Source organism: Phascolarctos cinereus, unplaced genomic scaffold (genome assembly GCF_003287225.1).
Source record: "Phascolarctos cinereus isolate Bilbo 61053 unplaced genomic scaffold, phaCin_HiC Scaffold_5;HRSCAF=322, whole genome shotgun sequence".
NCBI lineage: Eukaryota > Metazoa > Chordata > Mammalia > Diprotodontia > Phascolarctidae > Phascolarctos > Phascolarctos cinereus.
Genome location: NW_027555958.1, coordinates 79,675,324 through 79,930,713, shown reverse-complemented (window position 1 = coordinate 79,930,713; position 255,390 = coordinate 79,675,324). Strand labels below are relative to the sequence as shown.

General features: G+C 38.2%; 5 protein-coding genes across 15 annotated transcripts; 3 read left to right on the top strand and 2 right to left on the bottom strand.

The window, feature by feature from the left end:
- Positions 1 to 11,836: 11,836 nt before the first annotated feature.
- On the top strand, positions 11,837 to 14,758 carry CUNH6orf120 (chromosome unknown C6orf120 homolog). Of its 2 annotated transcripts, none has more exons than XM_020972081.2 (2): positions 11,837 to 11,925; positions 12,270 to 14,758. In XM_020972081.2, the coding sequence occupies exon 2, from the start codon at positions 12,321 to 12,323 to the stop codon at positions 12,876 to 12,878; it is 558 nt and encodes a 185-aa protein (XP_020827740.1). In that variant the 5' UTR covers positions 11,837 to 11,925; positions 12,270 to 12,320; the 3' UTR covers positions 12,879 to 14,758. The 2 variants fall into 2 exon arrangements, with proteins under 2 accessions (XP_020827740.1, XP_020827739.1); XM_020972080.2 differs by lacking the exon at positions 11,837 to 11,925 and adding an exon at positions 12,001 to 12,128.
- PHF10 (PHD finger protein 10) lies at positions 14,193 to 47,340 on the bottom strand. Of its 2 annotated transcripts, none has more exons than XM_020972079.2 (12): positions 47,199 to 47,340; positions 38,540 to 38,646; positions 28,745 to 28,875; positions 26,789 to 26,866; positions 25,096 to 25,229; positions 24,850 to 24,999; positions 24,189 to 24,298; positions 22,835 to 22,988; positions 21,246 to 21,401; positions 16,202 to 16,310; positions 15,755 to 15,943; positions 14,193 to 14,407 (listed from the first exon to the last, which is right to left on the bottom strand). In XM_020972079.2, the coding sequence occupies exons 1-12, from the start codon at positions 47,286 to 47,288 to the stop codon at positions 14,322 to 14,324; spliced, it is 1,494 nt and encodes a 497-aa protein (XP_020827738.1). In that variant the 5' UTR covers positions 47,289 to 47,340; the 3' UTR covers positions 14,193 to 14,321. The 2 variants fall into 2 exon arrangements, with proteins under 2 accessions (XP_020827738.1, XP_020827737.1); XM_020972078.2 differs by having other exon boundaries at positions 26,789 to 26,872; positions 47,199 to 47,333.
- A 144-nt stretch (positions 47,341 to 47,484) lies between these two features.
- On the top strand, positions 47,485 to 63,302 carry LOC110197986 (uncharacterized). Its single transcript, XM_078155031.1, has 3 exons — positions 47,485 to 48,132; positions 54,884 to 54,990; positions 55,280 to 63,302. Exons 1-2 carry the CDS (start codon positions 47,650 to 47,652, stop codon positions 54,965 to 54,967), a joined length of 567 nt encoding a protein of 188 aa, XP_078011157.1. The 5' UTR covers positions 47,485 to 47,649; the 3' UTR covers positions 54,968 to 54,990; positions 55,280 to 63,302.
- Positions 63,303 to 67,715: 4,413 nt separating this feature from the next.
- Positions 67,716 to 83,646, bottom strand: DYNLT2 (dynein light chain Tctex-type 2). The gene is made up of 4 exons (XM_020971999.2): positions 83,373 to 83,646; positions 79,912 to 80,118; positions 70,824 to 70,982; positions 67,716 to 67,888 (listed from the first exon to the last, which is right to left on the bottom strand). The coding sequence occupies exons 1-4, from the start codon at positions 83,517 to 83,519 to the stop codon at positions 67,778 to 67,780; spliced, it is 624 nt and encodes a 207-aa protein (XP_020827658.1). The 5' UTR covers positions 83,520 to 83,646; the 3' UTR covers positions 67,716 to 67,777.
- Positions 83,647 to 83,741: 95 nt separating this feature from the next.
- On the top strand, positions 83,742 to 167,339 carry ERMARD (ER membrane associated RNA degradation). 9 transcript variants are annotated; one of them, XR_002321605.2, is made up of 21 exons: positions 83,742 to 83,860; positions 86,573 to 86,741; positions 88,309 to 88,451; positions 89,215 to 89,316; positions 89,691 to 89,780; positions 91,400 to 91,497; positions 92,048 to 92,184; positions 95,520 to 95,634; positions 97,001 to 97,103; positions 98,172 to 98,201; positions 100,511 to 100,579; positions 104,108 to 104,281; positions 105,706 to 105,789; positions 109,270 to 109,349; positions 110,421 to 110,549; positions 111,547 to 111,765; positions 130,860 to 131,244; positions 144,326 to 144,583; positions 151,082 to 151,239; positions 160,777 to 160,841; positions 167,164 to 167,339. XR_002321605.2 is itself a non-coding variant. In XM_020971995.2 (18 exons), exons 1-18 carry the CDS (start codon positions 83,798 to 83,800, stop codon positions 119,698 to 119,700), a joined length of 2,091 nt encoding a protein of 696 aa, XP_020827654.1. In that variant the 5' UTR covers positions 83,771 to 83,797; the 3' UTR covers positions 119,701 to 121,439. The 9 variants fall into 9 exon arrangements, 4 of the variants coding, with proteins under 4 accessions (XP_020827656.1, XP_020827654.1, XP_020827655.1 ...); XR_002321603.2 differs by lacking the exon at positions 160,777 to 160,841 and having other exon boundaries at positions 167,164 to 167,336; XR_013486904.1 differs by lacking the exon at positions 130,860 to 131,244 and having other exon boundaries at positions 167,164 to 167,314.
- Positions 167,340 to 255,390: the final 88,051 nt, after the last annotated feature.

Below are 255,390 nucleotides of genomic sequence, written 5' to 3'. Positions count from 1 at the left end.
TGTTTGTGACATGCTTATTTTCTGTCTCTGTTGTGTTTTTTCTTGATCTTAGGACTAGGCTGTCAGCTTTGAAAAGAGGGGGAGTGAGAAGGGGAAGGCGGTTGATAAGACAAGGAGCTGGGGTACTTCTGCCACTCTCATTTCCTATAAGGGCTCCCCTTGCTCTGGACTCATTCTCACAGAGAGGGTTTAATCACTGACCAGTAAGAAGAAAAAGAAAACCAACCTTCCCACCTTTAAAGGAAAGCTTAATCTCTATAGGATACCAGAGCACATGACACTCACACCACAAAGAGTAGGAACCTGGAGTAGACTAGAAGTTACTCCCTCACCTTCAGGTAAGAAAGCAAACTCCTCCTGGGAGAAACTCCTCCATGACTCTCTCAATGCCTATGGCCATCCTAACTGAGATATGGGCAAAATTTCCAGGTGTCCTTTTCTATACAGGGTGCACCAAAATTTCTCCCCAAGTTTCTATACCATAGGTGATTTTTTTAAAGGGGCAAGCAAATTTCCTTTGAGTCCCTATTGCAAAAGGCACCCAAAATTTCCTCCATGTATCCCATCTACTACAAGGGCAATGGTTCTGCAATTCCAAACTCAAACAACGATGGGACAAATAGGCTTAGTTGTAAACTAAAGAAAACAGAATCAGATAAGCAAAGAATAAATGTGAGACTCCCAAGTAAAGGTATTAAGTTCTTAGGGTTGAGTACTCAGGGATTCTAGATCAGCAAGCAAACTTTACCCTAGAGATATGTTTCCATGTTACATGAAATCAACACTAGAATCATTACCAGTGACAATAGAGGTAGTGAGGTCTAATGGATAGAAAGCTGGTCTTGGAGTCAATATGTGTATTCATATCCTGCCTCTGACACATTCAATTTAAGTTCTTTGTGAGTCAGGCAACTCCCTAAGATTTATCTACTAAGTCATTGATGGTTTACAATCAAGGATGTGATGGAGCCATTTCATACAGGCTCATGAGAGATGACTGTTAAATTTTTAGTGTGAGCATTTCTACCTCAGAAACTGGCAAATTCTGGATTTATTGTTCTGTTGAATATCTACTCTTGACTTAAGTAAGTGATAGAGAAAATATTAATGCAAATTGAACTTAAAAGTATGTGCTGCATACTTTTTTTTTTGGAGAGCTAGTTGTTAAATATTTATCAATACATCATTGTTGTAATGTAATGACAGAGAGTGTTGCCACACTTATGCTGAAAAGGTACTTTGTGCTGTTAATCTTAAAAATGAATGGCAGGGAAGATGATATGAAGGTGAATGATGAGTATATTGGATATGGATTTCTTCTGAACTAAACAAATCAGTGTTGTTACTAAGGTATTCTTCACCTGTGAGTACTTATTGCACACACTTAGAAGTACATATAAAATTAGATACAAAAGAAATGCATAAATACAAGATAATTTAGGGGCCACTAATAGCAAGGAAGATCAAGAAAGTTCTCCTTGTAGAAGGCGACCTGAGCTGAGCTTTGAAAGAAACTAGAATGCTGTGAAGAATATATTCGTTTACCTAGATTTTAACAAAGCATAAGATAAATAATCTTATACTATTCCTGGGGTGGGGTGGATAGGGGAGAAAAGAGAAGGAGAGAGAGAGAGAGAGAGAGAGAGAGAGAGAGAGAGAGAGAGAGAGAGAGAGAGAGAGAGAGAGAGAGAGAGAGAGAGAATGGAGAGATATGGGCCAAACAATAGTACAGTTACATAGATTTGGAACTGGTTACATCGCTGTTCTCAGAAAACATTCATTAATGTTTAGACCTTAACTTGGCAGAAGATCTTCAGTGGAGTGGGCCAAGGCTTTGTACATGGCCTTGTGCTTTTTAATATTTTTTCCCAATGACTTAGATAAACACATGGATGGATGGCAATATTCAAGTCAATAGTCAATAAATATTTATTAAGCATGTTAAAGATATTACTATGTTCCAGGCACTGTGCTAAGTGCTGGAGATTTTAGTAGACTGCAAAATCAGCATGAGTCAATAGTGTGATATAGCAACCAGAAAAAGCTAATGCGATCTTGGGTAGCATTAGCAGAGGCTGTTAAAAAAGAAGCTAATAGTCGTCTTACTGTGCTCTGCCTTATTCAGATCCCACTGAGAGCATTGTGTTCGTTACTTGGAGCCATAGTTTAGGAAAGACCTGGATAACTGGAGAGCATCAGAAAGGCCACTGGGATATCTGGGGAGTTGGGTCCATGCCTATGAGGATTATTTGAAGGAACTAGGAATACTTGGCCTGAAAATTAAAATGCTCAGGTGGTACGTGATACCTGTATACGAGTATTCTGCATATAGAAGAGGGATTAAAAAATTTAGTGCCAGAGAACAGGATGAGGAACACTAATGGATGGAACTTTCAAAGAGACAGATTAGGGCTTGATATTTTCCCAACAATAATAAGACTTCTGCATAAGTGGAATGGGAGTTGGTGGGTTCCTTTTCTGAATAAGGCAAACACTTCTGGACTAAACTAGCAAAAGGAAGAGAGGACATCTCTGAGTTCCTTCCAGCCCAGGGACATTGATTCATTATTCAACCAATGCCAAGTAGTTTGAAGTCTTAATCTCTAATTCTTTTATTTTGGTCTTTACATCAATTCAACATTGGCCAATTAAGTGGTTTTGTGGGAAGGTGAAAAGAAAAAAACATATATATTAAATATCCAAATTCATTCTTGCGGATCTGACACTTTACTAGATAGGGATTTTTTTTTTCCAGGATAGTCTATACTAGATGGCTGCAGAAAACAATCTCTTCCAACTCTAATTCTCTGATTCTGATTGGACTTTTTTTCCCCCTCAGTGAAGGTTAAGGATGCGAAAATAAATGAAGTGACCTGTGAAAGGACTGACTGTCAAGAGCTGCACCGTAGTGGTTATGTTTTTCCTTATAGCCCTAGGACAAAAAGAAAGGTCTTTTTTTTTTAATGTGAAATACAACCTACACTATTACTGACCTTTGGAACTGAGCTTTATAAAATATGCAATAAGCAGCCTACTCTTATTCTTGAATCTGTTAACACTAGACATATCCTTCGTATTTTAAAAAATAAACTAAATAGGGGCAGCAAGGGGATGCAGTGGATAGAGAACAGGCCCTGGAGTCAGGAGGACCTGAGTTCAAATTTCACCTCAGGCACTTGACACTTACTAGCTGTGTGAACCTTGGCAATTCACTTAACCCCCATTGCCTCACCAAAAAGCAAAAAAAACAAAAACAAAATAAACAAAATAATATTAGTCTTTACACTTTCAAACTTAGGCTGGATATTTATTTCCACCAGGTTACTATTTTCTTTAACGCTATCCACGTGGATTTGAAATAGCCCAAACTTTTGGAAGTGAGTTTAAAAAATATATATGATTGACAAAAACTCAGGGCTATAAGTATCAAGAACTATTAAACAAGCTGTCTCTGCCACTGTTCGAGTAAGAACTCCAACGGACAAAGTTTTCAGGTATAAATAATCAGTTTATTAACTAACCTAGCCAATAATCATTACATTTATGGTCATTGGTTTCTCTGGGTAACCAAAATCCTAATCTCTAATTCTTTTATTATGGTCTTTACATCAATTCAACCATGGTCAATGAAATGGTTTTATGGGAAGGTGAAACATCTAAAATCAGGTGGGTTCCTCTCAATAGGAAACTCCCCCTGACAGGTGGGCTAGAAAATCTTCAACTTCTGCTGAGAATGTAGCTTGATCCTGAAACTCAGCAGCCTCCAAGAATTCAGGCAGAGGAAGTTATTTCCATCCTAACCTCTCAGGCTAGTTTTCTCCTTCATGAGTCAGATTAATCTGAACTTTAATTAAGTGACCAAGGTCGCTAGTTAACTCTTGGTATGGAGCTCGTCTAGCTTCTGCCTTTGGGATAAACAAAAGCCAGGCTTCCATTTGGGTGGGGCCCAGCCCAACCTAGTTAAGGAGCAGGTGCCTTAAGGATTAGGAGTAATTTTATTATGGGTCGTGCCCGTCAGAGATTGACTGGCCTTTTCAAAAGCCAGGTCTTGACCAAAATAAGAGGAAAAGGATGGATCACAAATTAACAATTAGTTAGTAATATAATTATATAATATTAATTTATATCATGATTCTTGGAGACCCTTGGAAAAAATTAACTTGGTTGCCTATAATCCAAATTTACACCACAAGTGATGTTTAACTTACTCTTACAAGTTTTCTTATCCAAGTCAAAAATATCTCCAAAGATGAGACCACAGTTCTTGTTCTTGAGGGAGCCTAAAATATTCTTGATAAAAAGCTGTTTTGTCACCAAATAGGAACAGTATGTGAGTTATCATTGACCAGTTACCACTGGCCACCATCTGTGCCTTTTGATAGCTGATTAAAATAACATTCCAGCAGCCCCTACTATTAGTTTCAACTTAAGACTGTAACAAACAATTAAACATGATTCTGATTTATACCCACACTTTGAAAGCAAAGCATTCAATTTATATAGTAATGGGTTCCAATAGTTTGTAGCCAGGAAAGCAGGACTATTTTACAAGATCAAAACTTATAATCACCTTGACTATTTAAAGGAATCATAAACATACACCCTGAATTGCTATACTACATTTTAATTGAGATTCTCCAAGCACTACATTTACTTGGGCTTGACAAGGAAAGCAGGCTTTATGTAACAGGAACAGGCTTATACTTCTTACTCTTCAGGGCTTAGAAGATGGGGAGAAGAGAGCTAGTGAGAGATAGTAAAAGGGGGGAGGTAATGAGTTGGGCAGTATTCAAGGTCAGCAATATCTCTTAAGAGGTGGAATTAAAATTCAAAATGACCTCAGTAAGTCTGAAAATATCTTAGAAACAATTAAGATAATGCTTTACCCAGATGAGTGATAATATCAATAATAGTCATGAGGAAAAAATATGAATACCACTGTAAAATAGTCAGGGCTTACTGTGGAGCATAGTGACTGGCATATATCTGCTTCACTGAAATGAACATTTACTAGGTAGCTAGGTGGTAGGGCAGATAGAGTGCTGGACTGGGGAGTCAGGTAGACTGAGTTCAAATCCTGCCTCAGACATTTACTAGTTATGTGAACCCTGAGCAAGTCGCTTAACTTCCATTAGCTTCAGTATCCTCATCTATAAAATGGAGATAATTAATAAGCACCTACTTCCCAAGGTTGTTGTGAGGATCCAATAAAATTACACACTTTGCCAACTGTACAATACAATTGTCATCAATATTATCTGCAATAGGCTACATTTGATTTGGCCTACAAACAGATCTGAGCATATTCCTATGAATGTGCACTTCTCAGTATTAAACTAATTCATTATTCTATGATAATCTGAAGGGGGCTTCCTCAAGAGTGTGAGGCGATGGATTTTGAGGATGGGGGGTGAGTACTGCTTCCCCACTTCTATTGGGAAGTAGACTCTGAAGCTGGGAAATCATCATTCCAGGGCTACTGAAATATGGAAGGCATGGTAGGACAATCAGACTGAAATAGGCAGGAACCTGTCAGGAACAAAGGGAACTTGTTCTTGGCTAGGTGCTTTTGTTGTTGGAATGAATCTACTTTTCAATATTCTATAAAAATAGTAACTTAGCATCTACCTGTAGTCCTATACTGGCAGGGAACCCATTGTTTCCTAAGGTTTGTGAGAAGAGGCAGAATATCTTAAGTATGGAACAGGGACAACCTACATGAATATATAGAGGCAGGAAAGAGTGTGGAATACAGGGAGCAGCAAGTAGATCGGTTTGAATAGTCCAGTAATTCTTAAATTATTTCTTCATGACCTGTTTTCCAGGTCAGTTTTTAAATATATATATATATATATACATATGTATATATATATGTATGTATATATATGCATATATATATATGTATATATGTATATATGTAGATGGGTTGTTGTGAGGATCAAATGAGACATTTGTAAAGAACCTGGCACATAACAGGAGCTATATAAATGCTTATTCACATCCCCTTTTGTGACATTATTCTCTCCTGCTTCTCCTCCTGTCTATTTGTCCCTTCTCCATGCCCTCTAATGCAGATATTCTCCAATGCTTTGTCCTGGGTCTTTTTCTTTTTTTTCTCTCTATACTCTTGCTCCTGGGGACCTCATCAGCTCCCACGAGTTTAATTATTAACTCTGTGCAGAATACTGACTGATCTATATATTTATTCCTTGTCTCCCCTGAGTTTCAGAACTGTTGTCACCAACTGGATATCTTGGAGACATTTCAAACTCAACATGTCCAAAATGGAATTTATGATCCTTCCCCCAAAACCTACGCTTTCCTATTTCTGTCTAAGACCTAGTAATTATTCTAATCTTCTGGGGTCATAATCTCAGCATTACTCTTACCTCCTCACTCTCCGTCATTCCACATATCCCCTCAGTTGCCAAATCTTGTTCTTTCTACCTTCACATCTCTTGCATCTGACCCTCTCTATTCATACAGCCCAGCCTGAGTTGAGGTCCTCTAAAGTGAGTATTAATAGCCTAAATTAAAGCAATAGTCTTCTTACTAGTCTCCCTGTCCTAAGTCTCTCCCCACTCTAGTCCAGCCTCCACCCTGATTCTAAAAGTTATTTTTCTTAAGATGAGATCTGATCATGTCACTCGCCTACTCAATTAACTTCAATGGCTCTCTACTGTTTCCAAGCCAAAATATAAATTCCTTTGTTTGCTATTAAAAGCCCTTCACAACCTGGCCCCAACCAATCTTTCCAGAACAGGAAAAGCATGAGGTATTTTTGGGCCAGTAATCCAATTTGCCTAAAGTAAAGGATATTTTTAAAAAAAAAAACAACTTAAAATAGGCTTAGAAATATAGGGCTGGGGAGTTAACTGGACAATGGCTAAGCACCAATCTACTCATTATTTGGTAGTCAAAATGGAATCACTTTCCATTTGAGTGGGGAAAGGGCCATGATCAAATCTGTATATTAGAAAAAATTATCTGTCAGTAGTGGAAAGAATGAGGTGAGCAGTGTTGACTAGGTCTAGGGAAGTAGGTTAAGAGGGCACTAAAATATAAGCCAGGCTAGAAGTAATATGGCTTGAACTAAAATTGTCATGTTGGTAATGTATAAAGGTAGTCAGATGGAAAGAAGGAACAGATCCAAAGGATATAGTGGAGGTAACTATTTGACTACATATTGGATTCAGGGACAAGGGAGAGGAAAGAGTCAGAGGTGACTGAAATTTCAAGAACCTGGGTTACTGGGGAAACGATATTGCCAATTAACAGAACTAGTAATGTTAAGAGGAGAAGCTAGTTTCAAAGTGACCTTAAAGCAAAGACTGGATGACCACTTAAGGAGTGATGTTGTAATGGGAGCCTTTTTCCAGTATGGGTTGGACTAGATGGCTCTGAGTTTCCTTTAGACTCTGAAATTCTGTGAATTAGGTTTGTAATGTGTCTATAAGACATACAGTGGATTTAGGCAGTGGCATAGCCAGGGTTTTCTGTAACTAGGATGAACATGTCACAGAGTAATAGTATAAACTGAAAGCTGCTGCAAGAAGGGCAAGAAGATGGCGCTACTAGTCAAGTCTCGCGAATAGTCGAGGAGCAAGGAGCAAGACTTCAGAATCCTAAAGAGCTGGTTCTGAACTCTGACTTTGCCATTTGCCATTTCCTAGCTGGGCAAATTGCTTAAACTCTCTGTACTCTGTAGCTAGCTACTCTGCGGTTTCTCACCTTGTAGTTCTCAGCTTCAGGAGCAAAGAAAGCATTTTCTCCTAGCACCTTACAAGTTGTTCTCTAGCTCTATTTTCATGGTGGCCCATGGTGGCCTTCTGCAGGTTGCATCCTGTCTTCCACCTGCATTAACATTATCTTCTGGATCTGGGGACTAGAACCGCACTTGCCTCTTTCCCATTTGCCTGTCAGTGTCCGGGTCTCACAGCTGGGCCTGGTTAAAGAGAAATTATGGGGAGGGGGGGTGGAGGGTACTTAGGAGAGAAGCCAGGAACGCCCAGTCTGGTGATTTGTAATCCCTGTTAAACGAGTAATTATTTTGCACCTATGCAGGGACATGAACACAGCTGCACAAGAGTCCTTGTTTTTGGTTTCAATGTATTTTTAAAATGCCTCTTCAAATGTAGCTTGGAATTATAAGGCCAAAATCTGATCCTGCTGGAGATAGTTGCTAAGGAGATCATTGTCTTCAAATCATCTGGTAGACATCTGGTACCTACATACCCCACACACACACACCAGGAGATCCGTGCTAAGGGGGAAAAAAAGCTCCTTTGAGAAGGGAAAATTTTCTTGTGGGAAAAGTGAGTCACAGAAATTTCCACCTGCAGATACATTTCAACATGATCTGATTCAAAAGAGCAGTTTCATTCTAGAATTAAAGCCCATAACAATCCAAAGACTTTCTCAATAGTGGAAATAAAGCCAGTAGAAAAAGAAAAGCTTGCTGGGCAGTTAGAACAGCCCTCTGAGATAGATAGCAGATTTCATATTACTCCTCCTCCAGGGAATTACATCACTATCTATAGAGAATGCCCTATTTTTCTTGGACAAATTATATTTGTATTGCCTTTAACACACTCTCTTCTTCTGACCAAAGACATTTCCAGTTTAATTGGGACTATAGTAGAATGTAGTAGAATCAGGGAGCCTATAGATCTAGAACCTATCTTTGGATTTAGTTTAAAAAAAAATCCAGGGGGTTGCCTGAAGCACCTAGAGATGAAATGACTTGCCTAAGGTAACAGTGTCAAGAGAGGGGATCTCAACCTAGGTCTTCCTGACTCTAAGACCAGCATTTCAGTTCATAAAAATGAAGTTAATAATATTACTTGGGGGCAACCTATCTCAGAGGATTGTTTTAACAACTGAAAGTTGTACAAGATTTTACTTGAACTAAGACTTTCTTTTTTAAAAACTTATTTATAGTTTTCAACATTCACTTTTATAAGATTTTGAGTTTTAAATTTTATCCCCCTCTTTCCTCTACTCCCTCACCAAGATGGTGTGCAATCTGATATAGGCCATACATGTACAATCATATTAAACATATTTCCACATTAGTCATGTTGTAAAGATGAATTAGGATCAAAGGCAAAAACCACAAGAAAGAAAAAAAAAAGGAAAAATAGTATGCTTCGATTTGCATTCAAATTCCACAGTTCTTTATCTGGATATGGATAGCATTTTCTATCAGGAGTCTTTCCAAAATGTCTTTGATCATAGTATTGCTGAGAAAAGTTGTCTATCAAAGTTGATCATGGCATAATTTTGCTCTTATTATATACAATGTTTTCCTGGTTCTGCTCACTTCACTCAGCATCAGTATGTCTTTCCAGGTTTTTCTGAAATCTGCCTGCTCATCATTTCTTATAGAACAATAGTATTTCATTACATTCATATACCACAACTTGTTCAGCCATTCCCCAATTGATTGGCATCCCCTCAATTTCCAATTCTTGGCCACCACAAAAAAAGCTGCTATAAATATTTTTGTACATATGGGTCCTTTTCCCTTTGTTATGATCTCTTTGGGATACAGACCTAATATTGGTATTGCTGGATCAAAGGGTGTGTGCAGTTTTATAGCCTTTTGGGAGTATGAACTAAAACTTTCTGGGCACAAGTATATCAGGAGTTCTTAATCTGGAATCCATGAACTTTTTTTTAAATAGCTGTTTCTTTATAATTGGTTTTCTTAGTGACTGTATGTATTTAATTTTATGCACCTAAAATATTAATATGAGGAGTCCAGCAGCTTAAACAATCAAAGGGGCGTTAAGGGATACAGGCTCTGGAAACCCCTACCCTGAACTCCTGGAATGTTCCCACTTGCTCAAGAAAGTCTCTAGAGTTTGCCTGAAGCTATAATCCACTCAACTGGCCTTTTTTGTGGCTATATCCAGTCTCTCAATTCTGTTACTTCTAACCCAGCTCAACCTTCATTGTCTGTTGCCTGGCCCTATTGCCCTGGCCACTTTCTACCTTTGACCCTATCTAGACCCCATTCTACCACCCAGTCATTCCCATCAAGATCCTCCCTAGACCCCTTCTCCTAGACCCCTCCTCCAACTACTTGGCCACTTCTAGCTCCCTCCCACAGTCTTTCTGTATATAAGATCCATCTTGTCTCCATTAAGGTGCTCAGATTCTTAAACTCTAGCCAATCATGATCGCTGGTAGATACCAGTGTCATAAACATTCAGATTTTTTAAGAGTCTGGTCAATATGGCAAATCTTTAATAAACCTTGTCTTTGGCTCAAAGGAGGTTTGGATCGTAATCATTCAGGCAGGACCCATCTTCGAGGTCCCATCACCCCTAAACCTCTAAACCTCAACAGGGCTCATGACACCCACAAAAGAACCCCTGATCTATATACATGCAAGCTATATTTACTTGCACCCTGGGCCAAAATAGAACATTTTGGGACGGATTTTTCTAGGAGACTTGAGTTCATTAAAAAGAGAGGGGGGGGGACTTGCAAAGTAGTAGGGTGGTGGAATACAGAGTGGAGGTGATCTGGAGAAGGTTCAGCATTGAAAGGCATCAGAAAAAAAGGAGACATTCTTGTTTCCAATCTCTCTGCTTCCTGACACAAAGATACACAGAGTAGTGATAATCATTTAAGATCAATTGAGCCCCAATAAGGGCCAAAAACCTGAATTAATCTTTCCTTCCTGAGTTAAGAATGCCTCTTCCTGTGTCAACAGCTAAAGCTGACCAAGAGCATTCTTATGTTTATAACCACTGTGGCGCCTATAACCCAGACACTGCCTTGATGGGGGTAAAGGAAATATAGATATCCTGGATCTGACATTTGCCTATCTTATTTAAATTTCCTTTCTCATGCTCTGGTTAAACATATGGAGACCATAAAACTGAGTAACACAGACATCCTGAGTCAAGATTTAAATGTCCTCCAAAACTTGCCTGGTGCAGTCAAGAGTTAAAGCTCTGCCTCCATGTAACATGTTACATGCTGCTAACTTAAGGGAACAAAACAATATGAATTTACTCATCACCTAGCTTGTTGTCTCTTTAACCAACTTTCAGGTCGACAGTAGCAAGGGCGACGGATGGTTCGTATCCTGGGGGCTTTGCCCTGAAGAGGGAACAATACAATTGAGCTCCAGGAAGATGCTGAAGTGAAGAGGGGGCTGTAGGAGTCTCGGAAAGCCTAAAGTCACTACCATTGAGTTGTAAACCCCTGAAGCTTTCCAGGCCCCGGGAGTCCTAGCCCCAGTTCCGGTTTCGTTCCTGTAATCTTTTTTCCGGCCTTGGCTCCAGCCAGCCAGAGACGATATTTCTCCACCCACCACCTTCCCCCTCCAATCGCAGCCCAGCCTCGCCGGTCTCCCGGGGTTACAGAAACGCGTTAGTGCTCCCGCACCCCGCCCTCCTTCACCTCTTCCAGCCCCAGGCTTCATCTTGGTTCTCGCGAGAGGTGGGTGTCTGGCCTCTCCCACTTCCGGTTTATTGGTCCGCTGCGGCGGCCGCGGCGGCTCCTGGACCAGATGGTGCCGACGAGGTTCGCCGAGCTCCGGGGAGCGCCGGTGAGACCCAGGCCGCGGAGGACGTGGTTCTCAGGGGTCGCTGTTTGGAAGAGCCCTCTCACCCTGCCTGTGCCCCGAACTGTTGGTACCGCCGGGACTCTAGCCCGCCCCTTTCCAGCGTAAACACCGGGTCGAGCCGCGCCCACCGCCGGTCTGGCCTGACGGCCACTGCCCGCCCGGCCTCCTGCTAGCCGCGGTCCCCGCACCCTGGGGCTGCCCGGGCCCGGCCTAAGCCCGCAGGCGGTGGACACCCAAGAACTCGCCCTGTGCCGCCTGCGTGGAAGGGGTGCCGCAAGCCACCCGCGACAGATCGTGTTCCTGCTGGGCCTGAGCCCTGCTCCGAAGTCCCTGCTAACCAGGTCGCGGTCCCGTGCCCGCCACCGGGGGAAGCGCGGAGGGGGGAGCCCGTGCACTTGTCCCGTGCCCGGGGCTGGCTCACGTTAAGGGGAAAGACTGAAAGCCCCCCTGTTCTTGAAAGCTTTTGTTTCTAGAATGGAGACACATTCTCCGCGTTCTGTCTGTAGCCTGTAGATAATGTCATCACGGAGGGAAAGTTGGCCAAGTAAGCAATAGCCAAGTGGTTTGGGTTTTTATTTATTTATATTTTTGGCTAAATAATTCACTTTAGCTATGTGTTAGTAAACCATGAATTGACTAGAGCTTTATCGAGGTTGTTGGTAATTATTTTGTTTTATATTAACAGGACATTTACAGATGACAAATAAGTTCTTTTGTTACTAAGCCGTCAGCAATTATGGCAGTACCCTGGAAGAAAGCCCTTCTGATACTTCTAACATCCCAAGCACTGTCCTTAGTGAATAGCATTGAGGAGGAGGAAGTACCTGAAGAATGGATTCTCTTGCATGTGGTTCAGGGGCATATCGGAGCTGGAAATTATAGCTATTTGAGACTAAATCATGAAGGGAAGATAGTTCTTAAAATGAAAAGCTTAAAAGGTGATGCAGATTTGTATGTATCTGATACAACCCTTCATCCAAGTTTTGATGAATACGAATTACAGTCTGTAACTTGTGGCCAAGATGTTGTTTTCGTGCCCGGACATTTCCAGCGCCCTGTGGGAATAGGTATCTATGGACATCCATCTCACCTTGAGAGTGAATTTGAAATGAAAGTATATTATGATAGAACGGTTGTAGAATATCCATTTGGGGAAGCAACTTATGCCACAGATGGTAAAGCTACAAGCCAAAAGCAGCCTTATACACCAGAAGATACGTCTCAAGATGAAGAATCCATTGTTTGGACAATAATAATTGGCATTTTGAAACTAATACTTGAGATTCTTTTTTAACATCATTGGACAAACATACACTGGAATACAGTACCCTTAACCTGTGAAGTGGATTGTGGTTTGCTGTGAACATTGCTACTTTTTATGTTTCAGGAAATAGGGTTCAGGGGACCTTTTTTATGGTGGGTGGGGAAAAAAAGCCATATTTACTTTTGTATTGTAATTCCCCCCAAAATAAGAGCAGCAAGCACAAGATTTTTAGTTTTCTTTAAAGAAAGAAGAGTTCGTATAACTGGAGAATGTACAATAAAAAAAAAGCTTAGATTTCATTTAACAGTTTGTCAGGCATTCATTAAGTATGGCAGTAATCTTATGTAAAACAATTTGGAGTACAGATTTTATATAAAATTTGCAAAAATTGTATTAAAATTTAACTTTCTAAAATTTTTACACTACTTAAAGCAAACTACTTATTACAAAACACATTATAACGTGTAAGTTAAGATGATCAGTTTTTAAATGGAGATTAGTCCCGTATCTCTGTGAAATAAATCTCATTTACCCCCACACTGCCTAAGAAATAAATGGTACTAACTACATATTTTGCTGCACAGTTTCCAGGTAATTTACAAAGAAGAGGCATTAGCAACATTAAGTTGGTGGAGTAAAGCTAGAAATACCTTTGACCCCAGCATACACTTCCAGACTTTCTCAGGAACCACAGAATAAAGCAACAGTTCAGCTGTGATCAGAGTTATTCTGTACAATAACTGAAACTGTGCTGAGACTTCATGGAACCACAATTGTAAAACTGGAAGAAGCCTGAGAAAGTTTCTAGCTCAGAGAAGCTATGGAATTTCTAGGGAACCAAGATCACAAAGCTGGTTAGTATCAGGCCACTCCTACAGAGCCCAAGTCTCCATCCGGTTCAGTTTACTTTCCTTTACACCAGCTGTGTTAATTAAAATTAATTTTATTTACTATACATTTTAAAAGTTGATCATTGAGATTAATTTTATCTAAAAATTGCAATTTCCCTAATTTTATCCTGTTGTTTTGGGTATTTGCCTGTAGCACTGGACTACTGTTTGAAGACAGTTATAAAATCATAGTTGAACTATTAAATTGTACATTTATAACTAAATTCAAGTAGTAGTCCATAGCTGAATATCAAAAATGAGGGAAACTATAAGTTTAGGCTTTTTAATAAAATGTTATCAATTTCTAAAAATCAACTTTTTAAACATTCCATTGAATTTTCAGAAAGAAGGTGATTTTATATTACATAAAGTGATGTGTAGATTGTTAAAAAATTAGGCTTACAGAGAAGTATGCTATAACTTTTTAGAAATAAGTCAACTCATAGAACTTAAGTACATAGTTAAAAACTGAAAAATGCTTTATTGACAACAATATGAGGAAGTGTGTTTCACAAAGTGGTAAACTGACTGGCACCAAAATTTTCACAATGCAAATAACATCATCTGGGTAAAAACTGTAATTTTATCCCTCCTTGCTGGTTTTTCCCCTTCTGCCCCCTCTCCTGGGTGTTGGGGGAGCTCTTTGACAACAATCACAAATCCAGCGACCTAGGAGAAAAACTGTTGATTAATATACAAAGAATTTTACTTGTTAACATCTAATCAAAATATCTTTACAATCTCTTCTCTTGTATCAGTCACTAATGATACTCCTTGACACAAGGAGAAAAATGTGAAGCTGCCTTAAAGAAAAAAACACAATTTTCAATATAACATTAGTTTCTACAGCACAGAATTCAGTACAACAAATTATGCAAATGCATTGAATTACTGACTCTACCTTTGGTGCTACATTGTTGCATGGACCCAAAGGAATGTTTTAAACACTTTCAGAAATTACCATTCTTATAAAGCTCAATAAATAAAAATCCCAGAATAAGGCTTTTGATTGAATTTCAATTCAGTTGTCCTGCTCAACTTTCTCGTGAATTACTGATGGGCTCGTCTCCATAGTATTCTCAGTGCATGGCTACTCTATTTTTACAACATTTTAATACATCAAATACATAACTGCACCGTAACAGCACCACGCATGAATGCGCTGCATTCTATACTTGATAATATCAACTTACTACAGTACATGAAGTAATATACAAGTTGCTTAGCTCTTTAGTATAATTTCTGGACATCTTTACTTTCAGGCATATTTTACACTGAAATTTTTGGAAAATTATGCAGAAAAGTTTCAAAAATTACACGAACCTAAAAGAAAATTACACATGTATTTGTTTTAATTTGTATCAAGTTACCATAGTGAAAGGTGTATTATTTAATTTTTTGTCTACCCTAACACCATTTGAAGCTACTGTGCTGCTTCAATAAGGTATTCAAAATATATAAACGTAAAACAGTATTGTTTCATTACATTAGTATGAAGCTAAAGTATTAAACTATGCAAGTGAAAGTTTTCAAAAATAAAATTCACAAGGTTTTGAAACTGATACTCTTTCACTTTGGCCATTTCAGAATTGACATTTTTGAGTAACATTTTAGTGCCTAAATTCTACATTTCAGAATAGATTTCCAGAATGGTTTTAGTACACTATTTCTTTTATTTTGTCGGGTAAATTTCTAGTAATCCTTTAATAGAAATCTTACCAAATACACAGTTTAAACATAATTGCCTAAAATACTCCATGATAAATAAATGAATAATATTATTTGTTTAATAAGCAATCTTTATTTTATCACTGAATATTTTGGTCAGTTAAGTCACTGAAGTGGTCATTTTAGTACCTACTGAGTAAAAAGCACTAGACTTAGCACTGGAGGAGATACAAAGACAAGGCCTCCACCTTCAGAGTTTAATTACAATCTGCATGTTTCTACTTAGTCCTGAGCAATGCTGAAAGGTTCTATTACAACAGAATACTAAGATTGATTTTGGTTGATTACCTGATGGAATAGCACCGAGCCCCACACAAAAAGTGTGATAACCTCTGTCACATACATCACAGAACATCATTTCTTCTTCATGGTGGGGCTGTCCACATATAATGCATGTTTTACATTCCATGCACTGCCACGGGTAGGTCTTAATTATAGAAACAAGCTCCATAGTCATGTCCAGGCAAGAAGGGTGGCCTAAATCAAAACCAATATTAGTAATACGTGACACAAATTTCACATCTTTTCAATAAGTTTTATTAAAATACTCAACTATAAAAAAGAATGATTTTTACTGAAAAGCCACTATGTCAAGACTATCTTAAGGAAATGAAACTTTGTATATACTTTCAAAGTATTCTCTATACTTGATACTTCTAGCTCAATTAAGAGAACAAACTTTTTTGAAACAAGGAACATTGCATTTAAAAATTTAAGAGATATATCAATACTTACCACTATTATCACATTGGGAGCAGTGTATAAGTGATTCAGCCTTTCCTTTCTTGTTGGACTCCTTACCCTTCAGACAAATCCCACACATAGCATTTGGAATGACCTTTGGCTGGAAGGGTAGAAGAGGGCTATAAATTCATGCCAGAAGAACTTAGTATGGGTTTAAAAGGAATTTTAATGTATCTCCTTACTTTTACTTTTGTACGATATGGTTCAACACGCATAGATCTGCAACATAATATGATCACTGAGGTCTTGAATTTTAATTTTAATTTGATTGTAGGTTAATAATAAGATGCTCATGTTAAGACTGAATGTAGTAATTTACACTTCTCAAGTATCATCGAAACTAATTTGTATCAAGGATTTGAAGGAAAATATAATACAATGTTGCACTTTCCTCCTTCCAATTAACAATGTAAAAATTTTGGTAAACAAATAAAAATGTTATATGGAAATTATTCTTCCCATTGTAGAATAAAAAGTCTTAAGTTTTACAAAATTTCCAAGTTAATGATATTGCATGACTGGGTAATATCTAGGTTTTTTTTTTAGTATATATCCAAAATTAATTGTAATCAATATCTATATGAGAAACTAAATTACAAAATGAAACTAGGCTTCATTAATATACTGTCACTTGTAAAATGTCTCTTTATGTGAAAACTAGATTTTGTGGTTGGTCCCCTTGCATACTGCACAAATTCATTAAAATAAACTAAAAGGGAAAAAGGATTCACTTCTGTGTACCAAACATTTGGAAGGGAAAAAAATGAAATCTTCAGAAAGGCAAGGCTAGTGTTTTTAGTAACTTGTGATAAAAGCACTTAGAAAATGTGCCAGCAACACTTAACTTGCTTTCACAAAACGAATGAGAACAAAAAAATGTTTTTAAATGGTTCATCAATACACACAAAATAGTTTTAGTGCCAAAGTTTGTCCTACTTCACTTTATAATGCACAGTCCAATGACAAGTGTTGGGGACTGAAATATATAGTAATATATATACATATATACACACACATACACACACACACACACACACACACACAACCAGAATTCAAGCTGTGTTAGCTCTATTTTCATTCTCCTGCTGCAATCATACCCATAAAGCAGTAGAATGCAATTTAAATCTTTACCAATGTTTGTTGGTACCAAACAAACAAAGTCAGTTGAAAATAAAGAAACATGGTCCACATTCAGTGGGGGGAGAGGAAAGGCAAGGTGTGACTAAGTGGAAAAGGACAAAGCTGGTAGAGAACAAGTTTTTAAGCTTCAAAAAAGGGAAAGAAAATTATTACGTGAAAAACTGTTTAAGCCCCTTTTGATTAAAACTGTTCCAAATATGTCTTAAGTTTTTAATTCTCATTCATAAGACACCAAATACTCTGAGGAGATCCATATCTAGATATTCATTCCCAAATTTCCAATCTTAGGACAATTTTGAAAGACTCATTTTGTCACCTTCATAAGCTGTAAGGCCTGAAAAGTTTGTCCACTGCTTAAAAGCTCTTTTATATGTTATATTCCTTGGCAAAAGATGACAGAGGCATTCATAAGGAATTTTTTGCTTATTTATTTAAAAAAGCAGTCAACCTGTATTATACATAAATATAATAAAAACAATAAAATAAATCTAAACATTCACAAATGTCTCTACAAAATAATAAATATCATGGAAGTGAAAACATACATATAAAACTTTACTGTTACCTATTCTACATCTCCTCTATGTCTACCTTTATACCCTGGCTCCCCCCAACAAAAGGATAGTGTCACAGCTCCAACCTCAGTCTTGCAGTGTTTTACCCTCTGTTGTTACTGCTACATTCTAAGCATAAGGTTCTTGTATTTTCCTAAAGCAAAATGAAACAAAAACTCTAAAAATTAGCTAGCAAGTGCACTTCTCTAATCCAAATTCTAGTTCAGATATGATTGAGTCTGTAACTGCCATAATATATAGCAGGAAAATTCCCTCTCAATCCACCAAAGCTAAGAAGAATTTTGGTTACTGTACCTGTGTGCTACATGTACCAGGTATATTTATTTTTAATACTTGAATTTTAAAATAAGATACTGGCATAGTATTTCCATTCTCTCTAACATGTTTCACTAAAAACAGTGAAGTACTACCCCATAATATTAAGTTCTAAGAAAGGGTTCTTCAGTTATAGAAGCTCCTTTACAAAATAATGCAAAAGAAATAAAATGCAAAGCTAAATATAGTCACATTCCACAGCAATTCAAGTTCTACAATCATAAAAATACATGAAAAAATTAGGAGAAAAGAAGATACCAGGAAAATTGTAAGTTCACTCTTAAGCTTGATATCATCTTACCCAATGGTCTTCCTCTTGATAAAATAAAAAAGTTTAAAGGAGGGAGAGAGAGAAAGTGATGAAAGAAAATGAGAGACCAAGAGAATGAGTGAGAGAGAGAGAGAGAGAGAGAGAGAGAGAGAGGGAGAGAGAGTGAGAGAGAGAGTGACCTTCATGGTGTTTTCTGTGCTGCTGCTTTAGCTTAGTCTCAATCAAATACTCTAACTCATTCAATCATTCTGAGTTCTATAAGAAGTCAGACTATTTACATGCAGGATTTTCACATAAAACAAATTTAAAATGTTGTGGGGACCTAGTCTCTCAGTAGATTGTAAAGAGGAGGACAGAGGTAATAACGTGCAAAACTCTGTTGAAGATTCAGAAAATAGAACCCTGTGGTCGACATTTGGGATAGTAAATCTTATTTCCACTAGTCGCAGCAACATCAAAAATTCATATTTGCAACAAATTAAATGATATGTATCCTAATAGTCCTAAGTGTCTTCAGGCTTGTCCCCCTCCAAAAAAAAAAAAGGTTTTTCATATATAACATATCAGTTTTTCCTGCTAGGGGGAAAATAACCAAAAGCTAAATGAAACCTTCATAGCAGTACTAACATAATATAGATTTTAATTATATACTTATAGTCTCATGTTCTAACAATAGTGATTTATTGTCAGGTTAACGTAACCTAGAAAATACTCTCCTATAAACTAAGGGTAAGCATGAGTGAAATCTAGAGCAAAACACCATAAACATTTTGATTTTAAAAACTCACATCTCGTAAAGTCTAAATAGAGTCTTCAGCTAAAAGTACCCCCACATTTAGGCACATTCTGGCAAATCAATACTGGTTACATTTTTTTTTTCATACCAAAGTTAACTTCTACTAAGCATGTACATATTGAAATCTACTAAAGTTTCAGATACTTGTTATACCTGTAGAGTTGTCACTGAAATCAATGAACAGAACTCCAATCTTCTAAGTATCAAAAACATTAAGTACTGAAAGGTACGGAGAATGATATAACATACATGCTCCATGATGTGTTTAACAACTTTGGGTGCTAAACTTTCAAGTTCATATGTAACTATTTCTTAGGCATTAAACCAATGATAGTATTGAATTAATAGGTCTTCATTTTTAGTCTGTAGTATTACATACATAGTTTAACATTTATTTCAAATACCCTTTTTTTTACCCATGATTAGTCTAGTATCTTCCCTATATGTTCAAAATGATCACTTAAGACTGAGAAGAATTAGACTAAATTAAAATAGGACAATGAGTTTTTAAGTCTGTTACTCTTATATCAAGTTCTTAGTTGTATTGGACCAGCAGTACATACTCACTCATGAAAATTCACTTCTCTAAAATTCATCTTTGGATTTCATTTGCTTACAATTACTGGGCAGAAATTTAAGTCTTTAATAAATAACTAAACAGTCCTATGAATTAAAATGTAATTGTTAAAAACTACATATTTCCAACATGTTTAAGCCACTCCTAGAAGAGCAGATACTGGCTGAAGCTTAAAATATGTTTGTTAGAGACTGTAAAAACACATACTTAGTGGTCTATAGAAGCATTTTTCAGTTAGTTACAGAACAGCTGGTGGAAATATTTATAGAAAAGGGGAAAGCCATACACAGCTTACTAAAACTTTTTCTTCTGAAATACCCCAACTCACAATCCTATAAAACAAAATTTAACATCTCTCCTCAATAAATCCTCCTGATCACTTTACTCCTATCTTTCCTTCAGTACAACTTCAAATAAACTGCTAAAAACTGTGAAAAAAAGATCATGTATCTAACATTTTGAAATGTTTTTAGATAAAAAGCACTATTCCATCTTCCTTATTACTACCCTAACCTTAAAATTTTACAGCTAAATTCCAACTCCTTTTATGCTGTACTTAAACTACAAAAGAGCACCCAATCTTCCTCTCTCTCTACCCTGTCCCCCTGTCTAAAGCGAATACTGATAATTCATTTTAGAATTTAATTTGAGTGTACTCATTGAATTATCATTCTCTATACATTTTTCAAAGAGACCACTTAAAAAACAAAAAGAATTGGACTAAGTTAAAACTGCAATGATGCAGAACTATATTCCTATCAGACTACGTATTTGTTAAATTTTATAGCAGAAGTCTGTCTGACATACTAAATAGCTATTTTAACCCCAGAGGTGGCTACACTTAGCTGGTGGATCAAATACTCTATAGACTAAATTAATTTTGGATTTTCTCAGTGAAAGGCACTCTAGAAATATAATTAATCTAACTATATATCCATCTGTATTGTGATACTTTACAGCATAGCATTGGTTTGGCTCTTCTAAATACTGATACGCGATGATAGGTATTAAATGCCAGGTGGCTATGATCATTACCTAAAGCAAAGATGAAATAAATGTAAAATTATTGCCTAGAAAATAAGATTTTTAAATGCATACTTGCCTGGATATTTTTAAGGGAAAAAATCCTCTATTATAATCTGTTAAGATACAGAAACAAAAGCTACTAAATAGCCAAAGTAACAGAAAAGCACCCAGTGAATAAAGCAAAAAGGAAGGAAGCAAACAGATTGAACACACCACAGAGGAGCAGCTAGTGAAGTACGGCAAGCAGAAGTTCCATATTTTGAAAACCAAAGTTAAATATTTCAGGGAGAGAGGCTGGTCAGAAAGAAGCTGAGTCAGGGGCTTTTTTCTTCTACCTTGTACCCAGGAACTGACTTGGATAGTACAGAACGTTTGGAGCCCTCTTTTCTTGGCGTAGCAGTTTTATCTCTTGTTTTCTGTTTTCCCTGAAAAGAATCCTCCTGGTTGTCAGTAGGGCTTTCACCTTCGGATACATTGCCAGAGGAACTGTCCTAAAAATATAAATAGCACAACATTTCTTTGGAAGGAAGACAGGTTTATTTTGAATTTTGAATATAATCATGAAAAAAAAAGAGTTGTTTAAAAAGGATTATTTAATTACAAAAACAGGGTATCCCCCATCTTGGTGCAGTTTTAAGCTTTAAAATACATTCAAAATTGACGACTTCTCCCTCACCACCACCATCACCATGGAGGCTGAAGTAGTTCAGATAAAAGAACTTTGCTTTCATTTCTTATCTGATTTAGCAAACTAAATAAACATTTTGTCTGCTGGAAAACTTAATTTATGATTCTGTTTTTCTTCACTGACTTAGAATAAATTAGCAAAAAGAACTGATTTCACATATATTATAAAGCCTACTTTCTATATCTATTCTTGCTACACATATATTAAACTTTATTAGAATAATTTCTGTTACTTTAAAATAATATACACAGATTTTTACTTTGGATTTAATAATAGATCACCAATAGCATACATGAAAGCACACTGGTGATTAGGAAGAACTTGCTGAGGTTTTTATGAATTGTAAAATGTAATTTGAAATAAAAGAAATGAGATTATAAAGTCTCCTCTAACCTTTCCAAGATAGCAATATTATCCAACTTTTTATACTTAAATAATAATTAACTTCAAGCAGTAGACCTATCAGTGACTAGGAAATAAATGACTAATTTGGGGACATATTAATTCTTTTAGGCCATTAGATTCCCTGGACTGGCTTACTTATGATGTTATATCACCTGGTTGAGATATGGTATAATGAAATCAAAGCCATGGATTCAATGCCCTGTCTCAAAGTGTACCTCAAATCCTTGCCAAGTGTATACCTTTGGTCCTGAGGCAAGGAAGTTCATGAGGTATACCTCACTGTTACCTGGAAAACAACTCAAAGCACATGTCCTAAAGATGAAAGACAGACTCAAAAAGAGGAACTCCATTATTACTATTATTTCATTAATGTAATTTTAGTGGTCTGAAGGTGTTACTATGCCTCCAAAAGTGGAGCAACATATTCTCCATTAAACATTCTTTTTAAATCTCAAGAAATTTAAACTTCTTGTGCTGAGGTACTTTTAAATGCTATTAAAATTGAATCTAATGAAGTTGTAAACTATTTTTTAACAGCTTTAATGTCTTCTATTTCTCATTTCAGAAATAGGACTGACTTTCAAAAAAAAAGCTATGACAGGAAAAGAACTATGATTCAAGACTGATCAAATGTTTGTGTATGTATATATTTGTCAAACTTTCTCCAAATGGCATATAACCTCCTCTTATTCAAAACTGAAAAATACAAATAATGATATTTGGACATAACATTAAGCAATAAAATGCTGTAATTTTCATAGTAAAGCACAATTATCAAACTTCAAGAAGGGAGAAGCACTATCACTAAAGAATCTTAATCTTATATCTTACCGAAGTGCCTTTGCTTTTTCGTTTTTCATCGCCTCGACCATCTTCTGCATCATCTGAATCTCCATCACTGTCTAAAGCAGGCAGCTCAGGATCCAGAGGAGGTTCATAGAGTGCTGTGTTTAATGGCAAGTAACGTAGTTCATCTGGTGAGTACCTAAAATTCAGTGACAATTCTTCTGTTAGTTTGCCTTGAAATATTAGTCGAATACCTACTTTAATTCAAAGCTTTAAAAAATTATTTATAGGACCATAGGATTTAGAGGTGAATGGAACCTTGCCCTAGCTACAAAGGTGCTAGATGGCACAGCTAACATGATCAGCCTCCAAGGAGGCCACCTCAACTGTTTCTTCTACTGCACCAAGCTAGCTGCCTTCAAGCAATTCAAAATTGTTTTAAAAGAGAAAAACCTTAACAACATTTTGTTGACTATACAATATAAACTATGCATTATGTTATTATCAAAAGATACTATGAGGAGGGATAAGACTGAAAGTGACACGCTGTGTTTGTAGAGTGTGGATTTCAATAACATATTAAACCTTTCTAAGCCTGATAATTCACCTCCAGATAAATTTAGTGTTCTCTATCACAACCTGTTTCATCTAAATTAGGAGCTGGCGAGACCTAGTTCTGCTGGTGTCAGTTACTAGCCTCTCACTGGCAGAAGTACTCCTCCCAAAGTTCAAACTCCCCACAACAAAGCCTGCCAAGAGGAGAGGAAGCAAATAGGTTGCATATCCCTTTTAAAAAGTTGCTGATTTGACTGACCTAAACATTATGATGTATTGCTCTGCGTGTGTGTGTGAGCGCGTGCTTGCGTGTTTATTTAAACCTATGCTCATTCAATTCTATGGATCTAGACTAAGGGGGAAAAAACTGGAATAATGTGAAGTTTGTAACGGAAAAAAATTACACTAATCTCACATTTTAATCTGGCTTTATCAAACTAAGAGAAAGTAAACTAAGGGTTTAGGGCACTTAAGATGGGGGTTGGAAGAGGAGGCTAGAGCCAGGGACATGGTATGCCTAAGAAATAGGAGGATGATCTGAAGCCTGGGCAAGGCTTCTGCTTTCCCCTTCACTCTGAAGACCCAGGGAAAGGAGAAAAGTAGAGGTGCAGGGTTGTCCATCGAAAAGAGAAGGAGAGCTAGCTTACAGAGGACCTTGTGGATGAGGCTCAAATACTTGCTGAACTGAATCTCCTTCCCCAGCATTGACTTGAGAATACCTGAGCCCATTAAACTGACATGTGAGGTAGACAGACTTCTTGATAGTTTTACAGTCATATAAAACTAGCTTAGTTCAAAAGTCAGCCAACAGCCAATTCTAACAATAAGTAAAAATATTAAATACCTTTTGTAATATTCCTGGAACTGTCCTGGGATAAGGGCCACTGGATACGAACTAACCTTTGTTCGCTCTGTAGGCAATACTTTGTATTTTCCTTGAGGCACCTGGATAACCTGCATTGAGTTTAATTAAAGAAACAGAGTTTTAAATATATACATATACATATACATATATATATATATATATGTGCATATGTGTGTATTAATATCTATATCACTCTATTTCACATATAGTTATGTATATTCACACAGTTATATGTTATACCTAGCTATGCATTAACTATATATGCGTTGTGTGGTACAGGGGTAAAGACAAAACTTCAAGAGCCCTTGCTTCAAGGAGCTTATGTTCTACTACATAGCTAATAGCAGTAGCTAACTCACCCTAGATTTTTAGAATACTTTTCCATTCCTTTTAATTGGTCTTTTATTCTTGCTTCTTCTTTTCCAAACTATCATTATGCAATTTTATTTGTGTCTTAAGTTTCATGAGGAAAAAGGAGAGGCATACTAGCTCATTCCATTATTGGAAGCATGTGGGGCTTAAACCATAAATAAATACTATCAGAAGTTCATTAGGCAAAGATAGGAAAATGAGAGAAAACTGATACCTCTACTATAGTAGCTACCTATATTAATTGATTAATCAATTTAAGCTGTCCTACATGTGTCTGTAAATCAAAATAGGCTCTTCTTTCTTCCATCCGTTCTCGGTTTAAATTGCTGTTAAATTCAGCAGCTTTCTTGGCAGCTTTCTTGATGTATTCCGGCACTTTACTAGCTTCCACCTTCTGAGTGTTCTGTTGTTGCATTTGCTGAAATAATGGTAATATTAGAAATCAAAACAAAACTTGTAAAACCTTACCTCCTTCCACAGTTAGGCAAAGCAGACTTAATTAGAGATCACTTACAGAGTATTCTTTATAATGATCTGTTATTCGCTGACGCTCTTTTTCTTGAAGAATAACGGAATATTCTGCATGTTTAGCAGGGTATTCTTTTATCATTAGATCAATTACTTCATCACTACGTAATGCTGTTAGACCTATTTTGGGTAAAAAGAATAATAATGTTACAGGGATAGACCACTTTGCTAATAAACACATTTTCCCTCTCACTGCCAATATTTAAAAGGTTCCCCAATCTTCAATGCTGCAAATACTCTCGCTAAATTAAAAATCAGAAAGTCATAAAGTAAAACTAAACAAATCTAAAATGATTTTTAAAAAAATTAAACCTATCGACAAACTTCCAAAGGTAATATAGAACTCATTTTTTAGCCAGGCTCCTTTTTTAAATTCTATGCATTAAAGACTCACTACCCTTTTTATTTCGACAGTTTAAAGCAGGTGTCAAACACACAGCCTGAAGGCCAAATGCACCCACAATACCAGAGTCTCAAAAACAGATTAAGATGTAATTGGGAAATATTTAATAAAATAAATAAAAATAATACACAGGCAATGTTAATGTGTGGTTTTCTAAGTCAATATGCAGCAATAGTGATCTTTATGTATGGTTGGTGGCCCTTATTTCTATTTGAGTTTAACACTACTAATGTAAAGCAGGGAACTAATTCTCTCTGCCTATACTGAAAGATCACAGCCTCTCTATGCGTTAGTAGATAGCCTCCATAAATTTCTATTGCTGAAAAAATTCATCACTTGGTGGTCAACCTTCTGGGGATGAATCTCTAAATCTAACCCAATTCGCCCTCAGATAATCGACAGACTGCAGGCCATTGGAAGAGCTCTGCTCAAATTGTTCAAGCTTAGTAGCACCTACCAGGACTTCTGTTCCACTAGCAGTCTTTGAGATCTCAGGGTTACTTCTCTACTACACCGAGGTATCAGAAAAAGACTAATGGAAGAACACTTTGCACTCATTTACATGTTATATGTAGAAGAAAAATTCACCTATACTTTCAATGAACTATACTGGATATAAGATGCATAATGCATAAAATGACTGTCAGTTCAAATTAAAGTTCCATGAAAATATATTCACAGAAAATTAAAATAAGTCCATGAAAGTCCTTTCTCATAAAGTTTTGAACAGGATTCCCATGCATTTATACTAAGAAATCTAACTACTAAAGAAAAAATGTCTTGGAATATGACCCTAAATAAAAGAAATCTAAAGTAAAATTAAGGAAAAAAAAGTTGAGATGATTCTACAGAACAAATAAGTGCAGCCTGTTCACCAGTCTAAAAATTAGATATATGAAATCTGTGAAATAAGGACCTGTTTTCAAAACATTAGAACTAATGTTACAAATAGAATAAATGAGATGTAGTTCAAAAAAATCCAATTTAAGAAAATCTTGTGTATTATATAATTTTTGTCAAGTTTTTCCTTTAAACTTCTAACAATGAATGGCAATGAGATTTTATTTTAGAATCTAATTTTTAATCTAAATATTAATTTTTCCTAATATTTTAAGAAGGCAAATATTATCCAAAGGGGGAGGAGAGTGGGAGGAACAAACATTTATTTATTAAGCACCTAGCAAGTGTGGGATTGTACTACGCACTTTACAAATATTATGTCGAAAACACTTTGTAAATGCTGTTAATAAGTACTATAATTAAAATCTTATATTACCTAGAGTGCATTGAGTCTCTGTGATGACATTTAACTCTCTAAGGTAGAGCTTCTCCTTGTGAGACAAATCTCGTCGCTCTAAATCTCCAGAAAAAAACAAAACGCTATTAAAAATTGTCAAATTTTATGTATTTCAAATATCAGATGCATATTAAAAGAACTTCCAAGAAAAAGCTTTTAAAACAAATTTGTTTTGAAAAACTGGTTTTGCATTTTATATATTTGGTATCAAGAAACTAGTGACAACACTGAAGTGGAATCATAGCTTAAGAGTTTGGAAAAGTCTTCAGAAGTCATTTGAGTCCAGCCTATAACTGACTGAAAATCCCTCTACAACTTCTATCACATGGTCATCCAGCCCTCACTTCAAGACTTTGAGTGAAAGGGACATAAGCCACCTCCCCAAGGCAGACCATTCGACTTTGCAATAACTCTAAATTAGGAAGTTTTTCCTGACATCAATTTACCTTTTTCTAACTTCTAATCCATTATTCCTAGGTGTGCTGTCTATGATAAAAACCAAACAAGTATGATTCCTCCTCCTTGTGACATATGTGAAGACAGCTATCATGTCCCTTCTTCTCTTCACTAACTTAAATAAGCCCAGCTCCTTCAACCAAACCTTCAAGACATGCCCTCAAGGCCCTTCATCACCCTAGTCACACTTCTCTGCATCTTTCCAACATGCCAATGCCTATCTTAAGAAGTGGAATTTAGAACTCCATAATACACTCCAGCTGTGGGCAGAACAGAGCAGGATACCCCTACCCAATGGTTCTCAATACCATGTTTCTCACTGAAGCCAAAGATCAAATTCATTTTTTTGGCTGCTTTATTACATTACATTGAGCTGGTACTCCACTAAAATGCATCAGTTGTTTTCAGACAAATTACAAAACCACTCCTTTTCCAATTTGTCCTTTTTAGGCTGATTCTCTTAAAAATCCAAGTGTTAGAACTTTAAGATAATGAAACCAAATAGGGATAAATATAGATTCAATTCAAAGTTCTAGAAATGTGTTCTTTGTTTCCAAAATATTTTTATTCCCAGTTTTGTATAATCCATGCTTTTATCGAAGTCAATGCAAAAATGTTAAGCAGTAAAAAGCCAAACAGAGGTACAGGTACCTCAGGTTGTCTACTACAAACTTCTTTCCTAGCTGAAATCAAACCATTTCATGATCATTTTTTTTTTTGGATTAGACATTTGACCAAATCCAAATCTATCTAACAGTACTATCCTTTAGCCCGTATCTCTTTCACAAGAACATAAAAAAGTCTGGCAATTAATTTATTACAATCTAAGTAAACTGTATTTACAACATTCCCTGATTTACCAGTTTAATAACTGTCAAAATATCCAAGTCATTGTTAAAAATGCTTAACCACACAGAGTCAAAGAAAGATCCCTGGGATCTTCCTCTAGAGACCCCTTTCTTCATATATCAATCCATTAATGGCTATTCTTCGAACCCAATTAACTCTACCTATTTGAAATCATAATTAAAATTTAAAACAAAAAATACATATACAACAATCCTAGTGTAAGAAGGCATAATATAAAACTACCTGAAATGATAAATTATTTTAGTCTTTCTCCAAGTTAGAGCCATCTTATGTTGTCAACTTAACTCCATGTAGACAGTGGGGAACTAATGGCATGGATAATCTAAAAGAGTGTCAAAAATATCTGGATATCAAATGCTTGTAATTTTCTTTGATTGGTTTTCTTAGTTAGATTTTAATTAACATTTTCTTAGAATATACAAACTGATGGTGGAGGGAAACATACCAGATGCTTGCTGATAGCAGTGATCAGAAACAGTCAGCCAGAAAGAAATTAAATTTATTGTAACTCACCCACACATGGATAATCATGAGTTGACAATATAAAATAAAAAAGTTATTTGCTACAGACGAGATTTACTCTCTTAAATAAACTAGGATCCTAAGTACCTGGATATTTGCGTTTAAAGGAGGTCACACCCAAGTATTCACTGACTTGCTCCTGAAGCATATAGTACTCTCCTGTTTCATCAGGTGGCCATTTGTATTCTATGAGATTTTCTGCTGGAAAGTAGCTAAAGCTAAGCATTAAATGAAAAAAAAATTAGGTTTAAAAAAATAGGTTTTAAATAAACAACAAACTTTTTATTACTTTAGTGAGTAATATTTTGAAAACACTACTATTAACAAACCAAATTCTAAGTGCTTTGTTTCCTGTAATTTTGCTAGATGTGTGAATTTGCTTGATTCCCAACGTACAAAGATAAATGAGGAAGGGAAATAAAGGAGAAAAACAACACACCAAACAAAAAAAACCAATAAAGTTGACATTGTGTTTATGGTACATACGACCATACATTTTGGATTTTCTGCAACAGACCTAATTTCAAGAAAATATACTTTGCAAAAAGAAAATCACCATTTGTCTGAGTTTTTGGTCTTGAAAATACGGTCACTGCATTGATTTGTACACATATAGAGATGGCAGTTGTTAAAAAAAAAATCCAGATGTGTTTTTTTGAGCCAAACAGTAAGCTCACAGAACAAAGTTAGTAACAGTTAGAAACTACATAGCTCTTATACTATGTGCCAGACACTATGCTAAGTACTGTGCAAATATTATCTCATTTAATCTTCACAACCATCCTGAGAGTTAAATGCTATTATTATCCCCATTTTACAGCTGAGGAAACTGGAACAGAGGTTAAGTGACTTGTCAGATAACAAAGCTAGTCAATGTCTGAGGACAGATTTGAATTCAGGTCTTTCTCACTTTAGAACCAGTATTCTATCAATTGTGCCACCTAGCCGCCAAATAAGCCTAACTGGCCTCTCAGCTCCATTCTTTATGTCTGACTTCATAAACAAAATCAAAGTCAAGACTGATTCAACACTTATGAAAGAACTCGTTTTTCCTTCCCCCCAATCAAGTGGACAGGAAACAAGAACTTTGTAATTAATCACTCCAGAAAATGGGTCTGTGAAATGAAACCAGTTGTTCTGACACCCCAGCTCACTAAATCCACAAGTCAGATGTGGCACAGGTTTATAAGAACTAGTCTCATCAGTACAAAGCTGGAACAGATGAAGGAGCAACAATCTAGTTTTCTGGGTTTATGCCAATTCTTTTTTTAGGACTGTTCGTCAGCTAGTGGAAAAGAAGTCCAACGCTTTCTTAAATTGGCTTCACACCTGCCTTTTAGAGAATGCGAAGTCATAAAGAAACAGATTGAAAATACACATTCATTTAAGAGATCTATTGAGCACTAACTGCATATACAGTACTATACTACATTCCATAAGAGACCCAGACAGGCAGAAGTTTCCTGTCCCTAGGAAGTTAATAAACTTTTTATAGAAATGAGATAGAAGGGAAATGGGACTTAAAGTGTTCATATATACATATGTGTACTAGATGTGTATTGTATATGTATTTATATATACACACAGATACAAAAATTATGTATGTTTAGGTATTATGTCTATGCATACACACTAAATTTCTTTGTATTATTATATTGTCAATTTGTGATTATCTGTGTATTATTCAAATGTGGATTTTGTATATATAAAAGTAGCTACCCACATAAAGCTATAACTGACTCTACTCCACCCATGTAGGGAACTTCCTATACCACCTCCACTAATGCAGATTAACAACTCAGCTGTAACTCAGAGCTTCCCAGGAAGGCTGAGGACCTAAAAGGATTTACATGTCAATGGTCACACTGCCACAATGTATCAAAGGAAAGATTTGAACCCAAGTTCCCTGACTCCAAGGAAAGTCTTCAATCCACTGTGTCACCACACATATAAAAAGTACATAATAATATCAAATATAAAATGTTACGTGTGAGCACACAATATACCACAAACCTTCTATATCCAATGATTCTCCAAAGCAGTTACTTTGTGGGGCTATAAATTTATTCTGAAGACATTACCATTGATCAAAATACTTGGATCCTCTTCTTTGGAATTATTTTCCAAAGCCAGCTCAAAAACCACCAAAGAAAGTCACGTACCTTATACTTTGGCCAAAAATGAGACTACTTAGCTTGACCAGCCACTTTACCACTCTTGACTTGAAATTATATTTGGACATTTCAAAAAAAAAATCTCCCTTCAAAGAATAAAGGTTTGTTGCCAAACTATTTGCTATTCAAAAGTATATGCCAGGGACTTCACAGGCCATTTCACACCTTATGCATGAAATAACTAAAGAACAATTAATGGCACAACTTAACTTGTATAATTTGCTCCAGTTCAACAAACTTTTATTGTGTAGAAAGTACTATGCTAAGTACTTGAGATATAGAAATAAAAAAAAATGTCTCTGCCCTGTGCTTGGTTATTTATGTATGAATAGGCATAAAAATATAAATATTTTTATTTTTAGATTTAATTTTTATTTGTATATACATTTTTATTTTATATTATAGATAAATATATCATACATAATATAGTTTATTTTATATATATATACACAAATTTTATTTTATAAAATATATATTTATAAATATATAAAAATATCACACAAAATAAAGTGTGATGAGGGTAAAAGGGAGATCCAAAATGTTCCAAGGACATTTGAAGAGAGAAAGAATACTGTCAGCAGGTGGAAGTTGGCATGGGAGGAGTGGAAAATAAGGCAGTAGGTCAGGGGAAAGCTGGACTTTGAAAGAACACAACTATTTTAATAGGTTGAGGAGTGCCGGAAGCATATTACTGGCATGAGAAAAGAGTTTATAAATGCATGGAGGCAGAAGAATGTAGAACAAGACTGGGACCAGGCTATCTGGGTCAGAGTATATGTCAGAGGTAATGTCAAATACACCTGGGGAAAAGAGGCTGGAGTCAGAGCATAGAGGCCTTTGGATGCTAAGAAAAGTTTTATTCTGACATACATGCAATGGGAAGCTACTAAATGTGTCTGAGCCAGTCAATGATGGGAAGAGAATTTTGAAAGCACCAAAAGAGATGGCAAAGGAAAAAGACTTGAAGCAGGAATACCAATTAAGAGACATTATAGGAGCCAAGATGGTGAAGGACATGCATCAAGCCAGCTAAACTCTTCCAACACTCTCCTCCAAAAAACTTTAAAATAACTCCTCAAATCAAATTTTAGAGCAGCAGAGCCAACAAAAGGGCAGGAGACACTTTTCTTTCTTATTTTTTTTAGGATAGGCAATGGGGTTAAGTGACTTGCCCAGGATCACACAGCTAGTAAATGTTATGTGTCTGAGGCCATATTTGAACTCAGGTCCTCCTGAATCCAGGACCAGTGCTCTATCCACTGCACCACCTAGCTGCCCCAGAAGGAGGCACTTTTCCAGCCTAAGACAACCTAGAAGGTGTCCAGGAAAGGTCTGTGACATCTGAGGGCTAGCCCAGAGCATGGCAGCAGCACCAGCAGTGGAACCTGAAGGTGACCACAACAGTGGCAGTACTAGCAGCAGCTGCTTCAGGAGCTCTCTGCCCAGAGACAGTCAAGGGGTCAGCCAACTAGTCAGAAAATGACAGGGAAGACTTTGCTGGTACTGAGTGTAGCTAGCGCTGACTGGCACTCTATTATCCATATGCAGTTTTGGGTTGCAGTTCCGGGTCTTAGTTCCAGGATGGAGAGATCATCTTGTGGTCAGTCACAAGGGAGAAGGGGCTCTGGTCACAGTTTCAGAGCAGAGAGGAACATTAGCACTTGCAGCTGCAGGATAGGAGGGGCTCTTTCTGAGTAAAGACGAGAGCACAGGACAGCAGTGAATAAACAGCACCGGGGATCGCACCACCTTGGAAACACCAAAAATTTGCAGACCCCCAGAACTAGCTCTGAAAACAGTACAACAAAAAAGCCTGAAGCTTAGCACAGAGCCTCTCTACCCGCAGGCGAGCAAAGTCCATCTTTAATATAACATTCAAATGAGCAAACAAAACAATAATAATGAGCATAAAAAGCTACTACTGTGGCAGGGAAGACCAAGACATAAACTCGGAGATAAGAGTCGTAGGAAGAGAGTGGGAAAAGAAGCGCTTGATAAAAGAGGCACAAAAAAAAAATACTGAAGAAAATAACACCTTAAAAAACAGAACTGGCCTAATGGCAGAAGAGGCACAAAAATTCACTGAAGCAAAGAACTCCTTAAAAAGCAGAGCTGGCCAAATGGAAAAAGCACAAAAGCTCACTGAAGAAAATGATTCCTTAAAAATCAGAATTGGGCAAGTGGAAGCTAATGACTGTATGAGACATCAAGAAACAATAAAACAGAAGAAAATGTGAAATATCTAACTGGCAAAACAACTAACCTGGGAAATAGATCCGAGAGAGAATTTAAGAATTCTTAGACTACAGGCAGCTAGGTGGCACAGTGGATACAGCATTGGCCCTGGAGTCAAGAGGACCTGAATTCAAATCTGGTCTCAGACACTTATTAGCTGTATGACCCTGAGTAAGTCACTTAACTCCAACTGCCTCAAAAAAAAAGTATTGGACTACCTGAAAGCCATGATCAAAAAAAGAGCCTAGACATCATCTTTCAAGAAATTAAAGAAAATTGCCCCAACATCTTAGATCCAGAGGGTAAAACAAAAATTGAAAGAATCCACCAATCCCCTCCTGAAAGAGATTTCAAAGTGAAAACTCCCAGAAACATTATAGCCAAATTCCAGGGTTCTCAGGTCAAGAAGAAAATAGTGCAAGTAGCTAGAAAGAAATAGTTCAAATATTGTGAAGCCAGTCAGGATGATACAAGATATAGCAGCGAAAGAAAGAAAGAAAGAAAGAAAGAAAGAAAGAAAGAAAGAAAGAAAGAAAGAAAGAAAGAAAGAAAGAAGAAAGAAAGAAAGAAAGAAAGAAAGAAAGAAAGAGAGAGAGAGAAAGAAAAAGATATAGCAGCTTCCATTTTAAAGAAACAGAGGGCTTAGACATGATATTCCAGAAGGCAAAGGAGTTAAGATTATAGCTAAGAATATCTACACAGAATAACTGAGTACACTCCAGCAGCGGAGGAGGAAGAGGGGAATGGACATTTAATGATATAGTATTGCTGATAAAAAGATCAGAGCTGAATAGAAAATCTGACATTCAAACAAGTCTCAAGAGAAGCATAAAAAGATAAACATGAAAGAATAATCATAAGGGACTCAACAAAGTTAAACTGCTTATTCCAATATGGGAAGATAATACATATGACACCTAAAAACTACCATTATTAGGGCAGTTAGAAAGAGTCTTCATAAACAGAGAGTATGAGTATGAGTCGATGACAAAGAGAAGGGAATGGGGGAAGGGTGAGATAAAATGGGAAAATTTTTTTCACTGACAGAAGCACTCAAGGAACACCTTTTACAATGTAGAGGAAAATGAGAGGTGTGGTGGACAATGCTTGAAACTTACTCTCAAGGGAATTGGTTCAAAAAGGGAAGAATAAACAAACACACTCAGTTAGATCTAGAAATTTATCTTACCCAATAGGGAAATAGGAGAGAAAGGGGATAAAAGATTCGATGGTAGGGAATGGGAAGGTGATAAAAAGGGGGGTGGATCAAGGGAGGCACTGGTCAGAAGCAAAAGAAAACAGGATGAAGGAAAACACAGCTAGTAATTATAAATGTGAATAGGATAAGCTCAGCCAATATAATGGTAAATCAGAAGCCAAAAACCAATAATATGTTATTTACAAGAGACATACTTCAAACAGAAAGACACACAGAGTTAAAATAAAGAGCTGGAACAAAATCTACTATGTTTCAGTTGAAGTAAAAAAGGCAGGGGTAGCAATCATAATTTCAAACAAAGCAAAAGCAAAAACAGACCTAATTAAAAGAGATAATCAAGGAAACTACATTTTGCTAAAAGTTACCATAGACAATGAAATAATATCAAAAGATTTTACAGCAAGTGTCTCTGATAAAGGCTTCATTTCTCAAATATGTAAGGAACCAAGTCAAATTTATAAAAATAAGTGCCACTTTCCAATTGATAAGGTGTCAAGGGATATGAACAGGCAGTTTTCAGAAGAATTCAAAGCTATCTATAGTCAGATGAAAAAGTGTTCTAAATCACTAATAAATAGAAAAATGCACATTCAAACAACACTGAAGTACCACCTTACATCTCTCAGAAATGACAAATGCTGGAGGGGATGAAGGAAAAAAGATAAACTACTGAAATTAGTGGTGCTGTGAACTGGTCCAACCATTCTGGAGAACAATTTGGAAACTATGCCCAAAGGGTTGTAAAACTGTGCATATCCTCTGAGCCAGCAATACCACTACTAAATCTGTACCCCAAAGAGATCAAAGAATAAGGAAAAGGACCTATATATGCAAAAATATTTATAGCAGCTCTTTCTGTGGTAGCAAAGAACTGGACATTGAGGGGATGCTCATCAATCAGGGAATGGCTGAACAAGTTGTGGCATATGACTGTAATGGAGTACTATTGTGCTATAAGATATGACAAGAAGAGTGGTTTCAGAAAGAAAAAAAAACATGTTAAGATCTATATAAACTGATGCAAAATGAAGTGAGAAGAACCAGGGGATCACTGCGCACAGTATCACAACAATGTTGTAATGATGCTCAACTATGAAAGACTTGTCTATTCTTACCAATACAATGATCCAAGACAATTCCAAAGGATTCATGATAAAAAAAAAATGCTAACCACCTCCAGGGAGAGAACTGATAAACTCTAAGTGAAAAATGAAGTATAATTCTTTCTTTCTTTCATCTTTTTTGCAATATGGCAATAGTTTGAATAATTTCATGTAAATAATTAACATCATTTTGCTTGCTTTTCTCAGTGGGCAGGGAAGGGGTAGGAGGGAATTTGGAACTCAAAAATTAAAAAGAAAATAATGGTTAAAAAAAATGAACAAATGCGGGGGGTTTTGGGTTTTGTTGTTGTTGCTGTTTTGGTAAATATACCTCATAATGACCAAGACTCAGAAAAGACTTGAGAAAATGCACCTCTCTCTTCACTTCAGGAAAACAATGTTGCATGCTGTTGGAAGAGGCCGATGGAGTGGTCAGCTTTGCTGAATTACTTATTTTCCCCTTTTCCTTTTTTCACATTGGTTACAAGAGATAGTTTCCTAGACAAGGCATTCAATAGAGATGACGTATTTGAAACGAATGTTACATAAAAACAAAAGACATCAAACAAAGCAAAGTAACAAAACAGAAGCTACTCAATAATAGTTCAGGTGACAGATATGGAGGACCTGATCTAGAGGGGTGGCTGTGAATGTAGGAAAGAGGGCATAGCTATAAGAAACATGAGATAGAATTGACAGGATGTGCCTGGAATAGGCAAGGGGTGGAGGGAATGATAGGATGACTACAAGCTTACAAACCTTGGTGACTAGAAAGATAATGGTACCACCAAAAGAAAAAATTAAATGATACCACGTCAAATGTACAAAAGAATACTGAGAGAAAAGAGGGAAACCATTGCTATAGCATATGTTCCAGTCCAGAGATAACATGTAAAAATGACTATCTTTACATCAGGGTGAAATGTTATTTTCATTTTTCATGATGTAGATGAATCTGGCATGAATTTGCAAGTGTTAGATGTGTAAACTTAGGACATCACGATAATGTTTTATTGAGACAGAAACTTTGTAGTCTTGTTTGAGCCCCAATTAATAAACCAGTGAAACCTACTTCATTTCTCAGAAGTCCTTACACTTTAATCCTTCAATTTCCATCAGATTAGTCTCCTTACAATCTTCTTATTCTTGCCCTATCCATATCAAAGTATTCTATGAGAATCATAGAATTAGAGTTGCACAGGACCTAAGAGGTCATGGCATTCAGCTCCATTTTACAGACGAGGAAACTTGAGGCACAGAATGGTTAGATGACTTGTCCACAGTCACAGTGTCTGAGGTAAGCTATGAACCTAGGTCTTCCCAACTCCCAGTCCAATGCCCTACCATTATACCATGCTGCTTCAATCCAAGGACTTGAGTTAGGATCCTCTGGCACTTACTGCAACTGTGTGAACTTGGTTAAGTCACTTCCATTTTTTTTACTCACCCATAAAATGAGAAGTTAGGTCTCAAAGACCTTTAAGGGTCCCGTCTAGCTTTCAATCTATGATCTCAAAATCCCTCTGTGGAAAGTCCTTACATTTTTTCTTAACTAAACCACGTCCCTCATCTTTCAATTCAAGAATCCATTCTTCTAAGAAGCCTTTCCCCATTAAACGTCACTCCACAATAACAATATTCATTCAACAAGCAAGAGACTGTGAAGACAATGGGAAAACAAAGACAAAAATGATACATGTTCATGCTCTCAAGAAATCTTACATCCTAGTTGGGGGGGGGGTGAAGTGGGAGAGAAGAACATGCATACATAAGACAGTACAAAATAAATATAATTTGGGGAGAGGGCAGGTAATAACAATGGAGAGAATGAGGAAAGGTCAAAAATAGGAGGAAGATCTGAACTAAACCTTGAAAGAAGACAGGGATTCCAGGAGGTATAAAGAACGCATTCCAGGCATGGGGACAGTCTGTGCAAATGTAGGTTATGGCAAAGAGGTGACTTTGTTCAGACAACAGAGTGTATGAGGGGGAGAAATGTGAAATCAGTCTAATGCACATGTGAGAGTCAGATTGTGAAAGGTTTCACATGCCAGAAAGGTATCTGTCTTTCATCTTAGATACATTAAGGAACCTCTGAAACTTCTTGAGCAAGGCAGTGACAAGGGCAGGCCTCTGCTTTAGGAATATCAATTTGGTACCTGTTTGGAAGATGGACTTGTCAGGGACAGACTATAGGCAGAGGGATTAATTAAGAGGCTATTATAACAGTCTAAGTGAGACTGCACCCTGACTACTACATATGTTAAAAACAGAACTTTCTCAGAGGTTATCATTGATTATCAACTCTTTTAAGGCTGAGTTCATATATGTCCAAAACCAAAACCAGGTAAACATGACAGAATGAAGAAGTATGAAAATTTGTGGCTCTGCTAACTACAATGTAATCTCAAGTAACTCATTTTACTCCTGTGAGACCCAGGCCAAAATAAAAGAGAGATGAGATGTTTCCCCCAAATAGAATCACAATCACAGAATCTTTGAACTAGAAGGGCCCAGAGCAGCCAACTAGTCTAAGCAGCACCTGACCAAGAATCTCTTTAACAACACCATCACCCCCCCACAAGTGTTCAGGCAGCCTTTAGTTGAAGATGTTAAATGAGAGGAAACTTCAACCTCCCACGGGAAGCCATTCCCTTTCTGGAGAGTTCTGAATGTTAGCAGAATTTTCCCTACACTAAAGCCTAAATCTACCTTTCTGAAACCTTCAGATCCACTGGTCTAAGCTCTGTATTATAGGTCTAAACGTCTTTTCTACATGAAAGCCCTTCAAATGCTTTAAGACAGTAATGATGATGTGTATTAAATTGCCCTCTGAAGAAGAAAAATGGACATTAAATTGATTAAAGAAACTAAAAGGCATTTCAGAAAGAATAGAGGAGGAAGGGCAGTATTCAGCTCACTGTGGATATTTAATAAATGTTTATTGAATGGAACTGAATATGTGCAAAGGATAGTAAAGAGACCAACCGAACTGAAACCGTATTATGAAGACTATGAAATCGGTGAGAAATAGGAACAGAATACTGGTGATTATTAGCTAACTGACTAGTACAGAAAGACAAAATAATACAGAAGCATAGAAAAACATAAAACACCATTCAAATATCATTATATAATAAAATGTCAATACCCAAGGTCCTGACTTGAAGTTTCACAACTCCGAGAGCTGTCTCCTGAGCCCATTCGCCTCCTTTTGGATGGCTGGGTGCCATCATTGGAATTTTCTTCAGTATCATCCTAAAATTTAAGATTTAAGAAAGGGAAAAGAGTAAACAAGGGACTTTAGGACTGAGGGCTTTCTAAAAGACATTTTTTCCTTTTGTTTGATAACTGCCCATCCCAGACTTGGGTCTACCCCCAACTTTTGAATTTCAATAGTTTCTCAGCCGGGTCACCATAGGTACCAATAACTGATTTCCTGATTGATGGTTACTGGCCAGCTTAAGATTATGAAAACTAACACGTGTGTGTGTATACATATATACTTTTTATTTATATGTAAGTAATTCCCTTCATACATTTTCTTCAGTGAATGGCACTCTTCTCACATTCTTTCAAAGTTTAAATCAATTTTGATCGACTGCTCTTGTATATTATTCAAGTCTTTTCCTTCCATTAGAAGGCTATATAATCAATTTGTTTAAATGTCACATGTATTTATCTATCTTGTTCAGCACTGCAGTTATTAGTTTATACTGTATCTAGCTATGAGACTGTAAATTCCAGGAAGACTGGGATCATGTTTTATTTGACTTTTGAACTTCCCCCAGCACCTAGAACTGTGCTGTGAATATAGTATAGTGCCCCAGGACCCGGGAATGGTTTAATAAATGTTACAGCACGTAGCAAATATCAGGTTAAACTGAACTTTGTTGAGCTGAAAAGTTGAGTGGCAAAATAATGTCCACAAGCATTACGTTCTTGTTTACCAATAAGAATAACAGGGCATAAACAATTCATGGAATATTAGTAATCTTCTGTTAAACTAAGAACAATGGGTTCCCTCATTATAAACAGGATGCTGGGAACTGGGACATTAGGAGGGGCTTTAAGAGTGGAGGAGGAAAGAAATCTTCCTTAGGAAGAAATAGGATAAATCATAAAAATAAATAAATACACATAGATCTGCAATACACATATACACGGCTATGTTCCTACTGAGATCAAGGCACTAATAGGATTTGAGATCGGAAGAAATTAAAATGAAAATTTCATCTGTCACTTCTGGGGCAGTGTGAAATGTCCACTAGGCAATTTGTGATACAGAACTTCTCAGGAGAGAAGACCAGACTTGTAAATCTGAGTCATCTGCACATAGATGATACTTAAACCCATTGGAGCTGATAAGGTCACCAACTGAGAGTTTAAGAAAAGAAGAAGATCCAGAATGGAGCTTAGATGGGAAGAGGAGGGGAAAAGGTGAGGGAGTATTAATGGTGATACTGATGATGACCCAGCAAATGGACAGAGATGGAGACAGAGTGGTCAGACAGGTAAGAGAAACAAGAGAAAACAATGATATGAAAACCCAGAAACAAGAGAATATATGTGAGGATGGAGTGAGTCCATAATGTCAAATGACATTTAACTTTGGAAAGAGCAGTTTCAATTAAGCCATGAGGTTGGAACCAAATGAGAACAAGTGGAGAAGTGAGAGGAGAAGAAGCAGAGGCAACAAGTAGCAACTTTTTCTAGGAATTTGGCCATTCAAGAGTTTGTTGAATCAAGGAGTAACATGGTCAGACTTGCCCTGTATGGAGGATGGAGGAACAGCCTTGAGGCAGAGAGAACAATGAGGAGGCTGCTGCAAAAGTCTAAGCCAGAAAGTGATGAGGACTAGAACTAGGATGATACCCACGTAAGCAAACAGAAAGGGAGAGATGAGAGATGTTACGTTTCAGTAGTAGAACTTACCAGAATTTACAAGACTTGGCAACTGATTAAGTATGGAGAAAGAAGAGTCAAGGTTAAGTACAAGGTTGTGAACCTGGTAGCTGGAAGGATGCTAATGGCCTTCAGCGAAAATGGGGAAGTTCAGAAGAGGGGTGAGTTTGAAGGGAAAGATATGAATTCTTTTTCAGACATATTCAATTTGAGTTGCTTGATGATTGATACTTATCAACAGGTTTTAAAATGAAGATCTCTGAAAAGACTTAATTAGAAATCTGCATTTAAGTGTTGAAATCACATTTTCTTGGAGACATAGAAGGTTTAACTAAAGCACATAAAGCTGTATCCTGAGTGAATTTGTCTTCGTCTGCTCCAAAACTATTGAATCAAAAGGAATGGCCAAAAGAAGAGAAGGCTTTTATTTGTGCTTCAACCTCAAAAGACCATTGATTCATTAATGTAGGCACTTTATCACTTCAGACCATAACCACTTCATGCCTTAACGTATAGTCTTCATGAGTTGCTTGTGCTCAAGATAATTCATCAACTAGTGGCCAAACTTCCTGTCAACAAGCCTCCACAAATTTAACTAGGCAGTTTCTTGAATGACACACCCACATACGATCTGGGGTCTGAACTAAACAAAAGCTTTCTAGATTAGAACAACTTGCCAAGGCTTATACTTACTAATGGCAGACTTTAGAGCCATCCCACAACAAGACATCAGGGAAGAACTTTGGTGGAAAGAAATATTTAGGTAATAATAAACAAGCTTAGTGACAAAATATATGAATGCCTGTATTTCTATTTTTAAATAACTTTATCAATATGGTCCTTTTAAAAAGTCCTTCTATGACGGCTCCCCTAGGTTCTCAAAAGCTTTGCCATCAGAATTCAAAGTTTGACAGGTTCTACCAAGCTGGCAGAGTCTTGGATAAATCTGCTACTAAAATAATTACAGAGCTAAATTTAAATAACTGTCAGGAGACTGGCCACCAAATAAAGAATATATTTTTTTGTCCAAGGAGATGCCCTAAACAGGAAAAAAAAAAACCACCAAAAACCCCCACAAAATGGTTATCTGTACTGTACAGCCCCTTTCCACTTCACAGAATGCCAACTGGAATGTATCTGGTCCAACCTGTATTTGAACAAGAATTCCCTCAACAATATACTCAGCAAATGGTTAGAGTGACTTCAAGTGAAGGGGAAACCATGATCTCCCAAGACAGCCTATTTCACTTTTCGAGAGCTCCAACTTTAAGGAAATTTTTAGTTACCTACAAGGTGAAGTTGAAAGAGTGGCAGAAGACAGAACCTAGTACTAAGGATAACTGCTGTTAGATCATCTACAGTCATAAATTTAATTGCAGGTACCCAGGAAGTGGAACCCATTGCAATGGATCACTTGAAGTGTAGGAGTTGAGATAAGCAACTACTTTAATAAAACATACTCAGTGACTCCCAAGTAAAAACCCTACAAGAAGACTGTATGAAGTCTTACAAGCCTGCTGCTTAATACACAGAGAGGTCCTTATATACTCCTTGCCAAAAAGACTCACAATTAAGTTTGGCATCAATCCACCTGGAAGTGAAGTTAATTCAAACTGCCCTGGATCTGTTTCAGGGTTCCTGGCTTACAACTACCCTGGTTAGTGACATGGGGTTCAGAGGGTTAAATTCAAGATGCTGTGAATCTACTAGCATCTTGGCCCACAACAAACAGCACTCTTAATACTGGATTCTGGTTCAAAGACCTGACAACATGACACTATTGGATAAACTGATCGTATCCATACTGACGTTTTCAGCATAAATTAAAAAAGACATAAAAGAAACTAACTAAACAGAAGAATGGGTCAGAGGTAAAACAAATGCATAAAGGCGTTTGCAGATAAATTCATCATACAGATAAAGCCAAAAGGAAATATTTCACAGGACACTTGATCCACTTGCTTTGCAACATAAGTGATTAATGTGAGCAAATAGACCACTAGGAAGACAATTTCAGTCTGTGCCAACATGTTAAAATATGAAGAAGAGAAATTCTACTAAGAACTTGACAAGCTCCTCCAAATTAAGAAAACATTTTATTACACGTGCCGAATTCGGTGCAAAAGTGGACTTAGTATAAGTCATTGAAAAATATGTTGAAAATATAGATTATAATTCAGAAATAAAAGAGGCCCAAGGCATAGACAAAAATGTAAAATGGAACTTTTAAGTCAGTGTTTTTATAAGCAACTGGTCTATGTAGGCACTAAAAGTATATTTGATAAAAATGTGATAAGGGTACAGGTAGACTTTCAAAAATGGTCTTCTATATCCAACCATTTCTCTGATTACAAATCTGACACATATAAAATGTAAAATCTAGCTATGTCTATTACTGATTTTCATAAAGATTTTAATACAGTAGAAAAAAATGCAGCTTTGAAGACCCTCCTCAAAGTATCTTTCATATATAAGTCAGTAAGACTCCTTCAACGATCTGAGTATTGACATGTAGCAAAACGTATACAGAATTACATATGCTTTTCTAAGGTGTTTGTAAATGTCACTGTCTTGTGCAGAGCCCAAACAAAAGATTTGTTATTAAGGTCAAATATGCTTATTCACAGATGTGATCACTGCACTGTACATTGTACTAACATAGCAAGCCCGGAACTCCTGTTTATACAGCACTAAAGTATATAAAGTGTTTTCTTCAAACCAACCCTTTGATGTAGCTATAGAAAGATTATGCACATTTTACAGATGAGAATACCAAGTAATATGCCCATGGTCACACATCTAGTGACAACCTAATTTCAAACCAGATCTCTTGACTACAGAACCTGTGTTCTGTTCCACCATTCATTCCTAGCAGAGTTCAGTCATAGTAACATATGGCCCAGACTATGCTAAGCAGCTACACGAAAATTTTAAGAAGTCAGTATACCAACACACATATTTTGGACTGGCATCACATATGGGACAATTAGCTGGCACCAGAAACCAGGAAGAAGTCAGAGCAGATCATATTTAGAAAACTGAACAGTGCTTTATTTTATGTATTGATTTATTTTTATATCAACTACTTTTCCCACAGGATCCCTCATTTCTACCCCTCCCAGAATAATTTTAAAAAAAGAGAGAGGAAAAAAGTGTTCCACAAAACTAACCAACAGATGAAGATAGGTAGCACAGTGAACAGAACACTGGACCTAGCATCAGAAAGATGGCCTCAAATATATACTAGTTGTATAACTCTTGGGCAAGTCACTTAACCTCTGTCTGCCTCAGTTTCTATATCTGTAAAACAGGGAAAATAATAGCAACTACCTCCCAGGGTTGTTGTGATAATCAAATGAGATAACCTACATCCAGCTCTCTTCATTTCCCACCTGGCTGCACTACTTTTGAGATTTCTCTGACTTCTTTACCATGCTCCCACGTGTTACCTCTCCATTCCCGGTTTCAGCTTTTTTTTTTTGTATGTTGTCTTAGATTTGTAAGCTCCTTGAAGGCAGGGGCTGTTTTTCCGTTCTTGTATTTGTATCTCTAGAGTTTAGCACAGTGCTGGCACATTTTAGGTGCTTTAATAAATGTTTATCAACTATTGCAAACTTTAAAGTGCTACATAAATGTTGGTTATTAGTAGTATTAGTATACTGGAACATTCTGACATCTACATAGTGTTCCATTCCCATGGTCCCCCATCGTTAAAAAGAAGTAGATAGAAGTGTCTTCTCATATATGAGCAGTGCTTTCAACAATCACAAAATGCTTGCTGCCACAGTGGATGGTACTATCCAATAGCTACCTATCTTCATCTGTTGGTTACTTTTGTCAAACTTTTTTCCCCTTTAAGAGATGGTTCTCTGGAAAGGGTGGGACACCCATTGGGAAAAGTAAATGATGTAAAAAACAAACTAAATCAATAAAACTTATTTTTAAAAATAAAGCACTGTTTAGTTTTCCAAATACGATTAGACCTGATCTCTTCCAGCAGATGTTCCAGCTGACAGGGGTGGGGAACCTGCGGCCTCAAGGCGACATGTGGCCCTTTAGGTCCTCAAGTGCGTCCCTTAACTGAATCCAAACTTCACAGAACAAATCCTTTTACTAAGGAGATTTGCTCTGTGAAGTTTGGATGCTGGAATCTAGCATCTCTTTAGCATCGTACATTATTCTCCTGATGATGCTATATGACTGCAAATCACAAAACACCACAATGTTAGGAAAAAAATTACAAATAACTCAAATGACAATGAAGATCTTGCTGGTGGTTTTAAGGTTGGCTACAGAATATTACCAAGATGTAAAAATGCTATAAAAAATATAAAGATTATGAAACTAAAAATGGTGACAGGTCAGTGATAATAGTGAAAATCAAAAGTGAGTAACAGAAAACTTTTGTGCTATGTACTACTGAGATCTTAGAAGAGCCAGAAGAAGTATGTTAGGAATGTTCAGGAGATTTGTGATCTTTATGAGTGAAGGGAATATCCATACCAATGAAATCATGGTTCCAAAGCAAAAGAATTCCAATTGGAAAAAAAAAGACATTTTCCAAATCTCTATAGCGGTTACATATACCATTCTTAATCTGAGATGGCTTTCTTATTATTAGCGCATAGTTGTTTACAGGTTGACTCTCCCCTTAGAAGGTGAATTACTTGAGAGCAGGATGTGTTTGTGCTTTTCTTTTTGTATCCCTAGCACTTAGCCTGAAATATAGTAAATACTTGTTCATTGTCTGACTGCTGTATTTCAACTTGTTTACTAGATCTCAAAATAAGCTTTTAAAAGTATTTGCTTCTCTTTCAACATTCAGCCACGACTTTTAAGCTACAAAATATTTTTAACTTCTAAGATTATATATCTCATTTGGATATTTTCTCTGTCCTTTCATTTAAAAATATTTAAATTCGTATTCTGTCCTTAGTTCATCCTCCTTGCAAAATAGAAAGATCTCTATTTCTCAAGTGTGTACTTAAAAAATCCATTCAAAGAAAAAAATGTGAATAAAAATTATGTCAGAAATATTAAAATGCTCCTATAGTTTTATGTTGTTTCCATTTTTTGTATTATCTTCAACACATACTTTATTAATTTTTTGTCAAAGACCGGTTTATTTTTCCAAGATTAGTAATAATTTTTTTAAATTTTTTAGTCTACTTTTTTAAAAAAAGAAAAATGTTGGCTTAGATTCACAGTTCTGAAAATATAAACAAATATTTCAAAAATGAAATTAAAATAGGTAGCATTTATATCACAGTGTGGAGACAATGTAGTACTCTGGATTTAGATCGATCACTGTCACAGTTGAAGTTTCAGTTCTGTCACTAGCTAGAGATAAGTCAGAACTATGAACCTTGTTATTTTTTTTTTTCCTGAGGGGAGGAAGGAACTGCATCTTCAATTTCACTGCACAGGGAACTCCTAGTCTGAAAACATCAGCACCTGATACTCAACTGTCTAACCTAAAAATTAGTTGCCCTGGCCTTAAAGATTAAGTGACTTATTCAGGGTTATAAAACTAGCATGTGTTAGAGGTGGAAGTAGGTCTTACAAACTCAAGAGGCTGACTCTATACCTAAACTGTGTTGAGATCATATGTAATGTGAGGATTATAATACTTCAATTTCCTAATTCAAATGGTTGAGGATCGAGTAAAATAATGCACTTATAACGCATAATGAAAAAAGCTATTCATATTTTTATGAACAATTTTCATTCCAATTTGGGCCAGTGCTCTCATAAAAAGGATGTGAAAAGAAATCCCCACAACATAATCCCACAAGTGGTTATCCAGCCTTTGCTTTAAGACAGTCAATGAAAGAAAATTCACTACTTCTAGAAGCAATCCATTTCACTTTTGGAAATGTTTAAGTTTTTACTAACATGAAATCTAAATTTGCCGTTTTGCAAATTCCACTTGATGCTTCTGCTAGATCTGCCCCTAAATCCAAACAGAATAAATCTAATCCCTCTTTTCAAAAAGAGGCAGAAAGGTTACTTTGTAAACAAAGTTCTGGAGTAAAACAGAAGGTGTCTTGAATGAAAAAGGTCTCCTGAATTAGGTTCTTTTGCAGTAAACTAGTGACTCACTGTAAATTCAATAGCTTAAAATAATTACTAGTTACTTCAATACTCCAATGGATTTGTGATTTCATCCATGTGGACACTCCAAAAATATAACTAGTTGGAAATACTTTCCACTTTACAGTTCCTGTTGCATTATCCAGGAGCTTCAAAACTCTTCACAGTGAACTTAAGATCCGAGTTAATATCCACACTTGAACAAATCCCACAAACATAAAAGGAAAAAAAAAACTAACTAAAAAGTCATTTCTAGGCTATCTGCAAGGCCTCAAGTGTACATCAAATTATACTTAAAGACTACAGAAACTAGTCGGGGACGCTCTAGTGGGGATAAATTAAGTGGGATAAGAGATCAAGAAGACTTTGTTTTCAGGGTTCAGGGGAACGATTAAGTGCCTCTGGGGCTTTCTGAGAACATTTTGGGGAGAGGGGCAGTTTAAAAATCACTCAGTAACGACCCACGGGGCAGTGGGGGAGGATAAGCCCCGTCTTCTTGACTTGGGGACAGGAATCCTAAAGTGGCCTCCCTTTCCTCTTCCGTATTCTCAGTTTCCAGGGTCGCTGACAGCTTGGGGCCGGACTTTTCAAAGAGAGGTTGAACTTCACTAGCTTGTGGCCCTAACTCGGACCTGCAGTGACCCTCCTGGGACCCTGACCGCCTGCACCTGTTTTCGGGGTACCCCGACCCCGTCCGGCCCCAAGGAGCCTGGCGTCCCCCTGGGCTAGGGGCCGCCGTTGGGGGCTCCCCAGGCGGGACGAGCCCAGGGACCCCGCAGGCCCGAGGCTTCCCCGCTCTCGGCCCCGCTCACCTTCGGGGACTGGCCTCCGGGCGTAGCCGGGTCGCTGTCGCACAGCCGCGGGGAGAGCACAGCCCCGGGGGTGGCGGCCGCCGCCGCCATCAGCCCGAGCCCGAGCCCCCGCGCCGCCGGCGCCGCCGCCGCCGCCGCCTCGTCCTGGCCGCCGCCGCCGCCGCCGCGCGGAGAGGCCGCCGCGGCGTCCGCTCCCCCGGCCCCGCCCCCTCCCCTGCCCCCTCCGCCCGCCCGCCGCCGCCGCCGGGCGGCCGGCCCCGGCCCGAGCCCCGGCCAGCGCCGCCGCCGCGCGCCCCCCGGCCCGGCGCCGCCGCCGCCACCGTCACCGCCACGGTCGCCGCCAGCGTTGCTGCCGCCGCCGCCTGAGTTCCCGCCGCCGCTGCTAAGGCTGCTGCCGCTGCCGCCGCCGCCGCTGCTGCTGCTGCCCGGAGAGCAGGGGAGCGGGAGAGGAATGGAGGAGATCGCGGCTCAGCCCCCTCCTCACGTCACCCCCTTCCCCTCCCACCGAAGCCCGGCTCCCCCGCCCCCTTCCCCATGGCGCTGCCGGCTCCGCCGGCTCGCTCCCCCCTCGCCTCGGTTTCCCCACCCCGCCCCCTCCTCGCCAGCCTCCTTCCGCAGCCGCAGCCTCGGCGGCCCCGCCCCTCCTCTGTTCTCCGCTCCCGCCTCAGCCGCAGCCGCAGCTGGGCTGCTGTGCGCATTGACCGCTGCCCCGCCCCGCCTTTGTGTGGTGCGCATCCGGGGGCCTGCGCGCCCGCCCCGCTCCCCTCCTGGCCCTGCGCCTGGGGCGGAGCGGGCCTTCCCCGGGCGGGTGCTCAGTCCCGCGGGGCGTCCGGCTTCTTGTTTTGCCGGCTTGCTCTCCGCATCCCTGGCTGCCTTTGTCATCCCCGCTGTGGCATTTTGTTTACTGGAAAACACCCCAGGAAAAGGGCCGCGGGTTCGTCGTGGCACAGAAAGGGTTGGAAAGCCCTCGTCCAGGGCACTGTACGGGAGTCTGCACTAGGGGAGCCCCGGAAACAATTGGGGGGGGGGCAAATCTAAATGGACCTGAGACGGAGTGGTATTTACAAACTTGGGGATCCCTAAATGGAACCATGCACCCAATCACTCCGGCGCTGAGATAGATGTCTATCTCAATATGGGGTGATTCGGCTATACATACATACACATGCATGCACACACATATGAGAGAGAGTTGCCGATTGGGATATAGATAGGCCAATATGTAGTTGGTGTACATATATAATCCTACATATATAAATGTAATCATATGTGTATGTGTATATATATATATACATATGTATGTGTATATACATGTGTATATATATACATATGTATGTGTATATACATGTGTGTGTGTATATATATATATGTATGTTGTGTATGTATATATGTGTGTATGTATGTTCCAACCTATCACCCCAGATTGGGATTAGATGGGAATTAGATATCTATATGTCACCACTGAGGTGTGTAGAGAGATACATGGATGGATGGATGGATGGATGTTAATAATGTTCATGCTTAGCTGTTTCTTTGTTTCTCCTCTCTCTAGGCCATGCTACTTTCTTCAGCTTTAGGTATTCTAGTTCTCTGCTTTTTAAATTTTGTTTCCTCTGAGCCCTTCCCTGGGCTCCCCCCACCACCAGCGCCCAGCTTCCCTAACATTTCTGGCTTTCTCCTGCATAAACTCCAATGACCCACAGAATTGCATAGCACTGAAATAACTGAATTCCTGTATTCATCCATTCGACTAATAATGTGGCTTATTCTGTGACTTTATATTGAGATAGGGTGATTTGAGGTATGCACAAATTGCAAGCTAAAATGAGAAAAATGTGCTGAGTTTACAAAATGCTGTTAGTTGTAAAGGACCATTTTTGGCTTTGGAAGAAGGATGAGGAAAGTTCAATGAAGGAATGGGCCTTGAAAGGTGCTTAGGAACTGGACTGGTAGAGGTGAAGCAGAAAGGCATTTATTTATGGTGGAGGATACAATGAATAGAGATAGGAAAGTGGAAAAGCAGGAATCCCATTCAGAAAAGTTTACCTGGAGAAGGGTTAGGAAGGAAAGTAGTGGTAACTGAGACTGGAAAGGCATATTGTTGCCAAATCTTTCAAGGCCTTGAATGTGAGGCTAAGGATTTTGGACATATTTGATGCCTACCTGTGTTTTATTTGTTTGTCTTTATGCTTCAACTTCCTATTACCAATCTTCTAGCATTCTCAAATGTACATTAAAAACCCATAGATAAAAATTTCAGAGCAGGTAGGTGGTATAGTGGATAGGGCACTGGCCTTGACATCAGGAGGACCTGAATTCAAAACCGACCTCAGACCAAACACTTGACACTTACTAGCTGTGTGACCCTGGGCAAGTCACTTAGCCCCAATTGCTAAAAAAAATAATAAAATAAAAATACTTTGTTTACACTAGCTGTGTGACCCTGGGCAAGTCACTCAACCCCAATTGCCTAATAAAAGAAAAAAGAAAAAAGAAATCAGAATCCAACGATATGTTGTTTATGAGAAACACACTTGAAACAGAGAGGCATATACAGAATTAAAATAAGGGGCTGAAGCAGAATCTGTTGTACTTCAGCTGAAATTAAAAAAGGCAAGGGTAACAATCATGATCTCAGACAATGTAAAAGTAAAAATAGACCTAATCAAATGGTACACGTAGGGAAGTTACATCTTGCTAAAAGGAACCATAGACAATGAAGTAATAGCAGTACTAAAATATATGTACCAAATGAAGATCTCAACTTTCCCCACTGAGAGCTAGAAAATCTAACCACAAAATAAGACAGAAGTAAAGGAGACAGAATATTAGAAAAGTTAGATTAAAGACTTCTGGGAAAAAATGAATGGGAATAGAAAAAAATATACCTTTTTCTCAGCTATACATGGCTTCTTCACAAAAACTCACCATGGATTAGGGTATTAAAGACCTCACAATCAAATGCAGAAAAACAGAAATGTTCAATGTAGCCTTTTCAGAGCATGAGGCAATAGAAATTACATTTAATAAGGGGCCATGGAAGAATAGAGTAAAAATTAATTGGAATCTAAATAATCTAATTGTAAAGAATGAGGGGGTTAAAAAAATCATAGAAACAATAATTTCTTTAAAGAGAATGACAACAATGAGATAACATTCCAAAATTTGTGGCACAGTAACATATAGGGGGGAAAGCAGTATATAGAGGGAAATTTATATCTTTTTTTTTTTTTAAGGCAGTTGGGGCTAAGTGACTTGCCCAGGGTCACACAGCTAGTAAGTGTCAAGTGTTTGGTCTGACGTCGGATTTGAACTCAGGTCCTCCTGATGTCAAGGCCAGTGCTCTATCCACTACACTACCTAGCAGCTCTGAAATTTTTATCTTTAAATGTATACATAAAAAGGGAAGATCAGTGAATTGAGCATGCAACTAAAACTAGAAAAAGAACAAATTAAAAATATCTAATTAAACGCCAATTTGGAAATCCTTAAAATCTAAGGAGAGATAAATAAAATTGAACATAAAAGCCCTTGAAATAAAGCTAGGAACTATTTTATGAGAAAATCCAATAAAATAGATAAACCACTGTTTACTTTTTTTTAAAAAAGAAAGAAGAAAGGCTTATTACTAGTATACAAATGAAAAGGGTGAATGCACAGCAATGAAGATGAAATTAAAGCAGTTATTAAGAGTTATTTTGCTTAAGTATATGCCAGTAAAACTGACAATATAATTGAAAGGATTGGATATTTACAAAAATAAAAATTGCTGAGATGAATAGAAGAGGAAATATAATACTTAAATAACCCTTTCTTAGAAAAAGAAGCTGAATTAATGAGCTCCCTAAGAAAAAATCCCCAGGACCAGATGGATTCACAAGTAAATTCTACCAAACATTTAAGGAACAAGTAATCACAGTACTACATAAACTATGTGGGAAAATAGGCAAAGAAGGAGTCCTGCCAAATTCCTTTTATGACATAAATATGGCTTAGATACCTAAATCAGGGAGAGCAAAAATTTGAAAAAAGAAAACTATAGACTAATTTTCTTAATGAATATCGACCCAAAAATTTTAAATGAAATACTAGCAAGGAGATTAGAGCAATATATCGCAGAGATCATACAGTATGACCAGGTGAGGTTTATTCTAAGAAGGCAGGGCTAGTTCAATGTTAGGAAAACTATCAGCATAATTGATCATGTCAATAGAAAAATCATATATCAATAGATGCAGAAAAAGCTTTTGACAAAATAAATATTCATTCCTATTAAAAACACTATACTAGAAAGTATAGGAATCAATAGAGCCTTTCTTAAAGCAATAAGTAATATCTATTTAAAATCAAGAGCAAGTGTTATCTATAATGGACATAAACATGAAGCCTTCCCAGTAAGATCAAGGGTGAAGCAAGGATGTCCATTATCACCATCATCATTCAATATTGTAATAGCAAGACAAACCCAGGGATTATCTTAACCCAATTACAAAACACCTTTCACACAAAGATCTAAACAATTGGAGAAATATTAATGGCTCATGGATAGGCCTTGCCAATATAATAAAAATGACAGTTCTATATAAGTTAGTTACTTATTCAATGCCTTACCAATAAAACTACCAAAGAATTATTTTATAGAGCTAGAAAAGATAATAACAAAATTAATCAGGAAGAACAAACAGTGAAGAATATTAAGGGAATTAATGTACCAAAAGTGAACAAAATCAGTCTAACAGTTACAGATTTCAAGTTATATCACAAAGTGGGAATCATCAAAACAATCTGGTACTGGCTAAGAAATAGAGTGGTGGATCAGGGGAATAGATTGAGTACATATACAGTAGTTAATGAACATAGTAACGGAGCATTTGATAAACATAAAGGTCCAAGCTTTGGGGATGAATACTCAACATTTGACAAAAATTGCTGGGAAAACTGGAAAGCAGTTTGGCAGAAACTAGGCATAGCTCAACATCTCACACTGTATACCAAGATAAGGTCAAAATGGATAAATTTTTTAGACAACAAGGGTGATATAAGTAAATTAGGGGAGTGTAGAAAGCTGTAGCGTAGATCTATGGATATGGGAAGAGCTTATGATCAAGCAAGAGACAGAAACAATCACATGAAGTATAATTTTGATTACATAAAATTAAAAACCTTTTACACAACCAAACTAATGCAAACAAAATTAGACAAACTAAGAAATTAGGAAACAAAGGAAAAAAATTACAAGTTTCTCTGATAAAGGTCTCATTTTTCAAATATATAGAGAACTGAGCCAAATTTATAAAAAGAAGAGACATTCCCTAGTAGATAAATGGTCAAAAGATAAATGTCAAAAAGTCAGTTTTCAGAGAATTCAAAGCTATCAATTGTCACATGAAAAAAATACTCTCAATTGCTACTGATTAGAGAAATACAAATGAAAACAAAGAACATATACATTGGCACTTGGTAATTCCTGAATCACTTTTTCAAAGACTTTAGTAGGAGGTTATAATCTGCTGAAATATGAGAATTTCCCAGCCTTTCACATCTTGCCTGTATATATCATTAGTAGAAACAATATTGCAGACATTGCTTCATCCCTCTGGCAGAGCGAAGTGCCATTTGGGTCCTTGGTGAGGCAATGTGGATTAAGTGATTTGCCCAGGGTCACACAGCTAGTAAGTGTCAAGTATCTGCACTGAGATTGGATTTGAACTCAGGTCCTTTTGACTCTAAGGCCGGAGCTTTATCTGCTGCACCACCTACCTACCCTTTAATTCCTTTTAAAGAAAAAGTAGCAAAGCTGATGTGGGGTAGGGCCTCAGAATATTGTTCCAACCACATTGTATGTATATGTTTACATGTGTGTATATGTATGTGTGTATATGCATGTTTTTTATCTTTCCCACTGTTAATCAAAATTAATCTCTTATGAATAAAGGCTGTATCCTATCTTGCAGATGATAAAAACCATAAAATTGTTTACACAAAGTAGACCAAGATCTACAAAACTTTTTTTTCTTTTTAAACACTTACCACAAAGAAGCTACTGTTCAGGGAGTGCATGGAGGAGACAAAGATGAATAAAATAGGGTCCCTGCTGTTAAACAGCATAGAGTCTTCTTTTGGGGGAGATGTGGCAAATACTAAAATGCAAATTAGAATATGGTATGTGCAGTGAAGAGGTACAAAGCATCATGAGAGAGCTGAGGAGGGATAGATTATTTTTGTCTGTATGTATCACGGAAGACTATGAGGTGACATCCAAGTTAGGTATGATATTTGGGCAGGATTTCAGCAGGTAAAGATGGAAGAAAGGTTTTATTCAAGGTATGACAAGTGACTTCAGAATCTTAGTTTTAAATTAGTTCAGCAAATGAAGCCACACAACACCATCTAGCCTTTTGTTTTTATTTTTGTTTTAAACTAATTTTGAAATGCATTATATTAATTTGGCAAGTATTATATGCTCATTTAGAACCTAGACATTCTAGTCACATTTATCAGAAGACTTGTCACTTTTGAATAATGATGATGGTGATGATGATAATAAGCTTATAAATCAACTTGTATTGTGTTCCATTCTCTTTCTTTCTTGTTTGTTTTTGGCTAGGCAACGGGGTTAAGTAACTTGCCCAAGGTCACACAGCTAATAAGTGTTGTGTGTCTGAGGCTGGATTTGAACTCAGGTCCTCCTGAATCCAGGGCCAGTGCTGTATCCACTGCGCCACTTAGCTGCCCCTTCCGTTCTCTTTCTTAAGTAACTCTAAAATTCTACAATCTTATCATCCTAAATTCCCAAATGGCTATATTTTTTGCACCAAGAAAGCAGATTACTTATAGTATGCACCTGGTAAAGTCAAGTCCATCATTGAAAAGATACTATCTGAATAATTCTTTTGCCATTACCAATATGATTCTCCACTTTCCCTACTCCCTACCACATCATCTAAGATAGAAATGACCTGGTATGCTTATACATTTCTGTTTCTCTCTTTGATTTCTATCCTAGAGATAACTATAATTTTGTGGAATTTTTTAATGTAGAGAGGGCTCTAGAAATGTACATTGTTTATTCATTTTATTAGTCTAAATGGAATAAGCTTATCATATCTCGTTTTGCTTTATGTTGAAGTCTGTGGTCATGGTATTAGAAATTCTTCAGGGAAAGCATTGTGTGATCATTATTTGTACTCTTGGAAGTGGGGTTCACTTTTCCCTAAAGATCAGATTTTAGGAGGAAAAGTATGAACCAATCAAAACTGAAAGCAGGGCCATGGAATAGAAATCAAGAGTTGTGGGATACTTAACCAACAGTCTCAGAATTTCCCAGCCTAGTCTAAAACATCAGTAAGAGGCAATGTATTTAATTCCAGTTTCTTGAAATGCACTTGGCTACTTATCATGACTAGCTTTAAAATTTACTAGTTTTACAGGTTACTAGTTTTATTGGTTAAGTCATATGCATGCTGCCAAAAAGGAGAAATAGATTTTACCCTTTTGTGCATAAAACTTGGTTTTCTATACTAAATTGCTGTTTCCTTATTGGGATATCTATCTAATGTATGTTTTCAATCATACTTGAGGAATTAGCTTTGCAGTTTGCCTCTATCAAACTTCCTAAAGAAAGTCTCTCATCTTAATTTGAATTCAACATAAATTGTGTGTTTTCTCTGATATTTTCCCAACAGGTACATCCACTTACAAGTTTTCTGCAAAGGAGACTGTCAAGATGTTCAGTCAGGAAAATTCAGGGTATGATGCAGCCGCTTTAAACAGACATCACTGACCTTGGCAGGTAAGGAATGGCAGTGTCCAAAAGGAAAGAAGGGAAGGGAGGAAGGAAAAGTGAGACTTGCTATATATCAGACACTGTACTAAGTAGTGGAGATATAAGTACAAACAGAAAGCCAGTCCTTGCCCTCAAATAGATTACATTCTAATAAGGCGAAGACATTTGTAAGGGTGTAATGGACAAAGAGAAATATTTTGGACTGAAAGTCATAGGAAGGCTGAGCATAATCAAAGACATTTAATATACATTTATTTTCCAGTAATGGTAATGTTGACTTGATTATTTTCTGCAGATCTAAAGCTGGAAATGGGGAGGGTACACGTGACATTATTGCATATGTTATTGCACAAACACATATGGAAATAGACTGTTTCTACATGCCCTACTCCATCTATGTTCTTTTTGGACTGTGGTTCCCAGAAGATTGTGTGTAAGCTTCCTTAAACTGTTCAGACTTTGGCCTGAACAAGTATATACTCTGGTTTGTGTCTAGGACATGGTTGTCATTTTTTCATGAGACTGTCTGTACCTTTTCATTAGCTGTCTATCATGCTTGGAATGCTCTCCATCCTAATCTCTGTCTCCTGGCTTGCCTAGATTTCTTCAAGATTCAACTCAAATTTATTTTCTGAAAAGATGTTGTATGGGACAAGTGAAAGTTTCTCATGTAAAGATGTAAGCTATGCTCCATAAATGTAGTAAGGCTTCAGCATGAGCTGGGCCTAAGTTTCACTTTCGTTTCTGGGGAAGGGGGTTGTGTACCAGCTGCCCACCCCCCTCTCTTGTTTTGTTACCACCCCCTCTGTTGTTTTGTGCCTTAACTTTACCAAAGGCAATCCTCTAGCTCCCAAGCTAGTTTTGAGTAAAATGTATCTCTTGGGTTCTGAATATAGACTTGTGAGGTCTCTTGCCTCAGCCAATGAGGATAAAGAGATTGAGACAAACAGGTGGGGAGGGGGGCTTTTTGGAATGGTTTGTTTAAGACTACATGTACTGCTTGCTGTTGTTTGCGCTGGGTCTCACTACTCCAGTCTGCCCTGGGTAGGAGACGCCCAACTAGCATAAAACCTTCTGTTTTCTACCTGGAGATACCTCTGAGTTTTTATTTGGGTAAATGGTCTTAAAATTCCACTCAACTGGGAGCTGGTCCGGGACTTTCTTTGATTAGGGAGGGGGCTTCCTTGCTGAGGTCAAGACCAAGCGAGCATCTGAGATTTTTCGGAGGTCTTGAGCCCTGGAGGGAGGTTACCACCCAGTCATTGAAATACACCTGAAGAAAGGGACTCAGAGAAACAGAAGGTTTGTTAGGGCTCAGACAATTAGGGACGAAACTGAGAAATTCCGGCCGGCCAGTGGCTGAGAGCAATCACATAAGTTGTACATATGCAACCCAGAGGTAAGCACTCAGGGGTCTGGAGGTAATTGGCACAGGGTGAGGGCCCTTTAGGATGGACTCTAGTCTGGGCAGAGTCCAGGCCTGGTCAAATTATGGAATAGATACCTCCTCGGAAGGATGCTGCTGAGAAAGCCTCATGGGTGAGTGGTGAGGAGTGGGCAACCCTCCTCGGTAATTTGGCTCAGTCTATCTTTAGACTCGGGGAGTTTGGTGACGGCTCCTGTAAATTCCCTAGGTGAGGGCCTAGGGATTCCCTAAGAATAGGAAAGGGGCAATCTAAATCTGCGCAATTGGAGTGCAAATGTAGGGTACCTATAGACAGCCCTTTAGGCAATTGATTTCAGAATTGGAATGGACTACCAAAATACAGAGGAAAGGATAGGAAGAAAATGATTAAATATTGTTGTTTTATCTGGGGCAGAATGGATATCGGGGGTAGCACTGGGTGGCCGAAATTTGGATCCTCTGAAGATTGGATATGCCAAAAGCTAAATTTGTATGTGAATGCTAAGGAACCTTTCAATTCGGAGGAGAGTTCCTATGGCACTTTGTATGCCTGAGGTGTGGCAGATGTTGGTGAAGGACAGGGAGGGAAAGAAGGAAGAGATTTGGCCCCACCCTTGGGACCCTCTCCTTTCCCTTCCCCCTCCCTATGTTACTCCTCCTCTGGAGGCTGCTGCTGGGTCTGCTCCTCCTGATCCTATACCAAGCCTGGCTCCCCCTGAGAAGGAACCAAAGGGCGACCTTACCGATTTGCAGGAGTCTGCCCGAGGGCCCTTAAAAGGGGAGTTGAAACAGTTCCCGAAGGACCAGGAGAACCTACACCTTGAGCCAAAGCAATTAAACCTGTTCCCTTTAAGGGAAGTTCCTCTGGCCCAAGGGGGTTTCGGGTTTGTGAATGCTCCTTTGAGCACCACTGAAGTCAGGAGCTTTAAGAGAGAAATGAAAATCTTGATGGAAGACCCAAGTGGCCTTTTAGAGCAATTAGATCAGTTTCTGGGCCCAAATATATATACTTGGAGTGAACTAATGTCTATTATGAATGTCCTATTCTCTCAGGAGGAGAGAGGGATGAGTAGAAGGGATGCTATGGTAGAATGGGAATGGAGGCACCCACCTGCAGCCAGGGTGATACTGGCGGAACAAAAATATCCAGCCCTTGACCTTAGGTGGGATCATAATAATGCGGCTCACAGAACGAATTTGAAGGATTTGAGGGAATTAATTATTGGAATCAAGAATGCCACCCCAAAACCCCAAAATATAAAGAAAGCTTTTGAAGTGGCTCAGAAAAAAGGATGAGTCACCAACAGAGTTTTTGGAAAGATTGAAAGAAAGCATGGGAAAATATTCAGCCTTAGACATGGATGATCCCTCCACAGAAGCAAAGTGGAAGTGGCATTTTATAACTAATGCCTGGCCTGATATCAGTAAAAAAATTCAAAAGATAGATAGGTGGAATCATCGAACCTTAGACAGTATACTTGAGGAGGCTACTAAAGTTTATGTGAGGAGGGATGGGGAGAAACAGAAACAAAAGACCAAGCTCATGGTCCAGACAGTCCACAATGTTACTCAGTCAGTAGAAAAGTGGGGAAAAAACCCCCAAAACCAAAGAGAGAGTAGAGGAGAGGGAGGGAGAGCCCTATTCAATTATCTCCCTTCAGATTTGCAAAAAGAAAGCTGAATAGCTTTAGATGGTTTAAGTAAGTTGAGAAGGTGTGAGGAAGTGGTCTGTTTAAAGTAGAAAGATGGAAAAATAAAATTCTTTTTTTTTGCCTAATTTAAAAATCAATGGATAAAGTTATGGAGAGATGGAAGGAATTATGTCCACCCACCTTTGAGGCTAAATCCGTGGGTGGGTTCTATTAGATCTAATATCGATACTGACTATGGTAAAGAGATTGGTTATTGTGGGAAAGCAAAAAGAAGTAGTCAGAATACTGGTCCAGTACATTTTTAAACTGACCTGATTATAATAGGTGATTCTAAACTGTTTGTAAAACTTTCACATGAAAATTAGGACATGAATGTGGATAATATCCCTTTATAAAGGGCCAAGAGTATTGAATTCAGAAATGTGTATTTGTGTAATTTTGAGAGCACCTATTGTTACTTGGCATTAAGAAATTTATTAACTATGTGGCCCCAGGAGACTATTGAATCTGATGAAGAGGTCTAGAAAGAAAGAAAGATTTTTTTATTATTGAAAGATTTTTATTATTATTATTATTATTATTATTATTATTATTATTATTATTATTATTATATTAGTTATGTTGCTGGAAGGGCAATTTCTTTTATAATCTGGAATGTTAAATTGTGCCTTCAGGGAAAAGAGAAAAAGGAATGAATCTGGCTGTTGGGGCATTCTATATGATCCTGTTTTGTAACATTTCCTTTTTAAGTACTGTAATTTAAGAAAGCATAAAATTTCCAAATTTAGTCTTCATTTAAGGGGCATTTTCAGCTAAAATTGTTTTGTTACATTTGTGAGATTGTTGACTAGGTTGTTTGGGGTTACTGTTTTGATGTTAAAACCTAGAATTGTTAATTGATTATTTGTGTGTGAAAAGAAGGGGCACAAGGCAATTACTCCTTATGTTGGAAACTTGCCAAGGTCCCTGGAAACCAACAGGGGGAGGGTTAACATAACCCCTCTCAAGATCAAATTGAGGGAACCCACTACAGTGGTGAGAGTAAAACAATATCCTGTATCTCTAGAAGAGAGGTGAGGACTCAAACCAGTGATTCAGGGGCTATTGGAAGGGGGACTTCTCGAACCCTGTATTTCTGCCTTCTATACCCCCACCTTGCCAGTCCAGAAAGGGGATGGAACATATAGAGTAGTTCAAGATTTAAGGGAAGTTAACAAGGTTATATTACCATCCCACCCAGTGGTTCCTGACCCCTACACGATTTTGGAAAGAATAAATGAAGACAGTAGGTGGTTCAGTGTAATTGATTTAAAAGATGCATTCTGGGCCTGTCCCTTAGACTCTAGTAGTAGGCATATCTTTGCATTTGAGTGGGAGGATCCTGAGACTGGAAGGAAGCAGCAGTATAGGTGGTGCGTCCTGCCCCAGTGGTATACTGAATCACCAAATTTGTTTGGACAAGTTTTGAGAGAATCCTGGAAGGGTTTAGAGCTCCCCTTGGGACACAGGTATTACAATATGTAGATGGTGACAGGTAAAAAGAGAATAGAAACCAGTGAGGCTTTGATCAAATTGATAAACTATTTGGGATCAGGTTTGAGGATTTCCAAACATAAATTACAATTTGTGAAACAAGAGGTGAAATATCTGGGACATTTAATAAGTGAGGGGCAGAAGAAGCTGGACCCAGAGAGGGTGGCAGGAATCCTTCAACCTCCCCTCCCAGAAACTAAAAGGGAACTCAGACAGTTCCTGGGGTTAGTAGGATACTGTAGAAATTGGATTGATTCATATGCATCCCTCACAAAGCCTTTGTACCAAAACTTATTGGAAGAAGAACTAGAACAAATTAGATGGGGCCCTGGAGAAGGGGGATTTAAGAAGTTAAAGGAGGTCCTCACCTCCCCTCCTGTTTTGACACTCCCCTCACTGGAAAAGCCCTTTCACTTATTAGTGAATGTGGACAGAGGGGTAGCACTGGGGGGTCTTGACCCAAATAAGGAGGGGGCAGAAGAGACCCATGGCCTTCTTATCAAAAATCTTGGATTCTGTGGCTAGAGGGTGGCCGACCTGTATTCAAGCAGTGGCGGCTACTGCTATACTAGTGGAGGAGAGTAGAAAGCTGACCTTTGGGGGAAGCTTGATAGTGAGTGTCCCCCATCAGGTATGAGCCTTACCGAAAAATTGGTCTGCCTAAATATGTGAACTATGTGCCTTAAATTGGGCATTAAAGTTATTAAAGGGGAAAGAGGGCAACATTTACACTGATTCAAAGTATGCCTGGGGAGTAGTACATATTTTTGAGAGAATCTGGGAGGAAAGGGGGCAAAGTTATCTGCCCTGGGAAGAGAACTTGTTAGGATTATGCAGTTCCTAGACAATGAATTTAGTTTGCTGAGAAGTTGCAAGTTTGTGTTCAGTAGATAGAAATGATTTTTGATGATTGGCTTTTACACCAGGGAAGGTTTAAATTTGAGAAGGAAAGATGTAAAGTGAGATCTCCTGTGTATGTGAGTCCTGGTAAATCCTTATTGCTTATTGCAACTCCATGAGAGTAAAAGTAACTGTATCTGGCTTTAAGCTGTGATTAGTGAGACTTGCTGTTTGAGGAAAAAGGCTTTCGGGACTGTAACAAATTTCGTTTTGAGTTTGAATTTGGGTGTAATTGTCTGCATTAAATCAGTATCTGAGAGAAATGCCACAAGAGCAGGTGGAGGTCTGCTTAGAGGAAATGTGATTTATTTGGGAAAAAGCCGAGGGGACAATCTTAGCCTCAATCTAGGATGGGATCCTCCTAGCTCAGTTTCCCCATTGTGTTCCTTTGGAAAGGAATGTTTCCCACCTGACTATTTCTGAGTCTGGCTATGAAATGGAACAGATACTGCATAATTGGAGAACTGCGACTCCATCTGAATTTAAACAAAGCTAAGGATGTTTTATCCTGTCATACGTGATATATCATATGTCCCTGTTCTTTTTCCTTCTATAGTAAGTTTCTATAATTAGAAGATTTAACAAATTTACTAAAATAATTGATTATGGAACATCTTAGGTTATTATAGAACTGGGGCTAGTGTTCCTGTATAAATTCGGGTGTTTTAATTCTTGGTAATGGTATGGAGATAATCAAGAGCTTGTAAGAATGTTATTTTGTTATTTGGATAATATCATACTTGTCTAAAGTTTTGTCACCATTGATCAACAATGTTAAAAGAAGAATGGCTTGTGGAAATGCCATCAAAGAAACAAGGCATGACTAAAATTTTAAGATTGTATATATATTGTGTTAAAAATTGATATGTATGTACTGGAGCCTGTGATTAATTCTATAGTAAAGTCTCATCCCGGTGGTGAGGAAATTAATAATAGATTAATGTAAAGTATAAGACACTGGGTTCTGATGTGAATTTCTTAAACATGACAGTTGGCCATGATTCCAATTTTGAGTCTGTAAAATGATTAGAAATGATGATTTTAAATTGTGCTAAGGTCCCTTTTATAGGAGAATGGACAGAAAGCTGGTTCCTACAAGAAGACAAGAAGAGGAAGATGCTGAGAAGCTGTCCTAGAGATGGCTGGAGCAAATACCAAGGACAAGAGGACTTCATTGATGGTGTTCCCTGCCAGACAGCTGTATAAGAAAAGACTTTTTGATTCTTAAAGGGACAATTACACTATTGTTTTCTTTTGGGTCTCTGTATCTGCATTTATGAAGGGACTGCTCCTTTGATTTGTCAATGTTTAGATTAATGCCTATATTTACTTAAAGGGGTGATGATTAGAGAGAGAAGAAAAAGAGCAAAGAAAAATTTGAATTATTTAATGTGATTGTGAAACGTACCAAGAGTGCCAATAAAGATATCATAAGAATGATGATTTCTATATGTGATGATATGAAGATGCAATTGATGTTATATGAAGTTTATAGTTTATATTACAAAAGTTATTACTGTTTCTAAATTGTATTGTGTTTCTAAAATTTTTAGATTGTAAAATTTGAGAGGAATTGTTGTCCTACTCCTGGTATGTCCCCCCACAATGCAACTAATTTGACCTAAATTCTTCTTCCTCCTGGGACAACGAGGCAAACATCTGGGAGTACAAGTATATGATGATTTAAAAGGAACAAACGAGCCATTGATACCTCTATTGCTAGCATGGGAAATGCAAATGGATGGGGAGATACTTGGCCCCCTGAAAGGATCATAAAGGAATATGGACCTGCTACTTGGGCACAAGATGGGAGCTGGGGATATCAGACCCCGACATATATGCTTACATGGGACAAACCATTAGAGATATTAATGAGGAAATTCGAAAGATTGCCCATGTTCCAGTACAGACCTGGTCCTCTCCATTTAATATTCCCTGGTGGTCCTGGTTTGGGGGATCTTGATGGAAGCAGGTATTATGGTTTGTGTTAATAGCAATAAGTGGAGTCATGCAACTCCCACTGTGTGTCCCTTGCATGGTGCAATTAATTATTACTACTGTACAAAAGACCCTCTCTAGAATGATTACATCAAACAAACCTGTCAGTGAGTCTATTAGACTAATGATGTTAAGGAATCAAGGGTGGATGACGGTCAATCAGGAAGAATGAGGGCCCGATTTTGATGAAATAGCAAATAGGGAAGCTGAAGAAACTTACCAGTTTTGGTGTGAGAGACTTTCAATTATGAAGTGAGAGGGGGGAACTGTATGGGACAAATGAAAGTTTCTCATGTAAGATGTAAGCTATGCTCCATAAATGTAGTAAGGCTTCAGCATGAGCTGGGCCTAAGTTTCACTTTCATTTCTGGGGAAGGGGGTTGTGCACCAGCTGCCCACCCTGCTCCCTTGTTTTGTAACCACCCCCTCTGGTTTTTTGTGCCTTAACTTTACCAAATAAGGCAATCCTCTACTCCCAAGCTAGTTTTGAGTAAAATGTATCTCTTGGGTTCTGCCCTGGGTAGGAGATGCCCAACTCTCTCATGAGACTTGCTGGCAGAAAACCTTCTGTTTTCTACCTGGAGATACCTCTGAGTTTTTATTTGGGTAAGTGGTCTTAAAATTCCACTCAGTGTCTTTCTTGGGCCCCTTAATAAGTGCCTGACTTCTGGTATTATCACCACTTTCCCTGTATATATCTTGAATGTACATAATTGTTTACTTGTCTTCCCCATTAAAATGTGAAATGAAGTGGAGGCACTATGTTTGCCTTTTTGTATCTCCAGAGCTTAGCACAATGCCTGGTACATAATAAATGCATATTGACTTGTCTTCTTGACTCGATCACCTACCCATGTTCCTCAAGCTTACTAGTGGTAGGAGCAATATTTTAACCTGTCCCTTATGCAGGTGAAGTTGGTTTTTCCTTAAAAGATATTGAAACATTTCTCAAGACTTGATTGGCTTACAGGAATAAGATCAGCCTGTTGACTTCATCTTCGTCACTTGTGTACAAAGCAGCTATAAAAGGCAAGTTTGGCTGGTATGTAAAGATAGTTAATATAGGAAAGGGAGCTTTATTTAACTGAATCAACTTGAGGTGTCTATCCTCAAGACCCATCCTTGTTAAATGTCATTCTCCTGCTACGACAAAGTAAATCTTTTTTTTTTTTTAACTGCTGAATGACTTACAAGTCATTTTGGTCCATAGTTAAACCGAAACTACTGACAGACTGATGGTATAACTCAAGCCTCATCCAGAGCAACCTGTGAGGCTCTGTCTTCTCTTTATAATTCTTTCTGACCAAAATCTGTGCTAAGTAATGCAAAGCGGTAAGTTGCAAAGTTCGCACACAGACTTCTGAAAAATGTAATCCAAAGAGAACATCAAGTATGCAAAAGGTCATTTCCCACTCCTCTCCAACAAAGGTGATGATAATAATAATTTATTATAATACATTATTACATGATAATATTATAAACATATTTATATAATGTAAAATTATATGATCTATAGATGCCGCATTGTAGATACCATGAAAAAGAAACATTTGAAATTGCAGTGAATGTCTTACTGTTGTAACTTCCCTAGTGCTGGAAAAAACACTATACCTTCCTTTGTGGTGACCTTAAACAGTGTTAGACAATTATAGTATTGTACAATGACATCATATGTGAAAGTAGGCATTATGGCAAGAGGGCAATGTTTGTTCCAGAATTGAAATCATGCTTCTTCTATTTATTATTGATATTACCTTGGGCAAATCACTTTTGTTCTCAGTGTTTTGGTCTCCATCTCTGTAAAGTAAAGAACTGGAGTAGATGTTTTCTAAGGTTCCTTCCAGCTATAAATTCTATGATTCTAATAAGGCACCAGAGCTCTGAGAATGTGGGAATACTGCATTCCTAATCTCTATTCATTTTGTTTTGCATCATTCAGGTACTGGGAAATAGGGAGAAATGGCAATGTTTAGGGGGTCAGTATTTTTTTCACTTTTAGAAATTTTTATAATTAGTTATTTGCCCTCACTACAAACCCTCAACAAAAGAAGGACTAGAAATGTGTTTTTGGAAAAAACAGTAGTATCCCCTAAGTTTAACCAACAAAAAGGACTTAAACAAATCATGCAAACATTACGAAGCTTGTAAATCCTGTTTTCATGTATCTTGTTTAACAGTGTATGAGAATTTCCACCAGCCTATTTCTACTGTCCTTATTTATCTTGAAGTAAGAGGATTGTATGGGGATGCAAATGTGTGATTGTATTTAATTGATTCATAAAATGTTGTAAGGAAAATATCAGAAGAGTGATTAGATAGGATCCTTAGTCCAAAGCTTCTGAAACTTCCCTCATGGCTGATTTATCTTCAGCTTACTGCTGTATGTGGTTATTTGAAGTATCTCACATGTTCATCTAGGCTGCCTACCTTTGTTAGAGTATGATGCTAATTGAGGTGAAGGTGGGGATTTACATTTTTTTATTAGCAGAACATAGCTCTATTTTGGTAACAGCCACAGACTGCCCTGATGCTCTCAACAGTCTATTTTCCATTCATTATTCATTCCTTCAACCAATAACTTTCAGTGTCTACTCTGTGTAAATCATTGTGGTAGGTACTATAGAGGGAGACAGAGCTGAATAAGGCACAGTTCCTATGTTCAGGGAGCTTATTTGTGGTCTATGAGGTAAAGGAAGACAAACACAATCAAGGTAGGATAAGAAAGTTTAATGAGCTATTACACCAATACAGGGTCAGAAAGGGAGTAATATTGGCTCAGTGGAACTCATCAATTTGGAAAACCCAAATAGAAGCACATTGAAGATAGTGGCAAAAATATATCTTCTGTATGCATGAATGACAGCAGCTTCTTTTAGGGCTGGGTTTTCCCAATCCGGTTATTATTAATCACATTCCCCTATTTCAAGGAATAATGTCCCTGGGGCACACCTCATATATCTGTACTGGGGGCTTTCCATATCCTTTGCCTCCCTTAGGAACTGTACATACAACAATTCACTGACAATTTGGGTGTCTTCTCCACTAGCTGCTCCATTCAAGCCACTCATACATTTTGTTCCATGGTCACCATATAGTTCTAGGAATTGAGTTTTCTAGCTATTGCCTTCCAGTTCCTCAAGGTGTTCATATGGAAATCAGATGCTGGGAAACTATACTTGGATCCTACTTATCCTGAATGAAGTGCATTTTCTTTGAGGGACTGGTTCTTTACAACTTTTTCACAGCTGTCCTTGCTTGTTTCTGCTCCTTTCCACTATCAAGATTGTCCATATCCAAAAGGGCCACTCTCTTACAGACATATTATCTCATTTCATTTGCCCAGCAACTTAGTGAAATAGAAAATATTTGCTACTGTGCTTTGTTAGATTTGTGACATCATTAATGCAGGTGCTCCCTTGACTAATACAGATTGCAGCTCACCCTTTGTCTTGCTGCACAATGCTATCCATATCCTCTCATAAAGCCTCCATACAAGGTTTACCATATTTTCATACATTGAAGAACTTTTCTAGGCCTTTTAGCATTCTCTCATTACCAATGCACCACAAAATTCTTTGGAGATAGTGATTTCTGTTTTACAGCCATATAACATTTGATTACACTAGAATGGCCTCTAGTTTATCACCATTACAGGTAATGTTTGCTCTTCTTTTAGATAGACACTACTTATATTAAGGAAAGATCTCTTTATTCTCATGCTTTCTAATGTTTTTGTTTCCTCTCCCACCCAGCAGTTCACAGCATTCTCGCTCATCACTTGAAAGCCACCAGTGAAGAGAAAATCATAGAATTGTGAGGGTCTGAGGGTGGAGGGAAGATACCTATTCTTTTCCATTTCAGTTCTAGCTTAGTACTTACTGAATCATCAGTCCTTCCATCTCCTTAGCTAACCACAAGCCTCATTGTTTCTCCACAACACAAACCTCCACATGTTGGATTGAAACCAGGAAGAAAATACCTGGCATGTTCTATATAACGCACCAGGAAGATCAAATCATGTTCTAAGGACAGGTTCCTTATTGTCTACTTCCCCTATTACACTTGGAAGGATTTCCTTTTTTTTTTTTAAATGAATTTTTATTGATGTCTTTTGTTTGAAACAGCATAGTAATTTCCTTCCTTATCTCTCCCACTCCCCATCTCAGAAAGCCATCCTACATAACACATTTTATTTTTTAAAGGGGCAGCTAGGTGGCACAGTGGATGCAGCGCCAGACCTGGAATGAAGGAGACCTGAGTTCAAATCCAATCTCAGACACTTACTAGCTGTGTGACCCTGGGCAAGACCATGGCAAGCCACTCCAATAGTTTTGCTAAGAAAACCCCAAATGTGGTCACAGAGTTGGACATGGCTAAAACGACTGAACAACAATGTGTGGGACAAGTGAAAGTTTCTCATGTAAGATGTAAGCTATGCTCCATAAATGTAGTAAGGCTTCAGCATGAGCTGGGCCTAAGTTTCATTTTCATTTCTGGGGAAGGGGGTTGTGCACCAGCTGCCCACCCTGCTCCCTTGTTTTGTAACCACCCCCTCTGTTGTTTTGTGCCTTAACTTTACCAAAGAAGGCAATCCTCTAGCTCCCAAGCTAGTTCTGAGTGAAATGTATCTCTTGGGTTCTGAATATAGACTTGTGAGGTCTCTTGCCTCAGCCAATGAGGATAAAGAGATTGAGACAAACAGGTGGGGAGGGGGGCTTTTTGGAGTGGTTTGTTTAAGACTATATATACTGCTTACTGTTGTGTGTGCTGGGCCTCACTACTCCAGTCTGCCCTGGGTAGGAAACGCCAAACTCTTCTCACGAGACTTGCTAGAATAAAACCTTCTGTTTTCTACTTGGAGATGCCTCTGAGTTTTGATTTGAGTAAGTGGTCTGTATTCCACTCAAGAAGAAGTCTGGATTTGTAGTAAATGCAGAAGACATGGCTGTGTGGCTTTCCCCAGTGGTAATGAGCAACATGAGAGCAAAAATGAAGGTTGAAGTACCCTGAAGGTAACCCAAAGTTGAGAAGTGACAGGCAATAAATGATAGTAGGACAAAGGGTACAATGGATTCAAAGGTGAAGGAGAGTGCATTACAACAAAGATAACTATATTTCAATAGGTAGAAAACAGGTAAAGAATGTTTTTACTTTAAGGATAAAATTAAGGAATTTCAATTGTAAAAAAAATCACTAAAATAGTTGCATAGCAATTAAAAAGATTACTGAATAAACGTTAGCAATACATATATAACTCATGTATTTATTTATCAATAAATGTGATAAAAATAGTAGATATGATAAGCTATTCACAATAAAGTGCATATACCATGGCCAATGCAATATAAGATTCGGTTTCATGTTTAGCTTCTAGCCAGGTGTCCCAAACAACATCCCAGATCCATCTGCTAGAAATCTGTGAAATGAAAAGACCAAATACCAATTTCAGATTTTACATTTTCAATTCAATAAACATTTACTAAGGTGCTTTGGGGGAAGGAGAATACATACAGGTTAAATCACAGATCTTATAAAATGCCTAAGTATGTTTTAAATATTATTTTTGGGTAAAATTTGTGATGGTAAAGTTATACTCTTTGTATACTCCATGTGCATATAATCCCCAATATAATCAATCTATGCAATTCTTTTATTTTATGAAATTTGGAGCATCATTTCACTACCATTTACTATGATTTGCAGAGGGTCATATTTGTTCTTTCTTTGCTTTTGAACATATTGCCAATCAAATTTATGATTTCTTGAATATTTGGCGTAATGACTAACCCTGAGCTTCCAGCCCCTACAGTCCTCCAATAAATTCAGTAATAAGTAATAAGCACCTCATCTGCACTGGGTATTGTGTTAGGCGCTAAGGAAACACAAAGACAAAAATAAAAAATAAAAATCAGTCCCTGTCTTCAAGGAACTTTTTACATAGAGAACATGGACACAGAACATTAAGTACAATACAAATACAGGGTAATTTTCTCGTAGTTAAAATCAGTTCTTACAGATAGGATTAGCCTTCACTAGCACCTGAAGGGCTCTGATTACCATGGCCTGGAGGCAGGGGAAAAATAAGCATTCATGCATATAGCAGCATCTGGTCAGTCTTATACTGATTATGTTCTGACCTTTTAATCTGCTTCTGGTCTAGTGATAAAGAACTTCTTCGATGGTTTCACAGAAGCTGGGGGCATTCGGCCTTTTCTCTTGTGAACCCAGAATGTGGTTTGTACCAGATCTAGTCCTGGGAAGAGCCTGGCCTCTAATGAGAAGGGGCTTTCTGTTTTCACTTATTGGCTTACGTCTTCCACCTCAGGAACCAGAGAATGATTTTACTTCTGGCTCATATCTAGGGCTTCCCCTGAAAAGGATGGGATGGGATAGGGAGTGTGTAAAAATATATTCAATGCACAATAAATATGAATCAAGTAAGAGAAAAGTAATTCATTCCTGCAGACACAAGAATGGCTAAACATTTTTTAAAAATCCCAACAATTCTGCAGAAACACTAACAAAAACAGGCTCAAATAATTTATAACTCATGGTTCAATCTGTTTGAAGGACAATACAAACTTCATCAGAACAAAAAACAATTTTTCTGTATTAATGCAAATGTTCTGTAATATCTATCTTGGCTCTCCCCACCCACTCTTTTCAATTTCCATTAAGACATGAGCTCCTTGAGAGCAAGATTATCTTTCTACTTGAATTTGTATTCCCATCATTTCCTGCCATGTCAGACCCGTAGTAAGCACTGAACAAATGCTTCCTGTAATTGATATCCCCTTTGCCTAGAATGTACTTTTCTTCTCATGCTTGCTAGTTTTCACTGAATTATCTTTTTATACATAAAGCCTTTCCAGATCGTCCCAGTTATTGATATTGCCTCTCCTCATTTAATTACCTCTTTTCTGTATATGTATATATGCATATAAAATTATGTTTGTCTCTCCTGATAGAATGTAAGCTCATGGAGGGCAGGAGTTTAACTTTGTCCTTGTATTCCCAGTGCCCAGCACATAGTCAGTACTAAATAATTGCCTGGTTCCTGAATCTAAGTCTCTATCCATTAGACCATACTTCCTGAAACATACATTTGTCCATGAGTAACTTATCATTATGTACTGCCTAGTGTTACATTATCCGTGTAAATATAGGTACATAGGTACATACACTTATACGTATGTATACATATGTATTTATAATATGTATATATATACATATACACATATAACATCTCTCCAATTAAAATTCAAATTTTATGAGAACAGAATGTTTCTTTGGTTCTTCCTTGGTGCCTTGCACACTAAGTTGCATACAATAAGTGCTCAATAAAAAATGTGTTAAATATTAAACAATATAGAAAACATGACATCTGGCATTATCATGAACCTTATTTAACAATGGGATGCCTGAGTTAACTAAATGGGTTACTGATTTTCAAGAAATGCATTAAATATACTTAAAATCATTAAATAAATCATTGATATGATGGTAAGTATGTAGCAATTGGCTCTCTAGGAAAAAATGTATGTGCAATACATTCTTGAGTTTAATCTGCATTATTAACATTTTCTCCATCACTTTATGTCTCAAAATCAACAAAACAACAAATTATGCTCTGATTTGTAGTGTTTGTTTATTTCCAAGGTGTAAATGCTCACAATGAAAATTTAACAATCAGCTTTTGTAAGTCAGTACAAGTTGGATCTCGCATACCCCTAAATACAATTATACTGAACATAATTTAATCTTCATTTGATGATTCAGAATTATGTAATATCTGATTAGTGTCATTAAAATAACCTAACCATGATTTAATCAGCATGGGGAATTTTAGTGTGGAAACTCATTTTACTGAAGCAGATTAGCAACTCATCTGTTACTTTTCGAATTAGAGAACTGCCTGAGACACTAGGGGATTAAAGGGATTTGATTCAGATCACATAGTATGTTTCAGAGGCAGGACCTAGAACTTTGGTATTCCTGACTCTCAGACCAGGTCTCTATCTATTATGCCACGTGGCCTTTCAATGATCATCATTACAAATAGAAATTAACGTGTTATAGATGTATAAACTAGGCAGGTAGGTGTTACAGTACATAGAGCACCAAGATAAGAGTCGTCAAGATATTTACTAGCTCTGTGACCCTGGGCATGTCACTTAACCCTGTTCGCCTCAGTTTCCTCATCTGTAAAATAAGCTGGAGAAGGAAATGGCAAACCACTCTAGTATCTCTGCCAAGAAAACCCCAGACAGGGTCATGAAGAGTTATACATGGCTGAAGCGACTGAACAAGATGTATAAAAGTGTCAGTAGACAAAATTTTTCCATACTTACATTTATTGACTGACCAGTTTTTTGAATAAGTATGATTTTTACAATGTATTTATATCGAGGGAAAGTAAATTCTTTGACAGCTCCTAATACACGATCTGCCAGTTCAAGTGACAAGAAAGAAAATGTTTCTTCACTGTACTTGACATTCTTAAGTTTGTCCTATTAAAAGAATTTTTAAAAAGTAATCCTTAATTTCAGTCTAAAAATTTTCAGCATAAAAATTATAATTTGACAAATTAAAACCAAAAAAATGGAAACATATCTATCTGCTCTCCTTTAAAAGTCCTCCTCTAATGGCATAGAGATGACCCTGGCTACTTGGAGGCTATATACTATGAGAACTAAGGCAGTTTCTACCAAATTTGAAAAGGTTTCAAATGACATATGACATATTAAGTTTACTGTCCCAAGAACCGGCTTATACATAGACATGCTCATCATCAGGTTAGCCATTAGGTAATTAATTTTTTTGCCCTTGGTGATACATAATAAAGGAAAAAAACCCAAAACCCCACAAAATGTTCCTCAATCTTGTTTATGTATTTCTTTCACTTCATCATTAATAGTGGCCTGGTTGCATAAAAGAGATGAGAGAGTGTTAAAAACTATACAACTTTTAGACTGTCTGCAAAATTAATTTAACTGCTGGCACTCCAAACATGAGAACTTTGTCCAATGGCAAATAAGCTGAACTGAGCGACATCCACATTAACTTGTTCAGAATAGTGAAGTGTTATCATTTCACCTTGCCTGGTACTGTTCATAATGAAGATAAGCAAAAAACCCACCAGGAAGACAATTACATCTTAAGTATCAACATAATTACAGAATTTGAAGGAATAGAGAAACTACAAAGAATTTGACAAGATCTTCAATCAAGTCAACTAATACCTAAATATTTGATAACTTTAATGAAAAAATAGGTATGAGGAGAAAGTAAAAAAAAATATGTTGGTGTACAGGGGAGTGGCCCTTAGCCAGCATTAAACTGTTAGTGCATAGTGAGTGTAAAGGAAGACTGGACAATGAGCTAAGTCCTTAGAAGCACTCAAGAGTGCCTTTCATGCAATTCCCTATGTGGAAAAGGATGGAGAACCTACTTTTAGAGAATCTTAACATGTAGTAGTTGTGGATAGCCTTTAGAGCATGAATGGCTAGGATTCTCTACCTGGTTCTGGTCTGCTAATCGCATTGTGAATAGGAGCCCCTTAATTGTCTGCAAGTGCACAGCCAGAACTAGGGGTGCTAATCTAGCTCGTCCTTTTCTAGATTTCACTTCTTCCAGTCTGTCAGAATTCTAGTGAGAAACAATTCTATAAAAGGAGAGAGGCCCTGGGCTTTCCCCACCAAGACTCACATGTGACATGCAAATACTAGTTCTTGCCTCAGTGTCTATTCTTTCATTTTAGGTGAAGGAGGTTGGAGATGACTGTGATAATTTATGAATTTTGCCATCAAGTCCGTGATAGATTTTGCAGTCAGCTGGTTTAGCACTGATGATACCCTGAGAAGCAAGGAGCAATGCTCAGGACCCAGCCCAGTGACAGCTGAGACAAGGGCTCATCCAGTTGATATGCCACCTTTATACTTGAACTTGATAGGACCAATGCTTTGCAGACACTGCGTAAGTTTGCGCCCACTTTCTCCCAGAGTCTAAGGTGGTAAAGGGGAGAGTGTGCCCCAGAAGTATATACATGGGGGGATGTTTGGGCTTTTGTCTTTGATATGTCTTCATAGCCATATGTAAAAGTAATTGATGCTAACTGGTTAAATGGAATTGAAAGTACTGGGCACTAGTAGATAACTGTGAGGATAACATTTTTGGAATGAAGGCTTGAGCTGATAGAATTAGAGAAGAGGAATCTCAATATCGGTGGTATTTTAGAACTCTGAAGGAGCAGTAGCTAGCCTTTCTCTTGGAAAGTGAGAACAAAGAATAAAACTCACCACAATGGAAACTATATTCAAGGATTAAGAAATAAGTTGCAAAATATTTTGATTATTCAGAAGCCTCCCATTTGTGTTTGCTTAGAGATTAGGGCTAAGAGGCACTGACTATGGCAAACACAATCACCTCAAAAAATAAAATTAACTTTACCTTTAAAAAACAGAACACGAATGGTTACCAATATTAGAAGGGTCATACAGCTAAGTGTCTGAAGCTGTATTTGCACTCTTATTCCTGACTCTAGACCCAGTACTCTATCCACTGTTACATCTGTATTAAAAGTAATTTCATTGTTTTATTTTTAGGCTTTGCCCAATGAACTTTATTGTGCTTATCTTTATATGGGGCTCAATCCAAAGATAAAATCTATTCCTGAATCAGGCATACACATCAAAGCTCTTAATCAAAACATGTTTTTTAGTTGGTGTTATTTTTTAAAATTCCATTATATTTTTAGTTCTGAATTCTTGTTCTCCCATTTCCTCGCCCCTACTCATTGAGAAAGCAAGAAAAACAAAACCCATTACAAATGTGTATAGTCCAGCAAAATCATTCTCTATTAGACAGCAATATTTTATTTTCGAAGTACCAAGTTTCAAAGTTGTATTGCTTGTCTGTTTTTTTTTTAATTCCTTCAGTTCTCTTCTGTGCATTTTGAAAAAAATAATCAAGTGATTCTCTTTTTTTCTACTCCCCCCCTTTTTTTTGGTCAATACTATAGCTAGTTCCTCTCCCCCAAAAATAAAAAAATAAAACCCCCAACATAATCTTAGTAACAGATAAGCATAATAAAGCAAAATAAACACACACACTTGATATGTTAAAAATAAATGTCTAATTCTCTACCTTGAGAAGAACTTCTCTCTCAGGAGGTGGGTAGCAAATTTCCTAATCAGTCACATGGAATTGTTGTTGGTAATGGCCAATATTCATAAAAGTTCTTAAGTCTTTAAAAATTTGCTTTTCTTAACAAATAAGTAAATTGTTGAATTGTGTAAATTGTTTTCTTGGTTCTATGTAAACTGTTCTGATTCTTTCACTGCACTTTGGATTAATTCATAGAAGTCCTCGCAAGTTTTGCTGAAACCATTCGGGTCCTCATTTTTTGCAGCACAATAATATTTTACTATTTTTACTATACCTTAATTTGTTCAGGCCTGGTTTATCCCTCAGGCTAAGGTTGCCAATTCCTATTTTGAACTTAATACCTCTCCCCCCTAAATCTCCTCCTCTAATTAAAAAAGGAGGAAAAACATGTAACATATAAGCATAGTTAAGCATAATAAATCTTCAGTGTCCATGTCAGAAAATGTCTTTAGTTCTTTCTCTGTGAGGAAGTAGGTAAATTTCTTATCACAGAACCTGTGGAGTTGTGGCTGGTCATCGTGTTGCTAAGAGTTCTTTAAGCTTTCAATATTGTTTTTCTTTACTATGTGTTACCATTTCCTGGTTCTGCTCACTTCACTCTAAATTAAATGAGTCTTCCCACGATTCTCTGAAACAATCTTTTTCATTATTTCTTGTGGTGCAATAATAATCCATTCTAGTCACATGCTATAGTTTGTTTAGCCATTTCCCAATTGGTATGCATCCCCTTTACGTCTCGTTCTTTGTTACAAAAATGTTTTTGTACATATGGGCAATTTCCCTTTTCATTTTTACTATTTTTGGTATAACCTTAGCAGTGGCATTTCTGGGTCAAAGAGCATTCAAAGTTTAGTGACTCTTTGTGTATAGTAGTGGCAGGATCAATCCAAGGATCCACCAATGTGCATTATTGTGCCTGTCCTCCAAATAGCTCTCAATATAACTGTCATTTTCTTTCTAGTAATTTTTGCCAAACTGATGGACATGAGGTAGAACCTCAGTTGTTTTAATTTGCATAATTATCATTAGCGATTTGGGGTGTTTTTGTATATGGTTTTTGATAGCTTGAATTTCATCCTATTAGAATATCCTGATCATATCCTCATTAGAAACATCTCTAGTTTATCTTAATATATGTATAGTGACAACTTTTGGTGTCAGACATAGTTTATTGATTATGGAAACATGCTTATTCCTATGCTTTATAGTACTTAAAAAAAGGTTTTCTTAATGTCTTTTTTACATAGATCACCATAGTTTTTCCCCCAATATCCCTCCACCCCCATACAGAGCCATGTCATAAAACAAATATTTTTTTAAAGACAAAAAGAGGTCAGTACATTGAAAAATTATGAAAATATGTATGTAAATTTACACTTGTGACTTCCACCTCCGCAAACGGGTGTGTTCTCAAAGCTCTTCTCTTAACTATTGTTTTTTTTTTTTATCATTTTCAACATTTACTTTTAATTATTTTGTGTGTGACTGTTCTTTCCATTTATTTGTAGTTATTAAATAGACCATTTTCTTGGCTTTTCTTATTCCACTTTGTATAAGGTCATGTAGGTCTTTCTAATATTCATTTGTGCTAAAAACCCTACAAACTATAGGTATAGAGGGGCCTTTTTTTAGTAAAGTAGGTCCAACCATGTCACCCCCCCTACTCAAATTCCAGTGACTCCCTATTTTATCCAGAATCAAATAAAAAGGCTGTTTGGCATTCAAAGCCTTTCATAAACTAGCCCTCTCCTTCCTTTTCAGTCTTTTGTTATCTGATTCCCTGACATGTATCTTTTGAACCAGTGACAATGGCTTCTGTGACTGTTTCATGAACAAGCCATCCTCTCAGGCTGTCCCCCATGCCTTCAGTGTTTTCCCTCCTCCACTCCGATTGCTGGTCCTCCTGAGTTTCTTTAAGTCCTAATTAAAATTTCATTTTCCACTGGAAGCCTTTTCCACTCCCTCTTCATTTTAGTGCCTTCCCTCTTGTAACTATTTCCTATTTATCCTGGGGATAGCTTGTTTGCACATATTTGTGTGCTTGCTGTCTCCTCTATTAGTCTGTGAGTTCCTTGAGGGCAGGGGCTGTCTTTTTTTTTGTATGGCTAGTGCTTAGTGCAGTGCCTGGCACATAGTAGGTACTTGATAAATGTTTACTGACTAATACCAAAGGCAAGTATCACATGCAATGGGGATACAACAGAACCTTTTCTGGTCAATATGGGAGGAAAGCAAGGATACCTACTCTCCTCACTATTATGTGATATAATTCTGGAAATGCAAATAATGTCAATAAGAGAAAGAAATTAAATATGTAAGGACAGGTAGAGAGTTGATAAAAGTATCCCTATTTGCTGATGATATGATCATTTACTTGGAAAATCCCAGGGAACTGGCAGAAGATATTAATCAAGGCAGTAGCTTCAGCAAAGTTGCAGGATACAAAACAAATCTTCATTTCTAAATAACAAAATCCAAGAGGCAATAACAGAGAGTGAAATTCCACTCCAAATAACTACAAAGTACACAAAGCAAACAAAAGACTTTTATAGATTCAATGACAAACTATTCCTTAAAGGAATAAAAAAATTTCAATACTACCAAAGTTAATTTACAATTTTAATGCTATACCAATCAGATTATCAAAGAGACATTTTATAGAACTTCATAAAATAACAACAAAATTCATTTGGAAAAGCAAAAGATTTGCAATGTAACAAGGAAAATGATCAAAAGAGGTAGGGAATGAAGGTAGAATGGCACTTCCAAACCTTAAATTTACTACAAAGCAGCAGTTATCAAAATAATTTAGTATTACTTTAAGAACAGAGAGCTAGATTAATGGAACAGAGGAGACAAAGCAGAATCAGAAACAATGGAATTCAACAGCCCAGTATTCAATTCAAAGTAGACAATACAAATTACTTAGAAAAGAACTCCATATCTGATAAAAACTGCTGGGAAAATAGGAATGGCAAAAATTAGGCTTTCAGCCCTCAACTCAAATTATATTTCACAGTATATCCTAAGTGGATATGCAATCTTAACATTAAAGATCATAGTATGAAAAATTAGGAGAGAAGCTGATTATATATCTCTCATGCCTAGGGGTAGGAAATGTGTTCTTCTAGCTCTATTAAGTAATTTTATGGTAGTTTATTGGTGTAAACACTGAATAAGTAAATTAATTTAGTTAGAGTTGTCATTTTTATCATATTGGTTTGGCCTACCCATGAGCAATTAATATTTTTTCAGTTGTTTAGATCTGACTTGATTTGTGTGAAAAATATTTTTTTAATGAGTTCATACAGTTTAGGAGATATGCTCTTAACCATTCAAGGGAGAGAGGTAATTACAAAAGATAAAATAGATAAATTTGATTACATGAAACTGAAAAGCCTCTGCACAGACACAATTAATCCATCTAAGATAGGAAAGGAAACAGTTAAATGGGAAAAAAAATTCTTTTATCAAGTTCCTTCGACAAGGGTTTGGTATTAAAGACCAATAAATGATTAATATGCATATATGTTTTACACACACACACTCTGAAGGACCCACCCCTAAAAGCCATTTCCCAATAGTTAACTTGTCAAAGGATATAAACATTTCTCAAAAGAACTGCAAACTATTAACATTAAAGAATGTTCCAAATTACTAAAAATGAGAGAAAAACAAGTCAAAATAACTCAGAGGTTTCATCACATTTTTGGTGGAGGCTTGCATTTGTATACTCATTTTAGAAAGCAATTTGGAATTATTCAAATAAAAGGACTAAAATGTCCATACACTCTGACCCAGAGATTTAATTACTGGGCTTATATTCCAAGGAGGCCTTTGATAAAGTTCCTATGTACACTGAAATATCTATAGCAGCATTTTTTGTGATAGCAATGAATTGGAAACAAAATAGATGTCTATTGATTTGGAAATGGCTAAAGTAATTGTGGTATTTGAATGTAATAGAATTATGATGATGATAATAACAATAATGATAATAATGGTTAACATTTATATAGTTCCTGCTATGTTTCAGATAGCAGGGGCTTCCAATTCTGACTCAAATATTAATAGCTATGTCATCCTAGGCAAGTCATTTGACTTTCTAAGCCTCAGCTTCCTTATCTTAAAGTAAGGCCTTATAGGTAGTTTTTATAAGACCCTAATGAGACAATGTATGTAAAGTGCTCTATAAATGTTAAAGCGCTATATAAATACAAACTGTTGTTATTATTCAGTATAATTTTGAATAATTTTTCCTGCATTTCTTTTTATTTGTACTTTTCATTTCTTATGACAATATTCCACTGGATTCATAAACCACAATTTGTTTAACCATTCTCCAATTATTGGGACACAGAGATTGTTAGGAGTTATCATTCTATAATGTATTATTTAAGGCATGGTTTGTGAACATTCAGAAAGAGAAACAGTGAACACTACGAATCAGCCCAGCTTTATAAAAAAACAGGTCCCATCAGACTAACTTCACATCTTTTTTGACAGTGCTACTAGACTGTCATGACTGACTTGATCAGGGAAATGCAATAGACACAGAATACATGGAATCTGACAAATTCTCTCAAAGCTAACCTTGTAGGCAAGATGGAGAGAACTGGGCTAGATGATAGTATCACTAAGAGGATCCAGAAGTGGATGAACGATCAGACCCTAAGAATAATTATTAATATCTCAATGTCACTTTTAAGAGAAGTTTCCAGTGGAGGGCCCTAAGGGAACTTGTCCTTGGTCCTTTTTTTTAATCTATGACTTGGATGAAACCACAGTTGGTATGTTTATAAAATTTTATGATGACATAATGTTAGAAGATATAACTAATACACTGGATGACAGAATTGGGTTCCCCAAATATTTTGAATGGCTGGATGCCCCCCTCAATAGTATGAAATTTAATGAAAATAAATCTCTTACACTTAGGTTAATAAATTCAATTAGGCAAGTTTAACCCTGAAAAGTAGGGTTAAACAACAGTTTATGTGAAAAAAGACCAGGGGATTTTGGTGGACTACAAATATAACATGAGTAGACAGTAACATGGCAGCCAAAAAAGCTACGTAGTCTTAGGCTGCAACAACGGAAGTATAGCATCCAAAAAAAAAGGGAGTTATAGTCCCACCCTGGTCAGACCCTTTTTGTCATATCATATTCAGTTCCAGGTGCTACATATATTGAAGGCCAATATCAAAGCTGGAATGCATCCATAGAAGGGTGACCATGTCAGTAAAGTGATTCCAAGCCATGCCAAGTGAAGATTAATTGAAAAAACCAGAAATGTTATTCTGCATAATATTATTGGGTTGAGGGATGTGGGAGGGAGGGATTTATAGGAGTCTTCAAATATCTAAAATTATGCTATACAGGATAAAAGTCAGACTTGTTCTGCTTGACCACAGATGGCAACTTCTACTAATTAAAGAGGAAAAGGCAGTTTCCAAATGATTATAGCTGTCCAAAAGTGAAATGAGCTGTACTGGGAGGTTACAGAGGTCTTTAAGTAGAGTTTGGATGAACATTTTAGGGATGTTGTAAAAGGTATTCCAATTCACATTCCTGTTGGTTTATATGACCTCTGAGGCTCCTCCTATTTCTGTGATTCTGTATCCCTAAGATACACTATTGTGGAGTAAGAAAAGACATTGATCCTTTAAGACAAGAGCCTGGATTCAAGTCCAAGCTCTACTGTTGCTGGCTTTGGCAAATCACCTGATTTCTCATAGCTTCACTTTCTTTACCTGTGTAACAGTAATAAAAGAACTGCCTTCCTCACCATTGTGAAGATCTAATGAAATAATTGATGAATTACTTTATAAAAAGAATAAGAAGGTCTCCAATAGGTGGGTTGATCTTCTACATTAGGTTTAGGAGAAAACATGGGAGAAAAATCAAACAGGATGATAAGAAATTGAGGAATTATACACAGCAATGAAATAATGGATGAATCAATCAATATATCAGAGTAGACGGTTGCATTCACATACATACTCTCCCTCATATACTCAGCATGCTTCTTGCTCACTCTTGCGTATTTCTCAGTTTTAGACCTATCTTGGCAACATAGAGGTAATAATTAACTCATGGTTAAAAGGGTCAATTGTAACAAAAATACAATCTACTGTACTTGTCATAGCAGTGACAGTAACATTCAGTAATACACTTTAAGCTTCTTAGAGATAATTAGTACATAAAAAACCCATTTTATTATAGAAATCTATCTTATCATCAAACATTTTAGAAAAAATATATTGCTCTAACCGTTAGTATCTGTTGAACTTTCCTTTGTACTGACTGAGCTTCGAATTTCCTGTATGGCTCCATTCTATATGTGTTAGCATATTTTACTTTTCCCATGGTCTTCCATTGATCTTTACCTATATCAGCAATTGATTCATCAAATGGAGGTTCAACATACAGAACATCATGTACAGATTGTCTGAGTCTTTCCCGTAAGATTTGTGCATACTAAAGAAAAAAAAAATATATATTTTAGTATGGCTTAGGGTTCGTTCCTTGAGTTTCTGCTTTTAAATACTTTTTTGCAGTGGAAGTACCCTGACTGACAGTTGGGGGAAGGGGTGGACTAATACCCACCTATGGGCTTATTTTAATACTAGGTTAAAAAATAATGAATTGTTTTATTCCTTCATTAACAAATATTTGAGTGCCTGTATATATGTATGTATATATAAATACATACGCACATGAATGCACACACATATACTACAATGTCTCAAATTCAGACTGAGAATTGGAGGAGGTCAAACCTGAGAAAATGGCTTGGACTATCCTGTAGACAAGAGCAGGATTAACAAAACGAAGCACCTTAAATCTTTTCCAGGCCCGCCACATTCTGAAACCAAGTCTAGTCCCCCACCTCTCTTCTAGACTCCTGTAAAAGGTTGATTTACCTAAATCAGGTTTCTTTCTTCACTCCAGTATGATTTTCCCAAATCCAATTCAATGATTTCCCCAAATATGACTGCCTAAATTATTTTCCTAAGCTGTAAATACGACTACATTGCCTACCTACTCAATAAACTTTAGTGACTACCTATTACCTCCAGCATCAAATATAAAGTCTTCTGATTGGTTTTTGGAGCCTCACCCTTTTCCTACCTTTCCACAACTTTACTCTCATCTACTTATTCTATGAGCCAATGAAATAAAGGCTTTCTTGCTATTCCCCACATAAAAACTCGAATCCTTGCCTTTTCACTCCCATGCCTAGAATGTTCTACCCCCTCACCTCCACCTTCTTCTGGCTTCCATGACTCAGCTCAAATCCCTCCTTCTAAAGGAGGACTTCCCCAGTCCCCTCTCCCAGCCCCTAACCAGCACTGCTTTCCTTCCAATTTTACCTCCCTCTTATACTGTATATATTTTGTATGAACAACTGTTTGCTAGCTGTCTGTTCCATTAGAATGTGAGCTCCTTGAAGACATGGGACCACGTTTTTTCTTTCTTTGTATACCCAGTGCTTGGCACAGTGCATGGCACATGGTAAACTCTTAATATCTGTTAACTGTGTTACAGAGATGCAGAGACATAGACAATCACAGACACAAGTGTCACAGAGATATAGAGCAAGACAGCAAGATCTAGACACAGAGGGTCAGACAAAGTCACATCTTTTGTAGTCATTTCTTTCTGCTCATACCACCAACACCTTAGTTCAGGCCTTCATCATCTCACCAGACTATTGCAATGTTCTCTTACTAGGTATTCCCTGTTTCTAGTCTTCCTCTTCTCTAATCTATCCTCCATACAGCAGACAAATTGAGATATATATATATGTATATAATATATATAATTTATATATTTTATATATATAATATGTAATATATATATAATATATTTTTTATATATATGTATATATATATATATATATATATATATTTTTTTTTTTTTTTTGTGAAGTGACTCAGGTCTTCCTGAATCCAGGGCCAGTGCTCTATCCACTGCGCCATCTAGCTGCCCCAACAAATTTATATTCTTAAAGCCTAGGTCTGCCCATATTACTCCTCTGATCAAGAAGGTTGAGTGGCTCCCTATAGCTCAAAAGAGAAAATAAAAACACCTCCAAATGACATTTAACTTCCTTCGCATTGTGGCTCAAATCTATCTTTCAAAACTGATTTCACATTATTTCCTTTCACACACTTGACATTTCAGCCAGCCAGGTCTACTTGTGGTTTTCTGTACATTACACTTCATCTTCAGGCCCCCTTTCGTACCAGCCTTCCCTTGCATCGAGAATTCTCTCCTTCATTACCTCCACTTCTGTTTTGTACCCAGAAAAATGTAAGCTACTTGAAAGCAGGATGTATTTTCTTTACATCCCCAGCGTCTCTGCCTACAGGAGGCATTCAATGCTTGATGAATGAATGGTGTAATGCGGCAGCCATAAATGCTAAAATACCATGTTTAGTGTTGGATTTAAAGTCAAGGGTCCTGGTTTTGAATCCTGGTTCTATGACTTATTATGTATGACCTTGGGAAATTCTTAATGTTTAGGACTCATTTTTCTCATCTAAAGATGGGGGAGTAACTAAATGATATTTACATTTCCTATCACATCTACACCTCAATTCACCTCATATGGGATAAAATATCTACTGGTGAGAGACCACAGCAGGAACACTGTGCTTGGCTCTGCACACTACATTTTTAAAAGGGCCCTGACAAACTGTAGCACATTTGGAAGAGGTTGACCAGAATGGTGAGAACTGAAAAACGTGTGTTATGAGTCAATGAGAGATGCTTAAAGACTGGAGAAAGAAGGATTTTATTAAGTAGAATTAGCTCTCTTCAAGCATTTGGATGGCTATTGCACACAAGATGGATTTGCTTTGCTTTACGGTTGCACTGCAAATCTCGTGGGAAATATGGCGGGGTGGGGGGGTTGTGGGGGTATGGGGGGTGTGGGGACTGCCTAATAATTAAGGTTATGGGTCAGGATAAAAAGAAACATTTACATAGCACTTTATAGTAAAACATTTTATATAATGTCCTTTGATTCCCTTTTTTGGGCCTACAACCACTTTAGCAGGGCAAAAACCTCTATGGAATCCTGGTCCCTACTTGTTTTAGTTTGTCACTGCCAAAAAATTCTGTAGAATTTTTGATGAGACACTAGTTTTTAATCAAATATAAGCAAATTCTTTGATGGGATAAAAGGACTTAGAGCTGGAAGGAACCACAGAAGCCATCTAATTCAATTCACTCCTTTCCTAGTTGAAGATACCTCAGTATCCACAGAGCGGTTATGACTCCCCTAAGGCTGCACAGTATCACTGCTGGGGTTTACCTAAGGCTCATTTCTGGACTTGTATTGTAGTCAAGAGTGGATTCAAACCCAGTTCTCCTGGTTTCAAACTAGGTGTTTTACTCTCCAATACACTAGGAATTCCTGATTACTGGAACAATGGGGAATAAGACCCTGAGAATTCTTTAGCTGGGATCCCACCTAACCTAAGGATTAGGCTAAAAGACTATCTGGTCCAATCCTCTGGAAGTCAGTGAAGAGCACAAACTTGTGAAGTCTCGGCGAAGCTCTAAGTCCTAGCTCTTTAGAAAAGAACTCTGTTGTGTTGTTTTGTTTTGTTTCTGAAGGTGAGGAGTGGATGGGGAGCTGGGGCGTTTTCAACCGGTGGGGGCCCCTAATGCCCCCGTTATCATTTGGGGTGGAGGGTCCCAGCCACTACCATGACACTCACTGCCTCCTTCTCAAACATGCTGGGCCTCCGTTCTCTCTTCGCCGGGGACCCGGAGGTCCCGGGCTGCTGCGTCGGCATCGCCGGGGCCTTCACGCCTCGACCGGCAGAGGCAGGGGCACCGGAGGCAGGGGTGTTTCGTGACTCCATAGTGTTTCGCGTCCTCCTCTCTCTCTCCTAAGCCGCAGTCAGGCGGGTCTGTTCTACTGCCAACGCCTCCTCCCGCCCATCCCGACGGAAGCAGATCTCCGGCCGCAGCCCCGAGACCTTCGCTCGGAGGTACGGGAGGAAACCGGCTCGTAACGACGCCCAGCACCGGCACGCGCCCGGGGAAAGGACTGGGGCTGGTCACGTGCTCCCGAGGCCTGAGGAGCAGGACGGCGACGAGCGGAAGTGACGCCATTGCGCCAGCCAGCCAGCCTAGATTCATGCCGGAAGCCGGAAGTGCTGGAGGAAAGAAGGGGAAGAAGGAGACACCCCTGTGCTGCGCGGTAAGCTGATCTCGCGAGAGGCCCTGTGGGGACAGTGCTGCTGGGTGTAGTTGGTCTCTTCTGTACAGCGGCCTGGTCAGCCGGGTTTTGAGAAACCACCTGGAAACCCAGGACGTAGCAAATTTGGCTTGTAGGGTCGCTGCCCCCGCAGCTCCATCTGATCAAGCGAGGAGCATGTGTTTGCATCTGCCAGTCCGCACTCACCGCACGGGCTCCTCATCTTTTGGGGGTCATGGATCCCTCTGACAGTCTGGTGAAGCCTGTGAATCCCTTCTCAAAATAACGTTGTTGTTTTAAAATGCACGATGGAAGGCAATGCTAGATTTCAGTTAGAGGTCAGTGAAAATAAAGATTTAATTACTTTTTTTCTAACCTTGTTCTTGAATCCCCTGAAATCTCCCTCGCACCCTTTGGAGCGTTTGTGGATTCCAAGTGAAGAGGCTTTGGTTCGGAGTCTAGAGGAGGTATCAGTTAAGTTGAGAGTCCAGTGAAAGCTCGGCGGTTTTTACCATCTTCACGAACCCCTTGCTCTTTAGACATTATCCTGTGGGGAACTGAGCTGCTTTTAGTACAGGAGGGGCTTAAATCACTATTGATTGAATTGAAGGCAGGGGCTACAGTAGCTAGGAAATGATGGAGTTTCTTCCCTCCAATAGATTTGTTTAAGCCTCCTTGGGAGCCTAAAGCAGGAAGGCAGCGAGCATTTTTATCAGGGGCTTATTATGTGCCAGACGTTGTGCTAGGATTTTTCATGCTAATGGAGGAGACAGGTTTAAAATAAATATGTATGTGTGTATACATACATGTGTATAGATGTATATTATATGTATACATCACATATATGTCTGCATGTGTATGTTACATATAACCAGTATATATATATAAATATATATTATGTAACATGTATCAATTATATATGTGTGTTACCCTTACAAGAGGCAGCAAATTTTAGAGTACATACATACATATATATTATGTATATATTTTCTAAAATTTACTACCATTTGTAAAATTAACATACACATACATATATACGTGTATGTATATACACACATTAACTACACACACGGTTACAATTTTTACAAATTTTCAGCAAATTTTTACAAGTGTGCGTATGTTATGGGTTTAGGGGTGGTGAGGCAGGTGATCTATGTGCACTGCACTGGAGTAAATATTTGCTGCTAGCGCCTTCCCCCTGAGGTTACTGCCAATTTATGCTGCATATAATCTTGTTTGTACATAATTATTTGCATGTTGCTTTCTCTGTGAGACCATGAGCTCCTTGAAGGCACAGACTTTTTTCTCCTTTCTTTTTAATAAATGCTTCTTAACTTTGGGAATGTACTCTGCAAATCCCAAGGGTTGGAGGAGGGGACAGGAGAGGGTTAGGGCAGCCTTCCTCAATTTGTTCCCTGTCTTAGCTCCTATTTTTTGAAATGTACAGATAGGAAAGGCTTGGAGCAGATCCTAGGGCACCTCCTTCGTTTCCCAAGCAGGAGCTCTGTGTTGGAAGTTCACTCCTCAGGAAAGCAACTACAAAGTCTACCATTCCCAGAGTCTGCCCTATTAGGCAAGGATCAGGAATTGTTCACTTTTTTGTCTGAATCCTCAGCAATAGCACAATGCCTTAGGTGGTTAATAAATATTTGGTGAGTTGAATTGATACTTCTCTGCCCCTAAACATCAACCTTACTACCTGCTATTTCAGTTTAATTCTGTGGGTCTTGAAGACTTTTCTGCCAGGAGACCCTTAAAGTACAAATAACCTTAGGATGAAGCACATCTTGTTTTCTGGAAATATTAATTATTGGTTTTAATGAAGATTGATTTTTATTTGGGAGGAAGAAGCAAGATATTGTCTGGGAGTGGAAACAGGGAAACTTTGTATATTTCCTATGGAGAAGAGAATCCCATTTGGTGCGTTGCAAAGTACTCAGGGTTTGTTGCCAGAAGACTATTTTTTGTGTGCTGGCACTCACTTGAATGAACGAATGAATGACATTGGCTGGTTGTGTGATTACTTTACATAGTTCTTTAAAATCCTTTTTAATTTTAAAAAGATAATAGTTTATGTTAAAGTAAGCTGCCAACTATGTGTGTGTGTGTATTTATATATATGTGTATTTGTCTTAAGAACTAATTATATAAAGTGTCATTTCATTCTCAGTTGTACCACTTCTATTAATATCTCTGAGCTTTTGTTTAGTTATGTGTAAAACAGTATTTCTATTACCTACTCATAGGGTTGTTATTAGGAAAGTGTGCATTATTATTATTGCTTCTTCTGGTTCATCAGTCCCATTTAAAATCATTCAGTAAAATATATTAAAATGGAGTGCCATTGTGGAATGCTCAGATTAAAACTTGTAAGCAGGTACAGGAGATAGATGAGGAGATGGAAGTTCAGGAATACTAAATTCAGTTCAGCATTTTTAAGCACTTTCTTGTACGATTCGCTGTGCTTTATTTAAAAGAAATGACATTTTTAGAGGATGCATTGAGAGAAATGCTCTGTTATAGTCCATAAAATTACTTTAAGACCTTAGGTAAAATATCTTTAGAAATATTTTAATTTTATTTTGTCTAAATTTTTAAAGCATTTAATATATTTCTCTTTTAGTCTTTTTAAAGTTAACATATTTTATTTACTGTATCACTTTATTTTCTTTTTGTCTTCTTGATAACAAGTGGCCATTATATCCTGTATTCCAGATGTTAACAACTGACTCCATCACCACATGCCTCTCTCCCCCAGTTTATGATATGGTTTGCAGACTTGGGTTTGAAGTAAAAGAAAACCATGATATCAACAGCATTGTATCTCAGCATGGTGAAGTGTGCTGGAAAACAATTGCGGGATGTATGTGCTATACAGATTCAGGTTCGTATGCATTGTGTCTCTGCCTCCATTAGGAGGATGGTGTTGCCTTTTACAGTAATAGAGAACATAGGAGGGAGAGAGAGTTGGGGGAGTGGATGGATAATGAGTTCTTTTTTGGACATATAGAATTTAAAATGTCTACTGGACATCTAGTTTAAGGTGCCTGAAAGGCAGTTGGAGATGTAAGATAGGAGATCAGCAGAGGAATTGGAGAAGGCTAAGTAGATTTGAGAATCATCAGCATAGAGATGATCATTAAATCACTAAACAGAGTAGTAGAGAGGGAGAAGAGAAGAGGGCCCAGGAGAGAACCCTGAGGGACATCTACAATTAAAGGTCATGGTCTAGAAGATGATCCAGCAAAAGAGACAGAGAAAGAGGGGTAAGATAGGTAGGAGGAGAACAAGGAGAGAATGGTATCCCTAAGACCTAGAAAGAAGAGATCATCAGGGAGAAGAGAGTGATAGACAGTGTCCAAGGATGCAGATAGGTCAAGAAGGATGAACATTGAGAATAGACCATTGGATTTGGCAACTAAGAGGTCATTATTAACTTTAGGAAGAGCAGTTTCTGTAGAATGATAAGGTTGGAAGCCTGATTTTAAGGGATTAAGAAGAAAGTGAGAGGAGAGAAAGTGGAAGTACCTATTGTAGATGGCTTTTCAGGGAGTTTAGCTACAAGGGGCAGGAGACATATATGATATAGTTAGGAGTGATGGAAGGATCAAGTGAGGGTTTTTTCAGGATGGGGGAGACATGGCTATAGGGAAGGTACCCATAGACAGGAAGAGATTAAAAATAAGTGAAAGAGTGGGGATGACAGAGGGAACAATCTGTTGGGGGAAGTAAAATGGAGTGGGATCACTTGAACAGGTAGAGGGGTTAGCCTTGGTGAGAGTTAAGGTCACTTCATCCTGTGAAGGAGGAGAGTGTGGCAGAAGGCATCTGAGGAATAGATGAGGAAGAGGGGAGGAGAAGGAGCTCAGGTGAATGACCTCAAGTTTTTCTGAAAATATGAGGGTAGAGGTCCTGTGCTTGCTATGTACCAGGCACTTTGTTAAGTTCTGAGGAATCCAAGGGAAATAGTGGTTGTAATCATACCTGAAGTTGTTTCAGTACACTGACATATAATTCATTTTGGTCAACAGATTCGAACTGATTCATAGCATTTAGGTGTTATCTTTCGGTCTTATTGTACATTTCAGCTGCCACTTAACTATTTTTGGTCTGCCCTTGTTAATTTGAAGGTCATTCTCCTTGACTAACAGATGGAATCAAAATAGGAAAGGTAGCGGTGTGGTGCAGTACATAGAGACTGGGCAAAGGAGTCAGATAATTTTTATCCTAAACCAAGATCTGCTATTTACTGAATGTCTGACTGTGGGCAAATTCTTAAATTCTCTGGGTCTCAGGCTCCTTTTCTGAAAATAAAAATGTTGGATTAGATGATCTTTAAGATTCCTTCCCACTTTGAAATTATATTCTACTCTCAACCTTTTTCCTTAATAATTTGGAGAAATTACATAACATGTATCTATGTTGTGCTAAAAAACATTTCTTTATCCTAGAAAGACAAAATGTGGATTACTTAAAGAGTGTGAGCCTCTTGGGTCCTGTATGTGAAGCTGTTCATACTCATATGTATTCCCTGACTAAGGCACAGTTTGAAGTTCGATATGCTCTTTGGTTCCAGTGGACAAATTTTCCAGAGGTATGGCTTTGTGTAATATGTAGAAATTGCATAGTTTTAAGAATCCTTTTAAATTTTAAAAAAATGATAGTTTATGTTAAAGTAAGCTGCCTACATATATATGTATATGTATCTATCTTATCTGTCTATACTTATATTTATCTTAAAAGCTAATTATGTAAAGTGTCATTCATTCCCATGTGTACCACTTTTGCTAATTTTGCAATTAATTTTTAGTGTTAACTAAGTACAAAGAAACAAAATTCAAAAGAATGCCTTAGCACTTAGACTCTAGCTCTTGATTTTTCTGTAATACTTAGTAGAGGCAACTGGTTGCTTAGTTGATAAAGTGTTGTGCCTGGAATCAGGAAGGCCTGGGTTCAAATGTGGCCTCAAACACTTACTAGCTAATTTGAAGATCATTCTCCTTGATTGAACAAGGCTTGGGTAAGTCACTAAATCTCTGTTTGCCTTACTTTCCTCACCTGTAAATTGAGGTTAATAATAGCACCTACCTCCCATGGTTGTTGTAAGGATAAAAAATGAGATGATTTTTGTAAAGTACTTTGAAACTTTAAAGTGCTATGTAAATACTTATATCCTTTCCTTTCCCCTAATGTTATTTGAGATACCTGTTTGTTTAAAAGTCATGGAAAGTTGTTCCAGAGTTATGGAAAGTTGCCATTGAAACATTTGTGAGGTTGAATTTAAAGGGATAGTATTTGTAGTTGTTTTGAAAAATGTTATCTTGGATTAACATCTATTATTTATTGTCTAATAATAGCTATTTCCTGAAATATTTGTTGCTCTGAAGAGTCTGCAACCTGCAACTATTCCTCTTAACTTAATGAAACTAACATCATGTCTGGAACGAGCTTTGGGTGACGTAAGTGCTTAGAATTGTTAATGTGTAATTTAAAAATTGCTTGAACAGGAACAGAAAAAAGCATTATCCATTTGCACTGCCAAGTTGGTATTTTATTTGTCTACATAGTAGCTTAGGAACTAGAATAATTGTTTTCAGATTGCTCAATGTAATTGTTTCTCTGTAAGTGACCATCTTAAAGACAGAATCATATAAAAGATATATGTGAATCATTTGATTCAGATAATTGTTACTTCCTGTTAACATGTTCTCTAATGACTTTTTCCTCTTGTCTTTTGTACACACCTTGCTTTGTGTTTGTTGTTTTCTTTTTAGGTATGATTAGCTGGAAGTAATTTTTTTTCTATTAAAAACATCTTTTATTTGAATTGTAGGTGTTTTTATTGATTGGAAAGGAATGTCCATTTCTTTTAAGAGACTTGCTTGTATCTAAGGAGCTTGCTGAAGTGTTTGGACAATCTGTGGTAAGTTTCTTTGTAGTTTGCAAAGAGAAATACATCAGTAGTGTTTTTCATCCTTTTACCTATTTCAAGTTGATGGTGTTTCAGAAAAAGCAAAAACTAATATATTACATATAGATTCTAGGAATTAAAAGGGATCGTAGAGGACACCTAGTGTAACCTTTTACTCAGTAAAGAAATTCTTTCTACAGTATCCTTATAGAAGGTTGCCAGACTTCTGCTTCAACATTTCTAGTGATGAAGAACTTAACTGCTTCATAAGGCAATCAGTTCTATGGTGGGACAGCTCTAGTTTTCATAAAGTCCTTCCTTATATTGAACTAAAATCCACTTCTCTGTAACTGGTAATCATTCATTCTAGTTTTAGCCTTTGGAATTGTACAGAATTATTCTAATCCTTTTTCTGTATGATAACCTTCAAATATTCGAGGATAATAGTCATGATTCCCAAATAACCTCTTATCTAGTCCAACATCTGTTGTCCCTTCTATTATTCCACATGTAACATGGTTTCAAGACCCTTTGCTATCCTAGCTTCCTCCTTCTGTGTACAGGTTGTCAATGTCTTTCTTAAAGGACCTTACATTTATTTTTATTCAATTTCATTGTTGTCTGTATCATTTTAGTCTTTAGACATCTTTTTGAATTCCATTTTTGTCATCCAGTGTATTCGCTATTTTTCCTTACTCTGTGTGATATTAAAATGTGGATTTATCAAAGTTACTGATAGAAATTTTGAATAGCAAGAGACTAGGCATAGAGCCTTGTGGCATATTACAAGTGTCTACTTCAGATTGATATCAGCTATTTGGATATAGTTTGTAAACTAGTTACGAATTCACTTCATCATGTGTAGAACATGTGATTTTTTTGTTAAATTCTGTAAGCATAGCCTACATTTAATCCTATATGTCAAATGAATCAGAGTGGTGTATTGGGAAGAAAATTGGGCATAGGAGTCAGAAGTCAGAAGTTTCCATTTCTAATCCATTTCTAAACCAATTACTACTAGGTGTGGACTTTGGAAAGTCATAATTCTCAGTCACAAATTCTCTGTTAATTTGGAATAACAATACCTACTCTGCCTTTTTCATAGGGATTTTGTGCAGATTAAATGTGAAAGGTGTTTTGAAAGCTATTAGATATTAAGTTGATGATAATATTGACACTAACAAGAAATGCCTTGTTAAAATCAAGATGTGTGTGATCTCTTGGGTGGTCCATTAACAGTCCTGTCAGGTAGGCTATTGGAAAGATGTTATTATTTTCATTTGATGGAAAGAGAAACTTAAGCATAGAAACTTAAACTTAAGTGACTTCCTTAATTTCATACAGCAAATCAGGATGGGCCTCTGGAATAGAAACCAGGTTTCCTGACTTTTAGCCCACGGCACTTTCTATTCTAACAAATGGGTACAAATTAACTAAATTTCTGTATGTTGTGCAGCATAATATCTTTTGAAGTTTTAGTATAAGTTATTATTAGTGCTAAAAAAATTTACCTCATCCTAAATTAACTGAAATGGTTAAGCTAAAAAATTCTGAATACAGTAATAGAGTGTAAATATAAATTCAGAGTTATATTGATTGACTCAATAATTTGCTTTCATTATCCTAATTAGATGGATGTACTCAGAGTATTCATTGGTTCTCCATGTGGACTCAATCTGCGAAATATTTTGTGGCATGGATTTGCATCTCCTCAGGAAATTCCTCCAAAGTAAGTTGCTGATAAAATATCCTTCTCTTTAGGCTTAGGTATGACTGTTGTTCCATCCATGTTCGCACAACAAAAAAGAAATATTTTGAGGAATAAGATACAGGTGGGCCTATGGAGCAGGTTCTCAAATTATAGAACTAGGTCTACTTTGAAAGCCTTCATTCAAATATTTATTTTAAAAGTTGTATTCTATTTAGTGAGAGGGGTGTTCTAAGAGGTTCTCAGTCAGTGGTTCACTTGTTTAACAATAAATATTTATTAAGCCTATGAAGGTTACTGTTCTAATTTCTGAGAATTGCAATAAAGCACAGTCCCTGCCCCCATGCAGTTTATTGTCTTGAGTAGAGATGACAGCTTGCTGGTTTTTGTTCTGTCACTGCTACTTTTTCATTCCCGGCCCTTCGTTTGCATCTGAGTCAGAGTATCTCATAATTTGGAGGTGCATAGTACTTTGTCTTTCTATAAATGTTTATTTTTTTTAGCTGTATAAGTTGTATAAATATATATTCACATATTTTTCCTAATATATCCCTATGTTACTTTCCCTTAGATACTGCTCTACACTGGTATTGTTGACAGCAGGATTGGGACAACTATTAAAGAGTTATCTTCAGCAAACTAATTTTACATTCGTACATCGGCCTTTCCTAATTTTTACACACTTAAACGAACTGATCATTTTTCCTGGCAAGTACTGTATTTCATGTTTTCTCATTTGAATTCCCTTTGTAAAATACATATATAACTAGTCTATAAATTCAAAAAGTAGAATTGTGATGTGAATTTTTTTTACTGTTGGGAATGAACTGCAGGATATAGTAACTTGATATAAAATGTATTCTTGAACTTTTATATTCTTATGTTTGTAACTTGTGTGTTGGATGGGCCTGTAGTCAGAAGGGCTCCTGGTCAGTATCTAGGAGTTTGATATACCGTTTTGGCACTGGCCCTGTGAGAAATTGGTCTTTGATTTTCCTAAGTGAAGGAAAATTATGATTTATGGACCCAAAGGACCACTATTTAACCAGCCAGATGGCATAGGTGTAAGACTAAAGCAGAGTCTTTTTCTGTGGTATTGGAGGAGGCAAGGAAGTTATCACTTAGGAGTATTGGCAGGTTGGCAACATGGTGGATAGAGCACTGGGCCTGGATTCAGGAAGACCTGAGTCCAAATCCTGCTGCACTTACTAGCTGTATGACCCTGGGCAAGTCACTTAACCTCTGTATACCTCATTTTCCTCAGTAGTAAAAGTGGGATAATAGTACCACCTACTTCACAGGGTTGTTGTGAAGATCAAATGAGGAAATATTTACAAGGTCTTTAGCCCAGTGCCTGGCACATAGTATGTGCTATAGGAATGTTAGCTGCTGCTACTACTACTACTACTACCACTACAACTACCACCACCACTACTTAAAAAGAAAGAGAACATATATGTAGTGATGGAAGGGGGCAGGGGGATAGGTGTGCCTTTATTATCAGGGTTTAGTCCTGTTAGTAAGTTCTCATTATGTATTCTATATCATAAGTATTTTAATTAATCAACAAGCATTTACTAAACTTGGAGTTTGGAATATGCTCCCCTTTAAGTCACTAAACCCTGACTTAACTACCAAAGACCCAGAGGAAATTGAAACAAGAAAAAGGACCAACAGAAGTTGTTGGGAGTGAGCTGGGAGCCAGAGGAGGACAACTAGCAGTAGTAGCAGCAAAAGAGCTGTCTGGAAGGGGCCTCCATGCCAAGGGAAGTATCACAGAGACAAGCTCAGGGAAGGGGACCAAGGTGCCCTAGAGTTTGAGGTCTGCAGTCACAGGATTTCGGGAAAGGAGAGGACTCAGATGCTAGTCTTGTGATATATGAGAACAAAATCAACTTAAAAAATAATGACAATTGATTTAAAAAGCTATCACTCTAGACCAACCAGGAGAAACAGTTAAAAGATTAGAGATAGTTTTCAAGGCTAAAGCCTAGAAATCCTCAAGAAAAGTATGGGAAGTATCACTGCATCCTGAATCCCAGAGGAAGAAAAATTAGGAAGGCCTGAGTGATGAAGAATTTTCTTATCCAAGAGCTACTAAGGCACAGATGACTCATGGCCAGAGAGTGATCTGGAAGAATTTGGGAGAAGGGAAGTATATACAAAAAGGGTGCCAACAAGGTTAAGGGGTTTAGTACCCCAGAAATAAGGGTGAGGAAATGGACTCTAGAAAGGTTGGTGTCTGAAAAAATAACTGTAGCTTTACCAAACCAAATCTGTTACATAGAAGCCAGATGTTTATCTAATATCTAGTCTTATAGGATTGAACTAGCTGACCTGGACAATAAGACCTATCAAATGTACAAAGTCAGTGAGGAAAAGCAAAAGAATCAAAAATAGCAAGCCCAAGTTTTTACAACCAAATATTCTCCTTTGGGGCTATATGTGTCAGGAGAAGTGATGAATTCAATCCTTCCAGTCTCATGATATGTCAGAAAAGGTTGAAACCCAACAGATGTGGTGTTTATTGAAATGTTAAGTCATGAACTGAATTCACTGAGAGGCCTGAGGACTCATACCTGGGCTGGTATCTCTTGTCTGTCATGGAATTGTATTGCATGGTCTTAGGACCCCACACCAAGCTAATTGCCTTCCTCTGTATCCTCTTCAGCTTATCAATGTTCTTTATAAAATGTGATGTCCAGAACTGAATAAAAAACTCCCAGTGTGGTCTGACCGTGGTAGAGCATGGTGAGACTCTCATCTCATCATTCTAGGCACTGTGCCTAGCCACTGTATATGAATGTAGTGCAGGACTACACTAGTAACTTCCAGTGCCAAGATGGTGGCGTGAGGAAGGAACCCTCTGAAGCCCTCCCGAATTTCCATCCAAACAAGTAGAAAACTGCCTCTGAATTGGTCTAGGAGCAGGGAAGTAGCTTACTAGCTAGCAGGAAAGGTCTGTCTTACTGGGGTGGGAGGGGAGTGAGGTCCAAGAGTAACAGAAGCAGCAGCCACAGCAACCAGCAGCAGCAGCAACCAGCAGAGAGACCTTGTTTCCATACCAACCCAGCAGCAGAGCCCCACCCCTCAGGCACATCAGCAACAAAATTACTCCTCCAGGGCCTGCTGGCAGAGAGGCCCTGTTTCCATAGCAACCCAGCAGCAGGGCCCTGTTCCTGGGGCAGACCAACAATAAAATCTCTCCTCCAGGGCCAGCCACCAGAAAGACTCTGTTACCACAGCAACCCAGCAACAAGGCCCTTTCCCTGGAGCAGGCTAGCAGCTAAATCCAGCACCGCAGAAAGGCCAGCGGGGAGGCCCCACTGTCCCAGTAGAAGCCCGAAGGGAAGCCTGTTCTCCAGAGAAAGCAAGAAGCTAAACCCTGAAGCCCAGTAAAAGCTAGCAGTAAGACCCAGAGCCACAGCACAAAAAGCTTGGAACAGAGCACAACTCTCACATGAAAACAGCAAGTCACAAAAAAAAAGGCAAGAAAAAAAGTGAGCAAAAAACAAAAGAAGAGCTTGACCATTGAAGGTTACTATGGTGATAGGGAGGCTCAAGGCATAAACTTATAAGAGGACAGTAGTGTCAAAATGGCTACATGTGAAGCCTCAAAGAAAAATATAATTTGGTCTCAGGCCCCAAAAGAATTCCTGAGAGAGCTTAAAAAGGATTTTAAAGAGCAAATTAGAGAAGTAGAAGAAAAATTGGGAAAAGAAATGTGATGATGCAGGAGAATCGTGGGAAATCATGTATATGTTGAATATAGATAAATTACAAATATATGGTGGACACTTTGGGAAAAGAACAAGTCACTAGAGGATCAGAGATTGAGGGCTAGTCAATAAAGTCTTGTAGAACTATAGATACAGAAATGAACAGTGTAAATGGTGGTTGCATCAAGTACCGTAGTTTTTGGTTCATAAACATAAAGAAGTCAGTTCTACAGTACATTGTGGAATTGTTTAAATTTCTTTGGTGTTGGTTAGGATTATTGATTTTTAAAAATTGGCTGATGCAAAGATTATTTCTGTGTGCAGATATTAATGATGAAGTACTGTCAGTAGTTGAAGAACTGATAGAGAAATCTACTTTTGTGTTGAAAATCATGATTCCATTTTGGGAAGCCATAGTAATGAAATTCAGATCACATAGGTAAGTGAAGAATTAAATTGTCAGCCTTCGGGTTTGGAGTTGGGGGTCATCCAGAGAAGTTTGGACCTTCCGTAGATTGTTTGCTGTTTGAATATAAGTTTGGATAACTCAACAAGCTATTAGCTATATTAGAAAAGAGCAGAAGAAAGCTCTTGGTAGCCAATCTAAAAACATCTGCTACTCGAGCTTTATTATAGTAATTGCTATTTAAATGGTCCATTTCCTTCTAAATTGTTTCTGTTTTTAATAGAATTAATATGATAGCATTTCTTGAGCAGATCACTCTATTTGATGCTTGGGAAGCTCACAAAACCATGGAGATCAGATAAGACCTCTGCCTTAATGGAGACTGTAACAAGGGGAAAGATAGCAAATATAAGAAAATAACAAAAAGGAGTTAGGAGGCTGAGTATGAATGATGATGTTTAAAGTTTGTGTTACATTGATTTTTCATGCACTTGAGATTCACTTTTTAAAAAAAAACACTCATTTTAAAAATTTTGAGTTCCAAATTCTCACCCTTCTTCCAGCCTCTTCCCCACCAGTTGAGAAGGCAAGCAATATGATACCCATTATACATGTCAGATTTTGCAAAATGTATTTCCATGTTAACTCTGTTACAAAAAAAAAAGCAAGAAAAATAAAGAAAATTTTAAAAAATTATATTTCAGTCTATGCTCAGTTCCTTAGTTCTTTCTCTGGAGGTGAATAACGTTTTTTCATCATGAGTCCTTTGGAATTGTCATGTATCTTTATATTGATCTAAGCCAAGTGTTTCACAGTTGATCATTGTTACAGTATTGCTGTTACTATGAACAATGTTCTTCTGGTTCTGCTCACTTCATTTTGTTTCAGTTTATATAAGTCTTCCCAGGTTTTTATGAAACTATTTCCTTCATTTCTAACAGCACAGTCATATTACATTATATTTCTATAGCATAACTTGTTCAGCCATTCCCCGATCCTTTCAATTTTCAATTCTTTGCCACCACAAAAAGAGCTGCCACAAATATTTTTGAACATATAAGTCCTTTTGAGATTCACTTTAACTCCAGTATTTATGAATGGCTACAGTTGATGAAAGAGAGATCAAATAGGACTGCCACGACAACATAGTCTTCCATTTGGGTATCACTAAAGATGCCTCACCGAATCCTGGGACGCAATGAAGTATTGTTTAAAAAAAATAATACAATGAGAGTTTGATTTCTATTTTTATTTTGCTTCCGATTTATTTCTAGCTTAAGGAAGTAGTTTAATTTTACCTTACTTATAACATCAAGTTAGCAATACCTGGACTGCTATTTGAATGTTGTAAAGTTTGATGGCATCAGTCTTTATGAAGAATTTTGGATCTTTCTCACAGGTATGCTGACTGTATAGTACTGCTACTGACACAGCTGGAAACTGGACTCCGAAAAGTCTTCACTACAGTTAATAAATGCCCAAAAAGACTTTTGACAGCAGAGGTATATATGATTTTGTTTGTTCTGTTATTGTGATTGGGAGATAGCCTGAAAGCTAGTCATTTATCTGAGGTCAGTGATAGAAAAATATCTTGAGTTTATTCATTTTTTTACTGTTTGCTTTCAGAGTATAGGATGAGCTATTTGCATGAGTTATTTAACTTGCTGAACCTGTATGTTTTTTTTAACCTGTAAAATAAGTAAGCAATAAATCATTCAATAAACATTTATTAAGTACCTACTGTGTGTCAGGCACTCTGTTAGGTGTTAGGGATACAGAAACAAAGTGATAGTCCCCGATCTCCTTTGAACTGCCTTCTCAACAGTCATGGTAAAGATCAAAGGAGACAGTATAGGTAAGATATTTTGTTGGCACAAAGCACTATATGGGTATAAACCATTAGTACTAAAATAATTTTATGATCTGTAAATTTGGGTTATATTTTTCTGATTGATTATCTTGTTATTTCTTATTCTTACAGTGATTTGCAGGTGTGATGTTTATGACCTTTATGATGGCTTTTTCATCATTTTTTCTGTGGTGTCACCAAATATATACTCTTTTAAATTAATGATATATGAAATAGTAAGGGAGGCAACATGGCATAATGAACAAAGTTCTGGGCTTGGAGTTAAGAAGATGGATTTAATCCTGCCTCTGGCACCAATTAAGTGTGTGAGCCTGGGCAGACCACTTAATGCCTCTCTTCTGGTAGAGAGACTTCTTACACCTGGCATCCCCCATGCGGATCATATCACAGGTCCTTCATATGGATATGAAAATGAATACAGAAATGTCATGTGCTAGGGAAGCACATGTTATCTTACTGCATCCAGAGTTTTAAAGACACCACAACTAAAATCACTCATAAGGGTATTATTTAAACGTGATGCCACAGGTCTTCTATAATGTGCTGTTATTCAGTCAGTTTATTCATTGCCTTTCCAACCATAGGAAGTCAAAGACAGTTTAGGATTTGTGATCATGCACTAATTTTTTTTTGTTTAAATTTAAATTTGTTTTTGTTTAAATACTACCTGCATTTTGCTTTAATTTTTTCTTTTCTTAAGTCTACAGCTTTTTACACCACCTTTGATGAAGTAAGTAGTTAAGTAATGCTTATGAAATTTCTTTAAATGGAGTTTTTAACTTGTGTTAAAAAATTGACTTCAGAAGTACAAGGTGGGGGAAGGTATGGCTAAATAACGGTCCATCTGAACAAAATCAGGGTTTGTAGTGAACTGCAAGCTCAATTTGAATTAACAGTGTTGTCTGCAAGCAAAGTAAGCTAATGCTGTCTTGGGTTATGTTAATAAAAGCGAAGTGTCCAAGACCAAGGAAGTTGTAGTCCTGTTGTACTTACCCGGGTCAGATTGTGTCTGAGATAGCATGTTTATTTCTGGGCACCATGCTTTTAGGAAGGACATTAATAAGCTAGAGACTCCATAGGAGTACAGCCAGAATGGTGAAAGACCTCAAGATAATTCTGTTTGAGGATGTATTGAAATAAATGAGGGATTTAGTCTGGAAAAGAGAAGACTTTTTTTTTTGTACATGTGACTCCTTTTCCTCTTTGATTTCTTTTGGGGTATGTTAGTAGTGATATTTCTTGGTTAAGTGGTATGCACAGTTTAATAGTTCCAAATCACTTTGCAGAATGATTGATTAGTTCACAGCTCCACCAGCAACACATTAGTGTACTTGTTTTCCCACATTCCCTCCAGCATTTGTCATTTTCCTTTTTTGCCATCTTAACCAATCTGATGAGTGTGTGGTAATGCCTCAAAGTTGTTTTAATTTACATTTCTCTAATAATTTACTAGTGTTTTAGAGCATTTTTTTTATATGGCTATTGTTAGCTTTGATTTCTTCCTCTGAAAACTGCCAGTTCATATCCTTTAATTATTTATCAGTCGGGGAATGGTCTTTATTCTTGAAAATTTGATTTATATATTTGAGAAATGAGACCTTTATCAGAGAAATTTGCTACAAAGTTTTCCCCCTAGTTTCCTGCTTTTCTTCTAATTTTAGCTGCATTGATTTCATTGTGTAAAACATTTTAAATTTTATATAATCAAAATTATCTACTTTATCTCCAGTGAACCTCTCTGTCTTGTTTGATCATAAACTCTTCCCCTAGCCATAGATCTGAAAGGTAATTTCTTCTCTAGTGATTTGCTTGTGATATCACTCTTTATGCCTAAATCATGCACCAGTTTTGAGCTTGTGTTGTTATATGATATGAGATATTGGCCTGTTCTTAGTTTCAGCCAGATTGTATTACAGTTTTCCTAATAGTTTTTTTCATATAGTGAGTTCTCATTCCAGTAGCTGAGATCTTCGAGTTTATCAAACATTAGGTTACTATGTTTATTTGCTTCTTTGTATTGTGTACCTAATCCTTTCCATTGATCAACTTCTCAATTTTTTACCCAATACCTAATCATTTTGATGTTACAACTTTGTAGTATACTTTGAGATCTGGTCCTGCTAGGCCTCCTTTCTTCCTACTTTTTTTTTCATTGATTCCTTTGATAGTCGTGATCTTTTGTTCCTCCAGATGAATTTTGCTATTATTTTTCTAGCTTTATAAAGTAATTCTTTGGTAATTTGATTGGTATGGAACTGAATAAGTAAATTTAGGTTGTGTTGTCATTTTTATTATATTGGTTTGGCCAACCATGAACAATAAATATTTTTCTAATTATTTAGATATGTTTATATTTGTGTGAGGAATATTTTGTAATAGTGTTCATATGGTTCCTGTGTCTCACTTGGCAGGTAGACTCCCAAGTTTTTTATACTGCCTGTTGTTAATTTAAATGGAATTTCTCTATCTTTTTCTTATGGATTTTGATGGCAATATACAGAAATGCTAATGGTTTGTGTGGGTTTATTTTACATCCTGTAAATTTGCTGACGTTGTTAGTTGTTTCTATTCGTTTTTTTGGTTGGCTTTCTAGGATTCTTTAGGTAAACTATGATACATGCAGAAAGTAATAGTTTCCTCACTAGCTATGTGCTTCAATTTCCTTTTCTTGTTTTATTGCTGTAGCTAACATTTCTAGTACAATATTGAAGAGTTATGGTAATAATGGACATCCTTGCTTCACTTCTGATCTTCATTATTGAAAATGCTTGCCCTTGGTTTTAGAGAAATGCAGTTCTTAAATCTTAAAATGCTTTATAAATATTTGCTTTTTTTAGTCTATACTGAATAAACACTTCTTATTGCAATTTAATAGGTATTTAAAAGTAAAATCTGCATGTGAAGTTCAGTAGTTCTCTCACTTCTCATGTTTTAAATACTTTCCCAGAAGTATTATTTTGTCTCAGTAATACCACTGTTAAGAAATAATTATTGTGAGGCTTTGTGGTACATTCACAATTTATTTCTCTGTCTCTTTAGATATTAGCAAAAGAATTGAGTAATGATAAAATCAATCATCTTCCTCTTTTCCTTGGAGAACCTGCTATGGTAAAGTATTAAATAGCTTCCAAATTTAACATTCTTCATGTATGGAAATGACTTAGTCAAAACAAAATAAAAGTAGTTAACTTTGGCCAGAGTTAAGAGATTTCCTTCCAGAATATATGTTCAAAGCAATGTTTACTGCCTGTTGCATTTTGGTTCAAATTTCTAGATGTCTGGTAACACTGGATTAAAAGGAAGATGTCCCGAGGATTTTTTTTGTTGGTTTGTTTTTGTTTTGTTTTGTTTTGTTCTTTGGTGGGGAAAGAGGTTGGTAGAGAGAAGGGAATAGGACTAATAAGCTCCTATCTGTGTCTGACTAAATGAGGGAAATGAAGACAAGTGGAGAAGATTGTATGGTAAAATTGGAGGTGAGAAAGTAGGCAGAGAAAGGTACAGAAAAGAGGTATAAGTTACAAGAAAGTTGTAAGTTAAAGGTTGAAAAAGAAGAGTGGGGAGAAAAAATAGAGGCAAGGAGGGGAAGAAGTGGCAAAAGGAGAGAAAGTGAAGAAAAAAGTAAAGAATGGAGCAGAAAAGAAAGAGATAGAAAGGGAGGGAGAGATACTAACGCACTACAAATATTTCTCAGTTGTCCTCAGGGGTTGTTGAACCAGTGGAGTGTTGGTTCTATTCATCCTGACCCTGGAAGGCAGAGCTTTATCCTCCAGCTCCAGAACGGAATGGGCAGAGACCAGTTTTATATATATAAGTGAAGAAAGGCCCAGAGAGTTTGCTTAGCTGCAGGAAACTGTCTGACAGCTTTCCTGTTCTGTCCTATTTTCCAGGGAGGTAACACACACTAGGGCTGCCCCACTGAGACTGGATTCTCATAGTCCTAGACTAGAGCGCCAGAGCATCAGCATTCTCCTAGCCCAGGGCCCTTCTGAGGCATTAGCAGGTAGGGAAAGCTGCAGGGGCAGCCTCCTATGTCATCAATCTGCTGCTCATCTAAGGAGTTAATTACTCATACTTCCAGTAGGGAGTAATTTAGTACTTGTAGCTCACTTGCCTCTTCTGGAGAGCCATGAACCTAGCATCCAAAATTACACGAGTATGTCGAGGCACAGATAGGTATTGTGCTAGTTCTACCTTAGAAGCTATTATGTGCCGGGAAGTCTGAGGACAAAGGATCAAATTAAAAGTGTATTTAAAATTATTCTAACAGAGCATTTTGGATAATTAAACTAAACCTATACACACATGCCAAATATAAGATATATTCTTATGTAGGTGCCGTTTTGTGCAGTATGAATTCATTGAAACAAAAATACACAATAACTTCTTTTTATAACTCTCGCAGGAAAAATGCTCTGTAAACCTCCTAAATCAATATTGATAAATAAAGCAAAGGCTGCTTCAGACTGTTCTAAATATAATTTCATTTCACTGTAGTCAAAATTATGTGTAGGTTATCCTTCTGAGTTATTAGGACATGCCTATGTGAATTTAGCTTATGAGAGGTCTGTTTCATTAGGTAATTCAGTCCATTGCCCTCTACTAAAGATTTTGTCTAATGCTTCTCATGGGTTTTTGATGGCTGCACCTGGGAACACAAACTTTGGCAACCTTACTAAGATAGCAAGACTTTGAATAAATCTTAGATAATGGGTTTTTTGAGGATTAACTTGATGATCATTTCAGGGACACCTATTGCAAGGTTGGTTTCCTGTTGAAGACTGGGGCCTGGTAGAGAAGGTCCAGAGTTTGCCTGGAGAGGAATGAAGATTAATGTGGGGGATCTACCTGTAAAATAGTGGAAACTCACTGTACCTTCAGTTCTAATGAACATCATTGTCATGAGGCATGTATCGGAGACGAGTCACTTGCCAGTGCATGTATACTGCAATTTCAACTATTAGAATTTAGTTTATGGCTCCATTTTATAGAATAGTTGGCAGCAATGCTGATACCACTGTGAGAGCTATAATAATGGAAGATAATAGAAGATATTAGATCTCCTTTATCAGCTAAATGTACTTTTTTTTTGGTGAGCAGAATTTACTCAATGTGAATTCTAGGTAAATATACAATGACTGAGCAAATGATATATAAATACATTATTCAAATGATATAATATGTGTAAAGCACTTTGTAAATCTTAAAACACTATATAAATGTGTGCTATTGCTATTATTATTTGCAATTTCTGCTATCTAGCTTTTTTGTTCAGGTTTTATAGTCTGCCAGCAATAATTTAGTAAGAAAATATGTAATAGTGAGTCACATCTCTGTTTAGCGAAAATTACTAGGGAGCAAAGTCTGTCCCCCTTTTCTATTTAAATTGTATGTAGATTAGGAGGATACTTCAGAATTTTATGTTGAAAATATATTGGACAAGATGGCGAGAGACTAGCTTTAATTTTAGTTATGTTATTAGACATATGAGCTTGGGAAAATCATTTACGCTCTTTGGGCTTTGTCATTTGTAAAATAAAGTACTAGGCCAATAGTTCTCTGGGGCCTCTTTTGACAATGAAAGGCCAACTTTAAGTTCAGAGGCAGCAGAGGTAGTTTGAACTGATAAGTATTTTTCAAACCTTTTTTTGCCCCGAACCTTTGAGAGCAATTGCCACCACCTGGGGAGGGGAAGCTAGAGGGTGAACACATAGGGGAAGGGGATGTGTATTCCATTTCCGTATTATTGAGGAGGAAAAAATAACTATTTCGATTTATTGGAGCCTCAAAATTAAAAACAAAAGGCCAAGGGAATGACAAGTGGAAAGAATGACAGTACTTGTGGACAGTATTGAAGGCTATGCATATATAAAGAGAGATCAATAACATTTTGGTAGACTTAACTGGAGAGAGGTTGGATAGCAGAGAAAAGTTTTATAAACAATTGTTACCAATAACTGTTAGAAGCTCTAGTCACTGTAACTCATTCAAAACTTCCCCCAGATTTCTTAGGGATCTTAATTCATGCCTAAACACAAAACAAAAACAAACAAACAAAAAAACCGCTTACTTAGATCAAGACTGAAGTGGTTAGATTATATTATTAATATATTGTTGTACAATATATTATGCATGTTAATGAAACATGCAGAATCCCATTTACTGTTTTCTGGCTTGTTTTGTTTTGTCCCAAAATACACTGTAAGTTATAGATGTTTGGTAAAGATTTATAGGAAGTTAGGATTCTATATGTAGTAGTACTAAGAGCCCTGGATGTAGAGATAGAAAATCCAGATTTGATTCTGACCCATTTATTTTTAAATAAATTCTGACCTATTTATTACCTGAATGACCTTCGGCAAATTATTGAATTTTCCTGGGTCTCCCTCTCCTTATCAGTGAAATGAGGGGTCTGGACTAGATAACTTCTAAAGCTCTTTCTGTCTCTAAATCCTGGGATCCTTTGCCAGAGAAAGATTTTTATGGAGGAAATACGTACAAACAGTGTATTGTTTATGTTATAGTGATTGCTCTCAAAAGTATTGCCCTGTGGAAGTTTGTTATTTGTTCTGTAGTTGGCTTCTTGCAGTTCACAGCGATAAGACTACTTATGTCTTATCTCCACTTGTTTCCTGACAGGAGTTTCTTTGGGATTTTTTGAACCATCAAGAAGGCCCCCGTGTAAGAGATCGCTTAAGCCACGGGGAGATCAACTTAAATGACTTTCCAAGGGAGGTTACAAATCAACTACTTGCCTTTTCTATTGTACTGTTACTCAGATTTGTTGGAGAAGATGTGTTATCAGTTTCTAAGGTAATATTATTTATGGAAAATTAATGTCAATTATATTTGCTACCAGGTATACACAAAACAAGATTACTTTGAAAATACAGCCAATTCTCAATTCTATTTTGAATTATTTATTTCTCTACCAGTAGGGAGAATTGAGAATGGAGTCTTTTTATTGACTTCTTTTTAAATATTCTCTTTGACAGGTCTGTCTACAGATTTTCTATTAATTAGATTAGAAGTGGTTTCAACTACTTCTTAGAAATACCTCTCTGTGTGTTTCTAAACACTAATGAGAACTGTCAAGAGCTGGAGCTGTGTGATATGGTAGAAAATCCTAATGTGGTTCTCTGTTCCTGACGTGACATTAAACAATTCATGTGACTGTGGGCAAGTCTCTTCCCCTCTCTGTCTGTCACATTCTTCATCTGTTTGTAGAATGAGAGGTTTGGACTAGAATACAGGTTTCCAACCTGGGGTATGAGAAACTGATGGAGTGGTATCGGGAATATGGAAGAACTCTTTTCCTATTGAAATTAATTTTATTATTTCATTTCTTATTACATGGGAATGACAAACTCCATAATTTATTTCCTTTTGTATTGTATAGGGGGGAAGGGATAAGAAAGAGAATAAGCATTTATGTGCCAGGTACTGTGCTAAGTGCTTTACAAATAGGATCTCATTTGAGCCTCCGAACAATCCTATGAGGTAGGTGCTGTTATTATCCCCATTTCACATTTGAGAGAATGGAGGTAAATTGAAGTTAAATGACTTGCCCAGGGTCACACAGCCAGTAAGTAAGTCTGAGGGCATATTTGAACTCAAATTTTCCTGAGTCCAGGTCCAGTGCTCTGTCCGCTGTGCTGCCTACTTGCCTCGTATAAGAAGGGCATAGGGTATAGGAAGGGTTATTGAAAGCCAAGGGGTATAGGAACTGAGAAAGATTGGGAACCCTGGACTAGAGGATCATTGAGATCTCTTCTAGCTCTAATAGCATATAATTCTATCATTTTATGAACTAAAAAATCCTTTTTTTCAAAACTGTATATTAAGCTAGTAAATATATAAAAGATTTTCTAAATGTCTGCTAAATTTGTCTGAGGATGGGACATACCAAGACAATTGTTATTAAAGCTGTCATTTTAAAAAATTTTGTTACAATGTTTTATTTATTAAATTAAAACTATTATTGGCTATAATCTGGCCTTATATTTCAAGTTTCATGGAATGTTAATAAAGAATTTTTTTTTAATTTTTTCATTTCATTTCATTCAAATTTCATTTCAAATTTTTTTCATTTTGTTTCCCTGCCTTTCCTTTGAGGTAAGGTCTCTGGGAAACCTGTGTCTTTAAATGACTTTCAGTTTGGTGTTAGAAAGCCATGAGCTAAAACAAAAGTTACAGTGATTAAGCTTAATCTGTGCTCTCTGTTTTTTAAAAACCAGGAGAATGCATCAATCAAAACTTTAATCAGCTGTGCAAATTGCTATTGTTCTCAATTCCATCCAGTTTCTCAGCTTAAAAAACAGGTAGGAAGGCATGTTACCTAAAGGAATGAGAGAGAGAGAGAGAGAGAGAGAGAGAGAGAGAGAGAGAGAGAGAGAGAGAGAGAGAGAGAGAGAGAGAGAGAGTGTGTGTTTTGTTGAAATTGTTCATTTATAAGCCTAGAACCAAGTCATGGTAGAGTAGTGATGGAAAACTAAAATCGATATGCTGTAGAGCTCTTTTCTGTAAAAAGTAGAGCAGATAATAATGTCTTGGCTTGCCTTAGTGATTATTTAATCCTGCAAAATATAGAGTGCTGAACTTGAGGAACTTGTCTGGATCTAATTCTCACAAAATGGGGTAGAAATGATGGAACTTTGTATGAAGGTGAGAGGGAGATATTAACTCCTCTATCTTAAGACTTGCAGTAGAGAAGGAAAGGAAAATTGGGAATAACATGACATGGTCTTAGATTTTAGAAGATGAAATTTCAGGCAATTCAGAGGATGAGTAAATCGAGGCCATTTAACATGAGATTTCTGTCTCTTTCTCTTCATTCTGAAACCCCTTGATATGATCCCAACTCTCCTTTCTCTAGTCTTTGACCACTGAGCTTCCCTGGAACCTTATCTCCTCCAGTCTTCACCTTCACGTTGCAGTCTCAATCATTCTTTTCCTCTCAGTTCTTCTTCCTCATCCTCTCCCTCTCCTTCTGAGACCCTCTCCCTCTTTGTCTCTTCTCTCCTCTCCTCTTCTCTCTTTTCTTCCCTTATTTTCTCCGTCCCTGCCTCTCTTTCTCTCACCTTCAACCTATTAGTTCTTTCCCTACATCTTGAAAAGAGCCCAGGCGTTCTGCATCCTTGGAAAAAGCTTCACTTGACCCTGCCAGCCTCTCAGATAAAATCGTTGAAAAGGTGTCTACATTGTAGCCTCCATATCCCCTCCTCTCACTACTCAAACCTTTGTATTCTGGCTTCTGACCATAACACTTGCCTGAAACTCTTCTCTCCAAAGTTACCAATAATCTCTTAGTGGCCAAATCTGAACTTTTTTTAAAGTCCTTATCCTTCTTTAATTTCTGGTGCATTTAACATGTGGCCATCTTTCCTCTTGGATGCTCTTTCCTCTCTGGGTCTTTGTGACATTCTCTATTGTGGTCTTCTCTTTCAGCTACTCTTTAGTCTCCTTTGCTGGTTCATCATTGAGATCACATCTCCTACTTAAATGTGAGTCTTCCCCAAGGTTTGTCCTAAGCTTCCTAATCTTCTCTGTCTATATTTTCTCTCTCAGGGACCTCATCAGCTCCCATGGATTTAGTTACACAAATGACTCACAGATTCATGTATCTAACCCCAATCTCTCTCCTTAGTTAGGCATCACCAGTTGCCTGTTGGACGTTTAATTATTGTTGTTGTTATTCCCATTTTACAGATGGAGAAACTGAGTATGAGAGGTTAAGTGAATTGCCCAGGGTCACACAGCTATTACATGACAGAATCATGATTCAAATTCGATTTCAGGGCTTCCTGATCCTCATCCCGTCTCCTCCTGGAGCTTGCCCTCTTTGATCATCTCCTCTTTCTCTCCTTGATTTTCAGCCTCTTTTTATTCACTGGCTTCCTCTTTACTGCGTACACAAACCTGAAGGTCTCCCTTTCCATCCTTAAAAATCAAATGTGGTACAGCTATCCCCTCATATTCTTTTTTATATCTTCCTTTCCTTTCACAGCAGAACCCCCAGGAAGAAGAAAAATGAAAGTTTCCTCTCCTTATTGCCTCCACTTGCTGTCCCTTTTCAGTTGTTTCTGGCATTTGATTTCATAATTTAACTGAAGTGGCCTTTCCCAAGGTCACCAATGAGCTCTTCTTTCTTTTAAAAAAAATCCTCATTTTTAGTGATGTCTTTTCTTAATGTAACATTCATTTCCAAATATTTTCTTCCTTTCTTCCCTATGAAGTGAGCCATTCATTATAACAAAGATTTTTTTAAAGGAGAGGGGAAAAAACAGTTCAAAAATGACCAACACATCAGCGTGAGTGACAGCACATGCAATATTCTGTACCCATTTTCACCCCTCTCCGATGAAGGTAGGGAGATGCATTTTCCTAATTCAGTCAGCTAGGGATTTATCAAATACCTCCTATGTGTCAGGCACTGTACTAAGCATGGGGAATACTGTCAGTCCTCCCCTTTCCAAAAAAAAGAAGCAAACCCATCCCTGCTGTCAAGGAGCTCACGGTCTGAGGGAGGAGACAACATGCAAATAACTATGTATAAATAAGATATATAATAATAGCTGACATTTATATAGCACTTACTATATGCCAGGCACTGTGCTAAGCAATTTACAATTATTATCTCATTGGATCCTCCCAGCAAACCTAATAGATAGGTACTGTGATTATCCCCACTTTATAGATGAGACAAACAGAGGTAAAGTGACTTGCCCAGGGTCACACAGCTAGTAAGTATCTGAGGCCAGATTTGAACTCACTTCTTAAGGACTCTAGGCCTAGGGCTCTATCTACTATCCACCTAATTGGGAGTAGTTTCAGAAGGAAGTTACTAACATTAAGAAGGACTGGGAAAGGCTTCTTGCAGAAGGTCGTACTTTAACTGAAACTTGAAGGAAGGTGAAGGTTTTCAGGAAAACCAGAAGGTGATGAGGAGGGAGGCATTTCCAATCATAGGGGACAACCAGTGAAAATGCCCAGAGTCAAGAGATGGACTGTTTTTTGCGAGGAGCAGTGAGGAGGCCAGCGTCCCTGGATTGGGGGTACTTGGCGGGGAATTAGGTGTAAGGAGTCTGGAAAGGTCAGGGCATGGAAATTCTGGGCAGGTCAGGGCATGTTATGAAGGTCTTTAAAAGCCAAAGAGAGCATTTTAGATCTGATCTTGCAGGTGATAGGGAGCCACTGCAACTTGGGGGGGTGACATGGTCAGACTTGTGTTTTAGGAAAGTCAGTTTGACAGCTGGAGAAGAAACTGGAGTGGGGAGAGACTGAGGCAGGGAGAGCAGGGAGGCTCTTGCAGTGATGGAGGTGTGAGGTGACTGAGGATCTGTATCAGGGTCTTGGCCCTCTCAGGGGTGAGAAGGGGGCATCTATGAGAGATGAAAGTAGAAAACTGAGGAAGAGGGAAAAGATAATGAGCTCAATTTGAGACAGGTTGAGTTTAAGATGTCTGCTGGGCATCCTAAGTTAGTTCAACTCTAGGCCAAGCTTAGGTCATTATAATTGCACATCAAGGTGGTAAGGAGACATTGTAAATATGTACCCTCAATAGTCATTACTTTAAATCACTTAATTGTGAACTTGTTCTGTCTTTCTAATAATTTACTTGCTGTTTATGCATACTGGGCAGTAAAATGCTGAATTACTTATGCTAATTTTTTGACTAAAATGCTGAAAGTGGAGTTTAATGAGTTTCTCACATGGCATTACATTCTAAATTTGTTATTTTGAAATCTATATCAGAAAATATCTTTAAATTCCTTAAAACAAATTATATTTTTGTTTCCTAGATTCTGTACTGTGAGAAAAGCATCAGAATATGGCCTCAGCTTCCATTAGTGCCAGTGGAACACATTCAGGAAGCAACCAGGTATGCTTCAATCTAAAGAAAGGTAGGACAAGTGGTGTACAGTCATGGAGTTAGGTAAGATCTTGATAGACCTTTGATCCTTAGCGTTAAAATTCTTTCTTATTCAGACAAGGCTTTGAAAAGACCAATACTTAGAGACTCACATGAATCTGTGATCTCATCAATGTGGGCATTTCCTCCAGTGCTACAGGCCACAACCCACCTTGCCTGCTCATCTTATGCAACTCCTATTTAGTCTTGCTATGATTTTGCTACTGAGGAGCCACCCATGCTGCTGGGGGATGCTCATCTTCCTTTCCGCCTCTTGTTCTAGGGAGGGAGGGTACCAGTGGAGTGGATGGACATTCATATCTCTTGCTCTCACTAAAACGCCCCTTTGTTTTTCTTTTCTCATGCATTTCTTTGATGAAATCCTTCATATTACTTCTCTTTTGTAATTCCTTACTTAGAATGTGTTGCACCCTGTTCTTGTCTACTGTGTCCTTCTCCACTGTCATTTGAGTGATCTTCAGTTTTATAGACCTTCTCTGTTTATACTTGGTCTAGACTAGCAGTTTTTCTGATCTTTATTTTCTACAGTGCCAATTCTACTTCATCGCTTTAGAAGACTAAATAATAATGAAATTATATATAATCCTTCACAAAAAAAATCTTCCCTAGTTAATTTTTTATAGATATTTTTTCAAGTAAAATATCCATTTCATTAAGGAAACATTGCTGCCCCCAAGTTATAGGTTTGCTCTGTGTGTGTGTGTGTGTGTGTGTGTGTGTGTGTGTGTGTGTCTGTATGTGTCTGTGTATGTGGAAAAATGTCCTTTGCAAAGGCAACTGATTGAAATTGAATCAAAACTAAACTAAATGCCAAAAGTACATTGTTATGTCACTGAAAAAAATATTTGCTGATCAGTACCTGTTCATTACACAAAGGATTTGGTGCTGATGTTATACAAGAGATGTTATGTAACAAAATAATGAAGAGTAGAATGTTTATACAAACTAGTTGCATATTCATTTAGTCAAATATAAACTTCTAAAATTGTAGTTATAAATCTAAAATTTTATGTTTTTCAGATTGGAAGGCAATTCTAAAGCCAGTGATTGTTATCATTTGATAATAAAAATTTCCTCTGAACTCCAACGTTGCATGCCACAAGGTGACTATAATTTGAGTAACTTACTGGATAATCCTCCCACAGCAAAGTAAGTCACAGCATTTTTAGTATTATTATAATTATTTTCGAATTTATTATTTATTTGGGTTTTTTTGACATTAATTAAAGAAAAAATTTTGAGTTCTGAATTCTCTTCGTTCTCCACCCATTATAAAGGCCAGAAATGTAATGTCAATCATAGATGGGAAATCATGCAAAACATATTTCTATGTTGACCATGTTGTGAAATAAAACAAAACAGAAATTGAAAAAGTTGTGCCTTCATCTGCATTCAGACTCCATCAAATCTTTCTCTAGAGGTGGATAGTATTTTTCATCATAAGTCCTTCAGAATTGTCTTGTATTGATCAGAATAGATAAATTGTTCACAGCTGATTATTTTACCATGTTGCTGTTACTGTGTACAACGTTCTCCTGGTTCTGCTCATTTTACTCAGCATCAGTCCATACAAGTCTTTCCAGGTTTTTCTGAAATCTGCCTGCTCATCATTTTTTTTTTGGGGGGGGGGGCTAGGCAATGGGGTTAAGTGACTTGCCCAGGGTCACACAGCTAGTAAGTGTGATGTGTCTGAGGCCGGATTTGAACTCAGGTCCTCCTGAATCCAGGGCTGGTGCTCTATCCACTGCACCACCTAGCTGCCCCCCTCATCATTTCTTATAGCACAATAGTATTCTATCACAATCATATACCACAATTTGTTCAGCCATTCCCAAGTTTATGGGCATCCCCTCAATTTTCTTGAGTATTAAGGCATTACTTGTTTGCATTATCTGTGTTTAAAATTTTACGTATTATTTCTTGTAGCTGAGGGATAGTTTTCTAGTTCTAGAAATATCTAGATAGGTATTTGTTGTTATGAATTCAATGAGGCAAGAAGATTGCTGGGTGGATATTGATATATACATACAAGTTTTAGGAAATTTGCTGGTTTGTTTTTTTTATAAAAGTTATTCATGTTTTGGGAAAGTGAATCCCTTGTGAGTTCATTTTAAAGTGTGATTAAAGTTTTATTTCTGATTTCTAGGTGGTCCCTTTTGCTTCACGAGCTTTGCAGCAAACGCATCCGAACTTTATATTGTCCACGGCCTGTCCTTGAAGTCGTTGTTATTCTTCAGAAAATAAGTACACATTGCCACCTGGTGTCTGATCAAATTATTGCCACTACCGAAATAAGATTTAAGCAGTGGATGCAAAAGACACTTCGGTCTCGCCAGAGGCAGAACTATCTACGCATGTTAAACAGGTTTATGAAATATAACACACACACACACACATATATATAATTTTTTTAAAAATTTTGGATGGGAGCACAATTGTGATATATTAACCTTAGGTGTAGTTTTAATTTCTTTATTCAGAGAAAGCTGAAGTTTAAGTTTTTTACTTTTAGGAAATCTCAAATTTTTCATATAATAATGTGAAATCCATCTACTGAAATGAGTTTAGTATCTACTAGCAGCAGCCAGAGGCAGCATGGCATGGTGGCTAGACCTCTGTCCTGAAGTCAGGAAGATCTGGGTTCAAGTCTTGCCTCAGATGCATACTGGCTGTGTCACCATTGAACCCCTGAGCTTCAGAATATTCTCTAAGACTAGGAGTTGCTGAGTTGCATTGGTGGAGGGAGTTGCCTCACCAGGAGTTTCTTATATTGATGAAGTAGCCTGTCAGACCCAAAGAGAGCCACAGAGTATTATGGCCTTCTGAGCAGCTTCCCTTTACAAAGTAACAGAAGGTGGTAACTTACCTGAGTGTATGAGGGCTACTGAGAGAGAGAGAGAGAGAGAGAGAGAGAGAGAGAGAGAGAGATTGTTACACATTAACAACTTGCCCCAAAGCAAAGCCTTCATGGAGAGGATGGTGCTTTAGCTGCATCCTGAAGGAAAGAAGGGACATTTTGAGAAGGTCCAGGGAGAGTGCATTCCTTGCACGAGTGACAGTCATCATAAAGGCACAGAGATGGCAGATAGTGAGAGCAGCTAAGGGAAGGCCAAGATTGCAGCATGCAGGGCAGAGAGTAATGCATGGTGAGTCTTGGGCCAGCTTATGAAAGGCTTTGAAAGCTAAACAGAGGAGTTGGTATTTAATTCTAGAGGAGATAGGAGGCCATAGGAGTCTGTAGGGGAGTGACATGCTTAAGAAAGATCCTTTTGACAGCTCTGTGGAGGACAGACTGAAGTAAGGAAAGGCTTGAGGCAGGGAGGCTAATTACAAAGCTGTCACAATAATACAGGTGAGAAATGGACTAAGGTGATGGCTGTGTGAGTAGAGAGAAGGGTTTGGATGTGAAAGCTATAGAGATGCAAACAGCAAGATTGGCAATTTTCTCCTATGTTGAATAAGGGAGAGTCAAGAATCAAGTATAATGCCAAGGTTATGAACCTGGGAGACTGGAAAAAATGGTGGTACCTTCAACAGATATAAGGAGGTTTGGAAAAGAGGAGGATTTGGGGGAAAATATAATGGTTTCTGTTTTAGATATGTTGGCCTTCAAATGTTTCAGGGATATCCAGTTTGAAATTTCTGGTAGGCAATTATTGATATGTGCCTGAAACTCAGGGAAGGGATCTGGGAGTATAATGAGACCCCTTGGAGGGGGGCCCTGCTGAGAGAGAGAATAGAGTAAGAAGAGTAGGGGCTCAAGACAGAGCCTGCGGGAACACTTCCAGGGAGGGGTGTGGATCTGGATGACAAGCCAGCAAAGGTGACAGAGAAGGGAAGGTTAGACTGAGAAGAGAGACAGGAGAGAGCTGTAATGAAAGCCCAGGGGAGACAGTGTGCATGCAGGAGGGTGGTCACCAGTGTGGTTGGCACTCTTTTTTCCTCCAAATGATCTTTTATTTCCTGATTCATTTACATGAGTGTGTGTATTTGTATGTAAGCTATAAGATTATGGCAAAATGTGATTGCCCAGAGAAGCTCATCAGTATCATGGTAGCATGCTTGCACAGGTTCTGGGTAATGGACAGTGCGCTTGTGCTTTCCCAGTCCCCAGTGGAGTGAAGCAGGGCTTGTGCTTGCTCCCATGCTTTTTAGCATAACGTTTTCAGCCATGTTGTCAAATGCCTTCAGTGAGGATGAAAATGGCATCAAGGTCAGCTACCATACTGTCAGTTAATTATTTAGCTTGAAAGGGCTACAAGCCAAGACTAAAATGGAGAGAGAGCTGGTGTGGACTTTTTGTTTACAGATGATTGTGCACTCAGTGCAGCCTCTGAGGCTGAGATGCCACAAAGTATGGACCTCTACCGCTTGTGCTAATTTTAGCCTAATAGTTAACACTAAGAAAACACAGATTCTCCACCAGCCAGCACCACACCATCAGTTATGGAAAATGGAGAAATTTTGAGTGCTGTGGATAAGTTCACTTATCTTGGTAGTATCCTTTCCAGGGATGTGCACGTAGATGATGACGTTGATTCGCACATTGCCAGAGCTCGCTCAGTGGCTAGGAGTCTCCAAAGGAAAGTGTGGGAGAGAAGAGGTATTATGTTGCTTACCAAACTGAAGATCTACAGAGCTGTTGTGCTGATCTCATTGTTTTATGCCTGTGGAGCCTGAGTAGTATACAAGCGCCATGCCAGGAAACTGAATCACTTCCATTTAAATTGTGTTAGGAAGATTCTGAAGGTTACCTGGCAAGATAAGATAGCAGACACTGAGGTCATTTCTTGAGTTGAACTACCAAGCATTTAGACTCTGCTGCAGAGAGTACAACTCCAATGAGCTGGCCACATTGTTTGAATGCCAAATATGTGCTTCAAAGACTATTTTATGGAGAGTTCATACAAGGCAGATGCTCACATTCAGGTCAGAAGAAGTGATACAAGGACATTCTCAAGTTCTCTCGGAAGAACTTTGCAATCAGTTGTGAGACATGGGAGAAGGAGCACAGGACCATCCAGCATGGTGTGCCAGCATCAAAGAAAGTATTGTGCTCTGTGAGCAAAGCAGAATTGCAGTAGCCCAAAAGGAACCTGAGATGCACAAATTTAGAGACATCTCTGCTCCAAATGTGTGTATGGACTCTGTGCCTGACCTGTGGTGAAGCCTTCCAAACTCATATTGGTCTGATCAGCCACAGGCAGACGAGCTGTGTCTCGGCCCCAGCGTAGTGATGTCATTTTGGTCCTCTTGGAGCACAAAGGACAGCAGCCAACCAAGTTGCTTCTTCATTTTTCTCATTGTCTTCCTAGCCCCAGATGTGGTGCTTTATGGTAGAGGTATAACCCCTCGCCTCTCTGTCCTTCCCCCTCTTCAGGCAGCCGTCACCACATGCCTCTCACCTCAGTTGTTTTCATAGTCTTCTGTTGATGTTTCTGCTTCTATGTTTCCCTCCTCCGCTCCATTTTCTGCACATCTGCTAACATGGTCTTCCTCAGAAGGCCCAGGGTACTTCCTTGCTCAAAAACCCTTGGTAGGCAGAGTATATGGGCCTCCACTGTGTGACTCTGTACCTTTTCAGCTAGTCTCCTAGCTCTAAAGCATCCAATTCTTATTTCCTATGACTCTCTTTCATGTACTTGATATGAGTTATATGTAGCTGAACTGGGCTTGTATTTATCCCTTGAATTACACATTTCATATCCTACTTCCATATATTTATGCAGGTCACATGGAATGTTTGAAGTGTATTGCTTCCTCATAGTCATTTCTCAGAATCTTATCTTCTTTCAGTGCTCAGCTCAGATGCCACCTCCCCAGTGAAGGCTTACTTAATTTCTCTCAGTCTTAAATGTCATCTCCTTTTTAAGATTTCCTTACATTTATTTCTTTTTAATGTAATTTTTATTTTGTTTTACCTTTCTCAGTTCACAAGTATTTTGTTTCTCTCCCTCCAACCTCTCTACTTTCACTGGGAAAAAAAAAAGCAAAGAAAAAAATTCTAGTAACAAATATGGACAGTCAAACAAAGCAGATTCCTTCATCAGCCTTGCCCAAGAACGTATATCTCATTCTGCATCTATTTATTTTTCTGTGTTCATGTTGCTTCCAAACCGTCCCAATGAAATGTCAGTTCCTAAAGAACAGACACAGTTTTAGTTCTGTCTTTATATCCATAGCCTAGTTCCTAGCTTGATGCCGTCCATGTAGTAGGCATTCAATATATGTTTGTTGAATTGGATCCTGGGAATGTGTGTTGAGGACATTGAGGCTGTATGTGGAGGCCCCTTGTTTACCAGGTTTTAGTGGTGAAAGAAAAGAGGGAAATGTGATTATAGTCAGATAGAATAGTAGAGGTAAACAAAGGTGTTTTTTTTTAATAGATAAGTCATTTTTGACATGAAGGAAACGTTTTACTAAATTAAACTCTATTTTATTTTTAGTATTAAGCTTTTGTCTCCTGTACTCCAGCTAATATTATTGCTGATCACACTGGAATTGGTCAGCATTCATATTGTTAATGAAAAAAATGCTTGTGAATACCAGCAGTACTTAAAGTAAGTATGTAATATTTTTAAATGAACTAAGTGGACTCACTTTCTATTGTTCTTACTTGTCCATTCTCTTTGACAGTATCTTTTTTTTTAAACCAGTAGATGTATTTCTTAAGCATTTTCCTCTAGACATTTGCATAGGTTTGAACAGCTAGTGCTGGAAGGAACCACAGAAGCCATCCATTATAACCCTCTTATTTACAGATGAATAAATTGAGGACTAAGTAGGTAAGTGACTTGCCCAAGGTCTTTGTAACAGTATCAGAGGTAGGATTTGAATCCAGTTTTTCAGTCTGCAGAGCATGTGGTCTTTTCAGTATATAATACTGCTCCCCTAAGATGGCACAGATACAGAAATACAGTGAATCTTGTCAAGATTTCTCTTTTACTTGAGAATACAAGATTGCTGTTACTGGTGCTGATAAAATGAATATTTCCAATCCCATCAAAAACCACTTAGTCCATCTTGCTGCCTCTAGATATATCAGAGAGATATATTCTTCGAGCCATCCAAGCAGAAATAGTTCAGGTGCTCTAGTGAGAAAGAGAGAGAAAGAGAGAGAGAGGAGTTGGTGTGAATGAAACAGGCTAAACCACCACTGTTACCACCTACCCAATGAAAGCAACCTAGGACCTCATCTCTAAGAACCCTGATAATAGCAGTATCACCATGGGCCATACTTCTGGTCTAGCCCCACTACCAATATTAAGGGGAACACTCCATATGGTAATGTGACTCCACTATCACAGCCACTCCCCAAATCAACCATTGACCAGCTACCACCAGCAGGCAGGGAAGCCAGTAGAATTAGTCATCACTTCTATTCAGACCCCCAGAGAGACAGCCCATTACCCCCCTTTTTTTAAGAGCCCTTAGAGTAGTAGTAACCACACCACTGACCCTGGTCTCGTCCTGGTTCCTCTTGTCATCTTCCAGAAACAGATCCTGTTCTATCGATCAAAAGAACACTAAAGAAAATGTGTTTAGGCATCAGCCTCATACGCCCTTGCATTCCAGCCAAACTAAACTACTTGCCATCTAACTACCAGGCCTTACTTCTCCCTTGCTGATGCACCATGAGAATCATGGGTCTGTCCAGGAGCCTTTTAGTGAACCTACGCTTTGTGGTATTTGTTGCTGTTTTTCATCCTTCGTTCTCGAAGCGGACCAGTGACATCGAGGGTGATGTTTGACTTGCAAGTGGATTGGATTTTCTATTTGGATCCCCAGCACTTAGCATGTGTAGTGCATTGCACACAGTTAAGTGCTTAGCAGTTGTGCTCTGAATTAATTTATACATTCATGTAGCTAACAGCCTCAGTGATTGCTAAGGAAGATTCAATTTTTCTTATCTGATAAATTCTTATTATATCTCAATGATTTAGAACAAAATCTGTTTGGCAGAACTGAATTTTTCAGGTGTAGGAGAGGACAACACATTTCCAAAATATCTAAAGCCTCCTGTAGTATTAAGGTCTAAAGACATATCATAACCCTTGTAGCCTCCTTGCCTATATCCTAAGACCTGAAAGCTCAAGGGACACAGGGATCATATTAGCTCTTTGAGGATTCCTTGAGGCTGTAGCTGGTAGTCATAACAATCCCCTCAGAAGCCCTTTACATTTGCTCTGGCAACTCAAAAATCAGATGTATGAGTACCTTGGTATGGTAGAAAGAACGCTGGATTTAGAGTCAAAGGATGTTGGTTTGAATTGGGCAAGTCACTTCATCTCTCTGTTCTCTGAGCCTGAGTTTCCTCATCTGTAAAATGAGAAGGTTGATGTAGATGACATCTGAGGTCTCTTCCTGCTCTAAATCTAGGTCCTGTGAATTTAATGGATTGTAAGCTCACGGTAAAGACACTAGCAAAATCCCTAGCAAATAACACTAGGTTTTATTAGTAGAGGTATAGTGTCGTAGTGCAGTGATGTCAGACTCGGACAGAAATGGGTCCACTACATTCATATAGATTTCTGTGGGCCAGATGTTGACTTAGTTTTGCTATGTAATGTTATCTATGTTTTAGTGTAATTTCACAGATTTTGTTAAATATTTGCATTTTAATCAGGTTCAGGCTGCACTTGGGAATGTTAGGGGCTGCATGAGGCCTACAGACCATGTGTTTGACACCTCTGTCCTAGATCAAAGTAGATGGTAGTTTCACTATATTTTGCATTATTCAAACTATATCTTGCTGTATTCATGTTTTCTTCTGGGCACCACGTTTTAAGATAGACTTTGATGAATTGGACCACAGTCAGAAAAGTATAAGTAGGGCAGTGAGGGAAACGGGAACCAGGAGTGGAACTGAAAACCATAATGTGTTAAGAATAGTCTGGGGGAAAAAAGACTTGGGGTGAGGGAAGGCATTGTAACTACCTTTGGATACTTGAGGATAAAGAAGAGAGATCAAATTTTTTTCTTTGTGGAAGCAAATTTTGATTGAGTTTGAGAAATAATTTTCTAACAGAGATAGAATAGAAGAATTTTCTATCCAGAGGTAGAATAGACTGTATCTTGTGAGGTGACTTTGGTCACTAGAATTGTTCAGGCATAGGCGTGCTACAGTCTTATCAGGAATCTTGTACAGAAAATACCTGGGTGGAGTGAGTGGTTGAACTAGATCAGCACTTCTTAAACTGTCAGTTGCGACCCCATATGGGGTCACAAAAAATTTGGCAACAGTAAAAGGTTTCTGAGTAAGCAATGACCAAAAATTAATTCAAAATGAAATGGGTGATGAATCCAAGGTGTTTTTGGCAGTGCTTGCCTGTGTAGCATCATGCAGCTTCACTGCAGCCTTGGTTCTGATCACAAAGCATGTGCACTTTGCACTGCGCATGCCCGCAGGCCACACAACATAGCAAGAGGAAAAAGTTTAAGAAGCCCTGGACTAGATGACCTCTGAAGGTTCTGTAATGCTAACATTTGGTTAACTAGTATCTGGATGTATGAGAGTCTGTAAAACAATCCTGGCAGAAGTTTAAGCTTTTTTGATAATTATTTCAATCTCTAACAATATTTATTTTCAGGGAAATTTCCCTTTCTTCTAGGGTATTTACTTTGACTTTGACTTTATGTTAATTTCTTCATGTTTATTCCTCGAAGAAGGTCATCAAGTCTATTTAATAAGTACTGATATGTTTAAAAATGACTGGAAAAACAAATCTCTTTTCAAAAGAACTAACATTTAGTCTGATGACTTTGTGCTTTACATTTTATGGGCTGGTATAGGGTAAACAGTTCAAGTCCCCAAGGAAAAACGATAGTATATGTCTCTTACAATCATTCTACTTTAATTCATTTTTCTCTTGTTTTCTAATTGCCCAAACCTTAAAATCTTCATCAAACATTTTTGAGAGCCCATTTGTATATGGTGTTGTATCAAGGGAATGATATGTGTTCTGCTTACTCTAGTCTTGGTTTTGATATAGAAGGAAGATAGTTTGGGAGTAATCTGGGAAAGAAGAGAAAGCAGTTTAACTAATTAGGGTGATTGATAGATGAACTAGTATCAGAAAAAATTATAGTTTTTTCCAGTCTTTTTTCTCTTTTTTTTTCCCCCAACAGGTTCTTGAAGTCAGTCTTGCAGTACACTGAGAACTTGGTGACTTATTCCAACCAAGAAAAAAACAAATGGGATGAATCCACCAATATTACACATCTAGTTTTAGTAAAAATATTGACTTTTAGTGACAAAAAGCAAATGTTAATACACTTAGCCAAGGAAATCCCCAAATAAAGTTATTTTATGACAATTCTTCATGAGTCAAAGGCTAATAGTATGACAGTTTCCCCTTCAGTAGTTTGCTGTTAGATTGAAAAATTTTGGAAACCTAAAGTGTAGTTTCCCAAGCTTCTTAAAATTTGGTGTTACCAATATAGCCTAAGTCCTGGAAACCCTTCATTCCTCTATTGCAAGAGCAGCAAGAAAATATAAGATCTCACATTTTGTTCTAACAATACCTTTCCTGAAGTGATTCACACAGCTGTCATAGCATATTGATAATGTCTAGACAGACAGTCTCATCTGAGAGTCTCAGAGTACATATAAATGTGAATTTATTAATCTTCTCACCCTTTGAGTTTTGTGGGGAAACAAATCTCCTTCATTGCATATTTGAAAGAGGGAAACCAAGACAGAGCTGGGACAGGAATCCAAGTCACCTAGCTTCCCATAAGGAAGAAGACGACTAGTCCTGGTTATTTTACTAGTTACCTTTCTTCCTACAGGAATGGGAAATTCAGCCTTATGGGACTTTTTGTGGAAAACACATGAAAATGCAGTATAGAATCCCTTATGGGGATTTGAATGACAGGTTGAACCATGTCTAATTGAATCTGACTCAGAAAAAAATGTCTCAAGCAATGAGATGTCCATCATTTCTCTCAAAAGATGATTCCAGAGCCAAACCAAACTGCGGGTCTTTTCAGATCACGACCACAATGCAAACACAAAGTCCCCTGACTCCTCAGTTATCTTACCAGCTGTTGCAAAAGCATGTAGAAAAACTAAGGCTGGTTAACATTTAGATTAGGGAAAGGTAACTCTAACAGACTAGGTAATAGGAATTTAGAAATGTTACTGTTTTCACTAAATTTTTTTTGTCATCTGTACCCTTATTTGTATTTTAAGTCAAATTGTGAAGTTTTTTTAGTAACATTCTAGTGTATAAATCACTTTTAATACGATGCAAAAAAAAATTCTTTTTACAAAAGCAAAATGGCCCAGTGGGACAGGTGGGAAGAACACTGATTTTAAAGTCAGAGGAACTGGTTTCAAATCCTGTTTCTGACACTAATACTTACTAGTGTGACTTTGGAAATTTAGCCTCCTCATGCCTCAGTATCCTTATCTGTATAATGAAGGTGGTTGGACTAGACCAGTGGCTTTAAACTTAAGTAAAAATGGGTGATAGGGCACTAAACCACACGTAAGGATCCCCATGGGCCACATACTAACTTAGAAACTCACATGTTAATGTTATCTATGTTTTATTGTATTTTTACTTGTTTTGCTAAATACTTCCCAATTACATTTTAAAATCTGGTTCAGGCTGCTCTTGTGTGTTTGACTTCTGAACTAGATGACCTCTGAGGTCCCTTTCAGCTCTAGATCTATGGTCATATTAAATCATCTTGTGGAAAAATGGAATCCCTGTGAATTGTGGTTTTAGTAATAATTAGTTTCATCTGAGCTTCAGCAACCTCTAGTTCGAGAATTAGTATTAATATGAATTTGCTCTATCATATTACATCAATAATTCCATGTGGCTCTATGTAAACCATCTTTTTAGGGCTATTAAACTTGTCTTGGGTTTCATTTTGCTTTTTTATTTGTGATAGCAAAGGTTTTGATTGTGCTAGACCTTGCAGTGATCAGTGCATGGCCAGAGGGGGGAAAAAACTTGATGGACCTCATATTTGGGTGCACTGCTGAAAATATTATCTGCAATAAAATAAATACCTTTTCATTTGTAAGTTTCCACAGTGTTTGAAGTATTGTTTTCTGCAGTAGTGGAGTGATGTGATGAGGGTTATGATAATAGGGATTTTTGGCTAACATTCATTATAAATAGTTTGCCTTTTTGCAACCTTGATTGCTTTATTTAAATTTTCTTAACACCGATGCTTTCAAGACTTAATAGTTTTATTTTACAGATCTCTGTTAAGACTTACCATCTCCTTTGTCTTTGTTGCTCATTAAATAATGTTTTCATTTGAGAGGTATTCTATTAACTCTGAGAAAGCTTGAGCAAAGTAAAATATATCTTTTTCTTAAAGCACTGTATTTGTTATACAGTTTTACTAAGATACCTAGAAGACCCACTTTTAATTCCTGAACAGGTTTTAGTTTCCAGCTTGTTTTTTTTTTTAAAGTCTGTAACATTCAACTTCATAATTCCAAAAGGTTTTTGCTTGTTTGTGTATCCCTCTGTACTTCATTCTGTTTTCTGTGCATTTAAAAATTTAAATTTAAAATTTAAAAATGTTTTATTGATATTTATATCTATCTATAAATAGGTAGATATATATATAGAGAGAGCTGTATATATACATACATAGAGATAATATATTTATATGCATATAAATATAATATATCTCTCTATATAGATATGTGCATCACTGTCATCGATCTCTCCCCTCACCCCCACCCCCCACCCCAATCTTTCTCTCCCTGCCCTGCCAGGAGGAAAAAGCCCCCTTTTGTGACAGGTAAGCATAGTCAAGTAAAACAAACTGACACGTTGACCACATCTGAAAATGTGTGTCTTGTGCACCTTGTGCACCTTGAGTTCATCACCTCTTCCCAGAGATGAGAGGCACTAGCCATCAATCATTGGTGTTTGGAGTCCTTTTTATTTACTGTTTTAAAGTCCTTAAGTCTGAGAATTGTTTTCTTTTAGTGTTGTAGTCTCCAATTGTTCCCTTGTTTTTTAATTTCTCTTGGTGTTCTTGCAGATGTTCCCAGGATTCTCCCAATATGTCCCCTTCATCATTTCTTTTGGCACAATACTATTCTGTTACATGTATATGCCATATTTTGTTCATCCTTTCCCCAATTAATGGATATATCTTGGGGTGTGCAGTTCTTTGCTGCAACAAAACTCGAATGCCTTTAAATTTCACTAAGATTTTTGGAACACCTCATATACATATATCTATATCTATCTATCTATCTATCTATCTATCTATCTATCTATCTATCTATCTATCTATCTATCTATATGTGTGTGTGTGTATACATATATATATATATTTGTTTATTTATTTATTTTTTAGCGAGGCGATCGGGGTTAAGTGACTAGCCCAAGGTCCCACAGCTAGTGTCAAGTGTTTGGTCTGAGGCCGGATTTGAATTCAGGTCCTCCTGACTTCAGGCTGGTGCTCTATCCACTGTGTCACCTAGCTGCCCCCCCCCCCCATACATATAGTTTGGAACAGCCTACACACACACACACACACACACACACACACACACACACACACACACATACACATGTATATGAGATATATGAGTGAGTGTGTGTGTGTGTGATCTGATAAGCAGTGTGTGTATGTCCATTCCCTGTATGATCTATGTAGCATATGCATAAGGTGTATCATTGGGTATGAACAGTTTGGTGGTGTTTGGGATATAGATTCAAATTGCTTTCCAGAATGATTGGACCAATCTAAAGCGTCACCAACAGTGATTAATGTCTCTGTCCTTCTATGTCCCCTTCAACAACTGTTATTTACCTTTTCTGTCATCTTTGCCGATCTGAAGGATGTGAGATGGAACCTTAGAGTTGTTTTAATTTTCACCTCTTTTAGTGATTTGGAACCTTTTTTTATGTGGTTATTGACACCTTGCATTTCTTCATTTGCTTAACAGTTTATTGGGGAATGTATTTTTCAAATATATTTGAATCGATCTTCTATATACATTAGATATTAGACCTTTATCAGAGAAGTATGCTGCACAATTTTTTTTCCTCGTTAACTATTTCCCTTCTATTTTTAACTTATTTTGTTGGTGCAAAAAGCTTTCAATTTTATACATTTACCATTGCCCAGTTTATCTCCTGTGAGCCTGTCCATCAATCCCTTGTTTTGTTTGAAAAAAGAAAGCTTTCCTGTCCATAGCTAAGAAATGTTATCTCCTTCCATGCTCCTATAATTTTTAAAAAATATTTCCTTTTCACTTATGTTTATTTTGGAACAAAATGAAGAAGAAAAAAACCTCTTGGTTTGGACTTTTCAACAGCACTTTTAGTGAAAGAATGGTGTTGTGGGAGTTCGTTTGTGGAGCCCTTGCCATAACCACATTACCATATTTCCAATGTGCATCTTGAGAATGTCTTTACGTTTTGTGGAATCATTCTGGATTATTTGATTATTTTACTGCGTTGGCAAATGATTATGGGCTTGAAGCAGAATGCAGTATCACAGGGCACCCACACAAAGATGGTACTATATCCTTATTAAATTGTTGCAACTCCTCACATGGGAGAAAATACATGATGAAATACACTGTTTGACTATCTTTCCAAGTATTGCAAGCCTGAAAACAGTCACATCCGAAAGAGGCAATTAGGGAGTCAGGAAATTGGTCTCACCTATACAGAAAGCTAGTTTTTGTTTCGTCTTGTTTTTAGCCAGCACATTGTTTATTTCCAAAATGACCCGGCTCAAATACACTTTCATCAAAATTGTAACATTGCATTAACATATATTAGACTCATAGCACTTGAACAGCAATGACCCATTGGTTGATGTCTCTGCCTCAAGTCTCTTCCTATTCTAGAAGAGTCGCTCAGATACCAAACTGCAGGTCTACATGTCATTGCCTCACCCAGTAACCACACTTTTCAATAAACTTCAGTGGTTTTCTTTTACTTCTAGTATCAAATATAAAATCCACTGTTTGGCTTTTAAAACTCTCCATTACCTGGCTTCCTCTTACCGTTCCAGTCTTCTCACACCTGACTCCCTTCAAGGTAAATGTAAATTGAGTGATATTGGCTTCCTTGCTGTTCCTTGCTGAGATAATCCATTTCTCATCTTCATTTTAAAAATAAATTTTTATGATGTCTTCTGTTTTTTTTTTTTTAACATCATCTTAGCTATCCTCAGGATCCCTCTCCCATCCCCTCCCAAAGAACCATCCCATATAACAAAAGGTATTTTTTAGACCATTAAAAAAAATCAACACAGCTGATAATTGCAATGTGTAACGCCTGGGGACCTCCCCAGGGTAGGTTGAGGGTGTCCTCTCATTTGTATTATGACTCATTCAAGTCATACTTGATCTTTATAATTTTATTACATTCACTTCTGATTTGTGTGTGTGTGCCGTTCTTTCCATTTACATTGCTATACATTTACATTGTGTACATTGTTATCTTGGATGTGCTTCACTATGCATCAGTTTATGTAGATATTTCCATACTTCTCTGTAATTCATCACATACATCATTTGTCATTCATTATATCTATGTACCACAATTTATTTAGCCATTCCCTAATTGATGAGAATCTACTTTGTTTCCAATTCTTTGCTGTGACAAAAAATACTGCTATAAATATTTTGGTATATATGGGGACTTTCTTCTTATCAATGACTTCCTTGGGATGTCAGCCCCAGTAATATCTGGCTCATAGAGTTTGGACATTTTAGTCATTTTATTTACCTAATTAATTGCTTTTCAAAATGATTGTGTGCCATTTTGTGCCTTCACTAACATCATACGACTCTTTTTCCCTACCCCTTCCAACATTGACTGGTGTCATTTTTTCTCATTTTGTCACAAATTTGCAAGGAGTGAGGTGAAACTCTAGGGTTATTTAAAAAAGCATTTCTCATTAGTGATTTGGAGCATTTTTTCATGTGGTTGTGAATACTTTGCAATTCTTTTTTAGAGACTGTTCAAATCCTTTGACCACATGTACTGTGGGAATAGTTGTGTGTGTGCATGCATGCACATTGTGTACATGTGTATATTTATTATTTAAGTATTATAGACACCAATCCCTTATCAGGGAAATTTGAATCAAAGATTTTTCCCCATTCAACTTCTTCCCCTCTTATCCTAGGTGCATTAATTTTGTCTGTGCAAAAGCTTTTCAGTTTCATGTAGTTAAAGTTTTCTCTTTTATCTTTTGTAATCAGCTGTCCCTCGATACATCTACCCATAGCCAAGAGATGTTTCCAGTTTTCACAGCAGTTTTTTATCAAATAAGTTTTTTTCCTGTGTAATTTGTTTTCAGTTTTATTGAATACTAAGTTCCATTGTTTCTTATTCTCCTTTGTCTAATCTGTTCCATTAATCTGCCTCTATATACCGCATGATTTTGATGACTGCTGCTTTGTAATATGGTAAAGAACTCTTCTCAAAGCCTCTGTTTAAAGAGGACTCCTAGGCTAGCCAGCTCTTTAGCTGCACCTCTTGGACTGGTATCCACCATGATCATGCCTCAAGAATACCTCATCACAAGGAAACTTATCCTGACTTGTTATACCAGTTAAATAAATGGCTTACTGTTCCAGTGTAATATGTCATTTATGATAGATGCATTATACCACATATACAATAATTAAATATTTGTTATATATACTAATATATGCATATAGACTTCAGCCTCAAGCCCATAGCATCATGATAAAGACCTTGAATTTTTGTAATCAGCCTATTACAGTAATAAAACTGTTCTCTCTTCATCTTCTGCAGCATATCCTGGTCCATAAGTTGGAATAATGTGGCAGTCCTTTTGCTTATGCTCATTATGAATACATAGATATTGCCTCCATTTAAATTGAGCTGCCTGACCAACCAATTCTTCATTTCCTACCAGCTCTATTCCTTGGACTAGGCTCCACCATGATCATGCCTCCAGGATCCTTATCACCAGGAAACTCATCATCCCGAGAGTTTGTATCAGATTTCATAATCTCACCTTATCTGTACCCACAGCTCCCTCTGCTCCTCTAACTGGAATGTTAGAGGGCAAAGTACTCACACCTAAGTATCTGCTACCCTTCTGATTAGAAGACTGAGCGGAAAAAAAAAATCTGTCCACAGCCTCCATTTAAAGTCAACTTTAAGTCCAGCCAACTCTTCATTTCTCACCAGCTGCACCTTGAACTGGACTCCACCTTGATCCTGACCCTAAGAGAAATAACTCATTCCCAGGAAACTTGACATTCTGAAATATTACATCAGTGTAGTAAGTGACTCAGGGCAGCTAGGTGGCACAGTGAATAGTGCCAGACCTGGAGTCAAGATTTATTTTCCTGAGTTCAAATCTAGACTCAGACACTTACTAGCTGTGTAACCTTGGGAAAATCACTTAACTGTGTTTCCCTCAGTTTCTTCATCTGTAAAATGAGCTGGAGAAGATAATAGCAAACCTCTCTGGTATCTTTGCCAAGAAAGCCACAAATAGGGTCACAAAGAGTCAGACACAACTGAAAAACGACTGAACAACAAATAAACAGCTTTTCGCTCCTGTGTAATATATCCTTTATTATGAATGCCTATAGCTCATCTTGGGAATGTCTCATCCTGCAGAATTGACAACCCTGGTACTCACACCTTATCACCACCCTTTGCCCCTCTAACTAGAGAGTGAAGCCATGAACTCCATAGCCTCCATTTAAGGAGGAGGCTTAGGGCAGAAATCTCATTTCCAACCTGGCTGCACTAGTTTGGGACCTCTCTGACCTTTTCACCATTCCTTCTATTTCGGGAACTGCCCCCTCTCCCACTTTTCAGCTTCCTTTTTAATGTCGTCTTCCTTCTTTAGATTTTAAGGTCCTTGAAGGCAGAGACTGTCTTTCTCTTTTTTTTATTTGTATCTCTGGCACTTAGCACAGTGTGTGGCAAATAGTAGGCACTTAATGTTTATTGACCTGACTTGTTGATATGCCAGGGAACTCAGACAGAGAATGGAGCTTTTTTTTTTTTATTTTATGACTTTAGTTAAGATAAGCCGCAACCTGTGAGCCATTTCTGGCTTCCCCGAGATCTCATGATGCTACTACATGCTAGGATGTGGTGTGGTGGTGGGAAAATCCAATGAGTTTGAAGTCAGAAGATATGGCTTTGAGTCCTAGCTCTTCCTCCACTGAGTGGAACTGTATCCCTCAATTTCCTAGTCAATGTAACAGATAATAATGCTTGCACTGCATACCTCCTGGGGGTGCTATAAGAATCAAATGAGATGTGTATAAATCACTTAGCAAAACATCATAAATTATGCAAATGTCAGCAACTATTTTTACTGTAGGTGAAAGAGCATTGATTTTCTTTGGTATTCTTTGTGAGCAGTTTTTGCAGTTATTCTCAAGCACCACTTGGTGGCAGTGTTTGTTAACGCTATGAAGTAGAGATGTGCTGACTCCTGGGTTCTTCAGTCATTCATCATACATGAGAGGCTGCAAAGAAATGAATGAAAGCCTCTCATTTACTCTGATTAGCATAAAAATCTACTGTATGGGAATGAACTGTAGTTTAATCATCACTTCAGATAAGATGTGTTCTTTTCCCTTTCCCCTGGCCACTAGTGAATCGAACCAAAGCTTTGCTAGAATGATGCAAAATCAATTATTGGCTGGAGTTTGCCAAATAGAAATGCATGAAAATTACCTGTTAGAGGCTAAATAGGGACCATAGATTTCTTGGCTTGTATTTTCACTTGATTTCTCTGAGCTTTGGGGAAGAAAAGTGCAAATACATCATTATAATTTCAATCTGTGGCCGCGTAGTAAGAAGAGAAATTCTTGTCTTGAAAAGGAATAGCATGGGTTAATGACTGTAATAAGAACAAGAAAGGAGGCTATAAGATGGTCATTAATCAGATCTCTATCTTCAGAAAAAATTAATCTCAGTATCACAGAGAATGCATTGCATAAAAAATCCTTTGTTTAAAGAACTGTGATTGATTTGCTGCAAATGGGGAATGTGCCGGGCATATATTTGCTATGGAAATTATCTCATCACAACTCATCTTTATTGCTAAGCAGAGACTAGACTCACACCTCAGCATTACCATAAATCTGCCCATGCTACTTGCAGGTGCCATTGATCCCATGGTGCAGTAAGGCACTGCCTGCAACGTGAATATGTAAAGGCTTATTCATACCATCTTTTTTTAAGGGACAACAAAGGAAATTCTCAATATAGATCAAAAAGGTGTGGTGATTGTATGGCTAATAGCCCCACCAAGAAGTTTCAGTAAAGCCAGATCAGTTTTGGTCATGCTATTAGTGAACCTAAGCCATAAGACCAAGTGCCTCTGAATTATGGACAAGGCCCCAGGGCAGGGCTCAGCAAAGTAATGTTCTCACTGCTGCCTCTTTTTGCATGGCCCCATCAGCTGAGGACAGTTTACATTGTTAAATACAATCCAACTTGATTTAAAAATGTAAAAACCATGCTTAGCTGGCTGGCCGTCCAAAAACAGGCAGTGGGCCAGATTTGGACCGCAGTCTATTGGCTGACCTCTGCTCTCAGGTAATCTTGCTATACAGAATCAACTTGGGCTGTGGCTCTACACTGTCTATTCTCAAATATTGAACTCTTCAGAGTGGTAGATTTGATTAATACTTGGAACTCATTTGCAAAATGCTTTAGTTCCTTTCAAAAAAGAATATTTTTTAATATATCCCTCTAAGGTAATCACACACAAAAATCCAAATGGATGAGAAAGCATATTTTTAAAAAATCCAAGCATATATACATATAATTTAAACTTTATTAAATTATTATTTAAATTATTAAATACCACCATTACATACAAACTCCTTTCTAGAGTGTTTGTGATCATTAATTGGTTGTCTCTGAAGACATTCCCGCAGAGACAATATTATTAACTCCATTTTGTGTATGAAGAAACTAAGACATGGAAAAACCTAAGAAATTTATCGCATTGTAAGTAAAAAAGTAGATTTCAGGAATGTAAATTCACCATTTCATGGGATTCTCCCCTCCTCCCCCACCCCAGTCATTTCCTACTAGAAAGTAACAAAGCATGACCCACTAAGAAGGCTTTTTTCCCAGGGCCAAGGCACATATTCCTTATGACGCTACATATGAAAGGCTCAGCAGCAGGTTGGTTGCAGGGTGATGAAATCTGTGAGCCACAGCAACTTTCACAGACCTTCCACTAAGTCTTAGAGCAGTTGCAATTTGTGTGGGTGGAAGAAGTGCCCACACTGAGGATATGGGAAGCATGGGAGATAGGACAGTTCTTGGAAAGTATGGTGGCCTTGGAGATAGAAGACAAGCATTCAAATCTCACTTCTGTCATTCTCTATGTGACCTTAGATAAGTCACTTAATCTAATCTCTCTGGGCCTCAATTTTCCTTCTCTATAATATGAGGGGGCTAGATTAGGTCTTTTTCAGGACTGAAGTGATGATTTTATGAAATTATAGATAATTAAATTCTATTAAATTACAGATCCAAGGGCAACTGCTTAAGGGAGAATGTCTAAGACATGACAGAAGACACAAGTAGAGGAAACTGCCCATAATATGGATACCAAACATTAATGCCAAATGTTAATGATGGCCCTTTAATTCACCTAATATTTGGAAGCACCATTTTGAAAGCATTTCAGCATCACTACGCCCCCACGTGGACATAAATTCAAATGGCCCACTTTATCTAGCTGTCCATCCTGGCCATCTTTCCATCTGTCCTGCTGTTGTACCCTCTGGATCATTGGACCTCAAAATATCATCCTTTCAGGCACTTTGTCCATTCATCCTTGAACCCCCTTCCTAGGACTGTGCTATTCTAATTGGTGAGTCTGTGGACCCACACTCAACATAATATCCATTGTGTGTAGTCAGCCACAGACTTGCTTCTCCACCCTCACCATTTTCTTTTCATCGACCTTGTTGCTAAACAAGATTCTCCCTTCCCCTTCTCCTTTCTTTTGCTTTGGAAATAATCAGATTAATTCTGTCATTATGGGAAAGGTTATGCCAATCAACTCCTAAGGCTGTGCCAAATCTATGCCTTCCCAGACCAACACATCCTTCTTTGGCCACCATTCTCCTATACGTGTTACCTCCCTGGGTTAGAATTTGTAGAGAAAATGGTTAGGGGAACTCCCTAATATGCTGGACTGGGACACCTCCCACGGAATTAGGAAAGTGCTCTAGCCCTTGCTAAAGAACAGTCATAACCAGTGGCTCCTTCTTAGTCCCTTGGTCCCCATAACCGGGGTTTTGTGTTGAAAAGGATTGGCAACTATGCAAAGAAAGACTGTTCACTCAGTAGGCTATGTGAGGGACAGAAGAGAAAAGCTCCTTCCTCTTTTGATCATGCTGCTTAGAATTCAGTCAGCCTTTCCCTTTCCCTACCAACAACAGAGGAAGATAATTTTTCTCTCTCTCACCCTCCACAGCAATGGTTGCTGCAACGCAAGTACATGACAGCGAGAACGTGTGCTTGCCTTGGTCATCCTGACACTGGGCCCCAAGTCCCTGGAGGCTTCTCCTGTGCTGTGGTTCTTTCTCTTCACACAACTGACTAAGCAATGATCTTGAGACGTAGACATATCCAGCCTTGGCAGTTTCATGTGAGTTTTCAGAGTTACTAGGCTCCTGATTCAGTGCAGGCAGCTTACTGGGAGGTGCATCCTATGGCTACATGAATTTTGGAGGAAGATGACCACTGTCAGAAACATGGAAGTTGTTGCAATGGAAAGGATTAAGAAAACCCAAGCCATATTCTGGCTGGCCAGCAGATCACGTGCTCAATCTCTCAGACAATTAATGTCTGAGCTTAAGGTAAAATGTCTATTTATCAGTCAGGATGCATTATTGTTTCACATTTTAAATATTGGTTGACGTGTATTTATGTTTTTATGTTTTAAGCACTTCATTTGTGATGGAGGAAATAAATAGCTGTCCTATACCTGATACTTATTTTATACATTAAGAACTTTTCTAGAAGGGTAAGCTTCATTAGGGGAAGGACTGATTTACTTATGTATTTTTATCCCCAGTGCTCATCACAGTGCTTGGCACATAGTAAGTGCCTACTAAAGACTTTGTCATTCATCCATTTATTTCTGCTTCATGGCCTAGTTAATTTAAGTGCTCCGTATAAGAGTGACCAGGAAACACTTGCTTTCTCTGTGATAAAGTATTAGTGCTGTGTTTTTGCTCATTTGAATGGTCAAATAATAAAAGAGTCTGTCTGTCACATGGACAAGAGGGGCTATCCATTGCCATTTTGATGTGTTTTAGGGATGTCAGTCATTAGAAAAAGCTCTACTTCCTGCTGTTTGACCACCTATTATTTCTGTCTCTATGGACTTACTTTTTGTCTAGTAAAATAACATAACATCTGGTCTGGAAAAGCAGGGCAAGTTGTTAGAGCATTTGAGAGTTAAAACTTTCTCTATTCCCCTCAGTTCAGTCAATCAACAAACATTTATTGAGTTCTTCACGTGTATAAACTTGAAATCTTTGGGTCATAAAAAGCAACATAGAATAAGGTCTCTGTCCTCAAGAAACTTAGGATCCAGATGAAGGTACAAGATGCATTACATATAATAACTCACATTTCTATGGCACCTGAAGGTTTGCAAGACACTTTACCCATTGTAATCTTTAATCCTTACAAAAGCCCAGTACAATAGGGCACAGGATCATAGGTTTAGAACTTGAAAGGACCTCAAAGACTGTCTAGTCTAGTCTAGCCTGTTTCCAAATGGGGAAATTGAGGCTTAGGAAGGTTAAGTGATTTTCCCACAGTCACACAGACAGCAAGAGTAAGAGTTGAAGCAAAGTCTTTTGACTTCAGAGCCAGCAATCTTTTCACTATAACTAAGACTCCTGTTTAAATCTCTAATTTAAAAATGAGGCTCAAGAGCTTAACTGACTTGCCCAGGGTCCAATGTCTGAAGCAGGATTTGAACACAACTCTTCCTGATTCCCAATTTAGTATTCTATCCACTACACTATGTTATCTCTTATATGAGAGGACAGATAATTAACAGTAGAAGGCAATGAGTGAAAAGTGCTAAAGGAGTAGTTCCAATAGTAGGTGCCAACTGTATGGAGAAGAGTGAGAGACCACTATACGTTGGGGTGGTCAGGAAAAGCTTCAGAGTTGACTGTAGAGTGGGGGAGGGTGAGGCTGGGGAAGGGATTTCCAGGTGGGCAGGATAGCCTGAGCAAAAGCAAAAAGGCTGAAATTTGTAAGATGTGACCTGAACAGAGTGAATAATTGGTCAGTGTGTTTGGAGCAGGTTTGAGTAAGAGAGACAAGCCTTCAATGATAAGTTGCCTTTATATTCTAGATGGCTATGAATGTCAGGTCATAGCATTTAGACTTTATTCTGTAGATAAAAGGAAGCCACTGAATATTTTCCAAAGGGAGAGAAGCATTGCCATAAAAATTTGGCTTTAGGGAAATATTAATTCTATGTTGATACATGAGATGAACTGGAGAAAAGTGAGCCTGGAGGCAGAGAGACCATCTAGGAAACCCCAACCTATGTTACTGTTGGTAGCAGCCAGAAAACTGGTGGGAGCAATGGAAGTAATAGACAAAAAACAAGAGACACGTCTGTGCTCTTTCCTCTGGGCTGTGGTAGTTTCTTAATTGATCATGGCCTTGACATGGCTCTGGTTAAGATCTTGCTTTATCACATATAAAAGGCCAAGGTCACCCACTGCATCCTGGGCCATCGCCAGCCATTCTGAGCTTTGTCTTGACCGTGGACATTGATAACTCTGAAGGGGACAGTGAGGCTGATAACCTTATGCAGCTCTGCCAGGCTTAAATCCAATTCACCTGCAAGTCAAGACATCATCCTTGCGATGTCGTTGATCTCTTCAACAACGAATGGCAAACAACAACAACAAACATCGCATAGATGATTCTTCTCTGAACTCATCCTTTCTTTTCTATATGTGTCCTCTCATACCTTTACTACCTTAAAGCCTGGGGAAGCCAGCCAACCCTAGTTTATTTTCCTTTTGTACAAAGAGGATTAATCTTCAAATATTTATTTGCCAGAGAAGAGCTGTATGTTGACTCTTTTTCTTCTCTGATCCTACCCATCATCTCTTCTCATTGAAATTCAGGACTGGGTTAATTGTTAAAGTGTCTTCAAATCACTAGGAATCCTATTTATTGTGTAAATATTGTTTATACAAGATATGCAGCTGTTATGATTCAATATCAAGGAAAGTAAAACAACAAGAAGGTGTAAAAATCACTGTAGAATTTTCTGGGACCGAGACAAGCTGAGTGAGGTGTAACATCTAACAGGGAGAGTTTAGGCAGGGAAACAAATGGCAGTAATTTTACCTCTTCTAAAATGTAGTCTGGCTCCAAGTGGTTGCCTGAAATACTCAATATCGCATCACTGGGCCGTTTTCCTCTTGCTCGTCTCCCTTTCCCCGGGTTTTATAGCCTATTTCATCATGGTAGTTGGGTGCCTCCACTCTTTTATCTTCTCTTCCTCTTCTTTCCCCTCCCCCAATGAATAGCACTTGAGCATCCACATCCAAAGTGCTGGGCAAGGTTTACTTGAACCCTGGCAAATTCTCACTGCCATCTACACATGCCAAGACAGCAAGTGTGAAATGGTCTGACATCAGAGTCAGAACGCTGCAGCAACTTGGTCCAGGAAATTTGCAGACTTCCAGGACTCTATAAGAATTTCCTGACGGATTGTTTTTTGTTATGAATCAGATAAGTCACTTAAACTAGTCTGTAAGGTAGGGGGAATGGAATATACTTGAATATTCTAGGAGTGTTGTGAGAGAAGCATTTTGCTAACTTTTAAAAATGCCATATGCAATTGCGTTAGTAGTATTTTCTCCATGGAATGATATATTTAAAAAATGGGAGGGATAGAATTTGAAACTCAAAACTTAAAAAAAATATATTAAAAATTATTTTAACATGTATTGGGGAAAAGCATATATATATATATATATATATTCGTATGTAATATATTATACATCCACATGCATATTTTGAAAATGCTGTATTGAGGAGGGAAGGGAAGGGAATAAGCATTTATATGATGCCTACTATTTGCCAGGTACATTGCTAGGCACTTTTTACAAGTATTATCTGATTTTATCCTCTCAACAACCCTGGATGTTAGGTGCTATTATTATCTCCATTTTACAGTTGAAGAAATGGAGATAAACAGAGGTTAAGCGACTTACCCAGAATTACAAAGCTAGTAAGTATCTATGGTTGGATTTGAACTCAGGTCTTCCTGACTCTAAGCCTAGGACTCTATCCATTTCACCACCTAGCAGCTTCAGGAAGCATTAGGGTATTAATCTGGAGCTGGGAGGGGACCACAGAGACTATCTAGTTGAAATCTTTAATTTTATAGATGAGAAAACTGAAGTTCAGAGATTTACCTAAAGTCAGGGAGGTAATAAGCATCAGAAGCAGAATTTGTACCTAGGTCCTTTGACTTTAGAGTCAAAACTCTTTATATTGTAGCATGCTTTTGCACACACACACATGCATGTGTGTATCTATGTATATGTATCTATATATATGTATATTTACATGTTGTGTGTGTGTATACACCTATATACATACACACATCCCTATACCCATATATCCTCAATAGAAGGTAGGTTTCTTGAAGACAGAGACTGTTTTCAATTCTGTGTCTCAGGTACCTAATATTGGCCATTTAGCCTAATACCCTACTTTTACAGTGAAGGAAACTGAGGCTCAGGGAGATTATGTGACATGCCCTATGTCTGATAATAAGTCTGAGAAGTAGATTTTGAACCCTACGTGTTAAAGGTGAAATTTGAACTCAGGTCAATGGATTCCAAAGGTAAAGGTGAAATCTGAACTCAGGTCAATGGATTCCAAAGGTAGTGTTTTTAGTAAGGGACTATGCTGCCTCCCTTGGGTTTCATTCCCAAATGTTTGTGAGCCTATGAACAATACAAGCTACATGGGCACAGTCTAGATACCACCTAGAATTGGTAGAGCTAAGAACAGATTAGTACAAATAATGAATCCCATGAACTGAGGTGGTTGCATTATTAAAATTCAAACTGCATATTTGTATTGGGCTGGAACCAATTATCATTATTTAACATAGAATCATAACTTCAAATAGTGCAAATTCAAATAATATGGGCCACTCCACAGGATTCATTATTCATACTAATAAAGGACTTAGCTTTAGAAAAATACCTAACTTCCTCCAGAAAATCATTCCATTATATGGAACAATTGATTTGTTATTTTATGTTGTCTTTGTATGGAAAAGGTAATTTGAAGATACTTGGGTTATGGCCAGCTATGGTATTCCAAGGTACTTACTTGTGGCATTTTGGTTGTGTTACTAAACAACAGAGGGCATTACCAGGCAAGGTAATTATAAAAATCAAACAGGTATACAGGAAAAAGGAAGTAGTGCTATCTAGTAGTGTACTTTGTAGTAGTATACATTATTCCTAATGTCCTAATTCTGGCTTAGTTGTCAATAATAATATAATCTTTAAATTATATCTTTTCTTCATAGAAAGTCCAAGAGATTATATTTCTTTGGTTGTGTCTACACAATGCCGAAACAAATGGTCAGCTCAGAAAAAAATGAGTCAAGCTAATTGTTTCACATCATGTAGACAAAACAAATTGCAGAATAACTGAAAATTACACTTTGTAATCTGTTGTTTTGGCTCTGCTGCGGACAGACTTTATGAGGAATGCCTGGGCAGTTATTATGTTCCCTCTCCAATACTCTTCTGCTTCTTAAATGGCAAAGTGAGGTTCAGAGAAGTAACACAGCATAGCCAACATTGCACAGTGGCCTTTCACAACCCAGCCCCCACCCACTTTTCCAGCCTCATAATACATTCCTCCCCTTCCAACATTCTCTGATCCAGCCAAACTGGCCTTCTTGCTGTTCCTCATATGTGACAATCAGTCTCTAGTCTCCATATCTTTCCAGTGCCAGATCCTTTTCCTGGCCCCCACAATGCCTCACTGTCACCTTTATTCTGTATGTCAATAGACAGATAGATATAGGTAAATATAAATCTCTCTCTCTCTCTCTCTCTCTCTCTCTCTCTCTCTCTCTCTCTCTCTCTCTCTCTCATTGTTGTTATTCAGTCATGTCTAACTCTTCATGACTCCATTTGGGATTTTTTTGGCAAAGATACTGGAGTGGTTTGCCATTTCCTTATTCAGCTCATGAAGAAACTGAGGCAAACAGGTTAAGTAACTCACCCAAGGTCACACAGTGTCTTAGGACAGATTTGAACTCAGGTCTTCCTAGTACTCTATCCACTTCACCACCTACTTGCAAATTCATACATGTGCATATGTGTGTATGTATATGCACACATGTGTGTATACTCATACAACACAACGTGTACATGCACTACAGTACATATAGACATGTACTTGCATATGCACATACATAGACATAGACATAGACAGTCTTCTCTGACAGAATGTAAGCTTCTTGAAAGCACGGACTATTTTCATGTTCTCTTTGTATTCCCAGTGCCTTACACATAGCAGGTGATTAATAAAATGTTTGTTGCTTGATTAGGATAAACTCTCCATTAATTTGTCTACCCAATCTCGTTTCACACTCCTTCCTATCACCTGCTTTGGCTTGTAGACTTTGGGGAGGTAGACTATCTTTTATTCTCTTTTCCCACGTTGTACTGCCCGGTCAGTATTTAATAAAAAGTTGCATAGATATATTTTATTTTTACATGACAGTCATCTCTCCTTTCTCCCCTCCCCGAATGTTACTTTGTAGCAAAGAGAGTTCAATTAAACCAATTGCCCTAGTGACTACAATTGGCAGCATAAGTAGCATTTTATACCCATAGTTCCCCACCTTTCTAATGAAAGGAAAGACATAGATCTCTTTTTTTTTTGTCCTGAGAGCCAAGATCATTCATTATAATTACACAGTATTTGGCTTCACTTTATTGTTCATTTTATTTACATTATTATAATTATTGTACATATTGTTGCCCTCTCTGAGTCAGTTCATAAAAGTCTTCTTATGTTTATTTAAATTCTTCATATTTATCTGTTCATTTGTATAATCAACCCCCCATGTCTAGAACATAATATTTTCTCATCTTTCCTTACTGAACTAATTTTCTTCCTTTAAGACACATCTCAGGCACCACCTCTATGAAGGTCTTTCTTAATCCCTTCCACCTGAGAATAATCTCTCCCACCTCCAGTATTTTGTCTGAATTTTTCCTTTACTCCTCTCAATTCAACCCTGTTTCACCCTTATTTTTATACAAGTTGTATTTCCCCTATTAGATTTTAAGTTCCTTTTGATCAAGATCCATGTTGTTCTTCATTTTTGTATCATCAAAACTTAAGGCAGCATCTTGCACATTTTAGAAGCACAAATGATATTTATTGGATTGAATTTATCTTAATGAACCTTATGGCTTCATATACCCATAATTATTACTTAAGCCATGACTGTAAGGGCAGGTGTATATAAATCCCACAAAAATTCCTGGGTGCTCACCTCTAGTAATTTTTATTCCTTGATTTCAGAGGGATTTGCATGCACAGGTTAACAATTTTAGTGGTTATTTTACATTTTAATTATCACCACCATAATCATCAAGAAAACATTTAGTAAGAAAGGGTCTACATTTACAGCTAGTGTGTGTGTATGTATATGTGTATATGTATATTATATATGTATATTATATATGTATATATACACACATATATCTTAAATATAAATATACACACAAATACATATACACACATAAATATATACATACATATATGTATATTTACATGTAAACATATACATACATGTATATTTACATTTTATATATTTATATATATATATTTTTTTTCCCCTTCATTTGTCCTATGATCTAGGAGGAGGAAAAAAAGGGGAAAGGGCTAGGCAAGTGCTTATATTTTCATCTCATTTTGCATACATTCTCATGCTTGATCTTCACTATTACAAATATTATTATTTCCATTTTACAGAGGAGAAAACTGTGACCCAGTTCAGTGACTGTGACTTGCCCAAGATCTCACAGCTTGTAGATTGCAGAATGCAGGTCTCCTCACTCCAACCATTAGAATAAATGACTAACCAATTTATGTAAATCCATTTGAAATCAGGAAATAAAATTGACTGGATAAAACAAGGGTTATTTGGAATCACCTCAGCAAGAGGCTGGAATAAAGGAGCAGAGAAGATGTAGTTTGCTTGGGTTTTTGTTTATGAGATCATTGAAGCTATCCTAGGAAACCACATCTATTTCCCCATTAAAGCGCTCTAACCTTCAGGTATTAGTGTACATCTGTCTTGGTCTTAAAAAAGGCAATGTGGTCACTGGAAAATTCAGTGACTTTGGAATGGAGGACAGCAATTCAAATCTTTCCTCTTCTGTGTATTATCTGAGGCATGTTAGGCAAGCCACTTTACTCCCTGAGCCTCAGCCTCAGTTTCCTTATCTGTAAAATTCAGGGGTTGGACTAGAGATGGCTTTGCAGGTCTCCCTCCTAGCCCTAAATCTATGATCCTTTGATGCTTATGTCTGTTTTAGGTTTTAAGCCACAACCGGGCAGATTATTTCTGCTTATCTTGCTTTCAATGGCACCCAAGATAGCACTTAGTAAACATCATTCATTAAACAAGATTGATGGAGTCCTGACTGTGTGCATAATACTACCTGTGTGATAGTGAGATTACGTCTTTGGGCTTCAGTTTCCTCAACTGTAAGATGAGTATTTTGAACGAATTAGGTTATCTCTAAGTGTCCCTTCCAATTCTCAGTCGTGTAAACCTATGGAATGTAAAGAAGATGGCTCTACTACAGGTAGCTGTGTGGCTCAGTAGATAGAGTTCTGGGTCTGGAGTCAAGAAGACTCCTCTTCCTGGGTTCAAATCTGCCCTCAGACACTTACTATGTGACCCTGAGCAAGTCACTTAACCCTGTTGGCCTCAGTTTCCTCATCTGTAAAATGAGTTGGAGAAGGAAATGGCAAACTACTCCAGTATCTTTGCCAAGAAAACTCCAAATGGGGTCATGAAGAATAGGAAACAACTGAAAAATGAATCAACAACAAGGGAGATTGATCTGGAACAGATGGTTACTAACACCTGAAATTTATAGGGCAATTTAAGGTTTATAAAACACTTTGTATAAATGATTTCATTTGAGCCTCATAAGAACTCTGTGAAGTAGCTATTATTATCCCCATTTGACAGGTAAAGAAACTGAGGCTTAGACCAATTATGTTACTTGCCCAAGTCAGTCATAGCATTTAAATCCCAGTCCTTCCTGACTCCAGATCCAGCACTGTTTTACACAGTGCCACACTACCTCTCTATTTTTTTTTAATTTTTCTTTGTATTCCCAGGACTTAACACAATGTGTAGTACCTAGTAAATGATTAATAAATGCTTGTTAATTGGTAATGGAAATGGAGGCAGTGTGGTCTAATGGGTAGAACAGTGGGCTTGGAATCAGGAAGACCTGTGTTCAGATCTTTGCTAATATACTCACTAGCTATGTGACCCTGGACAAATCACTTCACTCTCAGCCTCAGTTTCATCATCTGTAGAATGGGGAGCACCTCCCTCACAATGTTGTCATGAAGATGATATAATGTGTATAAAGCATTTTTGCAAAACTTAAAGTACTTATAAATGCCAGATATTATTATTATTATGGAGGAGGAAAAGTTCAACTGTAGTCTACTTCGAGAGACATAATTTTGTAAAAATGATTAATGCAATTGACATGATGTACTTATGTCAACATGGACTCTGATCAAACATTTTTCTATGTGGAAGCCACTGGATGCCTTGCCCTCTCTCTGTTTCTCTGCCTTTGTTTCTGTCTCTTTTTCTCTTTCTCTGTCTGTCTCACTGTCTGCCTCTGACTCTCTCTGTCTCTGTCTCTCTTTCTCTGTCATTCTGTCTGTCTCTGTCTCTCTTTTTAAAAAGGTTTGACAGTGAGATACAGAAAGGTGAAGGAAGGGGGAAAAGGTGGTGATGGAGGGACATTAAGAGGATGAAAAAGCAAATTCATTTCACTTCTTAAAGTAATATTATTTCTCAAACAAATTTGTCAACTCTCCTATCAATCCTACTGCATCATATTATGATTTTGTTAGTGATAGGAGACCAAGTGTAGGAAAAAAAATGTGTAGGTATCCTTTAGGCATTGAGCAGATATTTGCCATGAAAAGGAAATAATCTTAAGCCTTCCTTGGAAAACAAAAACCTCTCTCTCCTGGGGCCCCAGTGGAGGAATGAGGGAGGCAATCAATGTGTCCAGAAGTCATAAATCTGTAGTGTTACATCTGATCTTCAGTTTATGATATTACATGTTTCATGGAGATGTCTTTAATGGGTGCGCAAATGCTACCATTTAGAATATTTATTTGGCTCCTACCCCCATGTACCCAATGAAACTCATCATAAACACATCTCCTGGGAATGGAGAGGAGAAAAGGGAGCATGATCAAATTGATAGCTATTAAATTGTGCCTTTTATTTTTGGTCTCCCGTCAAAAAAAAAAAAAAAGACTGGGCAGAGACTTCTCTTCCTCCCCTCTGGTTATAACCCCTGGCAGTTGTGTGTGATGTGGTGGCTGCAGGATGCAGATGAGGCCCAGCACCTGCATTCCGCATCCAGCACTGCAACACAATTATCTTCCAGTTTGGAGTTAATTTCTGTTCAAACTAATCAATGGTTTCTTGACATCTGGAATTGTGCCATGGGATTTAAAGCTTTGACACCTACCATTTTTATAAAAGGAAAAAACACACCAACATAAAACAAAACCTCTATTATTAGAATGAGAAACCCTGGCCAATTAAACCTACTTTCTAGTCTTCACTTTTTCTGGCCCTAGAATTCTCCATAGCCCCAGCTCCCCCATCCCTCCTCCCACTCCATCACTCGTTTCTCCTTCTACATGTTTTAAGGTAGTTCATGTGTACACAGGCTGATCTGCTCAGTATAATGGAGTGCAGAAATAATGATAAAAATAAATGAAAAGACAATAAATACTCAATTTGCTGCTTAACAAGGAAATGATAACACAGAAGCTTCAGATTCCTTCCACTTTATTCACCCTTTCAAAATGAGATCTAGGCCTGTGAAACAAGCATAAATATCTTCTGGATAGAAACCTCCATGACTTAACAATTACATCTTTTATAGGACTTTCTCATGGAAATCTTGAAATGGTTTTGATATAAAATAGACTTAGGATATACCTCCGGTATGTAAAGGTAATAGGTTCTTTTTGCAAACAACTCCTTTTGACTGTTATAAATATCCAAATTGAATATAAAGTACATATGAGAAAAAATGCTATCTGCATCCAGAGAACTGATAAATAGATGTATAGAATAATTTTACATATATATTTGTATAATATATATTATAATATGCATTGTATCTAATTATAATATATATACTATATATTTGTATTAGATAGATAGATAGATAGATAGATAGATAGATAGATAGATAGATAGATAGATAGATAGATATAGATATATTTGTGTCTAATGGTAGCCATCTCTAGGGCTGGGGGGAAGGAAAGAAAAAAAGTAATTCACACGATAAATTTATTATGTATTTAAAAGGAATAGCAAGATGTACCTAATAGATTTGCAGTTTCAAGTGCAACCATCTTTTTATTATGCTAAGCTATGGAAATACTTGTTTTATTCCATAAATTAAAAATAAAATAAATAAAAATAAAGGTAACAGGGTCTGTGAAGACATAGCTTTTATTCATAGCACCACAGAAATATAGAATCAAAAGGCTGGGTAGAATGTAAAGAGTTAATTCAATCCACTATCCTCTTAACTAATTTCCAGGGAAGCTCTCTGAACTGCTCCATGGCTCAAGTTCTATTTGTAAAATGGGGATGAAAGATAAGAGTGGAAAAATCTTAGAGTAGGAAGAGATCTTAGCAGTCATTTACTTTAACTTCAGCCACAATATAGGAATCTGCTCTACAATATCCCTGACAGATGGCCACTCAGCTCCTGCTTGAACACTTCTAGTAGTAGGGAGCTCACTCCTTTGTGAGGAATTCCTTTCAACTGTTGGTCTCAATAAGCATGAATTCGTCTGGGCCAACAACAAGGAAACACCCCAGGCTTCTCAATATAGATGTTTGGCAGGAAGTAATGCAAACTTGGTGGAAGCCACATGTACCATGAAATAATAGACAATGGAATTGGCTGTCAGGGTGGACAGACTGAGATACTGTGAATGTTTGGAAATGTGGCAGAGGAGACCGATCCGAAATCAGTTCATCTGTGGCATGTTCTCAACTGCCACCCATTTACTCCTCCCCTTTTGGAATGGTACCTGTAAGTGGTGCCAGCCCTGCAGCCCCTTCTGGCATTGGTGATCTAGTTGACTGCCTTTCTCAGTCTTGCTGAGAGAAGTTATTACAGAGCAGGAACTTTGAATGAGTTCACAGCTGGGATGCTTGCACAGGACTATGTGAATGGTAGAACCAGGCATTCCCTCCTGAAATGTTTGAGATTCCTCTGCTGTCTGTTCTGTTGTGTGAATATGTTCATCTACCTTTAGAATACTCCATTTGGAGTTGATTCATGGAAGTTTCCAGGAGAACAGAGAATGCTGAGTAAGGTCCTTGATAGTGTCTAGTAAGAAGGAACAGAGGAACTACCTGAGTTGGTCAGGCCTGCAAAGCTGACAATGAAAACTAGCCCTGACTAGGTTAACTAGGCTTTTATCTAAGAAAGTGTGTGCAATGCTTTTTTTTGTTTGGGATTGCTTGTTTTGACTGTAGATAAGAGTGGGCTCTCAGAGAGTAAGATTCATGCCTAAGGATCAGCTAACACAGTTGGCCAATCAGTATCGGCGAGCCCACCTTGTGGCCCATTCAAAAGTTATTTCCAGTTCCTCCCACCTATACCCTAAAAAAACAAGTAGGTCTCCAATGGAGGGATCACTCACACTTGAACACACAAATACACAGAACTCTATAAAAAGCAGGACATATGTGAAAGGGACTGGACACCAAATGGACTGGGACTACTTTTCTTTGTTTTTTTTTTCTTTTTTTTTTTTTTTGGCTAGGCAATGGGGTTAAGTGACATTTCCAGGGTCACACAGCTAGTAAGTGTTATGTGTCTGAGGCTGCGTTTGAACTCAGGTCCTCCTGAATCCAGGGGCCAGTGTTCTATCCACCATGCCACCTAGCTGCCCCAGGGACTACTTTTCTGTCAGTATTCAGAGTAATATCCATGAAGAGATTCAAAGATCTGAGAGAGAAGTTAGGGGGTAACTGGTAAGAGCTACACTTCTCATAATAATGACATTTCACAATAATACTGATAGTACTTAGCATTTTAAAAGTGTTTTAAAGTTTGCAAAATTCTTTACATGTCATTTGATCTTCTTTTCACCGCTTTTGTTATGGTAGCTGGGTGATGATTTCTACTAGAAAAGCACTGTCCAGCTATAGTTACTGTAGCAGTGGAAAGTAACTCATTATTTAATTAATTATTTTATTTTTCTCCAGTTACAGTAACTTACTATTTCAAACTCATATGGCTCTTCAACTCCTTAAGCCCTAACACATCAGGACCATTGACAATCCTAGGCACCATCATTATGGTTCTGAGGTTCCTCCATTTCTATTCACTAGTATCAGTACTTAGGGGGAAGAGACATTAACATTCCAAATGGACAGTTCTAATTGTTAGGAAATTCTTCATTATGTTGAGCTGAACCTTGCTTCTTAGAAGCTTGCTCATAGTATGTCTTCCACAAGATAGCTCTCCAGGCATTTTCAGACAGGTGTCATGAATGCCTCGTTTTTCTCTTCTCTAGGCTAAGGATCTTCAATTCCAGCTGAAAGGTGCTTCCATTTTGTTATGTGAATTTTTTGGCAAATGAATCAGGCAGAAAAAAGGACATTTGTGTGTGGCACACTGATAAAATCAGCTTGAGAAGAAATATAGCCAACTCCTCAGATTAAAAAAAAGCTTGAAGACAGCCACGGACTGCTCTGAAAATTTCACAGAAAACTGACCCTCCAACAAAAATACTAAGAGGAAGGACCTATTTGAAAGCAGATCACCAACTGAGGTAAAGATGACTGCAGTGCATTGTGGCCCATCAATTCATTTAATATGACTGTTTTCAGAGTTTTGAAGGATATAGCCCATGAAGAATTCTTGGTCAGATCTAGGTTGAATTTATGGTTCCTGAAGTCCCTTTGAGCTCTGAAGTTCTTTGATTTCTTGATAGATTTAATCACAGAGATAATTTTGTCTCTCCTTTGATTATTTATATTAAGAGAAGCATTAAAAAGGAGACATGTTAGACAAAGACATTGGCCACTATCATGGCGGATATCACTCAAAGTATTCAAAAGGAAGAAAGATTCCCTTTAGCTTGTGGCCTTCTTACCCTGGAACATTCCTCTGTCCCTGTGGTCCCCTTCTGTTATTGGTGAGTTCCTCCCAAGGCTTCCATTTTGGGAAGGGGCCCAGGCCCACCAACTTTCACTCCTCTCCTGTCTTTACTTCTGATTCTTCAGACTTCATCTGCATGTCACAGTGTAGATGTCTTTCTCTTCTACCCCTTGCTTTACAGTTCCCTTCCAAGTATTGTCTTTCCCCATTAAAATAAAAGCTTTTTGATGGTAAGGATTGTCTTTATTTTTGCTTTTATTTGTACCTCCAGTGCCTGGCACATAGTAGTTTCTTTTTGATTTGACTTTAAAATGAAGATCAGACTCAATGGCCTCTCTGGTCCTTTCCACCACTAAATCCATGATCTTATGGTCATATGACCTAGTTGTTTGATTATATAATCATTTATACCCAACCATAAGGGAACTATAATTTAGAATACTGCAAGACAAGCATTTTTTTCCTCAGGCTGCATCTCCTTTAAGGGTCATGGCAGATGAGAAAATAGAGCTTTAAAAAGGGAACTAAATATATGAGAATTACTTAATTGCAAGAGTAAAAATAACATAAAGTGACTTTTACATAGCATTTTCAAAGTTTACAAAGTGCTTTACATATGAAAACCATCTGATCTTATGGAGAGTGATTATAGAACATGATAATCTTATTCATCTATCTATCTATCTGTCTGTCTATATTTGGGATGGCCTTATGATTTCATTGGCAGTTCCTGGTGAGATAACTCCATCTATCAATGTAGATTGGCACCTGATCCGAAATTTGTAGTTTTAAAGAATCATAGTCAATCTATTAGTCAATCTGAAAGCATTTATTAAGCAACTGCTATGTGCCAGGCACTGTGTGAGGCTCTGGGGATAAAGAGTTAGAAGTGAAACAGTTCCTGCTCTCAAGGAGCTGCCATTCTATCATAGCCAGGACATGTCAAAGGTAGAAGTTAAAGCCAAGTCTTCCTGCCTCCAAGGGAACTCTCTACCTGCTGTCAAACTGCTTTTGTTTAACAACACACTGGTACAACAGTAGCACTGGAATATTCAGTTAGCACCTTTCTTCTCAGGAAAGGCAGAGCACTTTACCATGTATATCTTAACCCTAGGGATGCTCAGCAAAGTGCTAGGATGGGAAACTTTAGTACTTTAGTACTTAAATGAAATGAAGGCTATTAAAAAATTATAAAAGTAATAAATATCAAAGGATTTGAGCCTGTGTGTCATAGGACCTGGTACATCTCCCAATTCTGACACTGTTTCCTCATGGGTAAAGTCCCTTCTACCAATATGTCTAATGTTCTATGATCTATTAATTTTACAGCTGAGGAAACTAAGGTCCAGAGGTAGGAACTTGCCTTGGGTCATGGTGTGTCAGTACAAAAGTTGGAACTAAAACTAAGTTCTCTTTACTCCTGGTCTGTTCTTTATTCCATTATATATGCTGCATCCCTTTTCACTCTTGGCAATAAGAAAACATTTCCCCAAGAAATGATGGGCTTTCTTTGTGAGTTAAAAAGATAATTTCTTTTTAAAGAGAAGGGGAAATGAATAAACATTTATATAGCACCTACTGTGTGCCAGGTGTGTACTTTACAAATGCTATCTCGTCTGATCTTCATAACAACCCCATGAGGTAGATGCTATTATCATCCTCAGGAAACTGAGGGAAACAGAGATCAAGTGACTTAACTAAGGTCATACATCTAGTAAGTATCTGATGCCAGATTTGAAATTGGGTCTTTTTTGACTCCAATTTGACTCCAGTCTCAGTGCTCTATCCACTGTGCTACTTAGCTACCTCAATATATTTTTAAAAATACATGTTAAATTTTTTCCAAAGCAAGGGCATTTACTGAAATGAATTAGCATGAACAAAAGTAACAAAACATTCCACCCACAAACCCTGGGCACACTCTCCCAGAAATATATACGATTGTAATGGAATTAAGTATGCTAGTACAGGGGCACCTGCATGGAGAGATGTAGTCAAGGCAGCTCAAATCTTCAGCCCTGCAGGGCCCCAATGTCTTTTTTCTTCTTGTTGAGTCTTTAAGGAGTGACCTTCTGGGTACAGTATCTACCAGGCAGATTGCTTTGATGACAATTTGGGCCTACTGTCTCCTGGATCTAGTATCTCCTACTGGGTGAGTTGCTGTGCTGCGATACACCATTGCTGATGGTGAGAGGAGGAGGAGAGAGAAATCCCTTCCCCACTGCAACAATATGAAAGTATAGGAATTGCCTCCCGAGACCTAGGTTCTGTATGAAGATAATCTCAATAATATTTGTAATCCCTCCAGAAATGGAAATTCAGTTGAGCAAATATCTTTGATGAATCTGAAGTTGAATGGCATGGGTTCCATTCTATTTCTACTCCGGGAAATATGTGACCTTCTCTCCTGCTCCTGCCCTACCTCCATTCTCTCTCTCCCTCCTCCACCCCACTTCCCTCCCCAAGCACACGCCTTCCCTTTTCTTCAATGGAATGTTTGAATAAGAAATGATAACTTGCTCCCTAATAGCTCACATAAAGTTTTACAAGGAGAACAGGTGTGCCTCTTTAAAAGATAAACGACTCCTGAAGCAACAATAAGACAGATTAACTGAATCTTGCAATTTAGTTAATGTTTCTCTCCTCAGCCTGCTGTGTACACAGACCCTTCTGTATGAGCCGCCAGGAACTGTGTGCCTCTGTGTGCTTAGCGTCATGATGCTCCTCGGTCACATCCCTCACCTGGTGTCTCTAACCAAATATCTTTTAATCATTACACATCATTGGTCTGTGCCCTGACTTGTGCTTCTCACCTACTGTTCAGCCCCTATCCACAACTGCCAAAATAAATTCTACTTGATGCTAAATAAAATAAGGGATCGTATCTGAGCAGGTGGCTCTGTACCCCCCCCCCAATTACTTTTCTATTGATGCCTGATTTGAGATGATGTCTTGGGGTTAGAGGGTTTAGCAGCTTTAGGAGCTCTGGTTAATCCATCTTTCCATCCAAAGGAAGGACTCCTCCAAGAATCCTTGCTTTTGTTCTTTAGCTCATTACTGACAACAGCTTCCTGTCATTCTGGGGTTTATCCTGCTCTGGCTGTAGAGCCCCAACTGCCCTTGACTAGGAGGGAAGTTAACTCAGCTGATGCCCTGGGCTCTTTCCTGAGCTCATTTTCACCTCAGCACAAGGGTTTCAGTGACATTCATCTAATGTTATTAACCATACTTCGCCAAGAGGATCACTTCCCAGATTTAGCTGGCCAAAGACAGATAGTGAACCTTTTAGATTCAACACAGAGAGTGGTTTCTGTGTCGTGGACATCAAAGAGTCAGGCTTTGTTATAATTCAGCTGTTCTTCTTTCCTGTGACTGCCAATCCCCCTTACCTCCTATCCCAGCCCTTTTGGAGGGCTGCATCTTCCGGTTACAAGGTTGTTTGTTGTGGTGGTTGTTGTTGTTAAATTTTAGGTCTAGGTAAAACAAATAGGACACAAAAGCAGGCTTTCTGAAGCTTGAAGAGACAAAATGCTTTTTACTCATAGCAACAACGAGTATAGCTGACAAAATACTGCAGACAAAATGTCACAAATGAGGGAAAACGTTGGACTTGTTTCAGGAGGAGTAGAGTAGAATACTGAGGAGGCAGACATGACAGGGACCCTGGAAAGATGGGACAATGACAGATAACTGCAAAGAACATGTAACATATTCATTTGCTGATGAAACTACAAGAAACATTGCACTTGAAGGATTTTCCAGAGCAACTGGTCGTCCAATCTACCTCTTTCACTTAAGCAATGTCTGCACTTCGTTTATTTCTTTACATTGGGCAGATACGGTTCAGACATTCGCCTAGGCTGCACAGATGATTGTCCTAGTCAAAATGATTCTATAGTAATCAGCATCACTGATTTTGGAGGCTGTTGAAATGAAAAGTCAATAAAGGAAGTTGTCCTCGGTATGTTAATTTCACACGCATGAAAAAAAATCAACAACAAAAACAAACCTTAAGATCTTAGTCTTAAATCACCTCAGACAGATAGTTGTCTGCTGTAGTCTTAAAGATATCTTGAGGAGATCCCCAAACTTCCCCTTGTCACAAAAGCCTTTGTCTTTTCTAATTAGTGATACCAAGTGATTCATTAAGTCCTTGTGAAGTAGGTCAGCCTCATTGTCCCCATTTAAGACACCAGATTTCTTAAGCAGGGCTGCTTAGCCAACCAGAAACAGAGCAAACATTAGACATCATATCCCTGTCTGGCAGGAGGTGGACTACAGTCAAATCCCCAGTGGCAAAGTAGGTGAATGGCTGACCCAGAATCAAGCTAGCTCCTGTAGTTGCAACAGAGAAAGTGTTAGCATATACGGCACAGGAATATTCCATTGCATTCACGTATGATAACCTGTTCATCCATGCCTCAGTTGTTGAATACAAATTTTGTTTCTAATCTTTTGCTATCACAAAGAATGCTACTGTGATGGATATATTTGTACATGTGCATTTTTCTTGCTATCAATAACCTCTTTGGTGTATGATTCTAGTAATAATAATAGCTAGCATTTATGTAGTACTTTACAAATATCTTATTTAATACTCACAACACCTCTGGGACATTGGTGCTATTACTGTCTCTGTTTTACAGATAAGGAGACTGAGGCAGGCAGAGGTTAAATGACTTACCCAGGGACATAGAGCTGCTAAATATCTAAATTCTGGATTTGAACTCAGGTTTTCTTGAATCTGGGTCCAGCACTTTGTTACCTAGATATAGATAGTAAGTGGGATCTCTGGGTCAAATGGTATAAACAAGTTATTAACCTTTCTTTATAATTCCAGATTTTTTCCTATAGTGACAATCAGTTTGAAGTTCTTCCAGCAATGGATTGGTCAGCCAATTTGTCTAACAATGAGTTTTCTCATCTTTCAGTATCCTAGCAAGTTTAATAGATGTAAAATGACTTCACAAGGTGAACTGTGACCCCTACATTTGCCTTTTTTTTTTTTTGCTTGGCTCCATGTCAGATCATACCTATTGTCAGACTAGGCATGACTCAGTTTGTTGTAAATGGCTCTCCTTTGGATTCTAAGCGTCAGCAGCACAATTCTAAATTCCAGGTCTCTAGACAAACGTGCAAATCCTCTCCATTTTCAGAGATACCTTCACCAAGTTACCTGGAGACACCCCTGTCCTTTGATGAATCCTGAAGTCTTTCTGGGCCATTCCTTGTTTAACTAGCCTCATTTTCTGATCATGCATATCTACTTGAAGTCTCCTTCATGCGTGTCACTTCCTTCCTGCTTCTGAATCATAACACCTGGGATTTCCTCTTCTCAGAATGCCCTCTTCACTTATTTCCATCACAACATGTCAATTGATTAGTCAATCAATCCATAAGCACTTATTAAGCTAGGTGCTCAGGATGCAAGGTCAAAGAATGAGAAAATCCCAACTTGCAAGTTTGCATTCTAATGGGTAAGACAGCAAGTACTTATAAGAAAATGTTCAGCGTAAACATGAAGTAAATACATACACAGCTGTGTATATAAAGTAGTTAAAAGCAATATAGTCCAGGAGCAAGGGCTCTAGAAGTTGGGGGATCAGGAAATGTTTCATACAAAAGATGAGGCATTTGAGCTGCATTTTTAAACTTAAATTTTTTTCAATAAACAAAAATCTATTTTCTCTTCTTCCTACCTCCCTTCTCTTAACTAGAAAAAAGAAAAAAGGGAAAAAATACAAAATTCTTGTGACAAATACGCAGTCAGGCAAAACAAATTATTTGATCATGACAAAAAAATATGTTCTGTCTAAGCCGTTTAAAGGAAAGGAAGGATTATGAAGTGGAGGTAAGGAGGGAGTGAATTTCAGGCATAAGGGACTGCCAATGCATGGGCATGGAGATGAGAGGTAAAGTACTCTCATTGAGGAACAGAGAAAAAGCCAATCAGACTGGACCCTTTAAAATTCTGTTTAAGGGGGCAGTTAGGTGGCCCAGCGGATAGAGCACCAGCCCTGGGAGTCAGGAGGACCTGAGTTCAAATTCAGCCTCGGACACATAACACTCACTAGCTGTGTGACTCTGGGCAAGTCACTTAACCCCAACTGCCCTCACCAAAAAAAAAAAAATCTGTTTAAGGCTTTTTTGTTGTTGTTGTTATTTACAGATGAGGGATTGCAGAACATTCCCAAGGATATACAGTCAGTGAGCAATAGACCTGGGACTTCAGACCAAGGAATTCGGAATCCACATTCAGAGTCCTTTTTACTGGTTCATGCTGCCTTTCACATTTCGCCTCTTTCATCTCCATGTTTCATTCTTCAGGTATGGTCTCATGACTACTGAGTGACAGGCCTTGCCATCTCTGATACAGATAAACCTGGTAGCATTTGGAAATTGTTATGAAGCAGTCACTGTCTCTGTCACACAAAGTAACCACCTAGTTTTGAGCTCTAAGACCTCAGACAGCTTATAGCACGGCTCCAACACATAGGTGTTTTCCTGGAGATTGTGCAACACAGGGAAACACCAACAGAGACATGTGGAGAAAGTCACCCAGGTAATCACACAAGCCAAATCTGGATGTCTTGTTAGGAAGATATCATACCTGTCTCTCCTATTAATATACTCAACTCTACAATAATAGTATGAAGGCCTGATGTAACAGACATTTTTCAACAAATTGCCAAATAATGCCCCTTGTATCTCCCCATAATAATGCATTATTAAAAGAAAAGAGGGATACATCTTTAAACTTTTGTATTGACCATTATATTTGATCAGAGTCATGTTGGCTCTCCCACATTGCCTTTCATTACATGGTTGCAGTCATTTTGTATGTCGTTCCTCACTCCCCCCTCTTCACTCTGCATTATTTCATGCAAGTCTTCCTATGTTTTAAAAAATTCTTCCCATCTGTCATTCCTTATGGCACAGTAGTATTCCAATGCATTCATTCATTTATCACAATTTGTTCAACCATTCCCCAATTGTTGCACATGTTTTTTGTTTTTAGCTTTTTCAATCACAAATAATGCAGCCATGAGCATTTTTCTATAGATGAGTTCTTTTCTTGCTATTCATAACTTTCTTGGGGTATAGCACCATAGTGGGATCTCTGTGACAAAAATTATGAACGATTTAATAATGTAATCCCAGATTGTTTTCCAGAATGGTTAAACCAACCCATAGTTCCAACAGTAGAGAATTTATTTATATGCCTATCTTTCCACAGAACCTTCAACAATGAGGGTTATTTAAAAATTTTTAATACCTTTGAAATTTTGATGGATGTGAGGTGATCTATCAGGGTTGTTTAATTTCTATTTCTCCTATTATTTGAGAGTTTGAGATTTTTTTTCATATCCCCCCCATTTTTATATACCATTCACAGATATCCTTAAAGTAGAAGAGAAGTTGGTATCCTCAACAGGACTGTTGGGAACAGCTTCTACTTTTTTTGTTCATATAGCTCAGTAGTCCCATCTCCCTGATTGTGCTAAGACCTCACCTTCCTACTTATTTGCGCCTATTTAAATAGCAGCAGACATAGTTCCCCTGTTGTTTTTAATTTATGTATATTTTTGTTGTTCTCTTGGCTTCTCCATCAATGGGAGGCTGCTTCTTCTTCTTCTTCTTCTTCTTTTTTTTCTTTTTTGGTGAGGCAATTGGGGTTAAGTGACTTGCCCAGGATCACACAGCTAGTGAGTATCATATGTCTGAGGTCAGATTTGAACTCAGGTCCTCCTGACTCCAAAGCCAGAGCTCTATCCACTGCACCACCTAGCTGCCCCTGGGAGGCTTCTTGAGGGCAGGACTTAAAGCTCTTCTTTTGGTGCCCTGCCTGAAGCAGGTGTTTGATGACTTGGCAATGGCCTGATTGAAGAAAAATCTTCAGGATTCCAACACTGTTTCACAGAATATTCAATTTTAGAAAATCAATATATTTTTGTTCGCCTTTAAGATAATCCTCAACAACATCATCAACATTAACAAACATATCCTAGCTATAGTATACTATGTGAAAAAAGTGTTGAATTTCAAAGTCAGAGGAACTGTTTTCAGATCTCCACTCTGTTACTTGCCTCCCTATGCAACGTTGGGCAAGTCGATCTTTCTGGGCCTCAGTTTCCTCATCTATAAATTGAGGGCATTGGACAAGGATGATCCCTAAGGTCCTTGCCAGTTTTAAATCTGCAGTCTGAAGATAACTAAGACCAGCAGCCTCTTTGCATGAATTTTCTGCCCAAAAACTCTACAGGGATTTGTATTGCGCATAGGAACAAATCCAATCTCTTCCTAAAGTTTGAAGCTTCCTAAACCTTGTTCCCATTGTACTACTTAAGCCTTATCTTTCTTTACTCCCCAGTATTAATCATTCGCTTTAGTCCAGCCAGCCTTATCACCACCCTTCCATAAAGAACTTCAATATCACCACTTCCATTCCTTGGCTCCTGCTGTTCTCTCTCCTTGGAATGCCTTCGGCTCCCTTCTCCAGCAGTCTAAATGCTACCCATCTTCCAAAGCTAACGTCAAGGTCTACGTCCTCTAGGGAAGCCCTGATGCCATCAGCCCGTGTCTTCCTTCTCTGACTTCCATTGCAGTTATTTCCTGTACTAAATAAGTAATACTATATTATATGTGGTCTTGTTCATTAATTACTTCTTCTGTGTTATTCTTTTCCCCCAGACTAGGTTGTAAACCATTTGTAGGAGCAGTGACTATGTCATCTATTCTTTGTCCATTATCCTTTGTCTTGTTCCATCTAGCAAAATGTTAGGCACATAGTTCTGTGGTCGTGGGGAAGCTGTTTAACCCATCTGCAAAACGACGGGTTTGGATTTGATGACTTCTTCCAGCCCTAGATCTATTAGGATCTTATGATTCTATGACGGCTGAATCCTATCTCTGCAGGCAGGTCATATCCTCTCGGATCCCTCATGCTTCATTTGTAAAATAAGAGGGTTGGACAAGAGCAGTGGTGGCAAACTCCATTAGATGTGGGGCATGAAATCAGAGGTAGGGATCGCTGAGGGCTGCATACTGACTTAGAAAACCACAAAATGACCTTATCTATGTTTTACTGTATTTTTATTTATTTGAATAGATATTTCCTGTTTACATTTTAATCTGGTTTAATCTGGTTAAGGTAGCTTGACAGAGTGCCAGTGTGGGCCATATGTTTGACACTTCTTTTTTTTTTCCCAAAAGAAAATGAAAATGTTAGTCATTTATTTTATCTTTTATTCTCTTTTTTTCCCCGGGTAAGTTTTGAAATTAATTAGTTTTTAGTTTTCAACATTCGCTTCCATAAGCTTTTGAGTTTTAAATTTTCTCTGCCTCTCTCCTCTTCCTCCTCCCCAAGACAGAGTGAAATCTGATATAGGCTTTACATATTCATATTAAACATTTTCACATTAGTCATGTTGCAAAGAAGAATTAGAACCAATAGGAGGAACCACGAGAAAGAAAAAACAGAGAGCAAATAGTATGCTTCGATCTGCACTCAGACGCCACGGTTCTTTTTCTGGCTGTGGATAGCGTTTTCCATCATGAGTCTTTTGGAGTTGTCTTAGATCCTTGCATTGCTGAGAAGAGCTAAGTCTATCAAAATTAGTCATTTTGCAACGTGGCTGTTACTGTGTACAATGTTCTCCTGTTTGACACCTCTTGACTAGATGACTCCTAAGGTCTTTTACAGTTCTAAATTTATGGTCTTCTATGACTTTCCAACCTGTGATTTCATCCCCCAAATTCCTTGCTGTGGCCTGGTATTTAGAGATTCATTGCTTTTGGCTTAACCCACTATATAGGGCTTTAACCATATTGATGCATTCTGGGGCATTAGGAGACCCCAGACCCCAGCTGTAAGCTCTCTTCCTTCCTATTTCCACCCAGTTACATATATTTTTATGTGCTCTATAACTATTTATGGAGCTCAGTTAATACAAAGTGCCTGCATATGACCCTGACAATGTAGCTTTAGTAGCACCATGTTTAGATGCAAATGCTCCTGAAAGAAATAACCTTACGGTATTGTTGGACATTGACATATCAAGTAAAAACTGGTCTGAATAAATACATTGTCTTTACATAGGCTGCACCATTAAAATTCCACATCTTTGAAAGTGAAAAAAATATAGGCATATACTTAAGATGGCTCCTATTATAGGATACCCTCAGTTTACGCTAGATTTGGGGAAAACATGCAGTTTGTATTCATCACCTTCATTCCATTCCTGATTTTCTGGACTTTCTTCACTATGCCATAGCAGCATTCTCCCCCTGGAAGTTTCCTTTGTCCTTGGCTGCCTCCTTACCTAGAAGTTCACTCCAACCCTGGCCTTCTCACCCTGGAAGTACACTCTTTAGGCACAGCCTTTTCCTCTGGTGGGTTGGCTACTTCTAGAACCACCTATCTTAAGGAAAGTTCCCAGGGACTGTCTTTATGTTTATCTTTGTATTCCCAGCACTTAGTCAAGTGTCTGGCATCTGGTAAGCACTTAGTACAAGCTTGTTAACTTGACTTGAGTCTATTCAGTCGAATAGGCTCTTTATGAGATTATCTGGGTACAGATTCTGAGGGATTAGGACACAGGTCAGGTAAATTTAAAAAAATATATATCTATTTATCTATTTTTAGTTTTCAACATTCGCTTTTATAAAATTTTGAGTTCTAAATTTTTTCCCTCTCCCTCCCCAAGATAGTCTGCAACCTGATATAGGCTATACATATACAATTATATTACACTTATTTCCAAATTAGTCATGTTGTGAAAGAAGAATCAGAACAAAAAGGAAAACCACGAGAAAGAAAAAACAGAAACAAAAAAAAAAGGAGAGAAAAAATAGTATGCTTCGATCTCCATACAGATTCCATAGTTCTTTCTCTGGATGTAGATAGCATTTTCCATCATGAGTTCTTTGGGACTGCCTTAGATCCTTGCATTGCTGAGAAATGCTAAATCTATCAAAGTTAGTCATGGCTAACTTTGGCTGTTATTGTGTACAATACTCTCCTGGTTCTGCTTACTTCCCTCAGCATCAGTTCATGTAGGTCTTTCCAGGTTTTTCTGAAATCTACCTGCTTATGATTTCTTACAGCACAAAAATATTCCATTACATTCATATATCACAAGTTGTTCAGCTATTCCCCAATTGATGGGCATCCTTTACATTTTCAGTTTTTGGCCACCACAAAAGAGCTGATATAAATATTTTTGTACATGTGGGTCCTTTTTCCTTTTTATGATCAATTTGGGACATAGACCTAGTAGTGGTATCGCTGGATCAAAGGGTATGCACAGTTTTATAGCCCTTTGGGCATAGTTCCAAATTACTCTCCAGAATGGTTGGATTAGTTCACAACTCCACCAACAATGCATTAGTGTTCCAATTTCCCCACATCTTCTCCAACACTTATCATTTTCCTGTTTTGTCATATTAGATAGTATGATATATATGACGTGGTACCTCAGAGTTGTTTTAATTTGCATTTCTCTAATCAATAATGATTTAGAGCATTTTTTCATATGGCTATAGACAGCTTTTATTTCTTCATCTGAAAACTGCCAGTTCATATCCCTTACCTTTTGAGGAGGACAGAGCAGAGGGATAGATCTGGTTACTGAATCCTACTGTGGAACACTTAACAGATGTGGGACAGAATGAGGGCATTGGGTATATTGTATGAGTGTGCACTAGGGGAAGTGGGATGCCATAAAGGAAGATGGGAAGATGTCGAAGAGAAACTTTCCCTTTTGCCTAGGCCTAGCTGTGTGTACAACTGTTCTATTTTTATTCTTCTGAATGAAGCCTTAACTCTTCTCTTGAATCCCAACTGCTAGTGCCTTACCTCCAAAACTACCTTGTATTTAGCTTTACTTTATAGTTTATATTTATACTACATGTGTTTTTATATGTACTTTTTGTACATATAGAATGTATTTGTAGAATGTAAGCTCCTCATGAGTAGGAATTATTCCATTCTTTGTCCTTGTATCCCCAGCAAAGTGCCTGGCACATAGTAAGTGCCTAATAAATGCTTGCTGATTGTTTGGTTGTTGATTAAATCCTCTAGATAAGATCTGCATTAAAGCAATAGATATCTGGTAGAGTTAAGAAGGCTTTCAGTTCATTGGAGTTTTTAAGCAAGTTAAACAATGTGTAGTAAATCTTCCCCTTTGAGTATTACTCCTATTTAAATCCAATGCTTGTGATCTGCTCAGAGATTGAAACTCTTAAGGTCTTGAGCTGTCCTTTCATGGTGCAGCAAGCAGAAGCTTCTTTCCCCAGTTTCCTAGGTATGGATGAGGTGGTGTTTAATCAAGGAGAGGTCTTGATCATTAGGGGGACGCCGGAGAATGTTTCCTGAGTAGAATTAATCCTCAGGCTTTAGGTTTTGCTATGATTTACTCACTGGCTAGTTAAAAGACCCAGATTCAAAGGGGGGCAGCTCAAACCTTTGCCCCCTGGGAACAAAAGCAAGAGATTAGCTCTGTGTTATCAATCAGCATTGTCAGTGATGGAATAAAAAGGGCCAACTTTAAAGGCTTCACCTGTTGAAGCATTAGTTAGTGCCTCCAATGGGAAGCAAAGGTCACTCCTTCCTAAGGTTTTGTGTGCATAAGGGCCCAAAAGAGTAGCACTGAATTACCTTAAAAAATGGCCTCAAAGGACCGGAGATGAAGCTTGGATTAGTGTCTTAGTCCTAATAACAAGACGCTTGTAGTTAGAGTTTGACGACTCTAGAGAATTGGTGGTATTATCTCAGGCTGTCCCCAAGCTCACAGAAAGATTTGAGCTGGGGGTCCTAGCCCCAGGTGGTAATGGGAAAAGATATCAACTTTTTGATTCTTTGACAGGCTTTGGAGAGGATTGGTTCCATTCAGGCCTCTGCAACCCACTTATAGTAAAGCCTTCAAAATGGGATAAGGAAAAGCTGTGAAACTTCTGATAGATAAAACCAAACCAAACCAAAACAAAAAAACAAAACAAAAAAACTAGGAAAGAATCTCATGTTCAGGTACCAATGGACCATGCTTATGACATTTTTACTTAGGAACAATGATGGCTTATAGCAAGAGGATATATAATATAGCAGATGGAGCACCAAATGTGGAGTTAGAGGACCTGCGCTGGAATCCCATCTCTACCACATACTATCTTTGTGATAGTAACTATATGGTGACTTCTATTCTTTCAGCCTCAGTTTCCTCATCTGGAAAATGAAAAGGTTTTGCTAGATGATCTTGAGGTCCTTTCCATCACTAAACCTATGATGCTTCGCAGTAACTTTGAGAAGTCATCTAGTTCATCTACCTAAGCATAATGAAAGCATTTCACATGTCATTCAATCAATATACGTTTATTAAATACCTACTATATACCAGGTGGCACAGTGGATAGACCAATAGGCTTGGAATCAGAAAGACTCATCTTCCTGAGTTCAAATCTGGCCTCAGACAGTTGATAGCTATATGACCCTGGGCGAGTCACTGAACCCTATTTGCCTCAGTTTCCTTATGTGCAAAATGAGCTGAAGAAGGAAATGGCAAATTAGTCCTGTATCTTTGCCAGAAAAAAACCCCAACTCTCCAAAAGGGGTGATGAAGAGTCAGACATGACTGAAATGACTTAACAACAACAACATGTGCCAGATGCCATCCTAAGCAAAGAAAATACGAAGAAAAAAAAATGAAATAGTCCCTGCCTTCAAAAGAGATTTTATTCTATGGAGGAAGCAATGTTCTAGGGTGGAAGCAAACTATATAAGCAATATATACACAAATAGGTGTATTTAAGTTATATACAAAATAAATAAATGGTCATTGTTTTTGAGGGGGGGAGGGTAAAAGTGCCTAGCTAGGAGGATCAGGAAAAGCCTCATGCATGAGAAAGCATTTGAATGAGACTTACAGGAAGGTAGGCATTGTAGGAGGTAGAAATGCATTCCAGGCTGGACTAGGACAGCCTATACTGGCCACTGAGAAGTAGCTTCACGATAACATTGTATAATAGGTAGGACGAGTATTTTTTTTTCTATTTTACAAAGGTAATATGAATCAATCCATTAATCAACAAGCATTTCTTACAGGTTAACAATGTTCCAGGCACTGAAAGCACAAATACAAGCCACAAGAAGGGTAGTCTTTGCTCTCAAGGAATTTCCATCCTAATGGGGGAAGACAACACATTAAAGGAAAGTGAGAATGGGAAGGGTAACCACCGAAGGGGAGGGCATGATGGAGGAGTACACTTACATGGAGGTTCTGGGGGGAGCTAGACAATCAGAGGGAGGGGCTGCAGGGACTGAGAGTACTTCTAAGGGATGAATTTCAGGAATGAAATGATCTAGGATAAAGAGTTTTCTGGGGCATGATAGTGAAGTCTAGATTATATCCTGGTCCTGTATGAGTCTCAACAAGGTCTCCCTTTTAGAGGCAGCCGGGTGGTGCCGTGGATAGAGTATGAAAGCTGGAATAAGGAAGTTGTTCAGTTATTTCAGTCTTGTCTAACTCTTCCTGAACCCATTTGGAGTTTTCTTGTCAAAGATACTGGAATGATCTGCTATTTCCTCCTCTAGCTCATTTTATAGATAAGGAAACTGAGGCAAACAGGTCACACAATGAGGCCAGATTTGAACTCAGGAAGATGAGTCTTCCTGACCATAGGCCAGGTACCCTATCTGCTGAGCTGTCTCAGAGTTAGGGAGATCGGAGTTCAAATCCTAGTGTCATCCTGGGTAAGTCACTTAACCTCTCTCTCTCTCTCTCTCAGTTTTCTTACAGGTAAAGTAGAGATAATCAGAATACCTATGTCACAAAGTTGTAAAGATCAAATGAGTTAAGTGCTATGTAAATGCTTATTACAGAGCCAGGACTTGAACCTAAATCCTTTGACTGCTAATCCAGTTCCTTTTTCACTATCTCCCATTGTAATCTGTGTTTATGTTCACAACCTCCTTAAAAATTATAATCAATAAGAAAGGATCTATCTTACTCTGGATGCCATTTTATAATCCAGTTGCAAGACCAGTTTCAATATGCCTTTTAAAACAGTAGAACCAACAAGGTCCATTTTTAGATATTTTATATAAAACTCTTGTGTCTGGGAAGACCTTTGGGGGAATTTTATCACCGATATAATCCATCCAGCATTTATTAAGCACCTGCTGTAAGCAAAACACCATGCTAGGGATACATCAACAAATTGAAACAATGCCTTCCCTCGAGGAATGTATAGCCAACTAGATAGCACAGGGGTTAGACTACCAGGTCTGCAATCAGGAGCACCTGGGTTCAAATCTAGTCCTAGACACCTATTAGCTATAAGACCCTGGGCAAGTTGCTCAACCTTTCTCTGCCTAATAAAAGCACCTACCTCACAGTGTTGTGAGGATCAAATGAAATAATGCTTGTAAAGCGCTTAGCACAGTGCCTGGCATGTAGTAGGCACTTCATAAATGCTTATTCGTTTCCCTTTGCCCTATAGTCTACAGGCAAGCAGATGATTACATGTTTATATATCTATATCTTGCTACACATATGCACAATAATTTGAGGATGATGGAAAGAGCGCTACAGCTAAGGGAATCGGTAAATACTTTTTTTAAGATGTTGGCACACAAGCTAAACCTTGAAGGGTGCTAGGGGTTGTACGAGGTAGCCAAAAGGAGAAAATGCACTTAGGGAATAAGGGGAAAACCTGCTCAAAGGTACAGAACAGGAAAAGGAAACAGCAAGTAGACCAGTTTGGACAGAATGGAAAGAATATGAATGGAAATGATGCCCAATATAATCATTGCTATAGAACTGAAAGGGACCTCAGAGATCTTCTAGTCCAATTCTTTCATTTTTATAGGCAAGAAAATCAAGAGGTGTGTTCCCCGCATATCATCATGCAACGCATAGGCTGGCCCAGCTATGGTAAGAATAATGCTAATAGCTAATATTTGTATAGTAGTATAAGGTTTGCAAAACATTTTGTAGATTTGATCCTCATAATAACACTGGGAGATAGGTGTTATTAATAATCTTGCTTTTATAGATGGAGAAATTGAGGCAGGCAGAGCTTAAGTGATTTGTTCAGGGTCACATAGCTAGTAAGTGTGTGAGGCAGGATTCAAGCTCAGGTTTTCCTGACTCTGGGACCAGCACTCTGTCCCCCATCCCACCTAACTATAATTGGTTCGAGGGGAAGTTTCTGTGGAATATGAATACCTTGGAGGAGATCAGTACTGCCCTGCTTCGAGAACTTATTTCTATTAGATCTAGGGGATATATTTTGTATTTGGACAATTTCATTTGTTCATTGGTGCAAAGGGGCAGAGCACAGAGTTTTGAGAGAACCTCTAATAAAACAATGCCTCAGGGAAAAACACACTTACCTGCGTATTACTCCAAGTACTATGCTAAGTGCTAGGGATACAAAGAAAGGCAAAACATAGACCCTGATCTAAAGGAGCTCACTTTGTAATGGAGGAGACAAGATGCAAACAACTATGTATAAACAGGATATATACAAGGTAAATTGGAGATAATCTCAGAAGGGAAGGCACTAAGATTAAGGAGGACTAGGAAAGGCTTTTTATGGAAGATAGGACTATAGTTAAGATTTAAAGGAAGCCAGGGAAGCCAAGAGGCAGAGATGAAGGGGGAGAACATTCCACAAATGGGAGACAGTCAGTGAAAATGCCTGAGTTGGGAGATGGAGTATCTTTGGCAAGGAACAGCAAGGAGGACAGAGTTACTAGATCACATGGTATGTGGGGGATGTAAGTTATAAAAAGACTGGAAAAGTAGGAAGAGGCCAGGTTATGGTAGGTTTTAAAAGCCAAAGAGAGGATTTTATATTTGATCTTGGATGCAGCAGGAGGTCACTGAAGTTCACATGAGGACTTTGAGGTTGATAGCTAGGAAACCCTGACAATGGAATTTTTTTTATAACAATTACATTTTTGCCTATTAATGATGCCTGGCAGAAATGTGATTTTTGGTTTCTTATTCTAAGAGAGTGGAGAGTTACTTCATACAAGGAGATCCTGTTTTGAGGCAGGAGTAAGTCAGAGAACAACAAAGCAGAGCAAAAACAGTTGCTGCTATTTAATGATTTTCAGCTGTGTCCAATTCTTTGTGACCCTCCCCTTTTTGGGGGGTTTTCTTGGCAAAAATACTGGAATGGTTTGCCATTTCTCTTTTCGGCCCATTTTACAGATGAGGAATTGGAGGCAAATAATGTTAAGTGACTTGCCCAGGGTCACACAGCTAGTAAGTGTCTGAGGCTGGATTTGAACTCAGGTCTTCCTCAGTCCAGTCCTGGCATTCTATCTGCTTTACCACCTAGTTGCCCAGACAATATAGAATAGTAGAAGCAGAAAATAAAGAACCCAGGAAAGGAGAGTCAGTGGCAAAAAACAAAAAAACAAAAAACAAATAACTATAGCAATGCAGCTAAGTCCAGTGAAGCAGATGGCTCATGTAAAAACAGCTAAAGTAAGAGCTGATAAAAAAAAAATTAAAGCTTTTATTGTTAGCCGACTGAGCTGAATAGAGAAAGATAGGCTTTGAATATGCTGCTGAGAGATGGGGTGATAGGATGAAAAACTTTGCTACTGGGAGCTGATTGGAGGAAGAAGAATCCTTGGTAGTTTAACTGAGCTGTTTGGGAAATGAGAGGCTTGTCTGCCTCACCCTTTACTGCTACCTAGGGCTTGAGAGAGGAAATACCCTCATAGTCCAATAAATAATTAGTAATAGTTAAAACTTATATAGTTCTAATATTAAAAGTTTACAAGCACCTTGCATATATTATCTCATTGGATCCTCACAAAACCCCCATGAAGTATGTTTTATTATTATTCTTGTAGGCTGAGACTGGCAGTTAAATGACTTTCCTGGGGTCACAGTTAATAAGTGTCTGAAGCAACACTCATTCAGGTCTGCCTGATTTCAAGTCTGACAATCTTTTTACTCTGTTACCTAGCTTTCTCTAAGCAAAGAAAGCCGACCCAAATAGCTTTGAAGATCCCAAGTTTGGGGGAACTGCTTCTGCTAAAAGAATATGAAATTGCCTTAAAGTTCAGTCAAAGAATACCTCCAGCAAAGCATATAGCCTAAAAGTCCCACCCATCAGGTGATTTTTGGTGTAGAATATTCTTTAAAGCCATCAAGGTTTGCAGTCTAAACCTGTTCATTGGCCCCAGCCCTTGGGTTTCCTTACTCATGTGCCTCCCTGATAAGTTCCTTTAAATTTGTGTCCATTTCCCCCCATGGGCACTGTTTGTATTGGTAGGAGAGTATAATCCAGGTTTGGTAGTGAACTCTTACTATTTGTTCTAGCTTTGTATTTTGTCTAATAAGTGTTTCTCTATAAAGAGTTAATGGTTTCACCTTGACTAACTTTTTTTTTAATTGGAAGCACACTTCATGGTATCTCAGGAGTTCTACTTGTGAGAAGTAGACATATTGCTTTCCTATACCAGCTTTACTCCTAGCACCCTGAGAGTGAGTTGTAGCAAAGCGACTGTCTGTTTTGGGAACTTAACTCCCTCCTCCCATCCTCTGCCAGTATAAGTACAGGATGGGGTGGGTGAGCCAGCTTAGAGAGATAAGAAAGAAGATTTAGGGGTCAGGTTCTATGACTATTTGCTACACCACACCAGAACCTTTCTCTCTATGTAGTTATGTATGTATGTATCTATCAATCTAAATACTATACGTATTATATGCATGCTACCCATATGCATATAAAATAATTATATATACATATAATATATAAATGGCTCTCTATTCATAGGCTCTACTGTTTATTGGAAACTTGCAGATGGCTGTGGGTAGAGCTCTGGCTCTCCTGCCAGAGAAATTATGAACTTAAAATGCAGAGAGAGACATACATTTTTGGGCATGGCCAATATGGGAATTTGTTTTGCTAGATTGTGCATGTTTGTCATGAGGGGTTTTTTTGGGGGGGGAGTATTTTTTAATTGGAGGATAGTGGAGGGGACAGATTATAAAAGTATATAAAATTAAATTTATTTTAGGTAATAATACAGTCGATCTTGAAAAAAATATATTCATGGTATCCTCCAGCTTATTGAGGTCCGTTCTCCACTTGCAAACATGTTGGTCACAATGTGATAGAAGGAGGTTTCATTGGGGGGAACAAGGGAAACAAAACAGAACTCTTGGAAAACGAAACAGAAATGCTCCAGTTAGCAACCCTTTCACAGAGATCTGTGTAAATTCTTAATCTGCCACATAAGGATTCATCGACTTCTGTAATCCCAGTAGTTCCCACCAGATGGTTTTGGGTGTTGCCTGCTGTTGGCAACTCTTTGTTGGTGTGAATCCCTCCACAAGTTCTCTGGGATTCCCAGCAGGTGCCTTTGGGTATTATTCTTAGCTGATCATTGTTGACCTCCGAAAGCTCCCTGATACTAATAAATAGCTCATGTTAAATAACTCCTCAGCGTTTAAGAAACATTTTGCAAACATCACCTCATTGGATCTTCACAATTACCCCTAGGATAGGTACTATTATTATCCACCATTTTGCAGATGAGGAGCTGAGGCTCAGAGGAGTTAAGTGACTTGTACGGGGTCGCAGAGCTAGCGAGCATCGGAAGCTAGTTTCAGCCCCAGATCCTATGCTAAGTCCAGTTTTGTAGTCATACTCATTTGCACCTGGTTTCTCTGATGGTTAAAGCGATCGGATCCTTTGGGCAGTTCCATGTTGTTCCCTGCAGGTGGCCCTAGGTACTACTCATTCTCTTTCTGTGTGACAAAAAATGTTTGATTCAGTGCTCTCACTTGGCCCCCAGGGAAAATTCCTCAAGAGTTTTTGTCTGGCGGGAGACAGTTCTCTCTGCAGCCTGTTACAGCTCTGCTAATGAAGAATCAGACCTGGGACTTCCCCTTACAGAAATTCTCCTCTTTTTGCCTTGATTCTAAATCCATGTCCAGAAGCAAGTCCTCCCCCTTATTCCAGTTTCATGAGAGTCATTGTCACAAACCGCCAGTCACGATGCCCTTTTCCTTCTAAGCTACGATTCTCCTTCTGTGTGGTTTTGGAGTCTGGGGTGGGTACACTCCACTCTTCTAAAGGAACACTATTTGATAAAGATTTGACAAACCATAGTCACTGCTCCCCATTAATTCTTGTAAGGGCTGGAGTGGCCATATTTTAATTATTAGTCCTGCCTGGGCTTTTGTCAAAGCTGTTCTTCCAATCAATCAAAAAAACATCATTAAGCATCTATCATGTTCTGGACAGTATTCTAAGTCTGGGGATGCAAAGTTCCTGTTTTCAAAGAGCTTATGTTCTATGGGAGAAAGTAACATGCAACGCATACACATATAATTAAACATAAAATATATGCAAAATAAATACAAAGTAATTATGGGGGGGCACTAGTGGTGATGGTAGATGAATAAGAAGAAAATAATCTAATATTTGTTATTTAGATACTTAGGAGTACTTGTAATCTCCTTGTGATCCTGCTACGAGTATAGATTGCATCCATCCCACATTATCTGTGGCAGAGTGGAAAGAGGAATGGATTTGGAGTCAAAGGACTTGGGTTCGAAAGCAGCCTCAGTTACTTTATAATGATGTGACCTTGACTAAATCATTTCATGTCTCTGGGCCTCAGTTACCTCATCTGTAGAATTAAGGGCTTGGAACAGATGGCCTTTATAGTCTCTTCCAGCTCTCATTTATGAACCCATGATGTTTATCTATGTCCTTCCATATACCCTCTGTTGGGGTTCTGTCCAGTGTAGCACTTTGGCCACCCATTGGTTGTCACATTCTTAAGACATGACTGGGCCAATATCTTTTCCAGTCATATTTGTCCTTTATCATGTCTTTCATGATACTTTGTACATAGAAGTCATTGTTAGTATTAAGCTTCCTCATGCTATATCTGACAGGCATTTTTATACTGTCCCTTTGGATATTTATAATTTTGCCTCCTTTGTGATTGTGTCATTCCATCATTCTCATCAGGAATATAGAATTACTGGGAAAATAATAATGTTTAAAAGATGTTAATTTTCAGTGGTGAGCATTTTAGAATCATCAAAAGTGCTACACAGTTTTCTCTTTAAAATTTAAATTATTTGTTCAGTTAACAAGCATTTTTCTCTCCCACTCACTTTACTCCCTCCCCTCCATAAAAAAAAAAATCTCTGTGACAAATATGAAATGTTAAATGTATGTCTTATTCTGCATCTTGAGTCCATCATCTTTCTATAAGGAGATGGGTAGTATACTTCATTATTGGTCATTATCAGAGTTCTCATGTCTTTAAAAGACATAAATGCAGGGTTTTTAATAAGGTTTTTATTAGATAAATTGTTCATTTAGTTCTTCTCACTTCATTCTGTATCAGTTCATACAAGTCTTTTCAGGTTTCTTTGAAACTATTCTTCATTATTTCTTACAGCCCAATATCATATCTACATGCTATACTTTGTTTAGCCATTCTCCAACTGATGAGCATCCCCCTAGTTTCCAGTTCTTTTCCACTACAGTAAAAGGAGCTCCTATAAATATTTTTATATGTATGTGCAGGGCCTTTTCCTCTAACTTTGATCTCTTTGGGGAATAAGCCTAGTAGTGGTATTACTGGGCCAAAGGGTATACACAGTTTAGAGATTTTATGGGAATAGTTTCGAATGCCTTTCCAGAATGTCTGGGACAATTCACAGTTCTTCCAACAGTATATTACAGTTTTTCTGAATGTGATCTAGCCTGATCTCACTGTATTATACTGGAAAAGAGCCTAGATATAACATCAGAGAACTTCTATTCAAAATCCAACTCTATTACTAGCTATGTGACTTTGGGTTATTTACTTAGCCCCTTTGATCTTGTTTCCTCATCCGTAAAATGATGGGTTAGACTAAGTGATCTCTAAATATATGATCCTCTTAACTCTGGGCCCAGCTCACTGTCCATCTGTAAGACCCATTCAAGATATCTGGAATTAAAGATATTCAACATATTTATTGGATCATGGAATGATTCCCTATACTAATTAAATCACAGGTGTTTGTCCCTATCCTTTTGAAGATAACATCTTTTTTGTTGAGTTCACATAATCATTTGGGCAAAACCCATTTGGGTTTTTCATCCACTTTGCTTTTTAAGAGTGAGTGGTTACAAGTATCTCTCAAATAATTTTGAATTGTGCTAAAGAGGTTTGCTAGAGTTCCATGCAATTAGCATATTGTTTCCTGCAAACAGATGCATTTGGAAAACCTCTCCACTGCCAGGGAATCCTTTTTCAGTTTGAAGTCACTGTAGGATGTCCTTCATGAGAATAGTGAATACATTAGGTAAGTATATCTCCCTGTTTTATATCTTCTCTGATGTTAACACTCAAGTGGTCTGCTGAACATTTGTCTTGTTAGTGGTATCTGGCTTTATACTCTTGAAATATATACATATAATATGTGTGTATAGATATTAATATCTATAGAAATATAGATATATGTTTATGTCTACATATTATATTCTATCTTTTGTCCCACCAGGTTAAATACTTTAAAAAAATCAACAAACAATAAATGGTGATCTTTTACTTCTATACTTTTTGTGATCCATGTGGATTGATTTTCAAAATATCCTAAAAAGGAGAAAATTCTTGATGAGGACTAAATAGCAGTTGTTCTTCCTACCAGAATGGGTATGGGATGAGTGGGCATCTTAATAGAAATAGTCAAGAGTTATCAATGACACTGAGATGTAACCATTGAACCCCAAAGAAACCCTTGAGGATAAGAAGGTACATTTTTATCTGGTTTACTTCTGAGTGATAGGGGCGTGGGGTTTTCTTACCCTAGATTTATACCTGAATAACTTGTTTACTTGAATATAAGAGGCATTGTAATATTGTGAATAGAGAGCTGGCCTAGAAGCCAGGAAAACCTGAGTTCAAGTCCAATCTCTGATAGTACTGGCTGTACTGACTTTGGGTAAGGCGTTTAGTACCTTGGTGCTTTAGGTCACTCTCTAAGACTTTACGTTGCAGAGAAGGTGTGGATCTACATTGCTACAAGGAGTTTCCTCACCTGAGATTTTTGTATATCAATGAAATAACGGGTTTTTGTCTCCATCCTTTATAAAACAATGTGGCTTCAAGGAAATATTTGACTTTTTACAATATCAGTGGAGCTGCCCCGTTCCTGGTTGGATGCATTCTGTGAATATAGCTCTAGGATAAGCTGGGATCCATGAGTGGTTAAATGTCTAGAAGTATATGTATATTCTTTTTGAAGTATTTTTTTCTATATAAAAATAATATTTAGGTTAAATTCCCTGAGCATGAGCTTTATCTTTACCTCTTAAATTCATAAATGAACTGTTTGTTAATTTTCCCACAAAATGGAAAAGATCACAGATGGTGCTTCCCTCTCCACTCCCCCCCTCTCTTCCAGAAGGCAACTGAGAAGACATTAACAAGTACTAACCCATATGTCTATTTTCTCATTTCTATAAAATCTGGATAAAAATAGACTATGTACACAGGGTATCCTTGATGAAAAAATGAGAAGGGAATAGGTTTTAACAGAACTACAGCACCTATTATAAGCACATATGTATGTGTATATATTTATATACATATATAGAAACATATCTATTTCTGGTCCCTTGTATTTCAAGGTGCTGCTATAGAAGTTGCTCTTTATTAATTAATCTATATATAGATAAATGTCTAAATCTGTATACTATATGCTGTCTTTTGTCTTGCCAGGTTAAACACTTTTTAAAAAATCACCAAACAATAAGTGGTAATCTTTTACTTTTATACTTCTATACTTCTTGTGGTCCACATGGATTGGTTGTTTTGGTTAGTGGATTGGTATTAGTTAATGTAATCAATTGTCTTTTAATGCTACCTGGGTGAAGCAGCTCTTTTCTTTGTGACTGTAGATGGTAAGTGAAGTGCCAATTATGTGGTTGTAACTCATAAATTACACCATGCAGGCTCTCAAAGTGACCTATCTTCAATTTCTCTCTTTTCCCTCTCATTGCTTCTATCCATCTGCTATTTAACTCAATGCAATTTGGCTTCAGGACTAACCATTCTATAGAATCTACCCTTTTGAAGACTACTAGTAACTCCTTTTTGTGAAATCCAATGAACTTTTCTCAGTCTGCATCTTTTTTTATAGATCAAACAAAAAACAGATGGTGGCTGGATTTGGCCCAGTTTGCTGACCCCTGTAAGATAGAGGAAAGGATATTGTTGGAGAATAGTTTCCAAAAAGTTCAGAGAATGAATGAGTAGATGAATGAATAAATGAACAAACATTTATTAAGTACTTCACATGCACTAAACCTTGTACTAAGTTATGGGGATACAGAAAAAATGTGAGACAGTCCTGATCCTCAAAGAGCTTCTATTATTTTTTAAATTAAATTTTGGTTTTTTGTCAACAAAAATCCACTTTCTCTCCTTCCCCACCCCTCATTGAGAAAGAAAGAAAAAACAAACTAACAAACATGTATAGTCAAGCAAAACAAATTCCTGCATTGGCCATGTCCAGAAAAATATGTCAGAATCCGTACCATAAGTTAATCATCTCTCTGTCAAGAGCTAAGTATCACATTTTACCATCAGGAATCCTCTGAAATTGTGGTTGGTCATTGAGTTGATCAGAGTTCCAAAGTTTTTCAAAGTTGTTTGCCTTCACAACATTGTTATTATTGTATAATTTGTTCTCCTGGTTCTTCTTACTTCACTCTACTTCCATTTATACGATCTTTCCAGATTTATTTGAAGCTATCTCTGTGATATTTTACATTGTAATAGCATTATATCATATTAATATACCACATACCATTATTTATTCAGCCATTTCCCACTTGATAGGCATCCCCTAGGTTTCAAATTCTTTGCTACTATAAAAAAGAACTCTTACAATTGTTTTTGCACATGCAAGTCCTTTTTCTCTTTCTTTATTTTCTTTAGTGTATAAATTTAGTAATAGTAGTATTGCTGGGTCAAAAACTATATTTTTTTGTTATATCTCCAAATTACTTTCTAAAACAACTCTACTAAATAAAACTTATTTTCTCACATCCCCTTGAGCATTTAGCATTTTCTTTTTTGGTCAACTCTGCCAATCTGATTGGTATGAAGAGAAATTTCAGAGTTGTTTTAATTTTCCTTTCTCTAATTATTATTAATTTAGAGCATTTTTTCATATAATTATTGATACCTTGGGTTTCTTCCTCTGAAACCTCTCTATTCATGTCCTTTGACCTTTGGGGGATGGCAAGGAGCTAACATTTGAATGGGTGACACAACACATATAGGAGAATGTTGGCCAGGGAGTGTGGTACTGAAATACTATATAGAGGAATTCTTAAAGAGTTGGGAGGACCAAAGAAAGAAACAAAAGCCTTATTACAATGTGTAGGTTTTTTTTTCCTGGGAAAATTATAGGATGGATTTTTTTTATTAATTTAATTTTAGTTTTCAACATTCACTTACATAGGCTTTTGAGTTTTAAATTTTCTCCGCCTCCCTCCCTACCTCCCTCTCTGAGACAGTGTGCAATCTGATATAGGCTCTCTATATATATTCCTATTAAACATATTTTCACATTAATCATGATATAAAGAAGAATTAGAACCAATGGGAGGAACCACAAGAAAGATGAAACAGAACAAAATAAAACAAAAAAAGAGAGAGAAAAAATGGTATGCTTCGATCTGCATTCAGACTCCATAGTTCTTTTTCTGGATGTGGATAGCATTTTCCATCATGAGACCACTGGAGATGCCTTAGATCCTTGCATTGCTGAGAAGAGCTAAGTCTATTAAAGTTAGTCATTGCACAACATGGCTGTTACTGTGTACAATGTTCTCCTGGTTCTGCTCATTTCACTCAGCTTCAGTCCATACACATCTTTCCAGGTTTTTCTGAAGTTCACTTGCTCATCAACAAACGTGTAGTTAAATGAAACAGATTCCTGCATTAGACACATAAAAAAAATTCTAAATTGGCATTCTAAGTCCATCACTTGTCTTTCAGGAGGTGAGTAACATGTTTCATTATGGATCCTCTGGTGTCGTGGTTCAATTACATGAGATTAAAAAGCTTTTGCAGAAATAATTTTAATGCAAATAATATAAGAAGGGAAGTAGTTGCTTGGGAACAATCTTTGTATAAAATATCTCTGACAAGAGTCTGATTTCCAAAGATATAATAGGTGACTAAAATAAATTTCTCAGACCCAATAAAAAAGTAGGTGAAGGATAGAAACAAAAAGTTCACAAAAGAAAAATTGCAAACTATTAACAATTCTATTAAAAAAATCACTCTAAATCATAGTAATAAAAGACATGTAAATCAAAACAACTCTAAGGTTTAACTTTACACCTATAAAATTGGAAAAAATTATAAAAGGTGGGAAGAGTCAATATTGGATGGGTTGTGGGAAGATGGGCATGCTAATGTCCTTTTGGTAGTTGTGAATTGGTCCAAACATTCCAGAAAGCAATTTGAGATTATGTGACTAAAGTGACAAAAATGTTCACACCCTTTGAGTCAGAGATTCCATTGCTAGATTTATGATGAGAAGAGGTCAGTCAGTCAATAAACAATTATTAAATTTTCACTATGTACAAGGCACTGTGCTAAGTGCTAGGGATTCAAAAAGAGGTAAAAGACAGTCTCTGCCCTCAAGGAACTCACAATCTAATAATAAGCAATCTATATCTATATCTATATCTATATCTATATCTATATCTATATCTATATCTATATCTATATCTATATCTATATCTATATCTATATCTATATCTATATCTATATCTATCTATACATATATACACACACATACATACATATATGTACATATATACTTATATGCATATATTCTAACAAACTATATATATAAAGGATAAAAAATAATTCAGAGAAGGAAGCTGCTAAAATTAAGAAGGGTTGGGAAAGGCTTCTTACAGAAAATGAGATCTTAGGCTGGACTTAAAAGAAGCCAGGGAAACCAGTAGATAGAGATGCTCTTGTCAGAGCATTCCAGGTATGGAGACTAGCCAGAGAGGAGTGTAAAGATACGTGTTTTGTCTTCATAATAGTGTCAAGGAGGCCAGTGTCACTGGTTCTGAGTCCATGGCAGGGTATAAGGTATAAGAAGACTGGAAAGGTATGGGCAGGGAGGTTGGTTACAAAAGGCTTTGAATGCCAGAGGATTTTATATTTGATCTTGGAGGCAATAGGGAGCCAGTGGAATTTGAGTGGGGGTGGGTAACATGATCAGGCCTATATACTTTAGTGGCTGAATGGAGGATGAGTTGGAGTAAGAAGAGACTTGAGGCAAACATCCACCAGCAGGCTATTGCAAGAGTCCAGGTGTGAGGTGATGAGCGCCTACTCCACAGTGGTGGCAGTGTCAGGGGGGAAAAGGGGCATATTCCAGAAATGTTGCAAAGCTGAAATTGACAGACCTTGACAACAGATTGATTAAGGAGGGTAGGAGATAGTGAGAAGATGAAGATGATACTACTGTTGGGAGCCTGAGGAACTGGGAGAATGCTGTTGCCTTCCTTAGTAATAGAGAAGGTTGTGGGGAAAGAGGGTTTAGGGGTGAAAGATAATGAGTTCTGTTTTGGACATGTTCAGTTTACAATGTCTTCTGGACATCCAGTATGAGATATCTAAAAGGAAACTGGAAATCTAAAATTAGAGGTCAGCAGAGAGGTTAGGGTAGGATGGGTAGATTTGAGAAAGTCAGCATAGAGATGGTAATTAAATCCGTGGGAGCTGATGAAATGACCAAGTGAAGCAGTTTAGACAGAGAGGAAAAGAGGCCCAGGACAGAACCCTGGGCAACACCTGCGGTTAGAGGCATGATCTGGGTCTGTATATACTGCAACATTTATAGCGGCACTTTTTGTGCTAGCAAAGAACTGGAAACTCACTGACTGGGGAATGGCCAGTTAGGTTGTGATACATGAACATAATGAAATATTTTGTTTGTTAAGACATGATAAGTATGATGAAAACAGAAGAATGGGACATCTTATATGACTTGATACAAAGTGAAGTAGCAGAACCAGAAAAATAATACTCACAGTACAAGTTCAAAGAAAAGCAACAAGAAAATAATCAGAACTGAATACTGTGAATTTTAACGACGAAAATTGGCTCCAAAGACAAGATATGAGAAGGTACTTCTCCAGGTTTTTTTTTCTTTGTTTTATTTTGTTTTGTTTTGTTTTGCAAAGGGGAGCAAGGGTGTGGAGTATTGTATACATGCAGACTGTTTTTGATATGTTGATTAGTTTTGCTGAATTGTTTGTTCTTCTTTGTTATAAGAAGTGGTTCTCCTGATGGGGGTAGTAGGAGGACTACATTTGGAAATGTAGGTGTAGAAAAGATTTACACACACACACACACACACACACACACACACACACACGGGGGAAGCTATCTAAAAACAACTATGTTGATGCACAGGAGAACTCATTGACCAACATATTTCAAGCCATTTATAGACTATGGAAGAAAGACAGGTAATTGAAGATGAATTCAAAAGAATGGCATAATCCCGTCAGGATTGTGATAATCCTGTTCAGAATGTGATAAATGTTAAGAGTAACAACAACAACAACACCAACACCACAAAATCATGATGGGGGAAAGAGGAAGATCATGGAAGGGATTGCTGATCAATGTTAATGTACAGCTGGGAAACAACAGAACTATTCACCTCTAATTTTGCCTCTGTTTTCCTGACCAATGAGAAAGATAGGTGGAACAAAACTACTTCCTAAGCAGTTGAAACCATGTCTAAGTGAGGAAATGGCAAGAAGGTGTCTAATGCCTTTCTGTGAATTATAGTCACCTGGCCCTGATAAAGTATATCGCAGAGTATAATGTAGGGATTTGCACATGTGATTGCTGAGCTCTTGGCAGTGAGCTTTAAAAAATATTGGAGAATAAGAAAGGTGCCAAAAGATTGAAGAAGATCAAATGTTGCATCCATCAAAAAAAAAAATCAGAGATAATGGTGTCTTCAACTATAGGCCAGCAAGTTTCACCTTGATTCTTGGTAAGATTCTGGAGCATGTTAAAAAAGAAATATTTATGAGCATTTAGATAGGGATGCAGTATTCACTTACTAAGAGCTAGCAGGACTTCACTAAGGACAGGTCATGCTAGACTAACCTCATTTCCTTTTTTCACAGGGTTATTAGACTACAGGAATACCATAGACTTAATACAGGTGGATTTCAGCAGGCCATTTAGCAGAGTTTCTTATGATATCCTTATGGATAAGATTAAAAGACATTAAATGGGATATTAGAACAATTAGGTAGATTTAAATCCTTTGAATAGTTGGATCCAAAGACTGTTGATTAATTAACTAATGTGAACCAGATTGGGAGGTCTCTAGTGAAGTATCCCAGGGAACAGTCCTTGAGTCTGTGCTATCCAACATTTTTGAAGCTTGGCTGAAGTCATAAAAGTCCTGATTTAAAATCTTTCCATGACACAAAATTGGAAGGGATAGTTAAAATGTGGGATGAAGGAGACAGGATACAGAAGATCTGGTATGGTGGGCTGAACTTTATAAGGTGAAACTTAATAAGGAGAAATGCAAACTTCTACCATTGGGTTCAAAAAATCAATTATATATATATATATATATATATATATATACACACACACACACACACACACACACACACACACACACACATATATACAGACATACATATGTATATATACAGACATACATGTATATATACTTACGTATGCCTAGATGGCATTTTGTATGAAAAAATAAAAGACCTTCCAGTTTCAGTGGACTGAGCAATATAACATGGCAACCAAAAATGCTAATGAACTTTTGGCTATGTTCATAGAAGCAAAGTTCCTAAAATGGAGTTGTCGTCTCCTTCTACCAAAGTTGTCCCGGTCAGACAACATCTGGAGTATTGTGTTCAATTCTCAGCATTATATTTTAGAAACGACATTGAAAAGCTGTAGCAAATCTGGAAGAAACAACTAGTATATGAAAGGGTCAGAAACCATGACATATGAGAATAATGATAAATGCCCGAAATCAAAGATGTACTTGAATTTTCAGTATTTCCTTTGCCAAGGAGAATGATTTTTGAACTGGAAAGGACAGAATACGAATGGCTGATGGAGATAATAGTCTAATAGCAATAATTTTGTAAGAAAACACCTTGCTGCCCTTGAAGCTAAGTTAGAGTCACCTACCTGGCCTGGTCAGGTACATCACAAGATTCTAAAAGAATGGCAGAAGTGGTTTTTAAGCAGGGGTGTGCTGGAACCTGCTCAGACTGGCCCAGAGCCCACTGTTAAATTTTCAGTGTGAACATTTAGACTTTGGAAATCAGCAAGCTACAAATAAGAGCTTCATTTATTGTTTTGTTGATGGTCTAGACTTAAGCAAATGTTAATAATTCAGAATAAATTTATAAGCATGTCTAGCATACTTTTTTTTTTAAAGGAGAGACAGTCATTAAACATTTACCAGCAACCTATGCCCCCCTCACCTCCTTTTCTAAGCCACGGCCTGTGATTTTTGAAAGATCATGAAGAATGGGAGAGGTACCTCAGGATTGGAGAAGGACATATGTGCTAATTTTTAAAATAGAGAAGAGTTGGAGTCTGCAAATTTATAAGCAAGGTAATTTGACTTTGCTTCCTGGCAAAATTCTAGAATATATATTTTTCTAAGGATAGTTAGGAAACATATGGAAAAGAAAGCAATGTTTATAAAGTAGCAACATAGTTTCATAAAACAGGTTCTGTGCAATCTTGGACACCTAGAAGAGTTGTGGAAACACACTTGCTTCCTTTCTGGAGGGTGGAGATGAGGGATTGTGGGTGTAGAATGTCGGATACTGTCAGTCATAGTGTCTGTGTGAGTTGATTTTGGTCAACAGATTTGCCTTGTTCACTAGGTGGGTGGAGGTGGAGTATATTCAGAAATGACATATGATCTAAAAACAAAAGCACTGAAAATAAAAGTGAGACAATCCCTGCCCTCTAAGAGCTTACATTGTAATGGGGCAGGGATAGAGGGGCAGAGAGGTATGAAATAACATAGATGGGGGAGTGGTGTGTGGGGAATGACGTGTTAGTCTGGAAGTCTCAAGGATGGTGAGTGGAACAATAAGTGATCTCGAAGACCTCCTTTGAAGAATCCTTTCCAAGTTTCAAACCAATCACTATGCTGAAGAGGGACAGGGTCTTTTGAATACCTTCTCATTCTTGAAAATTCATTCTATTCCTAAAGGCTAAGGCTACCTTAGCATTGAAGGAATAGTGGCAAGGAACACTTCAAGACAAAAATAAAAATTCCTGTTGGCTGAAAAAAAAAAGTACAAAGTGAGAATATTTTCGTTAAAATAAGATGGAATAGAACCCAATAAAAAAGTGAAGTGACAGTCTCTGTGTAGTTGGAGGTGCTGGGGAAAGGGAAAATGCAGCAATATTACAAGAAATAAATTAAAAGAGGGGGTCCTAGAAATGCAAGAGGTCAAAGGGGCCAGCAGCTGCTGCCATCCTCACTCAACAGTACACACAACTCCTGTTATGTCTGGAAATAATAACCTAGCATTGGTTGTTGGTTGACAGTGTTGTCTACTGTGCAGAACAAAGGTCCCCAACCTTTAACTCAGAAGCAAGATACTGCTCACAAAGCAGTTGTAAGCAGTTCCCATGTTCCCCTGAGGCCTCACCACTGTGGCCTCCCACCTGTCCTAGATATCATGACCAGCTTCAGGTTGCTGATCCCTACAGATAATCTGAACAATCCGACACTTTCCCATTGTAAGGCTGCTCTTTGATGGCAAAGGTTTTTTTTTCTCCATGCCTTTATTGAGATATAATAATAAAATATGCTATCTTTCAAAAATGAAGATGACATTACTGATTAGCAGGCCATGAATTTGGTATTATTTTTCTAAGCGTTGATGAATTTCTATTGATCTATCCACATTCTTTCTCTTATCCTCATTTGTGTTCAACAAGATTCATTTACCAGGGGACTGGTCAGCATACAGGGGTACAATATGTAACAATGAACAAAGTTAATTGACCTGTATGGGAATTGAATGCTTCATCTTGCTTGGCTCCATTAATATCATGCTCCAATGAACTCTGGGGCTTGTAATCTTTAACATGTAGTCAGCATTCAAGCTTAAGACTCATCAATGATAGACAGGGTGTCCCCTAAACAAGTTTAGTGGTTTTCCCACTAAATGTACATTGCTAGAGTTCAATACATGTCTTCAAGAGCCTTGCCATTGTGTTGAAATTTTAGAATGGAATTCTGGAACAGGCTGGAGATGAAAGAGTGCACCTCTGTTCAATACTAGGAGCCTAAGATTTAGAGCTAGAAGGAATCTTCAAAACCATCAGTCCGGGGGCTGCCAAACTGTCGGATGTAGGCTAAATCTGCCTCTCTATTTTCATAGGTGTGAAGACAGGAGCTAACCATTCTTAGCACACAGACCCTACAAAAACAGGCACTGGGCCAGATTTGTTCCACAGGCTGCAGTTTGCTGACCTCGATCAAGTCTAACCTCATCATCAAAAAACTGACTACCACAGAGGTTGTGACTTTCTCAGTCACAAAGGTAGAAGTTATAAGGGCTAAAATAGAACCTAGATCCTTTGATTCCAAACCCAGTACAATTTCTAATTTTCTTTCTGAAACTTTTCCTGACTTGGATGATATTAGATACCCTTCCATGGTCAGTTTAGGCACCATGAAAAAAAAAATGGTGACTAAGAATTAAACATGGGGCAGCTAAGTGGTGCAGTGGGTAAAGTACTGGCCTGGAGTCAGGAGGACCTGAGTTCAAATCCGGCCTCAGGCACTTGACACTTATTAGCTGTGTGACCCTGCACAAGTCACTTAACTTCATTGCTTAGCTAAAAAATAAAATAAAATAAATAAACATAATGCTTATAATTTGGACTACCACTTGTCATCTTTTCACCTTCATTGACAAATGGGGGGCCAAATTGTAAGCATTATGTTTAATACTTAGTCACCATTTTTTTCATGGTGTCTAAACCTGACCATAGAAGGGCATCTAATATCATCCAAGTAAAAACTTATGCCTTATCAATCAGCAATGAACTGCAAATATCATGTTTTGAATCATCCTTCAATTCAGTTTGCTTTTTCCTTGAGGGTCTTAAGTTTGATGAGTAGGGAAATAACATGTTGCCTCTCCAGTGTGTGTCTAGGGTTAATATGCATACAATTATTTAAGCTTAATTCTTATGTAATGAATGAAAGATGTTTTTATTTTTTAATATGTATTTTTATTTATTTTGTTAAATATTTCCCAAATACATGTAATAAAATTTTTATCATTCATTTTTTTAAAAATATGAGTTCCAAATTTTCTCCCTCCCTCCCCTCTACACCCTTTGAGAAGGCAAGCAAAATGATATTGATCAGACATTGAAGTCATGCAAAACATATTTCCATATTAGTCATGTTGTAAAAGAAAATACACACATACATACAACAAAAACAAATGAAAAAAGTATGCTTCAATCTGCACTCAGAGTTCATCAGTTTTCTCTCTGGAAGTGGATAGCATTTTTGATCACGGGTCCTTTGGAACTATCTTGTATCATTGTTTTGATCAGAGAAGCTAAGTCTGAAAGACATTTTGAAAAATATCAAATATAATTGATGGCAGAATGGGATTTCTAAAATTCTTAATTCTTTGTAGATAATTCCTTTGCTAATAATGGATTTTCTTAGAAATTATGTCTGTTATCTGACATGTTAAATTTAGAGAAAGTCAGAAATCTACTTCGGATTTTCTTATGAAGTAGCTTTTATTCATTCATGTATTTATTTGTTTGTTTGTTTGCTTATTTATTTATTGGTATTCCCATCCTGTGCAAGGACCTAAAGGCTTGTGGTTCTCTCCTAGATTTTGAGTTTAGTGGCAAAGAAAGAAAAGCATGATTTCAGAGGGAATTAGGGTCCTTTGCTTTTATTAATAATAAGTTGTGTATAAGACCTTTACCAAATCATTTTGAAGCAGGCAAGTTAGGCAAGTGAGACTAGAATATAGAATGTATGAATGGGAATAATATGACATCTGTCTGGAAATCCAAATTTGGGTTCTAAATTGTTGAGGGCTTTAAATGAAGTCGTAGGTATATGCATTTTGTCCTAGAAATAATGGGGGACCACTGAAGATTTTTCAGTAGGAGGGTGAAATGACCATAACTAAATTTTAGAAATATTAAATCTATAATTAAATTAAATATAAATTAAAAATTAAATATATAGAGCTACTGTGATGAGTGAAGAAGCAGAGACACCAAATAAGCGGTTATTAAAGTAGTCTAGGCAAGAAGGAATGAGGGGTTGAACTAGAGTCAGGGTTGTCTGAATGAAAAGGAGATAGATGTATGATTTTTGTGTTTGGAGGTAAATCAACTATCCACTGATTGGCTATGGGGAGAAATGGAGAGAACAGAATCAAGCATGACCCAGGTTGTGAATCTGGGTGACTAGTTGGATGGTGATTTCCTCAACATAGAGAAGGACATTTGGTGAAGGGATAATTTTGAGGAAAATATAATGAATTCCATTTGGGGCGACATTTACTTGTTTGAAGCTAGAACACTGAACTGATGATGCTGTCATTATTGTATTATGAACCATATTGATATTGTAGTATCAGTTTGTGACATCCAGGAGAAATTTTACAATTCTTCTCCCAGCCCACGAATTCCTTCCGAGTTCAAGCTTTCTCACAAAGACGACTGGGTCCCCTCCTATACTTCAATTCATTTTTCACACCACAGTGACTGACTAAATTCCATTTAGGTGGGAATTTCTCTTTTCTAGTTCGCTCTGTTCCTATGCTGACTACTTCTTTGATGTCTATGATGTGACCAGTAAGCATGTGCAGCCGCAGTTTGTAGAACAGCCCTCTGGAATCTTCCTTTTGAAGGCACACTATTTGAAGACTTGTCCTCTTTCCAGTACAAGGTCTTGATGGGCTTTTTGGTCTAAATGTAGCTTAGATGACAAGTTGTTATAGATGTAAATATTAATTATACATTGAAATTCGGCAACTGTTTTTACTATAAGCTTGTTAGCTTGTTAATTATCCTAATTATCGTACAAGCAGAAAGGGAGAGGGAGAAAGTGTGATTAGGGCTGGTAATCTGCCTTCTTCATTTCTTTCTATTGCCATTTTTGACTTGGGAAAATTAATTCTGTGGAATCAGTTTATGCAGACTCCTGGTGTTCCTAGACAAGCCTAGCTGGCAATGCGCAGGCTTAACACACGTTGGCTTCCCTCCCAGGATTGGCCATGTCACCATCCTGGAGCGTGATCCAGTCAGGCAGCCCAAGCTGTGAGCTGTTTTTCTCAACATAGACAAGATAAAGAGAGAAAGGAGTATGGGGAAGGGTGAATAGGAAGGAAAAGAGAAAGAAGAGATCAGAGAGAGAGAGTAAGAAAAAGAAAGGGGGGAGAGACAGATTGAAGAATCATAGAAAGACTGTGTTATTATGACTTTCCATCCTTCCTTCTACTTCTACCATTTCTTTTCTGTATGTTCCAAAGGGGAGAGGGGCAGTCACTACTAATTCCTAATAGACTTTGTGATTCAGCTTCTGATTTTGAGGAGTCAGTGTCTATCTAGCACGCTTTCCTCTTAATGCATTTTCATTGTTCTGCACATGAGAAGAAAAAATGAGGAAAAGACATATATGGTTAGCTGGCTGATTCTAGGGGAACCAGGGGAGAGAGAGTTAGAATTTTTTTTGGGGGGGTACCATAATAGCCCTGTTGATAAATTCAAGTTGCCCAGAGTTAGTTAATAGTCCCAATACAAAATAGGGCAGGCATTTTCATTTGTTTTCTGAAGCCACAATGCAAATAATGGGGCTTGGGGAGCCAAAACTAAAATTAAAAAAAAAAATTGAAAAGAGACAATAGTCTCTTCAGCATACTAGGAACCAGAGCATATTCCTCTTTGGTTAACAGTTAGTGTGAAGTCAACAAGGTCAACCCACTTAAAACAAGCTGGTGAGTGAAAAGCAGACCACTTGCTTCCAAGACGGTTCAAAACCCACCAAGCTTTAGATATGGGGAACTCTTTCTTTTCTGATCTGGGCTGGATTAAAACAGGTGACCTCTTAGAGAAGGCTGCATGCCACATGGTCAGTTCACTAAGCCCCACTGTTTGCTGAATGAACTCTCCTTGTTTGTTATTTGAAAAGTGAAGGTGAACTGGCACTGAGGAGAGTCTCTGGGGATCTCAAAAGCATCTGTCAACAGACAGCAAGGGACAATGGCCAGAGAGAGCAAGAGGAAGAGAGAGAAAAAAGGGGAGAGAGAGAAAAAGGAAGAAAAAGCCCCAATAACAACAAGAAACAGACAGGAAGAGCAGGACAGGATGGAGGAGAGTAGAACATGTGTTTCCAGTGTAAATTACAGAGAGCTGGTGTAACCTGACCATCGGCTGATCTCTTCCCCTGACAGCTGTGGAAGGGAAGGAAAGGAGAAGAAAAGCATCCCTGACTTCACCCTGTACACTGAGTGTACCTCTGAGATAACTTTCCCCAGTAGGTGTGCAGGGAGAATGGTCCCCGGAGATAGCATGAAGGCTAGTCACAGTGCGTGACATCTGGAGGATGTACCCACCTCTTCTGAAGAGCTGCCCCATTATAATTCATGTGTTTGATAATTAACCAGGATGTAATTAGATATAATCACTCTGACAATAACGTTCACCTGTTTTCAACACACAGGCAGGCGGCTTGTCATCCACCTGTGCCTGATCAAAGGGGACAATGGAGCAATGAGCCCATTAGCGAGCACTCTCGGAGGGAGCTGGGGTTACTCTCCTATTGAAGTCCTGACAAGTGATACAGTCAGCCAAGGTGGAAAATAACTAATTCATGACTTTTTCAAAAATCTATTCTCACCACCCTTGGCTCAGGTTTCAATGTGTTTGAAGGATGTGTGGGGGGGGAGAAAAACAGCAACCCAGTGGAAAAGAAAAGCTGGGACACTATTAAAAAAAGATCACTTGTGTTTGAAAATTACAGCTGATGTATTATAAATGAACAAAGCCAAGGGAAGACAGGATTATAGAGTTCAGGAAAGCAGATCTTTGATACAAATAGCTGAGTTTATTGATATAGATATTCATGTAGAAGAGCCAGTCTTATTTTTTTTAAAGCTGGTATACACATCTATCTATTTAGTGTGACTTCAGGGTCCTGAAAAAGACTCAGTGACTCCAAAAATACCTCTTCCACGCACTGTCTGATGCCTGATATAACACAATTAGCAATTCATTTCTTTGGCTTAAGGCTTTGCTCCTTGTTAAAAAGTAAATACACTTGATATAGGCAACACATGAAGCCTTATCAGTCATCATCAGCTCAGTTCTGAATGCCACATTTTAGGCAGGACTTTGAGGAGCTGGAGAGCATCTAGAGAAGAGAGACTAGAATGGTGAGGGGCCTAAAGACCATGTCATGTGATGATTGGTTGGAAGAACTAGGGATCTTAGTAGCAGGAAGAGAGGACTTAAAGGGAACATGATTAACTATCATTAGGCATTTGAAATGCTGTTATGGCAGAGAGGAAGAAGACTCAATCTACTTTGCCCTAGAGAGCAGAATTGGGGTCTATGGATGGAAATTGCAGAAACAGATTTAGGCTGTGTATGAAAAAAAACATTAGCAATGAGAGGAATTCCAAGGTGGCTTAGACTGCCTTTGGAGGCAGTAGGGTCTCCCTTGCTAGAGATCTTTGAGCAAAAGCTAGATGGTTATTTAGTTGGAGGCAGGGGGGAGAGAGGAGAAGAGGGAGAAAGGTAGAGAATGACTTTATGGAGGAGATTTTTGGTCTGGTCCATTGAAACAGATGAGCTCCCTTCCATCTCAGAGATTGTATAATTTGGATTCTGTGACTTATGCTTTTGAGTGAATAAATTTCAAAACTTTTTGTCTAAGCAGGATTGGATTGGGGAGGATGGTGAATAAATAGGGAAATTGGACAAGGAGAGAGTCATCACTAAGGTGAGAAAAGCAAGCAAGGGGGTTTAGAGTCTCAAAGAAATAGCTTTGCCTATGTTATGATAGCTGTTGATTTTTTTTTTATTTGCAAGTCCATCACTCAAGGGAGTGGTTATTTCCTCTTAGATACCTTTCCTGAAATTACTATTATAAGCTGACATCAGGTAAGCAATGGTACCTTAGTTAGAGCCTCACCATATGAACATAAGGCTTTATAAGTAATAAGACCATTAACTGGTATTTATATAACATTTTATACTTTGTAAAAAAAAATCTTCATATACTATTGTGAACTAGGCCTGACAGACCAGTCTGCTTCATGTCGAGAATCCGAAAGAAATGAAAAAAAATGGAGACCTCGTAATAGTTAACAAAAGGAACAGTACTTTGTCATAGGTAAAGAATACTTGGGGCAGCTAGGTGGCGCAGAGGATAGAGTGCCAGGCCTGGAGGCAGGAAGACCTGAGTTCAAATCCAGCCTCAGACATTTATTAGCTGTGTGACTCTAGGCAAGTCACTTAATCCAGTCTGCCTCAGTTTCCTCATCTGTAAAGTAAGTTGGAGAAGGAAATGTCTTCGGCAAGAAAACCCCAAATAAGGTCATGTCGAACACAACCAAACAACAACAAAAATACTTAGAGGAGATATAGCATTGATTCATCTGGGAATAGTTTCTCTACCTCTGTGTCAGCCATGCTCATCCCCTGGTCAGAAGCCTGAGGGAGGAGTGTACTGACTTTTGTACTTAGGGCACAAGAAACTATTAATGTTTTCAGGTTTAATCCCCTGGGACCAATTCAGTTTGTAGATTATTTCAATACCTTTATTTATTTTTGGTGAGGCAATAGGGGTTAAGTGACTTGCCCAGGATCACACAGCTAATGTGTCAAGTGTCTGAGGCCACATTTGAACTCATGTCCTCTTGACTTCAGGTCTGGTGCTCTTTCCACTGCACCACGTAGCTGCCCCTTTGATATCTTTTAAGGGAAAAAAAACCCTGGCTGTGTGGGGTAGGCCCATAGGAAAAGCTAGCCCAGCTTAGTGGTGAGGTCCTGAGACCTATTGCTCCTATCACGCATATGTCATTTCATTTGGGCCGCACCTCATCCCTGTAAAATACCTCCTACAGATAATATTAACCTAATTTTACAGTTAAAGACACTGAGGCCTAAGGAAGTTAAGTGATTTGCTCTTGATCACATAGGAAGTGTCAGTGTCAGGATTCAAACATAGATATGGATGGCTTACATACATATCTACTTTTATATGTATGAAAAAATGATCTGCATAAAAAAAACCCTACTACCTTGTAAAATATAAAAATCCTTATTGAAATAACTAAGCTCGGAGAGGTTAAAGAACACTGTGTATTCAAAAGATGAGACCATTTTAGAAAAAGATGAACCCTCCCCCCCTTACCAATGCCTTGGTAATTTTTTCCCCTTTAATCCTTAATTGTTACTGAGTGGTGTTTAATCAAATCCTGGTTTTATCACTAGACTAATTTGAGTACTTTCTAACTTACAGAGCACCTAGGTAGCTAGGTCTGAAATCAGAATAAACCTCAGTTTAAATCTGGCCTCAGACACTTATTAGCTACATCACTTTAGGCAAGTCACTTAACTTCTGTTTGCCTTGGTTTCCTCATTTGTACACAGGGGATAATAAGAGCACCTACCTCCCAGAGTTATTGTAAGTATTAAAATAAGATAATAATTGTAAAGTGCTTGGCACATAGTAAGTGATATAGGTGTTAGCTCTTTATATTATGTCAAAACGTTTATTGATATCATGTACCTCCTGGCATTTTGACTTTAGGATGGTTTGACATGAAAAATCCTTTTGACTTCTTTACTGATAATGAGAACCTCAGTTATAGTAATAACTACCATTGATATAGTACTTTGAAATTTGCAAAACCTTATGTGAGGCTCATTTTAGCTCAGAATAACTCTGGAAGATAGGTGCTATTATCATTCCTATCATTTTCATTTCAGTTGTTTTTCCAATTCTTTGTGACCCCACTTGGATTTTCTTGTTAAAGATATGGGAGTGCTTTTCCATTTCCTTCTTCAGCACATTATATAGATGAGGAAATTGAGGCAAGTAGGGTTAAGTAACTTTCCCAAGGTCATACAGCTAGCAAGTGTCTGAGGTCAGATTTGAGCTCAGGAAGATGAGTCTTCCTAACTCCATCCACTGTGACATTTAGCTGTCCCATCCCTATCATACAGATGGGCAAACTGAGGTTAAATAACTTGCCTAGGGTCACATAATAAGCATCTGAGGCTAGATTTGAACTCAGCTCTTGCTGAGTCAAGCTCCTGAGCTCTCTCCACTGTGTCTGCCACCTGTCTAGCAATAATAGTACCTTACATTTGTATAGGGCTTTTTAGTTTTCAAAATACTTTCCTATCCACTATCTTATTTGAGCCTCAGAGTAGTCATGTATATTGGGCAGGGAGATGGGGCATTTGGGTTTCAGAAAGGCTAAAACGACCCATGCAAAATTGCATGTAAAGTAGTAAACCTGGGGCAAAAGCTCAAATCCTGAGACCCCTAGTTCAGCGCTCTATTTACCAAACCAAAGATCCGAGGATCACTGATTTAGAGCTAGAAGCACTCTCAGAGGTCATCTAGAACTACCATCCAATGAAGTGGTTTTCTGGATAAGCAACTGAGGCCAACAGAAGTGGTAGCTTGGCCAATTTCACACTGGCAATAAGTGAGACAGGATTTGAACCCAGGTCCTCTGTCTTCAAATGTAGTCCTCTTTCTACTATACTATCCCACCTCTCATTTGATGATTCTTCAGCCCATAAACTTTAGCACTCTCACTCTTCCGCTGTTTGTTTCAGCTACCATGAGAGAGAAGATTGTAGGTGGAAGAGAAAGGTGCCATCCCTTTTTAATTCCTTACTCCTGACTTTCCTGTTTTTTTTTTTTATTTCTCCAAATTCACCCATCTCCTGACATTCCACATTTGTGTCAAAGGTACTTCTATTTCTGGTGGCTCGTGACCTAGGTTTACAACCTTTGTGTCTTCCTCAACTCTTTCCCTTTCTCTTTCCCTTATCTCAATATCCAATTGGTTGCCAAATCCTATTTTTCCTATCCACCAGTCCCTTTCTCTTCACTCACATAGCCCCAACCCTAGTAAATACCCTTCTCACCACACATAATTAGGTAGTGCAGTAGATAGGCCTGAATTTAGGAAGGCTTGAGTTCAAATCTGGCCTCAGAGAGTTACTAGTTATGTGACCCTGGTTAAGTTACTTAATTGCTGTCTGCCTCAGTTTCCTCAACTGCAAAATGGAGATAATAATAGCACCTATCTAGGGTTCATATGAGGATAAAATGAAACAATAGTTGTAAAAATGCTTTTGCAAACTTTAAAGCATTATGTAAATGCTAGCTATTACTATTATTGTGACTAGCTTTCATAACATTTCACTTTGACTATTGTAATAGCCTCTTCTTTGGTCTTCTTACTTCAAGTCTTTCCCTTTTCCAATCCATTCTCCACAAAGCCACAAAAGTGATTCACCTAAAATACATGTCCAACCTTCAAACTTATTACCTGCCTTATTACCCATTATTCACCTTTCCACCCTCTATGCTTTAGCCAAATCAGCCTTCTTATTGGCCTTCACATACGTCACTCCATCTCCCTTCTCCATGCATTTCCATTGGCTGTCCTCCATGATGGCAATGGTCTCTCCTTTCATTTTTAGTCTCTTAGAGTCTCTGATTTCTCTAAGGACTCAGGTCAAGGGCCAACCATCTACATGAAAGTTTTCCTTATCTTCCCAGCTTCTTACAGGGGTAGGGAACCTGCAGCTTTGAGGCCATATGTGACCCTCTAGGTCCTCAAGGGCAGCCCTTTGATTGAATCAGAAAAATGAATAACGAGGTGATAGACAAAGTAATGGAGTGGAGAAGTACCTTTTCCATCACCTTATTATTCATTTTTGTATGTACTTATTTATATATATGTATGTGCCTATATACATAGATATGTGTATGTATATGCATGTATAATGTATATGTTCTATATGTATCAATACACAGATAAATATACAAAAAATTTATTTAATATTAATAAATATTTTATATGTATATATTTGTACAGGGGTATGCTGGTAAATATACCATAACAGTTTAGAAAAAATGTATGCACAGCACCCTTTTAGTTTACTTTGTATTATTATAATTTTTTTCCATCATTTTTTCAGTCTAAAAAATTAATGAAACAATAAATCAAGCCCTGATTTGCAGTCTTTGACAATTTCTGAGGTGTAAATGTTCATATTGAAAATTTAACAATTGACTGTCTTGAGCCAGCAGAAGCTGGTTCTAGTATGCTGCTGAACATGCATATATACACATACATATGTGTATGGTGTGTGTACAGATACATACACATATTATTTCCCCCAATAGAATGTAAGGTCCTTGAGTTCAGGGACTTTTTCACTTTTGTCTTCATATCCCCAGTGTCTATCTCAGTGCCTAGCCCATAGTAGGTGATTAATAAATGTTTGTTGATTGATTGATAGGATCATAGAGTCATTGAATTTTGGATCCAGAGCTTGTTCATTTTAGAGGTGAAGATATTGAAGGCCAGAGAGATTCAGTGACTTTCCCACAATCTTACTTCAGTAGTCCTTCATTCCAATCCTGTCTCCTTACTCCTTATTTCTAATTCCATGATAAGTTTTACAAATCTGAGGGACCTTTATAGAAAACCTAATTCAACACCCTCATTTGGTTGTTGCCAAGTCATTTCAGGTGCATCCGTCTCTCTGTGACCCCATTTGTGGTTTTCTTGGCAAAAGAGTGGTTTGCTTTTTCCTTCTCCAGTTCATTTTACAGAGGAGGAACTGAAGCAAGCAGGGTTAAGTGACTTGTCCAGGGTCACACAGCTAGTAAATGTCTGAGGCCAAATTTGAACTCATGAAGATGAGTGTTCCTGATTCTAGGCCCAGTGCTCTATCCACTGTACCATCTACCCTTATTTTACAGCTAATGAAATTGAGTCCCAGAAAGCGAATGACTTGACCAAGATGATGCAGGTATTAATTAACAGAGGTGGGTTTCAGAGCCAGATCTTGAGGCTCTAAATTCAACATTCTATCTCCTGAACCATGGTGCATCTCTATCTCTCCCACTTGAGGATTTGATAAATTAAAAATGTCATATTTTCACAACCATCATCACAGTGGAGATAACTATATTTAACTCCTTATCTTCCCCAAATGGGGAAACATATTTTATTTGCACAAAAATTTTAAAAATGATTTTTCAAAGGAATTTTATTTTCCTATGATGCATTGACATAAAATTGTGGTAAAGTATAGGAGTGAGCTAATTTCTTACCTTGCTCACTTCCCTTCCCATACTTCTTGATCCTTAGATTAAGATGTAGTGCTATATATTGGGAACTTGCCTTCAATTTGTTGTTATTTACCACCTATGTGACCTTGGGCAAATCATCAAACCTTTCTGAGCCTCAGTTTTATCGTTTGTAAAATGGGGGTAATATCTACTAATCTCACAGAGATATTGTACAGATCGAATGAGGTAATGTTTTAAAGCACTTTAAGTAATCTTAAAATACAACATAAGTTTCAAGCATGATTTTTACTCATTTCAAAACCATCTTGATAATAAATATTTATTATCACCTACCTAAAAAATGAGAATAGGTGTGAAATTCAAGCAGAGCTGTCATTGGCCCATGAAAACAGAAGCCAAAGTAGTTATCTTGAAGTTATGTGAGTAAAGGCTGTTTGGTTGGTTGGGGCTGGAAAAGGGGATAGAATTTTGGGTGGAGCCTAATTAGATATAGAACATTATAAAATGTTCTATAAAATTATGAGAATTCTTGGGAGCATTGTAAAATTATTGCCCAAAATGATTTTTAATATATCTGTGAATAGTAAGTCAAAAAGGAAGCATTTGTTTGTTAAATGTTCATTCATTCCTTTTCAACTAACATTTATTATTCATCTACTTTGAGTTATGTACTGTGGGAATATAAAATCAATAAGATGCATTTTCTTGTTCTCAAAGTATTTACAGTCTAGTATGTCCCAAATCTTCAAAATTTATTCTTTCTCCCAGGTTGTTTTTACACAAGGATACAAAGTTAATACAAAATTAGAGTTCCCAAGTATATTTAGTATGCATAGAGAGCCTTTTGCTCAGCCATTATCCCTAAATCACAGATGGCAAAACTGAGGCCTATAGGAGATCAATTTTGTAAAAGGAACCAGAAATAAAATACAAATTGTGATTTCTCTACCTTGAGCATTATAATTCATTCTTTCTGTTCAATTCCACATGCACCTTCATATGTTTAGGAGTTGTAAATGATTTCCTAATTATGATAACCCACAACAAGAGAGGTGTTTTGGTATAGTGAATAAAAGCACAGCCTTGAAGTCAGGAAAAGCTGGGTTCAAGTCTTGCATCAGATATAGAATAGCTCACTTTTGTACTGTCCTTTAGGATTTGCAAAGCATTCAACATATATTATCTCATGTGGCTTTCATAACAAACCTATGGGATAGGAGCTACTATTATCCCCATTTTACAGAGGGAAACCAAGGTAGCCTAGGGTCACACAAATGTAACTGAAGTGGGGTTTGAGCCCAGGTTTTTATGATCAGAAGCCCAACACTCTATCCCCTAGGAAAAGATGTATACTAGTTTGACAGTGAACAAATCACCTTACCTCTCAATGCCCTTGGGCAACATTCTAAGACTATTGTGTACTCTCTTGGCCATTTAGTAGTGTGACTCAGATTCCCCCTCCCTCCAATTGGTGACTGCCTCATTCACAACACTATTTCAGGAAAGCACCAGCCAGCATGCTTCACTTCATTCCCTACTGTCTGGCCGCCTCTTCCTTGCTAACCCACTTGCTTCAGAGTACACGCTTTCCTCCTCCCCCCACCCTTTACCCCCAGTTTTGTAACACAGAACCCTGATAAAACCAACTTTGTCATTGTTCCTGGATGGGGTGTGCTGATAGATTTTCCTGTGATCCCAGTTCTCACTCACCATCCCTGGCTACCACTCTTCTCTGTGTGTTATCATTTATTCATTAGTTACAGGTGAGTTAGATGAAATCACAGTTGTGGGTCTGTGGAAAACTTCACAATTCGCCTTCTTCATAACCACCTTATGAGGTGGAGAATGCGAAGATCATTGTCTCCATTTTGCAGATGGAGAAACAGATTCAGAAACTGCCTTGTCCTGCTTCAAACAGCTGGTAAGTGGCAGATTGAATTGGAACACTAGTCTCTTCTGAATCTAATTTGAGCAGCTTGTCACTATACCATGCTGCCTACCAGTAGATCACTTTTTGGGGGGAGGAGCATTAACTCCTTTAGGCTACAGGCATTCTCTTTGGTAGGTTATTACTCACTAAGAGACCATTAACAAATAATGGGTAAATTACTGGTGTCATTTACTGAATATTCCTCCCCAAGTGTGCAACTGGAAAATAAACAAATTAGTAGTGTCTGCTTAACTCTACCTAAAAGGATATATCTGAATTTATTGTAGAATATAATTACTAAAGTGTATATTGATTTTTCTTTAGATTAGCTCATCATTAATTCTTTCTCTCCACTGAGACATATATGTATATTTTTTTTTATTTAAAAATCTTTCACCTTCATAGGGAGTCCTCAGGATTGTCCTAGTGGCTCTTGAGACCCATAGATATTGGTTTTCTCTATTCTAGGAAGATGGTATTTACTGGTAGCTGCTAGGGGAATTCTAGGGGACCTCCTTGGCTGCTAGGTAAAGCCAAAGCGGTTTCCATTTGCTGAAACTGTGATTAGGAAGGGTTTTGACTGGGACCAAATCATATGACCACTGTTATTTTGACTTTTCAGTTGGCACACTTGAATGAATACAACTTCCATGCTTACATCAGATGTTCTATGGAACTTCAATTGAGTGTGGAAGGAGGCAGAAACAAAGCCAAAAACTCATCACTGAAGCTAAAGATGAGATTTCCCCACTAGCTTCTGAGGAGCACATCCTAGGTTGAGTGCAGATGTGGCAACCCGCCAACGTGGGGAGACGGCTACTTACCAAGTTCGTCCTATTTTTCCCAGATTTTGACCCTTGCCCATCCCCTCTCCCCCAACTCCTGCTCCTCCCCTTTTGTGACTCCAAATGTAGAATGCAGAATGGGGTGTATGGTGCAAATACTGACAGATGGTGACACTTGGTTTCAGCTCTGACAGATTAGCCAAAGAACTTGATGTTCAAGGGACCAATTACCACGATGCCCCCTCAGGGAAGGCCCATCAGATGTTTACTGGGGGCTAATAATAAATGAATTGGGAAAAAAATTGCTCTCTGAACACCATATTCTGTATATTCATGTCAGCAGGTTGTAATTAGCTAATTAAATGCCTGGGCTGACAGAATGGCCCTGGTGGGGTTGCAGCATTGCAGGCTGCTCCTGAAATATGAGCAGGAAACATCTTGGAATATATGGTCAGGAGAGCAGTTAACACCTCACACTTAATGGGCCATTTTTTTCCTATAAAGGTCATTGGGAGAGCTGAGAGGAGTGCTTGGAAGAGTTTGCTATCTGTGGAGCTAACAAAATGAATAAATTACTTGACGGTTGTCAGTGAGTGATAAACAGGCACACATGTATGTGGGTATAGGTAAGTAGGTATGCAGGCCACTCCCATGCACACATGCATGGAAAGGTGGTGGTGGGTGGGAGGAGAGATAGAGAAATAGGCTGAAGTATGACCCACAAAGAAGAGTGAGGAACAGAGAGAAAGAAATTAATACGAACATCCTATAATCATATACTGTGAGACCTGAATACAACCTAAGAAATTATCTAATTTGGTCCCCTCCTTTTAAAGATAAGGAAACTGGGGTCCCAAAAGATGGAGTGACTTGCCTGAGGTCCACAGTGGTGAACAGAGACAGAGGCTGAAACAGATACAGATCATTCTTAGACTCTATCGTAGGGGAAAGGACTTCATGTGAAGTGAAGTCCATTGATGGGCCAGTGCTGTTGTGTGGCTTGAAGGGAGGCAAAATAGACATCTCTAGCCTTTTCTCCTCCCCCTGTCCCAACCCTTCTTCCATTCTTTCCAGGAGGGGAAGCAGGAAGTTGGTACCAGAGGCCACTCTGCTCTCCTCAGACAGAGGGGGTACGGGCTAGAATTATATTCATCTGCTCCCTTACATATTGTTAGTCTAGGGCAGAGGTGGGGAACCTGCGACCTAGAGGGCCACGTATGGCCTCGAGGCCTCAAGTTCCCCACCCCTGGTCTAGGGAATATTATTGGCCTCAATCTAATTTTTGGTTGCTTTGTCTTTTGGAGGGGAAGGGGAATCCCAAGCTCTATATCCACGGCTTGGCCCCTTTCCCACCAAATACCAATGCCTCAATGAACACACATAGTGAATAGTAAAGAAACTCATTTATCCATCTGATAGCAAAACAGAAATCAGAGAAAGTATGCATAGAAGAATATATACTAGACAATGCAATGTGAATGAGCTCTTTCATTGGGAGTGACCTAACTCAGCTCGACAAAGAGAGAATCCTTGATCTCATCCAAGGGAAAACCTTACTAGGTGTTGGGGATAAAAATATAAATGGAACAATCCTTGCTCTCTAAAACAATAATTATATTGCCAAAGAAGGTGCTCAGGGTTTTTCAAGAGGGTCAACAACATCACAATTAATGGAGTCGGGGTATTCTCAGAGCCATAACCATTGCTCCCAGAATGCATTTGTAAGGCTGTAGGAAGGGCTGCTTGGCTAAAAAAGCATGTAGGCTTTACTTTCCTCTCCTAGGTAGTTAGTTCCAAGTTCCAGTGATAGAAATCCTTCTCCTACTTCCTCATTTTTGAATTTTTTTCTTAATAGGGGCTATCTATTGGGTATTAATTTTATTTCTGAAAGACTATTTGCTCTAAAAATAGGGTGGAGCCGAAGTAGTTCAGATTCAGCTTGGCATTAATGACTCTCAAGAATGTTACCTCTTCCCCCCTTCCAGCTCTTTTGCATGCTTCTTCCTTCCTCATGCTTTATGATCCAGTGAATAACAGTTCTGTGTACTTTTTTCTGTCATTGAAATTTACCTCTCCAACCACGTCTGTATTCAGGAACGTTTCCTGTGGTATTTGAGTAAACTTAAAAGATGCAGCATGATTTCCTTTTGTTGCCTAAAAAGTCTCACCTTTGGCAAGAAGCCTTTTCTAGTTCTCCATAATCTTTGTGTCTTCTCTCTGAGACACAGTTTCTTATACATATATGTATATCTGTATACATACATACACATACACACACATATACACCATTTATTAAGTGCCTACTGTGTTCCAGGAACTGTGCTAAAAATCTGTCTATATCTGTATCTGTACCTGTATCTATATCTATACCTGTACTTGCTATCTGTATTTATATCTGTCTCTATATCTGTGCCTATATCTGCATCTATACCTGGATTTATCTGTCTCTATATCTATTCCTGTACCTATATCTATATCCATATACATCCTAACCTGTATCTATAGCTATCTTATCTGTACACAGTTGTTTGCACATTGTTTCCCCCATCAGATTGTGAGATTCATGAGAACAGTGACTGCCTCTTTTTAAAATCCACTGTGCTTAGCACAGTGCCTGGTACATAGTAGGTACTTAATAAATGTTTACTGACTGACTGACTACCAGGAATAGTGCTGGGAATACAAAGAAAAAAAAATGTAACAATCCCTGCTCTCATGGAACTTACATTCTATACCACAGTAAAAATAATTGCTCCTTATTGGGTAATATCATTTTCAGAAGGCAGATAAGTAAAGAACTTCTGTCTCTCATGATGTGACCTAAATAAATGTTAACTATACATATTGATACCTAGCAACTTTAATATGAAGATGAGCATAAGGGAAGATGGCTGCAATTATTTTGTATAATATAGTTCAGGACTAAAAAAATGAATGAAGTCAAATCTTTGTAGACAACTCAAAAGCCCTAATTGGAAGGTATCAGACATGATGGAGACACTATCAGAAAACATAAAATTGACTAAACCATAAAATACAGATTGCAGCTGATTAGTGATGTGGCAGTAATTTCCAGACAACTTGCCTATGTGCAGCCAGATCACTGAAGAATTACAGCAAACATCTTTATCAATGCCAAATTATAAGAAAGGACAAAGATAAGGATTAGTCTTCTTGCCTCGAGCCTCTCCTCACTCCATTCTATTCTTTACACAGTCATCAAAGTAAACTCTAGAGGCTCCCTATTGCCTCTAGGATAAAATATAGGCCCCTCTGTTTCACTTTTAAATTCCTTTACTACTTTCTCCCAATTTATCTTTCCATCTTCATTTTACTTTACTGCCTCTGTATTACTCTGCAATTCAGAGAAATTGACAACTCTCCATTTCCTAAACGTAGGCCTTTGCACTGGTCATTTTTCACACCTGGAATGCACTCCCTCCTCATCTCTGTCTCAATCCCTCAATTTTTTCAAGACTGAGATCAAGGGCATCTATATGAAACCCTTCGGGGGCTCTCCCCCAGTGGCTGGTACCTTATATTTATTTTGTATACACCTATATACATATTTGTCTTTCCTTTTCGAATGTAAGTTCTTTGCTTACTGGGATTGTTTTATTTTAGCATATGGTACAGTGTCTAGCATAGATTGGGCACCTAATAAATGCCTGTTGATTTATCTATTGTTGAGGAGACACTGCATGCAATGACAGTATAGCTAACCTTATTTAACTTATTTGTCTCATCACTCCATGACCATTTATAAATGAAATTAGAAAGGACATAACAAATAGATGCAAAATACAATTATTTATTAGTTTAGTGTGTATAACCAAGGATAGCCTGGTCAATCAGACAGGTTAAAGAATAAGACTTTTATTTATTTATTTATTTGGCAATTGGGGTTAAGTGACTTGCCCAGGGTCACACAACTAGTAAGTGTCAAGTATTTGGTCTGAGGCCGGATTTGAACTCAGGCGCTCCTGACTTCAGGGCTCGTGCTCAATCCACTGTGCCACCTAGCTGCCCCCGAGAATAAGGCTTTTATTCTGACTTTGAAGATATCTCCCTGAACAGAGTGTGAGTATCTTCACATATGACACATTTGGGACTTGATGATGGTTCCTTGATGGCCTGCAAAATGAATCAAATTCTTATGCTTCCCATATAGAGACACAAATCAAAGAATGATTTGTAGAAAGTTTCCCAAGAGCAAACCCAGCCTATACACTTAGAATTTGGGATTCTGTGTCACATATTACATCAACTGGGGATCAATCCCTCAATGTTCTTCAGTTCTGGCACCTTCTTGGTCTGGGAAACTTATGTTGCCCAGAAATTGTCCTTTCTATATCTAGGAAACTGCCCTCAGGAACTCTCACCACTCCCCTCCTGTCCTCCTATTCCTGCCTATAAACTACTACCATCCCTTGAACCATATAATCCATGTCTTCCTTGAGGCTACATGGTTTTCCCACTAGGAATGCCACAATTCCTTCCTCTGTTTCTCTTATTGTCTCTGGGACCAAGAGATTTCCTAGAGAGGGCTTTGTGAAAAAGCCACTCACCCAAGTATGTGTATAGCCCTATCTTATCTCTGGTCTCCATTATCAGCTATCATTTTTCCTCTTTCTTCTCTCTTTTAAAAGCCAAGACCCCAGGTGTGGCTTGGGTCCACATTACCTAAGATCCAATCAATCATCTAGTGGAGTATCAGTGGGCTTAGAACAAGGGTATTTCTATATACTCCATCAATGGTTTATACTCAGGTCTGTGATGTAGTGTAAATGGGGATGTTTATGCTTAGCGTTGAAAGATATTTTTAAAGCCAGACCCAGGGTTTCATCCTTTATCCTTGCTAAGCTGATCAAGATACTCTTAGCTGCACCATTTACACCAATATTTTTCTAGCGATTTGTTTGCATCATCAATGACACTAGTACTACCACATTTGGACTCTACTATCTTGGTACCTGAGATGTACAATGAAATGAAATAGAAATGAAACTCTGAAAGATGAAGTCAGGAAAAACAGCCAGGTCTTACCTAATACATAGAGAAGGCATCCACTCTGAAAACGACATGATTTTTAAGGCATGCAGGGATTTTTGAGATATCTCAGAGAAGTGGAGATTCCCTCCCTTCCCCTGCAAATGAATGAAATCATAGATGGTATTAGACCCCAAAGAAGGCAAGCAAAAAGACATACTAAACAACCAAATGTTATGATTATTCTGTCATCTTTGTAAAATCTTTATGAAAAGTAGCCTGTATACATACTGGCGGTATTCACTTGTGATGACAGTGTGAAAAGGGAATATGCCATATCTTCGCGGATGCCCAATTGACAGAAAGTTTTGAAGGCTACAAGATATCCTTGGATTACTATAGAGTGTGTATGTATACATATACACATATATTTGTATGCATACATGTGTGTATGTATGTATTATGTATTGCAATATGCATACACATGTACACATGCATGCGTGTACATTTTGGTCATGATTAATGTGAGTTTGAATACTGTAAAGTTCAATTTTGTGCAAATTATAAAATATCAGGTAACATTTAATATAAGCCAATAGTCAATTAATATGATTCATACTATTTCATCAGTCTGTACTTACCCATCATCTCACATGGATGTGATGTGCTGCTGAGTGTCATATTACCAACAGTTGTGTTAATTTTTTAAAGAGTCCTTGACAAAATGGACAAAAGGAAAAATAGTTTGGATGGAAACATTGCTAGCCAAAAAAAGAAGAGGCTTGTTATTACATTAGAGCAAGAGGTTAAGAATGCCAGAATCAACGACTCTATAGTATGAAATATTATAAAATACACAGACAGAAAAAAAGAAAAAGGCAAAGTTGAATCAGCTTTTTGTGGTTTGCAAACAACTACAAGAAATAGAAATGGAGCATATTTTAGCTGTGTGGCTTGAAGCTTGCAATTAAAAAATGCATTCCTTTTAGCAGAGCAACCATACAGACAAAAGATTCAAGTTTATTAGTCAGCAAAAAAAAAATGTAAATGAAGTGGAGAATGAAGAAACTTCACTGCAAGTAATGGCTCATTTGATCACTTTAAAAACTGTGTAATATTGTATAATATTAAGATGACCAGAAAGGCTGCCAATGTAGATGAGGATATGGCAGCTAAATATTCTAATGTTTTGAAGAAAATAATGAAAGAAGGTAGATATAGTGATTAACAAATTTTTAATGTGGATGAAACAGGCTTATTTTGAAAAAGGATGCCTTCCAGAATTTCTAAGAAGGAAAAATCTCAAACTGAATGTAAAATATCTAAGGATTGTGCAAAACTTTTATTGAGAGTGCTGGGCCTGGAGTCAGAAAGACCGTAGTTCAAATCCAACCTCAGAGATATACCATCTCTGTGACCCCAAGAGAGTCACTTAACCCTATTTGCCTCAGTGTTCTTATTTGTAAAATGAGCTGGAGAAGGAAATGGCAAACTGCTCCAGTATCCTTGCCAAGAAAACCCCAAATGGAGTCACAAAGAGTCTGACAAGCCTGAAAAACAACTAAACAACAACAACAAAGCAGAAGGGGATTTAAAATTTAAAGCCAAAGCTTATTTATTGGTTTTTAAATCCTACAACCATTCATTGCTTCCAATTCTTTGGCAGTCAAAAAATAATAATAGCTAACACTTATATGGCATTAAATATGTGCTAGGCACTGTGTTAAGCTCTTTATAATTATTATGTTATTTAATCCTCAAAACAACCCCAGCTGCCATTATTACACCCCCACCATTTTACAGACAAGGAAACTGAGGCAAACGGAGGTTAAGTGACCTGCCCAGGGTTACACAAGTAGTGTCTGAGGCCAGATTGAAACTTATGTCTTCTTGACTTCAGGCTCTATCTCTTGTACCACCTAGCTGCATGGGTACGAATGATTAAATCTGCTTTCAATGACTAGTTTTTAGGTAATTTTAAACAAGCTGTTGAAAAATATTTCAAGGACAACAATATTATGTTTAAAACATTATTGATTTTAGAAAATGCTCCAGGTCATCCAATTATACGTGGTTTATTGTATGAGATTATAAGCATGCAAATTTGCTAAGATGTACATAAAACTTTGCAACTATTATGAAAATTTAAAGAAAGAAAAGATGGGCCAAAATATTTTAAATAACAATAACATTTTCATCATATCCGTGTAGGTATGATTTTCAATATTTTTTAGTTTAAAAAAATTTTCTTTCTATAATTATTCTATTATTTTGTAATACATTGGCATCAGTACATTTTTCTTATCCTTTGCTGACGTATTACATTAGCAAATAAATAAAAAATCCTGAAAAAAATTTCATTGCATATTTCCATTGGATTGGAACCAGTCACCATAATTTATATGTAATTATACTATCAAATAGTATGAATTCTAATAATGTGACCACTTCATGGGATTCATTGTTTGTACTACTCAGGAACTAGTTTGTATTTATATGTATACATACATACATACATACATACACACATACATACATACACCATGAAAGCCTCAACCCATGAACAAGTAAGATAGACATAGATATAAACAAATAGTTATATCTAGTTATAGCACTAGACACAGAATAGAGTCTGGATCTGTGATTTCACTGGTATAATGATCTCCTGGTGAGAAAGTTTCTCTGCCAATGAACGTTGACAACTATGTATACATTATCTGTAATTATATCTCTACTGTATTTCACTGCATACTCATCACAGATTTTATGACAAATTTTTTGGAAAAAAAATTGGGGTGTGACCATTATGTGGAGCTTTAAAAATGTGTGCTGCTATTACTTAAAAATCATTTATCACTAAACTGTATCACTGGCAGACAAACCGTACACTTTAGGTAGCATGGGAAGATGAAAGTCTTAGCATATCACATGACTTACTCGTGGCAGCTTTGCCTGTCCACCCTCCCCTTGGGCCTATGGCTCTTCACTGGGTTGAGTGACAATACCGTTAGTACTGTAGCACTCTAAGCAAACCACACAAGTCAGCTTTTGGAAATATACTGACAATGCATGAGAATTCTAGGCTCACGGCTCACAATGTATGTGAGATAAATGTGTATCTATATATCACTGGTGAATACATTGTTACTCTGTTTGCCTTTTTTTTTTTGGTGAGGTAATTGGGGTTAAGTTACTTGCCCAGAGTCATGCCGCTAGTGTGTGTAATGTATCTGAGGTCGGATTTGAACTCAAGTTTTCCTGAGTCCAGGGCCAGCGATCTATCGACTGTGCCACCTAGCTGCCTCCTCTGTTTACCTTTTAAGTGCTGTGACAAACAGAATTATACCATGAGATGATTAAGTAATGAAAAGTTATAAGCCAATTTTTGGATCGAAAAAAAACCCCACAACAGGGTGCAATGATTATGTGGTGGTGACAATTATTCTGTGAAATATGGTATCTATCTGTCTCCTTATTCCAATGAAATCATTGTCCAGGCCTTATCATCCTATATGGATCTATACTTACATCTATATCTATACCTACAGCTACGCCTATACCTATATCTGTCTATGTCTATGATTATCTGTACTTGTACCTACACCTCCATCTCTGTCTAGATCTATACCTATACCTATATCTATAGATACTGGCTCTGTTTACTCAGTTACTTCTATTCTTCCTGTTTACCTTGTTGTAGTCATTGTGCATATTGCTCTCCTGATTATGCTTACTTTACCCTGCATCAATTCATAGAAATCTTCCCACTCATCTCTGAATTCTTCGTATTCATTATTGCTTAATGCACAATAATAGTCTGTACAATAATTATATCCAGATTCAACAATTTGTTTGTCTATTCCGCAGTTGCTGGCCATCTACTTTGTTTCCAGTTCTTTGCTACCAATGAGAACACCAGTGTCTTTCCTAAATTGTGGTGCCCAAAATTGAACCCAATACTGCAAATGTGGTTTTATGTGGGAATAGCATAGGGAGATGAACACTTTATAAATCAGAAACAATGCAAGTCAATGCAGCCCAAGATCACTATAATATCTTTTGGTTTCCATGTCACAGTTGATTCATGTTAAGCTTGTGGTCCATTAAAACCTCCAGATCAGTTTCAGCCTATTGCTGTCCAGCCACATCTTGCCTATTTTGTACTAGTGATGTTGGTTTTTTAAGATCCAAACATAAAACTTGCCATTTATGTTCATTTGGCCAAATGTTCTCTCCTTCTAAGATCTTTTTGAATACTGACATCATCATCTGATGCATTAGCAGTACCTTCCAATCATGTGTCATTTGCAAATTTGCTAAGCAGGCCATACAGGCTTTAATCTAGGCATTTTCACGTGTGACAAATCATTGCTACTAGTTATCAATTCAATAATTCATGACTATTTCTGCATGAATATAAGACCTAGGTTCAAATCTGACCTCTGATATTTACAAGTGTTGTGATCTGAGGCAAATTACTTAACCTCTGTAAGACAACTGGTCTCTAAGCCAACAGAACTTATATAACTCACTAGGACTTTTCAAAGTCAAATGTGGGTTGTGACCTGTGTTGTCTGGGAGTTGGGGCTTTCACGGTACAAGCTGAAGCTTTCTGGTTCAGGAATTGAAGAAAAGCCATGATTTGAATTTTCCAGCTCAGAAAAGGGCCAGAGACCCTGGATTAGACTGGATTCAGTGGCTATGAAGTCAAGGTGCTGATCAGAAGCAACAGTGAGTCCCAGGATCACATCGGCTATTGTTGAGGCCATTTGGGGTCTGGTGCATGTGCAGACCCCATCAGCTTTCTTGGCTGATACAACTTTCTCAAGTGGAGAAGCTTACTTCCAAGGGAGTTGTGCTGATGTGGAATGGAAGTGTTTTTTTAGCATACCTGGGCATTCTATAGCTGGTTCTGGTGGGCTAGCCATGGACTGAAGAGGAGGCTCTTTGATTGGCTGCTGAGACCAATCTTAAAGACCTGTTTCACTTCAACACTTCCTCTTTTGGCTTCATTCTATGATTCCCTAGCTCATGGCATCTGGGGAGAGAACATGCTGTAAAGGAAGAGGACTTATGGACTTTTCTGCTCAAAGAACACATGGCCCTAAGAAACAGACCTTGGTTCTTGGCCTTCTCATCTCTTCTTTACCATTCTATGGGAAGGGAATGGAGTCTCTTGATGTTGGGAGTTTCAAAAGATGGGAGCGAAGTCATAGGAACCCAGGAGTTAGAATCCATGCCTGGCTTTGCAGGCTGCTAGTGTAACGCTGATTGTGTGCAAGCCAGGTGCAACCTTTAAGAATTAACTTTGGGACTACAGCATAGCCATAGCTGATGGGTTCATCCAACAGTCATGTGGTGTCTGGCCATGAACTGGGGGGGACATACCTAAGCAGGAACTGAGCTAGGTTTTGACCCTGCTTCTCCAGAGTCTGAGGTGGTACAGGAGAGCGGAGGCCCCCTTAGGTATGAGGAGGCAGTGTTTGTGTCATTTTCTTGTTGAACTTTTGAAGTAATTATCCCTTTGTAAAAGGCAACAAATTAAGTGGTGAAATGGAACTGGGATGCCAGTCATTGACCCCTAGCAATGAGGGAACACAGCTGGGGGGGGGTGCAAGCTAATAGCAGTGTAGAAGAGACCCCCCCCCCGGCCCCCCAAGGGCCAGATTGTAACAGGCCAGAACATACTATGTATAGGAGCAAGCGAAGAGATGAGGTCTAAGGGGCACCTGTATAGCAGGCCAACAGAGAAGGTCTGAATTATGCAGAGTTCATATAATTTGAAACACACTCAGTTTCCTGAGGGTGGGGGATGGGGGTGGGGATTGCATTGTTGCTTGTTTTTAGGCCTGGCCATGTGAGGTTAGCCCTGCCTTCATAAGTCAGCTGCAGCTGTCCAGTTCCCATCATTGCTCTCTAAGGAAATGGCAGTTTCTAAGCAGTGGTGGAAGCTTTAAGTATGCATACTTCTGGACATGTTTTCTGCTGCCTGGCAGCTAATATAGTTGCCTTTGGTGGGGGTTGGGGTGTCATTGAATGTGTGTCCCTAAGACCACTCTCTTGACTACCCTGAGGGCATTTCCTGTCAGAGTTTGGTATCCTGACAAGCACCTTCCAGCTCTAAAATCTTATTGATTCTTGTGATTCCAGGGATCTTTATTTTCAAATTTGAAGGACTGACCTGTTCGTTAACTTAAGAATGGTTTTGAATGGCAACTTATTGATTCACTTGATAAACTACAGATGAATTGCCATCTTTAATAATGGATAGAAATCCCATACTGGAAGTTACCAACATGAATGAAATCAGAAGTCTGGGTCCTAACTCCAAATGGACCATGTACTATGCTAGGCAGGAATGTCATCATAAAAAACATTAAGTATTACTTCTAAGTGATGCTGTGATAAGTGCTGTACAGAGCCATTTAGACTTGGCCTCAGCTCCAAATCTCACCTTCTTCAAGAGGCCTTTCTTGGTCTCCTTGGCTAATAGTGCCTTCCCTCTGAAATTACCTCCTGCTTTACAATGTGTGCATCTTGTTTGTGCATCATTGTTTGCATGTTGTTTCCCCATTAGAATGTGAGGTTTTAGAGGGCAGAGCAGTGTTTTTGCCTTTCTTTAAATCCCTAGCTCTTGATACAGTTTTTAGTTAAGTTTAGTAATCACTTAATCAATGCTTGTTGACTTACTGATTATTGAATGACCTGTTTCTGGTCCAGCAATTGAAGATAAACAAAACATTGAGACAAATTCCTGGCACTTTAGCCAGGAACTAGAAGATATTATGAAACTTGTCTACTTTGTAGAGGAAGAACTTTCCTAAACTTATTAAGGAGTAGAACTCCTTCACTTAGATTGTTAGGGAGACACACACACACACATACATATATGTACACATATATACACACATGTACACATATACATATATACACATACACACATATACATAATATATATGCATGCACACATATACATGCAGGTATAATATACATACATATATACACAATATCCAATATAGAGATAGCACTCCTAGGTCACTTTATCTTTTTGAATATTCATGGCTGTGGCTTCCAGAAGAGAATCACTTGTTTTTAGGATTCCAGGGAAATTCTTAAACCTTTGATTGCTGCAATATTTTGGGGGTCCTTTAGTGTGAGGTCACTGTCCTGTTTGGAAACCTAAGGGGAAGAGGATGGAGATGTATTTGCCTAGCACACCTCTGAAATGGTAGGCTCACAGGGCAGCAAAGGATTATAGGATCAGAAGATCAAGAGCTGGAAGGAACCTCAGAGGCCATTTCATCTGTTCCATCACTTTTGGTGAAATTGATGCCAAAGGTGGTTAGACTTGTCACAAATCACACTGGTAATAAGTATTAGATCTCCCAGTCTTTTTCATTCTGGGATAAAATTTCTAATTTGCCACTGAATGTTTTGTCAGGAGAGAGGCTGAAGTTGGGGAGGAGGGGTTCCCAAGCTAATTCCTGAAAACTGGCATTGGGAGTGACTGTTCAGCATGAAGGGAGAGGAGAGGTCCATTTGTCTGGAACTGCCCCTGGCAAAAACTATAACCCTAAACTGTCCGCCCAATCAGTTCTTTTTAGTTGCCTCTACTTGCAAGCACTCAACCTTGTCCTGTTTTGGAATTGACTCTTTAAAAATAAAAAAAAAATAGAATTGAGTCTTACTAGAAAGAGGATGTGAAACAGGTGCAATCTATGGAAAGTAACCATAGTTCTTAGAAGATACCCACCTCAAAGAGATCATTTGGTTCAGCACTCTACCATCTGGCAAATAGTTATCATTATCCCAATTTAAAGATAAGATTACTGAGGTGCAGGGAGTTCACTCTACCTGCTCAAGGTCAGATGGATGATAAAGAACTGAAGATGGAAACAGAACTCAGGTCCCTGGAAGCCAACGCTCCTTCAGTAGCTAGTGCTATACCACCTTTATTTGGAGCTTGTGACCTTTGACTGTCCATCAGAAGCACCACAGGGACCATCTGCCCAGCCAGCCACCCCTTCTCCTCTCTTCCATCACCTCAACCCACATCACTTTCTCCTTTTCTCCCCACCCCCTGCCCTGAGCCCTGTCAAGTAAGATGTGCATGAGATGACAGTGTTCTCATGCTATCACTGTTTGCTGATGGTAAATGTGATTGTACAAAAGCCAACAAAGAAATAAATGCCCTGGCAAAGGAGCTATATCCTTACACTCCCTGCCTGTCAGCTCCCCTGCCACTATTAGAAGAGACACCTCATTAACAACTTATAATGAGCATCAATAAACCATGTGCTAGTAAATAATAAATATATGCCTGTTATCTGATATGGCAATTACAACCACAGCTGACATTGTCGGAGGAGGACCTGCACTGGAATATTATCTTTGAATAAGATCTCAGTGACTGATCTCCTTCCATTATCAGGGCACCTTGTTTTTTAAAGTCCTGTCTTGGACAGATAGTGCTATCTATATATACTATTCTTTGGGTCTTGTCTATTGTATGCCAACAGAATTTAAACAAATCCAATGGTGTAATAAATGGCATACTGTATGCAGAGGGTGGTATTAAGAATGAATACCGCCTTGGTCTTTTAATTATGCCAATGTGTCTATTTATCAAATGATTGATACACATTCATTTGCTTTCTTCCTATCTTTTTAACATACCTTATCCACCTACTCTTGCAAACAATTTGAATAAAATCAAATAACCTCTATCAAGAAGCCTTAAATTAGAGTTATCATAGTATTTAGAGTCGGGAGAATCTTAGAGATCATTTGCCAATTAAGCAGAAAGCATTTATCAAGCTAGAGAGAAAAGTGAGATAGTCCCTTCCCTCAAGGAGCTTATATCCTATTAGGGGGCTACAATATGTTCATAACATATGTGTATATATTATTTATATATACACACATACACACATATGCATATGTACATACACATTTGTGTATGTATATATGCATATATATACACAAAAAAATTATATTTTTTAGAGGGAACACCCAACAAGTAGGAGAATTGGGAATGACTTCTTAAAGAAAATGGTGCTTGAACTGAGCCTTGAAGAAAGCAAGAGGTTTTTAAGAGAGGGAACATTCTAGGCATTGGGATATAGCCTGTCCAAAAGTATGGAGGTGGGAGATACCATGTCTAACATGGGAACAGCAAATAAGCTGGTTTGGTGGGAGCATGGACATGAAGGAGAATAATATGTGATCATTCTGGAAACATAGGTAGAAGCTAGCTTGTGAATGGGGCTTTAAATGCCAAACAAAGGAATTTGCATTTTATCCTAAGGTCAATGGAGAATCATAAGAAATTTTAACGCCTTCATTTTAGAGATGAAGAAATTGAGGTCCAGTGAAGCTAAAGTGACTTCCCCAATAAAGGTTACGCAGGGAATAAATATTAGAACTAGGATTTGAACCCAAGTCCTTTGACCTTACAGTGTTGCTTCCACTGTACCATGCTAAATGTGAATTGGGAGTCAATACTTTGCACTTCTTCATGAAATCTCTTCCATTCTTCTCAGCTCCCTAGGTTTTGGTCAGTGATAGAGTAGAGATTTCTAGATGTTGGAAAAGTACACAATTTTGGGGGGGCAATTGGAGTTAAGTGACTTGCCCAGGGTCACATAGCTATTAAATGTTAAGTGTTTGGTCTGAGGCCTGATTTGAACTCAGGTCATCCTGACTCCAAGGCTGGAACTCTATCTACTGCACCACCTAGCTGCCTCCATATACTACACGTTTTTTACATCTCTTTATTCCATCCCCCTTTTAATTCAAAGGAGTATATGATTGCTGTTGTTTCTCCTGATTACTTTGATCTTGCATGTAATTTTGATGTTCACCTTAGTGCTGGACCTTCAGCTTTTGGAATGAGCCAACTTCTGTTTCTGCCACTACCAGTTTTAAACTTAAATGAATGAAAGGAGGAGCTGGACAAATATAAAATTCATAAGGAGGCTTCTCATTATAAAGAAAGATAACATTAGCTGGAGGACACATCCCACGAGAAAGTACATCCCAAGGCAACTTCAGAGAAAGACTATCTGTTAGAAGGTTGTAATGGCTAACTACAACAGGAAATTTTAAGGCTTGATTTCAAACTCTAGCACAAACTTTGAGGAGCTGAAAGCCTCTCTGGTAATCATACATCTTTAGCTAGATCTTATACACGATAATTGAAATTATCTTCAGGGCACTTGAAAGAAGGGAGGTACTTAGGTAGCGCTAATGAAAACATGACAAGTGCTTTCCTGGAGTACTGAACATTCTTTTCAGGTGACTGGTTAGCATTGCTCCTTGTTAGCTCAGTGAAAAAGTTGAGGTGAACCAGTCTTGGAAAGAAAAAGAACTTTCTATGCATGGACTGTTCATCTTTTTTTGTTTTCATGGATTTTGTTTGTAATCTGAACTGTTTATAAAATTTCTCATACTTCTCAAGTCCAATGACCTCCTTCACTCTATTTCAATCACATATGGACATTTGAGATCTCACCATATTTTAGATTTACACCATCTATCTCAGAGCATGGCTGGTCATTTTAATGATTTACTAGCTATGACTCTCAAACATCTTGCCCCAGTGATGTACTCATCTTATAAACTTTCATCCTTGTCTAATACCCATCATTTGATTTTTCTACTCCTCCTCTTCAATCACTGAATATCACTGCATATTTTCCCACTACATACATGTGGTATATTGTCTAAGCTGAGTCCTTCTACTTGACCTGTATTGCCTCCTTATATCATTTTTCATAGAAACTGTGCCTCCTAATTTTAAATCTTATAAACATATTTTTCAGATCTTTCATTTTCAAGTGGCACCTATAACGATGAATTAAAATCGATGAAAGAAAAACAAATAAAAAGGACAAGTACCAGACTTGACAATTTGAGACATCCAAAGGAAAAATTTTAAGAAAAATGAATTCTTTAAAAATAGTACAGAGAAAAGTCAAAATTTCAGAGGAGGCAGAACAAGTAACTAAAAATAGCTAAAAAATTATACAACTGTATTTAAAATTTCTACAAATGAAAGTAAGGAAGTTGGAGAACAGAGCTTCACAGAGCCAGTCAGATTTCCTGCTCTCCTGAAAACTGGAGAACTTAAGAATCTGGATATTATATTTCAGGAAATCATATAAGATTTTCTGGAAATAGAAAATAAAGTACAGCTAAATACAATTCATAGGATTCCAACATAGGGGAACACCAAATTTAACTTACCCACATATGTTGCCATCAAGCTCCATATTTTCAAAAACAAAGAAAGGCTCTTTCAAACTGCCAACAAGAAACAAACAAATTGGTGCAAAAAGTACCAATTCAGACTGCACAAAACTTCCCATCTAGGATAAGAAATGAAAGTAGATACTGGAATACAACATACTGAAAGGTCTTTACTCAAAATTGCCTTCTTAGCAAAACTGAGTATATTTTTTAATGCAAAAAAGATGAATTTGTAGCATAACAATAATTCTTCTGGAGCTTCCTACATAAGAATTAAATCAAGCACTGTTCACAGCCTTTGACATACATATTGACACAAAACAGAACTGTAACAAGGTACACAAGACTTTAAAGAAAGGGTTGGATAAGATTAGACTCAAAGCTCTTTTAAGTCTCATCTTACAAGAGGAAGACTGAGGAAGCAATGATTTGGAACTCAATGGAAAACTCTGTAGCAGGAAAACAGAAAGGAATGGAAGAGTGAGGTGGTAGTAGGGATTGAAATGGACTATATCTTGAACATGAAAGCTAAAGGTGAAGAATAAGTTGGTGAACAGGTGAGGGTTGGGAGAATAAGGTAGGGAAGGTCATTTTTAAATAAATTCCATGTCTGCAATTGTGGGAAAGGGAGGCAATTTTTGAAAAGAGAATATCAGGAAGAATGGAGTCCTAGGATCTGCGTCTTATGTGTTTGAGGGATGCTATGGTTTTGTATATGTTCAGGTACAAATTTTGAGATTGCATATTATCCAATTGATTAAAACAGTTAACATGATATAACAGATGGGAAAGTTGTTGAATCATTTCAGTTGTGTCCGACTCTTTGTGACCCCATTTGGGATTTTCTCACCAAAGATACTGAAGTGGTTTGCCCTTTTCTTCTCCAGCTCATTTTACAGATGAGGAAACCAAGATAAACATGGTTAAGCAACTTGCTGAGGGTCATACAGCTAGTAAATATCAAGGCAGATTTGAACTCAGGAAGATGAGCCTTCCTGACTCCAGGCCTGGCAGCACACCACTTAGCTGCCCAGAACAGAGGGAAAAACCAAACAATGTAATATGGAACAACAGAGGGAAAATCAAACAATTAAAACTCTGAATGTAAGTGGATTTAACTATAGTCTGGAGGTGGGTGAGATCTTTACATTAAACATTTTAAATAAAAAGTTTAACATCCATAATCTACAGGGAATTGACAAACATTTTTAAGATTAAGAACTGTTTCCCAATAGATAAATAGCCATAGCATAATAGGAAGTTTTTGAAAGAAGTCAAGTGAAGTCAATAAGCATGTGTTAAACATTTAGTATTTTCCCATCATTGTGCTAGTGCTGGGCCCTGTGTTGCATGCTGGAAGGAGGAAACCTATCAAGAATAACTCTATTAACAACCATTTGAAAAAATGTTCAAAATTACAGTGAACAGAAAAATACAAATTAAAACAAACCTGAGGTATTACTTTATATTTATCAAATTGGTAAATGTACTGAAAGATGAAAATGTCCAATGTTGGTGAGATTATGGGAAAAATGCCAAGCCAATTTGCTGTTGGTTGAGCTTTGCCTTTGGGAAGCAATATGGAACTATACAATAAAAGTCACAACAATGTTCATACTTCTTGACTGCTGATCAAGAAAATATATCTCTGTACAAAAATGCTTATAGCAGCACTATTTATCATATCAAAAAGCTGGAAATAAACTAAATGCCTAAACTTTGGGTAAAATCAGATTAAACTATGGTGTCCAGGTAGTATATGAATGAGATACAATGTAACAAAGTGAATAGAAAGTTAACCTTGAAGTCAAGAAAATGAGTTCAAGTCCTGTTTTAGTCACATCTGGGCTATGTGACCTTAGGCTAATCATTTAGCCTCCCAGTGACCCTTACAACTCTTTAGGCCGTTGCTTATCTGTATTGGTAGAAGAAGTTTCTTTACTAGTGAACCACTGGTGAAATAGCTATCATGAACAACCTCTGAATCATCAAATCCCAATCATCTCTTTCAGTCCTCATCCTTCCTGCCTCTTTGCAATGTTTAATACTGTGGATCACTCTTTCCTATTTGGATGGTCTCTTCTCCATTGACTTGAGATACAACACTAATCTGGCTTTTATCCTACCTCTCCAACCATTACTTCTCTATTTCATTAGCTTCTTGCTTTCTTCATTATCTTTTAGTATGGATTTTTCAAAGTTTGTCTTCAGTTCTTTTCTTTCTCTTTATACTTTCACCCTTTGGAATCTCATTAATTCCCAGGCCTTCAACCCCTACCACAGGATTTACCTGGAGGACAGTTCATGCCTCTCTAAGAAGGCAGCATTTGACTCCACCAAAAATGAAGTGCAAGTGAAGCTTGGAGAGATTCTGTATTCTTGCCTCAGTAAGAAGGCAGATGAGATTCAGTTTTATACCAATAGCAACAATCCAAAGCATTTCTATGATGCCCTGAAGACTATGGGCCAAAGACCACTGGCACATCTCAGTTATTCAGTGCTGATAGACCACACTCATCAGTGAAAAGGGAGAGATGGGCTGAACACTTCCATGGTGTTCTCAACAAACTGTCATCAAGTCATGCTGAAACCATTGACCATATACCTCAGGTGGAAGTCAATCCCTCTCTAGCTGAACTTCCAACTGAAGAAGAGGTATTGAATGCCATTGGGCTCCTCTCATGTGGCAAAACACCTGATGCTGATTCCGTCACTGCAGAGATCTACCAGACAGGGGGTCCACTGCTCATACAGAAGCTGACTGAAATTTTCTAGATTATATGGCTAGAGGAGGTTATCTCCCAAAAGATCATATATATCCATTGATATATATGCAAATAACTCACAGATCTATACCTTCATTTCTGACCTCTGTTCCGAGTTCCAGACCTGTGTCTATAGCTTCCTAGGAGACATTTCCACGTGGATATTCCATGTGTACTTCATAAGAAACATATACTGAACCAAAATCATAATCTTTGTCCCTAATTGAGCTCTTCCATCTGATGTCACTATTTCTGTCAGTGGTAGCACCATTTATTGAATCATATATGTTTGAGACTCAGGGTTGTCATTGATCTTCTCTCTCTCATCTCTCATAACCAATCAGTTACAAAGTCCTTTTGATTCCACTTCTGCCATATCTATTGCATTTATCCAGACTTCACCACCATGCCTCAACCCTTGTAGCTCTCTTCTACCACTGGTGAATTCCTCCCAGAAGCTCCATTTTGAGGAAGGGCCCAGAGTAGCCATCCTTTATTTTCAGGACTTCACTACTATCTTCCAGTGTAGGTATAATCCTACTTCTGCTTTTTCATCTCCTCTTTATGAATTTTCTTCCCTCATTAGAATGTAAGCTCCTTGAGGCTAGAGACTGGCTTTGGTTTTGTTTGTATTTGTATCTACAGTATTTAGCCCAGTGCGGGGCACTTAGTAAGTTGATTAATAAATGTTTGTTGACTTACTGACTTGACTTTATTTGTCTCTTCATCTCCCATCCTGCCATCATCTGAGTATAAGCCTTCATTACTTCATTGCCCACTGAATCCTCTGTAGCAGTGTTCTCTTTCCAGTTCCATTTCCCATTTCCATTCTTTGTTCTCTCCTTTTCACTGTGGCCAGAATAATTTTCTTTATGCACAGACGTGGTTGTGTTATGGTTCTGCTAAAAAAAAACTTTGGTGGCTTCCTGCGTCAAGTTAAAACTCATTTGTCTGGTATTTAAAACCTTCCATGATCTTGTAAAACCTTACTTTTCCAGCTGCAGTATTTCAATTTAAATATTATGATTCTATATTATTTCCAATCAATGTACTCTACTCAAGCCAAGCTGGACTATTGTGTTCCTGCCTTTATATTTTTACTCACACTATTTGCTAAACTTGATACATCCTCTCTTTTCCCTTACCTTTTGAATTCCTTACTCATCCTTTGAAACTTAGCTCAAATGCTGCCTTCTCCATAATGTCTTCCCTGATGTCTCTCTTGCTAATGACCTTCCCCCTCAGACATCATATGATACTTTTTTCTCACGATTAATACACTTATCATTTAATACCATGTGATAGTTAGTTGTATCTGTCTTATCCCCCTAATAAATGTGAGTTTCATAAGGATTTGAACTGTTTATTAGGCAAAGCTTATATTTCTTCTAGATTTAGCACATTATTTTGCATACAAAGGACAATTAATCAATGTTTGTTGGAGAATTAATGAACAAATTAAGGAGTTCATAGTTTATGGGATCAACTTTACAGTCCTGTATCCTAGTCCCTTCCCCCAATAAACTTCTTTTTAAAATTCCTTCACAGATATGAGTTTTGGCTCCTTAGTAACTGGATCCATTCATTATAATAGTCAAAATAAAGCAACTAGTGATCACCATAGGAAAGGTGTTATTGACCTGTGCAAGTAAGAAAGTGCAAATGACAGCTTTTCTGTAATGCCATTTCACCACATTCAGTAACATTATTAGTATACACATATGCAAAAATATAGTAAGATCATAGACTCATAAATTTAGAATTAGAAAGGATCTTGGAGGCCAAGTAGTCCAACCTCCTTCCCCCATTTACAGATAAGAAAACCGAGGCCCAGAGAGGTTAAGCGACTTTCATGAGTTCACGAGTAGTAAGTGACTGTGGCAGGATTTGAATACATGTCTTCTTCCAGGGATAGTTTAGGCATTTTAGGTTTTTCTTTTTTTTAAAACTATACTATATTAACTCATGCTTATGCATGAACACATTCTTATATGTGCATGCAAATACACAGACATAGACACAATGCTTGCACCACACACTGGCACACACATCCACTTATCTCTAAGCATAGAGTTGCCATGCAATCAAATCTAGGAAAGCAACTTCAAGTTGCAAAGCTTCAAGGACACGTACTGGTCAGCAGAGGGTGCCGAACACATTGCTGTAGTCATTCACTACCTATAGAGAGCGCCCCCTTAAGGGAGGAAAAGGTTTAGGCAGGGATGCTTACCAAACCAGCTGAGGGATACCTTATTACCTCTAAGTTTGATTTTCTTGGCGCCTTCTCTTAACACTCTCCTAGGACTGTTAAGGATCCTAAAATAATGGACTTATGGAATTGGAAGGGCACTCAGAAACTGTTCAGCCTAAGAAACCCCTGTTCCAAAGCTCTATCATCAATCTATTCTCTATTTTAAGACCTCCACCAATGAGGACCTTATGACTTCCCAAGGTAATACATTTTGCTTTTAGACAGCTCTAATTTTTAGGAAATGTTCATTATATGGAGCAGAAAACTAATTCTCTATAACTTTTGCTTATTTACCATTGTTTTGTCCTTTGAGGTCAACCAGAAGAGATCCAGTCTTCTATATAATAATCCTTCAAATGTTTGAAGACACTTATTAGATGTCCTTCCATATTCCACCCAACTCCTCTTTTATTCCAGATTAAATCACCATAATTCCTTAGCTCATGGCTGAGTTTCAAAGATGCTCATCAACCTGGCTGCCTTCTTCAAGATTTATTCCAACGTTTACCTGCTTCCTAAAATGTGGCAACCAGAATTGAGCAAATTACCACAGATATGAGGTAGAATATGTGGGAAGAATACAGTGAGACTCTCCATCACTTTTCTCATTCTGCACACCGTAATTCTTTTAATGCACTCTAATCTTAAGTGAGTTGCTTTGGTTGCCAGGTTGCATTGTGGATTCATTTTGAACACGTTCTCCCAGGTTCTTTTGCATTACTTGTGATTTAGAGGCATCTCCCCCAATTCATACTTTTACAGTTGGTTTTATAATTCAAGTACAAGTCTATTTGTTTTTGTTATTATTATTGTTGTTGCTTAGGCCTGTGATTTCATTAGTGGAGGGATCTCCCCATGAGGAAATTACATTTGCCAATGCAGATAGGCAGCCACTTGGCGCTTTATAAATAAGTCCTATTAATCGTTATCTTATTAGCTTGAGTGTATTGTTATAGCCTGCTGAGATCTTTTGCAATTTGTCTTCCTTACCCGATATGTTAGTTATATTTTCCAGATCCATGTCAACCACAAATTTCATAAGCATGTCATCTATATTTTTGTCCAAGTTATTGATAACAATATGAACAGAATAGAACAAAAGCTAGAATAGAATAGAATAAAGCAAGGAAAAGAACACAGCAAAGAACCCTGTAGTAACCCCAGCAGTTTTGTAGCTGTCATTCATTACTCTTAGTTATTTATCCCTTTTCTGAACCCAGCTAATTGCACACCATGTGATCCACATCTCTCTATCTTGGCCAAAGGCATATTTTGACCCTGTCAAATGTCTTACTGAAATCCAGTTCTATTTATAACATTCCTATCATCTACCAGTTAAGGCAAGACATAGAGAGGATGATGTAGCTGTCTTTAAGTGGTTGAAGGGCTTTCACATAGAGGAGGGATTAGCCTTTTTCTGCTTGGCCTCAGAGGGAAGAACTAGGAGCTTTGAAGAGAAGTTGAAGAGATGCAGATTTCAGATTGATATGAGGGGAAAACCCCTTTTTAAAAATTTTATTTGATTTTTAATTTATGGAATAAAATGAGCATTTCTATGACATAGTATAATAAAAAAGATGGTTGTATAATAAACATAACATAGCATAAAAAACCCTCTACACAAGCAGAACTATCCTAAAGTAGAATGAGCTACCTTAGAATGCAGTGGAGTATGCTGGTAAATGTTTAACAACTGGCTTTCTGGAAAAAACTAATATACACACAACATATTTTTCAGTTTAATCTGTATTATTAACATTTTCTCCATAACTTTCTTAAGTCTTCTAGACAATTAGCATACAATAAATCAAGCCCCAGTTTATAGTATTTGCCAATTTCTGAGTTAAAAATACTCATACTGAAAACTCAACATTTGACTCTCAAGAATTTTGAGCTAGCTTCTATGTACACATAGCTAATCCTCACAAGAGACAGTCAAGTGAAGGTTGGATCACCAGGGCGTGGGGGGGTGAAGTAAAGAAGAATATTTCTCATATAGTTGTCTAACTAAATGACCTTTGAATTCCCTTTGAATTCTGAGGTTGCATGATGTTGTGCAATGATGACTCAATGGAGTCAACACGTTTCATTTCTACTAGTACATACATACAGTTTCACCAGGAGTGAAGCTACAGGATTTATACCATCCTTGCTTGTATTCAAGCAAGAGCCATGCCTACTAGTTTACTTATGTTTTGGTACCTCAGATAAAGGAAGGGATAGTAATAATAATGACTGATAATGATGATAACCATAAGTTTTACATTCTGATTACTGTGTGTCAGACACTGTGCTGAGTGCTTTATAATTATTATCTCATTCGGAATATCTCTCAACTAGACAGCTCCAGCTCAGAGAATCTGGGCTGGTGGGTTGTTTGTCTCATGTTCTAAGAGGACCAAAATGACATCACTATGTTGGGGTCAAGGTATCACTGTGGCTGATCAGACCAATACAAGCTTGAAAGAGTCTGCCACAGGTTGGGCACAAACAGTCCATACGAACATTTGGAGTGGAGTCATGTTAGAGACAGAAGATGTATAAGGCTAAAGGCCTTTACCAAGGAGACAGAGTTATGTATCAGGGACAGCCAATGAAAATGCACACTCAGGAGATGTGGTGTCTTCTTCGAGGAACAGCCCAATGTTCAGGGTTGTAGAGTACATGGGAGGAAGTAAATTCTAAAAAGACTGGGAAGGGGGAAGAAGTCAGGTTGTTTAAAAGCTAAATAGTGGAGGTATATTTGATCTCAAAAGAAATAGGGGGCCACTGGAATTTATTGAGTAACAGGATAATAAAGTCAGCATTGCACTTTAAGAATATTGTTTTGGCACCTGAGTGGAGGATGAATTGGAGTGGGGAGAGGCTTGGTAGGAAATCAACCAGTAGGCTATTGTAGTAGTCCAAGTATAAGGTGATGAGGTCCTGCACCAGGATTATGGTAGCATCATAGAACAGATGTGAAGGTAAAAACAACAGGACTTGGCAACTCATTGGATATCTGTGATTGGTGTAACTGAGGAGTTACACCTGTGCTACCTGTATTGTGAGACTAGGTGACTGAAAATATGGTGGTACCCTCAAAATATTAGGGAATTTAGGAAAAGGGGAGTGTTTGGGGAAAAGATAATAAATCAAGTTTTAGATATTCTGAGTTTCAGATGGCTGTGGGATATCCAGTTTGAAATGTCTAGTAGGCAACTGGTGAAGTAAGAGTAAAGTTCAGGAACAAGGTTAGGGCTTAATGAGCAGAGCTGAGAATCAATTGCATAGAGATGGTTATTGAATTGATGAGAATGGATAGGACCACCAAAAGAAAGAGTATAGAGGGAGAAGAAAAGAGAGTCCACGGGAGAGTCTTGGGGAGCACCCACAGTTACTGGCATGATGTGGATAAAGATCAAGCAAAAGAGACAGAGAAGGAGTTTTTAGACAGGTAGAAGGACAATCTGGAAAGAGCAATGTCTCAAAAATGTAGAGACAAGACAATGTTAAGGAAAAGAGAGTGGTCAACAGCGTCAAAGCTGAAGAGAAGTCAAGAAGGATGAGGACTGAGAAAACAGCTTCGGATTTGACAATTAAATGATTATTAGTAACTTTGGAGAGAACAATTTCAATTGAATGATGAGGTCAGAAGTGGGGCTGCAGAGAGAGGGTCCAATTTCAATTCAGTTCAATACCCTTTTATTAAGTGCCTACTATGTACCAAGCATTATGCCAAGTGCTGGGGATACAAAATGAGGCAAAAAGTCCCTGCCCTAAAGAAGTTTACAGTCTAATGGAAACAACATGCAAACAAATATGTACAAAGTAAGCAGTATACAGGATAGGTAGGAAATAATTAAGAGGGAAAGCACTGGAGGGGTTAGGGAAGGCTTCCTGCAGAAGGTAGGGTTTCAGTTGGGAATTAAAAGAAGCCGGGAGGTCAGTATTCAGAGAGAAGAAGGGGGAACATTCCAGGCATGAGAGACAGTCAGAGAAAATGCCTGGAGTTGAGAGAGATGGGATGTCTTGTTAGTGGAACATTCTGGGGCCTGTCACTAGATCAAAGAGTGTGTGTTGGGGGGGGTAAGGTGTAAGAAGACTAGAAAGGCAGGAGAGGACCAGATTATAAAGTGCTTTGAATGCCAAATAGCATCTTATGTTTGGTCCTGGAGGCAATAGGAAGCCACTGGGTGACATGATCTGACCAGCCTTTTAGGAAAATCACTTACTTTAAGAGAGAATGGATTGCCGTGGAAAGAGACTTGAGGCAGGGCAGAGCCACCAGCGGTAATTGCAGTAATCAAGGCTTGAAGTGTTAAGGGCCTGCACTCCAGCCGTGGTAGAGGAGAGCAGGGGCCATATTTGGAAAAGTGAGGAAAAGGAAGTGGAGGCAATGACTGCAGATAACGTTCTCAAGGAGGTTAGCCAGGAAAGGGAGGCAAACCACAGGATAATTGCTAGCAGGGATGGACAGACCGAGTGAGGAATTTTTAAGGATAGGGAAGATATGTGAGTATGAGAAGCAGCTAACCATTAGGGAAAGATTGAAGAATAGTGAGAGAATGGAGATGATAAAGTAATCAGCTGGAGAGGATGAGATGGAATGAAATCAGGAGCACAGAGAGAGGGGTTTGCCTTGGCAAGAAGACCCACCTGTGTATGTGCAGAGGGGTGAAGGAGCAGAGAGTGGGAAAGGACTTCTCTAGCATATGCCCTTTTACCATAGCATCATGCATCTGGAGAGACATCTGTAGGCAAATGCAGGAAGTAAAATTGTGGGGGAACTTGATTCTCCGGAGCCTGCCAATCTACCCTCTAGACCAGGAGGGCCCGGCCAGGAGAGGCATCACATACCCTGCTGAGCAGCACAATCACAGCCATGGCTGGGGAGCTGGGGAAGAACTGCCTCCTCTTTCCCCTGCTCATGCGTGGTGGCCATGCCATAGTGGTCAGTTCTACTAGAGCATCCAGGTGTGGGCCCACTCATGAGGAGCAAGCCCAGGTCAGAGCTTTAGGCCTGAGATTAGGGAAAAGCAACCTAAGGAGAGCTCTCCCTAAGTGGAAATTGGCAGTGGGTTGCTTTCAGGCAGCTGTGGTAGTACCTGGGGTGGGGATGGGGGTGGGGATGCTCAGTGAGACACTGAGAAGGACACCTGGAGCACTTTGCACCTCACTTGCGCTCAGCATACTCTTCCAGAAACTAAAGAGCTGTCCACATGGTTCAGGCTGGAGTGTGACTGGTGCCTTTCGATCCAGTAGTCCTGTGCCAGGGGCAGTGAGAAGTCTTTCTCTTCCCAGATTGAGCCTCCTCCAGCTCTGGACCACCTTCAAGGTCTCCAGCTCGAGGTCCACCTCCCAGGAAGCCTTCCTGTTCCGTTTGGCACACGTTGGTCTTTGCGAACACATTGTTCCCTTTCACTTACACTGCTTAATCCTTTGTTTTGTAGCAAAACAAATTCCCAATGAGTAAACTCGCTCTACTCCTGAAAGCTGGCACCTGTTTTGCAATTTATAATCTTAGAGCTGCCTGGGGGCACCGAGAAGTTGTGGCCCATCCAGTCACATACACAGTATCTGTCAAAGGCAGAACTTGATTGAACTTCTAAATCTTTGTGACTCAGAGGACTGGCTCTTTAAAACACTGTGCCAAATCGCTTTTTGTTTTGTTGTTAACATTATCTCAAATCCGGTACCTTATTTAAGGACTGGGAATAGGGAGTGATAATGGTAGTGAGGAGTCATGGTGGTACAAGATAAAAATCTGTGAGGTTTTCTTGAAAAAAATAAAACCCACCATAGTGCCAGGTGTGGTAGTGCATGCTTATAATTCCAGCTGTTGGAGAGGCCGAAGCTGGTGGATGTCTTGAGCTCTGGGTTTTTAAACTTCAGTAGACTAAGGGGATTGGGTGTTTCCACTAAGTCCTGCACCAATATGGTGAGAGGTGGGGCAGGTTGCCTAAGAAGGTGAACTAAACTATGCTGGAAATAGAGCAGGTAAAAACTCCCACGCTGACATGTAGTGAGATAGGACAGTGAATAGCTCCTGTATTTCCAGATTGGGTGAGCCTGGGAGACCCAGTCTTTTTTTTAAAAAAAAAAATTGCTTTTCCCATTCTTCATAGAGTAGATTTCTAAAAAGTTGCATGTAAATGGAATCATTTAGCATTCACAAGGGAAGCTTACAATTTAAACAGCCTTTGCTGGAAAGTCTTTTATAATGAAAAAATTGCCTCCAAATTTTTATTGGGTTTGTAAATTTGGATTTTTGCTTAGTGGGTTTTTTCTTAAAACAAGACACACCTGAAACACATTTTACGCTTTTCTCCCTAGCACTTGTGCATCGTGGGCACTTAATAAATGTTTTTTGAGTTGAATTGAATTTTCATTCCCCTTGTCTCCTGAGCTCCCTCCCAATGCCTGATCAAGTTCATTCAGATAGCAGCTCAGTTGCAGCTGTGGCAAGAAAATCCCTCTGTTGTGAAAAGTGAAACATTTTGTGGTTTAGCTTTCAATTCTGTCTGATGCTTTTCACCAAAAGGAAGACCAGTTTATACTCTTTAAAGATTCTATCAGGCAGGATTAAAATGACATCTGTATTTGTGAGCTCAGATAAAACAAAGCATTGCAAATAAAGGCAATAGGAGGCAAAAGTCTATTGTGTGGCTTATTTTATGGTCTAAGCCATAAGCCAACATGAACCTGGATAAAAATTAGATAGAAATAATAGAGAAACCTTTCATTTTGCCAGTACACCAACTTGTTTGCTTTTTTTTAAAACTGAAGACGACAAAAGAAGAACAGAAAGAATCCTTTTTAGCAAGCAAGCCAGACCAAATCCTTGGGCATATTTGCATGAGAGATGAATACCCAGAAATTTCCTAAATGAAATTTTACTCAATTTTTCTCTGTTGCCTATTAAACAAAACAAAACACACCATCAGCATCACCAAAACAAAACAGACAAAAAGAGTTTTTAAAAATTTTATTTTATAGCATTTAGTCCTTATTAACTGAATTACGTACATAGTCACCTGTGGCTCTTGAGACACATATTAGATCTCTCTCTGTCTCTGTCTCTCTCTGTCTCTGTCTCTCTCTGTCTCTGTCTCTCTCTGTCTCTGTCTCTCTCTCTCTCTCTCTGTCTCTCTCTCTCTGTCTCTCTCTCTGTCTCTCTCTCTGTCTCTCTCTCTCTCTGTCTCTCTCTCTGTCTCTCTCTCTCTCTGTCTCTCTCTCTCTGTCTCTCTCTCTCTCTCTCTCTCTCTCTCTCTCTCTCTCTCTCTCTCTCTCTCTCTCTCACACACACACACACACACACACACACACACACACACACACATTTTCTTTTCCCAAGCCAATAAAGGTATAGAGGCAGATGCAAAGCCTGACCGAAGTGGAGCCCTGATTGTTGTAGCCTTGGCCTCTTTATAAAGCAGTGGCCTTCTTGAGACTGGCCCAGTGTTACAGTGGATCCCCTGATGGCTTTGCGCATTCCTTTTCTTTTCCTGAATGAATGCTCTAATCTGGCTGGAAGGCATGGCCAGTCCCTATAGCCACTTCGGCTGCACCTGCTCATCAAGGAATGGAAACACCTGCCTAGCTGGGGCTTAGCATTTAAGTGCTGCTATTCGAAGATAAATCTCATTCTTTTGTATCTGCCTCCTCTCTCTTCATCCCTCTCCCTCTCCCTCTCCCCTGCCCCCAAACCAAAGCAATGCTGGGTATTTTTAGGACACACTTTCCCTGGCCCCACTTTGCTGATTTTTTTTTTTGCCTTTATAAAGTAGGTAGATTTTTCTGAGGGAGATTTCTTTGTTCTTACCAAATACAGGACAGAGGAGTAAGAGTCTTTGAATTGTCACCAGGGTAATTGTTTAAAAGACCCCTATGAGTTTGGGGATCTTCTGTTGTTTAATGTTTTCATCAGCCTGCTTTGAAACTTCCTTTTGGATTTCCCTCCTTTTACTCGGTGAGAAAATCAACAATGGAGAAAAGGGTGATTTCTACGTATGAACTTGCAGAAAGTTTCAGCTTAGACCTCCCTAAGTGTTGTTTTCCTGGGCTTCACACCATTGGTAGAGCTGCTGCTACTGGCTTATAAAGTGCTTTCACTTATATGATCTTGTTTGATCTAAAAATCCTGTCAAGTAGCTCATGCAAGAAATCTTATTCTCTTTTTACAGATAAGGAAACTAAGGTTCACTTAGATGAAATGACTGACCCGGTCACATCTGAGATAAGAGGAGAGGTGTGCCATAATAAATACAATTGGTCTTGCGGTCCGGAAAACCTCGGTTTAAGTCTTGCTGCTGACATATACTGGCTGAGCGACCCTAGGCAAGTCATTCAACTTTTCAGCGTCCCAAGGACTAAGACCATAAACTGAAGAACAGGTGCTAATCTGCTTTGACAGAAGGAGCTTCCTCTCTGAGACTTCACTGCACCAGTGAAACCGCAGGCCTGGTATCTGTATACCTTCCCTCCACGATCCATCAATCTCACAGCTTGTGTTAGCAGAGGGAACTGAACCTGGTTCTTACTTGACTTTCACACCAATACCTTTTTTTTTCCACTGTGCAAAAAAATTTTTTTTTTTTAGGTCAAGGACTATGTTTAGTATGAACAAAGAAGTGGGACAGATGACCACAATGTCCAAAAGCATGGAGGTTATATACTGAGAATGTTGTATACTGGGATAGAACATTGTGTGCGGGAAATGGGAAGGCCAGTTCCCCTGGAACATAGAATACAAAGAGAGGGAGTAATGGGGAAACAGCATGGAAGGGTAAACTAGAATCGGATTGTGAAGGGCTTTAAATGCCCAAGAGAGAGTTTGTATTTTAACCTAAAGGCAGTCCTTTCAGTCAATCAATTGATCTGCATTTGTTAAGCATCTACTTATGCCAGTCATTTTGCCCTGGAGATGCAGAAGCAAACCTGAAGGACTCCCTACCCTCAAGGAGTTTACATTCTACCAGGGGAGACTATGTACAAAAACAGGATGTCCCAAAAGTCTCAGTGCAGTTTTAAGCTTACATACCAAAATATTTAATTTAATTTAATATATAACATATATTATATATATGTGTGTGTGTGTGTGTGTATGGTTTAGATTTATATTTTATTTATCTATATATTTTATCTATTATATATTTATATATGTATGTGTGTGTATATATTTATATATGTGTGTATATATGTGTGTGTGTGTGTGTATTATTTGGGAGAGGACACTAACAACTGTGGAGAGCAAAAAAAAAGTTTCATCTAGAAGATGGTACTTGAGCTGTGTCTGGAAGAAATTCAGTGATTCTAAGAGGCATAAGCAAGGAGGGGGTCCATTCTAAGCATGGGGAAAAAATAGTACAAAGGTTCAGGGATGGTTGATGGAGGGTCTTGTGTTCTGTGTGAGAAGGATCAGTTCTTCATTTAGTAAGAGAACCATGACAGAGCAATCTCACTAAAACCCCAAAAGAAGAGAGTATCCACAAAGCAGGTGAGGGTAGTGGTTTCAAACACTGGAAAGAAATGAGAAGGAAGACGACTGAGAGAGATTAATGGTAACCTTTCATGGAACAGTTTTCACTGAGTATTGGGAGTAGAACTCAGATTGCAAAGAATTGGTAAGTAAGGAAGCAGAGAATGTAGTCTTAGAGATGCAAGTGGCCTTAAAATCTGATTAAAAGTTGCCTACTCATTTTGCATTTGAGTAACTGAGGCCCAGAAAGGGTAAATAAGTAACCACAGTCACACAGCTCTCTCTCTCTCTCTCCTCTCTCTCTCTCTCTCTCTCTGATAACTAGAATTTTATTTTTTCCAATTATATGCAAAAATAGTTTTCAACATTTATTTTTAATAAGATTTTGAGTTTCAAATTTTTTCTCCTTCCCTTCCATCCCCCATCCCCAAGATGGCAAGCAATCTGATATAAGTTACACATGTGCAATCATGTAAACATATTTCCATATTAGTCATGTTGTGAAAGAAAAAACAGAACAAAAGGAAAAAGCCGCAAAAAACAAACAAAAAAAGTGAAAATAGTATGCTTCAATCTTCATTCAGACTCCATAGTTCCAGTCACACAGGTTTAAAGGACAGAAGCAGGATTTGACTTGATCAGGCTGTAGAATGTGGCCAGACTAGGTCTTCTGACTCTTAGTCAAAGGTTCTTTCTATTTCACTTGGTTGCTAATGGGAGGAGAGATGGAGGACAGTAGCCTGAGGGGATAATAGGGTCAAGCAGAGGTCTTTTAAGGTTGGGAGAGTTTTGAATAAGTTTGAAGGCAGCAGGGAAAGAGCCAATGGATAATAAGAAAGGGATGAAATGAGAGAAGGGGTGAAAGCAAATTTCTGGAGGGAATGAGAGGGGTGTGGCTCAAGGTCATGGATAGCAGGATTGGTTGGCTTTGCAAGGAGAACTGCTTCCTCCTTAGAGGCTGGAGCAAAGATGGAGAAGATTGGAGATGACCTTGAGGTGATCTGAAGAGTAGAATTGAGGAGGAGAAGGATCCTGTAACAAATGGCCTCATTTTGTAATGAAATATGAGGTAAAATCATTTGATGAGGAATGGGGAGGTGGGGGGTGGAGGACATTTTCTAGGCCTGTGGCACAATCATGGGCCCCATAGAGCTCACATCCAAGGGGCAGATTTAGGGCTTTGCAGTTCTTTTCATATATTCCTTAGCAACAAGCAATTTATTGTTTAATAAACCATTTTTGGACATGAAAATTAAATGTATGTAGACTTCTATATAATAATAATTATTGTTGTTACTATTATTTTTTCTGGACCTGTGATTCCATCAGTCAATAATCATTTATTAAGCTCTTACTGTGTGCTTAGTAGCATAATTTGGAGACCTCCCATTGTGGAATGATGATACTTAATGCAGATCAGGTCAGTGTTTTTAAAGCATTGCCTGGAGCATGGAAAGATTAAGGGACTTGCCCTTAGTCACATAGTATGTTTCAGAGGTAAGACTTAAACCCAGGTCTTTCTGATACCAAGCCCTCTCTGCTATTCACTGTGTCATGATGCCTTTCCACTTTCCTCAGTAATTCTGAATTTGGTATATAACTCCTTTTAGAACAGTTAAAGGAAGTAAAAAGACTTGCCTAGTCATAGCTGCCCTCTGTACCGCTGAATAAGAATGGTAGAAAGCCCCCTCCCCACCACCCAGGTGTAGAATTAGGACAGGATTGGAATAAATGTATTTGGTAAGAAGGTACCCATGAGCCCTTCTGACTACGTTCCTACTTTCATGACAACCACAACTGAACTCATAACTCAGAGCGTGCATGAAGGTCTCCCTTTTGTGTGGCTGGCTTTTCAGTCACATCAAAGTCATTAATGAAAACAATTAGGCATCTTCCTCCTTCTAAAAGCATCACTAGAGCTCTCTGGGGGCCTGACAGCATTAATGCTTCATAGAAGTTGTAATAAGAAACACCACCAAACACACTAGAAATAAAAGAAAAAAAAATAACTAACTCAATTAGAAAAACTGGATCACCATTTGTTCCCAGTAAGGACAGAAGCCTGTAACACTGAGCTTCCAGTAAGGAGAGAGGCCTGTAACCCTGAGCTTGCAGTAAGGAGAGAGGCTCTAATATTGAGCTTCCAGTAAGAAGAGAGGGTAGTAATATCAGAATGGCTTCACAAGGCAATGGAATTTTCAAAGAACAGACAAAAGAAAAGGATGGTGATGAGACAGAAAGAGAGGAAAGGCAGGCTTTGTTTAAGTTTCCTCTGAAGAATAGAAAGCTCTACCCAGTCACTTTATCTCTCTGATAAGAATCATGATCTTTGGAGGTTCCTTAGACCGCTTTGACCCTGCCTGGGGGCCTGCTTGGGTCTGAGACATTTCTGAAGCTCAGAGCTCTGGTAAGAGTTTGTTTTTGCATCAAGGGAGGAGTGGGCTGGAATTTAAGAAGAGTATCAAAACAAGAGGAAAGGAGAAGGATAAAGGAGTTCACAGTTTCATATCCTTCAATTCAATTAAACAAACATATATTAAGTACTTCCTCCTGTCAAATGCTTTGCAAGGCAGCTAGGAAGATGACAAAGATATAGTTCTTGCCCACATGGAGTTTATAGTCTATCGGGGGAGATTTGACATATATACAGATGCATCTAATTAAAAAGAACATGAAATATTGGATCTTGCTTCTTTCTCATCTCCCCAGTCTCCCCAGTTCCTTGCAATATGATTTCTGTTTCCACTGCTCTACTGAAACTGCTCTCTCAGAAATCACCATTAACTTCCTGTTCATCAAATCTAATGGTTAATCCAAATCCTTGATCTCTCAGCAATGTTTGATGTTGTTGAACTGTCTTCCTTAAATATTTTGCTCTCCCTTGGATTCAGAGACACACAAAGAAAAAGGGTTGTTCCCCTTTTCCTTCTAACTACCTTTCTCAGTCTCTTCTGCTGGATCATCATTCTGCTTCTGGTCCCTTAATGGGTTGTTCCAAAGGCTCTGTCTTCGAAACTTTTTTCCTTTACTCTCTCTGCTCTCATCAATCTTATTCTGTCCCATAGAATCACCTGTATGCAGATGACCATGTATGCTGCAAGCATACATCTCTACAAAAATCTCTCTTTGAATGTACCTCGAACTCAGCATGTCCAAAATGGCATTTATTATTTTATAATCTATACTTGCTCTTTTAAGTGACTTTACTATATTGTTCTTAGCAACACTATTCACCCAGTCTCACATCTTTGAAATCCTGTGATCATTTTGATTCTTCCCATTTCCTCACCTTTTATTTCCAATTAGTTATAAAGTCGTGGTACCACATTTGCTTCTGCAATATCTTTCTTCAAAGATTATTGTTTCTTGTTATTCTGAATTGGATAAAATTGAATTAATTTTGAAGTAATTTGACAAAAAAGAACATTTATATTTCCTATATGAAACCACAAATTATTATTATATAATTTGTTTTTGAAGAGTATATAAATTCAACATGTTTGTTTCAAAATTGTCCTGTTTGTTTCCCTTTCAAATTCTTTCTTTTCTCCTCATGAATTTTTTAAAAGTTTCAATAACATACTTTTTCTTTTTGGCATCACAATCACAATCAATCAATCAATCAACATTTATTAAGTGCCTTCAATATACCAGGCATTGTTCTGAGTGCTGGCCTTTCACTGGCCTCCTTTCTCTTGCAATCCAACCCTTTCTCCGTACCCCCCCCCCAAAACCCTCCCTTTTTATCAAATAAATATAGTAAAAGCAAACTAAATCCACACATAGGCCAGTTCCTGCTTCACTTTCAGACTCTCTCTCTCTGTCTCTGTCTTTCTCTTTGTCTTTCTCTGTCTTTCTCATCTGTCTCTGTCTCTGTCTCTGTCTCTGTCTCTGTCTCTCTCTCTCTCTCTCTCTCTCTCTCTCACTCACACACACACACACACACACACACACACACATATAATTATAACTTAGTATTGGTTTGAAATCTGGTACTGCAAGATTCTCTTTTGAACCACTTTAAAAATTATTTCTCTTGAGATCTTGTTTTTCTCCAGGCGAATTTAATTTTTTTCCTAGCTCTATAAAGTAACACTTTGGTTTTGCTGGCTATGACACTGAATAAGTAAATTCATTTGGGTGATATTTTCATTGGCAAGGTCCAACCATGAGCAATTAAAAATGAATGTTTTGCTTTGTTCAAAGCTTTTTCTACATCTATCAATATAGTCATGTGATTTGCATTATTTTTTGTTATGATTGTCTATTCTGTTTATTATTTTCCTAATATTAAACTAATTCTGTGTTCTTAGTATAAATCTAAACTGCTTATAGCAGATAATCTTTTTGATAGGTTTCTGTATCCTTTTTGCTAATATTGTATTCACTGTTTTGCTATCAATATTCATTAGGGACCTTGATCCATAGTTTACGTTCTTTGCTTTTTCTCCTCTCTCTGGTTTAGGTAGTAGGTCTATATTTGTGATATAGAGAAAAATTGGCAATATTGTTTTTTTCTTATTTTAGCAAACAGTTTTTGAAATATTAGAATAAATTTATTTTTAAATGTTTGATAGAATTCACTTGTAAATCCATATAGTCCTGAGTTTTTAATTTCAGGGTTCGCTAGTGGTTTATTCAGTTTCATTTTCTGATAGTGGGTTACTCATATTTTCTTTTTATTGTCCTATCAATCTGCATATTTCATATTTTCATATTCATCTAAGTTACTGATTTTATTGACATATAATTGGATAAAATAGTTTCAATTTCTTTTATTTCTTCTTCCTTTCTTGTGAGTTCTTTTTATTTTTGATATTACAAATTTGATTTTCCTCTTTTAAAAAAAATATTAGCTCTCATGTTTTAATTTATATTATTAACTTTTAAAAGTTCACCAATCAATTTTTTTCAGCTCTCAGTTTTGTTAATCTCTTGTTTGATGTTCAGAATCTCTATTTTTATTTTAGCTGAGGTTTTTGGAATTTCTGATTTTCTAGGGTTTGTTGTTGTTGTTACATGGTCATTTCATTTCCCAGGTTTCTTTAAACCATGTTAACCCATTTGCCAGTCATCATCTGCATCTCATCTCTGCTAAAAACTTGGACTACATCCTTAGAATCACCCTGATCTCTGATAGGTGAGCTTTTGCCATGTCTTGCCCAGATCCAGGCAGGCCTCCACCTCACTTTCAAGCCACCTCTAAAACATACCAGGAACTTCCCTGACTTTTCAGATTCTCTTTATGTTATTTTCTTTCCCCAATTAGAATGCAAGCTACTTGAGGGCAGGTGCTATCTTGTGCTTACTTGTATTTGCATTCTCAGCATTTAGCACAGTGCCTGGTATGTATAAAATGCTTATTAAGTGCTGTATGCCCTCTCTCTGTCTATTTCTATCTCTTTTTCCATCTGTTTCTCTCTTCTCTCTCTTTTTATCTCTTTTCACGTCTGTCTGTCTGTCATCTATCAACTTCCACTGAGCATCACCAGAGATCTATCTTAGTTAACTTTTCTATTATTCTATTTGGGCCTTTGAGGTTCACAGCTACCATAATTCTGTTGTCGCTTTCTGTCTAAAATTTGACTAAATTCTGACTGTCTCTTTGTGCAATCCCGGCCTGGATGAAGGCACTTAATATTGTTTCTCTTTGGATTTCTTGGTCATCATTTGATGCTGTTTTTAGATGTTTTCAGGAGTATGCATAGAAAATTTAGGCTCCTCTGTGACCTTTCAAGATGACAAGATGTTTTTGCCCAGTGCAACTTTCACCATGTGGATCCCAAAAGATCTCATTGTCAGGATTTGTGTGGGAGATACAAAAGCAAATGCCTCTCCTGTGACAGCACCTTCAGCTTCAAACCATCTTCCCTTCTCTCAAAGAAGAGACTAATCAAAATAGAAGGAATATTTAACAGAGCCTTTAAATAAAGGTATTGCAAAACAAAACAACAAATAACCTCCTCCCCATCTCATTGCCCCCCCTGCCCAAAGTTGTGTTCATCTCAGAGACATCTCTTGAATGTGTCTCTTCCTCTTTAGCGCCACCATCAGTATTCTAGTGATCCTCTTAACCCCCAGTGGATACCTACAATAAGCTCCTAACAGTTCTTCCTATCTTCACACATTCTATTCTTCATACTTCTGCTTTTTTTGATTGAAATTTAATTTGATTTCACAGGTATAGGGAACCCTCTATGCCAATGTAGAGTGGTGCATGATCTGCAGCTTCTAGGTTTAGAGAGTTGTCTAGTTATCTGGGGCTTTAGAAAATGAAGTGACTTTCCCAAGCTCACATACCTAAAAGGCAGCATGATACAATGAATAGAGAGCTAGTCTCAGAGTCAGGAAGACCTAGTTACTACTTCTGGCTAAAAGAATAATCCTTATTATCTACAGATTTGGTCATATTATACTTTGATACTTCAAGTAATCTGTGATCTTTTCAATGTAGGTCCTTTCTCAGTGCAGATGATGTCCTATCTAGGCTTTCTTATACCATATAATTTTTGCCAGTGTCCTTCAAAGACAGTCTGTCCAATGCAATGGAAATCTTCTTCAAGGTCTTTTAGCATTTCATTGATTTATTTGTTATCCCTCTACTTGGCCTATTATGAGGCAACTACATGGTATAGTGGATAGAGCACTGGGCCTGGAGTTAGAAAGATCTGAGTTCAAGTCTGGCCTCAGATACTTACTAGCTATATGATTTTGGGCAAGTCAATTAACCTCTCTCTGCCTGGGCTTCTTAACTGTAAAATGGAGCTAATGATAGGTAGCACCTACCTCCTGGGGTTGTTGTGAGGACCTAATGAGGTAATATTTATAAAAGTGCTTAGGACAGTGCCTGGCACATAGGAGGTACTCAATAAATGCTTATGTCTTTCCTTCCCTTCCTATTTCTGGGGCTCCCCTCTCCTGATTTATGAATTCCTCATCTTTCCCACTATTTTTTTCATTTAAGGCAATTGTTTATTTTCTTTTTTTTAATATAAATTTATTTATTTATAGTTTTCAACATTTACTTCCATAAGATTTTGAATTCCAAATTTTCACCCCATCTTGCCCCTCCCCCCACCCCGAGATGGCATGCATTCTGAATACCACTTCCCCTAGTCTGCCCTCCCTTCTATCTCTCCCTCCCCCCCTTCTCTTATCCCCTTCCCCTTCTATTTTCCTATAGGGCAGGATAGATTTCTGTACCTCATTTCCTGTATTCTTTATTTCCCAGTTTTTAAAACTTTGGGTTCCAAATTTTCTCCCTTCCTCCCACCCCACCCACTCTCATTGAAAAGGCAAGCAAGTCAATACAGGCCATACATGTGCAGTTATGAAAAACACTTCCATAGTAGACATGTTGTGAAAAACTAACTCTATTTCCCTTAATCCTATCCTGCCCCCCTCATTTATTCTATTCTTTCTTTTGACCCTGTCCCTCCTCAGAAGTACTTCCTTCTCTCTATCATCCCCCTGCTCTCTTGTCCAATTCCTCCCCTATTTTCCTGTAGGGTAAGACAGATTTCCATATCCAATTGAGTGTGTATGTTATTCCCTCCTTAAGCCAAATCCTATTAGAATAAGATTCCCTCATTTCCTTTCACCGTCCCCTGTTTTCCCTCCACTGTAAGAACCTTTTCTTGTCTGTTTTGTGCGAGATAATGTACCCCATTCTACCTCTCCCTTTCTCCTTCTCCTAGTATAATCCTCTCTCACCCCTTAATTTTATTCTCCAGATATTACCCCTTCATCTTCAACTCACCCTGTGCCCTCCATCTCTCTCTCTCTCTCTCTCTCTCTCTCTCTCTCTCTCTCTCTCTCTCTCTCTAACTATACATACATATAATTTTTCCCCTCCCACTACCTTAATACTGACAAAGGTCTCATGAGTTATAAATATCATCTTTCCATGCAGGAATGTAAACAGTTCAGCCTTAATAAGTCTCTTATGATTTCTCTTTCCTGTTTACCTCTTCATGTTCCACTTGAGTCCTGTATTTGAAAGTCAAATTTTCTATTCAGCCCTGGTCTTTCCATCAAGAATGCTTGAAAAGTCCTCTCTTTCACTGAATGACCACTTCCCCCCCAAAGGATTATACTCAGTTTTGCTGGGTAGGTGATTCTTGGTTGTAATCCTATCTCCTTTGCCCTCCGGAATATTATATTCCATGCCCTGCGGTCCCTTAATGTAGAAGCTGCTAAATCTTGTGTTATCCTGATTGTGTTTCCACCATACTTGAATTGTTTCTTTCTGGCTGCTTGCAATATTTTCTCCTTGACCTGGGAACTCTGGAATTTGGCTACAATATTCCTAGGAGTTTTCCTTTGGGGATCTCTTTCAGGAGAGATCGGTGGATTCTTTCAATTTCTATTTTGCCCTCTGGTTCTAAAATATCAGGGCAGTTTTCCTTGATAATTTCTTGAAAGATGATGTCTAGGCTCTTTTTTTGATCATGGCTTTCAGATAGTCCAATAATTTTTAACTTCTCTCTCCTGGATCTTTTTCCAGGTCAGTTGTTTTTCCAAAGAGATATTTCACATTGTTTTCTAATTTTTCATTCTTTTGGATTTGTTCTACTTTGTTGTGATTTCTCATAAAGTCATTAGCTTCCAATTGCTCTATTCTAATTTTTAAGGAAGTATTTTCTTCAGTGAGCTTTTGGACTTCCTTTTCAATTTGGCCAATTTTTCTTTGTAGGGCATTTTTCTCCTCATTGGCTTTTTGGACCTCTTTTGCCATTTGGGTTAGGCTATTTTTTAAGGTGTTATTTTCTTCAGTATTTTTTTGGGTCTCCTTTAGCAAGCTGTTGACTTGTTTTTCATGATTTTCTTGCATCACTTTCATTTCTCTTCCCAGTTTTTCCTTTACCTCTCTTACTTGCTTCTCACAATCCCTTTTGAGCTCTTCCAAGGCCTGGAATGGATTCATATTTTTCTTGGAGGCTTTGGATGTGGGAGCTTTGACTTTGTTATCTTCTTCTGGTTGTATGTTTTGATCTTCTTTGTCACCAAAGTAAAATAATATAGTCTGACTCTTTTTGCGAGGTTTGCTCATGATCCCAGCCAACTACTTGAGTTTTAAACTCTTTGTTAAGGTAAAAGTCTGCTTCCATTGTGGAGAATGTACTGTCCCTAGCTTCGGGGGTTTGTATAGCTGTTTTCAGAGATACTTGTAGGGACCTGGAAATTTTCAGTTCTTCCAAGGTGATATGATAAGGGTCGAGGTATTTACTCTTTCCTCCTCACCCCAGAACCACAACCCAGAACTGTGACTCAGATCCAAGCACAGGCAAAGCAAGAAATTCCTGCCTCAGCAGTGGCAGAGATCCCTGCAGTCCCCCTCTGATCAGCTACTTGATTCCCCCTTAGTTGGTGGACTGGAAGCTGAGGACACAGCCACAGCCCCGGTGCCCGCACTCTGGAACTAGCTCTGACCTAGCTCTTCTTTCACTGAAAAAACAGACTTTTCCCACTGACCTTCTATGTTGCCTTTGCCTTTTATGGATTGAGGAGTCTGGAAACTGCCACAGCTGCCTGTGATTCGTTCCTCTGAGGCCTGCTCCAGGTTTGCTGTGGCCTGCACGCCCAAGCCGAACTGTGCTCCTCTACCCACCTGATGCGATATGCCTTTCTGATCAACCATCCAGGCTGTCTTGGGCTGGAAATTTGTTTTACTCTGTCTTTTTGTGGGTTCTGCTGCTTTAGAATTTGTTTAAAGCCATTTTTTTGGTGGGTATTTGGAGGGGTTTGGGGGAGAGCTCAAGGAAGTCGCTGCGTTCACTCCGCCATCTTGGCTCCACCCATCTTTCCCACTATTTCACTCAGACTCAAACTATACTTTGCTTCACTTCCTATGCCCAGTCATCTTCTCACTGTCCACTCTATCATTGAATGTACATTCTCTTGCCTCTCCTTCCTACCTTTAGTTCTGAAACCATGACCAAATCAACTCCACCATTGCCCCTGGAAGGAATATTCCCTTATATTCTATTCCCTTATATCTCTATTCATCATCCCTGTAACTTCCTGGACCAAAATTTTCTGCTCTGGGCACCATTTCCCTAAGTGTGTTATGTCCCCTTACTAGAACATAAGCTCCTTGAAGGCAGGGACTGTCTTTGCTTTTGCATCTGTACCTCTAGTCCTCAGCAAAGTGCTTGGTACATAGTAATTGTTTAATAAATGCCTTGTTTCATTTATTCATTCATATCACTTTTGGGGGAAGGGGAAGGGAATTGGCATGTATAGAGTGCCTACTATGTGCCAGTGCTTTTTATAAATATTATATCATTTGATCACACTCAAGTCATCATTGATACTATGCTGCTGCATTGGCTTTATTCATCTACTTGCTTTTTCATGTGTAGATCATTAGGCTAATGTCTTTTGAGTGGGTGGATTTGTGGGGAAAGATAATGAGGTCTGTTTTGAATACATGAGTCTGAAATGTTTGTGAAGCATCCAGTCTAACGATAGTTGATGATATGGGACCAGAGCTCAGAAGAGAGATTGGAGCTGGATATGTAAATCTGTGAGTCATTAACACAGAGAAGATAATTAAGCTAATGTGACTTGATGAAGTTACCAAGTGAAAGAACACAGAGAGAGGCCAGCACTTTTGGGGAGGTGGAGTGGGAATGATATTGATGAAGTGCCAACAAAAGAGACTGAGAAGCAGTGACAAGGAGAACTAAGAGGGCTTTGTTATGAAAACCTGGAGAAGAGAGTCTCAAGGAGAAGAGGGTAGTCAACAGTGTCAGATGCAATAAAGAAGTCAAGAGGGATGAGGATTGAGAAAAGATTATCATATTTGGGATTTAAGAGATAGTTAGTAACTTTGGAGAGAGCAGCTTTACTTTGAGTGAGGAGGGTGGAAGCCAAATTCCAAAGGGTTGATAAGTGTTTGAGAGAAGAGGAAGCAGATGCAATAAGGAGTATAAACAATTTTTCTAGGTTGGCTGAGAAGAGAAGTATAGCATAGTAGCTTAAGGGGATGGAAGGATCCAATGAAGATTTTTTTTTTTGAGGATGAGGGAGACTTGGGCATGTTTGGAGGCAGTAGATAGAGATTGAAAATTAGAGAACGATTAAGGAAGTGATTTGTTGAAGATTGTAGGAAGGATAGGATCAAAGAAATATATAGAAAAGTCGCCTTTAGTGAGTAGAAGGGCTACCTCATTAGAAAATACTGGAATAAAAAAAAAAGAGGGATTGGAGGAGAATATCAGTGCCCTGGAATGAACAAAAGGGGAGGAGAAGATCACTGTGGGTAGCTTCAGTTTTCGCAGTAAATTGCAGTCCCTTTTTTTTTTTGGCAAGGAGACTCATGGGAAGTATAGTTGTTGTTGTTGTTTTCCCAGCTAGAAGAAGGGTTTGAAAGATCATGGGAAGTGGAAGCTGTAAAGGACAAGGGGAGTCTGAGAACTTCTGAGCTATCAGAGGAGGAGTGGGGAAAAAGGGTGTAAATGTGCCAGTATCAGTGGCCAGCTGATTACAAGTGATTCCATAGTGAACGTAATCTTGAGTGGTTAGAGCCTTGTCTAGCTCCTTGACCTGAATAAAAAGCAATCTGCCTAGACAGAATTTTGTGGTTTCCCTGACTGTTGCTATTATTGGGACTTGGTGAATTTACACCCTTATACATTCCCCCTCCCTCTCCCATCTCATTACTGGCAATGTGGTGTTGCTTAAACTTGGGAGTTTCCTGATCTTTTTAAATTGTGCTTATTTGTTGTACATATTTTTATAAAGGGTATTGTCTCCTGATAAATATAAGCTGATTTTAATTGTTTTCTGAGTATTTTCTGCAAGGGAGAGGACTACACGATGGAGAAGGGAGCCCGTGGGCCAATAGCTCTAGAATTAACCATGTCTGGAGCTTCAAAAGTATGAGGTAAGTTCCTGAGCTGAGAGGGTAGGCTTATGAGAGACTGAAGACAGGACTTATGGAACACGAATACTTAATGAGGCAGGAAGAGGAGGTAGTGAAGGGCCTAGTTTTTCCTAAGAGCAGGGTTCTTCATGAATTTTCAAGATGGATGCTGATTGGTATAACCAAACTGGCTTTCTTGTCGTTTCTCTCATGTGCCGCTTCATTTTCTGTTTCTGTGCCTTGAATAGACACATCTGAAATGCACTTCCTCTTCACCTCTAACCCTTAAAATTCCTAGTTCCCTTCAAAACTCAATTCAAATGCCTCCCTGTACATGAAGCCTTATCTCTCTATCTCTCCAGTTGCTAATGCTTCCCCTTTAAATTGTAGACTTATTTTGTATATATATGGATACATTTATTTTATATATACTTATATACATATATAAGTACTCTTATAGGAGAGGCAGCTGTGTGGTAGTGGAATGAGAGCTCATCTCAAAGCAAGGAAATCTTGGGTGAGGTGACTGGGCAAGTCACTTAACCTTTTAGTGCTCTGAAAATTCTCTGAGACTATATATTACAGAGTAGATGCAACAACCTGCATTGTTATATTTTCCTTAATTGAGATATACCTTGACCAATGAAATCACAGACCCAATCCCTATCCTTTCCCTTGTATGTGTACATGTTATCTTCCCCACTAGAATGTAAGCTACTTGAGGACATACTTAGACTATTTCATTTTGGTCTTTGTATCGCTAGTGCTTGGCATAAGTAGGTGCTTAATAAATACTGGTTAATTGATTAATGTGTTTATATTGTTTGAATATTTTAGCATTTCTTGGATATTTGCCCATATGCTATTTACCCAGTTAAAATATAGAATTTATTTGCCATTTACTATTTATGTGTATAATAATTTTTGGGGGGCGGGGAAGGGCCCTTCATTTTGGCTAGTTCTCAGGAGTATTTGGAAATCACTGGGAAAATTAAGCCAACTTGGAAAAAAAATCTTGGATATTTGGTTCCAGGGTCAGTAATAAATCCTGAATAATTTTGCGTGACAATACATAGGAGGCAATTTGAATGGAGACTAGGGACAGAGTGAAAAATCTCCCCTTGAGGCCATTCCAATTCTCTAAGAAATATTTTCTTAAGATGAAGCAGCTGTGGGAACCTGAGGTCAGGGCCCAAATCCTGGCACCAGTTATGGAATGTATTATAATAAGAATGAAAGATAAGAGCTACATTAGGTAATTAAAAGCATGAGATGTGCCAGGTTTCAACCTGTTTCAGAGCCAACATTACCCAATTTCCTCTTGGGTTGTCATTCTCATCAACACAAAGAGGGTGGGGAGATGGACAGAAAGGTCATCCTGTTAAAGTAGAACCTTAAGCTTCATCATTTATAGCAATTTCCCCTAAGGACAGCCTCTCACACTGTTTCATGCTATGGGCCAGTACACACCCAAGAGTTTTTCAGATACCGGTGAGGAGGCACTGGAAACAACTTTGGCTGATTTTTTCTTGCTCTGGGGCTCAATAGAGAAGACCACCTCACTGTGGCCACTCATTATTTAGTATAGGGCCTTTAACTCAGAGTCCATGGTCTCCCAAGGGGTCTATGGCTAGATTTAAGGGGGTGTGTGAACTTGTATGGGAAAAAAATAGATCTTCAATTTTGTTAACTTTGGTTTCCTTTGCAACCCTAAGAATTTTATTTAATTCATTTTAAAACATTATTTTATAGGCTTTGATAGGCTGTCAAAAGGGGTCTATTACCCAAAGAAAATTAAATGATTTCAATTTTTTTTCCCCCACAACATAGCACCCATTTTCCCCCTTCATTATCGTAATTCCAAGTATCAATGGTAGCAGCAGAAACTCAACTTATAGAGTGATTTATGATTACAAAGAACTTTTCCTTGAAATAACCCTGAAAGGCAGGTAGGTAGCTGTGGGCAAATAGCATTGTTATCCCAATTTTCAAGAGGAGATAAACAAAAGAGCTTTAGTATCATATGACTTAGAGCTAGGAGGGACCTCAAAACTATTTAGTTCAATTCTTCTCATTTTACAGATGAAGAAACTAAGGCCTAGAGAACCTTACTGACCTCACCAAGTTCACACAGCCAATAAACAGCAGATTCTAAAATTGCACCCAATTTTTCTGATTCTAAATCTTGCACCTCTTTCCATTATACTGTGTTGCCTCATGTGAAGTGATGCTATCCATAATCTTAGTTTAAGGAGTATTGTACTGAAACAACAGAGACATCAGTATTGCCTTGTGTGAAACAACGCACTCGTAATCTTGGGAGGAATATTATATTGAAACAAAAGAAATGGTAGACAAATTTCTTGGAGTCCCCAAGCAAGTGGGTGATGTGTGGAAGAGAAAGGTCCAAAGAAATCCTTTTTTGTCTCAAACCTACAGTAACTTGGCATTCTTTAGCTTAGCTTTTACCTCTTGCTTATTGTCTCTCTACCATATGCTTTCCAGCCCCATAGGGAAGCCTTTCCAATCTTCCCATGCTGGTAGCATGAAGGAGATCATGTATCCTAGTGGGCCTGGGCCCTTTCGTGGCCCACCACAAATGGGGGTGCAGGGCGGGAATAAGATGATTGTAGCACATTGGTTTTCATCTTGTGGAAAGGGCGTCAACCACAACTGCCAGTGGTTTTGTAGTAAATATCCTACTTGCCAGAAGGGAGGAGATTATCCTCTCCTGCTAAAGGCTATGAGAAATGTGGTTTACTTGCTATTTCTGTTCCCGCCCATGACATTTCTGTAATTATGGTAGGGATTTCTACGGCTACAATCGCTAGCCTGGGTGTTTTATTACAGTGAGGGACCAGGGCCTGGGGCTGAGTGAATTCTGGCTGCCTTTCATCGCACAGGAAAGCCACTGGGACCACTATCTTGCCGTTATCTTTCTCTGTAAATGGGGCTTGTCTGCTGTCTGCATGTACATCAGAGGGCACACAGAGAAAGGAGACCAGCCTTGGAAAGCAAGAGGTGATTAGCGTTAGGAAGACCTCTTTTTTTTTTTGTAAATAGTATTTTATTTTTTTCAATTACATGGGAATAGCTCTCTTGAGGCTTGTGAGAATGCTCTTGTTTTATTCTGAATAATATATCTTGTCGTTTCTGAGTGAAAACCCATTACACTAAAGCTCCATTTGGAAAATGGAGTAATATACACAATAGAACAACTGTTAGCTTCTCTTCCTAGTTCTGGTCTAACTCACTCAATGATGGATGAATAGTAGAATGGAAAGAGGGCGAGGTCTGAAGTCAGAGGATCTGGGTTCAAATCCTACCCTTGCTATTTAGTACTTTGTGACATAACCTGTCAGTGTACGATGGGGAGGACCATTAGGCGGTGGGGTGGAGAGAGTTCTGGGCCTAAAGCCAGGAAGACTCACTTTCCTGAGTTTGAATCTGGCCTCAGATACTTACTAGCTGTGTGACCCTGAGCAAGTCATTTAACCTTGTTTACCTCAGTTTCCTTATCTGTAAAATGAGAAGGAAATGGCAAACCACTCTAGTAATCTTTGCCAAGAGAACCCCAAATGGGGTCATGAAGAGTTGAACATGACTGAAACGCTTGGAGTACGATGAAGAGGTTGGACTAGATGACCTCTAAAGGCCCTTCCATCTTTAAATCTATGACCTTATGGTTCTGTGACATTGATCAAGTCATGACTTCTTTGGGCCTCAGTTTCCTCAACCTGTAAAAATGAGGGACTATGTAATCTGTAAAGCCTATTCCAGTCCTAAATTTATGTTCCTATGAGTAATATGGAGAAGGGGCCAGACGTAGAGTCAGGAATTGTTCTATGATCGTTTTTATGCCCTTTCTTCTCCTACTCTCTCTCTTTCTCTGTCTCTGTCTGTCTCTCTCCCCAGTAATAACTTGTTTAACCCGGCCAGAATTGAGTTGTTTCAATTGTGCAGTATATCCTTCCTGCTTGAAATGTATTATCCTATGAAATCACTTATCACTGCCAGCAGAGAGTGAGCAGCAACATATGAAGCCAGGGACATAGTTAAGATATGTTGCCTCAGCTGGAAGATATCCCTTTTTGCTCTGTACTGACTGCCATTCTCTATGGTTGCCACAAGGCCTACCTTACGAAGGGTGAGGATGTTTCCTACTTTGTCCCTTAGACCTCAGTAAACACTTTTCTATTTCAACATCTGGTGTTTGTTTTTAGAGAAAGGAAAACAGCACCCTAAAGTAATTTGCAGAGATGAAGTATTTCCAGGTGTCTTTCATGTCTATTATAAAAAAGGATGGAAAACACCTTGACTTATCCAGGGAGGGCCTTTGTTGTCATGGCAAGCTGTTTTTACCTGCTTTGTCCCTAAGACTATGGTCCTGACAACACGAAATAGCCCCACCCATATAGGAGACCTCACCATGCCCATTGTTTCCTATAGGAACAAGTATTAACAAGTAGCATGAGGAGAAATATTAGTAGAGCTTCTTCAAAGTCCTCGCCCAGCAGGCATATGGATGGAAATCTTTGGCTTGCAAATAACCAACTGATTTGAGAGCTTAAAAAAAAAACCCAACTCACAATCCAGGCATTTGAGACCAAGTCTGCAGTAAAGTGAAATAATATAACCGTAATACCTCTTTCTCTAAGAAGTTATCCCAAATTGAACATATCATGCTCTTTTATTTTTTTATTCACTGAGAAGGGAGAAAGAATTAATAATAATAAGGATAATTAGTATTTATTTAGCACCTACTATTTTCCAGGCACTATGTTTTTACAAATAACATGTCATTTGATTTTCACAAAAACCCTGGGAGGTAGTTATTATTATTATCCCCATTTTACAGATGAGGAAACTGAGGCAAACAGTTTTTTTTAAAGTGACTTACCCAGGGTCACACAGCAAGTAAGTATTTGAGACTAGATTTGAACTCAGGTTTTCCTGACTCCAGGCTCAGTGCTCTTTCCACTGTACCTCCTGGCTACCTGCAGCTGAAAATAAGTGAGTAACCAGTTGCCTACACGCTCCTTGAACAAAGGGCATGATTGAACTCCGTCTGGCAATGTTCACATCGTTTGTCTCTTGGCAAAAACAAAAATGGAAACAGTAAAGCTGACTTCTCAGTCCTCTTGTTTCAAGCATCCTCCTCTGCTCTGGCCAAGCCTCATCGTTATAGTAGTTTCCCTGATTTCCTTCCCCAAACCTTTATTGAATCATCCTTTCAAAGCACAACATGCAGGTTATAGAAGATCATAGGCTCATTCATTCCTACGTGTAAGTCAATCTAATTAAATGTAAACTTAGTTTAGGTACCTATGTTCAGAGTAATATGTCAGCCACTGGGGGAAGATACAAAATTTATTTTTATATTATCATAATAACTATTGTTTAGCTTTTACAAAGGAAGATTTACTTCAAAGGGATGGGAAAAGTAAATAAACATTCTTACGCAAGACGTGGGAGTTATAATTCCTTCCTGTTCTATCTCAGTCTCTGGGGACAGGAGAGGTATTAGGGTCACATCTTAACTTAATTTCTATATAGCATCATCCCACCATGTTCCAAGTCCAAAGGCCAGTGTGTTTATATTCCATCACCCTATCTTCCCAGGGCTTCCCTACTGGGCTAGCAGTAGGGATGTACTAACTGGCTTGGGCAAGCCAATTGTCAAATTTTCAGTGTGAGTAATAATACCTAGGAAATTGGGAAATGCTACAGATTAGGGTTTGATATCTTGTTTTGTTGATTATCTAGACTTAAAACGTGATGGAGAAAATGCTATTAATGGAGACTGAATTTAAGTGTGCTGTGTGTACTTTTTTTCCCTCTGGGGAGCAGGTTGTTAAATGTTTACCAGTATACCATCATTTGGCAGCGATGTCCAGCCTGGAATCCTCGATTCTAGGTCATGATGGCTTGAACTCTTGGGTCCAGGGACTCTAACATCTGCATCTAGAACCGAAAAAGACAACCAAAACAGACTAAAACCCAAAGCCTAATTCTCAGGGCTGTAGAGCCTAAGTGGAAGGGGAAGGTGCCCCTTCCCCCCTAAATGAGTTTTGTTCATGGTACCCATGCTATGGGTGAATGAGACCTTCATCCTCTGGATGCCACCAGAAAGAAAGAAATTTTGAAAAGGCATTTTTATCATGGAGATTATAGTCTAGTAAGGGGATATAACATAAAGATGGAGGAGGGGGAGAGGGTGAAGGGAAAAGGAGTAAACATTTATATGACACCTACTATGTGCCAAGCACTAGACTAAGTGCTTTATAAATATTATCTCTTTTGATCCTCTTAACACAATACTTTGAGGTAGGTGCTATTATCATCCCCATTTTATAGTTAAGGAAACTGAGACAAACTGAAGTTAAATGACTTGCCCAGGGTCACACAGCTAGTGAGTGTTTGAGGCCTGATTTGAACTCAGGTCTTCCCGACTCCAAGCCCACTGCTCTATCCATTGTGCTACCTGGCTACGTCAAGATAAGTATAATATGAAGTATGACATCAAAGTGATAATGAAAGAGGTGCAAAGTACTATGCCAATTCAGAGTCAGGAGAGAGAACTTCTGGTTTGGGGTATTTGGGAGAACTTCCTGAAGGAGGTGACATTGATGTGGGCCCTGAAGGATGAGTAGGAGTTGATGAAGAGCTGGGAGGTAGGAAGGCATTCATCCTGATGCTCTGAAACTTATATAAATATCCCTTTTAGAATATAGTGCCAGAATTGAATGCAATACTCTAGGCTAATCAGTGTGGAAAAATTAATGTGTCCTTATTCTGACATGACAGTCATATTATAGCAGTAAATATATAACACATTTCACCAGCTCTTTATCGGCCACATTAGAATGCTGACTCAGAGACTAAGATCATTTTGAATTGTAGAGAGTGTGGAAGAGAGTAGTATGCAAGAAGATTGTAAAGACTGGAAGGGACCAGGTTGTGAAGAGCTTTCTTTCAAACAAATTATTTAGTTCATTAAATATTTCCCAATTATATGTAAAAAATTCAACATTCATTTTTTAAAAATTTGAGTTCCAAATTCTCTCCTTCCTTTTTCAGCCACTCCCCCGGCCCTTGAGAAGGAAAGCATTATGACATCAACTACACATATGAAGTCATGCAAAACGTATTTCCATATCAGCCATATCACAAAAGAAAACACAGACACACAAAACAAGAAAAATAAAGAAAATAAAAAAGTATGCTTCAATCTATGCTCAGAGTTTGTCAGTCTTCTTTCTAGAGGTGAACAACATTTTCATCATGGGTCCTGTGGAATTGTCTTGGGTTATTGTCTTAATCAGAATAGCTAAGTCTTCCACAATTGATCATCCTTACAATATTGCTGTTACAGTGTACTATGTTCTTCTGGTCTGTGCACTTGTGAAGAGCTTTCAAAAAGAGTAATTATATTTAAAATCAAGGTGATAGGGAGACCACCAGTCTCACATCTTCAATAGCCTGTCGGATATCTCCAATTGGATGTTCCCTTAGACATCTTAAACTCAAAATATCCCAAACTGAATTCATTATCTTTCCCCCAAAACCCTCCTCTCCATGAAACCTCCCATTACTGTGGAGACTAGTACTAACCTGCTGTGGCTATTTGGCCTTTGCTCTCGAAGAGTACCATGACATCAGGGAGGTGATGCCATGCCACACAAGTGAATTGGATTTAAGTGAAAGAGGGCTGTGCAAAGACTATCCTGCTAGGTTTTCAATATTAGTTTCATTTTGACTCCTCTTTCTTAACTGTCTCTTCCCAATCTAATCAGTTGCTGAATCCTGTCATTTTCTATGTAACATCTCTTGTGTGTTCTCCCTCTTCTCCCCTGACACTGGTGTAGACCCTACCTGAACTATTCCAATAGCCTACTTATTGGTCTCCCTGCCACAAATCACTCCTTACTCCAGTCCATCCTCCACTTAGTTTTCAAATGGATCTTCCTAAAGCATAAATCTCATTGTCCCATACAATCTCAGACAAATCACCCACAAAATGCCAGAATGTGTGTGTATATACACACACGTATACATATACATGCACACACACATACATACACACACCTAGACAGCTCCTCAAAACACCATACTTCCAAGGACCTACTCCCAGACATGTTCACCAGCATTTTCCATGATTAATTCTCCCAAACTCTCTTCTTTTTCCAAACCTTAATTTTGTAATTTCATTACCTTCCTTGGGTTCAGTGATCATTTCTGTGCTGGTAATCCCTAAATCTACACACATATATACACAGTGTATAAGAAATATATACATGTATATGTTATGTATATAGTCTAATATATGTGTGAATACATATGTTTGTATGTATATAATATATATACATACATATGTAAGTACAATGAGCTAGCTAGCTAAGATTTACAGATCTCCAGTCTTGTTTTCCCCTTGGACTCTAGTATTCCATCTCTAACTGCCTATTGGAATTTACACTCAGACATCAAATAAGCAACTCAAATTCAACATGACTCAAATGGAATTCATTATTCCCTGCCCCCCTCCGAAAAAACTAGACCAATCCTCTTCCCAGATTTCCTACTTCTGATGAGGGTGTCACTATCTTTCTAGGCACCCAGATTTATACCCCGAGTCATTCTTGACTATTTACTCTTCTTCATCCAGTATGTCTGATTAGTTGCCAAAACTTGTTGAAATTGATATTCCTAAGGCACAGGTATGACTGTGTCATTCCCCTGCTTAAGTTTCAGTGGCTCCCAATATCCTCTAGGACAAAATTTATTAAAAGCCTACACGACATTTAAAGCCTTTCACAATCTGGCTCTAGTCTATCTTTCTAGATTTATTTTACATTACTGTCTATCATATACTCTATGTTCCAGCTCAACTGGTCTACTTCCCTGTGGTCACATAGCTAGTGTTTAAGGCTAGATTTGAAATTGGGTCTTCCTGACTCCAGAGTCAATGCTGTACCTAGTGACTAGGACTCAAGAAAAAGAATTGGATATGTAGATTTGTGAGCCATCTATGCAGTAGAGGGAATTAGTTTGCTCTTCCTCCCCCTCCCCTGCTCATAAGGTGATATAAAGGTAGAAGGCAAGATTACAGAAGTAATAAAATATTAATGTACTACTAGAAAAACAGAGATGGAAACAAAACAGTGCTTGCCTTCAAGCCACACCCTGGGTGGTCCTTAAAACACAAATCTGTCAGCCCAAGGAGTAGTTTGAGCAGTTCTAGAATATGAGGTGTTCAAGGCAGAGAATAGCATTGTGGAGTGGGCCTCCACCCCTTTACCTCTGCCAGAGGGCAAAGGGTGTATGCTTTTCTTTCCTTCCCCCTCACCCCAAGGCCACAGGATCTACTGTCCTGGTAGGAGATACCACATCTAAAAGGGAGAAATTCAGAGAATCAAGTAATTCAAGTCACGGAACAGAAACACATGCTCGCCAGACAGTCACAGACACAGAAAGAAATGGAGCTTCAAGGAATGAGAACTCTGGAGCTAGAGAAGAAAGCTAAATATGGATTAAAGAGACAGCTGAACTGAGGATAGGAGAAGCTCCAGGGAACCCAGCTGAATGACCTGCTCAGTAGGAGGGAGCAATATGAGGACACCACAAGAAAGAACATCCGGGCCCTGCAGGGCCAGAGGCCTTGGCCACATGTGTCCCCTATGTGTGTGCCTGGGTACCTTTGTACTCCAGCTTAGAAAGCCCTCTCTTCCCACAGGAGCTATGTGTATCTCTGAGAGTGTGTGCCCCAGATTTATGGAGGAAATTTTTTATAGCTTTTGTTTACCATGCCATCTTAGTATTAGCGCTTTGAGTTCCTCATGTCTACTAGGAGGTTATTAAAGGTAACTTCACTAGAGGATGATCACGAGTCTTAATTTTAGGAATGTGAACCCCAAAAGCATCTTTGAATCTTGGCCATATTAGTCACCTCCCTAGGAACTTGAACCATGAATTTAAATATGACTAATTCCCAGAAGGGGGTGCTTCTTCTAAATAAAGATGATGATTGAACCCATGGAAGCTGATGAGAGAGATAGAGAGAGAAGAGAAGAGGAATGAGAAGCAAGTCTTGGACTGTACCCATACAAGAAGGATGAGAAGGGATATCAATGATAATTCAGTCACCTTTTACCCAGTGAATGACAAAAAAAGTAGCAGTGTCCCTGTGAAGTTTATTTTTCAGCACTGTGTTAATTGATTGCACATGCCCCAAATGAAAAAAAAAATTCAGTTGTGTATCCATGTTTTCAATGGCCCAGATTTGACATGTCTCACTGATGGTTGGTAGATTGCCTAAGTTTTCCATTTTCTATTTCAGTGTCTTAAAACTGAGAATTTAATACTCGGCATTGCCTAATCTTTTGTGATAAGACAAAATATAAAATGTTTTGCATGTAGGAGACAAAAAGAAGTCAGGCCATGGAACGAGCAAGGTGCAACCACTGGACAGTCCCTGTGCTTTACTGGCTTCCTGGTCCAGTGGAAAGTGTGATGAATTTGGCTTCCACTTGCTCATTTCTAATTTTTAAGGAATTATTTTCTTCAATGAGATTTTGGCCTTCCTTTTCCACTTGGCCAATTCTGATTTTTAAGGCATTCTTCTCCTCATTGGCTTTTTGTACCTCTTTTGCCATTTGGGTTAGGCTATTTTTTAAGGTGTTATTTTCTTCAATATTTTTTCCTTTATTGAGCTGTTGACTCTTTTTCATGATTTTCTTGCATCATTCTCACCTCTCTTCCCAATTTTTCCTCTCCCTCTCTTACTTGATTTTCAAAACCCTTTTTGAGCTCTTCCGTGACCTGAGACCAATTCATATTTTTTCTTGGAGGCTTTGGATGTAGGAGCTTTGACTTGTTGTCTTCTTTTGAGTGTGTGTTTTGATCTTTTTTGCCACCATAGTAACTTTCTATAGTCAGAGTTTTTTCCATTGTTTGCTCATTTTTCCAGCCTCTTACTTGACTTTTAACTGTTTGTTAAAGTAGGGCTCTACTTCCAGGGTAGAAGACACACTGTCCCAAGCTTCAGGGTTTTATGTGGCTATTTTCAGAAATGCTTCTAGGGACCTGTAAGTTTTCGGTTCTTCCAAGGTGTTATGATCCAAGGAGAGGTGTTTACTACTCTCCTGGCCTGTGCTCTGGTCTGTGAGTGACCACAGGGACTATTTTTTGCCCTGGAACTGTAAAGGGGTCTCCCCTCCACTGTGGCCACAAGGTCTGCTATGCCCATGCTTCTGCTTGTCCAAGGACTGCCACCTAAGACTGTGACCCAGATCCAAGTATGGGCAAAGAAACACAGAGTCCTGTGCTAGCAAAGAGACCCCTATAATCTCTTTCTGACCAGTCGTTCGACCCCCTTCCCTTATGTGGGTTGAGCACTCTAGGAGCAACCACTGTTGATTCAGTCTCCCAAGGCCTGCTTCTGGTTTGCTGGGGCTGGCGCCGTGCTGGCGTGGCCTGTGTTGGACTGCACTCCTCTCCCCCAGTGCAACAGTCCTTTCCTGCCAACCTTCCAAGTTGTCATGGGCTAGAAATTTGCTTCATTCGATCTTTTTGTGGGTTCTGGTGCTCTAGAATTTGTTGAGGGTCATTTTTAAAAGATGTTTGGGGGACAGCTCAGGTGAGTCCCCCACCTTTACTCCACCATCTTGGCTCCATCTCAGCGTGATGAATTTAGAATGAGAGGGCAGGGTTCAAATCTGGACTCTGCTGCTTATTAAGTGTGTGATCACGGGCATGTCATTTAACCTCCACAGCTTCAGTTTCTTCACCTGAAAAATGAAGGGATTGGATTAGATGACCTCTAAGGCCCCTTCCAGCTTGAGAACTATGAACTTTAGCCTTAGAGATTTGCCTCAAACATTGAAAGGTTAAATAACTTGTCCAGCATTGCACAGCCAGTATATGTGAGAGGCAGGACTTGAAGCTAGGCTTTCCTGGTTCCTCTTATGCAGTTAAACTGGAAATATTTCCTATTATCAAGGAGAGTATGTAGATAACTAAATGAAAAACACGTAAAAAGTAAATCTCTTCTCTTTCTCTATATCTTTTCTAAAGAAGTCTTTTTGTTGTTCATTCATGTCCAACTCTTTGTGACCCCATTTGGGGTTTTCTTGGCAAAGATACTGGAGTGCTTTACCATTTTCTTCTCCAGCTCATTTTACAGATGAGGAAACTGAAGCAAAGAGTTAAGTGACTTGCCCAGGGTGACACAGATAGTATGTATCTGAGGCCAGATTTGAATTAGGTCTTCCTGACTCCAGGCCTGGTGTTCTATCCACTGTACTACCTGATACTGACTTAAAAAATCTGGTGAGAAATGTTTAAACATACCTGTATAATAAGGGTTTGCAAGATACAGAGTAGAAGAGGATTACTTCTTGGCCCTTGTATGTTAAAAAATTTTCAATGAAGAAATTAAAACTATATATATAGTCATATGAAAAAATGATCTAAGTCATTATTTCTCTGGTTAATAATTTAGAACATTTTTCATATGACTATATAGTTTTAATTTCTTTATCAAAAAACTGTCTGTTCATATCATTTGACCATTTAACAATTGGGGAATGACTCATATTCTTATAAATTTGACAAAATTCTTTATATATTTGAGAAATGAAACCTTTATATGAGAAATTGTCTTTAAAATTTTCTCCCAATTTTCTGCTTTCCTTCTAATCTTGGTTACGTTGAATTTATTTGTATAAAACCTTTTAAATTTAATGTAATTAAAATTACCCATTTTATACCTCAGAATGCTCTCTCTTTTGTTTATTCATAAATTGTCCTATCCATAAGTAGGTAATATGTTTCATGCTCTTCTAATTTTCTCGTGATATCTTCCTTTATACCTAGGTCATGTATCATTTTGACCTTGTCTTAGTAAATGGTTTAATATATTGGTCTATACTCAATTTCCACCAAACTGCTTTCCAATTTTCCCAACTATTTTTATCAAATAATGAATTTTTATCCCCAAAACTTAAATCTTTACATTTATCAAACACAAGGTTACTATAATCATTTACTACAATATGCTGTATGTCTACTCTGTTCCACTGATCTACCTTTCTATTTCTCTGTCAGTACAGATAGTTTTGATAATTACTGCTTCATAATATAATTCAAGATATGATACTGCTAAACCTCCTTCCTTTACATTTTTTTCATTAGTTTCTTTGAAATTCTTGACCTTTTGTTCTTCCAAGCAGTGCTTCATTTTCAAAGCTTTAAGTGAAGCACAATCCCTAAGTGGTTTTTTTTGCTTTTTCCTGTTATGCCTGTTCCTGACTCGTCTTTCCCTGGCTGCTTTGTCTTTAGTGCACCACTGTGCATTGTTCCAAATTAATTTCATCCTGTTTAATAAGACTGACTTTTCCAACTTCCCAAGGCCATTTAAAATTTTGATCCTCTCTTCCAAGAGTTTTAATTGAACATTACATGAGATGTCTTACAAACCTTTAAAGTACAATATGAATGCTAGCTATTGTTACTATATCACCACCACCACCATCACCATCACCATAATCACCATCACCACCATCACCATCACCACCACCACCACCATCACCATCACCACCACTGTTCAAGCAAATTCTTTATTTCTTTGTATCGGTTAATCATTCCCAGTGTGGCATAGTTGAAAATGCAGTGGATTAGGGAGATACAAAGCTGGACCTCAAATCACAGGTCTTTCACTTGCCAGCTATGTGACTTTGTGAACAAGTCAAGAAACCTCCAAAAAGATCTTTGTTTTCTAATCAGTAAAATTGGAATAATTATACTTATAGCACTCATCTCACAGCGTGATTGTGAGGGTCAAATGAGATGATAGTGTTTGAATTTTATAAAGCACTAAATAAATGTGAACTATTCTTACTGTAATTTTTTTAAAGACATTAATTGGCAAGCATCTCAAGACTTTCAGGCTAGGTTGCTCACTCGATGGTAACATCAATCAATTAATAAGCATTTATTAAGCTTGAACTGAGGTCACATTTGAACTCAGGTTTCCCTGATTCCAGTCCCTGCACTCTATATGCTGCACCACCTAGCTGCCCAGGTAACAATTAAAGATATGATAAATACATACATTGTCAAGATAATTTTATAACTTTATTTACTCTGATAGAATGTAAGTTCCTTGAGAACACAGACTTTTCACCTTTTTCTGTATCACTGGCACCCAGCATAGCACCTGGCATATAGTAAGTACTTAATAATTGCTTGTTGATGGATTAGCTAAAAACATCCTATGGAAAAATTTTGAAAGCAGCTGGAGTGACCATTAGACCCTGCTATTGTTTTTCTGTTTTCATTAAAGGAGTTGGATAGTACCCTGTATATTCCATGGCAATCATTTCAAGGGTTCAGTTTTTGAAGCATGAAGTGTTATTCCCTTCGAACTGTTTAAAATGAAACCAGTTTTGGCAGTTGGAAAGGATTTGGAGCACGATGAGATAACCTCTTGAGGTCACTTCCGGCCACAGGTATGTTGGTAAATATTTAACAACCAGATCTTTTAAAAGTAGAACAAACTTGTAAATTTAATCTGACATTCCCTCCATTGCTTTCTTAACTCTAGACAATCAATAGAATAAATCAAGCCCTGGTTTATTGTCTGTGTTAATTTTGGAGGGTATAAATGCTCACACTGAAAATTTAACAATCAACTCTTAGAAACCATGAGCTGGGTGCAGCACATCCCTGCTTCCAGCTCTGATTTTTTTTTATTTTTTTGCCTTCAGTGACCATAATTGGTTTTTTGTTTATATGACTTGCTGGAATAATAGAAGTTACAAATTTCCTGCGGAGGACTATTTTATTTTTTGTCTTTGTATTCCTAGAACCTAACATAGCATCTAGAACATAGTAAGTGCTTAATAAATGCTATTTAATAAACAAGAAGTGAGTGTAATGTTAAAGAGACCAAAGTTCTAATTCCACTTCTTACTGTAACTGTAAAAACTCAGGCAAGTTACTTAACCTGTTTATCCAGCGAGGGGCTTGGTTTCAATGATGTCTAAGGTCTCACTCCAGCTCTCATTCTATAATTCAAAGGCTTATTACCAATCAAGTGTTCTGTGGCTTAGGAAAACAGCTGGAAGACAAGGCCTAGTTACAGACAACTGTTGGGAAGGGAGACTCAGAGGCATTTCCCTGTGATGACAGAGCTCAGCTGATATTCTGCAGAGACTTCCAGCTTCCAGGTTCTTGTATCCACTAAGTTAAAATCTGAAAGAACAAACCCCAAAGCTTAAAATGAATAACTAGCTCTGTCAACTAATAGAAATAAAACCTCCCAATGGGAGAAATATTTTTTTTTACATTTTCCTTTTCATTTATAATTTCAGCTTGAACTTGATACACTTCCCAGGGGCAGTAATGTCAATCTTTTCCTTTCAACTTAATGCTCAGTCTTTTCTACATGGGTCTGGTGGGTCTGGATTCTTTCAGGACACTGGTGTGGGACATATCCTGTATTGTGTTGCTAGGGAGCTATCACTGAATTCTATACCCAAACTGATCAGTGTTTCGCTTGGGAGCCTGGCTAGGCACTGTGGCAAAAGTAGACCCAAGTCCTGGATTTGAGTTAGAAGACCCAGGGTTCAAGTGCCAGCCCTGACACTTATCATCTATATATGATTTAGAGGAAGTCACTCGATCTCTGTGAGCCTCTGTTTCCTCATCTGTAAAATAGGGATGATGTTAATAACAATTATACCAACCTACCCCATGGGTTTGCTATGTAGGACATGCTTTTTAAGCTTTAAAGAGCTATAGAAGTGTAATCTGCTACTTGGAGGTAAGCAACTACTTGTTGATGGATTTGAGTTCTCTCTCCTTCCCTCTTCCATCTGGAATTTCTTCATCTCAAAATAAAGTTGTACTCTCATTAACTAGTTATTTTTTTCCCAGTGGCCACTTTGACTACTTCCCTGCAGTTGTTTTCTCTGCTAGGCTTTCTCCTCCCATCCCTTAGTTCAAGGGGAGTCTTGGGCTCACTGTGAATGGGTCTCAGGTCTCTAAGATTTAGTTGGTTTCAAGGACAGGAAACCATGGTGACCTCCTGCTGAGCTCCCCATGTCATATTGCAGCTTTGAGGCTACCTTTTTCTGACGTGCTGGATGGGGCATTGTGATGTCACTTTGTCATGTGTGACAAATCTCTGCAGCAACAGCAAAGTCTTACCCACCGACTGACAGGCTCACTCAGGCCACTGCATTCAACAGCTGTTACCTTTACCCATCAATGGCTACTCAAACTGCTGCCTATTGATCTTTGGTATAATACAGCACAGCTGAACTCATTAAAATATATTTGTCATGGAGCTGCAGTTTTCCATCTTGACCTTTTTTGCCCCCAGTTTTCATTCCTCCCCCCTCTTACTATTCCCCTCTTCTTTCTCCATCTCTCTACTGCTGTCAAAAGGCCTTTCAACCCAAGTTCTTTAATTTTAAAAGTTACAAAAATGATTACTGCTGGCCATACTTCAGACTCTCAGACAATTAGATCAAAGGACTTATTTTTCTCAGTGTCATTTTGATGCTGTTTCCCAGGTCCATCTATAGCTTTTCCTTCCCTTGGTCTTGTTTTAACTGGGGCCTGAGAGAGTGATTCTTTATAGATGTAGGGCTAAATCCTTGTATGAAGTAATTCCTCCCCAGTGAGACGCCAGAATACACTAAATTTGGGGTTAGGTTCAAATCTTACTTTGTTCTTTACTGAGTATGTGACCATAGACAAATAACTTTCCTAATCTGGAAATTGTGTGGGTTTGATTAGTCAACTTATAAAAATCCCTCCCATCTTTAAATTTGTGATCCTGTAGAACCCGTGCTGAGGAGAAGGAAATGAATATAGGAGGTAAAAGAGGGTCACCTTCCTGGCACAGTTGCAGGGGGGGAAATTGAGGAACCACAAAATTGCAGGGACTTAGCGAAGCTCACACAATGAATACCAGAAATAGATTCTGAATCTAATTCATTAAGCTGCCACTATTGAATCATTTCTGCTATAGAGAATTTCTGAATTCACATGTGAATAATATTGAACTACCAACAGTGAAAGATGTTTTGCTTTGTTTTGTATCTTTCAGAGTTGGAAGACATAGTTACAGGTTTCCAGTCTTCCAAAGTTCAATTTATAATGAGCAGGGAATTGAAATCAACGATAGCTTCTCTGTAACAGTTTCTCTTTAGTTAGGCCTATCAGCAAGAATACAGTTACAGTACATCGCTGTTGTTCTAGATTCAGCCTGTCTGTTTTTACAAAGTACAGTTAGGACGCCTGACCCTGGCTCTACTACTGATTGATTGAATGAGCCTTAAAATAAGCAACACTCATCATTGGAGCTATTGTTATATTTATTATTATTTACTTATTTCTGCTAACTCACTTTATTGGCGAAAGACCTCTAATCTCACCCAAGTAATGAATTAGTTGGTTGCTTGGAAACCTTCAATGTGGTAGGAAAAATAGTAGCTGACATTGTTATAGAGTTTTACATGCATGGTCTTAATTGAGCTTCACAAATGTGAGGTAGGTGTTAGAGATATTGTTACTATCCACATTTTGTAGATAAGGAAACTGAGGCTCAGAGATTCTGAGTGATTTGATCATGGCCACACTGCTAATAGGCATCAAAGCCTGGACTTCTGAATTCTAAATCCAGCACTCTATCAACAATGTAATGCTACTTCATGCAAACAGCATTTGTTGAGCAATTACTGTGTACAGAAGCACCATGCTAGATGTTGGAGAAAATACAAGATTCTAAATTGCTTCTGTTGTGGCAGTTCCCCCAAGGAAATGGCATTTCTGTGGCTAATTCACAGGAGGTAGGCCCTTGGAGACCTCTCACATTGTCTTATTTACCCAAGAAATCCCAAGGAATTATGGCACATCATGGCATTGTGTAAAGCAGGGACAAAGAAGATAAAATTGTTTTTCAGTTCTAGTATTCCGATATACCAGTAGATGTGTTGCTAAGTAGGGATCATGGGTAGAAGAAAGCTTAGGAAGGATCTGGAGTGATATAAGCTGGTAGCTTTTCTGGGGATGTTTCTGCCTTGCCAAGGCTGAGGGGAATAACTGGATGGAACAGGAGACTGATTGTATCAGTACTTCTCCTAGGGTTCTGTAGTTAGTCCATATTTTAAAGGGAGTCAGCTGGAGAGAAGAGAGCTAGTGAAAAATGTCAAAGCAACCAACCTTGGAGCTATTTACTATGGAGTACATAGGGGAGTATGGGAATGAATAGGTAGGTTAAGACATGGAGGAATGATGTAGTGGCTTGCAGGGGATACAGAGCTCCTGTGTATTGTTTCCTCTGATGTCATACTGTGGGTGCTATTGGCAGCCAACACCCTGGAAAGAGGTGCAGGGGCATCTGGGCTACACTTGGGTCCCCAAATATCCATGTGAATGCATGCCCTAGCCCTGTACTGCTCAGGAGAGGGCAATGAAAGACTTAAGGATACTTAGGAAAGAACAGATTGTTTGGGATATGTAGTCAAGAAATGGAAAGAAGTAGGATGAATTTCTACTTGCAACTATTCTTTTTGGTGGCAGATTTTACCTATACATTTCTGCTCAGTGTTGAATTACGATTCCTCCTCAGAGGCTTTCTGTATCACCCAAAGTGTCTGACAGCAATGAAGAGAAGGCCTATACAATTCTCAGTTCAGGACCAAGAAAACCCATGTGTGAGCTGGTAGGGAGAAAAGAAAAAGGTAGAAGAAGAAGCCAGATGAGACTTGGTCAATGACACATCTAGCTTTAGTTAAGCATAGATGTCTTATGTGTCTACTCCCTTTAAAAGGCAGGAGGGAGGCAGAGACAGGAAAGATCATGACTTTGGTCCCTTAATTTTTTTTGGGGGGGATGTTAGCAATATTTCAGGTGTGACATATAAGATAAAGTTCTAAGGCTTAGAACTTAGATATAGGTTCCCCATTTAACCCAATGAGCTTACACCTAAGTGAGACCTATCATATAACAATAGGGTTCCGAAGTCAAAAGAGAAGGATAGGCAATTTGCCTGGTGAGGTGTGGAAACATATAAGAGATACTTAGCTAAACCATTCTTGACTAGGTTGTGGCTCCCCATCAAAGCCAAGTTCTCTGTGGAGGGAGTAAAAGAAATGCTTCATAGAAGAGTCTTTGAGGAGAACTTTAAAAGACATTACATGGTAAGTTTGGTTTCTGAGTAAAAAGACTATTCTAGGTGTGAAATGGAACTCAGAAAAATCACAGAGACAGCAGTGAAAGAATGGGGACTGGACCCTAACTACGTTTGTATAGAAGGAAGAGAAACTACCATCTTTTTATGAAAATTGGCATAATATAAAGTTGGCCTCCTACCTCTGGTACTTATTGAATACCATGTGCAAATCTTCTCACCTCTCATAGCATGTTTCCCCATCCATAAAATTGAGGCTAGTGATACTTGTATTACTTATCTCATAGGGCTGCTATGAGCAAACTCTTTTGTCATCTTAGGTCGCTACATAGGCACATTTTACTGATTCATTGCCATATTCTTTTATTGAGATCCTTCCCTCATACAGGGTTTTTGTAGCTAAATGCCTTTACAGGAGAAATTAAAACCTCCCTAGTACAGGAGTGTTGGACTACCTCTTGGAAGCAAATTGATACCAAGGTGTTGATAGAGTTTTTAAGGATAACAGGTATTTCCTCATGCTTCTTTAAGTGGTACAAGCCCAATTATAAAACTGCCAAGACTGAGGAACGTTAAGACTCAGAGTTTTTCCTTTTTTTTTTAGAGTTTTTTTCATGAACAAATGAATAATTAATTTATTAAGTATTTACTATATGCTAAATACTGGAGATACAAATAGAAAAATCAAAACAGCTATCAAGGAGCTCCCATTCTAAATGCGGAGGACAACACATATGGAAGATTCAGCCTCAAGTCAGATGGAAATTCCCATGGTCCTTGTAGGGTGCCAAAGCAAAGCAGATAACAATGCCTCTTCTTTAGTGCTATTTACATTGATAAGACCGTATCTATTTCTGATGTTGAATCATTTGGCAATACCAAGGACTTTGGTGACAAGAGCTTTCTTTCCTGGGTCTCCAAAAGATGTGGCTGTAGCCTCTGCAGGAGCAGCTGTCAGGTTATGTCTCCAAAGGGGTTGCATCATGGGAAGATGTCTGAAAACTCTGGGCTGGAAGTTTTGTCATTCCCAAGAATCTTGGGTTCAGGGTCCTAGGATATCCACAACAAACTCTGAGGGGAGATGCCTGAGCTGCCTGGCACATGCTGTGTCCTGTCTTTCCCCCAAGGTGCCTTGCTACATCGACTAGGCTGGCTTGTGTACTGCGGGTGACATTTGGTTATCACTTGTGTGGATAACTGGCTCCTCCCCAGAATGATATTTGTGAGGGCTGATCTAGAAGCAAGGAGAGTGGTCTAAGGGGTGATGCCACTTCTGAAGCTCCTATGACCTCCTATGCCTGTTGGGGGCAGCTGATTAGCAGCTGTTCCTGGTTTTGATGAGGAAGGTGGGCCCCTTCTCCACAATGTTTTTTTGTCTCAATGATGGTTTTGAGGAATGGGCTGGAAGCAGGTCTAGTGGTTTGGGGAACACTGCCATTCCCAAGGCTCTTGTGTTCAAGGTCTCGGGCTGTCTGTATCAGGATATAAGGGGTGATAGTGGCCAAGATGGTGGTCGAGGTGGTGGTTTGACTTACCTGGCAAACCTCCTGCTTCTCCTTCCTGAGGCCTTGCTGCTTTAGCTTGAATTGAATATATAAGCACTAAATCTGACTTTCTAGTTCAATAAAAGGCATATATGTGGTTGCTAAATTAAAGTTGTGCTGTGGTAATCTGAATATTTTTAATTCTTTGTCTTTCTGTCCCTGCCCCCCAAAAGCACATATCCCAAGTTAAGGGCCTAACATTACACCATGTTGGAGGCAAGGAGGAAGCAGTTTTCCTTATATATATAATCGGAACTATGTTAAGGATATAAAGAAGATATCTTAAGGCTTTGCCTATATGTCACCACTGAATTTATTATTTTTCAGTTCAATCATTGTATTCTTATATTTCTGTATTGCCAACCCATCAGCCATACTGTCACCATGTTTTAGACTGTGAAACAGAAAGAAATGTCTTATCAACCATTTTTTCAGCCTGTACCATAAAGACATTCTTGCAGTTACTCAGGATCCCTGTTCCTCTACCAGCTTTAAAGAAAAATGATAGTGTTGAAACAAAGATTTTATAGCATTGTTATTCCAAATACCCATGGAGGGAATGGGAAGATTCTATACCAAGATGGAATGGACTTTTTTTAAGAGTACAGAATGAGACTGGTAACAGTTTCATTTTGATTCCCTCTAGTAATACAATGTTCCTCTTAAAATACAATGTTCCAAGCTGGACAAAATATTCCAGGTATGGGCTAACCAATCCAGAGTGTGGAGGTACTATTCAGCCTAGACATTTGTAGTGCATTTCCCTGACTGAGTCTAGATCCAATCGATCAACCAACAAGCACCTACTATGCACCAGGCACTGAGGATATAAGGATAAAAATGAAAGAATCCTGACCCTTAAAAGGAGATCACGTTCTATTATGGGGGACATGTTCATATGTAAGTATATATAGAATGAATATGTAAATAAATCGTTGTGAATGGAGGTGCTTTCAGCTGGGGAAAGT

Excerpts from the sequence above, each read along its gene's own strand:
- CUNH6orf120 (XM_020972081.2), top strand. The coding sequence starts at position 12,321 with ATGGCAGTACCCTGGAAGAAAGCCCTTCTGATACTTCTAACATCCCAA.
- PHF10 (XM_020972078.2), bottom strand. The coding sequence starts at position 47,288 with ATGGCGGCGGCGGCCGCCACCCCCGGGGCTGTGCTCTCCCCGCGGCTG. Across the intron at positions 22,989-24,188 it reads TTCCAGGAATATTACAAAAG|GTACTCACCAGATGAACTAC; the intron begins GTATTTAATATT and ends ACTGAATTTTAG. Across the intron at positions 15,944-16,201 it reads CTCCCAATGTGATAATAGTG|GCCACCCTTCTTGCCTGGAC; the intron begins GTAAGTATTGAT and ends GTTTTGATTTAG.
- LOC110197986 (XM_078155031.1), top strand. The coding sequence starts at position 47,650 with ATGGAGGAGATCGCGGCTCAGCCCCCTCCTCACGTCACCCCCTTCCCC. Across the intron at positions 48,133-54,883 it reads CCCCAGGAAAAGGGCCGCGG|GTACATCCACTTACAAGTTT; the intron begins GTTCGTCGTGGC and ends TTTTCCCAACAG.
- DYNLT2 (XM_020971999.2), bottom strand. The coding sequence starts at position 83,519 with ATGGAGTCACGAAACACCCCTGCCTCCGGTGCCCCTGCCTCTGCCGGT. Across the intron at positions 80,119-83,372 it reads GCATGTTTGAGAAGGAGGCA|TATGCACAAATCTTACGGGA; the intron begins GTGAGTGTCATG and ends TTTTTTCTTTAG. Across the intron at positions 70,983-79,911 it reads AAGTTCAACAGATACTAACG|GACAAACTTAAGAATGTCAA; the intron begins GTTAGAGCAATA and ends TTCTTTTAATAG.
- ERMARD (XM_020971995.2), top strand. The coding sequence starts at position 83,798 with ATGCCGGAAGCCGGAAGTGCTGGAGGAAAGAAGGGGAAGAAGGAGACA. Across the intron at positions 89,317-89,690 it reads TGGAACGAGCTTTGGGTGAC|GTGTTTTTATTGATTGGAAA; the intron begins GTAAGTGCTTAG and ends TTTGAATTGTAG. Across the intron at positions 109,350-110,420 it reads CACATTCAGGAAGCAACCAG|ATTGGAAGGCAATTCTAAAG; the intron begins GTATGCTTCAAT and ends TATGTTTTTCAG.